Here is a 279,073-nt window from a genome sequence, read left to right as displayed (position 1 = left end):
AGCCATGAGAAAGTCCCTGCCGGAGGGATGAAGCTGACAGGGCTGTGGCAGCAATGAGGACCCCTGAACCAAAGAGAACGCAGAGGAAGGGCTAGACTCCACTGGGCATGGTGGGACGGGCTCTTAGCTGCCGATGGCAGAATCCCAGGATTCTTGTTTCAGCAAAAAGAATTTATCAAGGGGGCGCAGACAGCTCACAAAGGCAATGGAGGATCCGAACGGACAAGACCAGCTGAGCTTCCCCAGAACAGCTGCCCACACCACACCCCAGAATGAGGCTTCTGTTTCCTCCAGAAAGTGCTGGAGCAGGAAGCTACCCGCAAATGACCGATCCCACGATTGACTCTAGTGAAGTTTCCCCTTCCTCCCTCCCTTCAAAACCCAGTTCCAGGGGCGCCTGGGTGGCTCAGTCAGTTGAACGCCCCACTTCGACTCAGGTCAAGATCTCCTGGTTCGTGGGTTCAAGTCCTGCATCAGGCTGTGTGCAGACAGCTCGGGGCCTAGAGCCTGCTTCACATTCTGCGTCTCTCTCTCTCTCTCTCTCTCTCTCTCTCTGCCCCTCCCCTGCTTGTGCTCACTTGCTCTCTCAAAAATAAATAAATAAACATTAAGAAAAAAAAAAAAAAAGAAAACCACCGTAGTTCCAAATCAAAGTCTCATGGGAGTGCATCGGATGGCGGGATCCTGATCATATCTGGAACCCAAAGGCATCTGGGAAATGTAGCCTGTATCTTCCCAGCCGCCCATTGCAGACGGAAAGCACAGCACAGTGTAGGAATGGATGTTGAATGAGCCAACCCGCCGTGCCCACACATTCCTTCTACCGTCTCTTCCTCCCTCATCAGTCCTGGGGCCATGGGATCTCCAGCTCCCCATGTGCTTTGAGCAGCAGTTCTGTGTAAGGTGGTCGGGTGGTGAGAGCCACAGGGACTGAATGCATCAGCCCAGCTTCTTAGTTACCACCCACAGATATCTCTAAGTAGTTTAAGCGGAAAGCAACTTGTCATGGGGCGTGCGGTGAGTCAGAGTCACTGGGAGGGCCAGACAGCAAGTTTCGCAGCTGTCCACCAAGGAATAGCATAGCGTCCAAAATCCCACCGTAGAAGTGGATTCCAGGGACCCGGCTGCTGTCCCAGCAGACCAGGCGCACCCTCTTGCCCACTGTCACTGAAGATACGACACTAAAACTTCTGTTACCGTGGGCCCTGAGATCAGACACGCCTGCAGCCACCCTCTCCGCCACAGTTTGCTCTCCTGTCGTCTCTGCTGCTTGGTAGAATGTGAGTCACAGGCCTGTGCCCCTGCTGCAAGGGAGTCTGGGAAAGCAAGTGTTGGGATTCCTTAGTGGGAGACAGGGGCTTCTGGAATAGGACCGCTCCCAACTTCTTAGGGTCTGGGTGGCCACAAAGAAGGTCAAACATCACCTCCAAAGCCTAGGCCAGATGGGGGTTAAACCAAGAAACTTGGCCGCTGGGGTGTGGGGTGGGGTGGGGCCTGCTCTCTCACCTGGGCCTCTTAAATACTCCTCCACCTCTCCCAGCCAGGGCACACCCTCTTCCATCTTCCTAGCTCTCCCCTGCACCCTGGTGCCAGCCTACTGCCTGGCACATCACGGGTGTTGGCTAAACGTCTGTGAATTGAGCTGAGCCGTCTGCGTAGTTAATCCGCCTGGCTCCTGTCAACACAACACGGGCGTTTGCCTGGTGACGGGGCCCAGCCTGTTTTCCATCCAGCAACTCCGTGGGGAATGAGAAAATCTTGCCTTTGCAAGCTTCCCGTTAACTGTGACCATGACCTTAAAGACTGGAGATGGTTCTGGGACACGGATAAAGACAAGGAGCACCAGGGGAGCGGGGGAGGGAGGAGTGGCAACGTAATACAAACAGCAGCTGGCCTTCATCAGATCCGGTGGGGCGGCCACGTGCACCAGCTCGAGTCAGACCGCCTCCCCCACCGACGCAGGCCTGGGCAAGGTTGTTATCTACCCTGTGCCTCAATTTCCTCACCATATAATGGGGATGACAAATGCCGGGTGAGGCTCACATTACTGAGTGCAAGGAAAGCCTTTAGAACAGGGCCTGGCCCCAAGAGGAGGATAGCTTTTCAGTGGAGCCTTCGGTCACGGTCACGGTCACGGTCACCGGCAAGCCTCACACCTGTTTGTCAGGTGAGTTCCATCATTAGCACCTCCCTTGAGTTGCCTGAGGTCACACAGCTAGTGGCCGGCAGACCCAGATTTGTCTGACTCCAGATACTCCAGTCACCCATAGCCCAAGAGAAAGGGGGTGAGCTCAAGCGGTGTGCACTCCCCCCATCCCCCGCCCCCGGACATCCATACCAATGTGCCTATGACGTGCCTGGCACCACGCTAGGGGCTAGTGGCCCCCGGGGAATGGGCTGAAGACCACAGGAGATGACCACAGTCCGATATTTATAGTCCAGGGTGGTGAGTGATGAGGCAGAGGTGGTCCAGGGTCCTCCCAGAGCCGACCAGGAGGCACAGGCCCAGCCTGGGCACGTGGGAGGACTTCCTGGAGGTAATGGCACCGGGCTGAGCTTTTGTTTAAATTTACTTTATTGGGGTATAATTTGTACATGATAAAATACACCCATCCTAAGCGAACCGTTGGATGAATTTTGGCATCTGTACATACGTGTGTAACCACCGCCCCAGTCAGGATGTGGAACATTTTCATCAGCCCAGAAAGTTCCTTCATGCCCCTTTTCAGTCACTATTTCCCCACCCCCCACGCAGATGACCACTTTGGCTGAGCTTTAAAAGACGAGTAGAGGAAAAAATAAATTAAAAAGACAAGTCGGACCCAGCTAAAAAAGGGAGGTGGCAAAGTACAGAGAAGTCTAACATCACCATGACTGTAGGAAGCTATAAGCGGTTCCGAGGGAGCGAGCCAGGGGAAGCCAGTGATGTAAGAAGGGGCCTGTCAGAGAAGACATCGTACACTTGGAAGGAGCTGGGACTCCATTCTTGGACCAAGAAACACAAACCCAAATGCCAAAGAAGCTTTGCATTTCATAAACAGGGCTCTAGCAACTGCGAGACTAATTGATTTAAAGGGATATGCCTGGTGCCTGGGAGGATGCTAGAATGTTCTAGAGGGGAGATAATAAAGACATGAACAGGGACAGTGGAGGCAGAGACAGGGATAAGGAGGTGTATCTGAATTTGGGAAAGGTACAAGGAGTACAATCAGCCCCCACCTCCTTCCCTTGCCCACAGGGCCCTGCATTCTCCATGAGCCCTGGTACAGGGACCTCTCCTCTGGCACATGACCTGCCAGGCCATCCTCGGCTCACGTATGTGAGACACACTGGGCAGAGCGATGCTCCTTCGCAGGGGCCATGCTTTCTTTCCTACTTCTCAGGAGCCCCCCACACCGCTGGCAGCATCTGGCACACGGGGAGCCCACCCCGGACATTAACTCACTTTGGAGCAACCGCGGAAACATATTCGAAGCGTTCCATGCAGCCAGTCAGATGTGCGTGTGCCGCACACCCCCTCTGTACCGGGCTCTGACCCGGGCGCTGGGAATAGAGCAAGGAAGACAACAGCATCCCCGGCCAGCCCCTTCCGAGGCAGCCAGGAACATGTCACTTACAGGTGAGCAACTTGGTGGCCCTGCCCCCCGGGATGGGTGGAGGGGAGGTGCACACCGAGCAGATGATTTGTCAAACACAGAGATGAAAGGATAGCCGGCAGTGCTGGGGGGAGGGGGGGACAAAGTAGGGTGAAGCAGAGACAGAGATGGCATGATCAGGGATGCAGGGGCCACCCGCCTGAGAAGGTGACTTAAAGGGACCAAGCTATGGAGAAGTCTGGGAGGAGAATGTTCCAGATAGGAGCAGACTTTCAAAGGCCCAGGGGCAGAGTGTGGCTGGTGTGGTTGAGGAACAACGAGGGGTGAGGTGAAGCAGATCCTTAGGGCCCTGTGGTCCCTCAGGAGGACTTTGAATGAAGACAAGGGCTACCGCGGGGGTCAGAGCCGAGGGGTGGAATGGTCTGACCTAGGATTGAACCAGATCACTGTGGCTGCTGTGTGGAGGACGGGGCTAGGGCAGCAGCAGCGAGGCCAGGCTATTGCACTCCCCCAGGAGAGACCAGGAACAGCCGAACCAGAGGGGAGGCAGTGAGATGGTGAGAAGCGGACGGTCCCGGCTGACGTCTTGAGGTGGCGTCTGGGAGCTCGGTGATGGACTGGGAGTGGGGTGGATGAGAGAAGGCAAGTACAGCTCCAGGGATGGGGTCTGACTTGGGAGGATGGAGCTGCCATTTAATGAGATGGAGAAGCTTCAGGAAGAGCAAGGTAGGGTTTTTTTTGCGGGGGGTGGGGGGGTGGGAGGGGTGGGGAGGGGGTTAGGTCTGTGTGTGCAGGCACACCAGCAGCAGTTACCAAACCGGCCAGCAGAATGCAGTGCCCTGCACGGGAAGGTTGGTCCTGAGTACTCTGATGCTTGAGGTCATTTAATCCTCTCCGCAGCCCAGGGAAGGACGTGCTGGTTTTGTCCCCTGTGGCAGGACAATTGCTTGAGATACGGACTCTGCATCCTTTCTGCCAGTTCTTGCCTCCCTGCCTTTGGTCAGAGCCCAAGCTCAAAGGGGAGCTAGTTTCTGGGGGTTGGCTGGGGGGAGGCAGAGCCTCTGGTCAGGCTGTAGAGGGGCTTCGAGGTGTCCACAGCCTCCCCCAGAACCCAAAAGCAACAGGGCCCACCCCAACGAAACCAGTTACCTCCATGGTGCAATGAATGGAGACACCAGACAGCTACACAATCTTGATGGGAGCCAAAGCATAACTGAGGAGGAGTTCCCTTCTAGAATAGTGAGACTGGGTATGGAGGTCAGATTATCCTGTTCATAAGTGACATAAAACCTGGCCAGAGCGGCTCAAACCCAGTGGTGTGCAGGAGCTGGTCCGCCAGCCGAGGAGTATTTATACTTTGGGAACCAGCTAACACCACACGTCAGGACTCTCTCTACCCCCACCCCCACCAAGCCTGTTGTTAAACATTTACTGGCTGATGGTACTGGGACGTCCAAGGATAGGACTGACTGTGGGACACCCATCTGTCACCACCACAGCTCAGACTTTCTCTCCCCATCATGTTCTTCCCAGAGTGGCACGATGGCTGCCAGTAGCTTTAGACCCTAGAAGTCCCAGGGCTTCTCTTTCCCTCATGTCCCAGCAGAAGCCCCTTAACTGGGCTTCGCGGGTCCTCCTTGGTCACATGCTCACCCTGAACCAATCATAGCGACCAGGAAGAAGAAAGTGCTGCTGGGCCAGACCTGGATCAGGATAGATGGTGTGTGTGTGTTTGCCTGGAGTGAGGACTCCTATAGGAAGCCACACGCTGAGAGAGGCAAAGGGGCTGGTTCCTCAAAGAAAAGCCTGAGGGCTCTGAGTGGAGGAGTGGGTAATGGATGTTGGGGCAGGCAACACCCACAGGGTCTATCACACTTGCCTTTGTAGAACAAATTCATATTAAGTGGCCTAAAGTCACCCAGCCAACTCAGGATTCATGTCACCAAGGCCCAGGCTTCTTCCATCATCCTGCTCTGTCCTCCCCTACCCGGGGTCAGCCATGATTACTACAGCTCTGGGCTCTCACCCTACCACCCTTGCAGCCAAAGGCCGATTGAGGGGCACAGGTGCTCTGCCCTGGCAGCTTCCGGGTCAGGAGAACCCTTCCGCGGAGCCCCAGCAAGCCTCCCCTCTCATCTCATTGGCCATTACTGGGTCACATGGCCACCCCTCCACCAATCATTGGTGACCTGCGGGGCTGGCTCTTTAAAACTCCGCCAACTCTGGGGACCGGTCAGCAGCGAGGAAGGGGGACAGTGATCACCGGGGTCTGCCAGGGGGTTGGTTACATGGTAGAGGGCAGTGCCCGCCACAGCGAGGCCCGGATTAAAGAGCAGCCTCTACACACCTCCTCAGGCTCAAAGAAGAGTCAGCCACGTGCCTGCTTCCGAGCTGGGAAGGTGAGGAGGGTTGTGGGCCCCCATAGGGTCACACTCATCCTGGTTTGTGCAGACAGCTGGTTTATTCCTGTCGTCCCAGTGTAATTTCTTTCTCTTTTTTTAAATTAATTAATTTATTTATTTGTTTATTTTTGAGAGACAGAGACAGACAGACAGACAGAACGTGAACAGGGGAGGGGAGGAGAGAGAGGGGGGGAGACACAGAATCTGAAGCAGGCTCCAGGCTCTGAGCTGCCAGCCCAGAAGCCCGACCTGGGGCTCGAACTCACGAACTGAGAGCTCGTGACCTGAGCCGAAGTCAGACGCCCAACTGACTGAGCCACTCAGGTGCCCCGCAGTGTAATTTCTGATTGCACCCCCTTTCCCTGTTGGAGGGGTCCAGAAGGTGGATGCCGGGTTCCCTGCGAGACCAGAGCATAGGGAGGCTGAGGAGATCTCCAGGAAGTGCCTCTGCTGGAGTTTTCCGGAGGTCTCTTCAGGTGCCCAACCAGGCAGAAGCATGGGGCTTGGGGCTGGAGCTGAATTCCCCACCCTGCGCTGAGAGCCTCCCCTATCGAGGTTCGTTCGTGTGTCCTGCCCTGAGGCGTTCAGGCACAGCCTGGTGATATCTACCCCAGATAGCTGGGGACCAGGCCCTGCCTTCCTCAAGCCTCATTCCTGATCCTGAGGCACACGGTGCCAGCCCGCAGGCTGGGCTGGATGCCTCGGGCCAGCACGAGGTGGAGTACAGAAGATGGTCGGCGGCATAAATATGGGGGTGTTAGATGGCAGCATCCATGTCTTTGTTGGAGACACCAGAAAAGTCTTTGGGGGAGGCCGTGCAGGAGCAGTGAGCAGCAGAGAAGCTTGGGACCATCTTTGGCAGTATTTTCCAACTGTACCTTGCCATCCAGGAATGGGAGAACCAGCCTTTTGGCAGGGGTGGGGGTGGGGAAGTGGGGGGAAGGAAAGAGAACACAAAATAAAAGCATAACACTTGTAGTAAGAGAAACTTCAGGGGGCGCCTGGGCGGTTCCATCGGTTGGGCGTCTGTCTTTGGCTCAGGTCATGATCTCACAGCCTGTGAGTTCGAGCCCCGCATCTGTGCTGACAGCTCAGAGCCTGGAGCCTGCTTTGGATTCTGCGTCTCCCTCTCTCTCTCTGCCCCTCCCCGGCTCCCACTCTGTCTCTCTCTCCTTCAAAAATAAATAAACATTAAAAAAAAAAAACTTAAAAAAAAGAGAGAGAAACATCAGTTAACAAAATTTTGCCTCAGTTTTAGGTTTTATAAATATTCATATTGTGTGTGTTGCGTCCTGATGTTAAATGCATTTCAAAAACATTTGGAAAATGGTAGCTCAGTCCAACCCCAGAGAGGCAAAGTGATCTGTGCAAGGTCACACAGCAGACCAGTGTGAGGACCAGGCAGCGAGAGGACCACTCGTTGCAGCCCACCCGTTGGCCCAGCAGCTGATTTCGGCGCTCCTGATCTATGTCTGCAGGTGCTGGATGCTGAAAGAGGACTGCTTGCATGACTAAGGCACAGAAGCCATTCTAATGCAAGCAGTGTGTGCGGAACCCACGGGAGGGACATCTGGCCCAGTCCCCAGTGGGGGATGGGGACTGGGAGTGGGAAAAGGCAAGGGGGGGCATCAAGAAAGGATCCCTAGAGGAGGGGTCTGTGTGGTTAGATGTACGTGTGTTCACAGAGTGGGAAGAGCCATCCACAGGCTCTTTTTTAGAGGGCACACTTCGGACAAAAGCAGGGGAAAGGGGGTGCAATGTGCTCTTAGGGGGGCTGGAGAGGACACTAATCTGTCTGAGTCTGGATATCATTTTGAGGATTTACTCCCTATACTCTGAACTCCTTTTCAAGGCTCTGCCTTCCCCCTTCCCCATTCCCCATCTCTTTGGCTCCAGCTGGGGAGGGGGACCCCCCCCCCAAAGAGCCAACAACTCCAGGCCGGTGTGGACCCTCAGCCCAGGCCCTGACCTCTGGCTCCTGCAGGCCCCTGTGCTCTCTCCACTCACGCTCTGGGCCTCTCGCCACCCAGCCTACCCAGTCCCCATCTCCAGCGCTCCTGAGGACAGGGATGGTGCCCCTACAGAACGTGGGAGGTGAGTGGTAAACACTGAGTGAGTGGACACAGGTCTGGAGGGGCTTTATGCCTCTCTACACCCCAGGTCCTCACCTCCTAGGTTTTAGACCCCCTTCCCAGACACCCTGGGGTCTAAACCCTAGGACGGCCTGGGGCGGGGTGAACTAGGTCCCCCTAGCACCCATCCCTTCCTGGAGGGGTGGCTCTGCTGTCTCTCAGCACCCCACTGGAGACATCGCTGGGCTTGAGGCAAAGCAGGAGGTAGGAAGAAAGACTAATTAACACAAAGAGTACTGGACTGGAGCTTCCCTATCGACGGCCCACAAGCTACGAGATGTGCAGCCAGCGATTTCCCTACTCTGGGAAAATCTGTGCCCCCGGCTACAAAAAGAAAGTTATCTAAAGTCCCTACGGGCCCCAGAGGCTGAATCTCTTCCTTAAACGCAACCTCTTCCTCTTTCTAAGCTTCTAACCGCAACTCCCTAGCTCTCTGCAAAATCCTCGGGCAACAGTTTGCTCCAGACTGAGAACCCCCGAGCTGGAAGCAAGACTCCACTCGCCCTGGCTCCCTGGGCTCTTTCCCAGGAAGTCCCGCCCAGACGGCTTTGATGGAAGTACTAGGGACAGGGTGCTAATGGGCTGTTGATGAAGCTCCTCTGCCTGTATGAGAGTTAATTACTCCGGAGGCCAGGGAAGGATGAATACTTCATAAAGCTGGAGCCACCTGTGAGTGAGTCATTCGTCCTCCATGGTTATAAGAGAGAGTGATGGGACGGCTCAGAAGATAGGGGTCCCCAGATGCTCCAGGAGCTGCCTCTCCCTGCACACCCAGAAAGACCTCTTCCTCTCACCCCCACACCCGGATGCGACTTGGCCCGGCTCACTAAGGGACCCTGGCCCCTCCCCTCCCCTCTCAGACCGGGTGGCGTGCTCTGACCTGCTCTGACATGGGCATATTCACCTGCGCGGCATCTGCCAGGACCCAGCCCTGTGCCCTGTCACCCAGGGGCTTGGAGGGGGGGGCTGGCGGGGGGGCTCAGGAGCCAAGACCTCTGCTTGCCACAGGAGGCACTAGCCTGGGAAAGAGAATAACCACAGGCGTGAGAAACTCCCAGCCAGGCTACAAGCAGTCAACCCAGGAGCATCGGCCATTGTGGGCTGGAGACGTGGGCGTGGGCACTGTGGTGTGACATTTCCCTGACTGTCACACACACACACAGCCACAGGGTGTGGGTGGCAGATACCCTAGGGATCCTCCTCACCCAGCACTTAGGTCTATGGCAGTTCCAGGGTCCCATGAGGGCTTGGTCAGAGCACAGGAAAGAGGGGACTGGCCTTGTTCCAAAGACAAGACTGTCCTACAACTTCAGCTTCCTCGACTGCCCCCCTGAGCCCTCAGAGCCTCCTGAGGGGCTCCAGAGGTTCCCTATCTGGAGCGGCAACTCATCCACTGCAGCAACCACGGCCTTCTCCTAGCTTTCTGGTAGGAAGTGGGGCTGTAGGTAGGTAGGGGTGGGGTGGGGGAGGGCAGCCTCCTGCCTGCCTGCGAGCTGCTCCTGTGCATTTCTCACCTCAGAAAGCCAGAGGTGGGGGGGTGGGAGGCACTCCTGGGAATGCCCCCAACACCTCCCCCCACCAGCCTGGAGGCCCTGAAGCAGGCTGACCTCTCTGGGGATGGTCCCTCTGGCCCCCTCAGTCAGGCTCAGGCAGGATTTCAGGCCAGGCCTCAGTGGAGCTGAACCCCAGCCCCAGATGAATTTGTCCCCCCACAGGACACAGCGATGCCTCACCCCAGGGCTGCACTGGACTGGGGGGTGGGGGGGGGAGATGTGAGCGTGAGGTACAGCATGGGGGACCAGAGAAGGAGGGGGGTTGTCCCCGGGGTGGGGGGTCTCCCACTCCTGCTGCCCTCCCACCTGGACCACGGCCTCTTTGATTTTCACATCCTTCCAAGACTCTAACACAACCTTCGTTTCCAGGAAACAGTCCCAAGGGGAGCACACCTGTTGGGGTGCAGACGTCCACCCTCCGGCCTTCTCCCCGAGACTTCATCCCTGTCTCCACCACTGTCCTTCCCTTGAGTCCATCCCTTCCCCTCTCAGGACCTCAGTCTCCTCATCTGTAAAATGGGTGCTTTGGGCCTGTGATCTCGAGGTTCCGCCCCTGATGCCCCCGCTCCCTCTGGACGAACTCCATCCTCCTGGATTCCATTTGGCTCCGCGGCCAGCTGGGCCGCCTCAGGCAGGATTTCAGCCCCTCTGAGCCTGTTCACTCCTTTTGTACACCAGGGTAATATCCTTCGCCCTGCTGCCCGGGGAGCCTGTGTGAGGATTAAATCTTACCGCGGATGAGAATGAGCCTTGAAGCCATCAATGAGCTCCCTGCAGATGTGTGATAGAGGGATTGCATAATTCTGGGGTCTCAAAGTGACAGCCCAGCTCTGTTTTGTTTGGCTTGCCCAGTGGAATTTCATATCTGAATGCCATTAGGCAGGGAGTGCACTGTCCAATATGCCCGAGGCCTCCCCACCGCCTGCTCTTTTAGACCAGCCAGCCCTGTCATAAAGCTGCCTTCGTGTCCAGCCCCAGTTCAGTGGTATCAGAGTCCCCACTCCCAACCAAAGGCTTCTGGGGTCCTATGGGCGCCTCCCAACAGAGAGACCACACAGCTGGGGCACACAGCTGCTTCTGCCCCCTGCCGTCTGCTGGCATGCCCACACCTTCCGATGCCTGGGCGACCCTGGCCTCCTGGGCCCGTGGATACACAGGGGCCCACGGGTGCTGCCTCCAGCCACAGCTTATGACAGATTGGTCCCATGGTTCTGAAATGGCTGCAGAGTTTTCCCTTTTTCTGTTCAGAAATTTGCCCAGTCTCCCCCAGCCTCGGCCCCCAGTCTGTACCCTGCCTGTGCTCCTCAGACCTTAAAGAATATTTAACCACCTGTTAAATGATTTATCCTATTGAGGCTTCAGAGCTCAGGGCATCTCACGGGCCTCCTCGAGAATTAACTAGAGCCATAAATCAAAGCGACATTTGAGAAATTTCCAGCCGCCCCAGACAGCAGGCAGTGGCTCGGGCCCAGACAGGGGAAATGGCATTTAGATGGGGGGAAATGGCATTTAGGACGGAGAAGCAAGAGTGCCGGCTGGGAGTGGACTTCAGGCTGGCTCGGAAGGAGGTGGTGGGCCAAGGACGTCCTGCTTCTAGAAGGCTCTGCTGGGACTACTCTCGGTTCTTTGTGTCACATGCAAGCAGCACCTCAACCCTTCACGTGTACAGAACCTATGGTCGGCAAAGAGCTTTCCCACCTGTTGGCCCATCTGACTTCAAAACAGCTCAGGAGACTGGCCTTCCGGGGTAGAGGGAGCCTTGACTTGTGCCGGCCCAAGAGTAACAGGTGTGGTGGGACACGGGGACCAGACAGCGACTTGAGTCAAGGCACAGTGGTAAAAGGACCAGGTAAGGCTATGTTCGGATTCTGGGTGGGGATTTGGGGGCAGGAGGGAAGAAGGGTAGGAAAAGTTAACTGATAATGAGCCAGGCTGCAGAGACGGACCCCGCAGTTCCCACAAGAACCTAAGGAGGTTGGGAGGTAGTTATTTAAACCATTTTACAAATGAGCACACTGAGGTTAGCTGACGTGGCCAAAGTCACGCAGCCAGCAAGTGTCAGAACCAGGAGTTTAACCCAGACTTGCCCGACTTCAGATTCTGTTCTTTTCTTCCCCATTATCAGGCCTGCGATAAATAAAATCGAAAATGTACTGGGCACTTGGCTGTTTGTGGCACTCCACGAAGAGCCTTACCTGTGTTACTACCTGGAGTCCTTAGGAGGATCCTGGGAAGCTGGTTCTCTTAATCTAGCCATTTTGCAGGTGAGGAAACCGAGGCCCGTAAACCCTCAGCTCTAAGGAGCTGTGCGGGGGCTCACATGCAGGCGGTCTGAACCCAGAGCCTCTGGTCTGTACCCACCACACGGTACAGTCGTCTGTGTTTGGAGGCTCCGTGTAGGAAGCTGGGTAGCAGTACCTTCCAGGCAAGAGTCAGGCAGTTAGACCATCAGACACTGTCTTGGACGGAGGGGAAAATTCTATACATCGAGGGGCTCCAGCCAGATGCTCAAACGCCAGGGTAGGGCCGGCAGACAGAGCGCTTATAACAAGAAGGCTGCAAGGAGTCTCCGTGGGTCCCATGGGCAGCCCCCGCTATGCCAGAACTGTTGGCAGCTGGCCTCAGGGGGCCCCGGGCACCCAGCCATTACTGGCTCTAAGGGAGAAGAGCGGGCCCAGGGCTCCGTCTCTTCTCTATCCAGGAGGTATCTGCACCCTGAAGTTTGTCTGCAGTGCTGAGGGGCCATCCTGGGCCGCCCTCTCTTCCACCCCTTGAGAGTAAAGGCTGTGGGGGCACCTGGGTGGCTCAGTCAGTGGGGCGTCTGACTTCAGCTCAGGTTGTGATCTCGCAGTCTGTGGGTTCGAGCCCCACGTCAGGCCATGTGCTGACAGCTCAGAGCCTGGAGCCTGCTTCGGATTCTGTGTCCCCCTCTCTCTCTGCCCCTTCCCTGCTCACCTCTCTCTCTCTCTCTCTCTTCTCTCTCTTTCTCTCAAAAGTAAATAAACACTAAAAAAAAAAAAAAAATGAGTAAAGGCTGTGGTCCCAACAGCGAGGGCCTCCCCCTCGAGGCTGGGAGCCAGACTCCAGCTAGCAAGGTGCTGCCTCTTCAAGGAGACTCACGTCCTCAATGGCCCATCCCTTGTCCCCACAACCCTTGAAATGTCTTGGAAATGCCAACATCGGGCACCCGGATTTTGTCTCCCATACTGCTCCACCCCAAGAACAGAACAGAAATCCCTTTTTGATTTGTGAGTCCCAGTTGGTGATTTGCAAACTTCCAATTTGGGAGGAGAGTTGTAAAAGGGACCTGCCGGCATCAGCCTGGTCCCATGGAGGCCCCTGTCCAGCCCCTCAGTGGTACGAGGAGGATGGAAAAGTGGCCTGACAACATTAATGCCCCAGCAGCAAGGTGGGGCGAGACACCTGCTGGCCAGGGTGGCAGCCTCACCCCCCCACACCCCCCCATCTCCTCTCACCCTGTCTAAACCCTCTTGAGCCTCAGGATCCTTCACGCCACTGAGGATGGCCTGAGGCTGGTGTCTCCAGACAACTGGGATGAGGCAAGGCCCCTCTCATGAGGACCACAGTGAGGAGTCCCTGCAGGCATCAGGCCCTGGTACAAGGTAAGGTAAGGCTGCTGGCCTCCCACCCCCCAGCCTGGCTGGTCAGCCCAGGCCCACCCCACCCCCAAAGAGCAGGGCTTGGACATGCCCCTCCCCCATCTACCCCTTCCCAGAGTGTAAATTCAGCCAAGTTCACAAGGAGACCAGCGCCCCCTAGCGTCTGCTCAGGGCACATTCCAGGCTCCCTAGGCTTGAAGCCACTCTGGCTACTGGGAAAAAGGACGAGAGACACCCCAAGCGGCTTAAACACACTAGTGAGGCAAAGCAGGGTACGCTCCTGACCCCACCTGCCCACCCTGAGGACTCATGCTGCCCTCTTAACAACCCCGCCCCCTCTGAGCGCAACCACTCTCCCCCAGTCAGACCCTCTCACCCTGTGCCTGTTTCTTAGGCCAGACCCCAGCTTGTCTTGACTCAGAATGTCAGAGCCAGAAGGGCTCAGGGACCCAGTGTCTTCACAGACATGAAGACTGAGGCAACAGGGGGCAAATGATGCCAAGGTCTGCATCCCTGGCACACAGTGAAGGCTCCTTTGGGCGAGCAGCCAGCACCGATTTGCAGAGGCCCAGTGCGGCTGTCGTTGGAGTGACTTCTGTGGCCGGGCCTGCCCCCTGGCACTGGCCCCCCAGCCCCACCTCCCCCAGCCACCTGTCCCTTCACCAGGCTGCGGGCCCTGCTGGGGCTTGCCTGCTTCTGCCACTGGGTCCCCTGAGAGATGACCTAGGAACGGATATGTGGAGCGAAGCATCGCAAGCAGACCGACCAGGGAGTGCCGAGACCCTGAAACCGGAGGGGGAGGGCATGCTGCAGGGCCACAGCGAGGCCTCTGGGCTGGAGCAGGGGGAGCGTGCCGGGCCCCTGAGAGTGGGCTCTTAGAGCTGCCACTCTGAGTAACAGCATCAGAACACCCCTAGTACGTGGAAAGGACTCAGGGGCTCCCAGACAAGGGAAGAAGAAGGTCCTTCCTACATCAACCATTTCCTGTCCATGCCAAGAGGGGATAGTCTAGAACCTTGTGCGGGAGGGGATTAGGGGTGAGCATGACGCACCTCAGACCTTAGACTTGAGGCCAGAAAGAAAGGCCTGGCCTCTCCTCATGGCTCTGTCCATGGAGCCCCAGGGTCACCTGCCCCTAAGAGTGGCTTTAAGAGGCTGACAGGCTCTGACAGCTCAGCAGGTCTCCAAGCAACATGCACGTGGGTGCCCAGCCCAGCTCTCCTCCCTCACTGCAGGGGTGCGGGGTCCTGGGCTGGGAGCTGCTCCATGGAGGTGGCAAAGTGGCTGGACTCGCCCTGCCAGACGGTCTTTTGAGGCCCTGGGGGAGCCGGGGGAGCCAGGAGGTCATGGTGGGGGTTGGGGTCCTTCCCAGTGCCACTCCAGAGACTCAGAGGCCGCTCCAGCTTCCTCTCTCTGGCCCCAGGGCTCAGGAGGAACGAGGGAGAGGCACAGTCTGCAGCCAGAATCTGGGAGCACAAGCTGTCATTTGGGGGCACGGCCGGAGAAGGCTGATCTCCTGTAGAAAGCAAGAGACACCCAATGCCTGACACAAATGTTTCCTAGCTTATGGTGGCTTGTAGGCTGTCATGGCGATTTTCCATCACTGCTCTCCTTTGCTTGTCATTATCAAAGAAGATCCACAGAGAGCGTTAGCAGCAAGCATGGCACAGGAGCCGATCCTGGCACGGTGGCTAGTGTTGTTCTATGACAGCTGCAAGAACACAGGACGGAGTGACGGCCCCCCATCCCCAGACCAGGAGGCTGAGGCCTAACGGTGCAAAATGCCCAGCCCGGGGCCCAGCGGTGGGTCAGGGCAAAGGCCGGCCCAGAGTTCCTGGTCCCAACTCCCTCTTCCTGTCCCTCCCCAGGCTTCCGCAACTCCAGTCTTGGCCTTTAACGCAACAGACCTAGATGCAGACCCCAACCCTGACTGACCCCAGTCCTTAAACAAGCAACATTCAGAACACAGACCCCAAACAGGGTCTGAAGCTTTGAGCCTAACCCGAAATTGACAAGAGTCCGGATTCTACCCCAATTCCAAATCAGTTTCGGTCCCTAAAGCAACCCTGACCCCAGTCCTCCCCGTCCCTCTCCAGTCCCAGCTCTGGCCCCAGGTGTATGAACGTCCCATTCATGCCCCATGACAAAACCCTGCCTGGGACACAGGCTGGGTTGATCTCCGTTCCTGCATTGGGGTCAGAGAGATTAGACAACTTGTCTTAGGTCATGCAGAGTGAATAGCGGAAGTGAGCCCGGAGCCCAGGTCCCTAAAGCTCTGGGGTTTCTTGGCGTGAGTGGGTAGCAGGAGGCCTGGAAGGCGCTGGCGGGGCGGTGGCGGTGACATGGCATCTGGAGAGGTCAGCTGTTCCGTGATGGCTCATCTCCCATTTTAGAGAGGAGAAGACTGAGGCCCAAGGGGAAACCCCCAAATCATATATCAGGCCAGCGGCAGAGCAGGGCAAGAGCCCAGGTCCCCCGGCAGCCCACCCGAGGCTCTCTCGCTGCCCCACACTGCCCTCCTGCCGCTCTGTAGCGGCTGGGCTGTGAGTCGTTGTGGAGGAAGAAACGAAGCAGGAGACTGCACAAGATCACGGACAGTGGAACGCCAGTTTCTAGTCCTCACACCTGCAGAAGTGCTGGAAACGTCTGCCTGCCCTCGGATGGCCGATACAAACTCACAGGTGTCTTTAACTGGGAGGCTCTGTGGGCCTTGGAGGAGCCAGCCCTGGAGACCCCTGTACCCACAGCGGGGTGTTCATCAAGTGAGCCGCCTGCCTGTACCCCCATTTCCCTGTGTGCAATGAGACCTTATAGCTATGTCAGGATGTCGCCAGTGTTAGGATCGGTTGAGGGATCCCTGGCTCATTGTAGGAGCTCCCTGACCTCAGTTCCCTCCTCTGTCTCTCCCACCCTGTCTCTGGGGAGTTACCTCTGGGCATCCCTTCTCTCCCCCACCTGCCTCTGTAGCCAGCAAATCCCTTGGGACCATGCACTCTGCTCTCAAATCTGGCCTGAAGGAGTGGCTTGTTCACACCAACAGTGGTGAGGTGTGAAGACTGATAACCCTGAATCCTCTGGAATGACTGGAAGGCCAACCAAGAGTATTCAGCCCTGCCCACCTCTGGAACATTCTGGTGGGCCACTCAAGTGTGGCTGGCAAGTCCCCAGGGCCTGAGTGGAAACGCCAAAAATTTGGAGTGAGCCTGGAGGCCGAAGAATGAGGAGTGATTTAGGGCCTGCACCTGCCGTGGGGCCGAGGGGCCGAGGCAGGGGCCCCCGGGGTGGAGGTCCAGGCTGGGAGCACACAGTGCTTGGGGCCCAGACAGAGCAGCAGCCAGGGTTCCCGGACAGGCAGAGGGTAATCCCACCAGGAGAAGGCAAACGGCCAGATGGCAGAGGGAAGGCACCGGCTGCAGCCTCCACTGGGAAAATTCATTAAGCCTTCAATTAGCGCAGGCCTGCCCCTGTCGGCTCCAACGGGTGCCTGGGGCCCCGGCTGCCCTGCCCCAGCCAGGAGTTAATAATTCACCCTCTAATGAACTCAGCAGACACAGCCAGAACCACCCACCTACCCGCCTGCCCGCATGCCAGGGCTCCGGGCCGGAGGGAGAGGTGGGGGCGCCTCTCTGGTTCCCCTTCTCCTCCGGGAGTCAAGGCCTTACCACAGGCCAGCTGGAGGGGGGCTGGCACTGCAGGCCCCTCGCCCCTGGGGACCTGTGTGTCCTCGTCCTATTCCCGGAAAGGAAGCAAGCAACCAGAGCCCCAGTGTGTCAGAGCAGAGAGGCCCCAGAGGTTTCAAGTCTGCTGTGCCTGCCACTGTGTAGGGTGCTGGGGACAAAGATGAATTAGAGCCCAGCCCTGCCTTCCAGGAGCTCACTGTCAGCTGATGGGGCAGGAAGCGGGGAGGAAATAGACCTATAATGGTCTCAGCTGAGGACTGGAGGAGAGCTATTCCCAGGTGGCCAGGTGAACAGAGAGGTTGGGGTCCTATAGTCCTACCCTTTGTTTTATGGGTGAAAACCTAGGGCCCAGAGAAGGCAGGTGACTAGCCCAAGGCCACACAGTTATTACAGGCCAGGACCAGAATTGGAACTCAGGCTAGAACCCGCCTCTGAGGCTATAAAGAGTGTACCTCCCCATGCCTAACAAGACAAACTGAGGTCCAGAGAATCACTTAGTTGGGACATCGAACGGACCCTCCTGGTGTCCATGCCCCGACTTGAGAATGGCTGGCCCTCCGAGGGTCATCTCACACAGCTCACCCCCTGGCAACTATTGCCCGAGAGTCCACACTTCCTTTTCTACCGAGAGCGCTCTGGCGAGCACTGGCCCCTCGAGTTCACGGGCTCCTCCTGCCCCTTCCGCCGCCCCATCTCCTGCTCAGCACCCTGAACCATTACCCCAGCACCTCAGGGCCGACGGGGCAGCCACCAAGCGTGGCCCCGTTCCACCTGATGCTTTCTAGCACCGGCCAGGACCAGGTCAAAGCCCGCAGCCCAGACACGAGCTGCACCAGAATCGCCCAGGGAGCTGTTTCAAATGCAGACTCCCCGGTCCCACCCAGGACCCAGTGAACCAGAATCTCTGGGAGTGGGTCATAGGAATCTGCATTTCAAATAGGCTCTCCAAGGCTTTTCATGAATGTTATTAGTGGATACGTGAACACAGAAAAGGGTACCGGCCGGAAGTGGATTGCTTAATGCAGTTTCACAAAGCGTACCTGTGGACTCGGCACCAGATCAAAACAGGGAACATTAACAGGCCTTCTGAAATCCCCCTCATGCCCCCTTCCAGTCACTAGCTTCCCCGAAGGGTGTCACCGTCCTGACTTCTAACAGCTTAAATCAGCCTTGCTTGCTTTTGAGCGTCTTATGCATAGAGTTATACAGACATTTGCCTTTTCTGCTTTTTTTTATTTTATTTTTTTTTTAATTTTTTTTTCAACGTTTATTTATTTTTGGGACAGAGAGAGACAGAGCATGAACGGGGGAGGGGCAGAGAGAGAGGGAGACACAGAATCGGAAACAGGCTCCAGGCTCTGAGCCATCAGCCCAGAGCCCGACGCGGGGCTCGAACTCATGGACCGCGAGATCGTGACCTGGCTGAAGTCGGACGCTTAACCGACTGCGCGACCCAGGTGCCCCTCTGCTTTTTTTTAAAAGATATTTTGTTTTATTTATTTATTTTTTTTTTGAGAGACAATTAGTAGGGGAGAGGAGCAGAAGGAGAGGGAGAGATAGAATCTCAAGCAGGCTCCACACGCAGCAGAGAGCCCCACGTGGGGCTTGATCCCACGACGCTGGGATCATGACCTGAGCTCACCCGACTGAGCCACCCAGGCGCCCCCCCGTTTGACACTGTTTGGGAGGCCCCCTCACACTGTTAGGCACAGTTGTGGTTTATCTACGCTCACCGCCGAGACGTATTCCAGCCTGATTGTGCCACGTCTTGTCAGCGTTCTGCTGGCAGCGGGCATTGGGTCGTTGCCAGCTTTAGGATAGGGTGGCTATGAATATTCTGTTCCCTGTATCTCTGTGGACAGTTGCATGCGTTCCTGAAGGGCACACATCTACTACGAGCAGTGTGGGAGTGGAGATGTTGTATTGCAGAGTGCGTTTGCGTCCGGATTGCATAGATGTTGCCAACTGATTTTCCAAGGTGGCCGCACCAACGCAGACTTCCGCCAGCTCTAGGAGTTCCACTGGATCCGTATCTTCGCTGGCGCCTCGTACATTTCTCTCCCTGTCTGAGCCAGTCTGGTGGGTGTATCGTTTTATGTGGTATCGTTTTATGCTTCCACTTGCATTTCCCTGGTGACTAATGATGTGGAGCACTTTTTCTTATGTTTATTGGCCATTTGGGCATCCTCTTTTATAAAGTGCGTGGTCAGATCTTTTGCCAATTTTGTAATCCAATTGTCTGTCTTTTCCTTATCGATTTATAGGAGTTCTGTATACATTCTGGATTCTGATCCTTTGTTGGATATATGCATTGCAAATATCTTTTTCAACTTGGTGCCTTGCCTTTTTACTCTGGTGTCTTTTTTTTTTTTTTTTTTTTTTTTTTAGTTAATTTATTTATTTCGAGAGAGAGAGCATGCAGGGTACAGACAGAAAGAGAGGGAGACAGAGAGTCCCAAGCAGGCTCCGCACTGCCAGCACAGAGCCCGACGCGGGGTTCTAAGAACCGCGAGATCACAACCCGAGCTGAAATCGAGAGTCAGGCACTCAACCAACTAAGCCACCCTGGTGCCCCTCTGACTGAGGTCTTCTGATGGACAGAGTTTGGGGTGTTTTTTTTTATTTGAATATAGTCTAAATTATCCATTTTGTCCCTTTAGGGGTAATATTTCTCGTGTCCTGCGTCCAAGTGATTTTAAGCATATGAAAGTTTCTGGAATGGGAGTGGAGCCCCTCCAGATGGACAACAGCCCTTGATGTTGCTAAACACCACTGCCTTCTCGGAGACACAGAATTCGCTTCATCATACGAGTACTTTACCCGGCTTTCAGGCATTTTATGCGTTACAGCAGACCGCCTGTGGGCACCTGCTCGGCCTGTGTCCCTTGGAGCTCATGTGCTGAGAATCGCTCCTGACACAGGTGAGCTATGGTGTGGTGGCAGCGTGGGCACACACCCTCAGCACCCTGGCCACAGGCGGTTGGATGGGAGCAGACACCTACCGCACAGAGCCCTTCAGGCACTCTCTCCTGGGGGGTTGGGATTGGCCCTGGGGGCACTACTCCTAGTCCAGACAGAGACCGAGAGAGGAAGAGGTGACCGGAACTCAGGAGCTGAGGCTGCCGCGGGAGCTACGGTTGGCTCATCTGGCCCCACACCCCTGGCAGCCGAAAACACGGTCTGTGGAGGAAGACATAGGAAGCAGACGTGCAGAGAGAAGGAGAGATGGAGGACGGGGTGTGGACACGGCCAAGGTCCCCCTTCTCCTTCTGGTTTTTGGCCCTCATGCTGCACTTCTGGCCACGGGAGGTCCCTGAAGACCCCCAGCATCTTTCCAATACATTCCCCTTCTTGTTTAACACGAATCCTGTTTTTGCCATCCAGAGAGCCTTCCCTAAGATATGCTTAGTATCTTGAAACCTCAGAGCCATGGCTTCCTCCCTTTGCAGAGAAGATGAAGAAATGTAGACTGGAAAGACTGTAAATGCTTTCCCTCAAACCTGGCTGCCACGAAGAACCAAAGCCACGACTCCAGCCTTTTCTACGTGGCTCTGATCTGTCTACTGTACAGAGCTGTGCGTGCTGGGCCTGTGATCACGGTTTCCCAAAATGTGTTCTCCGGAACACTGGGCTCAAGAAATGAGTCCTTGGGGGAAAAAAAAAGTATTTTGGTTCCCTGATCCAGCTTTGGGGACACTGAGCCAAGCACATATTAAGCAGCATATTCTTTCCCGCGGAGCATTTCCGAGCCTTTGCTACAGGGAAACATACTGGGAATCTACAAAATGCACAATTTATCTGACCGTGGAAACCCCCTTTGTAAGGAGCATTTCATGAGATTCATGTTTTACAGAAAATGCTGCAAGGAACCAAATTTCTCCTCCCTGCCCCAAGATGGTCCCCCTGGAAGGGGGTGTCCTGGACAGATAACCGGAAATGTCCATCCCATTGAGTATGTGACCCTTGTAGATACACAGAAGGAAAAGATCTATTTTATCAACCTGCTTCCTGAGGGTTTGACTAACCTGGAGCAACTGCCTTGGGCCTGGGCACCCCTGGATGAATCCGCTGTAACTCAATTTCAGACCTTCCAAGTAGTTGATGGGCTTTACCACACCTGGGACTCCAGCCCCACCAGGCCACCATCACCCTAGGACCCTGGCCCTCAAGACCCCGGCTCTGCCCGGCCAGCCCCCTCCCAGCAGGAATGAGCCTTGGGAGGGACACAAGCAGGGAGGAAGGGCAGAGGGAGAGAGAGGGAGAATCCCTAGCAGGCTCCACACTGAGCACGTGTGTGGACACGGAGCCTGATCCCATGACCCTGGGATCATGACCTGGACGGAAATCGAGGGTCTGACACTCAACCGACTGAGCCACCCAAGCGCCCCAAGCATCCAACCCTTGATAATGGCTCAGATCGAGCCCTTGGGGCCATGAGATGGAGCCACAAGTTGGGCTCTGCCTCTCCCCTGCTCACACGCACGTGCTCTCTCTCTCTCTCTCTCAAAATAAATATTTTAAAAACTGGGGATGATCCACCAAAAAAATGCACACCGCACTCTGGAAAAACAGCTAGACTGCTGCATGCCAGGGGGCGAGCAGCATGGGGACTCATGACAACCCCTAGACCTGGGGCAAGGGAGAGAGTGGGCCCAGAGAGGGTGGGCAACCGAGGAGCTGCCACACAGGACCTGCCAGGGCTTTGGTACTGTCGCCCATAAACACCCATCTTATTATATCCTTCCGGGCTTTGATCTTCTTTCTGCTGGTGCCTCCCCTCTACCCAATCAGATGCCCCCAGGGCAGGGAACCGCCTGTGCAAAGGGCACTGGGCGGGTGGACAGAGTGACGAGCCTGGCTGAGGGGCAAATGGAGACTGTCCAGCACAGGGAGGATTGGGAGAAGCCTGTGGGAAGCGGAAGGAAGAGGAGAGAGGGGAGATGAAACGCCGGACGGAACAAAAGGGAGAGGAGAGGGAAGAGGAACGTCAGGGGTGGAAGCAGCTTTGTTCTGCCGCTTCTAGAAGCATGGGGTAGTTGCCAAGGTTAAACCCCCAGATCGCTAAATACCAGAACAGCACACCCTGGGGGGCAGACGTGTGAGCGGGCCGCAGAGGGCCGAGCAAAGCCTCCCCCCCAAAACTCCTGCAGGCGCCCGCGTATCTGGTGGGCGGATGGCTCTCCGCTGAGATCAGCTTGGCAGACCCGCGTCTGATGTGCGCAGGCCTCCCTTTATACAAGCCACGAGTGCCCGAAAGGTTGGGAGAATAAATCAATGCAGGCAAAAGAATCCTCGTTGAAATTCACCAGGAAAATGCATCGCTGAGGATCCTACCGTGAGTCTCTCTCCATGGAGGACAGTTGTCCTCCTCATTTGGTTTTTGTCTAAAAGCAGAGGTTCACACACTGGAGTGGCCGAAAGCGGGCTGGCTCTTTCTATGGGGACGTTCTGGTGGACAGGGATGGGTGACGGGGCAGCTCCTGCCTCCCAGACCCCAGGATTACAGGGAGCTTGCTCACCCCTCTCCAACTTCCTGTCAGTCTGAGGAGGGAGAGCGTGTATGCCTCTCCCCATTCTGCGGAGAGGTAAACTGATGGATCAGCACTGGGGCCTGCCAGTTGCCCAGCCCTGCTGTCACTCTCTCACTGCCAGCTGCTCCCAGATCCTGATCCAGCAGGGACCTGGGGAGAGTCACCTTCCCCGTTCATTCCAAGCACACCAGCACCAGCTCCTTCAGCAAGATGAATCTGGGAACACTGTGACCAGGCTGGGGAAAGTGATATCTGAGGTCGGGAAATCCATCAAGGAGGGAGGCAGCTGCTGTAGATCAAAGCCTGCTCTGTCTGCCTCTACATCATCATTAGCAGAGGGCAGAGGTGGGGAGAGGCCAGGGGGCAGGAGTGAAACTGGAGGGCTCTTTAGGTCTACAGAGTAAAGCTGGATGCCCCAGACGTGCCCAGTGGAGGTGGGGGGTGGGGCAGGTCCAATGCCCTCTGAGCCCAGGATGTGGTGGGGGCCAAAGGAGGAGCTCCAGGCCCAAGATACATGCCAGGGAGGGAGGAAGCATCTGAGCTGAGTTTTAAGGAGGTGCTGGTGGTATCCAGTACCATAAGGGTCTGCTTGGGGAGGCAGACCCCTATATTGAGGGAGTCTTTACTCTTAGGGGCTTAACAGGAAGAAAAGACCCCACCAGAAGTCTTGAATCCAGAGACCCATCATGAAGCACCCATTAATGGGGTATATGGATGGACAATCAGGAAAGGCTTCCTGGAGGAGGTGAGCCTAAGCAGCGCTTTCAGGGAGGAAAGTGGAGAGAGACTAGAGACCTGGCAGGCCCCCCCACCCCCATGCCGCAACATGCCTTCATTGGTCCCAGGATCTTTCCTCCTCAGCTGTTGGCTGTTTGGAGTTGTACAGTTCTCTAATCGTTCAACCAATGTCGGCCACCAAGACTGTGGGCTCAGTTTTGCTCACCATTGTGACAGGGCGAATGCTCAATCAATGTTTTCAGAATGAATGAATGAATGAACGAATGAACAGCCCTAACTCCCATGATGGCCTAGAGATGGAAAGGATCCGTCCCACGGAGGGAGTGGAAGGCAGCAGAAGGCCCTGGAGGTCTCTAAGCACGAGTGGAGCCCCGGCTGTTGAGCCGGGCAGAGGACAGTTTGGGTCAGTAGGACAATAAGCACAGGGTTTGTTGCACTTGTTTTGGGAAAACTGGGAGGCAGTGGATGAGGAGCCTGTCATCTGGAACTTCGGGGGTGGCTGGAGCTTGCAGGAGGCAGGTGTGGAAGACGAGAGGGCCCAGGATGGAGCCAAACCTCGTAGCATCAGCTTCTCTTCTCAGCCCGGGCTCCTCCAGGAACCACTGTGCCCCTGCCTCCTGTCTCCCCCACCGCCTCCTTGGTCTGATGGCGCAGAGTGATTTGTGGCCCTGACAAGTTGAATTGTGGGTAGAGCGGCTGTCCAAATGGGGAGCAAATTGGAACTGCGGCTCCAGCCAGCGGGCCATCCATCATGGGGAGAAGGGCTCCGTCAGCACCTTACTTCCCCCCGCCTGGCCCAGGGAGGAAGAAGGCTCCTCCTCTCTCCATCTTGGGTCTGAGGGGACCGTGCAGAGAGGCCTGGGCTGGGGGCTCAGTTAGAGGAGAAACAGAGAAGGGGAGGACTGAGGTCATCACTCCCCACAGGCTTTCTATTTACAGGGCCTGCTTTGGGCTGCTCCATAGCATTTCCATGCCGATGAATGTCCTAGAAGTTTCCCGAGACGTGTATATGTTTACAAATTAGGAAACTGAGGCACAGTGCACTCAGGTTTCAGGCCCAGACCGGCACGGCATTAAGAGGCAAGGGGGTGGGGGGGGTGGGCATGGCCTTTGCTTCTGGAATACCTGGAATTCTTAACAACGCACTTTGCTGCAACATGGAAAAAATCAAAAGCAAATGAACATTCTATCTGGCAAAACTCCTAGCTCCCAGAGGTGACACCTCCGTGACTCCATTATGGACCAGGGAGGTAAAGGAAGCCTCTGACCCCCAGAGCCTGCGTTGGAGGACTGGCCACCTGTGAGAGGAGCAGTACATTCCAGAACTAGGTGTGTCTGCTGTGTCCCCACCTGCAGCTGCTTCTAAGCCTCCTATGCCTGGCACCCGTGCCCCCATCGTGTGATCCGGTTCCTGGCCACAGAGGCTTAGAACAGGGGTGCTCAGCAGAGCCAAAGGCCGCCTCCTCATAGGCTAGTCCCTGACCTTGACTGGGGGGGCCTGGCTGAAGAAGATGAGCTAAGCCAATGAGATTGGAAGAATTTGGAACTGGAACTCAGCCGCCCAATCAGGTAGCCGAGAGAGCCGAGCTGAGAGGCCGCATGTGACCTCAGGAATCCTCTTTCTCAGCCGCCCCCCCCCCCCCCAGCAACACTCTCTGCCCTGCTTACTTTCCCTCCACCTCTCCCCACGGTCTGCCTCCAGAAAACCCTGTGTGTGCAGAGGGGAGAAGGGTGGGAATCTTGCTCTGTGTCATCCCACCTGCTGCAATCTCCTGAACTGTCATCCACGTGAGTCATTTCCGTTTCCCCTTGAGGGATGCAATTTTGAAACTCAAAAGCCAGGCCCCGACTGCTTGTTTCTTTCTTTATGCTGACTCATCCCTTCCCTGAGACAACAGCTGTCCTGCTGGCTGCTGAACAGGAACAGCCAAGGTCAGGGATGGGGGCATACCACAGAATATGGACCAGCGTTTCAGCCTGTCACCCTGCAGCACGAGGCTTTGTGTGGCCAAAGACCCCCAACACTGAAGCATCAGGAAGGGAGAAAGCACCCCTCTGTCTCCTCCCAGGGTTGTGGGGGGGGGGTGGCATGGGAGGGCCTTACTCTGCAGACATTGTACTCCCGATTTCACTTCTGCGGGGTCCTTCAAGGCCACCCTGGTCCCAGGGCCCCTCAGGACCTGTCGGCTTCATGCTAAAAGTCCAAACTGTTAGCACAAAGTACAGTTGTGTCCGTTTCAGGGTCCAGTGCAAGAAACCGAAGTAGTGAGGGGAGTTTAGGCAGAGAGGGAATTCATATAGGGAGTGAGGTATTTGCAAAGTCATGGGAAGTGCTGCAGGCCGGGCCTCGGGGAGTGCCTGAGAACAACAGTGCTAAAATCGCCCATCTGGGGAGGTGTTATCCCCATCAGGAAGGTGGGGGATCGAGAGCCACCAGTGAGACACAGGGCTACGTAAGAGCAACCATCACCGCCATACCTGCATCTAGGCTCCCACAAAGCTGGCGACTGGAGAGGGGGAGGGGGCTGCTGAAGGAAAACCCATGTACCATCAGCAAATAACCAAAGGGCAGGAAGCTACTCTGTTTTATTGCTGCCTTCCAGATCTGGGGCAGCCGCAACTATTTAGCAGAACCTAACCGTGAACCAAAACCCTAGGTGCAGGGGAGTCTGGGAAACATAGTCTTTAGCTTTGCAGCCTCTGCAGCACCAGAAGGAATAGAATCGACGCTGAGTCCAAGCACGTATCTCAGAGCCCAATACCGGATTGCCCAGAGACCCCGCAGGCTGACTTGGCCCATCTTCTACAGCCAGTGCAGGCTGACTGCTTTGGGTTGAAGCCTGGCCGTGGGGAAGATGTGTAGACACAGGAGGGTTTATTTGGCTGATGGTCAGGGCAGGAGACTGAAGAGCTAGGTACATATCTGCGAGTGTGTGTGTGTGTGTGTGTGTGTGTGGAATGGGGTGCACATGCACGTACCTGTCTGGGGAAGAGCAGAGGGCATCTTCGAGGGTTGAGCGATCCATCCCAGCTCTACCCACATTCCCACTGGGGCTCTGATAACAGGAGCAGCCAAGGCAGTTCAAATCAAGTGTTTAAAGTCAGAGGTAGAGGGTGGGACTGTATTTGTTGGGGGTCTCAGCATCTTGAATTCAAAAACCAGAGTACCCAAGTGTCCCTCTCTTCAAAAGGCAGTTGTGACCTGCAGACTCTGGCTGTGGGTCCCCCGAAGGAGCTTTTGCTGGAGTGAGGTGCACCGGCACTGGGCCCCAGACACCCCTGCCCCCCCCCACCTATGACAGTGGACTGCTCTCTGCCCGGCACTGGCCTGGGGCAGGACTGAGAGGACCGGAGATGCCAGACCCAGGAACCATGTGACCCCGAGGCTGGGGCCTCCTGTGCCGGAGCCCCCAGTGGAACTCCTCCTCCCCTGAACTTATTAAATAGTTCATCTGCCGCCATGCCCTGCTCCCTGGGAAGATGAAGGGGCTGTTGCTTCTGAGGAAGGAGGGTGCATGCAGGCTGAGCACAGGTCGTGACAAGCCACCCGGGAGCATAACCTGTTGCAAGGTAGACAGGACACCTTCTCTCCACCCTTCCCCCACCCTTGGAGAAGTGCCCCAGCCCCTGCGGGCAAGAGGGGCCTGTGAGCAGCTCCTGGCCTCCTTCTTTGTCTATCCCATAGTGATACCACTTAGTTCAACCAGGTTAGGTGGGGCTGGCCCCACTCTCCCACCTGCAAGGTTTGGAGTGTAACCCGGCCTAATCAATCAGAGGCCCTCTGTGCTCTGGCCCCGGTGATTGGCTTAGGGATGGGCATATGACTCGAGCTGGCCAATTAGAGCCCTCCCTTGGGATTTTTGCCTAAGCTCCTCCTCTGGGATTCTGAGCTGCAAGGATGGTTTGGTAGGCTAAAAAGGTGCCTTCGTCCCAAAGATATATTCACTTCTAACCCCCAGAACCTATGAATGTTACTTCATGTGCCAAACCATATGCTTAAGTTGCAGACCTTGAGAGGAGAAACTTCTCCTGGATTATCTAGGTGGGCCCTAGACAAGAGATTGGACACAAATAAAGGAGAAGGTGACGTGAAAGTCGAGCAGAGAGAGATGTGGCCATAAGCTAAAAAGTGCTGACAGACAGGGTGCCTGGGTGGCTCAGTCAGTTAAGCATCCAGCTCTTGATCTCAGCTCAGGTCATGATCTCAGGGTGGGGAGTTCAAGCCCTGCACTGGGCTCCACACTGAGCATGAAGCCTACTAAGAAAGAAAGGAATAAAGAAAAAAGAAAGAAAGAAAGAAAGAAAGAAAGAAAGAAAGAAAGAAGAAAGAAAAGAAAGAAAGAAGGGAAGGAAGGAAGGAAGGAAGGAAGGAAGGAAGGAAGGAAGGAAGGAAGGAAGGAAAAAGAAGACAAAAGAAAAGAAAAGGAAAAAGAAAATGCTGACAGGCACCAGAAGCTGAGGAGGCAAGGAACAGATTTTTCCCTAGAACCTTCAGAGGGAGGGAGCACCATGCTGGCACCTTGATTTCAGACTTCTGGCCTCCAAACCTGTGAAAAAATAACATTTCTATTGTTTGAAGCCACTGAGTTTGTTGTAATTTGTTACAGCCGCTCTAGGAAACTAACACAGTGAGCTCCTATAGTTGCAGAGTCGCCTTGTGCCCGGTGGGGGGGGGGGGGGGGGCGCTTCTGGCCTGCAAAGAAGCAGATTGTGAGAAAAGCAGAGGTGAGGGGCGCCTGGGTGGCTCAGTCGGTTGGGCGACCGACTTTGGCTCAGGTCATGATCTCCCAGTCCGTGAGTTCGAGCCCCACATCGGGCTCTGTGCTGACAGCTCAGAGCCTGGAGCCTGTTTCAGATTCTGTGTCTCCCTCTTTCTCTGACCCTCCCCTGTTCATGCTCTCTCTCTGTCTCAAAAATAAATAAACATTAAAAAAAAAAAAGAAAGAAAAGCAGAGGGGAGCCTGGAGAGAGGGGGACTAGCCGGTAGGCAGAGCCCTGAAGGCGCCTTCTTTCCCCGGCCTTGTCAGCAGCATAAGCCACCACAGGTCCCCCCTTACTTAAGCCAGTTTGAAGTGATGTTCTGTCACTTGCAACCTAAAAAGTTCTGACTGACCTTGTCACGCAGTAATTACCAAGAGCCTAAAAAAGAGCTCGAATCTTTCACCCAGTATTCCCAGCTTTCTGCCCTAAGAAAATCATTCATATAAGGACAGTCATTGTGGTATGGAAAAACAGAAAAAAAAAAAAAAAAACCCTCCATATGTAACCACAGGACATGGGTTCATAAATTATGGCACATCCCTTTAGGGGGATATTATGCAGACATTAAAAATCATATTTCCATGCTCATTATAAAATGTTAAGTGAACAGCAGGACATCAGAGATATGCATACACACACACACACAAACAGGATGATCCCCATTTTTTGTTTGTTTTGGATCATTTTTTAAAAAATAAAGCATTACAGGGGTGTCTGGGTGACTCAGTCAGTTAAGCGTCTGACTTCGGCTCAGGTCATGATCTCATGGTCTGTGGGTTTGAGCCCCACATCGGGCTCTGTGCTGACAGCTCAGAGCCTGGAGCCTGCTTCGGATTCTGTGTCTCCTTCTCTCTGCCCCTCCCCCACTCACGTGCAGGGGCACACTCTCTCAAAACAATAAACACTTTTTTTTTTTAATTTTAAAAATAAAATAAAAAATAAAGCATTACACATACAATGGAAATCCTTTGCATACTTCTCCCCTGTTCCTAATGTAGCCCCTTCCCTCTCCAAATGTAGCCACCCTAAATTGGTATGATTCCCATGCATGATTTTAAACATACATACTACCTATGTATGTACCCATAAGTAATATGTAACATTTGTACACTATTTGAAGTTTATTTATTTATTTTGAGAGAGGCAGAGAAAGAGCACAAGCAGGGGAGGGGCAGAGACAGAGGGGGACAGGATCCAAAGTGGGAGGTGTGCTGACAGCAGAGAGCCCGATGCGGGGCTCAAACTCACAAACCATGGGATCGTGACCTGAGCCAAAGTCCACCGCTTAACTGACTGAGCCACCCAGGCGCTCCAATATTTGTACATTTTTACAGTTTATTAAATAGACTTTCTGCAACTTGCTGTTTTCAACCAGCAATATGTTTGTGCACTTAATCCATCTCGGTAACATGTAACATTAATTTTAACTGCTGTCAAGAATACCATTTGTAAGTATCCCATACTTTATCCTTTCTCTGGTTAATAAACGCTGAGATTACGGACAATATCTTTTTTTCCCCATACAATGCTGCAGCTTTTAGGTTTCCTTGTGCACCTAAGTGAGATTGTCTCCCAGATTCACACCCCAAGAGGCAGGTGCTGGGTTGCAGGGCGTGGTCGCCCTCCCCTTCCCAGAGCCCTGCTCCTAAGCAGAGGCAGCAAGAGTGGAGAGTTCCGTTACCCACATTCGGGAAGGAGAGACGTTTCATTTTTGTCAGTCCAATGGGTAGGAAACTGTCTCTCATTGTGGTTTTCGTGTGCACCTCCCTGTTTACCGTGCCCAGCTTCTTTCCGTACGTGTGTCCCATCTGGTTTCCCCTTCTAGTCCATGCCTTTGCCTATTCTCCTGAGGTGTTTGCCATTTGCATAGAAAACGTATTAATAAGAACTTCATGCAAATATCACAATGGTTTAACAAGTCCGTTGTGTTTTCTTCACAGTCATACGACCCTTAATTTGTCTGCCTTCCCTACTTTGGGAAACAACACCCCACCCAGCCTCCTCTCCTAGCCTCCCCACCCACACGAGCCATGTGGGCAAAAAGGACCTGATCCCGCCTCGCCAGCCGCGTGATTGGCCCGGGGTTAGGCATATGACCCAAGCCAGACCAATCAGAGCTCTTCCTTGGGATTTCTAGAAGTGGAGCTGGCAGCGAGCCATTTCTCTGGTCCTCCCGTCCTGAGGTTGTGAGCCCGTGAGGCCGGTATTGTGGCCCCATGGAGACAGGCAGCCTGAGACCTAGAAGCCTCCATGCTGAGGGGGAAAGGAGTGACAGTGGAGACATATCTAGCACACCTTAGCCCTCCTGGCCACCAAGTGATGGCTTCCCTCCTGCCTGCGTAGGCTCCAACTGGTGTCCCCTCACGTGCCACCAGAAGGGCCCTAAGTAACCTGAGACTTGCCTGTGTTTCAAGTTTTCTACAATAGGCCCATATGTTCCTATTTATAATCAGAAATTAAATAACATATGTATTGTTAAGTCTTGCTCGTCTTTTGAGGTTAGATACAAACGCCTGTCTTCCATGCGGTCTTGTCTAATCACCCGGCCAAAGCCCTGAGCAGCTACTGTCAGAGCTGGGGTGTGGCCCGGGGCACTGTGGGAAATAAGGTCAGTAGTGAGCTTCTCCCCAGCAAAGGGTCCCGATGGACACGGGGAGTGGAGGGACAGAGGACATGAGGGCCTGGGAGGCCAAGTGGGGCTCTCTGCTGAATTGCACAGCCTTTGGGGGAACAAGGCCCAGCCAGAAACCAGCCCCCACAGGGCACCTGCCAGCCTCCAGCCTGCCCAGGGTCTGGGAAGACCGCACAGGCTCTGGCCCCTTAGACCGAGGGCTGCGGAGAAGCCTGCTCTAGATGCTAGAGCAGCAACGCCACCAAGTTGCCACCAGGCTTCTGCAAAGGACCCAGGCCTGCTGTCCCGAGGGGAGGTGCTTGCCCAGGGCGACCCTCTGCACCCACTCCTATCCCCGAGTGGGTCTTGCTCCTCCCCTTCTCCCCGAGTCTAGAGGCTTAAAATGAGAAGCATGTTCCAAAAGATGAGGCTGATGGGAAAACTTCAGCCAAATCAATTAATGATAAAACCCTTGAGCAAACACAGCTACTTTTATCATTTTAGAATGTTGTGATTTGAGCAGCAAAAGAAATTAAATTAAAAAACGTAGAGACTCTGGGTCAGAACCCCAGCTGCTCTCGTTGGTTTTTAATCTCCTATTAAATGATATATCTTCTGATGGCTTTTGTCAGCTTATTCAATGTAATAACACAGGACATGTGGCCCACTGACCCTCCTCCTTCTCTCTCATGGCTGAGGGGGCGGGTGCCACCGGCAGCCAGGTCAATTGACAAGCTCCAAATGAGGATGGAGAGGTGGGCCAGGGTCAGGGGGAGGGGCAAGGGGCTGCACGGAACTGTACATCACCAGAGCTGTGCTGGCAGAGGGCAGGGCCGTGAGGTGCCCTGGGGCCACCCGTCTAAGCCCTCACATTACAGATGAGGTAGCTGGAACCCAGAAAGCCAAAGTTTTCCGAAGTCACGTTGAGTCAAGAGTGTCCCATTGCCCCGCCTGTAGCCCATTCTGTGGAACCTACCCGCATAGATCATCCAGAAAGGAGACTGGGCTTGGGGTAAGGAGTGGGGTCTCCAGCCTTCCACCTTCTCTCAGGGCATTAGCAATGAGGCTTATTAAGCTCCGTCTGGGAGACAGAGTTAGGATTCCAGTCCCCCTCTCCAGGAAGACACTGACCACTGGGAAGAGCCTTTCCTCATGCTGGGGCACCTCCCAGTCTGATGGCGGGACGCAGACAAATACAGAGAGCCAAACCTACAAGTAAATTGTTCTGGTGAGAACACACCATAACGAGAGGGGACCACTTGGAATTTGGGTTGGCTTCACCAAGGAAGGCTTCCTGGAGGAAGCTGAGACTTAGGGAGGAAGAGCTGGTCTCAAGACAGCTTAGGCAGAGGATCTGAGGCAAGATAGAAAGGCTAGAGCTGGTGAGGGAGATGAAACACAGAATGAGTTGCCTCCATGAGTTGTCTGTACCCACACACAGGCACACTGATAAACATACGGGTCTGTTTGCACACACTCACGCCTACATGCACATACTCATCCATGCACGCTCGTAACCACAGGCTTACGTGCCAGGTAGAGGCACACACAAGCTTTCTTACACCTCCATGTGCACACACACATGTACGCACACATGCATTTGTGTCGATAGACCTGTACATGACAGACCTGTACTGGCCAAACCCAGCTTTGGATAAAGCTCACGTATGCTCTGCTCTGCACACAGGTAGTGGGCCTACCCTGCCCCCAGCCACACTTGGGACCCCCAGCACCTGCAGCGCCTTCCAAACGTCCCTGAGTCCCCCTGCTTGGGCTCTGTCTGCGTCCCCTGCCTCTGCCATGGTCCGGGAACCTGGTCCATGTATCTGCTGCCTCTCCTCTGGCCCTGTGGGTGGGTGAGTGAGGGCCAACCTGGAGGACACTCCCAGGGGAGCCCCTGAGAGCTCCTTCCTCCAGAGGACCCACAAGCTGGGGAGGAATCTCAAGGGGCTGTCTGGGCCACCTGCCAGCTTCAAAGGGGGACCCTGCAGCCACTCACTGCTCTATCCTGTTTACTCAGGGTCTCTGCAGCAGGCCAGGTTCCTGTGAGACAGACTCTGAGCTGGAGGTCCCCGTGCAGCTTTCCTGGGAACAGGCCCCGAGGGGGAGTGAAGGAGGCAGGACTGGGCGGAGTGAGGGGCTGGGCTGTGATGCAGGCACAGCAAAGGCCTCAGCTGCCCCCCCAGGAGCCTCGCATCAGGGGCGACCCTGCAGGCGGCCCCACGGGAAGCAAGGAGGACGGTGCTTTACACTGTGCATTTACCAGTCACTGGACCCATTTTCTGCCTCCAGAAAATGGGGTAACCGTGGGGGAGGAGGTTCCCCCTCAGCCGGGAACACTCCCCAGGGAAGAGGGGCTCACCTTGGAGCTATTAGCCGCCAACACTCCCCACTGAGGGGAGAGCAGGCACCTGAGTCTTAAGGGGCTTATGTGGGCAGCACAGCGGAGTCGACCGCAGTCTGCAAAGGACTCCCTTCCAACTGCCAGTCGCACTCGTGCCCCTCGTGCTGCAGTCAGATGCTCCTCTCTTGAGCTTTGCTGGGCCCTGCCCCCTTGTCTTATCCTTCCCGCATCATTCCAACTCCTTGGACTGGTGTTGACAATTCCACGTTGCAGGCTTCTGTTTCCCTTCCAGAAAGCCAACGCCGAGGCTCCCTCCAGCACCCCCTCTCCCTCTTTTCCTGGGGGCCAAGATCCTCTCTGGGGAGCTGAGTAATCGGGGGAGGGGTTAGGACAGTCTCTGCCTGCCTGCTAGTCCTCCATGACTCAGATCGGTGGGACAGGGGCTGAGGCCATCTGTTTTGCTCTGGGCTGACAAGACAGTGGCGTGGGCTTGTGACTTTATTATTCAACAGGCTCTGTGGGTGGTAGATTCCTTTCCACTTTCTACTGCCAGGATCCCCTTCTCCCGGTCCTCTGTTGATATCACCCCCATCTCTGGTTCTTCTCACAGACAGCCCTGGCAAGGGTAGGAGCCAAAGCCTTTGGATCAGAGGCAAGACTTTCATTCCTTCCTTTCCAGGGAAGGTGTGAGCCAGAGAGCGCCCAGCCTGGAGAGGAAGGGGCTGTTCCACCTCCACCACCACCGGATTATCACAAATGCGCATTTGTTCTCACATTTTAATATCCCTGAAACTACGATATGTCTAATAATCGATGACTTCTCCTGGCTTAACCAGCAGCATTTTTTTCCCCTTCAAGATACCTCTAACAATGGTCACTCTTTCAATGAATGGTGTCTTAGATTTGAGTCGACTGAGAGGTGCCGCCTCCCGCCACCAGCCACCAGCCACCACCCACCACTGCCACCCGCAGTGGGGGAGGGGAGGGGACAGGAGCCGGCGAGACCTCCCACCTCAGGTTTTCACCGCAGGGCTTTGGGACCGAGGCCCTCCCAAGGCCTCCTGCCGGCAGAGCAGAACCAGGTTCTGGAGCCAAATAGAAAATTATTTTTAGAGACTCGGGGCTGAGACTTGTTTCCAGTGTGCAGACATTCTGGGGGAGAGAGCTTGGGAGGGGCAAGTGAGGGCTTTTAAAGGGCTTTTAATGTGCCTGGCACACCGTCTCCAGTGAGAGGACTGGCCCTGCGGGGTGCCCGGTGTCCAGAGCCCAGACTTGCAGAAGAAAACGCCGCGCTGCAGGAGAGGCAAGGCTGGGGAAGCCTGGGATGCTGGGCTCGGAGTGGAGAGAAGCACATATCGGTCCTGTCTGGCCACAGGCCACACCCCGAGACCCCCGGGGCAGGCTCGCTGGGGGCCAGCCTTACTCTGAGCCAGGCACTCACTCTCTCTGTTCTCGAGAGGCCTTCGTGAACTCCCAAATGGCCTTCTGAGCAGACCCTTGGGGGAGGATAGGCGGCAGATGGCTGATACTGAGATCTGAGCCTCCACGGCCAGGTGAGACTTCAAAAAGCAGCAGATACTGAGGAAGCCATTTCAGGCACAGGCACGGGAGCAAGTGTGAGCGAGGCCCAAAAGGAGACACTCGGTGCAAGGAGGCCGGAGGACCTGCGGGGCAGTATGGCGGGGGAGCCCCCTGTGCTCCCTCTAGAAACCAGAAGCCCACAGCGAGGGGCCCTGGGAAGCGAAGTTTACAGGAGGAAGGCAGGAGGGCTCTGAAAGAGTACTGACAGCCCCCCAGGACTGCAGGGCCCCCTGCCAGCCCAGGCCAGCTCTCGTGCATTCCTGCACTCTACACGTACATCCTGAGCAGCCCTGGCCGGCCATGCACTGAACTGGGTGCTGGGGATTCAGCAGTGAAGCAAAAAGGCAAAAATCTCCCCTCTCTAAGAGTCTGTGTTCTAGTCAGGAGAGAGAAAGAGATAATAAAATAAGCATATAGAATGCCCGTGCTAAGCGCTAAACAGACAATAGGATGAGGGAGCTGGGGAGGGATAGGAATGCTGCTTTACATAGTGTGATCAGGTAAGTCCCTCTCAAAAATCTGGCTAGTGATCTAAGGGAGATGAAGGAGTGAACCAGCAAGGTGTCCACCAGCAGGGTGCTTCAGGCACAGAAAGCAGTAGGTGCAAGGGCCCTGGGGCAGGAGTGAACTTAGAATGGTCAAGAACTAACAAGTCCAGTGGCTGAAATGGAAGGAGCCAGGGAGAGAGGAGGAGGTTAGGCAGGGAGGTAAGCAGCATCCGATCCCGCGGGGCTGGCTGGACCATAGAAAGGAATTTGCCTCTTAGTCGGAGTGAATTGGGGAACCAATAGAGAGTTTGCACAGAAGGGCAAGATGTGACTTCTGTTTTAGCAGAACAGACTGTAGGGGGCGAGGGACCAGAGGCAGGAAAACCCATCGGGAGACTATTGTTATCCTCCAAGTAAGAGACAATGAAGGTTGGATTCTAGATATATTTAGAAGGCAGAGCGGACAGATTGAATTCAGGGTGTATTCCAGTTATCTATTTCCACATAACAAACCACCCCCAATACTTGGTGGCTTAAAACAACCACACTCATTTATTTTGCTCGTGAGTCTGCAATTTGGCGGGGCTCAACACGGAAGACTCATCTGTTCCCTGTGACGTCGGCTGGGGCCGCGTGACAGGAGCTACGGGAGGCACTTCCAACATGGCTCGGTCGCAGCAAGTGTATGCAGACGGCAGCTGGGAGCCTCTCCCGGCTGTTGGCCCAAAGTCGCTATTCCTCTTCCCACAGGCCTCTCCCAGGCGCCTCGGGCTTCTCGTAACACGGCAGCTGGGTGACAAGAACAACTGTTCCAGGAATCCAAGGTGGAAACCCCTTACGATCAAGTCTCGAGCCCTCGAAACGCATTCCGCCGCCTTCTGTTGGTCAGCCGACACCAATGCCCTGACTCAAGGGGAGGAGGATTAGTCACCACTCCATCTTCCAGTGGGAGGAGACACGGAGAATGTGTGGTCATTACTAACCTGTCGCAGGCTGTGTGAGAGACAGAGGGGAGTCAAGGGTGACTCCAGCATTTGGGGGCTGGGCCACTTACCTCCTGACTGAGGTTGCCATTTACGTCCAGAGGGGAAGCTGTGTGACCTTTGCCAAGTCCCTTTTCTTCCTGGGAAACGAGGGGCCAGGATTAGAAGACAGCTGTCCCTTCCAGCCCCAGGACATGAGCCACAGGGGCTGGGGGCAGCCTGTCCTGCGAGTTCCCAGAGACAAATGACCTCTCTTCCCAGGGCTGCTCTCAGAGCCTCGGCTGGGAGACCCGAGGCTAAGGCCGGGGCAGCCGGATTTGGGAGGCACCACAGAGCAAGGTCCCAGCTTCCAGCCGCCCCCCCCCCCCCCCCCGGTATCCTGCCTCTGCCAGGCTCGGGTGCGGCCCTCCCCGCCGCAGAGCTCCCGAGGTGGCCTACCCCCAGGAAAGAGGTAGAAGGGTCCAGCCCGCTAATGTCAGGTTATGGTTTCCAGACGTCTCCAAGCTCTTATTATCAGGGTCTAAGCATGAGGAGACCCAGCGGCAGTCGGCCAAGCCGCTGCCCACTGCTGCCCCACTCTGGGCTGGGCAGCCTGGTGAGGACTCTGACATGCTTTCTTTCCGCCATGCAGAGGAGGGGAGGAAGGGGGTGGCTGCAGTGGCGGCAAGCACACTCCTGGGACCCCTGAGGAGGACACAGCGCCCCCTCCTGGAGGCAAGACTGGCAGGATGTAGACTCTCCCCTGAAAACACTCCAGCACCAACTCTGATGTACCCAGGAATCTCCAGGGGAAGAGTGTGAAAATGCTGAATCTGATGCAAAAGGTCTGAGTGGGGGCCGAGACTCTGCATTTCTCACTAGCTCCCAGCTGACATCGATGCCGTTCATCCACAGAGCAAGGTGCTGGTCTAGCCAGACCTGTAGCTTCCCGGGTGTGCTTCCCGGGTGGGCAGCACAGACCACAGGGCTGGAGGGATGATCAGCCGGCCCCCCTGTGCTACACATGAGGCCAACAGCAGCCGTGGAGCACGGAGCCCCTGCAATGTCACTGACCACCCAGGGGAGTGAGCTGCGGGCCATTGGGCAAGTCCCTTCTCTCTGAGTCCCGGTTTGCTCATCTGCAAAAGGGGGAGACGTTTGGAAAGTGGCAGAGAGGAGGAAGTGTTGAGGGAGGAAGGGGATAGGGAATGGGGAAGAATTCCCACAGGAGACAAAGGGGAAGGATCGAAGAGGAAGGGGAGGGCAGGGCAGAGTGAAACAGGCAGCAGTCAGGGAGCCCTGGGCAGGAGTCAGCTGGGAGACCACTGAGAAAGCAAGCTGAGGAGGGGATGAGGCGCCCGGGCAGGGAGGGAACCAGGACGTAAGAGGGGGTGGGCGGGCCCGAGGGGCGGCAAAGCGGCAAGGCACTAAGGAGAAATCAGATTCCAGCTGCAACTCTTCTGGGAAACATCTTTTCCTTTATGAGGGGAAAAGCAGAAAAATGACCGGAGGAGGCGCCACTCTGTTTTTTTAAGAAATCGAAGCAAAAATGTCACCGCTGGGAGTGTAAAGCCCATCAGGATGGTTAAGTAATGGCCTGGCTGCCTTCATCAGGCTCAGCCACCCACAAGCCCCCCTTCCTTGGGCCATATGTCATCCTAGGGCCCTGCGGCCCAGACTTGTCTGCGATCCCATAATGAGCTGCAGGACAAATGTAAAATGCCCACCATTGGTCAGCTCCCTGGCAAGCCAGGCCCAAGATTCAGAACTTGCAAGGCCTTGACTGTCCCACCCCAGTTCCATAACACAACTGTAGGGAAACCGAGGCACAGATATTCCCGACCCCCTTCTGGACCACCAGACTTGTTCATTGTACTGGCTTTCTCCACCCAGTGGGGCCTGCCAGGGACCAGAGTTGCCCTTAGGCTCGTGGAATGACAGTTTGGGGAAGTCCTTGAAGAACAGACAAATGGATATCTGTGCCTTCCTGCAGCCCGAACCCCAGATGGAAACTTTCCGTTTGGATTTTTGTCAGAAACAATTCTCGGTTGGGCACTGCTGGCAGTAGGGAGGCCAAGGGGAGGCCTTGGGAGAAACGAAAGAATGTCGTCAATGCACTGCCCGGGGTGGAGGCTGGCATCACAGGCTCTCAAAGGCTCTCAAAGGTGCCAGGGCAACGAGGGCTCAGCATGTGTCCGGGATAGAGTTAGCGAGGACTCTGCTGACAGCACCTGCCAAGCTCAGGCTGGGGTTGGGCTTTAGTAGAAGGAGGAGGGTCTGGGACAGCCCATCCCTTCCTGCACAGGGGGCACTCAAGGAGGGGGTTGAGCAGCCCCTGCCACATCTGTACCTCGGTCTGGGGTGTCCTCTCCCTCCTGTGCGGCTGTGAGTTTACTCATCCTTCATGGCCCAGCCAGGGAAGCCCACCCTGAACCTTCCAACCTCCTGATCAGTCTTCCCTGACGGGCCAGGCCGGCCCATAAATGGAGTCCTGTCCAAGGAAGCATCACGGGCGGCCGGTCTTGACCCTTTCTGTAAACAACCAGAAGCTCCTTAAATGCAAAGCCTAGCACCAGCCCTGGCTCACGTGAAGAATGTTTGGAAATTCCCTTTCCCGGTTGTACAGAAGGGGCCTGATCGCACCCTGGCCCACCAGCTCTGTGCTCTGAGCCGCTCCCACTCAGCTGACCGCACCCTGCTTTACCCCTTTCCATGGGCCCTCTCCCCCCATGCTATCTCTTAGTTCTCGGTTTGTTGATTGCCTAGTTCTCCCGACTAGAGTGTAAAATTCAGCAGGGCAGGCTGGTTTTGCCCGTTCTCTTCACTGCTGTAGTATCCCTGGCATCTGGAATAATGCCCGGCACATGGTAGGTGCTGAATAAATGCTTGTTATATCCCGTTCTTTACAAAGACTGAATGTACGCACTGGAGTTTTTCTCCTAATTGATCCATAAACCCAAGCCACACAGGCAACCGATGGGCAGGGGTTCGTTCTGCACCGGGAAAGCAGAAAACACAGGAGAGAAATGACCCCTTTTGTACTAGCTTGGAGTCTTGCCCCTTCCCTTGGGAAGCCTGAAGACTGGTGGCATCTCTCCAGAAAATTCCCTTGCCTGGACTCCAAGCCCTCAGAGAGCCCAAAACACAGATTTATTTTTGCTCATATGCTGGAGAATATCTAGAGAACCAGTGCCTTTTTGAGATGAGCACAGTATAGCAACTTGCCGAACATCACCCAGTACGTTGTGTCCCGGCCAGAGTCCACCCTGCACCGCCACCCCGACCCCAGGGGCAGGGCACTGGCCATCAGCCCACACTGGCTCTCTTCTGCCACCCGCTGAGATCGAAGGAGGCCAGAGACCAGGAAATTAGCTGACATAGGGGTTTTGCTCCAAAATAAAGTGCCAGGGTCTGTGATAGAGCCTGCACCTGCCACACCTCTACTCTTGGCGGGGGTCCGGGGGCAACTCTGGGCCCAGGGGCTTCAGCGCTAATTGAACTGTTCTCAGGCTGGGACCCCAATGGCTCTCACCTGGAGACAGAGTGCTGGGCCTGGTCCCCAAGCTGCTGGGGCTCATAATCTGCATCTCTCACAGAGGTTAATGCTGCCAGGAGGGGCACCAGCTTTGAGGACCACTGGCCTAGAGAAAGCACTCCCCGCGGCTGACAGACTCACGCTGGGGAATTAGACTGGGAGAGAGAAAAGTATGAGGGACTTTTGCTTTTTGTTTATCCATTCCAAAATGGTTCTGAATGCTTAAAAGCCACGGGGATTCTTTTCGGAATAACTTTTAAAATTTTAAAAGAAAACAAGCAACCCGTGCATGGTGTGAGTGGCAATGATTTATCCAAAGTAACAAGCATTTATTATGCGCCTACTGTGTGCAGGATGAAATTTTAAATGAGTAAGACACAGTCCCCACTGTCTGGACACTGAAGAGTCAGATGGGGAGTGAGACAGAGAAAGTGGCAGTAAAGAAGGGGGGACTGCACTGCAGGTGTTTACAGGTACAATGGGAGCACAGGTGGCCATCAATTTCACCTGAGGAATCGGGGAAAGCTTCCAGAGAGAAGGGAGCATTTTCACTCAGCCTTGAAGGACCCCAGCAAGGGGAACAGCATGCCCAGACCTGAAGCAATGTGGTACCTGCATTTTTAGGGAACTGGACCAAGCCTGGGGTGCAGGGAGGATTCCGGGATGGGGGATGGGGGGATGGAAGGTCCTGGAGGCAGGCCAGAAAAAGCAGGTGGCAAGCAGGTGACCAAAGTCCCTATCTGTGAAGCTAAATGGCTGTGACTCCACAGAGAGCCCTCCACGTTGTAAAGCAGAAGATGTGTCCCAGCTTGGAGGGAGGGAGTTTGAGAAAGGAATTGGTCCGAAAATGCCCACGTGAGGCAGAGGCAGCGACCCCGGGAACAACGGTCATCTGGAGTGAGATGCTGGCGAATTACTTAGGAGGGGAACCTGGGCAAGACTGGACTGGACTTCCTGCACACAGGGGGGAGGTGCTCCAGCATGGTTGTGTGGGTGTTGAAGGAAGTCCAGTCTGTGGACGGAAGCAGGAGGCATCTGGTTAGTGGGAAGGAAACTGAGGCCCCCAGGAGAGGAGGGGAGGCAGCTTGCCCAAGGCTACCCCAAAGCCCCGTTCTTCTGCTGGAACCGGAATGCAGATCTAGGCTTCAGCCCCACGCCCACTCCACCCCGTTCCTCATGGGAGCCAGAGGTCCCCCTGTGGGCAGAGCGAGGGAGTGGCTCAGGTCCTTTAGGTCACCATCGCCTCTCAGTCGGAAGCTCCTCCACCTTGTGGAGGGATCCAGTGTTCTTAGCGGGAGGCAGCCCTCCCTGACTGGCGTGTCTGCCCTCTATCTTGGCTGATTGACTTTTTACTTTCCTGCTTGTCCAAGCAATAATTAGGATCCCCTTTCCATATTAAGCAGCAGCTGTCATCACCACTTCATGACTCTCCTAGTCACATTTCTCCTCCTTCTCTTTATCCTGGAGGCAGGTTTCTGACAAGTTGGCTGTTTCCTTGTCCCTGCGAAAAGGCAGAAAGATGTTGAGAAGGAGGCTGGAAGTAGCGGGTTGCAGGGGGTCGGGGGGAGCTTTCCTAGACCACGAGCAAGGCTGGTTCTGACTTCCCGGCGGGAAGGGCATCATCCTGGATGTAATCGGTCGCATTTGGTCTCCCTGCAGGGAAGCTAGGAGAGACTCTTAGGCCTCCCCGGTCTCCCAGCTCACCTGTCCCCAATGCCTGAATCCCCTCCTTAGAGATTTATTCGTTTGAAAAGGGCATGTTAAAAATACAGATATTTCTGGAAAAAGACTGGTTAAACTGTCACTGTGATTTTAGACATCGGTGCTGCCCCCTTGCTGCTTTGCCCGCCCTCCCCCTGCTCTGCTCTGCATCACAGGAGCGCCCCCAGAAAACTACATTTCCTAGGCTCCCTGCCAGCTGGCTTCATGTCAGACTGAGCCCATGGCTGGAGACTGGTAGGAGGGAGAAGAGGAGAAGCCAGGGTATTTCTTCCCTCTCTCTGACTTGTGGTGTCTCTGCCTGTGGCTGCTTATCTGGCTAGTGGCTACATCTCTGCTGTGGCCTCAGCTTCCCCAGTTTGTCCCCTCCACGGTTCCACTTCCAGCCTGGGAGGCCCCTTGGGCAGCCCCTTCGCCACATCCTAGCGCCCATCAGGCAGCCTCAAGCCCTGGGCTGGTACCATCACCTCTTTCTCTTATACCTCTATCCTGGTGGGGGGAGGGCGTTGTGGAGGGGCAACGGGGGAGAAGGGCAGATTCCTGCCATCAACAACCTCCAGGGTATTTCCCCACTTCCTGCTTAACTTCTCCAGCACCTCTGTAACATGATTCTGGGTAACATATTATATTCCCTCTGTCGAACTACCTGGCAAAGTTCTGTTTTCCTGCTCTGACCCTCGTTGGGATAGCTGCTCACACTTAAAATGTGCAACATGGAACTGTCAATTCCACCTGCCCCGTCAATTCTTCCTTCCTCAGTCCTCTTCAGGACTGTCCACACAGCATCCAAGTCGGAAACCTAAGCACCGTCCTTGATTTCCATCTATCCATCTACCTACCTATCCACCATCTATCCACCATCACCAAAGCCATTTCCAAGTACACATCTTGAATCCTTGGTTTCCTTGCCACTATCATCTCCCACCTGGCCTGTAGCCTCCCACCTGGTATCCCTGCTTCTTTTCCTGCCTCCCCACAATCCACTCTCCACACAGCAGCCAGAAGGATCTTTCAAAAGATCCCTGCCTAAGCGACCTCTTTGACCTTGGCCATAGTAACTTCGTACTAGACACATCACCCGAGGCGAGGGAAACAAAAGCAAAAATGAACTATTGGGACCCCATCAAGGTAAAAAACCTTCTGTACAGCGAAGGGAACAATCAACAAAACTAAAAGACAACCGACGGAATGGGAGAAGATATTTGCAAATGAGGTATCTAATAAAGGGTTGGTACCCCAAATCTATAAAGAACTTATCAAACTCAACACCCAAAAAACAAACAAGGCAATTATGAAATGGGCAGAAGACATGAATAGACATTTTTCCAAAGAAGACATCTAGATGGCTAACAGACACCTGAGAAGATACTCACCAGGGAAATACAAATCAAAACCACGATGAGATACCACCTCACATCTGCCAGAATGGCCAACATTAACAACACAAGAAATAAGATGCAGAGAAAAGGGAAACCTCTTGCACTGTTGGTGGGAATGCAGACTGGTACAGCCACTCTAGGAAACAGTATGGAAGTTCCTCAAAAAGTTAAAAATAGAGCTACCCTACGACCCAGCAATTGCACTACTAGGTATTTACTCAAAGGATACAAAAATACAGTTCAAAGAGGGACATGCACCCTGATGTTTATAACAGCATTATCAACAATAGTGAAACTATGGAAAGAAACCAAATGTCCATTGACTGAAGAATGGATAAAGAAGATGTGGTGTATATATATATATATATATATATATATATATATATATATATACTGGAATATTACTCAGCCATCAAAAAGAATGAAATCTTGCCATTTGCAATGACATGGATGGAGGAGCTAGGATGTATTATACTAAGCAAAATAAGTCAGAGAAAGACAAATACCATATGATTTTACTCAGGTGGAATTTAAGAAACAAAACAGATGAACATATGGGAAGTGGAAAAAAAGAGAGAGAAAGGGAAACAGACCATAAGAGACTCTTAACAACAGAGAACAAGCTGAGGGTTGATGGAGGGTTGTGGGTGGAGGATGGGCTAGATGGATGATGGGTATGAAGGAGGGCGCTTGTTATGATGAGCACTGGGTGTCATATGTGGTGATGAATCACTGAATTCAACTCCTGAAACCAAACTGTATGCTAACCAACTAGAATTTAAATAAAAGTTTGAAGAAAAAAATAAATAAAATATAAGATCCCTACTTAAAACCCCTCAGTGGCATCCCATTTGAATCCAGACTCCCGTCCAGGGTCAGTCAAGATATGTTCATTCATATGTAACACCAACTATTTCTGTCTAGTTTAAGGGGGAAAAAAGGCTCTGCTGGGGGATATCAGCCCTCAGGATTCATGACGGGAGACTCTAGGTTTGGAAAAGAGACAAGAAGCATTTTTTGGGCAGGAACAGCCAGGACAGAACATACCCAAGGCTCCTAGGCCCCACATTCCCCATCACCACCCAGAGACAGCCTGACTTTCTTCCCATCTTTGGCTACTTGAGACTCAAAGTCCAGGGCAGGAGGGAGCAGCTGGCCAAGGCAGGTCAAGGGCCATATCCCAGCCAAGAGAGAAAGAATCTGGCCCCTCGCTTTCCCTTCCTTGTCCCAGAAGGGAGGAAGGGTGGATGCTGGATAGCCAAAGCATGATAAATATCCACAGGTGATCTTCAGGCACTGCATGATCCAGCTCTTGCCTTCTCTTTATCCCCAGTTTACCCACCTCCCACCAGCTCCTGCCTTGGTTCACTCCACACCACACTGACCTGTCAGTTTCTAGAACATGGTCAAGTTCTTTCCTGCCTCTACAGTCTGTGTCAGGGCTCACCCTTACAGAGGAAAGATGCCTCATGATCCCTGCTTCCCACAGTCCTCTTACTCATTTCACTTTCCATGCTACAGGGATGGGAGGGGTAAGGGAGCTGCTGCTGTGTCCAATAGGTGTTCAGGCCATGCTCCAGTCAGCTGTGATGGGTGACCTCAAAGCCAACCTTCAGGGCCAACACATTCTCAGAGCCCAGGTGTTGTCAAGGTAGCTTATGTGGGGCTGCTTCCCCAAGGGGGCACCCTCCAAAGCCAGCCCCACCCCCCCGCCTCCTTCCCAGGCTCAGCATCTTCCAGGGGGTGCTTCTCCTAGAGGCAGGGCTCAACTTCAGGCACAGGAATCCAGTCCCTCTGTGTGCCTTCCCCCAAACGCACCTCCTTCTACCACCCCCTCTCCCTCTTCACCATCCACAGCTGCAAAATTTCAGCAAAAGCATAAAAGACAGGTGCTTGTCTTTGGCTTTATTCTTTAGAAGAAAAACAATGAAGAGACGAACCCTAAGAAATCAAGTGGGGGGAAAAAATCAATCCTTCGTCCTGGAGAAATGTTAAATCAGCGAATTAAAATACTGGAGATGAAAGTGGGACTGCCGGGTGGAGCCTGTCACACCCGCTCTGACAATGACAGTGTCATGATGGTGGGGGGATGCGGGCGATGTCAGGCTGGGAAGCTTGATGTCAGCGCCCGCCCCCATTCTGCTGGCTCCTGAGTCCTCTCCTGCCAAGACTTCCCTCCAGCCCCTGGGCCCTCCTCGTCTCCCCCTCCAGCTTGGACAGTCTGGGTTGGGGGGAGCTCTCTTGCCTCTGCCCCTCCACCCACCAAATTGTCCTGAAGTCCCCCAACCCCACCCATCATTTAGGAGAGTGCTCCCTAATGGTGGAGTGATATTGGGATTCATAATAAGCAATACATACTTGGTCTTCCTCCTTCCCCACAGAGAGCTCCTAAAACCCTTGGAATTTCCTAAGCCAGAAGAACAGTGGGAGCATCTTTTGTTACAATGTTTGTTTTCTGGCTCCTGAGGCAGCCCCAGAGCCTCAAAGATGAAAGGAGTGCCTTGTTATTCATCACAAACCCCTTCTACTGCACCAGGGTTTATGTTAATGAGGTAACTTTTGGAAAGCACCTAAGGATGGGGTTGGTTGCCAAGGGGAACCAACCACTTATTGGAGGATTGGAATTTTCAGCCCCTCTCCTCCACCTCCAGGGAGGGGAGAGGGGCTGGAGATCTTGTTCAGCCACCAGTGGCCAACGATTTAAACTCCATGCCAATGTAATGAAACTCCTATAAAAAAGACAAAAGGACAGGTTCGGAGAGCTAATGAGCTGGGAACACATCCACATGCCAAGAGGGTGATGTACCCTGTTCCACTGAAACAGAAGCCCCTGTGCTTGGGACCCTTCTGGACCCCATCCTGCATACCTCTTTATTTGGCTGTTCGTCTGTATCCTTTATAATACACTGGTAAACATAAGATTACCAGTCACGGAAGCTGACTTCTGCGAGCAAATCAAACCCAAAGAGAAGGTCGTGAGGAATCTCCGATTTATAGCCAGCCAGTCCGAAGCCCAGGTAACAAGCTGGACGTCTAATTGGTATCTGAAATGAGGGCAGTCTTGTGGGGGTGAGCCCTCGAGGGAGATAGTGTCAGAATTGAGTTTAAATTGGAGGGCACCAGCTGGTGTCACAGAATTGCTTGGTGCTGTTGAAGAAGACACACACTGGAGATGGCCTCAGCAAGTTTGAAAAAGAGATAGTGGCCTCCTTGGTTCTCTCGAATACACCCCTCCATGACCCAGCCCTCTGCCCGCCTCTGTCCCAGAGAGAGTTTAGCCCTCAAGGAAATAGACTGCATTCCTGTTTCTTACAGACACTCAGTCCCCTGGTCATTGACTGTGACCATGGATCTTTTTACAGGAGGTTTCCAGGTGGATTAAGTTCTCCGGGGGAAACCAAAACGGGAGAAAGAGGTGGCTGACATCTGTGGACAAGGGCCCATCTGATGAAGCTACTCAACGAAAGGGGTATGAGAGAGGAAGCAAAGAATGTTTAGAGAAGAGATAGAAACCCAGAGAGGCAGCCAGCAGGATAGAGCAGGGGTCAAGAGGGGTGGTGCATGGGCACCCCTCCCTGGAACCTGAGCTTATAACTGAATCAAGAGAGAATTTGCCCACCTACTGCACAGCAAGCCAATAAAAACTGACATCGAGTGTTTGCAGTGAAGAAACATAGGCTATTTACTGGTGTGGTACCACTCAGGAGAATAGGAAGCTAACACTCAAAAGTTCCAAACTCCCTGATGGTTTGTAAGTGAGATTTAAAAAAAAATTTTTAATGTTTATTTATTTGGGGGAGGGGGAAGGGGCAGAGAGAGAGGGAGACACAGAATCTGAAGCAGGCTCCAGGCTCAGAGCTGTCAGCGCAGAGCCAGACGCGGGGCTCGAACTCACAAACCAGAAGATTGTGACCTGAGCCGAAGTCGGCTGCTTAACTGACGGAGCCACCCAGGCACCCCAGAAGTGAGGATTTTTAAGGGCAAAACTGGGGTCCAGGGTCTCCTGAGAAAGTGGATGCCGTTGATTGGAGGCCCATGAGGTCACGCTAGCAGGTGCTCTGGTGGAGCTTTGTCTGGCTCCCCAGAGGTTTCTTCCATCTCAAGAAACTTGGAATCTGAAAAATATCTTCATGTTTTATGTTAGAGACTTCATTAGGTAGATCTGGTTCATCAGGCACATGAAGATGGTGTCTTTGGGGTGTGCTGATTCACTACTTGTAAGCCAGTGGGGTTGCGTTCCTACAGGTTCTTTGGCCGGTCCAGCTGTGCCTAGGGGTGATATGACCGCTAGTGTTTATTCTTTCGTCTAAACTGACAGGATGGACTACAGCTTGAAGCTGGATCCCAGACTGAGGGGGGGTAGGACCTCAGGGGGGTAGGACTGTAGGCAGGACCTCAGGGATGGCAGCTTGTGAGCTGGAGGGTGAAGGAAAGGCCTGCTGCCCACCAGCACAGTTAGCGACACACCCAGACGGTTTCATCCTCTAATGAGCCCTCTTGTCCCCACGCAGCATCTGCCTGCGTGGGTCTGTGTGGTGCCACTGTCTGTGACAGCCTGGCCTTGATAAGCAGCTGTGTTTTAGGACAAAGTAGGGCCTTCTTGGCACAGTGCTGGGCCTATCATCAATGATAAGGGGACAAATTGGACCTCCTGTCCCCATACGGGCTTGACAAAGCCAGAGGCAGAGGGAAGGAGGGTTGGGCATGGGCGCCAGGGCTGCGTCTTCTTCTCAGGGCTCCTCTGTCTTGCGTGCTAATAGAGGACACCACCCACAGCAGGAACACCACAGCGGAGCCTGCCCACACTCCTCTCTTGTTCTCCCAGCTCCCAGCAGGGTCACTGAGTACCCTTGAATGAGGGGTAATCATTCCAGAGATGCAGCAGGGGATGTTTTGTTGTCCATAGGGGAAAAGGAAATATACCCATTGGTGTAAATTATTCAGCCTTCCAAGTTCCGAAGCTGCAGGAAAGAGTGCCCTGGGGTGGCCATGGAGCCTGATTCAGCGGGGCAGCGTGGGATCCTCAGCACCACGGACAGCGCCCCGGGCCCGGGAAGCCACTTAGGCGCCTGCAAGCTGGAGGACGCTGAGGGCTAGGCCTAAGAAAAGTGCACCCTTGAGGCCCTGAGAGCATGTCCCTTTCACTGCAGCTTGAAGGGACATCGGATAAGGAATGTCACCGCCAGGCCCAGTTGCCTGGTAATCAACCATTCTCAGTGCCCTGCATGGAAAGGCAATTAAAGCAAGAATTAAAAAGCCATAGCATCATTTAAAATCCAATAACACGGCTGGCCTGAAATGTGTCTTCAGTCTCTGGGGAGGGTGGAGGTGGGGTGTGGGGAGGTGCGGAGGGCAGAGGGATGTAGCAACAAGGGAAGAGAAAGAAGGGAAAGGGAGAGATGGTGGCACGGTGGTGGAGAAGGTTTCTGAGGTTCATGTGCCTTCCCACCATACTGCTCGTGCACCCCACAGGCATCGGAAGCCCTCCTTGATGACTCTGACCTCAAGGAAGTTCTCTCCTCTGGAGTCCTCCAGAGCTTACTGCCATCTCATGGTGTCCAGCCTTGGTTCCTTGCTGTCATCTTTCCTTCTCAACCAGAGCAAATGGTCCTGCAGGGACGTGTTGTGCTTATGTTATCAGTGTCCACTGCCCCCACCCAACCCAGTGCCTAGCACAGAGCCGAACCCTGCATAGGTGATCATTAACTATCCATTGATTGGTTCAATGGCTGAAGATTTTGTCATAGTCCTACCCTTCCCCCCCATTACCCACAACGCAGCAAGACCATCCATAAAATGAGAATCATAAAACTCATGATCGGGGCACCTGGGTGGCTCAGTCAGTTAAGTGTCCGACCTCGGCTCAGGTCATGATCTCACGGTTCGTGAGTTCGAGCCCCACGTCAGGCTCTGTGCTGACAGCTCAGGGCCTGGAGCCTGCTTCGGATTCTGTGTCTCTTTCTCTCTCTGCCCCTCCCTTGCTCACACTCTGTCTCTCTCTCTCTCTCTCTCTCAAAAATAACTAAACATTTATTTAACTTTTTTTTTAATGTTTTTATTTTATTTTTGAGACGGAGAGAGACAGAGCATGAGCAGGGGAGGGGCAGAGAGAGAGTGAGACACAGAATCTGAAGCAAGCTCCAGGCTCTGAGCTGTCAGCGCAGAGCCCGATGTGGGGCTCAAACTCATGGACTGTGAGATCATGACCTGAGCTGAAGTTGGACGCTTAACCGATTGAGCCACCCAGGCGCCCCAAAATAAATATTTAAAAAAAAAAAAAAAAAAAAAAAAAAACCTCATGATCCTCATGACCCTGTGTATTGAACACAAAGCAAGTCTGGCCATTTCCTCCTTTTGTTTCCAGCGTTCTAAAGGGGGTTTATGCACACTCCTTCATGTAAAAGCTCTGAATTTTCTTTTCATTCCTAAGAGACCCAGAGAATTTCTAACCTGCTAAAATGACGGTAACCCTTTTCCCATCAAATAAAGCCCTCCTGCAGGTAATCTTCCTGTCACAAGCTGACTGCCTTGATGTGACTTGGAAGTGAGTAGGGATACTGGGTTCCCTTTCATATTCCATCCTCCTTAGGAAAATCCTAAACCGGGAGGATTCAAGTTTGATTGGAGCTGTTCTTGCAATTTATACCTCCTGCCCCTTGGGAGCTTACATGTGCCTATTTTAAATAAATTCCCCCTTTTTTCTCTCTCTTTTACAAAGAACAGCTGCAAATCTTCTCTAAGGATAGCTTTTCTTTGGGGTGGAATTCAGTTCTGACAGTCGAACATTCATGAGATGAGCCCTGGGTGAATAATGATGAAATGAATTACCTCTGTGATTGGGCCTTGCCTGGGACCTGGGGGCGTTCTCTCAAAGTCCCGCAGTGTTGTTTGGCTGCAGTTTCCCAGTAACTTCGTTGCTCTTCCAAAAGGAATATTACTCTAGGGAGTAAAAAAGGACAAAAAGAGGAATGGGCGCTGCCAGGGGAGGCGAGGTCGAGCTCTAAAGCCCCTGTCTTCAGAGTTGCTTTGGGCAGTTCTTGTTTAAGATCCCGGTAGGAGCAGCCAGCCTTGCCGCTATCTATCTACATCACTCTCTCCAAGTTCGTCTTGCCCCCGTCCTGGCTCCTGTGGTGCCTCTGGCTCACCCTACTATCCCCACTGAGATTTTAGGACCTGCCCATTTGACACGTACCTCACTTAGATGTGGCACACAAGAGATCACAAGGGTTTAGGACCTGAGCCGCATGCTCAGTGTGGTGGCAGAACAGGTCTCTGCTCAGCCAGACATCTATGAAGGGGCTGGAGCACCAGACCTGAGCAGCAAACAATTTCTGCTCAATTCCTGGGTGAACTCACCCTCCTCCACCGTGCACTGTCCACCACACTTGCCCAGACCCCACCTGGCCACCCAGCCCTAGCCATGGACCCCAGAAGAAACAGAATCCCCTCCTAGCCCTGCCACTCACCTCCAGAGTGGGCTGATGGGAAGGACGTCTGTGTGACTGCCACAGCTGTCAACCGCAGAAGCCGCATGTGACCCGCTGTTGCCATTAGCAGCCACTGGCAGCCCCCCAAATCCAAAACCCATCAGCCCAGCAGATGTGGGGGAGTCACTGGAAGAGGTCGGTTGATGCACTGGAAGAAAAAAGTTTGGACAGCCAGCTCCTTTTACCTGAATCTACCCTGGATTAGGCTGACATTTGAAATGATTTTGGCTCCCATCCACACGGCGTAAAACCTCTACCAAGACTTCTTTCCTTCTTAAACATGAAAGCACAAACTTTTCTCAACCACAGACTTCCTTAATCATTTATGAAAATTTGTCAGCTGTCCCTGCCTCCGTGTTCCAATGCCTCGTGCCCTCGGATCAGGGTGCTGGGAGCCACCTGCCCTGAAGGAGTTGAAGAGGAGACAGAGGCTTTGCCTTCCCTTATAATTAATTCGTCACTTCCAAAGCCATCTGCTTTCTCTTCACACACACCCATCACCTCCATAAAAATATAAATACATATATTTAAAATTCAATTACAAGACGACTTGATGTCGCCAGCTCAATTAACAGAAAGAACAGAAAAAAACAAATCCCACCAAAGTCAGCCCAGCTGACCCAGCTCTTAGCACCTGCATCCTGTCCCTGGAAAAAAAGTTATGTGACCTCTTTTTGAAGTTTTATAGCAGCAGCTTTGGCGATAAACCCCCATAAATAGAAAGGGAACCCAGAAGCAAGTTAGTGACTGGGACATTTCTAGGAGTATATTAACCACCCGGGGAAGTATCGACCGGGAAGTCGGCAGGAATGCTATTGTAAAACTCAACCAAGCCCCCAAGTTCTGTGCACACTGTCAATAGTCCACAAAGCTGAACTGAACAGGAAAGTATTTTATTGGATTGTTTTGGGACCAGGTTGTCGGTGCACATTGAATGGACTCAACAGGAAATCGGAGACGCAGGAATGTTAATTCGAGTATCAGATGTAACACACAAGAAGCTCAACAAATTGGACATTAATTCTGGACAGACCCTGTGCGAGTTTGTTTTCCTTTCCACGCACACTCTTTCTACATCAGGGGTTCTGGGGGTATGGTGTCCGCTGTGTATCATTTCTCGACAAATCATTTGTGACTTCTGAAAAAAGACCCTGAGCCATAGAAGGAAAAGAATAAAAATACCCCACAGGTCACCAAAGCCCGCGTCCCATGGGCCAGGGCACAGTTGTTGCCTAAAATACATCTCTCAGTGCTTTGCTTGACCTAGTTTCAAGTGCCATCACCATCAACTAGTATTTTTGCTCATGAGCCCAGTCACACACCTCTAGCTCCACGAGGGACCCCTCCCCCGCACCACTCCTGCACTTGACGCTGTGTTCTTTGCCTCTCCTTGGCCTGCGCTTAACGTCAATCGTGCACATTTCATTCTTACCAGCATTGAGGCAAGCCGGCCTTTTCGAAATCTTTCATTTTTCATTTTTATACCTTAAGCTTTGGCACTCCCAGCCATCCTGGGGCTGTTTTGGCTCATCTGAACTCTGTCTTCCCCCGGCCACTGTCCTCTGCCTCTTTGAGGGAACCATCTGGAAAACACAGCCATGTGTGCACCTCCATGCCTCCTTCCAAGGGCCCCCAGTTGCAGCTTTCCTTCTTTGCTGGTCTCCCCTCGCCATCCATATCTTCATCCTGTGTCCCCGGGGCCTTGATGACATATGTCCAGCAGCTCACCTGGCCTTTTCCAGCTTGTAGTTCTGAGCTCCCAACGTCTTCTCATATTAGGTCTCTGTCCTCCTGATGTTTGTTACATCTCCCAATTTAGTATCATCTGCAAATTTAATTAACATGCCGTTGCCTCCCTGTTCCAGGCCATTAATGAAGATGTTATGGCAGTACCCAGCAAACAATATTTTCAAGGTCAGGAGGAGAGGAGAGCTTAACGGCTAATACTTCTGCCCAACATGGGGGAAAGAGGCAATCAAGTGCCCACATGTGGGTGGGTTTTTCGCCTCCCCTCTGCTTCGGCCGCTGCACGTCCGTGGCAACTCCCATTTGGAGAATGAAGGACATTAGATTATACCTCCCTTTTGCTTTTGTCCAGTTTCTAGCTGGAGAAATAGCCACTAATTGAGCATTTGTAGGGAGAGACGGTGTACATGGTAAAGACAAAGTAGTCGTTATTAGGCTTGTTATCCACCCATCGCTCCGTTTCTGAAGCACGACCCGTGACCGTGGAAAATACACGTCGAGGGCCAAGGCACCCAGCAGAGAGGAGAGAGAAGACATTTCCCGGGGGAGACACTTTCCCTGAAGGGCTGACCCTCAAGATCCACAGCCAAGAGGGGCACGAAGGAGAGGCCCCTTCATCTTTGCAGGTTGTGACCCCAGAGCAGAGCCCCCCATTAGTCCATGTCCTCCCCTACGTTCCAAGGGGTGGCTCACTGTGAACCCTGATTTGCCTTTCTTCCAGGGCAAACTGCAGATCTCATACTGTAATATTGCAAATTGCTTGGATCAGAAGTACTGAATCACGGAAGAGTTCCAGGATAATGCAATTCACGCCCAGAGAATTGATCCCAGATTATTTACTGTTTCCTGCACCTCCTTTCTCCCCATCTCTCACTGCAGGCCTGTCTCGGGCTCCGAGGTTCCCATCATTTCTTAGACAGAGTGTGTCTGGACCAGAGCCCGGACTGGCCCAGCAGAGGCAGGGCCCGGGTCTCAGAGCCCTGGTGCAGAGGGGTGGTGAGCAGAGGCTTCGAATTTCCCCTTGTGCTTGGTGGACGGCCTGGCCCACCAGCTGCAGCCCTTCCTGGGTCCAGGTCTGGCCTCTTCAAAACTAAGAACACACCAGAACAACCTGTGCTTGTCCCGGGTGGTCAGCTCAGACTGCACTGTGCTCAGATACCTTGCGGGGGGAGGGGGGAAGGGGGGTGGGCCTGGCTTAGGAGAAAGTGGTGGGTTTGTAGAATTACAAGGCACTCACTGTTAAGGGCCTTCCCCAGCTGTAGACATCCTACCTGCTCACTCATCAAGCATCAAGCGGCAGAAAAACACAGTGGCCTCTGAAGCCAAACTTTGAATCCTGGCCCTGCCATTTTGATAGCTGTGACCTTGGGCCCATTGTTTCACCTCAGTTTTCCCACCTGTAAAATGGAATAATATCCATACCAGCTTCACAGTGTATGTTGTGACATTGCAAAAAGCTGATGTCTGGCTGTTATTTTTTACATATCAAGCACCTTCCACACTCCAGACACTGTCGAGGTCAGGGGTAAGCAAATTTTTTCTAGAAGGCCCCAATAATAAATCTCTTCAGCTTTGTGGGTCTAAATGTCTCTGCCCAACTCTTCAGCTCTGTTGTTGTAGCCCCAAAGCAGCCATAGACAATAAGCAAATGAATGGGAGTGGCTGTGTTCCAATGAAACCTTATTTATGGACTCAGAAATTTGAATTTCATATATATTCACATATCACCAAATATTATTCTTCCTTTGATTTTTATGAATTATTCAAAATGTAAAAACTACTTGTAGCTCGTAAGCTATGTAAAAATAAGTGGCAGGTTGGATTTGGCCCGTGGGCCATAGTGGGCCTGCCCCTGGTCTATGCATGAGAGACACAGAAACTGATGTGTTCCCCAGCCCCCCTCCCCGCCCTACAGGAGTCCATTGTGCAGACCAGCCTCCCAGAGCCTAGGTAGGTGGTGAGCTCCTTCATTACCCTCATGCTAACCTTGTGCCTACCAAGGTCTGTGACCTGGTCTTAAAAGCCACTCTTGCAACCTGGGGCAGGGCGAGGAGCGGCATCTCAGTTCCAAGCCCTGGCGTTTTAAGCTCTAATTTCTCTGCGATAAATCTCAAAGACTGCAGAGACCCAGTGCACCCGTCTGACAACAGGCGGCGATCCAGCGAGCTGGACGAGGTCTAACCTGGCGTCAGAGTAGAATGCAGAGACCCTGCTGGCCGGAAGCCTTGCTGAGACGGGGGTTTAGAGGTTACGTGGGCTGGGTTGGAAGCACCTGCACTTGTTTCTTTCTGAGAGGAAAAGCCACAGCAGACTGGAGGACTGAGGGGGGAGGGGTTCCTGGACAAGAAGCAATCCCCATCTGAACGTTTGGGGCAGCGTCTCTGGAGGGTGCTAATGGCCAGTGAGGTTCTCCTGGAGAAATGGCCTCTGCTAGCCCAGACCCTCTGGACTTCACCCTCAGTCTGCCCCAGCCACCTCCCAGATTCTCCTCGCCCTGCCCTGATGACCAGACCCAACCACTAAACCCATTCAAGGCACTATGAGGGCCCCCGTTTCTCCCCCATCAAATCCAAATCCTTCTGCTTGGTTTCTAAGAATGCCCACACTCAGACCCAAGAATGACCCTCTCCCAACCCACAGGGAGACCCTGCCATCCTATGCCATCCTTTATTCCTGCATATGCCCTGTGTCCCAGAAGCCCCCACTCCCATCCTCTGCCATGTCTGGCCATGACCAGCTTTGACCCTTGTATAGAGAGACCTTGGGGGTCCCTGGCTGACTCAGTCGGTAGAGCATGCAACTCTCAATCTCAGGGCAGGGTTGTGAGTTTGAGCCCCACATAGAGAGTAGAGCTGACTTAAAAAGAGAGAGAGAGACCTTACAGTGGGGTCACCGAGGAGCTATTTCATTGTGCCTCGGTTTCCTTATCTGCAAAATGGGACAATTAAGAGCACCAGCGTCATGGCATCGCTGAGGCTTCATTAGAACATGCGTGTCAAGCATTCCCGGACCGTGTTCCAGAAATGGCACTGGCCAGCAGCAGCAGTAAGCCCTGACTCCAGATTACATTCATCTCTTCCCTGTTTAAATCTTTCACTTCACCATTTGAGTTATACGATTACCATGAAACGTGCCTGGATAGGTGTCTCATCTCCCCCATTTAAGCTACAAACCCATAAACCTTCTGTATCACACACCTTACATGCTTTCTTGGCTCCCACAGAGTCTCTGTTGCTCCACAGCCCTGGGTCTAGACTGTCATTGTCTTTTCATTAGTCGCTTTAAACTGCCACACACTCCTGAGCCTTTTCTTTCTTTTGTGAGGGGCTTCGGGGGCGGGGGGGGGGGGAGGCTGAAGGCAAGTTATCTTTCTAATACAGCACTCTTTCTGACAGCCCAACAGAGAATCCGATCACTAAAGAGCTGGCCTGAAGACACTCAACAACATCATATATTTAAGTAACAAAAAAGAAAGGGCTTTTGTTAAAACGACCCTCTGAGCGGCAGCTAAGTTCTAAGTGGACGGGAAAGTGCCATCTGGGTGGAAGCTGGCCTCCACCAAATCCTGACTGTCGCCTTCCGGGAAAGCCCCAGAAGTCCCACGACGTGCCAGGCCCTGCCTGTTGTTTCCGTGAGCTTCGAGAATCCAGGCTCCCCACCCAAAGCCCCCAAGGTGTGGCCAAAGGTTAACGGGTTCCCAAGGGAGGGCTAGAGGGCCCATCAGACCAGCCAGATAGCAGATATAAGGGCGGGTCAGATGAGCCAGATACCAAAGGAGGAGCAGAGACAGACAAGGTCAGTGCCACCCAGACCGTGCTGCTGTGAGTAGCCACAGAGGAGAGGGGCGGGGGGAGGGGGAGTTCGGCATGAGCCCCAAGGCAGAAACCAACCCAGTCCAGAGATCTCCCCTATGTCCCTCTGCCACCTTCAAATACTTAACTAGGCTTCCGGCTGAAAGCCCCGAGCTGATTTCCAGAGAAGCAGGTTGAAGCCATACATAGTGGGAGCACAGGCAGGACAGCCCCGGAGGCACGGAAGCTGGAGGGAGGAGGGGTGGGTGCAAGTCCTGATAAAAAGGAGGCTGTCTGGGATGCGTGGTGCCATTGACTGCAGGCCAGGTACCCAAGCCAGAGCTCAGCATGGACACCGGACCCCACTTGGCACGAAGGCTTTGCTCTGGAAAGTTCAGGAGAAAGCTGGTCCCTAGAGAGATTACAGGACGGGGCAACTCTTACCAGGTCGGGTGGTACCATGGGTGGGGAGGAAGGAGACAGGTGCCCGCTTATCCAGAGCTGATCACTTGAAGGCTGGAGCCCCATCGCTGGAGATGGAAAAGGGACGTCACTGGCTCATCACACAGTGAAAAGCTCTCCCACTCCGAGCTCCCAGAAACACAAATGAATGTAGGTGACATGCCAACTGCCAGTTGGATCAAGAAAATGAGCAGCAATTGGATTTTGCCTTTTTTTATTTAAAGTTTTTATTGATTCTTATGGAGTGAATGAAATGCGAACACCGGAATGAAAAGGGCTCTATAGCATCTCTGTGAAGGAAATGGGACGCCATAAATGTGACATATCCGTCCCCACTGGGAGGGAAACAGGGCTCCACAGACGCGCCATCGGGGAAGCGTAGGAACGGGGAGGGGGAGAGTGCCTGGGAGCTCTCCACCCCCCACCCATCCTCTGTTCCCTTCCAGATCCTCCCGGGGCTGGGTCTCGGCTTCCCGAGGGTCCGCCTTCAGTGGGTGAGCGGTCTTCTGACCCCACTAGGAATTTGTATGTAGCTGGCATGGGAGGCTTTGGCTGCCTGAGCTCTCTCATCCTTTCTCATGGAGTGTTTGCCAGATGGAGGGAGAAAGTAGGACGGGGCTGAAGGAAGGATCGCAAGAAGGCAGAGGGAGCGTCCTGCTTCATAGCAGTGGCTTCAGATGACGGAGGAGACAGGTCCCAGAGAAGAGGCAGGATGCAAGCCCACAGCCTTCGAAGATCCTCTCCAGAGGGGGATTAGGGGTTGGACCCGCAGAGAAACTTAGAGGCCAGTCCAGGGCACGACCCTCTCCCACCAGCAGCCCCGGGCCGACTCCCCCAAAGCTCTTTATCTGCAACCCTGTGATCACCCCCACGCCGGCTGCAGCAGGGGCCGCCCTTGGTCTCGTTTCCTCGCTCTGGGGCCTGGCCCCTCCCTAGGTCTTCACCTCTCTAGGCCTCCTCGCCTCCCCAGATTTCATTTGCTCCCAGATGAGTGGGAGGATCATGTGAGAGAGGGCTTAGAAGGGGACACTGAGCACCGGGGTAATTACTTACGGAATCAACTAAGGCTGGCACCCAGCAGGAAGCGCCCTCAACAACCCCTGCCACTGGACCATCCCGACAGGGCCTGAAGCCTGCCCAACTGACCGCATTTCTTTCTTTCTTTCTTTCTTTCTTTTTTTTAATATTTATTTATTTTGAGAGAGAGAGAGAGAGAGCATGAGCAGGGTAGGGGCAGAGAGAGAATCCCAAGCAAGCTCCATGCTCAGCGCAGAGCCCAAGGCAGGGCTTGAGCCCATGACCCTGAGATCATGACTTGAGCTGAAATCAAGAGTTGGATGCTCAACCGACTGAGCCACCCAGGCACTCTCTGACCCCATTTCTTAAGCCGTTGCACTCTTGAGGTCACCACACCCACCTGGTCCCTGGCAACTGTCGGCGGCCCACCTTCCGGCCCACCATTCCAGACCTGCTCGCAGGCACGCAGACACCCCCAGCATTCGTGGCATTCTGAGGTGGGGTGGAGGGAGGTACGGGGCAGAGGTGAACTCTTGTCCTTTCTAGATGGTAACCAACAGGCAGCTAGCTGGGGCTCCAAAGAGTCCTGTTTCCGAGCCAGCGCTGGCCCCAGAGGGGTGGAGACCCCACTCCCAGCTCCGGGATGCTGCTCCCTGCTGAAAATTTCCATCTGGCTCTGCCTTCCCCCAGGGCAAAGGGTCCCAGCCTCTTTCTCTTCAGACCCAAGGTCTTTGCCTGGTGCTCCCGGGGACACCTAGGGTCATCAGGGCCTGGGCCCATCCCAGGGAGCAGTGAGGGCTCCCTGAGTCTTGGGGCACCATTCTGTTGCTAATCTAGAGTTTTTCTTCTGAGACATGGAGTCCTTCCCCCTTCACGAGCTTTGGAAGCTTTGGAAGACCTCACCGGTAACAACGAGGGTGGCTGGCGTGTGGGATGCTTCTCCTCCGGTTGCGCGACGGGGGCAGGACGGCCTCTCCCAGGCACTTGTTCACCTCTCTGGGGCAGAGAAGGGCCTCTGAGCTCCTCTGGTAAAGCCCCACACCCGGCCCACACGAGGAGAGGCCGAGCGGCTTGCTCAACGTCACAGCTATCGGCAGGGCGTGCGCCGTGAACCTGACAAGAGCTTCTTGTCGTTGTTCAGCCCCAGGATGGTGTCCCGCAAGGCCGTGGCTGTCCTGCTGATGGTGCACGTGGCCGTCATGCTGGCCTCCCAGACGGAAGCCTTCGTTCCCATCTTCACTCACAGCGAGCTCCAGAGGATTCGGGTAGGAAATCCCCCAGGCTGCCTGCCTCCCCAGCATGGTCCAAGTGACTCACAGCTGCTCAGCGCTGAAGTGGTGTTAGTCTCTCTAAGGCACAAGTGTCCCTTGGGGGAAACCCACGTTTAATCAGCTGCATAGCTGGCATCAGTGACATCGAGGGGAGCATGAAGGACCCAGACCCAAGCTGACCCCAAACTCCAGCTGCCTCCCTACCGCCTTCATTGCCCACTAGCACCAATCAAAGGTGACAGCGGCTCCCACAAGTGACATCTTTTCCCACCCTGCCCATCCTTCAGAGGAAATTTTCAATTAACAAGCCGATAAATATTTGCTGAGCATCTCCATAGTACAAAGGGCCACCCTGGGTGAGAGGCCAGGCATGCGAGGAAATCGAGGAACCTCCGTCTTCAAGGAGCAGGCTCAGGAGCCAAGATACAATCGTATGAAAAATTCGCTAACAATAGGAAACAAAGGGACACGGCACAAGGCAGGGCGGGATTAATTGCCCAGTAAGTGATGCTGATGGTTAAGTGCTAAGTTCAGAGGCGGGAGAAGCCTCCCTGGGGTGTCGGAAGGGAAAAGGTGAGAACTGAGCAGGGGTCTTCAGAGAGAAGGAGGGGGCGAGGGGTTGGTCCCCCACGGAGTGCTGGTCAGAGCCTCTTCTTTAGAAGCCAGAAAAGGGGCCTGGGTGGCTCAGTAGGTTGGGCATCCGACTTTGGCTCAGGTCATGATCTCACAAGTTCGCACCCCACATCGGGCTCTGTGCTGACAGCTTGGAGCCTGGAGCCTGCTTCGGATTCTGTGTCTCCCTCTCTCTCTGCTCCTCTCCTACTCACATGCAGTCTCTCTCTCTCTCTCTCTCTCTCTCTCTCTCTCAAAAATAAATAAACATTTTTAAAAATATTAAAAAAAAAAAAAAACCCGGAAGAAAACAAGGCAGGCTTAATGGAACTCAGGCAGCAGGGCCTCTGGAAAACTGGATTGCCAGACCTGGCTCCCCGTGCCTTTTACTTTAGATGCCAAGGGGTTCTGAGTATCTTGTGCAGATATTTGTTTCTCTTTGACCTGAGGAGCTGGATGGGACTGTCGTGTCCCACCTGTCTGAGACACGGCTCCAGTAGGGACAAACACACGAATCCGTTCTCTGGGAGGTCGCATGACCTCTGCACTTCCATACTCTGTCCGGGGCAAGCTTCCACATACCCAGTGGCCTATGTCCTTTGCAGAGGCAAGGCCGGCCCCAGCTCCCTTTCTTCAGGGGTAGACATAGAAATATGGAAGAGAGGCAGCAGGCTCTCTAAACATAATTTCTCTACCACCGGCTTCCTCTCCAGAAGGGACAACCAATTGTTCTAGAATCACCGTGTCCCAGGCAAGGCCCAGAGCTGAATCCCAAGGGGGTCATTAGAGAAGCCAAAGGATTGAGGTGTGTCTGATCTCGGTGCCCTGGGACCTGGCAAGCAGGATGCCACGTAAGGTTTAGGTCTGGGCAGAAACAATCAACATCGGTAGAACACAAACTAGCAAAATGGCAACCAAAGAACGCTTTGCGATGATCCGCTCTGTGGTTTTGCTCCTCAGAATTGCCAGGCACCGGGATTTCTATGAAGAAGCTGCAAACTCCTTCCTCCATAATTCATCTCCCTGTCTCGTCTCTTATAAATCACCTCCCAGGGACTCCAGTTTCTGGGCCACCCCATGGCGCCCTCCCAGGCGAGGCTGTCTTGCCACCTTTTTTATGGGCTCTCTGCGAAGAAAAACACATTTCCACACTTAATATGCATGAAGGGCAGCGCTTATTTTCAGCATTTTAACTTAATTAACAGTAACAATCTGGGTGCAATGCTTGAACTACAAAGGAATGGATTCTTCTTCAAGTTGACCTATTGGTGAACGACTCTGAGGGCCATTTGTAAGCCGTTGGGTTTCTGGAACTCCTCGTGTAGAGGCACCTGGGAGAACTCTTTTGGCCTGTGGGAAGCTCAGACCACTTAGCACCCTGGGCAGAGACAGGCGAGGGCCATCTGGGCGGTGGAGAGATGGCAGGTTTTGTGCAAATTTGTGCTCTGCCCTTAGGAAAAGGAGCGGAACAAAGGGCAAAAGAAATCCCTGATTGTACAGCAGAGGTCCGAGGAAGTGGGCCCTCTGGACCCTGTGGAGCCCACAGAGGAAGAAGAAAACGAAGTTATCAAGGTGAGCAGACAGGGGGACAATGCAGAGAAACCTAGTGTGGGGAAGGGTCCCCCCTGCCAGCCACAGATTGTTCTGGACCACAGCAGCAAACCAGACATTCAGGCAACAAGTTCCATCCTAGGAGAGATACAGACACCAACAATGACACAGCTGTCTCAAATAAGGCACCGGGTAAGGAGGCATGATAGAGGGTGAGGGGGTGGGGGCTGGGGGCACTGCTTTGGCTAGGAGGCCTCTCAGAGGAGGTGACATTTATTTGATTTGGAACCAGAATGATGAGAAGGAGCCTGTGATGCAAACAGCTAGAGCAAGAACGTCCCAGAGGGAAAAGTGCCAGCAAAGGCCCTGCTCAGGAAGCACGTGGTAGGTGTGAGGCCCCCAAGGCCAGGGCGCACTTGGGAGAGGACAAGAGAGTGGCAGGGCCTAGTGGTCCAGGCACCATGTCTGGAAGGTCACTGGGGAGTTCACAGCAGGGAAGTCATCTCATCTGACTTAGAAAGACCTGGGACCGCACAAGTGGAGCCAGGAGACGAGTCAGAGGGCAACTGCGGTCACCAGGAGACAGAGGACAAGGGTGCCCTGGGAGACGACTACAGTGTCAAGACCCAGGGCCTGGGGCCCGCAGTGCTGCGTTAGGATGCACAGATCGTGGCGGCCTGAGCAAGTCTTGAGTTTGTCCAGTGCGGCTCTTAAGTTCTCAGCCTCATTTATCCAGATGAGAAGACACTGAGCCCTAAGTGTGAAGCATGGCTCAGTTCTGGGCCCTGGCGATAGGGCGGTGAACAAAACAGATACATCCTCCGAGCTCGTGAAGCTCACACTGGAGTGGGGGACTGGAAATGAGATGCCAGAAGGACGGGCAGCAGACTACAGACAGGATACAGAAGCAAGCATCATAATGTGGCCGGTCCTAACAGGTGCCGTGGAGGAAAATAAGGCAGGGACTGGAGGCGGATGGGTTGCAACCTCAACAGGGTGGTCAGAGCGGGCTTCTCGAGGAGACGGTATTAGCGCTGAGACCTGGAGACAGTGAGGCAGGCAACCACAAAGATATCTGGGGGAAGAGCATTCCACGTGGCAGGAATAGTCAATGCAAAGGCCCCGAGGCAGGAGGAGGCCTGGTGGAAGAGTGTGGAAGAACAGTGAAGAGGCTGGACTGGCTGGAGCAGAGGGAGTCAGGGAGGAAGAGGGAGGTGGGACCAGATCGTGGACTTTGCAGGCTATTGTTTGGACTTTGCCTTCCCTCTGCTGAGGTGGGAGTTGCTGGGGGCTTTGGAGCGGAGGAGGGACATGATCAGATTCACATTTTACAAGAGTCTCCCCAGCTTCCGTGTTGAGAGCAGCCCGAAGGGGCAAGGGCAGGATTCGGGAGACCACCGAGGAGCTGCTAGCACATCCAAGAGCCCAGGGTGGTCAAGGTAGAGGCAGAGCACAGTGGTCAGGTTCTGGAAATAATTTCGAGTTAGAAGCTCTGAGGATTTGCTGAAAGAACGAATGCAGGGTATAAAGAAAGAGAAAGGTAAAAACGAACTTTGAAGTTTGGGGCCGGAATACCCGGAAGGATAGATTTGCCACTCAGGAGACAGTGAAGCCTATGGTTGGCTGCAGGATGGCAGGAGGAAGGTCAGGAGGTCAGACAGGACCTGTGAACTATAAGATGCCTGGTGGGCATCCAGGTGGAGGCGTCGCACAAGGCAGGTGTATATAGCCGTCTGGACTTCAGGAGCGCTCAGGGCTGCAGACATCAATGTGGGAGGCATCGGCAATTAGCTGGAGTTTCAAGCCAGGACAGTAGGATTCTTAAGGGGGTGGGTATGGATGGAGAAGGAAGGGCTCCAGGACTGAAGAGAGGGACACTTCCCTGTAAAGAGGCCTGGGAGAGGAAAAGACTGATATGCAGAGAGAACAAGGGCCTTGCCAAGGTCACAGTCAGGGCAAAACTGAGCTGGACACCAGCCAGGGGTCTTTAGACCCCATCAGCTGTCCATAAACAGGGAGGTCGGTCATGGCCTCCTCAGTGCTGTCACCACCCTGGGTGGTGGGGTTAGGGGAATGTGCCTTTCCTTCCCACATGCTCCTTGGGCTCCCCAGGAGGAACTGGGGGTGACTGGTTCAGCTGGCAAAGGGGAGCTCCCTCAGGACTGCCCTCTGCACCCAAGGCAGTTTAAAGCACATGTTACATCCTGTGGAATGCCTCTCAGAGGCTGAGGGTGAGGTGCCCGTCGTCCCCTTTCCATCCCCCTAGAACATGATATACAGGCCAGGAGGTCCTTTCCGGATCATTCCGTCCAGCCTCCTCATTGTAAGGTGAGGACACGGCAGGGCTGGAGGCCAGAGCCCACGGGGACCCTTTGCTTGCCTTCAGGCATCCCAAGCCCATTTCCCACCACCAGTGAGGGGTGGGGGTGGGGGGCCTGGGACTCCTCCATCGCGGCTCCCCAGACAGGCAGGCAATCTCCCAGTCTGCCAGCTGGTTTGCAAACCAAGACCACTGAACCAGGAAGCTCTGGGGGTGACAGCAAGCTCAGCACCCCCGGCTCTGCCACAACCACGTTTCTTGGTGATGAGCCTCCAGACAGCAACTCTGGGGTCTCGCCTGTGTCCCCGCGGTGCTAGAGAAGACCTGGTGGTCATGGGCACAGACCCTGGAGTCAGCTCTCCTGGGTATAGCACCTTCTCCCTCTGCTACTGAGTACCTGTGTGGCTTGGAGCGAGTTATCCTACCCCTTTGTCCTCCCTTTCCTCCTCTGCAGAATGGGGACACTAATGATCCCTGCATCACAGGGTTATTGAGAGGCATAATATACACGAAGCGTTTAGAATGGCGCCTGCGCCCTAAGGCTTCACGGTGCTGGTTATCATTACTCAGGAGAAGGGGGAGGGAGAGTTTCCTCCCACATGAAAAGACAGGGGAGGGGTGGGGGCAGTGGGTTCCTGCAGACCCTCCCCTCCTGTCCCAGCTTCCCCACCAGGGGAGGTTTGTTGATTGTCCCTGGCAGCAAGTCCAGGGGACTCCCAGGATCCGGGCCCCTGGATCGAGTTGGGGGGAGGTGCCAGAATTCCCTGCCGGGTCCTGGGAGGCCGAGGCTCCCAGAGGATGGGGCAGAATGGGGCCGCAGGGTGGTGTGGCTCCTGGCAGTGCCTCCTGCCGCCCGTGAGGCGCCCAGGGGTTAATGGCGCTCTCCGTGTCTCTTCCTTCTTGTTAACTCTGCCTTATTTCACAGCTGACTGCTCCTGTGGCAATTGGAACGAGGATGAACTCCAGGCAGCTGGAAAAGTACCGGGCCGCCCTGGAAGGGCTGCTGAGTGAGGTGCTTCTGCCTGCCCGGAACGGTACGGGAGGCAGGGCGCCTCTGCCTCTGGGGCTCAGCCTTGTCCACCCACGTTAATATTCCCAGAGTGCATCTGAGCAGGGTTTGGGGATGGCGATTTGTTTTTCTGCCTTGTGCTTGAGAACATGAAGTGGTCTTCTCCGGGAAAGGGTGCCCCTGTCTCGGATGGAAGCCTGATCACAGAGCAGGGGCTCAGATGGCTCCTGGGGACCGGGGAGGCCCAGTTCCCCAGCCAGGGGCATCTCGAGGCCCTGCCCTGATGGCTCAGGCCCCTTTCCCAAACACCCTCCTGGCAGAGCTGACCACGACAACCCACCCAACCCTTCCCCTGCTCCAGATCGCGTGTTCCCTCCCAAAACACCACCCAGGCCGGGCAGTTCCTCTGAAGGAAACCCTGCGGCAGTCTGGCCACAGAAGCCTGCATTTTCTTTATCTGTTCTACAAATCGAAGTCCTGAGCTCCACGTGGCCTTGCCCGGTTCAAGGTCTGCCCTTCAAGGTCTGCCGGAGCCACTTGTGCAAAGCCAGGACTTGTCTGACAAACAGCCACTAATTACTTCTCAGGGTCCCCAGGAGGAGAGGAGAGAGGTGGGGAGTTGGTGTTTGAAATGGAAGAATCAGGAGGTTAAATGACTTGCCCCAGGCTACAGAGAAAGCTAGAGGCAGAGCTTCCAGAAGCCTGGCCCAGCGTCCCCTGGGGGCGCCCCCTCCTCCCCGGGTTGGCCCTGGGTTGGCGGCCAGGTTTAGAAGTGGACCCACTGAATCTACCAAGCTGCAGACCTCCTGTGTTTTTCCCCCAACAGACAAATGACAGCCCGCTCCAGGGGAAGGTGGATGAAACTGGGAGCGCCCTCCCACCCGAGGGAGACCCCGGAATCTGCTGCCCCACAGCCGGGCTCCAAAGGAAAATACTCTCTCCCAAGCAAGCCCCCTCCTGCAAATAAAGTGGCAAATAAACAGAAATGACTCTTTAATTTAATATTTTAATTTTTAAAGGCCAAACCCCGGGTCATTGCGTAGAGGGGGGAAAATCAAGCTCAGAGGGAGTTAGCCGTAAATGGCACATATACAGTAGCAAAACGTGTGCCTTGGCTAAATTCTCCGTTCAAATTATCACGTGAGACCTACGGAATTGCAAGATTTGTGCTGGTGAGGAAACTGAGGTCCAGAGAGATGGCATTTTCGGCCCACACACCAGTCGGTGGCAGAGCGAGGAATTCAGGTCTCCACTTTCTGTTTATTGGCAAACTCAAGGTCTAAATGGGCTGGAGAGCCGTAAGACTTCTGTACTCAACCCCTTGCTGAGTAACTTCCAGCTAGCCCTTTCACCTCAATGAGGCTTTGCAAAAGCCAGGTGGTAATACGTGCCTTGAGATGAGGGTACAGGCACGAGCAAATTACTATCATTATTATCACCTTGTGACTGCATGCTCCAGCATCCGCAGCAAAATTCCACAGTCAACCCACTGATTTCTGCCTCCTAAACAAAACTGGATGGGAAATTTCATTCTAATTTAATGTTACATTAATGGATGCTCATTTATTTATAAACTGGGGCCTTAGAGGAAACACAGCTCCCTCTACCCATAGGTTATCAGCAATTAGACATGAGGCCCATTCCGTATTTCCACCCACCCCAACCATTGCGAGAAGTTAGCCACAGACAGTAGTTACCGGAACAAGACGACCCCAACCCTTAAAAAGGATGGTCCTTTGGGGGTGCTCTGAATGGTCCTGAGGAACACCCAAGCCTTACATGGGACCCACACCCTCCATGCTGCACATTCCCACAATTTCCTATGCACGTACTGATCATCCCAAGGGCAGCTGCAGGTTCCCAGGAAACGCTGCCAAAACACTCTGTAATAATTGGAGAGAGGGCTGCACAGGGCAGGGGAGAAAAGGGAGGGAGAAACGTAGGAATCTACAAAGCATGCTGTTGGGGAAAACTGGATCCAAGACTCCTCCTCGCCCTTCGGAGTACCACCACGCCATTCCCGCCATTATCTGGAACCCATTCCAAAAAAGCAGAAAAACCATTAAACGGTCACCGTCTCCTTCTATGGAGAAAAACACTGCTTTTGAGTCTTTCCCTGTGTCTCTGCTCAGGATCTGTCCCTACAGTGAGACTACCTTCCCCCATCACCAGCAGGGGGCGCTCACCTCTTCCCCCCCCACCCCACCCCCCAGCCTCCCCCTCCTCCCTCCTCCCCCTCCACGCCCACCACCCCGCTGGGGTTTTCCTTAAGATCCCGGGGCTGAATAGCAGTGTTGAAATAGGCGCCAAGGAGAGAAATGAGACCCCGAGGGGATCATGCCCCAGGCAGTCTGCATTTCTTAAAATGGGAATTGGCTCCGCAACCACAGCACCTAGAGCCCCGTTCAAAGCTCGGCGCTGTTGTCCCTGACCCTCACCCAGCGGCCTCTGATGTGCTTCTCAGTAATGAGCCGCAACAGGGACCCAGCCACCACCTGCATCTGTATGCACAGTGCCCCAGCCGCCTGGTTAGACGTGTCGGCTCCTTTCTTCTCTCCTTTTCCTCCTCCTGCCGCTGTTCAATTTCTCACAATTGGCTCAAATAATTCTTTTTCTCCGAGTTCCTCAGTTTCCAGCACAGCAGACTCGATTGCTTACAGGACATGCACAGCCCTGGAAGAAATTAAAACTGGGGGGAGGTTGGGGAGGAGACTGTGAGCTGAGCCAAGACAAAATGACCATATTTTCACAAAACAGAAGTAAAGACAGACACACTCCTGGTTAAAGCGATCCACTGCCAGGGCCAGGCCCCAGCCAGGAGCAGAGACTGGGAGAGTGCCCAGAGGAACCAGTCAGGTAAGGACGCCGTTCTTACTGAGGTTTATCTGGCAAAATCTGCAAGAATCTCTCCAGAAAACTGGCAGTTACGGAGAGTTACAGATTACCCCTCTTCGTCTGGAATGTACTTTACACTTAACAGGACCACTGGTAATTACAGGGCGACCTGAACCTAGCTTCACAAGATGGAGATGATGAGGTATTTTCTCGGCAACCACATCGGTATGATTTTATAATTACTGAGCTACGTGGATTTGCCATGAAATTGAATAGTTAAAAAGCAAAGAGTAATTGCCTGATATCTGTACTCTGTAATTTAGTGTAATCTAATCATGGACAAAGCCCAAAAGAAAATGTTCTGAAAGCATTACATTTTTCTTCATACACAATTCGCTATTGACATCAGGGAATGTATTCCGTGCCTCTAAAGGAACTCTTAACCCACAGATCTCAAAGTGTGGCCAGAAGAATGAGACTTTTGTTACATTTTCAGCCGATTATGAAAAGCGGGCGACATAAGTGCCCATTACACCTGTTCTGGCATTTCTCTGTTGAGTCCCGTTGCCCCTTCGTTGACCTGGAGAGATTAAGGTGCTCTCCTCTTCCCCAGGGCACCGAGATGAGGTGGCCAGAAGCTGGGCAGTGCTGGGACCACTCCAGTCAAAATCTGAGCCTAGACGGCACCCACTTTGTCGCCACTTTTCAACCACGCTCTCCCTGTGCCCCACCACTCCGCGGTGGGACCCCACCCGAGATGTGGTTCCAAGAAAACTTGGCGAGATGCACGAGGCTGGTGAGGAGGTGGATCAAGGGGGAGCTCGTGGTCCCTGAGCATCTTTAAGGACCTGATAAATGCGTGCAGAACTTTTGCAGGAGGAGAAGGAGAATGGAAGCCACTAAAAGATTTATGGCTGTTGTTATTATAAGGTTCTGCTGAGACAGAGAGAGAGGTCAGCAGGACGGCAGGCGGTGTGGCAGCCCTCTGGGAATCCAGAACGTCCTCCTAGAGGCCCCTCACCTCCGCTAAATGTGTGGATGTGGTTACTAAGTAGATCTGGACATTGGAGCTTGTTTTTCCTCTTCTGCCTTTAATAAATCAGGAAGACCGCCCGCAACCTGAGCTGCTCACCTTAAAACACACACACACACACACACACACACACACACACAAGAAAGTGATGAGAAAGGGGGGGCACGCAGAGCAGCCGTTGACTTTAAAATATGCGTTCCCATCCGCGACATGGAAGGCCCCAGAAGAGCCTCGCAGGCAGCTCCCCACGCGAGGCAGCGGGCCAAGCCTGCGCTGGGGCAGACACGAGGGTCTGTGAAGAAGGTGTGGGTGGTCATGTGGAGGAAAATGAGCAGCAACAAGCAGGTAATGGGGTCTTGGGGGCAGGGAACGTTGATGGAGGGCCTCAGAGGGGCTATCAGTCCACAGAAGGGGCAGGACTGGAATGAGGAGTTTAGGAGGAAAACGGAGAGGCCCCAGACCTGAGAGGGACGACTGACTTGTGAGGGTTTTTCCAATTGACTTTGCTCAATCAGATGGTGAGGTTTCTTCCTGGGGGCGGGGGGCAGGGGGGACACTGATTGGCAAGCACCCTACGAGTGGTAGCACCCTACCCCCAAAGGCCTGTTCGACTCAGTGAGATGAATCCAGCAACTGCTAGAAGCCCCGCGGAGGCAAAGAATAGACCACAGGGGGGCAGAAAACCGCAGCTGCCAACATGATGGGTTCCAGGCTAGAGGCAAGACAACAGGCTTGGCGGGTGGGGGTCACTTGGCCCCGGGTATGTGCGGCGGTAGCAGCGTCCCCAAACACAAGGCAGGCTGACAAAGCCCACGCTGGGGACCGCTGCTGGGGGCAGCTCTAGTTCAGTACATATTTTTAAATCGCCCTGGGATCCATTGTGATGAAACAGACCGTAACTCTGCGAAATGCCGGAACGTTCACTTGGTTTAAGCGTCAGCTTCAAGCCCTCTTAGACTACACGGGGCCAGTATTGATGCCGAAAGGCTCATTCCTTATATATGGAACTGCACAGCTGCAAGGAGTTGCACAAATGTTACCAACTCATTTGTCATGCAAACAGTGCTTCAGAAAGAAATAAAATACTATTATGTGGTATATGTGTTAGGCAATCACTATATCAAATTCATGGCATTCCGTGCAAACACAGGCAGAGAAAAGGAAAACAACACTTGGTGAGAAAAATTGCACCACATGGGAACAGCTAAGTTGGGGGATATGGGGAGGCTGACAATGGAAGCCTGACCGAGCTGAGCCTGTAATTTTCCCAGCAATTGCGGCCAGTGTAGGAATACCCCTGTGGGACAGCGAGTGGCAGGAATGCAAACCACTGGCAGAGGGGCCTTGCCCGTGACCCAGGGAAGGAATAGGAGGAGACCTGGGGAGGGGGGTGATGGGGAGTGGGCAATGGGCAGGGAAGAGGGGAACTGATTTAGAGGAGTAGCAGTGGAGAGGAACCTAAGAGGCCAAGGTCAGCCATAAACGTTTGGGACAGGGAGCTGAAGAAGGATGTAGAAGGATTACAAAGAGGGGAGAGGGCAGAAGGGCAACTAGGAGCCATGGCGCTCTTTTCCTTTGCCACCACTTCCCATGCTTCCCTTAGGGGCTTCTCAGCCAAGAGCCTTCCTGTAATCAAAGAGGGTGTCCTGTGGGAGATCACACATGTGCTGCCACGGCAGAGATAGGGGTTAAGTATAAGCACTTAGGAGGGTGTACCAGGCACTGTTTTAAGCACCTTAAACAACTTACCTGTTCTAATCCTCATAGCAACCCTATCAACTTTACTGGCCAGCAAGCTAGAGATGTTCATTGGATATGATCACACATCTAACAGTGGTGCAGTTGGGATTCAAATGTCCTCAACCTAAATCTGCAAGGGACACAGGACTGTATCTCAGGGGTCTTCCCCTATACATCTCTCAGAGAAATCCCACTATCCAGACATATGGCCTCCTCCCAGAAGCCTGAACTGCCCACTCAAACCCAAGGGTATTTGGCTCTTCTGCCTTCTCGGTGCATGCGGTGTCTGGCCTGAGGCAGGGCCGGTGCCCCCTCGGAGCCCCACCTCAGAGTTAACTCCCAGGAAAACACAGAAGCCTGTAGCTCTCGACTTCAGGTTGGACCGGGTCTCGTAGCATGCCTGGCGTCTAGTCCACGACCCAAAGCCCTTCCCTGACTGCAGAAGGGATCACACAAGGTCCCCAAGCACAGAGCGGCGAAGGGTCCCATCTCCCTGTTCTCCGTAGTGGCTTGTCTTTCACCATCAAGCAATTCATTCACTAAATCAACAATTCACTGAGTGCCTACCACGTGCCAGGGACCGCGCAAGGGGCGGAGGATTCAGAAAGAAAACACCGATTGGCCTTACAGACAAGGAGGAGGACTGAGTAAGGAGGGAGGGGGGGAAAAGGGAGGGGAAAAAAAAAAAAAATCCTTGGACCTCTCCAACATGGCGGCCTTAATGGCCGAGTCTGACCCCCTCATCATGGCCGGCAATCGGGGAGGCGCCGACCGTCTCAACATGGCGGCAAAGGCCGACCTTCCCATCATGGCGCGGGGCCCCGCCCGCTCCGCCGCGGCCGCCGGCGAGAGCAGTTCCGGGTGCGGTGCGCGCCAGGGGCGGGCGGGGGGCGGCGTCCTGGCCATGGCCGGCCTGTCGGACCTGGAGCTGCGGCGGGAGCTACAGGCCCTGGGCTTCCAGCCAGGACCCATCACCGACACCACCCGGGACGTCTACCGCAACAAGCTGCGCCGCCTGCGGGGCGAGGCCCGGCTACGCGGCGAGGAGCGGCTGCGGGAGGAGGCCCGGCTGCGGGGCGAGGAGCGGCTGCGCGAGGAGGCCCGGCTGCGCGAAGAGGCGCCGCTGCGAGCCCGGCCCGCTGCGGCCTCCCTGCGAGCGGAGCCCTGGCACTCCCCGCCGGCCTCGGGCTCGGCCTACGCGACCTCTGGGGCCTTCGGCGATCTCGGGGCCTCCGCGGCTTCCTGGTCCGGGAGCCGCGGCTTCGCCTACCCCGCCCGCCCTGCGCCGCTCAGGCGCCGCGCCTCGGTCCGGGGCAGCTCCGAGGAGGACGAGGACGCCCGGCCGCTCGACCGGGCCGCGCCGGGCCACGGAGTCCGTCGCTGGTGGGCCACGACCCCGGCCCCGGCACGGCTGTCCTCCACCCTCCTCGGCGCCGACCCGCGTCCGGGCCTGCGAGCGACGCGGACGGGCTCAGCCGGCGCGGCGCGGGCCCGGCCCGAAGCGGGGCGGCGGCTGGAGCGCTGCCTGTCCCAGCTCCTGTTCTGGGCCAGCCTGGGGCTGCTGCTCGTCTTCCTGGGCATCCTCTGGGTGAAGATGGGCAAGCCCTCGGCGCCGCAGGAGGCGGAGGACAACAGTACGTCCCGGGCCGGCGCAGGGGAGGGCCCCGGGCGCGCGAGTGTCCACCTGCACCACCACCGTTCCTCTCAGCGCCAGGCTGCACATTCCCGGGCCTTAGATGCCTCTGGCTGTCTTCTTACCTCCAGACCTTGACTCTCCTCCCTCCAGCGGTGGGAGAAGAGGGCCGGAGTTCCTGCATCTGCAATAATTTCTGTCTTCACTCTCTCCTGTTCTCATTTTCTGCCCTAGCCCTTCCTACCAATCTCCCTTTCAACCACGTGCTGGAAGCAATCTTCATTCGTAGTCACTCCTTCCCCAACCTCTGGTTTTCCCTCTCTAGAGAAAACCACACCCCTCTCTAACAGACAGGTCCACCCCCATTCCTTTTTAGTTCTTTCTTAACTTGGATCTCTTGCTCATTCACACATTAGTGCCCATTCCAAGGCACCCCAGGTTTCACTGCCCACAGATCGGATCTGGTTGGGTTCCCAGCTTTGCAGCACCAAAAGACTTTAAACTGATGTAAATGGAGGCGTTTATCCTTGCTTACATTATCCTCCTGGAGTGTGTTAAGAAAGGGTTCTGTGAGTCAAGGACATTGCCAGCTATGCTGCTTCTGTCCACACTTTAGTTAGTGATTAGACATGACAATTAGAGGTCTGCAGGATACAGTATGTTTCCTGAATAGTTGACGATTTGTATGTTTCTTAAAAGGAAAATTTGCCTCTTGGGTAATTCTGGGCTTTAGCCGAACAGAAAACAACATAGAAATCATTCCTTTATAAGTTTTAGGGTGTAAAGTATATAAATTTAAAGTGTAAGTATAAAGTCGCATTGTAGTTCACCAACTTTTGATATTCTTTGCAAAGGATGAATGTGATTAATACTGTTCCCAGCCTCAAGCCAAGGCCACATCTTTCCATGCCTAACAGGAACGGCCAAAATGCAGGGAGATGCCAAATCATGTCTTAGCTATTGCAGCAGATGGGTATTTGGGTGTATGAACAAGCCTGTGGGCATGGGGATCCCAGACTCATGCACACACCCAAATAATTTCTTGGCTATAAGAGCAATTTATCCACCTACTAAAGAAAGTAAGCAGACCCGGGAGTCTGTGGGACTGTACTGATACCACAACAGTCAGACAGTATACTGTCCTACCGCTGAGATGCTTTCAGACAACAGCTCTTGGATATATACTGAGATCTACCTGGACTTCCCCTCCCACGATGTTACTGATTCCTGTTCAACACATCATTGTTTGCAGTTTCCAAAACCATCATGTGTATTGACTTGTTTGAGGCCAATGCCCCGAGTTAAACAGGGAGGGCTTTATTGATCCCATTTTACAAATGAGGAAACAGGCTCAGCGTGGTTGAGTTGCTGGAAATGCCTAATCCTTTCCAGCTAGGATTTGGACCCAGCTGTCCTGGTCCTAATTCCTAATCTAGGATTGGGAAATCCTGACATGTCTGCATTTTAAAAGTGCCTCATTTAGATGACATCTTTCTGATCCCCACCCTTAGGCTGGTAATGTTTTACATCCCCTGAATTTTGAGAGTGGTCTTTTTTTTGTCATCTTTTCCTTAACCCACACTTTTAATTTCCTGTGTTTCTTTTCTTGGTCTCAGTGAAATTATTGCCAGTGGACTGTGACAGTAAAACAGATGAGGTGAGTTTGAATTTCTTTAGCTTTTGTTATTCCTTTCAAGGATGTGAGCCTCCGTCAGGAGGTAAACTTCCCCAGAAAAAAGATCATAATAGGATCATTTTCAGGAGTGCTTCCTGTAATGCACCAGAATCACATCGTGTTCTGTGATGTTTGTGTCAGACTCAATTGTGGCAGCAAAAGGAGTACTTGAAACAGAGAGAATTGAGCTCCCAGGATCCAACCCTGGGATTGTTATGGAAGCTCTCCCATCCATCACAGCACTGGGGACTTTGATCTTCTGCCTAAGTCAATCTGGGGGGATGCAGTAGGTTGTGGTTGAAGGACCTCTCAAGCTTCCTGGCTTCCAGAGGAAGGGCTGGCGGTTTTTAAGCGTCGGGAGGCTGGGTTCTCAGGTCCACCTTTCCCTCTGGTAGTACATTTGTGGCTCTGACGATGCTGTTCGGATTTGAAACATCATGGGGGGCTGGTTTTAAACATACCTAAAGTGGAATTAGCCCCGTTAGTCTATAGATTTGTTTTATGAAGCTTTAATGTTCCCTACAAATAATATTTGGGGAATGCAAGCAGCCCTATCTGTCTATGAGTCATGCAGGCAGCATCAGCAGGGAGCTGGGATGCTGGCACAGGTGACAGTCTGGGGAAGATAGGAGGCAGTAAATTTTCAGGTCATAAATCCTACAAGGAGGAGCCTTTTGCTGCCAGAGGGCATGACTTAGTAGTCTAATTATTAAGTGTGCAATGCCAGGCCTCCCCCGAGACCTCAGTCTCCATCTCTGGCAGCCCGGGGGCTGGGAAAGAAACAACCCATGGCCACACGTTCATTCTCTCACCCGTGTTAACGAAGGGGTGTCCCGATAATAGGTTTTATTGCTTCTTTTGGCTTCTGTGGTATCCTATTGGGGGCCGTCTCATCGCATTCATTTACTGCAGTCATCCACCAAGTATCTTTGCTTCTCAGTTGTTTTTGTGAAAACAGATTCATAAGAAGTTTAACCTGCCTTCTGTCTCGAAAACCACAGTGGGTGATTAGAGGCAGTGGCCCAGACAAAGAGGGAGTGGCCAGAACTTTGAACCCTGAAAGCAAAAACAGGAAACAAGGAACTTTTCTATAAGGCCTCTCTGGTTGCTATTGCTTGGTTCTTCTTCGTCCCACTCCAGTGAGCCCAGGCAGGCATAGTCCAGGTACCTGCGAAAGATGCGCTCAGCGAGCACACTGGATACTTGCTACATCAGAGCATCGAAAGACAGGGTCTGGGCATCGTCTCAGGCTCCAGTGAGCTGAGGTTGCATGGGGTGCTGCTGGCCTTTGTGAAGGGTGGACACAGGAACAGCAAGTTGGCAGATGCTTCTTGGCTTTGGTGAGGCTCATGCCGAAAGTCTTGTTCTTTGCGCGGCTCAGGCTCACCCAGAACCCAGATGGGCATTTGAGTTTTAGATATACGTGTTCTTTCCCTTCTCAGCCAACTACGACACTTAGCGTTTTTCTTTCTGCCTTTGTGCTGCGGAAAGCGTGTGGACAGGCTGGGAGTGGGTGTGCTGTCTCAATCAGGCCGTCTCGTTGTCTGGTGCCTTCTGTCCTCCTGTTCCCTTTAGGTGGTATCAGCCCCGCTTTGCCTAAATGTCGGTGAGTTTGGAACAGAGTTAATTGTTACTGCTTTTTTTTTCTGGTTGTGACAGTAAGGTTTAGTATAGAAAATGTGAAAAATGTGACAAAAATCACCCATGATTCTGCCACCAAGGCGTACTCTCCATTCACATCTTGGGGGGCATTTCCTTCCCATCTCGTCTGCCTACCTGTGTTTATAGAATTGGGATCTCCGTGTATATTCAGTTACATTTCTTGTCGTCAACATTTGCCATCTCATTAGTCTTTAAAAGGTAGTTTGAATACCTAATTCTGCTTACAGACCTGTGAGTTGTCTCTGAACATTTATGATCCTGTGGGTAAATCTTGGTTGTGTCATTTTGTACCTCGTAAAGGCTTTCGGGTCTTTAGGCAACACGAGGGGACGTTTCTTGGCCTCCGAGACTGTGAGAAACCAAGTCCATCCCGTTACAGGTGAGGGCAACGAGTGAGCCTGAGAAGGGAAGTGACTGTGGTCCCTTCTGCAGTTTGGAGCCAGAGCCCAGACCCTAGGCGTCGGTCCACACCCCGCCCGGTGACAACGCAGAGGAGGTCTGAAGGGGGGCTCCAACACCTGTTAGCTGTGGCATCTTGGTGGCCTACCTAAGGTCTCCGCCTCGGGCTCCTCGTCTGAGAAACTGGTGTGCGGTCAGGACTGTGGTGGCACTTTAGTGCGTGCCCACGTGTAAACGACTCAGCACAGCACATGGCTTGCCGTTCGCTCTCCGGGAAGAGCAGCCTTTCTTTCAAATCTCCTAAATCTAGCGAGTCTAGCAAACTGGTGTCAGTTCTGTTACAGGTGCAGGAGATCTAGGTAGGCCTGTATTCCTAGTCCTGTTTTCTCCTACACGTGACTTCTTTCCCCCTCTAGTTGCAAGGTTTCTAGAAATTTCCCATTTCCAGTCCAGAAGCCAGTCCGAGATGAAGCATTTGCTGCAGCTAATCCACAGAACAGACAATTTATAGGCAGCATGCAGACAGCGGACTTTCCAAAAACAGACGGGAGTGGCCCGAGGGGAGAAGCGACTGCAGTCGTGTGGCATTTGCTTGGCCCGCCAAGGAGGCCGGGCTCCCGCGTTTCCCCACAGCCCCATCGCCTCTGCTCCGCAGCCGCCCTTAATGGCCTTTATTCCAGCAAGAACCATGGGACAGAGGCCGGGAGCCTCCAAGATGCAGACCCTTAGTTACCGTGTCTGCTTTCAGCTCTGCCTCTGCTTTTACGGTGTTCCTCTTCGGTCAGTTAACCCGATATTTATCGACCCTGTCCTGGGCCCACCGCGTTGCAGAATTTGTTTTTTTGTTTTTTGTTTTTAAAGTATGAGGTGTTTCTTGCTGCTTAGTACTTGACAGTGTAACCGAGGAGGTAAAACCAGACAGACAGAGCCCCCTTTCCCCCCACCCCTCCTTGCTGACTGCTTGTCCTGTGCCCTTTCAGTTCTGTCAGGCCAAGCAGAAGGCGGCCTTGCTGGAGCTGCTGCATGAACTGTACAACTTCCTGGCCATCCAAGCCGGTGAGTGGGTATCTTGAGGCCTGAGATTCCTCATGAGGGTGTGGGCTATTACCCCGATCAGCCAGGCTGGGGCTGGCTGGCTGGCCGGCAGGTGGCTGAGATGCTCTGTGGAGATCTTCCAGAAGATATACTCAGAAACCAAGTCTTCCCTGCTTCCCCACTCAGACACATCTCTTTTAAGCCTACATTTCGTTCTTATATCCCCTTTAAGGGTCCCAGGGGTCCTGGCACATGCACAGGCCTTTCTGCCTTCCCTAGATGCCCACCACCTGATGTTTTGGGGGTTCATGTTGATTGGAAGGGGCCAGGCCCCAGGTCTTCTCAGAGTCTGGGTCTTCTGACCTAGAGGGCCTCCCTATATCAGATGGTCGGCCAGGCCAGGAGGAGAGGCATAGGCAGGTGGCAGGGGTGTGCATGGGGGGGCCAGTCACACTCGGGCCCATCCAGCTTGCCAGGGCCCTGGTGTCACAGCTGGTCCTGATCTCCCCATCTGGCCTCAGGACTTCAGAGAAGTCCCGTACCCTCTCAGGAACTCCCCATCTTACCAGGTAATCTTGGTTTTTTTTTTTTACAAAATGAAAATTAAGTGCTCTACTCTAGAGGAGGGTACTTCCGGCACCCCCAGGATGCCCCTAAAAAGTCATCCATCCAGAAGGTCTCCCTACTGCTTTATTTAGAAAATTATTCTTTGAGGCCAGAGATACCACCTCCCCACACCTCTCAGAATCACTTGCTAAAGGTATCGGTGAATGACCAGGGCTTGAGTACCAGGCTAAATATATTTGGCAACAAAATCAGACAGAGCTATTCAGTCTTATGAGATGTTCAGGAGGCACCTCTTCCCTGTGGGGCCAACCCTTGTGGAAGGTTGTTGCTAGGAAATCAAGGCCAGATGGGCCTGTAGTGGGCCCTCAGCCCTCGGGGCCAGTCTTGTGGCCTCCTGAACGGTGGGAGACTGGAGGTGGTCATGGAGGCATCTGTGAGCAGCTCAGAGGAGCAGAGCAGGAGGAATGGGAGCTCACAGCATCGCAGGCCTCAGGGGCCTTTCTCCATGGCTGAGGTGCTTAGACTATAAATTTTGGCCTATGAGGGTGTTCCAGACCTTAGTGACTCAGCTGTGGCCCAGGAACCAGCAGCATCAGGATCACCCAGGAGCTTGTTGGAAATGCAGACTCTGAGGTCCCATCCCGCACCTATGAATTAAAGTCTGCATTTTCAGAAGCCCCCCGGGGCGTAAAGTAGAGAAGCTCTCCTCTTAAACTGTGGATGCTGGTAGACATTTTTCCTCCATCCCACCCTTCGTATGTGGTCCTGGCTTATGCCATCCAGGGGTTTGCTGCCTCCTGTCCTCTGACAAGCCTGGCAGCGGCGACCCTGAGGGTCTCGCTGCAGGGGAATGAGGGCTCTACTAGGCCATACTCCCCTCCTGCCCCCACCCTGCCTTGGAGGTCACCTTTGGGCAGGGAATTGTGCTGGCCTTTGCAGCCCACGGGCTGCTTATGGTCTAGTAGAAGAGACAAACCACCTACCTCCCTGACCACTGGCTGATACACAGTGTGACTGGATGAGAACCGAGAGGCCGGAAGTTCCAGGAGGCACGTTGCCTTTTAGCTGGAGCAGTCGGAAAGTGTCACAGGGGAGGCGGTGTCTGCCGGGCGCTGAAGCCCAGCAAGGATTGGTTCTGCATATGTGCGGGGGAAGGCAAGGCCAAAGGGGAAATGACAGGGTCAGGGCTGGAAGCGGCTGGTTTCGTGAGGGAAGAAGAAATGGAAGGAATGGAGTTTGGAAAGGTCGGCCGGGCTCTACCATGGGTGGCCGTAGAGGCCAGGCCCTCGGGGCTTCATCCTGCAGGCACTGAGCACCGGGGAGGCTTCTGAGCAGGGGAGTGATGTGCTGAGAGCCAGCAGCCAGGAATGCAAATGTGACAGCAGCTTGAGTGTAGTAGTGTCACGTAAGCAGAATCGTTTTAAAGTTTGGTTGCTCAAACGTGGAAGAGAAAGGGGAGAGGAGGCAACCAATCAGGAGGCCGTGGCGGTGGTCCAGGCGGGGTGATCTGGGGTGACCTGGCAGCCACCTTGGTCTCAGGGGTCCCATAAGGTCAAGATCAACTTGGCATAGGAGGGATAAGCTTTAGTTCGTTCTGAAGCTTTTAATGTTCATTCCCAGCCACTCAGTCCCCAGCACACAGACGCACAGACTAGCCATCCGTAGCCCCTAAGCTGTGCCAGGTTAAGAGCAGTCAGGCTGTGCGTGGGTTCAGGTTCTTGTACATGCCGACCCTGTGCTGTCCCTGCTCTCAAGGAGTCTAGTGACCCATGGGAAACAGCACGTTGTGGGTGGATCGTAGCAGGCTATTGAGAACCAGTGGCTGTGGTGGGCCCCCAAGTCTAGAGCAATTTGGTCCAACAAGATTCTCCCACGGGCTGGGGTTTTTCAGAGGAGGTGGCCCCGGGCAGGCCTAAGGGGAGGCTCCCAGCTCCATCCTGGGTGGGAGCTGTTCACCCAGGGTGCGTGGAAGGGAGTGGCCCCTTGGAACACCATGTCGAGGCCCCACTACCCAGCACAGAGATGCCCTCTTTCTCTTTGGGGCATTTTGGACACCCCTCCCCAAAACCCCTTGAAACAGTGGGCCTGGAGTTCAGGCTACCTGCCTATGTCACGGTCAGAATCCCTGCAGTGCCTCCGGCCTCCCTGCCTTTCTTTTTTCCCAGGTTGTGTTTATTTATAGTGCCATTCTGGTACCTTCCAAAGCTATCTGTCTGATCCTTTTAGGGATCAATTGCAAACAGACCTTAGGATTGGGCAGCTTTTTAGTCATTTAATGCAAATCACCGCACTGCTTTGCAGGTCAGGTTTTAATGATCTGGAATCGATCCAAGCTAAGTGGCTTTTGATCTTGCTGCAGAGTGAAGATGCCCCACAGAAGCCAGAGCCACGGGGCCACATGCTCCCTATCAGAGCTGATGGCTTGATTCTTGCTGCATTTTTTTTAGTCCATTTCAGAGTCATTTTTTTCCCCCACCTCTTCTTTGTGTTTGAATGTGTTTTTTTCCTCCTAGGTAATTTTGAATGTGGAAATCCAGAGAAGCTAAAAAGCAAATGCATTCCTGTAATGGAGGCCCAGGAATACCTAGCAGTAAGTAAGGCTGCAGCGCTTATCCATTCCCGGGAGGTGCTGGCGCTTTTATAGTGATCTTTCAAGCCCTGCTTTTTTTTTTTTTCCCTTTTTGTTTTGTGTTCACTTTTTGGCTTTTTTGTTTTCCGTTTTTGTTTTTTTTTTTTTTAACTTAGTTGAGTGCTAGGCTGCTGCAAGTTTAGGCAGCAGTAGGAGTGACCGGTCCAAGGTGAGCTATGAGCCAGAGCCCAGCCTGCTGGCATGTGGGTGGGGGGCTGGCTCCTGAGCGGCCAGTGTGGCCACTGCAGGCTACCTCTTCTTTAAGTGGCCCTGTTACTCGCTCCCCCTTGCTCTCCTTCCCAGCAGCTTTGTGGAGCTACATTTCATCTGTCCGTTCTCTCCTTTTCGTTCGCTGTGCAGATTGCTCAGGGTCTGCTTGACTGTGTGCCTGGCCCCAGTCTGATAGAATGATGGAACTTTGGAGCTGACAGAAACCTTAGGGGTCGCCTAGGTCATTGCCACTTCCCAGACGAGGAAACTGAGGCTCAGAGAGGGACAGGGACTTGCCCAAGGCCACACAGCTGGGACTGGCCACTGGGCTCCCATCCGCACACTGTTTTTCATTTTCCCCAAGATGAGCTGCCAGCTCTCTGGCCTGACACTTTGGTCCTCGAGGAAATGATAATTCCTTTGGCTACCTCAGACCTGCGTCGTTTCCTTGTGTGTGCTTCCACATCAACTCCTCCAGGCAGAGCTCCTTCTTGACTCCCAGCAGCCCAGATTTCCTGCCTGCCACTTTGCTGTGCATGTAGTGTAACAGGGCTTTGGGGCCCACGGAGGGCACGGGAGAGGGCTTCCTTAATCCAGCAGGAGAATAATGTTCCCGCTGCTCGGCCCAGACGCAGAACTCATCTCCCGCCCCCTCCCACAGAACGTGACCAGCAGCTCCTCTGCCAAGTTTGAAGCTGCGCTGACCTGGATACTGAGCAGTAACAAGGACGTGGGCATCTGGTGAGTGCGGGCGAGACATCACAGGGTGGCGGCCCCGCCACAAGCACCCGTGGCCGTGGTCCTCACCCATCAGCTGACTGCCGTGTGCTCACAGAGGTGTCTCGGGTCTGAAGTTAGAGGCAGGTCTCCCAGCTGAGTCCTTGTGGGCTAAGCCTGAAGCCAGGCAACGGAAGGAAGAAGCGTTTGGGGTGCAGATAAGACACAAAATCCGGGTGGCGGGACATTAGCCTAGTGTTCCAGCTAAACCTGTTTCAGGTGACTCGCTTTGAATTCACTGGTCCCAGTGGGTTGCTGGAGAAGGCATTTTTCTGCACTTCCTCTCCCCGGGTGCTAGTTTTCATTCCTAGACAAATGTTTCTGTATGTCGGTTTCACTCTGTGTGGAAATGGCTAAAGGAAATACTGGATTTTATTCTGACTGGGCAGTTCCGCCTCAGTTCTGTCTCTGGGGAGCACTGTTCGCAGAGATGGTGAGCCCTCTCGCCCTCCTGAAAAGCCCCATCTGGCTGCTCAGCTGGCGGGGGCAGGGCACACCAGTGATGCTCCCCCTCCCCCACCAGAGTTCATCATCCTGGCACTGCCTCTCGTTTCTCAGGGTTTGTCGGGGTCTCTGCTCAGGCCATAGCTCCTGATATTCAGACACCCTCCAGGGTTTTGTTCCCTTCCTCTCTAATCCACCCAGACTACTAATTCCATCAGCAGTGCCTCTACCAGAAGCCCCTCGGGCAGCTCAACCCAAAGCTTGATAACTGGATGCGTGGCACGATTAAAATTCGTTGGCTTAAAAAAGAATAAAGCTTCCCTGAGTGGCTGAGCGATTTTCCTGTGTGTTAGGAAAGGCGAAGGAGAATATGGATTTTATCCTCCACGGCACTCACCGAAGCTGCTAGCACAGAAGAATGATGACGCTCGCCCTTCCACTCTGGGGAAGGTAGTCAGGAGGGGGGCCGGGCCCAGCTCACACGACCAGTGTTCAAAGTGGGTCGTTAGAAGTCGGGACGCTACAGATACTGGGCATTGCACTGTGCGGTCCAGAGCACGAGACTGTCACCCAGCTGGAAGAACGTGTAGGTGTGGGCATCCATCCCCGTGTGTCCTGACACCTCCTCTCAGTGGCCAGGGTGGAGGCGCTGGGGCTGGGGCCTGGCCTCGGGGAGCCCGGTGGTCATCATTCCCTGAGCCTCACGGCACCCCGATCTTTACCCTTAAACAGCTTATATATGCCTCTTTGTCACCATCACTGAGGAAAAGCACACCCTCCCAGACTCTTTCAGTTCCTGCCATGCAGTGCAAAGCCAGCAATTCAGTAAACATTTCCATTTCTCTATGCTGGGAGGTGGGAATCCAATTTACAGTTTAATCTTCCACACGCTGAGAGGGGCTGTCAAAAGACCCGACAGAGGGGGACGTCACTTTAGCGGTAGGGGTTCAAGCCTGCTGCCGTCTTTAAAGCTTTATTCTTCCTAAGTAGCCAACGTGGGAAATTTCGGGAAAGCATGCAACCAGGATACCGAGTCTATTTCATAAGCAAGTAGAGGCCTCAAAGCCCATCCTTGAGTGGGGCCGATCCCACGGCTCCTGGGAGCTTTTGAATGTGTCTGCAGCCCTGTGTCCTGTTTCAGGTTGAAAGGGGAAGACCCATCAGAATTGGTGACGACCGTGGACAAGGTGGTGTGCCTGGAATCCGCCCGCCCGCGCATGGGTGTCGGCTGCCGCCTGAGCCGCGCCCTGTTCACTGCTATCACCAACTTGCTCATCTTCTTCTGGTGTAAGTCCTTGGCTGCCCTTCTCCCCACCTGCCTGTGCCGCGGGGACTGCTCCCAGAGCACCTCCCAGGAGCCCAGCTCAGTGACACTCCTAGGCATGAGTGATGAGTTCTGGAAGCCCAGGCCCAGAGAGTTCATTTCTGTCTAGTGAACCTGAGGTCTGTCTAATAAAACAGAGGAGATGAACAAGTCAGCCTCTGCCCTGGTTCATCTTACCTTTAGAGACTGGTGGCGGGAGCGTGAGGATAACTAAAAACATCCTTGCTCAGGGTCGGGGACCGTCAGTGTCCCTGAGAGGGAGATGGGCGCTGGCTGGAGCCCAGCATCATCGCCCTGGGGGCCCCAGAGTGCAGGCCTCTCTGAGGAGGAGGCGCACCAGGAGCTTGGCCTAATTTTACTCCCTCTCCTTGGGAGCTCTAGGTACCTGATGAAAGCAGGAAGGACCCGGGGCGCTGAGCTGAAAAGCAGAGCGCAAGTCTTGTCTCCCGACATCAGGGGCCGCCTTTGAGCAGAGACCTTGGGGTGTCTCTGAAGGCAAAAGGCCGAGTCCTAGAAACTGCCGGCTCTGCAGACATGGCAGAGTTACAAATCACAGGCCATCTGGGCGTGCACACAGCTCCCTCACCCACGCCATCAGGCACAGACATCATTATCGGCAGCAGCATCCCGGAATACAAAGGGCCCCGCATGTATATATGTATGAAACGCCGTGTTCTGGTTCACAAGGGAGGAGATGAAAGTCCCGGAATGCGGTTGGGAGGAGCTGCAATCTGGACGGCTGGGGATGCCTCTGTGGTGACAGCCGGCAGGAGGAAGATGATCACTTAATGGCCTGCTTCCCTTTGCATTTCCACCTCCTTTGTCCCCTCCCGCATGCTAGCCGGGGCCTGACACATAGTAGGTGCTCAGAACACTTGTGCGGCTCACCCATAGCCTCCAGCGCAGCCGCCGACCCAGACTGACACGCAGTGTGCCTCTGAGTGGCCGCAGGTGACGTGAGGATTAACCGGGCCTTTGTTCCCTCACAGGCTTGGCCTTTCTGTGGGGCCTCCTGATCCTCCTGAAGTATCGGTGGCGGAAGTTGGAGGAAGAGGAGCAAGCCATGTATGAGATGGTGAAGAAGATTATAGGTGTGTGGCCCCTGGGGCGAGGACTGCGGGCACCCGCCGGAAGGTCCTTGTCCTAAACCGTGCCCCCTGCCCTACCCTGCAGACGTGGTCCAGGACCATTACGTGGACTGGGAGCAGGACATGGAGCGCTACCCGTACGTGGGCATCCTGCACGTGCGCGACACCCTGATCCCTCCGCAGAGCCGGTGAGTCCTGGTCCGGCCCTGCCGAGTGCCACGGAAGGAGCCCCGAGCATCAGTTATGGGGCAGGGGGAGGGGGAGCTCAGCCCCGAGGATCCCAGGGGAGGGAGCCACCACGCATGCCTCCTGCCACTCCTCCGGCACTCGGCTCTTCGTGGCAGAACGCAGACCAGAGGTTTAGAAATGTGGTCCCACTCCTCTGTTAGCGTTGGGTGGCTCAAGCCGGGAAGGATCTGATAGGTTTCCATTAGTGGAAGTCCAGAGTCATGTGCGCTCCAGACACAGAATAGTCGGGTCCCTGGTCCCTTTTTTCTGTGATCCTTGGGGTCCTGGCTTCCGTGGATGTCGTGGGCTGGCGGGAGTTCCTCACGGTCACAGGATGGTGGCCAGCAGCAGCTGGACCAGCATCTGCCTTGTCACAGCCAGCAGGGGAGAGAGGGGCCTCCCGTTGCTCTCACAAGCAGGAGAAAACATTCCCAGAAGCTGCCAGTGACACACTCACTGAGGCCCTGCTGGCCAGACTCGGTTACTTGTCTGTTCTTTAGAATTTTTGAGAGAGAGACGAAGTGTGATTGGAGGAGGGGCAGAGAGAGGGAGACACAGAATCCAAAGCAGGCTGCAGGTTCTGAGCTGTCAGCACAGAGCCCAACGCGGGGCTTAAACCCACAAACTGTGAGATGGTGACCTGAGCCGAAGCTGGACACTTAACCGACTGAGCCACCCACGTGCCCCATACTCTTGAATCAGTCACTAGCAAGGAGGAGATTGTTTTTCAAACATTTTTAACCACGGCCCATGACATGTTATCTAAAATACGGTTCACTTCCCACACACGCATGCGCACACACACACGCACACAAGTGTACCTGCAGTTGAAAGCAGAACTTCACAGCCGTGGATGGGGTCCGTTCCCAGGGGGCACGGCTGCATGGGAAGGGGTAACAGGCCGTTGTCCCGCATGACACCAGGGGACCTTTCACATGGGCTGCAGATGCCAGATGTGGGCATCTGCAAAACCGCATGTGGGGTAGCTTTGGAGGACGGGGTCCCAGGGGGCAGCCATCAGGGCCCGCCGAGGTGTCGGCCCAGATTGTGGGGCCCCCTCAGTAGCTCGCTGCGGTCTCCAGCCGGATGCCATCTCTCTGGAGGGGGACGAACACTCACTGCAAGCCGGCGCTGCTCTGTGCCCTCCACGGGCAAAGCCCACACTCACTGGCTCCTCACTGTGGCCCTGCGAGATGAGAACAGTGAGTACCCCATCTAACAGATGAGGAAACTGAGGCACAGGGAGGTTAAGGAGCTTGCTCGAGGCCCAGCGCTGGTGGCACTTCTGTGCAACCCAAGAGGAACTGGAAGAGCAAAACATTTAAGGTTTTACTTGTAAATGCTTAGTAACTTTCATCCTTCTTAGGGACGTGCAGGCAGGAAGCTTAGGGAGAGCAGACTGACCACGGCAGCGTTGGTTCATGCTTGTTGTTTGGTCCTCAGCAGGAGGCAGCTACGTCGCCCTCCGGCTCCCAAGAGGAGGCCACTTGGTGTTTTCAGACTCCCACCAAATTCCTGGCCCCACCAGGAGTCGCCACGTGACCATGAGTCACGGCCACTCTGAGCCAGTTTCCTCATCCAAAACAAAGACACCACTGCCGGGCAGAGGGCTGCGCTGAAGCCCTTGTTTACTCAACAAATGGTTATTGAGCACCAACCGCAGGCCACATGCTACTGGGTCCCGGGGAGACGGTGGGGAGAAGAAACCCAAATCCGCGCCCCAGCGGAACATTGGTTCCAGGGAGGAAGAGAGGTGACAAGATGCATAAGGAAAACGTGTGCTATTAGGCAGTAGTGACAAGTCCTCAGGAAAGGGGGACGGGGTGTCAGGAAGTGGCCTCACAGCTCATTAAGTCTGTGCCTAGCACGTGAGCACTCACCCAAGAGTGGCCCTTGTTGCTTGGGCTTCAGTTCCAGGCAACCCACATGCTCACTGAAGTAAGAGCAAGAGTGCCGTCGCGGCTTGTCTCCGGCCGGGCCACCCGGCCTCAGCTCCCGTGCCACAGCAGGGACCACAGGCGGGACTGAGCCCGGTCGGTAAACCCCGGGAGACTCAAGCCATGTTGGCTCCCAGCCTCTCGATTTATCTCCCAGGCCCCCGGTCGGTGCACCTGAGCCCTCATGTCGTGAGGACCTGTCCGCTGCTGTCGGCCCTGCGTGGGCACCGTCGGGCATGCCCCGCAGAGGAGGGTCTGCCCGTGAGACTGAGGGAGAGCCGTGGAGCCTGGCTGGCGCAGGCCTGCTCGCTGCCTGGGAGGGGGGGCTGGGGCTAGAGCAGCCCAGTGGGCCTGCCCCACGGGACCTGACCTCTGGAGGAGAAAGCCCTGGCACCCCAACTCTGACTCCTGACCCACGGGCCACCTTGGGTGCTTCCCTCCTTTGTCCTCCCCCAGGTGGAACCTTCCCGCTCCCACATGTACACACCCATGTTCACTCTCCACGCGAGGGGTCACAGGGAGGTGGTCTGTGGTGCTGACGAAAGACGGGAACTCATCGAAGAGAAGAAGTCAGAGCAATCCTCCCTGACTGCCTTGGAATCTTCCTGTCTAGTCTGGAGGGGGAAGAGACCACAGGGGGCTGTCCAAGGGGATGCAAGGCCCCAGGGACCCAGCAGAGCAGAAGGGGCCCTGGCCGGTAGCTCTGGTTCCAAGAGCAGCTCCAGCTTCTTCACCTCCCCGGTTGGATGCTTAGCTCATTCGCGTGCTCCAAAGTACTGTGGAGTTTGGACTCGACAGCCCAGTGGCCACTCTTTAATTAGCCCACATGGGGCATTAGAATGCAGCTGGCACCAGTGGTGGGGCCACCTGGCCCGGGCTGCTGCGGTAACAGGTCCCAGCAAGCGCTGGCCGAGGCCAGCACAACCCCTTCCCTCTTGGACACCTGGGGGTGCCCTGGCCCCCTCTGGCCCCCTTCAGCTCCCTTTAATTGAATGCTTTTGGAGCAGAGAAGGTTGAGGAATTATTTCTCTGTGGCTCAAGAAATTCCTCTCCTCTGCAGGAGCTCTGTTAGTACCTGATGCCTTTTCCTCCCGCAGATAAATTCTGCGCGAGATCCTGGAGTCAGGGCCCCAGTTTGTACAGAGGGTGCGTCCGGACCAGCTCGCTTCTCTGGGCAGTACCCAGTGAAGCTGCCGGGGCGCAGCTTGCCTGCTGAGCCTGGTCCTTGTCGTTGCAGGAGGCGCATGAAGCGGGTCTGGGACCGGGCTGTGGAGTTCCTGGCGTCCAACGAATCCCGGATCCAGACAGAGTCCCACCGTGTGGCTGGAGAGGATATGCTGGTGTGGAGATGGACTAAGCCCTCTTCCTTCTCCGACTCAGAGCGATAAATCCCGGGCGGGGGCCTGTTCCCAGTCGGCCTGTCCCAGGCCAGTCCCCTCCGGGGCGCGAGAAGGCCACCAGACCTGCCAGTGCTGAATTCACACTTGCCTTGACTTTCACCTTCCTCCAGACTCTGGTTCCAAAGGTCTCTCTGTAAGACTCTTCAGAGATTAGCTTGTAGGGAAGCGTGGGCTTCCTTGAAGGGCACAGGGGAAAAGCCAGAGGCCTTGTCCTCTGCGTTGGTCCAATCCTGTGCCCCGATTGCCGGCAGGAGAGGGGAGAAGGGTTTGTTTTTGATGAACAAAAAAGATGAAAGAGCAGCAGCTGTGAGACCCTGCAGAGCTAGTGTGCAGTTAGGTGGGCTGGAGCTCGTCCACCGCTGGCGAGCACTCAGCAGGGTGGGCATCGTGCCCGTGGGCGGTGGGTCGGGATGGCAGGCTGGGGCGGCAGGGGTCGGGGAGCAGATTGGTCCATGTGCCTTCAGAGGGTGTTACCTGGGAGCTCAAGGGTGAGGGGAGAAAGCCTGTCCTCTAGCTGGGTTGGGCCTCTTTTATCCTAAAGGGGGAAGGTGCTAGCAATTAGAACGAGTACTGTAGAAGGACTATCTAGAAATGCCAGGCCCTGGCACGCAGGACCCTTGGGTCGGGAGTGAGCTGCTGGCGTGGCCGCCTGAGAGCAACCGGGAGCAGACAGCGGCCGAGAGCGGCGAGGCGGATAGGGCTGCCCAGAGGCGGCCTCTTTAGTGGTGCTGCTCACAGAGTCGCAGTTCTAGACCAGACCTGCAGCCAGGGCACTGCATCGGGCCGACAACGCAGATTGCAGGACCCGGGGAGGGTCTCGCCTCCGGTGTGCGACGGTCACCTTGTCCCGTGGCGGCCACAGCGTCCCCACGCCGGTGCTGCTTAAGCAGAACTTCCGGCACCGACTAGGTTCGCAAGGGCGATTCGGCTGCCCCCTGCTGGCCTCCCCGGGAGCGTGCCGGCGCCGCCGCAGACCTTCGCGGCCCCCCGCCAGCCCATCAGCCCGCGTCGCGGGAGCCTGTCTCCGCAAACACCCTGGCGGGGGGCCTTATTAGTTAAGTGCGAGGAGCCTCTCCAGCAGAGCCTCGTCCCCATATGTTCTCATCTGCGGCCGCGGGAGAGGGGCAAGCAGAGGAGCCGAAACAGCTGCCTCCAGAAGGCACCGACCACCCCCTTTCGGTCTTCCTGGTATTTTTTGTTTCCTTAATAAAGCTCCGGTCTCCCTCATTTGAGCAATACTCTCTCATTTCCTCTGATGTCTGGATGATCGGCGGGGCTGGACTCTGAGCGCCAGCCCCGTGGCAAAGAAATGGTCTCTTAATCAAGGCTGCAGCCAGAAGAATAACGCTGCAACAGGCTTCAATATCAGGGTTGAAACTGTTGGATAAATAAACTATTTATTAAAAATGGATGTGTTTCTCGTCCATGGTTCTTTCCCTCCTCCCCCCCCCCCAGCCCAAGCAAGTTATAAGGAATGGTAAGTGGTGGGGTTACGAAGCACTGGCTCCCAAGAGGTCAGCTGGAAGAGGAGGCTGGGGTGGGCGGCGCAGGGGCCCTGAGCCTTCTCGGGACAGCTGGCCTTCCTCCCTCCGGGCCCCAGCCTTTTTGTGACCGGGTTCTCCAGCAAACTACACAACCTCTCAGAGCCTTAGCTTCCTCATTTACAACAGGGCATGACTACCACACCCTGCAGGATGAAGTCAAAAGGCACCCACCTGGTCCCAGTGAGTGGGTGGCAAGGGCTGGAGATGGGTAGACCCTCTTTCCTGGCCCCCATTTCTGCCTCCCCACAGGGCCCCAGAGGCCCCCAGGGGGAGAAAGGAAGAGCAGAGTGAGGTCGGATGGGGCTCCTTGGCAGCCGACGGTGTCCTTAAAGGAGGCGGGAGATTGATGTTGGCAACACTCTAGTCTGGAGACTGCGGAGGCCCAAGTGCTGTCTGGGAAGGAGCAGGGCCCGCAGGACTCTGCAGGGCAGGGGCTCACTGAGCTGCCGGCCCTATGGCTCTCCACCAGGGCAGCCCCTACCCCGAGGGCACACCAGAGCTGCGGGCATTGGAGCTGGCACCAAGATCCAGCCCTTCCTCCTCAGCCGGCCCCGCTGTGCCCCCCGCGCGGTCCCACCTGCAGGTGGTGGCCGGCCGGTGAGCACCGTCCCGCTCTCCTCCCATCTGCTGGGAATTTGCTGGATAAATTGATAGTCAAAGGACCCAGACAGAAATGAGCCCACCTTTCCCTTTTCTGTTTTTCAGTGAAACATTCTCCCTCTGCTGTGTTTTGTCTTAAGCTGTGAAGGGAGCTAATGCAGGGCTCTATTTCTGTGAGACTGTTTGGAGAGCGGGAGCAAGATCAAAATAAGCCAAATAACAAAAGGCCCCCGCCAGCCGGCCCCTGCCTTTATGGAGCACGGAGCGCCCGAGCGGCACAAAGGCCCGGAGATGCGTCCTCTGCCGCACAGCCTCAGATCCGGCCCTGCAGCCCTCCTCCGCTTTGAAGGGCCACGTCTTTCTTTCAAGCAGCTCTCACTGCACAAGGGACAGGGCAGGGTGGTGGGATTTGCCTGAGGAGGGGGTCTGAGGGCATCTTTTTTGGGTGGGAGCCATTACAGAGAAGTTTCCATTGCTCTGCCCACTCCCTTCAAGGCTCCCTGAGCCGCGGACCTGTCTTTCTTCAGTGACAAATAGCCCTCTTGGGCTTGGGTGGCGCCAATAAAGAAGCTTGGGGAGTACAAGAGGGAGAGGCTGTACCCCACAAATCTCGGCCGTGGACGTCCACCCAGGAGCTCCAGGCCATCTTCCGGAGCCTCTGCTCAGGAGAAAGGTAAACACGGCCATTTGTCACTGACTTATCATAAGAACTGCAGTAGCAGCTGTTCCCCTTAATTAATACACCATTGACTTTGAGCCTCACACACACAAAAAAATCCCTTTGTTGAGGCAGGTGTGCAGACTTCAAATCCATTATCCTGTCGGCCTCCACCAAAGGGAAGGGGCCGGGGAGTGGTTAGGCAGCAACTGGACCCAACTCTTCCAGCAGCCCTCCTCAGGCAGCCAGGCCAGCTTCTCCACCCCTGTCCCCAGAGAAAGCTCTAGACACAAGGAGAGAATCTGGACAGAGGGGCCCATGGTACACCAGGGAAAAGAGAGGCAGAGGGGATGAGTGGGGGCAGGGGGGTGGGGGAATGTGCCACCAATGAGCAGTGGGGTGGAGGCAGGCGCTCAGCATCTTCAGGACCGGCTCTGTCCTTTATTGGCTGGACCTTGCACTCATCAGTCACTTTGTCCCTGTAGCGGGGGAAGTTATTAAGAAAAGGTAAAATCAGCCAATACATGACAGCATTATGACACGCTCATAGGGAGCTTTAGCCCGCTGAATGGCCACAACACCCCCACGCTGTGGTTATCCCCTTTATATGGGGTGGGGGAAACTGAGGCACAGATTGGTCAGGCAAGTAGTGGGGCTGCGGTCCGAACACCCAGACAGACCAGCTCCAGAGCCTGTGTTGTCAGCCCTGCTCTCTTCCCTTCTCCGAAGAAAGTAAGGGGGGGGCCACTCAAGATTTGTTGGGCTGCCCTGGGTTCACCAGAACAGTAAAGCCGCCTCGTCCCAGAGAAGAGCCAGGACCTCACACAGGCTCTAGGAGGCTCCTGTGACCTGCCATCGTGCTTGCCCCGCCTCTGCTCAGGCCACACGCCTTGCTGCCCCCACCCTGACCAGACCCGCCGCTGCCTCCGAGCCTCTGAGTCCCCACGTGCTCCCCACCCCCTCCTCCAGACCACTGTCCTGTTGGGAGTCATAGCTGCACCCCTCACCCGCACATCTAGGGCCCGCCCACCTTTTTGTCTCTCCTAATGGAGGTGCTTACTCATACACCCGCCCCTGCAACTTACCAGCCTGCTACCTGCTTCCCTGAAGTGTCCATATCCCCCTTCCCAGGGGGACCCTGGCCACAGAGCCAATCAGGCTGAACTGTCCCAGCCGGGGCAGGGCTGTCACACAGAGAGGGCTACAGCTCCCTATGAGTGTGTCATAAGCTAACATGCCACAGATCCCCCAGGACCTGCCAGCCCACCGCACCATGTGACAGAAGGCCCCAGGGTGAAGGTGGTCTAGGGGCCAGGCGCCAAAGCAGACCAGCCCAGGATTTATGTAAGACGCGGCTGGGCCAGGCCCTGCGTCCTAATTGTGACCTCTCCGCGGCCCTGGCGAGTGAGGAGGGCTTGGAGCAGATTCGGTGAGATTTCTCAAAGGAAGACAGATGTTTCCTCCTGCCAAGAGCCGGGGCCGATGCAGGGCTAAGGCCCCCGTGACCTTGAGGACAAACCCCTCAACGTGGTGGCGTGTGGTGAGACTGCAGGCCACCGCGGAGGGGCCACCTCCCTCAGGCTGTGAGCAGGGACAGTCCGGAGCAGGGTCTCGGGAGCAGAGGAACAGAACAAGCTCTGAGAAGAAAGGAGAGAAGAGGTATCACTGGTGATTACAGCCCAATTTCTGAGCCGTTTCTGTTTAGTAAGGAGACAGGGGAAAGTACAGTAATTTTCTTCAATGAAAACAGGCAACAGAATTCCCTTTGCCTCCTTCCCCTTGCAATTAAGCCCTTCTCTGCAAATGAAACGATTTGGTTTTCATGGGGACTAATTTAAGCACACTTGGAAGGGCCGCTGAACTTTTTGATTGCAAACACCAGCACGTGCAAAACAGAACCCCCGGCATCAATGCCAGGCTGGCAAGGGGGGCCCTGCCACGGAGCCCGGGGCTTCGAAGGGGCGAGGCAGGCTGAGCCCCGGGGTGGGAGTCCAGCTCTGCCCCTAAATCTGTGACGCTCTCCCTTCTCCAGCCTCCATCCCTACATCACAGGTGAGGGAGCAGAACTGGAGCCCGGGGGGCAAATGGTCTGACACACCTGGGGACGACAATGAGCTGAGGATGTCACACGCTCTCCGCCACCCCTCCCATCAAGCCCTTTGAATCTGGGCTGGCTCTGTGACTGCTTTGACCAGAGAAAGATGGTCAGAGGGACACTGGCCAGCTCCAGCCCGAGGCCACCCGTGCGGCCCAGAGCCACCACGTAAAGTGGCCCAGCTGCCCTGCCGGAGAGACCTTGTGGGGAACAGATGCCCACCTGCCCCCAGCTGGCGCACCAGATGCCTCAGTGAAGCTGCTTTTACCAGTTCCCACCCAGCCTGCCCAAATGGCAGGGTCATGAGTAAGTGCATGGTTGTTGTCCGTATTATTGTTATTACCACCTTTTAATATGAAACAGTTTGAGATCCACAAGAAGATGCAAAAGTAGTACAGAGATTTCTCATGTACCCTTCACCCAGCTCCCCCCAGTGATAACATCCCACAAAACTGTGGCACGTTGTCAAAACCAGGAAATTGACCTCGATACAATACTCAGGCACGACTTTATTTAGATTTTACCAGCTCTTTTTTTCAACTTTATTTATTTTGAGAGAGAGAACATGAGCAGGGGAGGGGCATGAAGTGGTGGTGCAGAGAATCCCAAGCAGGCTCTACACTGCCAGGGTGGAGTCCAATGCGTGGCTCGAACTCATGAACTGAACTGTGAGATCGTGACCTGAGCTGAAACCAAGGGTTGGATGCCACCCAGGCGCCCCAAGATTTTACCAGCTTTACATGCACTTCTGTGTGTGTGTGTGTGTGTGTGTGTGTGTGTAGTTCTATGGAATTTTGTCACATGAAACCACTAAGTTTTGGGACGGTCTATGACTCATAATGAATAGCTGATCCAGGTATGGACAAAATCCCCCAGGAGTGTGTATCATCACACAGACCCTTGCGTGGAAGTAGAAGAACATTCTACACTAGACTCAGAGAATGAGCATCCGAGTGGTCTGGCGGGAACCCAGGATGGCCCTGAGGGACAGAAGCAGCTAGTCTGCAGAGTAGTCACTAAGGCCACTTGCCAGAATTCCTGGCACTAGGAAAGATGAGGCTGCCTTACTCCCCTTGAAATTAGGCATAGCCACATGACTGGCCTCAACCAATGAAATGCTGAATGGAAGTGACAAGGGGCAAGCGGAGGCAGAAACGTTAAGACCAGCACGCGATCTGTGATCTCTTTTCTTCTGCCCTGGTGTGATGCTGCAGCTGGGGCTGCCGCCTCAGCCTGGGTCCCGGAGCGAGGACGGCTGGAACCAGAATCCCCAGCTGACCCCCAGTGCAGTAGCGCGAGCAAGACCTCAGTGTAGGTGGGTAGAAGCCGCTGCCAAGAATCGGGGGTGGTTTGTTACTCACATCAGCTACCTGATGCAAGTAACTAGCTTCTGCCACCTTCCCTGAGGGAAGAACAAACAGTTGCATGAGGGGAGCTATAGGAATATCCTCTGTGTTCCAACATCCAGTGCCTGGAGGCACTGGAGGGGAATGGACTAGAAGATTCTGGAAGGTCTGTCTAGGCCCTGGGATCTTGTTCATTCCACTGAGGCAATGTTTGGCAGGCTCTGTAGTGAAGATCTGGATCTTTCCGAGCTGTAGCCCTGCTATGCAATTACCGCAAAGAGAAGGCCTGGGGTCCCGTGAAGAGAAGGATCAGAGGAACATCACTCAGTGGGCGCACAGGCAAGAAGGAGATCTCACCCCATGCAGTGGTGCTGACTCCACCATCGGCAGCCACAGCCAAGAGGAGAAAGAGCTGCGCCTTCAGGCACCGCGACTTGTGTTTAGCAGCAGAGGGAGGGCCACATAGCTGTCCAGGAGAGCCCCGGCCCATGCTGGCTGGACCAGCCGGGCCCCAAGCTCGGTGGAAGAGGCCAGTGGGCATGCTCGGGTCAGGGGCTCTTTAAACAGAGGCCAACGGGGGTGAGGACACGTGGGTGTAGCCAGAGCGTCCCATCCCCCACAGGGACAGGTGCACAGCAAGCGGCTGCTGAGTGCTAAACCCCCTGTGGGACACAGGTGCCCAGGATCCCCACCAGGATCCAAGTGACTGAAAAGGGCTGACAAATCTCAGCCGGAGGAAAGTGTGTGTGTGTGCATGTGTGTGTGTGTGTGTGCGCGTGTGTGTGTGCGTACACACACATGCCTGTGCATGCTTGTGCTCCAGCCACCCAACGAGGGGAGGGGGCTTCCTCTGAGATAAACACGCTCCATGTACTTTATCAAATTTGCAGATGCCACACAGCTGGGGGGGATGATGGCAAATACACCAGATGACAGAGCTGGGATCTAAAGAGAAGTTGACAGGCCGGAGCGATGGGGTGGATCTAACGAGATGAAACTTAACAGGGACGATCGTGTTTATTTCGTTTTATTTATCTATTTGTGCCCTGCCTCCATGCGCAGAGGAACGGGGAAGGAACAGTGGCTCACAGGCAGAGGTGAAATTACACTGCACGCAGGACCACAGACCTGACTGCACAGACCCGGGGTTGGGGAGGGGGTCGGGGGCTGAGCTCCAGGGTGGGCTTGGGGGTCTAGGGATGATGGTCGGTTCTACAGGCAGCAATGTGGGGTTGGTCTGAGGCTGCATCAGTAAAGGTATAGCATCTAGGTTGAGGAGGGTAGCGGGGACTGGGGAGCCAGGGCACCTGAATCTGAAGTCCGGGGTGGTCAGGCTGTCCTGTTGGGCAGCAAAGGCCGGCCTCCCTCCATGCCACCCACCTGTAATCCATCTCTCCTTTCCTCCTTGGGCCAGGGAACCGTTAAGACAGCCTCACCTTTCAAACACGTGCCACCAAGAGTCAAGCCTGGGCCTCTGAGACATTTGCAGGGGACACATGTGGGTTCTGCCCAGAACCCTCTTCACTCTCCACTCAAAGCTGGCAGGACTGGGCTGGGAATGTCAGCAGCTTGGCTGAGGCTTGGGAATGAGATGCCTCTCCCCTTGATAGGTACCTCCCAGTTTCTCAGAGGGGTCTCTTACTGGCCTATTCTCTTGACTTTGGCTGGGGACAAGATTCAGCAATAAGATGGTCACTTGCTGCAAACACCATAAGGGTGTGGGGGGTTCTGAGGCCTTGTGAGTATAAGCCTCAGGGAGACAAACCGTAGCTCTGTAGGAGAAAGAAGGTCCTCACTATTTTGAGTCTTGGGCTGCCTCGAAAGGTAATGAGTCTCATGTCACTGGAGGTATGTAAGCAGAAAAACTGAATAGGCACTCAGCAGAGATGCTGGCGCGGAATGGATGGATGGGACTAGATGAGTTTGAAAGTCTTGCCCTACACTGAGATGCTTTTCGTTAAAGCTTGACCGAGTGTTTCATCCATGGGAATCCTTCTAAATGCTGCTCCCTGGGGTTTCAATAGTAAGACTGAAAAACAGACGGAGCTTAAGGTGGCAGCCAGGGATGAGGGTGTCTGAGTACGAATGAGGGCACTGTGGCCACAGAAGGTGGCCAGAGGTCATCAAAGGAAGGGAAAGACTCCAGACCCCAGGTAATCAGAGTGTCCTGTGTCCCCGCCATGCAACTTCTCACCATGCAGGGCTGGCCAGAACCCAGGAAGCCTCTCCGTGCCCCCTCTCTGCTCCTTGTCCTTTGAGGGGTAATGAAGTCTGCACCCCCACCCCTGCCCTCAAGCACTGCTGACACCCCACCAGAACCTGGTGGGCCAGGCAGGGCGGGGCCACGGGCCTGCAGAAGGATGCCACCCCCACTGCCACAGGCCCTGCCATCCTGCCAAGGGTCAGTAAGAGACCAGGCCTGGACTGGCCTCCCAAGTGCTGACTACTGGGGTCCTGCCAGCCACCAAGGAGGGGCATCAGGTCCTTGAGCAAAATCTGGTCTGGAGGGAAGAGGAGCAGTAGGAATAGACCCCCCCCCCCACTGTGTCACCACAGACTCACCCATATTGCAGACACGGGCCCCCTATCTCCTCCCCTCCTCTCCTGTCTTTGTGAAGATACCTGGGGGAGAAGGCTCTTTCCTTACCCCTTAGCTGTCCAGGAGGACTTCCTGGAGGAGGAGTGAATCCACTGCAGGTTCTGGGGAGAAGGTGTAAGCTTATGTGGGGCAGCAGGGCTTCGGGGAAAGGGAAGAACAAGCTGGAGGGGGGAGCCAAGCAGAACGCAGGGATGAGATGGGGATATGCCTAGCTGGCAAGGGCATGGACTCTGGCTTTGAAACCCGGGTTCTGTGAGTACTTAGGCGACACACTTCCTTGGAGCCCGGGCTTCCCATCTATATAACGGGGATGACCCAGGTACCAACCTCACAGGCGTTGAAAGGATTAAATGACATGTTATACGGCACCTAGTACATAGACAGTACATGGCGATGATAATGATGAAAATGTGTGACTCTAGGGGCCCCTGGTGGCTCCGTCGGTTAAGCATGCAACTCTTGATTTGGGCTCAGGTCATGATCTCCGAGTTCATGGACTTGAGCCCCACGTTGTGCTCCTCGCTGACAGTGCAGAGCCTGCTTGGGATTCTCTCTCTCTCTCTCTCTCTCTCTCTCTCTCCCTCTCTCTCTGCCCCTCCCCTGCTTGTATATGTGCTCGCTCTCTCCCTCAAAAATAAATAAATGGACATTTTTTTTTAAATGTGTGACTCTAGGGGCGCCTGGGTGGTTCAGTTGGTTAGGCGACCGACCTTGGCTCAGGTCATGATCTCACAGTTCGTGAGTTCAAGCGCCACGTTGGGCTCTGTGTTGACAGCTCAGAGTCTGGAGCCTGCTTCGGATTCTGTGTCTCCCCCTCTCTCTACCCCTCCCCTGCTCATGCTCTGTGTCTGTCTCTCAATAATAAATAAACGTTAAAAAAAAATTTTTTTTAAATAAAATGTGTGACTCTAGAGGGTGTGACTATAAACAGTCACCAGTATTCAGACTTCAGCTACTACAAAGAACTTTCTTAAGAAGCAGAGCATCTCTGCCTAGAACAGGCTACTGCATGAGGTGGTGAGCCCCCGCCCCTGGAAGTATTCAAGCACTGGTGTTCTGGGGAGGGATGCCTGTGCAGGGATGGGTGTGTGTGAAGATGGCCGGCAGGGGTCAGCAATACAGCAGGATGGAAGGGAGGGGTGGTCAGAGCCAACCCCTGCCCCCCCCCTCCCCCCCCCCCCGCCTCCCTGGGCCCAGCTCTGGGGACAGCAGTGAAAACTGGATCAGGCTGCCTTGCTTCCAGGCAGACAGGATCCACAGGATCTCGCCCAGGCTGTGGCGTGTCCTGCAAAGTCAGGTCAGAGTCCTGACACCCAGCAGGCTGGGCAGGGGTGATGGGAAAGGAGAACTCTGAGGCTTCCAATGAGGATCCCTGAGGCCGAAGGCACAATGCACCTGAGGGGACTCTGGGCGGACTGGAGAGGCCAGAACAGGGTGCTGGCAGCCCGGGATCTGAAGCTCGAGGTACAGGCCTTCAGAAGGGTCATTCGGGTGACCAGAGCTGGGGCCTGCTCGCCAAGCCATCTGTACCCAAGCCTCCTTAGTACTCTGTCTGAGGGCTGAGGCCTTCCCTTCTCTCTTCCACAGCGGGGCTGACAGTGCCTATCACACCCCACCCCCAGTGCTGAGCCCTCCCTCAGCTCCACCGGGGGCCTCCCAGGGCTAGGAGACTGAGGATGAGTAGACGGGCTGGGGAGGGCCAGGGACTCAGCCATGTCCCCAGACCCTGTCCCAGCTGGTACAACCAGAGATCCCTAAAGATGGCGCTTCTCCCTCTTCCCCCTCCAGGACCAAAGAGTGGGGCCTGTGATTGGGCTGCTCTGGGAGAAAGGCAGTGGAGTGGGGCAAGGAGTGGGCAGGCAGGGGAGAGCCTAATATGTCCCCTGCAGCCTGTCCTGGTGTGTAAAGCCCCCAGTTGGCTGTTGGGGGCACCCACCTGGGGCTGAGGGAGGGTGAGGGGTTCATTCCTTCACCTGCCCACTGAGGCCTCCCACTCAGGGAAAGCGGCTGCAGCCTCCACTGAGGCAAGGGGAGCTAGGTCCAGGTAAGAGCTGACATTGCATAACAGTGGTCAACGACACTCGGATGTGGCTGGTGTCCTCTGCCCAGCCCCAGATCCACGGAGGAGGTGCAGGTCCCTCCTGGCTCCCAGAGTGCCCCCCACCTCCCTCTGGGGAGGGTGTACCAGGACAGAGCAGGACAGGAGGGAGCCTGGGGCTTCAGGGTGGCTCCAGGGACACAGGGAAGCTTCCCTGACAAAACCAAACCAAAGCCAAAATAAATAAAACCTCTCCTAAGAGAAAAAGGTCTGAAATTCCACCATTAAAGATTCATTCCTTTAGCTTAACACTTTGTCCTTTTTAAAAATGCAAACCTATCAGAGCCTCACCTACAAGTAGGTTTGTCAAAGGAAAGAGAGAATGCCTAGCATCCGTGAGGAGGCCAACGGAGAGCAGCAGTGGGGGTGGGTTTCCCAGGATTTACTTTACTACAAAGCTACAGAGCTTTGGCCCAGGGCCAGCTCTAAAGACACCTACAGGGAAAGGAAGCTGAGTGTCCGGGTGCTGTTCCCGTGTCCAGGGAGTGAGACTGGACAGAAAAGACTCATACCCCTCCAACCAAAGACATCTTTCACATAGGCACACGCCCCCACGAGCGTGTAAACATGTGTACCTGTGCACATGGGCAATCATGCCCCCCACCCCCCATCACCACACCTACCCTCCAGGTCCAGGAAAACTCTGGGCCCAGAACACCTGTTGGGGAGGGGAGGGTGGGATCTCTGCTGTCCCTCCCAACACCTCTCCGGGGCGGTTGCCTTGAGCTACATCCCGCCAAGCAGTTGCTTTCTGGTTTAGGGTCAAAGCTTGCAGCCAGTGAGTATTTATGGAGGTTTTGCAAGAAGGTGCTGACATCTGAGAGGCAGAGAGATTAACCCATTAGATCAACCCATTATCAAGGGTGAATTTTTCACATTAACAGGTGCCTCAGAGCTCCTAAGGCATCCCTCCCGCCCTCCCTGAGTGTTCAGCCCGTTCCACCTGGACGAACCCTCCTGCACCAGTTAATTTCTTTGTAGGCTTCAGCAGGGCAAGGGGAGGGGGGCCACTTTGGCACATTGGGCCAATATACCTGGTGCCTCTTCCTTCCCTTCTTTTTTCTTTTTTAATTGTGGGAAAATACCCTCTCCTTTGAAAGTAAGTTTAATTCTTTTTTAAAATTTATTTATTTTGAGAGAGAGCTAGTGCACACGTGCGTGTGTAAGTGGGGGAGGGGCAGAAAGAGAGAGAGAGAGAGAGATCATGACCTGAGCCGAAATGAAGTCGGACCCTTAACCGACTGAGGCACCCAGGTGCCCTTAAGTAAGTTTAATTTTTATAAAAATAACACACGGGCATCATTTTTAAAATCAAATGGTGTTTCATGGTTGGTACATAGCAGGTGTCCCATGAATAAATGAATGAATGAATGAACGAACGAACGAACAAAAGAGGAACCCCTCTTGATGTTTCTCCAGTTCTTCACAACAGGGGCACCTAGTGAGAGAGGCAAGGAGCATTCACATCTTGCCTAACAGGTAAGGAAACTGAGGCCCAGAGCCGTGGTTAGGGGTGTTAGACAAAATGCAGGCAGCCCAGGCCAGGGACTTGACTGAGGTCACCTGCAGTTTGGGTCTAGACCCAAGCCCACCCCTGCTCTGGACCCTCCAGTCAGCTTGGGGCTGCCCTTCCCGGCAGAGCCCTAGGGCCACCGTGTTACCCCAGCCTGGGAAGGTGAACTGGCTTCTCACATAGCAGGCCTAATTTTATCTGCTTCTTCAGAAGGGCTGGAAAGGGTGCCAGAGGAGGCAAGGTCAGAGGGCCAGAGCTTTGGGGGCAAAGCTGGTCCAGGGCTGCAAGGGACTCCTCCAGCCCCAGAACCTGGGGTCCGGGCCTCCAACCTGGTATTTCCTAGAAGGGCAGGCACCAGGTGGCCAGCTGGGCCAAAGTAAGACCAGAGGTGAGAGGGGAAGTTTGCAGGGCCTTGTGGGATCCATATGGCCAGGTCCTCACTGCACCTCACCTGGATCACTGCTGTACCCCCAGAATCTCAGTGCCTCCCAGGGGCTTCTCAAGGAGAAGTACATTGAGTTGGGAGCCAGTGCCTCAGTCCTCCCATCCATGAAATGGAAATAATAATGGCACTTCTGTTACTCCATTACTCTGGGTGACTGGAGGGTTAACTAAATTGAGAGAATTAGGGTCTGTCTACAACAGTGCCTGGCACATAACAAGGGCTTCATTTGTATCTGCTGATGTTGCTATTCCAAACGTCATGATTTGAGCCCCTACTCTCACCCCCAGGCCACACAAGCCTCCCCCCTCCCCGTACCCCCTGGGGCTCCCAGGTCCTCCCAGCACCTCCCCTCGCTGTCTGTAGCCTTCTCCTGGGGCAGGGGAGGGGGAAGGGGGAAGCAGCCTGCAGAGAACAAACTCCCTGACCACCAACACCCCCGGGCCCTGCCTGCGTAGGGATGGCTGCCAGGGGACAGGGTGGGGGCAGACCAAGGACGGATGGCCACTCCAGCCCTGCTTACCCAACTCAGCAGAAACCAGGGCCGGCAGTAATGGGCTGGCGGCCCCCAGCTGCAACCAACTTCATTTTCTGTCACAATTAAATGATCGCTCGAGTTTGCTCACGCTCGCTTATTCAATTACCTTCTTGGCCCTGAAGGACTCCCAGAGAAACAGCCATAAATAACCCACATCAGCCAACCCCCCAGGCTGTCATCCCTGCACATCACTCACTGGCCCAGGCCGGACTTGTCTGCAAGCCCAGGACCATCGCCACGGGCGTCCCTGTCCCCCAAGTCAATCCTCCCCAGCTCCCATGGCCCACATCCGAAAGTCAATCCCTAGCCCGAGAGCTGGCAGATCTGGGCCCCTCCTGGCAATACATGCCCACCCGTGTATCTCTGGGGGGCCGCTTCCTCCTGCAGGCCTCTCGTTCTAGGCCTCCATCATCTGTGAAATGACAGAAAATTCTATGTGAGTTGTGAAGTATTACCCTCGTAGGAAGCTGTGGTCCTGGCTTCACAGTCAAAATGTGGGCACGATCAAAGGTGAGACAAGGTGTCCTCTCTACCTGCCTGCACCCCCACCTCCTCTCCAGGCCCCTCCACTCCAGGCTTCCACACGTGCCCTGCTCTTCTAGCCTTTGTGGGTGCTTTTCCCCTTGCTGTTCCCTGCATTCACTTCTCTTCCCTGTGTTCGCTTCTCCACCCTTTACGGTCCAGCTTGGATTCCATCGCCCCTGGGAGGCCTGAAGTCTGCCCCCACGGCAAGCATATTGACCTCTCCCTCCTTATGCTCCCACAACATCCTTTTTGGTTTTTTTTTAATGTTTTCTTATTTTTGAAAGAGAGAGCGTGAACAGGGAAGGGACAGAGAAAGAGGGAGACACAGAATCTGAAACAGGCTCCAGGCTCTGAGCTGTCAGCACAGAGTCCGATGTGGGGCTCGAACCCACGAACTGTGTGATCGTGACCCGAGCCGAAGTCGGACACTTAACACTGAGCCACCCAGGCACCCCACTCCCACAGTATCCTAGGCGCTTGTGTGGTACCTACAGGTTCTGCACATGGGAGACTATCCCGGGATCAAATCTCCTGGGCCGCTGTGCCCATAACCATGTCAGGGTACGAATCTCACTTCAGGGTTGGCAAGTGTAGTCACTGTGGTTCCCCTCCCTGAGTCCCATCTGCACAAGGTCTAACCATTTATAATCGTAACAGTAGCCAATATCTTGGAGGCTAATCGGTTTTTACTTGCATTATCTCATTTAAACACTACAATAACCCTAAGAAAATTATCCCGGCTTTGCAGATGGGGAAACGGAGGTTCAGTAAGGTTGAGATGCTTGTCCAAGGTCCCATCACCAGGAAAAGGCTGGGCTGGGACTCAAACCCAGGTGTGTCCACACCCACAGTCCACGGTCTTTGCCTGCCCTCTGCCCGTTCGGCAAGAAGAACTAGCCGTCTCCGGACTTGGGTTCGAGTGTGGCATGCGACTCTGGGCACCTCTCTGCTGTAGCCTCTCTTTGTCTCTCACCTTCTGTAAAATGAGAAGATTGTGTAACAGGTGGCCTCTGGGGGACCCTCCAGCACAGATGCTCTGGGATTCCACTTCTTTCTGTGAAGCACGGCTCTGACCAGCCCAGTGGAACCAACAAAGCCGAAATGGGCTGGGGGTGGGGGTGGGGGTGCAGCGAGCTCATCCTCCAGGAACGTTCTGGGGAGGGGCCCGGGCACGTTCCTGGAAGCAGGTGGCAGGCCGCCTGTTGTCTGGAGGAGGGCAGTTCTTGAGCCTAGCAATGGTGGCAAAGTTCTGTGGGCACTCACACGCCGGTCAGGGTCCTTCCTCTTACGGCCTTTGATGCCCGCCCCCAGGGAGGCCTGCTCAGCTCGCCTGCGACTACAGTCGTTTTGGAGCAGAGGAGACACGCACCGCAGTACTGACAGCACTGGGTTCTCCGTGCCACACATCAGCTCCTTCTCCCAAGAGCTGTCTTGGGAAGGCGTCCTCTCTGAGCCTTGGCCAGATGTGAGCTGGGGAACGCGGCCAGTAACGCCGCGCTGTGGGGAGAGCCAGCCCCAAGCCGGGTTCCCAGCAACACCTCCTCCTTGTCACCTCCCCAGCCCATACCTGGCCCGTGGGCTTGATGGGGAAAGTGGAGGGATCACCCTGTGCTTTCCCCCCTTGGCATGGGGATGTGGCCTTGCATCGGTGTGTGTCTGTGGGGCTGTCTGGTGAGTCAAAGAGTCGTTAGGAATGGGGGCCCTGAGTTCAGATCCCAGCTCTGCCACTTAATAGCTGTGTGACATGAGGCCTTTCTGAGCCTCTGTTTCTCAGCTGTGAAACAAGAGTAATAGAGGCCCCTCTCTCACAGGGCTGCTGTGAGAATCAAATGAGGTAGAGAGAGAGAGAGAGAGAGAGAGAGAGAGAGAGAGTGTGTGTGTGTGTGTGTGTGTAGAACAGGGAGCCACCATATACCTGAATGTTTGCTGTCCCTGCGGGTGGTTCTGGTGGCTCCCTCAGCAACCCCCACTGCCCTGAGCCAGCGCCCTGACCCCCCGCCCCAGCACCTGGCTGGCATCTTGGGTGTTCCTGATGCCACTCCCAGTCCTGGTTGATGACACCCCGCAGCTTCCTAGTCCAGGAGTCCATCTGACTTACAGAGGGTGTCATGCCTGCCCCACCGTGTCCATCTCCTCAGATTCCAGGCTTCCAGGAGGCAGGTGGAGGTCAGTAAGGGGGAAGTGCTGCCATGGCCTGGTCCCTCCTCTCTGAGGGGTCTTAGGTCATCAGCCATTTGGGAGCCCAACACGAGCCCAGGCAGGCTCTGGGACGGGATCCCAATGCCCAGGCTAGAAGTTGCCAGGTGGGGCCAGGAGCTGAGCGCCGGGTCGGGCCGGGTCTCACTCGATCCTCTGCGAGCGGCCAGCCACCAACCGTGAGCCCTCCTCCAACTGCAAGGGGCTGGACAGGGGCCTTACTGTGTGTGCTCTATCCTGGGCTTTCCAGGGAACGGGGCGGCAGCTGATGCAGGAGGCAGCTGACCCCCAGAGGGCCCAGGTCGCTGCCATCCAGGGAGGCTCTGGACGACTGGGGGGCAGGGGAGAGCAATGTGTCCATCGCGAAGGAAGCCAAGGCCCTCCATCCCTGAGACCTTGTTCCGGGATTCCCTTCGAGGCACCTGTGACAGGTCCCTCAGTGCCCAAGTCTCTGGGCAGAATCCCGTGCCCCTGTCCGCCCCAGAGCACCCATTGCCAAAGGCCCACTAATGAGGACATACTAGTTCAACCCAATGCGCTCTGCCATATCAAGGCGCTCACACACCCACACATGGCCTGAACACAGCACAGTGAGAACAAGAAGTACCAGTAGAAACAGAAAAGGTGATGAGAGAATGTGAGAGAAAAAAAGAAAAACCAGAGACAGAAAAAGCCAGGGCAGCGTAGGAAATAACCAACAGGCAGGAAAAGGAGGAGGAAGAAAAGAGTTTGTTGAGAGAATCACAAAACTGAGATGCCTTCCCTCTCTGAGCCTCAACATCCGGTCCTGGAAAATGGGTCTCCTCACAGAGCGGAAGTGGGGGAGGGCTGGGGAGGGGCCAGGGAGCAGAAGAGGAGAAGGAAGGAGAGGGCGGTATGCCAACCTGGGGTGTGGCAAGATGGGCCCGGCACAGGGGAGGAGGGGCTCTTGCTGGAACCCGGGCGGGTCAGCAACAACCGCAGCAGCCACGATGTTGATGCCATGAGAAGGGGGTGATGATATGTCCTGGAACACGTTGGCTCTAGAGCGGGAAAACTGGGTCATGGGGGCAGTAGAGGGAGAGGGGGAGGGTGACTGGGCCATGGAGAGCAGGCAGGGCCTCCATGCCCAAGGCCAGGAAGAGGAAAGGCACCCCTGATACCAGCTGTGGTGGCTCATGAGCCCACACACCCCCAGTTGTGAAAGCCAGGGCATTGGGAGGCTTGAGAGGGAAGTCGTAGACCCAGAACGAGTTCATTCATTCATTCATTCATTCACCAAACGGGTACTAGGAAGCTGGCACTGTGCTACATGCTGGGGACACAGTGTGAAGCAACACGATCCCCGTCGCTGCCCTCGTGGAAGGGAAACATGCGGGGAGCAAATAATCACATAAGTAAGAGTGCAACCGTATCTGGGACGAGTGCTTCGAAAGGAAGGTCTTGGGTAGCAGACCATGTCAGAGGGGTCAGGGAGGGCTGCTTGGAGGAGGTGACACTTGAGCTGGCGTTTGAAGGGGGAAGAGGAGTTAGCCAGGCAGAGAGGTGAAGAAAGGGCATCCTAGGCAGAAGGGACAGCAGGTACAAAGGCCCCGCACAAGGTGTGGCTAGACCACAGAAGGCGAGGGTGCACCCCGCGAGATGGGGCTGGGGAGGTGGACAGGGCTGTGTCCCCCAGGGGTAGGGGCAGGGCTTTGGACTTTATTCTAAGGACAGGGAGTCACTGAAGTGACAGGACCTGAACTGTCTCAAAGCATCACTCCGGGGAGAATAGATTGTAGGAGCAGGGGTGCAATGAGAAAGGAGGGTACCGTGAGGAACCACCAAAGTCACCATGGGAGATGGCAGGGCAGCGGGCCAGGGTGGTGGCTGTGGAGACACAGAAAAGGAGTCCAGTTTGGGACTTGAAATTTTACAGGATGTGATGATGGATAAACTGCCAGGGAATGCAGCAATGAAGGAGGAGGTCCTAAAAGGTCTCCCTAAAAGGGAGAGCACCCTGTGGCCTAGAGCCAGCAGGGTGGCTGTGTGCTTATGAGCCCCGGGCATTTTCTGCCTCCAAATGGTGGCAACCAAGAGCTGACCTGGAGTGCTGTGTCCACAGCGGGGCCCCGTGGGTCAGGGCTGATTTCCTAAAGGAGAGGCAGGATCAGGCCCAGAGGGTGGGTGGGGAGTTGTCGTGGGGGCAGAGGTGGTCCCAGACATGGCTGTAGAAGGAGGCTTAGCTGCAAGCATCTTGCAGGCGAAGCTGAGCTTCAGAAAAATGAGCATGAAGAGAATTTGGCCGTAGTCATAAACGGAAATAGAGTGGCTCATTTGATTGCATAACAGAAAGCCCCAGATCACCGGCTCTGTGACCATAGGGCCCTGTGCGTTTTGTTTACTGCCATGTGTCTCAGATCACATAGTAGGGGCTCAAGAATGATGTGAAAGAAATGCATGGAAAGGAAGTTGGTATGGAACTTTGCTCTTCACAACAACAACAACAGAACAAAACAAGAAAGCAAGTACTGGGACGCAGTCAGACCCTCCCAAGGCCCTGGGTTTGGCTACTCACTGGCCCAATGGCTCAGGTGGGAGGTCCCTTCTCCTCTACCCCCAAGGGCCTACGGGCTCAGCCTTGTGTTGATTCTAGGGTTCCCAGAACAGGGATTTGAGTCCAGTAGATGGGAATGGGGAGGTGCGGGAGAGCTGGGGGGAAAGGAGGTCATACCCTCTTTCCCAGGGCCAGGTAACCGGAGCCCAGCACATAACTGGGCAGCATGAGGGACTGAGCGCACAGGAGGCTCGCAGGGCAGCCTGACCATCTGCCTTCCCTGGTGAAATGTGATCTGCTGCCCTGGGGAGCAAGGAGGGGCATGGGATCCACACCCCATTAAACCCAGCCTCATGGTGCCCAGGAATCCCTGTCATGCCTCCAGGGCGCTGCCCTGTCTGGGTATGGGGGAGGACTCAGGACGGGGATAGGAAAGGAGGTTGGCCGCAGGAAGGGCAGCAGAGGGCAGCCCCCAAGCTTGCTATGGCCTTCCCCTGACACTCTGTCCTGTGCTGCTAACCCATCTGTCCAGCAGCTCCTGCATGCCAGGCCCCAGGATGGGCGCACGGCACACCGCAGGAATTGTGACAGAGGGTCCTCTGGGACAGGGGCCAGGAGACCAGCATTCTAGTCCCGCCTCCTCTCCCATTTTGGCACCTTATCAAAGCCTGTGGCTCACCCGCTCCGTGCGTGAGCAGTGATTGAGGAGATTGAAAAGTCATCGTGGCTCAGCGCTGCAGCAACAAATCTGGGAGAACCCTGTTAGAACCAGGAGATAGGTGAGGGTGCCCGGAGGGAAGCAAGGACCTGGGGGATGTTGCCTGGAGTCAGAGAGAGGCTGGACCAGACCAAGGGGCAAGCTGGGCCTGAGGGGTCTGGGCAGAGCCCCCGGCTGGAGGAGGCCGAGCCCATGGCTGTGGCTGAGCCTCGGGGGCTGAGTGCCCACACTTGGAGAAGCCCGGGCAGGGCCAGCCTAAGGTCCTGGACCAGTGGGGCACCCAATGCCCCAGACCACGGCAGCCAGAAGTCCGGGGTATGAGTCGCCTGAAGGGCAGACTTCAGATCTTCCTAATACTTGGTCCAGAGTCACTCAGACATGAGGCCTGACGCTTAACGAGCCCCTGTCCTTTACCCACACCCCATCTCTCCCCATCCACGTCACCAGACCTTGTCAAACCTGCCTCAACATCTCACGAACTTACCATTCCCTTCCACTCCACTGCCTCTTCTCCCCACCACGCTGGACTCACCCGGAAGGCAGTATGTGGCAGCCTCATAACCTGTCTGTCCATCTTTGATCCACTCCTCCTCAAATAGGAATGGATGTGCTCAAAACACAAACCTGAGCCTGGCCCTTTCTGATACAAAGCCCTTCTGTTTCTCCTGAGAAGCTCAGATTAGAGGCCTGTGAGACCCACCTCCCTCACTGCAGACTCACCTGTCATCACTCCCCACCTCTCTCATGCTCCAGTGCTCTGAGTGCCTCCACCTCCCTGACTACCCTCTTCCCTGATGCCTCTGGGCCTTTGCACATGCTCTCCCTTAGCTAGAGTGCTCTTCCCACCACCCTCTCCCCACCCCAACCTGGATGACCCCATTTGTCCTTCGGGTCTCTGATGGCTACTTCCTCCAGGATGCCTTCCTTGCTCCCCCCAAGGCTGGGTGAGGGGCCCCCCTAAGCTCCATGTTCTCCCACCAAATGCATTGGGATTGCCCTTCAACCTGCTGAACACCCCTTCCTCCACCCCCACTGTAATCCCCTGTCAAGAGTCATGGTCTGGCAGGTTCCTGGGTCAGCCTAGCGGAGCATCCGGAACAGAAGGGCCTCCAAAACTACTCGACTGACTGTCTTCAAGTTGATTGAGTGTTGATGAGCTGACTGTCTTCCTACATGACTTTCCCTCTCACTGGAGGCCACAGCATGGGACAAACTGGCAGTGGGGAACAGGGTGGGGGAACGGAGAAGAAGGGAAGGGAGAACACGATCCCCTAGCCTAGCCTTACCTCCAGGAGTAAAAAAACAGCCAGGGTCCTTACGCAATCGGCCCTTGATGCACAGGGCCTGCCATCCAGGCAGCGGAGCAAAACACTTCTCTCTCAGACCTCTCCTCTTCTTCCTCCTCTTCATCCCCCCTCCCTCCTAGGCCCTCAGGCCCTGCTCAGAGCAGCCATACACCAGCTGACAGCTGGGCATGCCAGCCCCCGCCAGCCCTTCCCGAGGGTCAGGTGACCTCCCTTCCCCAGGGCCACTGGGCAGACCCGAGTCTAGGCAGACCTCTCCACCAGCGCTAGAGTGGACAGTGAGTTCTCTGTGCTGGACACTGGGAAGGGCCTTTTCTTTGCCCAGGGCCTGCAGTCAGGCAGGCACTGAAAAAAGAGACTATTTTCCACTGGATCTTCCCTTCCAGACACTCCCTGCTGCCCTTCCAGGAAGGAGGCCCTGGTGAGTGCTGCCTCAGGGGATAGGGCAGGGAGGGCCTGGTTGATGGTGCCTGAGGGTCCGTGCAGGACAGGGCAGCCCCCTACATCCCGACAAGGCTCCACCCAGTGGAGGTGCCAGTCTGTCTGTGTGTGTCTGTATATCTGTGCATACCTGTGTATATGGAGGTGGTGCTGGGTTGGTTCAGGGACATGGAAATTCTGTCGTTTGCTCTTCTCCCATCTCTGTGCCCTTCCCCTAGAGTAATTCCAACCCTTCCTAGGGTGTCCAGAAGTCTCTAACCTTGGCTCCTGCATGAAGGCTGGGAGGGTTCTGGTGCGCTGGGACTGTAGAGGAAGCTGTGTGGCAGGTACAGGGGTTGGAGCCAATGATTCCCACCATTTAACCCTTAACAGCGGCAGCTGTCCCAGAAGTTGGCAATGCCCCCTGGGCTCCCAGAACGGTGTGTCCTGTCCCAGCAGCCCCATCCTTCCGCAGGGTGGGGGCGGTGCGCGAGGCTGGGATGATGTCAGGGCCTGTGGGCAGTAGCCCGTGACCTGGGTATGGGGTGCCCCCGTCGAGTATCGGTAGACCACCGGCACCACCAGGGGCCCCCCTGCCCTGGGTCCTCGTGGCCCTCCAGTAAACCTGAGACCTGAACCTGTCTGGGCCTGTCACAGTCCTCAGGATCTCTGGGGACCTAAAAACATCCACGCTAGGTTCCTTCTCCAAAGATTCTGATCCCATGGGGCAGGACCCAGGCTTCTCCAGTTTTTAAAAGCTACCAATTTATGTCTAAACCTTTTTTTACTATGAAAAACTTTAAGCCTACAGGAAAAAGTTGAGGACATGATATCATGAATGCTTGCATATCCTACACCAGGATTTACACGGTTGTTTGACCTTGGCCGTAATTGCTTCATTGACTACTCTAAGGCCAAGGTATTTGAAGTCGTTTATGGACATCACCACAATCCCCTCAAAGTACTTCAGTAAGTTCTTACACAACCCCAATGCCATTATCCCATTAACAAAATTAACAACTCCCAAAGAATGTCCACATCTAGTTCATATTCAAATTTCCCCAATGCCCCCCTAGATGTTTCATATTGCTTTGTTTACACTAGGATCTAATCAAGGTATACGGGGGTCACTATGTCTTCTAAGTCCTTTTTAATCTGAAAGCGGCTCCGCCAACCACCTCCCGCCACTCCCCACCCCACCCCCACCCCCAACCCACCTTGCTGACTTGAAGGGCCAGTTGTCCCACAGGAGGGTGAGAATATGGCTGGGTCAGAGAGCTCTCAGTGCAGAAAGGGAAACTGAGGTCCAGAGAGAAAGGGACAGGGAATCTGAGGCAGAACCAGGTCTCCTGGTCCCCTCCTGTGCTGTGCTCCCCTAGAACTCCCTCAGATCTCCTTATCAGAGATCTGAAAAATTCCTCCTCTGCAAAGGGCCTGTGGCCCCTGGGAGCCTCCCAGTGCTCTGTCCCAGGGCATCCTGGGGACGGCAGGCCAGGCTGAGCTATCCCGTGGCTCCCCACCCCACCCCCCCACCCCACCACCCCCGCTTTCTCCTGCTGGGAGCAGGGCACCTGAATAAATCCCTGCCGTATGGTTGCTATCTTGTTCACCAGCAGCCACAGGGAACAGCAATCAACTTTACGAGCATTGGGTTGTTCAGGGGAGTGAGATGAGAGGCCGGGAGGAGCTCCAGGAATGGCGGACGCAGGGGCTCACTGAGTGCTGGTTACTCTTCCTCATCGAGCAGGACTGGAGCACCTGTAGCTGCAGGGGGAGTGGGGTCCAGCCGCCCCAGGGAGGGACTGGTTGAGTGGAGAGGCCGAGGACCAAGTTCCCCTCAACTCAAAGGTGCCCTCCAGCTCCTGTGCCCTGTCCCTCTTTGGCAAGCCCTGTGCCTGGCCTCACCCTGTGAATGGAGCCGGGCACGCCACTCCTCAGAACATGCCTCACCAAGGGCGGGAAGCTCCCCCCACTCCTCCGGCCAGATACCCCTTAGAAAAAGTGGGGTGCAGTGAGAGGAGGAGGGAATGTGGAGGGGCATTGACCTTGGTGCCAACTTCTGAGTTCTTGAGAAACTGGCCCTGGGTAAGGCAGGCCCTTCAGCCACCGTTCTGGGCTCTGTGAGGACAGGCCTAGCAAACCCAGGTCCGGGATGTGTCCCCCCTCGGGGGCCTGGGCTGGCTGGCTGTGGAGTGTGGGCCACAGTGACTCCCTCTCTGGGCGATTCTGGCATGCCTGCTGCTGCCCTCTGCTGGGGAGACGCCGGCTTGCGTTCTCCCTGAACAGGCTCGCTCTCCAGAGTTGGCCAGTCCCACTCTGTGGGGACCGCACACTCACACACGCGCACTCACACATTCGGCCGCACGCTCACACGCTTGCTCCACCCATTATCGCATTTTGACCTTAAAAGGCCGTTTCTTCTTGCAGCCACAAAGTTGCCATGCTAACCACTGACAAAACCTTCTATCTCTGGCTCAAAGGCCTCTTATGTAAGGCAGGTGGCTGCTGATCGTAGTACTTAAGAGAAAGGTGGGGAGAGGCGGCAAAGGGGGCCAGAGGTTGGGAAACGTGCAGGTCTGGGTGGTGAGCAGTATCCAAGATCCTGGACGCAGCTTCAAGGGGGTGAGGTCCTGAGGGGGTGCAGGGAGTTGGAAGATGCTGTGCAGCCATTACTAGCCAGGCGCAAGGTGGCCGAGGCCCCGTGGTGCTGTCACGAGGTCAAGATGTGTCAGGAGTTGGGGAGGGAGAAGCCTCCCAGCCTCTGCCTCTCCCAGGGCAGGCCTTCCAGGGGCACTTGGATTCTTGAGTCATCTTTGGCCCATGCGTCTCCCGCCCTGACAGCAAGCTCGGAACATTGCTGCTGCTGCTAAGGACATTTGTCAGTGGCTGAAGGGCTTCTAAACTAATAATCGCTGTATTAAAATCGCATTTGGTCCTCAAACTGGAGGAACATTGGGAGATTTTAAATGTTAAGAGAAAAGGAAAGAGAGGAAAAAAAAATCTTCTCTCAAAGGATGAAATCAGCCCTGAAATAAGTCTGTGTGACTGGGGAATATGAAGCATTGCTCTGTGGTTCTGGGTGTCAAGCCTTCCCTGGGGAACAGAGGCTCCGCAAAGCCACATACTTCAGCCACGGCTGGGAAGGTGATGTGTGAAGTCCCCCAGTGTTCGGTATTGATCCCATCGGGTGGGGGACCACGCAGACGGGGGGCACACACCATCCTACAGCCCTTGAGTCATTTTTAGAATGGATTTTAAAACACGACTTTTTTTCCCCAGAAAATAATCTTGTGCTTTCCCGGCTTGGATGGCCCCGGATGATACACAACCCTCTGCCACATGAGAAACTCCAAAATCCTCCTGCCCATTACGACCTAAGCAGTTTTAAACGGTTTTCGGGTCCTCTCATCTCTAATAGATTAAAAAAATGCTCCCTTGGGCATCGCAAAGACATTGAATGGTACTTGTACCAAACCTCTGGCTCCGAGAGACCCGTGAAATGTACGGCAGAGCTTCAGAGGCGAGAGGGCACCCATAAACCATGCTGGTTTTGAGTCCGCAGCCTGACACATCTCATACTGCGGTCTGCTTTTGACACAAGCTGTTTCGTAATTATCTCCTACCCTGAATGCTCCCCCATCAGACTTATGGGGATGCGGTCTGGAAGGCTTCCACACCTCACGGTCTCAAGCAGCCCCCTCCTCCCTGGCCTGAGCAGGAGCCAGATGGGCACCTCCGGTGTGTGTGGCCAGGCCCTCTCTGTGCCCCCTCTAGGCCAGTGACTAGAGCAGTTCGGAGGGCATTGAGCAGGCCGGGCTTACCACCACTCAGAGCCCTTCCTCTGGTCTCCTGGCTGGTCCTGGCTCTTCCCTATTGCTCCCTGCACATCCCCTCCCTGAGACTTACCACCACTCAGAGCCCCTCCTCAACCTCCCCCCGGCCCAGCCGGCATCTCTCCCCGTCTCAGACCCCATCCTGGACCTGTGACGCCACCCCTCCTCAGCCGACAGCAGTATCCCTCCCAACCTTTTCAACCAGGGCTCCATCTCAACATAATTTGTTCCCTACGAGTCCCCCTGCGATACTCATTATACTTTTAGTATCCGTTGATTGAGAAAATGGATGCTGATAAAAACTACTAGGAACTCAGTAATGCCTTTAAATGAATTTGTCTTTTGGTAATCACCAAAGTGTTTATATACATTTGAGAAGTTATCGTGCTCCAAGGGTGTTACTGTTCCGGCCGGAAGACGATGCTGGATGGTGGTGTGGCTTGGGGAAGGTCTAGACTGGCCCACAGGAGGCCCACAGGAGGGGGCCTTCACCCTCGGCACTGCGAATCCACACCGCTGAGCGCCCCGTCGGACCCCGTCCACCAGCAGCACACTGCCCAGCCGGGTGCAAGCTCCTGGAAGGCCCCCATTTCTGGCCACTAGGGCACACAGCGTGGAGAGGGCCTCGGACAGGACCCTGACCCTCAGGCCTTTAGAACTGACAGGCCCCCTATGGCTGAATCCCACCTAGAGTACTCACTAGCTCTGGGCTGTGAGGAAGCTCTTTAACGTCTCAGACCCTCAGTTTCTCCACCTGAAAATGACTCTCTTCAGAAACAGAGATGGGGATGATAAAGCCAGTGATTCGCAGGAGTAGCTACCATCATATAGGATATATTTGTGCAGTGAAGTATCTGAGGGCCCAATTCAAGTGAGGTCGCTTTCCATCTCCAGGCTCCATGCTGGGGATTGGGCCGTGAGTGGGTCCATTAGTCAGGATGCACCAGGCTGTGTTGTATAACAAACTACCCCCAAATCTCAGGGGCCTACTAGAGCACAGATGTACTTCTCTATTAGGCTGCGTATCCAACATGCAGAGTCACTCAGAGAGTGACCGTGCTTCCGAGATGACCAGGGCCAGCGTGGAACTGCTTACTGCTCCCACCAGAAGTGACGTATGTCACTCCCGTTCCCGTTGTGTTGGTGGAGGCAAATCCCGTGGCTGTACTTACCTCCAAAGGGCAAGGGAAGTGCAACCATCCCACATTCCCACAGGAAAGACCGGACTCTTTGTGAACAGCGCTGACAATGACCGCAGTCAGCCAGCTTGTTTCCAGGTATAAGGAACTCACAGGCTTTCATGAGATATAGTTCAGGACTAATTTAGTCCAAGTTTGCACTGGTACAAGTTTGATTTGTGGTTTCACCTGCCATCTTCCTCTAAAATGGCAGTGGCAAGCTTGAAAAGAGGCCTATCTTCTGTAATTTTTAACGAACTTGGGTTTCGTATGTAGGGAGAGATTACACACACACAGACTCTCAGGAAATAAAACGTGCCAACTGGTAGTGATGAGCCATGAGGCACTCATCCACCTCAGCTTGATGGTGGCCTCTGTCACTGTCCCTGGCATCACTTGTATTGTCATCTGTCTCCATTCTGGAAGCCAAATACAACTGCAGGCCCTGCTGTCCATGACCCCCCCCCCCCCACCCTCAGCCCAGGGAGTGTCCTGCAACCCTACAGCAGGCTGACTCAGGACCCCTGGGGCTACACTGACACAGGCATTTAACAACAACTGATGGGGGGCCCATCAGAGAATTTAGCCCTTGAGTCTCCTGGAGTGAGCCCAGAGTTATTTTATTCAGGACATAACCCAGCGACAGGGGAGGAGGACACAGGGACCTGGGGCCATTTGTCCACCACTCCGGGGGGAGGGGGCTTTAAGCTGAGCTCTTCTGGCTGGGGGCATCTGACCCTCTTCCCTCCCTCGGTCTCTCCTCCTCCCTCCCCAAGGAACACAAGGGCAGGATGCTGGGTGAGGGAGGCAGCTGTGGGCCTCTGGGGGCAGGCGTGGGCTGGAGAGAGTGACACCTGTCTCCCTTTGACGCACTAGAGAGAGCCCAGCGTCCTCAGCCAGTGTGTCAGAGGGGTGTAAGGTCCTGTCTCAGGCGGCGCCTCACCTGCCTTCCCAGCACCCAAGCTGAGTCAGTCCCGAGAACAACCCACGCAGTGACAAGCCTCAAGTGGTGGAGACGCTTGGGGAGAGGACTCCACAAAGGAATGCTGTGCATTTTGTCATCTGAGCATCGTGACAAGGCTATGGCAGTGGGCGGGAAACCAAGACTCAGAAGAACGTTACCGGTTCGTCCTAGGGGCCTCAGCAAGCTAGTGGGAATGCCTGGTACAGATGTGGGCTCTGGACTCCTTGCCCAGTGCTCTGAGGAAACAGAACAGGGCTCAGAGGCACTGATCGAAGGCCAAGGCCCACGCCAATGACAGACGTACCTGCATGTGGCAAAAGGAAGGTCTGAGTTGGGAAAGATCTGTCAGCTTGAATTACTTATTCGGGACTTTTGAGGGAGGATGGGGAAGAACGGAGGTCTTCCCTCGCTCATTCCCACAGAGCAGGAGGCTGCACGCAAAGACAGTGACATCCTGAGTTTCCTTGGGAATGGAAGGTCGGCATCAGTGTCAAGGGGAAGCCACAGCGTGCCTCCCTGAGCAGCACAAAGCCCACCTGCCCAGCTCAGGCAGGTGCTCTGGTGTGGATGCCACTGCCCTCCAGCCTCCCTCTGCCCCTTCGCACCAACCTGTGTCAGAACCCCAGATCATACTGTACTATGCTATCACCTCCTCTATACCCTGAGGAGATCCTCGAGAGGAAGGATCTCCATTGCCCTATCTGTTGAGTCTAGATTTTTTTTAACTTTTTTTTTTTAAGTAATCTCTATGCCTTACATGGGGCTCAAACTCATGACCCCAAGATCAAGAGTCACATGCTCTACCAACTGAGCCAGCCGGGAGCCCCAAGTCTAGATTTTTTTTTAAAGTACAGGCTGATTACCCATCAGACTCCCCATCACTACGACCCACTCTAAGTTTGCACTGCTGTGCCATGGGTTGCCTCGGAGACCCAGCGTCTTCCTGGCTCCCTCTGCGCTCTCTGAGAAAGTTCAGCCAGGGCTCCTGAGAACATCTGGGGATGCCAGTGCTTCTCGGGTCTTGTTGACATCCTTAGCCAGAAAGTACCTCAAGCCCCAGCTCTATAGGTAGACCTCCCTGGACCCCTCATGATGGTTTTTGCAGAGGTACGGAGCCCACCCACCACTAGGACAAGCACTTACTTCACCAGGTTGGAGGAGGAAGGCTAGGGGTGGCCAGGAAAGGAGAGACCAGGCCTGGGGGACAAGAAAACCTGGGTTCCGTCCTAGCACAGCCAGTGACTTGCGGGCGACTTTGGCCAAGTCCCAGCCTCCTTGGGGCTCAGTTTCCTGACTGTCAAAGTGGATCCGGGGCGCCTGGGTGGCGCAGTCGGTTAAGCGTCCGACTTCAGCCAGGTCACGATCTCGCGGTCTGTGAGTTCGAGCCCCGCGTCGGGCTCTGGGCTGATGGCTCAGAGCCTGGAGCCTGTTTCCGATTCTGTGTCTCCCTCTCTCTCTGCCCCTCCCCCGTTCATGCTCTGTCTCTCTCTGTCCCAAAAATAAATAAACGTTGAAAAAAAAAAAAAAGTGGATCCACAGCAGCCCTCAGCATCCCCGCAGCATGGCGGGTAAATGCGCTATGGGGCTAAGGTGTCTGGGTTCAAATCCCTGCCCCGTCCTTAACGGCGTCGTGCACATAGGCAAGTTACTTAACCTCTCTGTGCCCCATTTTCCCCATCCGTGAAACAGACTGCTAACACTACCTCATAGGGTAGTTGTGAAGCTTAACTGGGTTGATCTATATAACAGAGACCTGGCACACAGAAAGCACTCTGGGTTTATCACCATTTATTGTTATTTCCTCCCCACACCACCACGGCAGGGTGACACTGATGTCCTTAGAGCTCCTTAGGGAGACAGGAGCGTGGGGAAGAAGGGCGGTGGGCCGCCCAGCGCGGCTGCCTGGGATACCAGCTGGACCTGTCAGTGCTTGCTCAGCAAGCCCAGGCCTGGTTGGTGGTCCTGGGCCACTTTGGTTTTTCTCTTCTTTCTTCCTTCTTGCCTTCACCAAATTTGCAAGCAGAATTGGGTTTGCCAAACAATTGTGCTATCTTGTCATATACCAACTGATCCCCGAGCCAATTTCTGATCTGCCTCTGCATCTAGATGCCTCCTACCACCTTCCCAGCTTGCGGACCAGGCTCCAAATGGGGCTCTGTCTGTGCCATCTTAGAGCAGACGGGATTAAGGCCTAGGCTGTTGTGTCAGCTCGGCCCCTTGCCATCGGGCCTCAGCCCCCACCCCCACAACACACACACCTGTCGCCTGGCCCCGCAGCCCTAACCTCCCCAGTCACGCTCCAGCCACGCAGGCAGCTCTCAGAAGCTTCACCCTGCATCCAGCAAAGCAAAGGCACATACCAGACAAAACGCCTCACCCTTCCTAAAGGGGCACTCTGTGGCCTGAAAGACAGTAGCCAACGTGAAAGAGGCCCTTGTAGGGCTGTGGGGCGTATAAATGGGCTGGGCTGAGGCGTTCACTGCCACCTGGTGCCAGAGGTCTAGGTGGGTGGCGGGGGTGTCTCTGGGCTGGGGTCCTGAACAAATTGATAGGTACTCTGTGCATGCAGCCAGCTGGCTGTGCCCATGGTCTGGACTGAAGGTCATTTGGAATGTTAATCATGTCCAGTCCTGCCTAGCTCGGTGGCATTCGTGGCCAGGAGTCCAGCGGAGAAGAGAATTAATAACTCGGCGGTGATGGGCACCCCTGTGAGAATGTCCTCTCACACAGGACAGGACGTATGTGGCCAGAAGAGCCTCCCCTCACAGTGTCTCCTTGGCACTCTCCTGAGACAAAGTCACAAAGTCTTTGGGGGCTGCATTTCCAGCCCAGAGTTCCAGCAAGCCCACCCTTCAGGAGGGAAAGGGAACAGCAGGTAACAGAGGAGGAGGCCCAGAGACAGGCGGCCCCCACTTTGCTCCTGCCTCGCTCCTGGTCCGCACCAGAGCCCAGGTAGGGCATTTCACGCCTCGCTTCCCTCACGTGCAAAGCGGCAGTGAGAAAGGCTCCCTTTCTTACAACCCAGAGCTGTTGGGAAAATACGACCGCCACAGCAATAATGCTAGAAATAATAATGATAAATCACATTTATTGAGTAGTTAACTCTGGGCCTTCAGCTAACCTTTTCATGGGCTTTATCTCAATTTTGTCCTAAGTCCATGAGGTAGGTATCCTTACTATTTCTTTCTATAGATGGGGAAAGTGGGGCCCAGAGAGGTTTGGTAACTTCTCAAGATCACACAGCAATTATGTTGTGGAGCCATGATGCAGACGGATGTGCACAGCTGTGCCATACAAAACTGAAGCTTTCCTGTACCCCCTAAGCCCATCCATGCAAGAGGCCGAGTGCCCCAACAGCGGGGACTCTGCTCTATTCTTGGGCCTGGAACGGACATTCCCAAAGGCAGGCAGGAACCATGACAGGAGTTAAGACAATCTCTGCATTCTGGAAGCCTGCAGTTGTGTGTATTATTTGATTTTTTTTTTAATTGTTTCAGTATTTAAATTCAAAAGGCACAGAACAGTATTTACAGAAGTCTACCTCTCATCCTGGCTCCCTGGAGGCAATCACTGTTACCAGTTTCTGGCAACAGATTATTCTGGAAGTGATTGATGTCTCTTTACAGTCTTGTTCAACTACCAGTGGGTCGTGGCTGGGAACCGTGGGTCCTTCTGCTTCCCCCAGCACACCGTCTCCCTCACGTCATTTCTACCTGTCTCCTCTGCTCTCAGGGGTCCCCTCCCAGGCTCACAGAGAGACAGCTGTGCCCTGACGGTGGTGAAGGCCAAGAAGGAGAAAGCTGGGGAACGCTGACAGCCCGCCTCCTGTCCAGGAGCCGCTACCCCTACCCCAGGCCTTCCTCCCGTGGATACATGGTTGTGCAGGACAGCACGGATGCCGGGGATGCCAGAGTGGGTGTGCAGCTAGAGCCCTTCCTTCACCAGGTCGGGGGGCACCTGAGCGTGATGAAGTATGATGAGCACACGGTGTGCAAGCCCCTCGTCTCCCGGGAGCAGAGGTTCTACGAATCCCTGCCTCTGGCCATGAAGCGGTTCACTCCTCAGTACAAAGGTGAGTGTCCAGATACAGCTCTGTGCCTGCCACACTGGGTGAGGCCTAGCCGCGTGCGCCCGCCGTTTCCTCGTGCCGGGTGGTGTGTGTAAGAGTTGCCACGGAGACACGCCCCCCTCCCACAGCCCGGTTGGCCTTCACTGTCCTAGTTTCTCTGAACCCTTCAAGCCTCTGGGGCTGGAGTCTAATGCCGTTTGGCAACCCTACAAATTAGCGCAAGCCACCAGACTTCGAGGAATTGAGAACGGAATAAAATGATACCCCAGCCCCACCCTGCTCTGCTAGGGTATCCGGTCTGTGCTTCAGGAGTGCCATGGCTGGGTCCCGTGACCAGGGCTGGGAAAGACAGGACGGGCTGAGGCCTCCTTCACCTCTGGAGGCCCAGGCAGGTGAGAGGAGCCTCAGGCCTGGGTCAGGGCATGAAGGGGCTGGGATCTGACAGGTTTAGAAAACCAGAATTCCTGCCCTCAACTTGTGGCAAAGCCAGGGCCATGGGTTGCCTTTGAGGTTTAGCTGCGGAAACTGGGTACAGAGCAGTGTATGTTCTAGATCCGAGCACAAGGTGGGTTCTGGGGAGTGAAGGCGGGGTGGGGAGGGCTGCCGTCTGTGGGACTCCAGGCAGGGGCACTCTTGGCAGCCGGCCAGCATCCATGGGGCAGGCTTTTTGTGCATACCCAGCCTTCACAGGGTATGCAGTTCACAGGGCTCTGCCAGCCTCCAGCCCCTCAATGGGATGAGTGCCCAAAAATCTCTTTTAAAGGTGTTTAGATGTTGTGACTACAAGCTTCTGCCCTCATTATCTAAGCATCTGTAGTAAAAGTGATGATAACCTCCAAGTAAGTCAGTCAAAAATTCACTTGCATTTCAATGATGAAGATACTTGGGAAGGATGGAGCCTATCTATACGGGTGTTTCTCAGAGTGTGACCTGGGATTGACCAACTTTACCAGAATTGCTGGTGTGTGGGTTACAATGCAGATTCCCAGGCTCCATTCCAGACCTGTGAACCAGAACCCCTGGGGTCAGGGTCCAGAAATGTGTATTTAGCGTGTTCCAGACTGAGACTGACTGATAGGGGGTCAATGAGCCCTAGGCATTGCTTCAGCCCCAGCCTGCCAAGACCTTCTGAGAGTCTGAGACAAGACCCACGAGCATCATACGCTAAGAGACAGGGGCGGATGGGTGGTGTGCAGCCTGTGTGGGCCTCCCCTGAGGCCTCTGGGGCCGTAGGCCGGTGTTGCCCATCAGTTGTGGGTCACTGCCCATCTTGTCAGAGCACCCACTGGAATGAATGTCTGTCCTTTTGCAACTAAACTCAACCTAGCAAAGCGGTGGCAGGATCTTGCGTGGGGTGGCCTCCTGCCCACAGCATTTCACGCTTGTTGGACACAGCTCTGAAGCTGAGACAGACTGCCAGGACGGCCACAGGCAAGGCAGGAAAGTGAAGGAGGCTGGTTGGTCTGCAGGACCCCATCCTGATGCTCCCCCTGTGTCCCGTCTACACGTGCCCATTCCTCTGGGCAGGAGAACAATGGCACCACTCTCAGGCACCCTCAGGCACTGGTCTACTGTCCAGACCCCTACTCCACCCTGCCTCCCAGTTCTAGTCGGGCCCATCCCCAGTACTGCCTGCCTTAGGGCCCTGCTGACTTGATAGATTAATTTCAGCCAAGGCATCACAGCTACGTGTATCAATGGCCATAGAGCATGCTTCAGTCTCTGCCTTCCCCTAGGAGATGCTGTTTCCACACAAGTCGGGAGGGGACTGGGTCAGGGAAACACATGACACCCTCCGGCGAGACCACACAGCCCTGCTGAAGGTGAGGCAGAGCTTCCACACTGGGGCGACACCCAAACACGAGGTTTCAATGATGCAGAAACACGGATTCACTCAACAGCCAGAACACAATCCATGAGGTGCCACGGGCCAGGCACCACCTAAGGAAACACACATCTAGGGAGACACAAGAGAAAGGCGCCGAACCAGGACCCTCACACTCTCAGATGCCTGGAACAGGTGGCTGAGGTCAGGTTTTAGATGGGAAACAGTCCCTACAAGGGCCCTCGGGCTGCGCGGGCTTCTTGTTTCACCGGAGAAGAAAAGTGGTGTCAGCTTGGTGTTCACTCAGTAGTTTCCACGTGTTAACTCAATCCTCACGACAACCTTCTGACGGAGCTACTATTATTATCCCCGTTTCACAGGTGAGGAAACTGAGGTACAGAGAGGTGACATGACTTGCCTCAGGCCACACAGCCAGTGAGAGGCAGAGCCAGGATTCAAAGCTCCGAGGTCTGGCTCCCAAGCGTGGGCTCTCGGACACCCAGGCCCGCTCCACCAGCACAGTCACCCAAGAGATGGGCTCCTCACATGCCAGTGCTCAGGGGGTCATCTAGCCCAACAAAGGAGGGGATGTGACTTGCCCTGATCCGCTCAGCTAGTGACCTTAGATCAGGGAGGCTCGAAGGCCCACAAGGCTGCCACAGGGGAGTCTCCCTTTTTCTCCCCCATGGGAATGGCCCCAGAGAGAGGGGTTGTTTCTCTAGTGGCCACTGCAATGCCATGGAGCACACCCTCTCCCTTCTCACTGCCCCGTGCTGTGGTGGCATCAGGGAGTGTTAGGCAGGGATATCACTCCCAAAGGTAGCCTCCCCATGCCAGGAGCTTGCCTCGACCTCCTGCTGGGCTCCTTGGCCATGACATCTTAGGGGCTGCATCCCTCTGCCTCCCAGTGTACCTGTCAGCTTTGAGTGAGCAAGGACGTACTTCTAGGTCCAGCTGGTTGACAGATGAGCCAGATTCATATTACAGACACCGGCAAATAAATGCTCTCACGAGCTTAAAAATAAATGCATGACCGTATATTCATGGAGGCTGGGGAAGCTGCTTGGCCAAACCAAAATTGCTGAGATGCTCCGGGCATGGCGGTTGGGCCGTAAGCACTCTTGTCTGCCCAGCTGGCAGGGCTGCAGGTTGAGGTGCTTGGGGAGGGCTGGTGAGCAGGCAGGCAGGGCTCCCCTGGCCAGGCAGAGGCGGCAGAGTGCCGGGAGCCCGTGGCCCTCTGAGGCCTAGTTCCCACGGACACACAAGGCAAGCTGGAAAGCCAGGCCGGGCCCAACATGATTCTTGACTATAAACCAATCCAGGCCCCGAGGAGTCTGGATTCCATTGACACGCTGCTTCAGTAAAGAGCTGGCATGTTGAGACGGCCAGGCAGCTATCTGCTATGGGTCTCAGGCTTCAGAAGGAAGGTCTGGGCTGAGCTGCAGAGTGATGTGGGAGACGGAGGGAAGGCAGATAGATGGAGACACAGAGCCAGAGGCGTGCAGGAAGCCGGAGCAAGAAGGCACAGACCTGGAGTCTGGCTGTGTAGCTCTGACAACATGAGAAATAGAAATGCCTTTTGGATTTTATTGGGTTCTCTGCACCTCTGCTCGCCTCCATTTATTTAGACACTCAGATCTGATGAGACCAGACAAGAGCTGGAGCCTACGGAAGCGGATGAAGGTCACATTTCTTGTCCTTCCAGGGAAGCCTCCCGGGGTTGAGGCTCCCCGAGACAGCGGTTTCTTGCAGGCTTGGCACCATAGTCCCACAGATGGGAGAGGCCAGACGGTGAGCTGAACTTTACAAGTCCCCAAAGGGCCCTGCCCTTGGCTGGCGCACCATCCAGGGCTCCCCCAGGCAGCCAGGAGACTCCAAGCTCCTCAAGGACAAGCACCAAGGCCGGTGCTCTCCTTTCTCCACTGTGGAGTGGTGGCTCTGGGGCCTGGTGCTGGTTTCTAGGTCAGTCCTCCTCCCCAGATCATGCACAGAGACCCTCCTGCCTGAGAAAACAGGAATGGAAATGTAAACACCATGTCCTCAGGCTTCTCGGCACTCCCAACCCTCTGTACTGATGACCCTCTCACACATTGGTGGCCTCATGGCTTCTCTGTCTGTTCCCACGGAACAGAATGGCCAAAACAAATGTGATAGGGACACAGCAGGAGTGTCCCTCGTCTACACACAAGTAAACACAGCATGATGACACCGGAGTCTCCCGATGAAGTCCTTGGCTCCGTGGTACAGCTTGTTCCTTCTTCCGTATCCGCACCTGGTGTGGCCTTCTCAGAGCTCCACTGCTCACACACTGTATGACCTCGGGCAAGTTATTCCAGCTCTCTGGGTCTCGGTGACCACAGGCAAGCACCTTACAGGCTGTCACTCAGTGGAAACAAAGCAAAAGCACGCAATGCTGGCACCTGGCAGAGATTATCACTACGGTAGCTCTTGCCCTGACCTGCATCAGCCCTTGTTCTCACGAGCGGCACAGCTCAGGCGGGCTCCACTGAGAGATGCGTGCCAGTGTGCAGGTAAACTACAAAATGCCAGGTTCAGGTACAGTATTACTAGTAGTATCATCACTAGTTCACAGGACTCAGGGGCCTGAGAGATGCTGAGGCAGAGCAGAATTTTTTTAAAGGAACTGGAAAAAAACTGCATGTCACTGTCAGGCTGCAAAATTAGGGCACTGGGAATCTGAGATGACAGGACTGGCCCAGAGAGACCGCTGAGCCAGACGCAGATGGCCCTGAAGAGCGACTTGCTGAATTATAGAGCAGCCCTGAAAATGAGCGTCCGCCCTGACCAGCCCGGGCAGGGACGCGAGCAGGGAAATCAGCTGCCTTGAGTGCTGGTTCAGCAGAAATTACCACTTGTGCTGAGAAAGTGACCAAGTGGTCGGGGGAGGAAATGAATACCTGAGAGGACATGATCACATGCAACCCACCTTCTCTCAGTCAGAGTCCCAGCAGAAAATGAGCGGTGTGTTTAAAGGGGTTTAAATGAAGAGAATTTTTAGAGGGACTGCTTGTAGAAGGGCAAGCAGGATTAAGGGAACAACTGGGGGTGACGAGGCACCCAGGGACCAGCACCACTGCAAGGCTGTAACCATCCCTAGACCTGAAGGGCCGAAGTCGGGGAGTGGTGACACTGACCCAGCAAGAGGAAGGCCACAGAGGGACAGGATGACACTGCAGCAGGGAGGGCGCCGCTGGGATAAGTACCTCGACCTCTCTCCCGCCCCGCCCCATCTCCTGCCAGTGCCAATGTCCTCCACTGGTCAAACCCATGGGAAACGGGGCGGGGGGGGGGGGCAAGGAAGCCACTGGTGCACCCCACAGGGTCAGCCTCTGAGGCACAGGGCAGGTTGGAGACAGGTGGAGAGAAGCTTGGCGGGAGGAGGAGCAAACTGAATACTCATGGCATCAGCTACAGAGGAACAGGGAACTAAGAACTCCAGAGATCCAGTCCTCACAAAACCATTCACATGGCTGTCTCCTGCCACCACCGAGAATAGGGTTCCACCTCCACCAGAACTCTGGCGAGGCTGAGCACCCACTGATACTGAGCCCCACGGAGAAAGACCTGGGCTGTGCCCTCTGAGCAAGAAATCCAAAAGGGGGTGCCCACAGAGGCATTGACATACACGCCAGAGCTAACTACCTGACCTGGCCGACGTCGTGGAGGGGAAGCCCAATTAGCACATTTGTTCACTGGGTCTCCTCACCCTCTTCACTCTCATAAGCAGCGACTGGAGCAGGCTGTCGTGCCTTGATTACAAACACCGATGGTCAGGAGGTACCATAGCTGGAGAAATCCCACCAGTCCTCTGTTTTATATCAAAGAACCATGTTCTGTCAATAATATTCATGTGCTATGTGTCTAACTGAAGGAAATGGTGAGCATCAGTGTTAAAGCCAGAGACGGGGCGGGGACAGGGTATAAATGAAGGCAACAGAGAAGCAGAGCCCCCAGAAGGCTGAGGCGAGCTTCCTGGCAGGAGCTGGTCAGACATAGATTAAAGGAAGGGAGAGCAAGGATGATGAAGGAGGCAAAGGGGAGGCATGGGATGGGCCCCAACTTCCCGCAAAGCCACCCTGGGAGAGGGGGCCCTCTTTGCAGAGGACCGGCTCTGATGACCCAAAGTTGGGCCCCTCTGGAAGAGCGGTATTGTCACTGGGAAGGTGCCACTGTGCACAGAGGAACCAGAAGGCGAGAACAAAATGTACAGGACCGGCTTTGCGAGCATGAAAGGACAGAGAGATGCAATAAAGCAGAGGCTGTGCCCAGATCAGCCCAAGGCTATTTTTTTGCAGGCTCCATGGCCCTGGGCTCATTCTGGAACAGTCCCCATAGCTCTTCCTTGAGAGGAGAGTTAGGGAAGCGGAGAGGTCGATCAGTGCCATTAGAACTACAATTCAAAAGGATGTCACCCCTTGTCACGCGTCCACCAGGTAAATTCCATCTGGTTTTCCCCTCCTCTCCCTCCCCCCGTGTGCTCTGCAGGCACCATCACGGTGCATCTCCGAAAAGACAGCCGAGGCCATCTCAGCCTGGTAGCGAACCCACTGAAGGAGAACCGGGGGCCCTTCAAGGTCTCCACGGAGTCGGCGGCAGTGGCAATATGGCAGACTCTCCAGCAGACCACCAGCGGCAGTGGTGGCGCCCACACCCTCGCCCAGTGGCAGCACACTCAGCTGGCACACTCACTCAAGGAGAGGTGAGGGCCACTTGGCAGGATGACAGAAACCCACTGGGGATCAGCACCGCTCCCACCTGGGCCAAGCCTAGCAGCTCCCCAATGGGGCCAAGAAAGTGAGAAATTCAGATGAAGGCTCCATCTAGAAACACCAATGTGACCAAAGAAACGAAAGGACTTCCGTTCATGCCATTTTAGAGGGAGGACTCCGATGCCTTTCTCTCAGCAGCTGCCGCACATGCAGAGTCCTGCACAGAGCAGGCATTTAGTACACGCTTGTTTAATTACATACCTGTTTCACCGAGACCATGAAGTGTCTCTCGTGGGGGGAGGGGGTGGAATGCAAAGACCCAGAACAGTTGACATGAAGGAAAAGTGGCTAATGGCAGTCAGAAATCACCTTTCCTTAAGGGCCAGGAAGGGACGAGGAGAGAGATCAACACAGCCACCCTGCGGGACCTAGGAGACGCAGGCAGCTCAGGGCACCCGAGGTCCTGGAGAGGTCTCCAAAACCTCTGATACTGTTAGCTGACCTTTCTCAGATGGAAAGCACCCCTGGGGACTTATAAACCATTTACGGGGAAACAAAAGGGAGCTAATACAATGAAAATACCTCCCTTCCCCAAGGAGCACAGCGGATGTAATTAAGCCTCTTGGCTCAGCATCAGGAAGCAGGTACACATTATCTCCGTTTCACAGATGGGGAAGCCAAGGTGCACAGGACAGGAGAGAGGGTGGACCAAGGATCCCTGATTCCCACCCCTGTTGGCATTTTGAGGTCTCGAGGAAATAACAACACGGCACACAAACAGCCTAAACCCCGAGACTTCTGATTCCAGGCAGGGTCGCCGCCCCCGTGCTATGTTGCCTCAATAGTGCGAGAGTAATCCAGATCACTTACAAGTGAACTGAAACCACCACAGCCCTCTGATGAGGTGACACGCTCTAATGAATTATTCTGGGGTTTAGAGAGACCCCCTGCCAGGGCGGCAAGGTGGCCTGATCTGGTGCCCAGGGCCTGAATGCGGCAGGAGGGACTCTCCGAGGCCCCGCAGGCTTCCTGGAGAGTAGCCAGAGACAGTGCACTTCAGCGTCCAGCCCAGGAGAGCCCAGTCACAGGGACAGGCACCGGTGCCCTGACTGTCGTGCGCTTCCCTCGCCCACAGCTCAGCCACGTCACTCCTGAGGTCAGAGTTCCACCTCAACGCCCACGTGTCCTCGCTGGTGGAAGACGCTAACGGAAACCAGGCCGAGAGGAGGAGCTTTAACCCGTGGGGTCTGCAGTGCCACCTGGCCCACCTGACCCGCCTGTGCACTGAGTACCCGGAGAACCAGCTACATCGTATCCTTGCCCGCACTCCCTGCCCCCTAGTGGGGTGGGGGTGGAGATTAAGAACAGCCATGCCACGGAGGTGGGAGGGGAACAGGGCCAGGGGAGGGGTGGGTGGCGAGACAGAGACTGACACGTGAGGGAGACTTTGAGGCACAAGCCCTCAAGCCTAGGACCTAGAAGAAATCTCATCTCTCCAAAAAAAAAATCAGAGCGGATGGGGAAGTCAGACTGGGATCTGGTCAGGCCGCTGCCTCTGCCACCCAGGGAAGCAAGGACAGGCCGGGCCGGGGGTCTCTGGGGGCACACAGGAATGATGACTGCCACGCCGGGTGGGGGCGGCACACCCCATCCCCTCTTCTATCCCTCCAAATCCTCCCTGCAGATGTCTTCCTGTGGAGCTGATGGCGTGAGGGGGTGTGGCTCCCCCCTTAGGGAAGTGCCCCTAAGTGGACTCTTAGAGGAGTCACTCCCCCCTCATCCTTAGGCTGCCATGTTCTCAGCGAGCACATTTAGGCTTGCAATGCCCCTTTGTCAGCGCCGGGCTCCTTTCTGCAAACGAGTGACTGGTTTCACAGTGTTTACTAAGACACATCTGCAACCCTAATCCCTAAGAAGCTTTTGCAGGATAATTACTCCGCTGAAATTAATATTCCTGCAACTCATCTCCAAAGCTAACATCAACCCACTTCTCCCAAAAGGTATTGGCCCATTCAGTGACTTGAGGTTTTAGCCTTATGATTTTCTGCCATAAAATGTAAATTGGGCATGGCCTGCCAGGGATTTCACGCCCGCATTTAAATTTCAACCTCAGAGCAAAAAGGAAAAGGAAAAGCAGCTCACAGGCTCATAAACTCCCCCTAAGTAAATGGACTTATTAAAGCAGCCTGCAAAGCTAATACCTTGAATTCTTAAGAGGGACGCCGGACTTGTCTGTAAGGAGAGAAGGGAGAGAAGGACTGGCACTCAGGGTGGGGGCCTTCACGTCCTCGGAGCCTTCCTGAACTTGGTGTGACCAGGGTTTCTGTTGCTGGAAAACGTCGTGTCACGGTACAAGTACCCCTGTATCCTTGACCTGAAGATGGGGACCCGGCAGCACGGGGACGATGTGTCCGAGGAGAAGAAGGCCCGTCACATGAGGAAGTGTGCTCAGAGCACGTCAGCCTGCCTGGGCGTCCGCATCTGCGGCATGCAGGTAGGTGGCAGAGGGCCCGCTGGAGGGCGGGGCGTCCTGGCACGTCCACTGTGGGGCAAGGGTGTCTCCCAACTGCCACCACAGCCCACAGAGCCCTTCGCTTGGGAAGCAACACAGGAGGCAGTCGGGCACAGCCCTTCCGCCCCGGAAATGCATATCCCTGTCTGTGACACGCTGGGATTTTTTTTTTAAGAGACCCTTTCAGGATAGTGGTGTCAAAAATCCACCATTTTTTAAACTCGGTCTCAGGGTCTCTGGCAGCTGAACTTCCCGGCGGCCACGTGGGTCCTGCTCACAGTGAGAGCAGACCTTTGAGCGCAGCGTGTGAGCAGGGGCTGAGGAAAGAGCTGAAAAGGAGCCTCTCCGCCTCACTCACCCACTCAGCGCACTCCGCTTCCTCAATTACTTGAATGATAAAGTCGAACCTCTCCTTCTCAGGGGCTGTCGAGGCACTCTGCTCTTTGAATTCTTATTAGCCATTCCTTCTTCCTCCTCCACCTTTTCTGCTTTTCGCTGCCTGTTCTGGTTAGTGAAGTGGGAAGGTGGTAACCTGTTCAGCGGAGGCAAAGGAACGGTTAATTTTTTTATTGCCCAGACTCTACCCTGTTTTTTGCAGCTCTGATGTGGCTTGTGGCAGAGGGGCTGCAGAACGGGAAGAAATAAACTTTCCCCACGCGTTCACTCTTACAGTCTATCTCCTCAAAGCAAAACCAGACACCGATTTGACGGTACACGTTCAAGCTTTCCTTAATTGAAACTGCCACCCCTTGAAGCTGGAAGTTGAGTCTATAAATTTGTTGCACAGATGTCCCTTGGGAGGCTTGGAACGCAGTCCTCAGGAGAATGCAGTGTGATGATTTGGGGTGTAAATGGAATCTCTCTCTGGACCTCAAATCTTCTGAAATTGATCTGATTTATTTAGACAGTGACACCCGTCGTGTATTTATGACGGCTAATTTAGCAGCCGATCTCCAGCCCTGCAAAGCAAGTCTATCATATCTTTCTGATTTTTTTCCACACTGGTAGAAACATATCACATAATCTGAAGGCAGGAAAGACCTGAGAAACTGTCTTGGCCAGGTATGGGCTGACCTTCCCAGGTGAGCCAGGGAAAGGTGTGCCAAGTCATGGCCATGCCAGCCAGTGGCCTTGGTACAGCCTCTGCCATCTGAATGAAATGGGAGCGGTTGCCACTGTCCCCCCATCAGCATCTCCTCCATCTGCTCCCTTCCTGTGGCCAAGACATGACAGGGGAGGGGAGAGGAGCTGGTGCCAAGGAGGACCCACCAGCCCCACAGAGCTGCTGTGAACCGCCCCCCACCCACCCAGTCCAGGCTCCCCTCAGCTGCACTGGCTGATCCATACCTGATCGAGCCCATCTTTTTATCTTTTTCTCTTCAGTCACCCTGCTCTACCCCAAGAGCTCTGACTGTTTCCTTAGAATCTGCAGAGAAAGGACTTTATAAACTTCATTGGGGAAAATTGAATCTAGTTGGCTTTCCAAGGCCATTGGCTGTGATTTCAGATTCCTGCTAAAGCTTACTAGCTTGGGTTTGCTAATATTTGAATTGAAGAGGGCCAGAAGCCAGGGTTTAAATCATGATTTGGAGGATGACATTGGAAATTCACAAGAAAGGCAATCCAAAGCTTTTCCTCATGGGTGGAGGGTCACCTCTGTGGGGTGAAGGATCTTTACACCTTGGATTCCTATTAAAGGCTTGCACAGAAAGCATTTTAAAATGTGAAAGTTCCACTGGTGCTTGATGAAAGATCATCCTTCCATTCATTTCAGCCACTCTTGCCCTGCATCTCCCGGAAATCTGTTTATATATCACGTTAGCTTGTAACACTGCAACCATAGCAGGGACAATATTTTTTTTAAGTTGGCAATTCTTCACATTTTCTTTCTCTTTTTATTGGAAGGTTTATCAAATTGATAAGAAGCACTTTCTCTGCAAAGACAAGTATTATGGAAGAAAACTCTCTGTTGAGGGGTTCAGACAAGCCCTCCATCAGTTCCTGCATGATGGAACCCGCCTCCGGACAGAGCTCCTGGAACCCATCCAGCGCCAGCTTCGGGCCCTCCTCTCGGTCATTCGGAACCAGAGCTCGTACCGGTTCTACTCCAGCTCTCTCCTCATCATCTATGATGGGCAGGAGCTGCCAGAAAGGACCTCAGAGGGCCTGCATCCTCCGGAGGCTCCGCAGCCGGACCACGGCAGCTCTTCTGGAAGCCTCTCCAAAGTTGACATCCGGATGATCGACTTTGCTCACACAACATACAAAGGCTCCTGGAATGAGCATACCACTTATGATGGACCAGATCCAGGCTATATTTTTGGCCTGGAAAACCTCATCCAGATCCTGCAGGATATTCAAGAGGGAGAATGAGGCTTGTTGGGCCTATCCAGATTTTTCTGGAGCGCAGATATCAAAAGGGACCTATTGGCAGCCGGGGTACTCTAGACACTGTTAGAGGTCTTTGTAATCATTATATCCATGTTCGAAAGCCATATGTGGCATATTAATGGCTGCTAAAGAAACCAGCTCTGGAGATAATTCCATGTACTCTGGCATCTTATGCTAATGCTGGTCGTCAGAGGCTGGACACGCAGTGTGAAATGGCACCATTTTAGAGTATACTGGAAGGCTGCAGCTTGAGTGAGAAGCCAGCATTACAGTGAGATTCTGGAGAATTCGCATTTAAAAATGCTTTTTGTTGTCATGCTGAAGTCTTGGCAAGCTGTGAGGCAAAAAACTCTACTTGAAGAAGACTCGAAGAGGGAGTTCATGAGTGTATGGCTTGTCTGCTCGCATGGGCTGCCCACTCCAAGGGCAGATACAACATTATAATGAATGACTGTCTCTTACCTTCTTAAGAGGTATTCTCTGTGGGGCAGGAAGAAGTGGGACAGATCTGCCCATCTCACCACCTTCCTGCCCAGGGTCTCAATGGGCAAGGTCAATCCAGATACAGCCCAGGCAAATCAAGACCCCAGGTTCTCCATTGTTTCCCGTGGAGATAAGGGTCTCTTTCTAGACTTCCGGGTACCTATTGGAAGTGATGACTCTGCCAGAATCTGGCCACAAAATGGCTCTAACCATGAAATGCAGCTTCCAGGTGGGGGTGGATTGCACAAAAGAATGAGCCACTGATGTTACATTACACTCCCCGCTTTCTATTTATTTATTTTGGGGGTGGGGTGGGGGAGTCAGAAGAGAGAAGCCTGGAGGGCCAAAGAAACCAGGCGCAATGTTTACAAGACTGGTGGACAAGTGTAAATACGGAACAAAGAGCAAACAGTTCTAATTAATTCCTTCTTCTGCAGTGTGGAAACCTATTACAATGCCCTTGAGTCGAGCACTAAGATACGTTACCCAATTAGGGAAATAAATTTGTTAATAAAATTGCTGAGGTCACCAGTGATTATTTGGTGCGCCTTATTACCCTTTCTGTTTGTTTATTCTGATCATCACAGTGCACGAAAGTTCCAATTTATGGCTGACTAGAGTATACAACAAGAACAGTTCACCGATTTCCTGCAATCCTTTGGGGATCCGTGGGTGGGAAATGGTGGCTAATACAATATTTCCATGCATCTACAAGGCAGGTAGCAGGCCTGGGAAGTAGGTGGTCCTTTTATCTGAACTTTAGACAATGCAGAGTTAAATAATTTCTGTATTCTCGTGGCTAATTACCATCAACTTTCCAAAATCCACATTTAGAGAAGGAAAGAGTGGCCTGGATAAAAAAACAAAAACATTGTTTAATTTTAGGATACATTATATAGATTTCAAAGCAAGTTAACTTCCCTAATTAGGTTTGGCTGAGGTAACGATGTGTTAACTTGAATGCTTTGCACCCATGGTGGGAGAACTGAGTCCCAGTATGTTGGGTGGCAAAAGGAAGTCAGCTGAAAACTAAATATTTGCTAATGACAAAATGGAGCCCCAAATGCTGCTTTTTCTAGGCCACTTCCTTGCTTGAAAATCTGGTTCACCAAGTCCAAAGCTCCCTGCCTTCGCTTCTGATTCCTGCCCCCGTTCTCAGCCCTGGGTGCTGTGGGACCTGCCTGAGGATGAGGGGAATGATCAGCTAGAATACAAGTCTTTTAGGGCTGGCCACCCATGTCACTAACTGTGCTGCCATTGCTGTGCTCGCTCCTGCCCACGTGACCCTTCTTCCCTTTAGTCACTCCTTTATCTGACAGTACCCTTCATATGAGGACTTCTTCCTCCTCCACCAATCACTCAAGCCCCAGCCCAAATCCCCAACTGCCCCTGAAGATGTCACCAACAAAAGCGCAGTTTGTCGCAAGGGGCAAAGTTGGCTAGTGGTTTTAGACTGTGTGTCCCAGACCACTGGGCTCACAGGGGTCGCTGCTGTCTGAAATGTATATGAGGCTTTGCTGACCCAGCTGAATGAGTCAACCCAAGCACTGTAAACCCGGACAGAAGGAGAAGAACAGAGAGGCACGGAAAGTAGAGAAGATGGCGGCCATGTATGTATTGGATCTCCAGTGGGAGTTTACTTTAAAATGGCAAGAGGGGTGAGGGAGCCCTGAATATCTAGTAACCAGCAAGGGTACACCGACCTGAGAAGCTCTCCCCTGTCCATCTTTTTTGCTAAGCACTGGGGAAGATCCAGCTCTTGGGAGCATAGATTCTAGTTGAGGGGGCAAGAATAAGACACATGAACTGACGACAAACCACATAAGACAGTACCCAATGATACAGAGGATTCAGCTGTGTGGTGCAGATGATCAATCCTAAGAGTTGAAGAGGTCGGCTGACAGACAACACACATCATAGAAACTGTCGGAGGAGGTGAGACTTCATCTGGGCGCTGAAGGGTGACAAGAACAGGGAAGGGGTTGGCTGAGTGGAGGCAAGGAAAAGTCCAGCATGCTCACGAGTCTGCCAAACCATCCAGAATGGGGATTTTGTGGTTGGGAGTAGTACAATGAAGAGTAGAGAAGTGGAGTGAGCCCAGATGGTAGAGACACTTGAAAATCTGGCTGAGTAGCTCATTCGTTTGTGATTTCATTAATCTGTCCTTCCTTCCTTCCATTCATCCATCCAACAAATACTTTCTGAGTGCCTGGTACATACAGCACAGTGCCAGAGCCGATGCAGAAAACAAGGAAGTGTGAGGATCATGTCGTTATCCTTAAGAACCTTATGACTTCATAAGAAAGTGAAGCCTCTCATATGAAAATACCATGGCGGCTTCGACAAGGCATGGGAGCCGTTTGCTCAGCCATACAGAGTGCTACCCAGGAGAGGAGAGGCAGTTAGGGCTCACTGCCATGTGGGGTGATCATGGAGGTGTTTGAGGCGTGCCTTGAAAGGGAGGCAAGTCTGAGAGGTGATTAAGAAGGCAGGTATTATCGATGAGCTTGGGAATAGGAATCAAGGGTTTTGCTCAGGGAACAGCAGCGGAGGGTGTGGGCCACAGGCGCTGATGTGAAGAGGTACCAAGAGAGATAAAGACAGACCTGGAGAAAGCCCAGCACTTGAGGACTGAGAAGGACCTCCCAACCTTCCACCTCTATTGCTCCCTCTTGGCAGGAAGCCCAGAAGGGCCTCCTGGCTGGCTTCCCTTTCCCGGCGCTGGGGAGCGCTCTTCTCCCTTGAACTGAGAAACATACAGGGATTAGTCAGGGTGGGTTAGCCGTTATAACAAACGCTCCCCAATAACAGGAGCTTCATGTTACAATCAGGTTTGGTCAGCAGAGAGCCTCCGCTCCACACAGTCATCCAGGGACCTTTCATCTTATGACACCACCACCTTCAATCAGCCTCAAGGACTAAGAGTGAGACAGCACAGAGAAGGCACGCACACATTCCGTAGGCAAGAACCAGCCATGCATGGGCCCTACCCAGATGCCAGCAGGCTGAGATGTAGTTTGTGTGCCTGAAAACGGGTTTGACGAGACCCCGGTCAGTCTCTATTATAACCTCCAGGATCCTCGTGTCAAATTGATACCTGATTTAAAAAGGGAGAAAGAAAGACACAAAGAGCACATAAGGGGGCACAGGGGGCAACAGGGGCCTGGCAGTGCCAGAGCTGTGGGCCCTGAGCAGATCCTTCCCCTGGCCATGTCCTCATACAGTGAGGGTGAGCCCAGAGCGCTGGTGGACCTGGTTCACGTCTCCCTACCTCAGCTGCCTCATCTGCCCCCAGGAGCTCTCACTGGGTCCTCGAGACAGGTGATGCAGAGGAATAACCTTCTCCTGACCTCCCCACCAAGGGGGGACAAGGGCAGCCTGGGAGCCAGTCACCCAGCCCTGCCTCCTCCCTCTGTCGTCGCGGTGTGATTGAAGAGGAAGCGACAGAGTGTTATTACAGCTTTTCCATGACGCAATGTCATCAGGAAGCCCTGGGCCTCTGGACAGCACCCTGGCAGTCCCATCGCTCTTCCCAGCTGCCTGGAGCCTTGTAGCCCATGCTGGAAAGCGCAGGAAGCGGTCTAATAAAACAAATGGCCAGGCAGGGCCACTCATTAGCAGCTCTTCAAAATGATCTAAACTTCTGACTTTTGATTTAAATCTGCATCCACTGTGGCCAAAAACAGAAAACAGAAGATGAGGGAAGGAACTGAAATGAAGGCGTGGGTGCCAAGAACTGGAGGGGAGGGAGGGAGGGAGGGGGAAGCAGCTCTGGGACAATACCAAGTTGAGCACCAGCCAGGCCGGGCTGACTTGTGGCCAGGTTGGGTCCTTTTCATTAGGCATCGCTCAGAACTTCCCTCTTCTGTTCCTAGGCTGCCCTGGAAAGGGACAGGAAGTTTGAGGGCTAATCTGAATCCAGAAATCGATCTGCTCCTGATTTGCCCTTCACCCTTCTCCCTCAGACCTCTCAAGAGAAGAATCTTACAGGGGTGTCAGGTGGGGCCTGGCAGGCCAGGGGACCCGGGTCTGTACTCAAATGCCGTCTGTTCTCTTCAGATCATTTACTGAGAGATGACTGTACCGCCAGGGCCTGCTGTCGAATACTGACTAGTGTTTTGCGGGGGCCAAGAGCGGCAGGGCCACTCCTTGAACTGGGGGCCAGGGAGGACCTCTCTGAGGTGACATCCACTAGAGCAGAGTGAAGGGAGGGAGGCAGGGCCCAGGGCAGAGGACAGACGTCTCCACAGAGCGGAGGGGCTCTAGGTATGCTGGGCTGTGATTTAGGACCCCACCGAGGCCTACCCCAGCACACCTCAAACACCCGCCGATCTTGGTAAACAGCTCACCTCCGGAAAAGGGCCGCAATCTACTGCCAGCCCGACCCTCCCCGGGCTCACCTCTATGCAGGGGCATTAAGTGACTAACTTCTCCCAGGCAAATCCAGACCCACTTTTGGTGGTAACGTATCTGCATATTGCAGCCAATCATTTTCTCTGGCTGAATAAGTTGAAGGAAGAAAAATCAGGCGATCGTGCCCCACAATACAGCTAAGTATTTAATTCGTTTTTAATGTTTACATTATTAACACCGGCATTACAAAACGATATTTTTACTTTCAAGCAATTTAAATCTGCAATTCGGTGTCTCAATTACTGGGATCATTATAACCTGAAAAACTGAAGCAACGCTCGTTCCCTCCTCTCCTCCCCCTGTGGTGCCGGTTTCTATAAGGAGCAACTGGGACTCCATGGAGCCCAAATACCCATTCCAAATGGATCAGGAGGCACAGCCCTGGTAGAGGTTTTCAAGAAGCCAGGGGAGGTCGCATTCGGTGTGGAGTGAGTGACAGCCGGCAGGTGGGTGTTAAAATGGTCATCAACTCTCCGAGGACTGGCACTAACCAAGTCACATTCCAGGCGGTTGCCTATTAATGTGTCCAGAATGGCGCTGGGTGGCTGACAAGCCGTTGAGCTCAGACTCTGGCTCCAGCCACCCACAGGCATGAGAAGGTGGAGGGCACAGGTAAAACAAGACTGGAGAGGACCCGAGCCCCTCGGGAAACTACAGTGTGTCCTGAACCACACCACACATGCAGTTCACGGTAACACTGCAGAGAGGCCGCAAGGGGCATCCTGATGGAGGGGGTGAGAGCGGGGGCTCTGGAAGCCACTCAGCTGGGGTGCAAGTCCAGGTTTTGCCACTTACCAGCTAGTGACCTTGGCAAGTCCTCATCCTCTCTGTACCTCAGTCTCCACTTCTGTAAAATGGGGGAAATGGTGGTACTTCTGAGCGCCATTACGAGGACGAAATAGCCAATATTGTGTAAGGCGTTTGCCGTGTGCCTGACACACAGCAAATACTCAGTGAGTGTTACTTTATCACTTTAATTCCCATTTTTTAAAGAACTGAAGCTCAGAGAGATTAAATAACCCACCCAAGGTTGGCTGCTCCAAAGACCTCTGCTGCTCATGTGCCTGGAAGCCACTCGTGCCCCTCGTGTGACTCCAGTCTTTCTCAAATACAGGCTCCTCCAGACCACCCAGACCCCACCCCTGCCCCAATCACTGTGGACCCAGCACCCTGCCTCGAATCTCTCCCTAGCACTTACTGTATATGAAATTATCTTGTTCCTTTATTAAATGACTTAACACATTTAAAAGCACTATTTTCATCATTATAGGACATGTGTTCGGTTTGTTGCCCATCTCGTCTGACTTAAATGTAAAAGCCACAGATCCGGAGGGGAGAATGGAGGGAGGCGGAAGCAGATTTGGGACAATACCAAGCTGAGCGTCAGCCAGGCCGCGCCCTCGCCCGTCTTGTGCACCATGGGGAAGGAACTCAGGACTGGCTTCATGGCTGTGTGAGCTGTGCAGTCACACAGGGCCCTGCGCTCCAAAGAGCCCCACACTTGGTTTAATGCTCTGCTGTTATGGTCTTACAATTCTTAATAATATTTTAACAAGGAACTTTACATTTTCATTTGGCAACGGTCCCCCACAAATCGTGTAGACAGTCCTGAATGAATGAATGAATGAATGAATGAATGAACAAGCCCACATTCCAACCCAGGTCTATAAGACTCCGAGGCCTCACTACTGAACCACCAAGCCCAACAAGATTCCAGTGCGGGTAAGAGAGGTGGGCAGAGCAGTCTGAACCAGGGGCAACCACAGCCTGCCTAGAAGACATTGTGATGGGGAAGGGAGAGCCTTAGAAGCAGACATTGGTTTGAGTTTCCTAGATGTCTAGTTGTTCTCAATCTCTCATTCCACTTGCGCCTCGAGTGGGGTGAAAACCATTTAATGCCACCTAATGCTACTCTTCCTCTCACTGAACGAAACAGGGACCTCAGACCCTGCCTCCTAGGACACTGTCAGCCAGCCATGCGCTCTTCGAAGCCACAGCTGTGGTCAGGCCTCAGGCAGAATGACAAGGCCTCTGGGCACCCAGCACAGCCCTAGGCTGGGACTCATTCATAGCCTGGAACTTGACAGTAAACAGATACAATCCTTGACCTTTTAGGCCTGGGGTCGGCCATCAAAACTATGTGGCTATAAATACAGCTGATGATGAGAGCAGGGAGGTACTGTTGGACCGGGAACGAGGAGAGGGTGCCCCTGAAAGCCTCATTTTTCCACTCCTCCTGAGCTCTTCTAACCTCAGGTAGGCACCCCCTGAACTCACTTACCTCCAGTGAGCATTGCACACCCCAGGTCCCCAGTGGTCCTCGTTCAATAGGTCTTTACTCTTAAGGCCTTCAGAACAGTTCAAAGCTGATCCTTGCTAAAATCATTCATTGATCTTTCCTCAAATTAAACCCCTCCCTCCTCTTCTCTCTCCCATTTCTGCCCCAGGCCTGGCTCTTACTGCTCACGTCCCTCCATTCCCACTTATCCAAATTCTAACCAGCCTTCAAGGTCCAGCCCAAATGCCATCTCCTTCAGAAGCCATCTCCAATCTTTCTCCCCTCACTCCCCCGAACAGCTAGAAGTAGTATTTCTTTCTCCAAACTCCCCAGCATCTTCTAACATTTCAAGTAAGGCCCTCGTGACTTTGAACTTTGGGTTGCGTATTCACTATTCCACATTCTACTCCTTGAAGGCAAGAGTCTCCTGGGTTCACCTTTACAAAGTGGGCAGGTAAGAAGAAAGAGGTTCGGAGAAGCTGAGTGTTGTAAGCAGAGGATGGTCTTGGCTAAATGCCAGGACAGTGAAGCTACAGAGCAGGGCTGAGGATTTCTTAAGGAAACTGGTGGGGTTATCTTGGGAAGAAAAATGATGGGCACACCTGGGTTGCTCAGTCGGTTGAGTGACCGACTGACTCTTGATTTCAGCTCAGGTCATGATCCCAGGGTCCATGGACAGAGCCCCTTGTCGGGCTCGGCACTGAGCATAAAGCCTGCTTGGGATTCACTTTCTCTCTCCCTCTCTCCCTCTCCCCGCTCACGCTCTCTCTTAAAAAAAAAAGAAAAAAGAAAAGAAAAGGAAAAAATGATGACATTCCACATGATGTTGCAGCTGGAGATGTAAAAGAGAAGACTTGGTAAAGCAAGTTTCCGAGGCTGAATCAACCCAGCTGACTTCACTCAAGCTGGGAAATCTGTGCCTCCCATGGAAAAGTGCCTGGTGTGGGCAGGGGGGCGCTATGAAGGGATACTAATGTGGCTGGGAGAGAGGAACAAAAGCTAAGGAGCAGTACCAAGTGGTAGTGACAGGTACAGGGGCTGTGAGAAGAGAGAAGGGGAGGCGAACAACTTGTGCCTGCTACATGATTAAATTCAAACACATCTTCATCGAATAACCCGTATTTACATGCAAATGTATTCGTTTATGCAAATTAGCAGAGGTCTCAGAGGAAGTTTTTTAGTCTGGCTCTTGTGCAGTCATTGAAAAAGAGAAGCAAACCTGTCCCTGGGGTACTCCGCGTCTGACTTGCCCCTGGGAGCTGGGCCGGCTCCAGGAGGAGGAAGGCTGAATTAGCTCCGCGAGCAGAAACAGGAGAGCAGCGCCCCCATCCGGAGAGCGCCAGGGCGCCCGCGAAGTCGCGCATGCTCGTTCCTCCCACCCACCCCATCTCCTCGGGAAGCCGGAGAGCCTAAGTGCGCAAGCGCCACCGGCCGCTCCGACTCCTCCCATGAGGGCGGGGACAAGCGGGGCCCAAAATGGCGGCCAGCCGCTACCGGCGCTTCCTTAAGCTCTGTGAGGAATGGCCAGTGGACGAGACCAAACGGGGCCGGGACTTGGGCGCTTACCTGCGGCAGCGGGTGGCACAGGCCTTTCGGGAGGGAGAGAACACCCAGGTGACCGGACTGTGGGGTCCTCCTGCAGCGGGGAGGCGGTTGGGGCGATGGGAGGAAAGGACGAGGCAGGGACGGGGCCAACGAGCGGCTTGCCGAGGTGTTCACGCATGCGCGCGCCTTCCCACCCCGGTCGCACGTGCGCGCGGACCCTCCTGTACCCCCGGGAACTGCAGAGAGCGACGACCCAGCCTTTTATTCAGTGCTCTCATCTGGCTGCACTTTGGAGTGACTGAAGAAAGCTTTTTAAAAACCTAGATGCCCGGGACCATCCTGAATCAGAACCACTGGGGGTGGGGCCTTGGCCTGAGTATTTTTTAAAGTTCTCCAGATGATTCAAGGTGCAGCCAAGGTTGAGACACACAGCAGCAGTCGTAGACAGTGACAGTCGCAGGCTTATAGCTCCCCCGACACGGTGCTGGTACCTCGCAGTGTTGTGCACTGACGTTGAGCTGAACCTCCGGGACCTCTGTAGGGCCTGAGCTAAGCCTTTGTGTGCTACCTGGGCCCCTGTTAGCCCGTGCAGCACGTTTGGGACCTCAACCCATGCCCCTGTGTGTAAGTAGTAGACCTGATTCTTGCTATCCTCCAGGTTGGTGTGACGGCAGCTCTGGGACTCATTCATAAAGCACATCTTCGTTGAGCATCCACCATGTGCTAGGTGCTAGGGAGACGGATGAGGTCCTCTCTGCATCTCAGCGTGAAATTTAAGCTTAAATTCTAGTTCGGGACACAATAAGGATGTAGACCTATGTAAAGTAGTCCAGATCAGTACTATGCTGGGTGTAAAACAGTAGCATGATAAAGGGGTACTATTAGTTACGGTAGAGGAGGACTTGCTCAGGAGGTGACACATAGATGAGACATAAGGGAAGATGAGCTGAACTGATACTAGGTGGGAAGGGGCATGCCAGGCAAAGGTCCTAGGCGGGAAACAGATTGATGTGTTAGGGAGCCGAAAGAAAGCCAGAGTGGCCGAAGAGGAGTGAGTGGGAAGGAGTTTGCTAAGAGTTGAGGTCAGAGGAGGACAGGAGCCAGGCACAGTAGGGTCTTAAAGGCACTGGCTAGGAGTTGGATTTTCTCCTAAGGCCAGTGAGAAGCCATTGGCAAAGTTTGTGGAGACTGAGTGTCCTGATTTAGTTGTTTTAAAAGATCATTCTGGTTGTGTGTGGTGAATGAATTATAGGGGGCAAGGATAGAAACAAGGAGGCCAGGGGTGCCTGGGTGGCTCAGCCGGTTAAGCGTCCAACTTCGGCTCAGGTCATGATCTCACGGTTGGTGAGTTCGGGCCCCGCATCAGGCTCTGTGCTGACAGCTCAGAGCCTGGAACCTGTTTCAGATTCTGTGTCCCTCTCTTGATCTGCCCCTCCCCCATTCGCATTCTATGTCTTTCTCTCTCTCAAAAATAAATAAACATTTAAAAAAAAAAAAAAAACAAGGAGGCTAGAGAAAAGGCAAGAAACAGTGGTGGTTTGGATGAAGTTAGCAGCACAGGAGATGGAGTGGCCAGATTCGGCTTGCAGAGTGAAGGTTGCTTCAACAGGACTTGCTAATATAGTGGATGTGACGTAAAGGAAAAAAGAGAAACCAATGATAACACCTAGATTTTTTTGGCGTGAGCAACTGGGTGGGAGGAGGTGCCGTTTATCAAGATGGGAAAGACTAGATGAGGAACAGGTGGGGTGTGGGAAGAACATCTTGAGTTCGGTGTTAGACATGTTAAATTTGAGATGCCAAGTGGACTTACCTCCAAGTGGAAATGTCAAGTAGTCAGTGAGATATTTGAGCCTGGGGCTCAGGCAAGAGGTCAGAGGGAGGAAATGGGATACATAAACACACAACCTGAACTTTTGCCAAACTTGGCCAAGACCTATCAAAGCAAGGACGTGTTTTTTTTTTTTTTTTTTGCAACTTAGCCCAACACAGAGCCAAGCCAGCCCACCTAACGGAGCAGGAACATGGCCAGTGGCATCGTTGAAATCAGATTCCAGATTGGGTAGAGAGCATGGATGGAGCGTCTGGTTCAGGGCTTGTGAGGAGTGGGGCACTACACTGACACGCCTTTTACAGCGGTCTTCACTGGTCTGACGTATAAAGATCTTGAAAGCAAGAACTGTATCTCGCCCCAACTCTGCAAACTCCATAGACTTTCTAGGATTCTGCTCCCTACGTCATTTTAGTGTGAGCTTCCTGAGAAAAGAGATGGTGCCATTTTTATCTTTCTCCCCTGTCTAGCATAGTTCTTGACACATAAAAGACAATCAGTAAGTGTCTGGATAAACAAATAAATGACTGATTGGCTATGGCTCATGAGGTAAAAATCATTTGAATATGGTTCCAGATGTGGCAGAACTAGATGGACAGAAGTAGTGAAGAGAGAGAAGGAATAATTCTGTGTCCTGAGTGGTGAGAATTAATTTGAGAGCTTGCTGTGCGAGGGGGGGGCGGGGGGTACTGTGGGAACTCCAGAAGAGGGACACAGCCTGGTCCTTACCGCCAAGACAGAGCCGGGCAGATATGCAATTTACGCTACTGAAATCCCAGTGGTAAAACCAGCTAGCAGTGAGGCTGACAGAGGCTGGAGCCTTGGGGAGGAAGTGTGATGTTCGCCTACTTGACTTAGTGTAAGAGGAGCCAGAGAAGGAGGGTAGAGCTTTCTCTTTTGGAGTTGTCATCCTTTGTCATCACCTGGAGAGATAGTTCTAATCAGTTGAAGGCGCACACAAATTTGAGTCACGGTTTTAGATGCAAGTCATGGCTCTGTTGATGGTTCTGGAGCAGCTGATGAATGCATCCCTAGTAGAGCAACCCAGTATATCATGATGGCAGCGAGCACATTACTCAGGAGCACTGTCATGGTACCTCATCCTGATGTCACCTGAGAATGCTCCTGGGCTTCGTAAATCTTGGTGATAATTTTTAGAGGGAGCAGCCCCTTGCCAGAATTGAGAACAGCACTGTGAGTCGCTCCCACTGACGCCCCCGGGTCATCTATAAACCTTGAGAAAGAGAGGTGGTTCTCGTAGACTTTTCATTAAGTTGGCAGCCGGCAGCAGGCATTAGACCCGGTTGGCTGATTGGTGTGGAGTTTCTCCTTGGTTATGCCAGTTGCCAGAAACACAGGACTGGAGGGGGAGGCAGCTCTAGTCCACAGCCTCTTTGTTCCTGTAGAGGAGAGAGGCAGGCAGTCCTCTCGGCCTCTTGGCTTCCTGCGTCTTAACAATAACACTGAATACATGCCTGGCACATTGTGCATGCATCATCTCATTTAATTTAATCCTTAGTGCAGCTGACTGAGGCAGCCATCGCTTATTCCCATTTTACGGATGAGAAAACAAAACCAGAAAAATAAAACAACCTCCTCAGGGTCCTGTGGGAGTTAGGTGGCAAGACAAGTAAGCAGCAGACCCAGCTGTTCTGGCCCTGATCTTTCCTCAGCTGCCGTTTCTCCCAAGTTCTTTCTTGTTAGAAAGTCCCCTTGGTCCACAAACATCAAGCCACTCCTTTTCCCTCGTGCCCTGCTCAAGCCTTTTTGGACCATGGACAGTTTCGCCAAAGAATTAAATACCTCCCTGTGTTTACCCACCTGCTTTTCTTTGCCCCGGCCATGACCTCCCTAGTGTGGTTGGGAGGAAAGATGACCCTCGGGTGGGACAGCAGTGCAGGAGAGCCAGACTCGCTGGAAGGCAAACGAGCCCTTCAGACTTGAAAGCAGAGTACAGAAAGCACCGCCTCCATTTATTCCACCTCAGGATGCCCTTTGGGGAGTCTCACAGTCCACCCAAAACCCACCAAGAGGGAGGTGTGGTGGGAAGAAGCAGGAACACACTCAACGCCTCTTACACCCTCTGTCCTTTTGTACAGTTTTTTCAAAGTTAATGGTTATGGGCTTTGCGCACTTTGAATACAGTTTCTTCAAGAAACGCGTACCCTGCCGCACCAAGAGCTTAACAAAAGAACCTCAATGTGGGGGAAGGTGGCAAAACAACCGTAATTGTTGACTTAAGTACAGGGAAAGGAGCAAATCCTTCTACTGAGTTCATTAGGTACCCAAGCAGCTTCCTTTAAGCAGCACACCAGCACCCACTAATCCAGCGTGGGGCACAGCTGTGAGGAACAGCCTGGAAATGCAGCCACCCGGGAAGGGGCTCACCCACCAGTGAGTTCTTGTATTATGTCCAGGTTGATACCATACCCACCTCGTTTGGAAAAAAGTTGAACTGTGTTCTCAGGCTTGCGGTAATGGAAATGCTAGTTCCAGTTCTCAGAGGAGAATGTGAAAGTGTGTATAGAATTCTGTTTTCTCGGTCATCCAGCAGAGCCCCGGTCTTCGGCATTCCTGTGTGGCCGGGACTGGCTCCCAGCTTCCTGGTATGTGCTGGCAGGGGTGACGCCGCCTCAGCGCTGCCCGCCCCATATGTGGGCCCCCCGAAGGCAGGTTTTTGAGGAATGGGCTGAGGGCAGGTCATGCTGTTTTTAGTTGCAATATTGAACCCATTGCAAAACAGGAGTTACGAGGAGAATCATCTCTGAGGCGGAATGCAGACGTCTCCATCTTTCCTCCTCTCCCAGGTCCAGGTGGAGCTAGAGTGGGGTGAGGTAGTGTTTAGACCTGGGGATGGCAGTCTTCTGTGCTTGGTTAAGGATGCAGGTGCTTCTCGGTGGGGGACGAACTACTGACCACTTTCAGTGGGTCTCCGCTTTACTCAGAGCTCTTTGGGTGTGCCTGTTGCCCTCTGGACAAGTGGCAGGCAGGTTTGTGAGTCCTTCACTGTCCTCTGATCCTTGGCGCCAGCCTGAGTTTTGCCTCGCACCACACCCCAGCACCGTACCCTGGCGTAGGGTGTCTTCTCTTGCCTCCCAAATTGGCTACGACGTTAAGTGGTTCTTAACCCTTGAGGATCTCGTGCACTGTAGACACTGCCCCCCAAACACACAAGGCTTGCCAAGGTTTGCTGCCTTCCCAGGCCCTCCTGTGGTGGCTCAGCTTAAGACCCTGCTTGTCTTTGACCCATGCATCCTTGTCCCCTGCCTTTTCACACGTCCTGCCAGCCACTCCTCTGATCCGTATACCACCCCAGGCTCAGTCCCAGCCTTGCCAGGACGCTCCTCAGTGCGGGACTCTGGCTGCCCCTCGCTCTGTGAACTGTCACCCGCGGTGAAACTTGAGACCCCTGCCACACCTGCCCTGTTAGCCAAGCCTGGTGACCCGCTCCCACCTCTGATTTCCCGTTAACTCTGGCTCTCAGTTACACGCTACCCCGGAGCCATGTTTGATTTTTAATGCGCGCGTTTCTTGTCTCCTCAGCATGATTGCCAACTTCTCCAAGGCCGAGGCTGGGTCTTTATGTCCCTCACAGCCCCTAGCAGAGCATTCTGCATAGTAGGTGCTCAAGAAATAGATTTGCAACTGAAGGGAATAGGCTCCCATAACGGAATGAACTCATTTCAGAAGTTCATTACCAAGCCATGAAAACCTTTTTTCATAGATCCTCCTGGACTGAATCCAGCTCTACCTTAATTAGCAAAGCAATTTGCGACACCCTTTCCCAAAAGTGCTTATGTGTCCCTTTGTGTGACTAGAATCAGGGCCGCCGTGTGTACCAATTGCAGTCACCACCCAAAATTCAATTTTGAAAATGGAAATCAGTGCCTGCGGCACTGATGTAGATTTGTATGTATAAAAGTTTAATATGGTAAAGAGAAATACACTGACGGCTGAGCAGGGGAAATGCAAAAGGAGCAAAAATAGAGCCATAAAGGACACTGTGTCAGTTGCACATCTATTTTATTCACATTTAGGGAGCAGAGCTGAATTTTTCATAATGTCCCACTGCTGCCTTTCTCAAACCCAGAGCTGCTATTAGTCCTAAAATGTCCGTAATCTCATTAGGTGTGAATGCAAAATCAGGTAATTTAAAGCTTGTCTATAAGAATATTTCTAAAAGTGCACAGTACATTTCATCAGGAAAACTGTATATTTCAAAATTCAGAAATGTTTGTGCTGGCATCTGTGAATAAAAGTGTACGATGTACAAGTGTGGCCAGGCTTCTGGAATTAGAAAGATATTTCTCGATAATCTTTTAAGCAGTAACTGAGACTTTTTTAATTGCTGAGCTTGGGTTGGCTGTGCCTGGGACCCAGAGTTGGCCATGGCCACTTCTCTCCTTAAGCAGTAACATCTGGCCAGAAGTTGGCATACCTAGTTCTCATCGCCTCTGTCAAGCCGCTTTTACAGCCTGATAGAGACATCTTCTGACTTCAAATCAGAAGTTGGGTGACAAGTTCATTTTTTGGTGGTTATTGTCAGGTGTTTGGTTCCTTCTTGGATCGTTAATGGAGCACAAGGCATTATGTAAAATATCTAGGAGACTGTGTCTTTACTACTGAAGGAATTTTAAGAGATGGAAAAATCTCAGAGGATCCCTTTGTTGTTTGCACTCAGACCCTGTGCTCTTTGCCCTCCCAGGAGCAGTGCTCTGCAAGGGTGACCTCAGCCTCCTCCTGTGCCCTTCCTCTGCCCTTTCAAAGAAGGGAAAGGACAGGAAGGGAGAGGACACCTGTCACCCACTTGAGGGTGTATGTGGTACGAGGTAGCCGAGTAGCCCTGTAGCAAATTCTCACGGTTAGAGAAGTTGGAGGAGCAGCAGGAGGGGAGCTTGCATGGGCAAGATTTTGGAGGGTGAGGATCTGGTCAGAATGGGGGTTTGATCAGGAAGTGCTGTGTTGGTGGCCGAGGAGGGCAAGTCCAAGGTGGGAACCCCTTTCCTCCACTTGGGTGGGAAGGTGGTCAGATGGTGGTAAGAGGGGAAGGTCCAGATGGGCGGCCACCAGGTAAAGAAGAAGTGTGACAGATGACTGCTCACTTGGCAGAGACCGAGGGTCGGTGTTTCATCCCCGGCGAGCTGACCGCGGAATGCTTGGTGACCGCCGAGAGCCACAGGTCAGAGCCGGTGGTTCGGTCAGGTGCGGCAATTTTCCCTGCCTACATTACTCCGGCTCTAGCCACGCCCCAGCCATCACACTGGCATCACTGATCCACCGAGAATGCCATCACTGCCTTTTCCCTGGACATGTGCTTAAGCCTGCCCTGGGCCTGGAAAGCCCCCACTCCCTTCTGTAGCCATGACCCTTCGGCCAGTCTTCCCCGGCAGTGTCCACGGCACCCTTCATGCCACTGTCACCAGGATTATCTATCTCCAGACTTGTCCCGAACTGTTCTGCTCTTTCCTCTTGTAGTTTGCAAGCTAGAGGCCTGTGCTTCCTTCTACAACTATTCACTACCAGTAATATTAACAAAAGCTGATCGCTCACATTTATCAGTGTTCCAGGCCCCAAATTCAGAGCAGCCCAGGCATTACCTCATTTTTCCTCACACCGCCCTCAGAAATAGGGGCTATTATTATCTTTTCTTTTAAAAGAAAGGTTAAGTTGGCGGGTATGCTTCAAAAATGTCAGTGCTTGAAAGACAAAAGAAAGGCCGAGGCACGAGGAACCATCCCAGCTGAAAGGAGAAAGATACACGACAGATAAATGCAGTAGGAGATCCTGGACCAAAAAGATTTTTTTTTCCTGTAAAGAGTATTACTGAGACAATTGACAGAATTGGAATATGGATGATGAACTAGATAAAAGTGTCATATCAATGTCAGATGTCCCGTATTTGATCACTGAACTGTGGGTATGTAAAAGAACGTCCTTGTTCTTAGGAAACATACTGAAATATTATGGAGTAAAGGAGCATCGTGCTCCAACTTACTACCAAATGGATCAGAAGGAAAATGCATAGAGATGGAGAGACTGATAAAGCAAATGTGGCAAACGTTTTCTTTATAATTTTTTAAATTTATTTTTGAAAGAGAAAATCTCTCTCAAAGCATGCGTGCACACGTGTGTGAGCAGGGGAGGGGCAGAGAGGGAGACACAGAATCCGAAGCAGGCTCCAGGCTCTGAGCTGTCAGCACAGAGCCCAATGTGGGGCTTGAACCCATTTATTTATTTATTTATTCGTTTGTTTATTTATTCATTCATTCATTCATTCATACATATTTATTTACTTATGGACTTAGTGGCAAATGTTTTCTAAAGTGTGGGAGGCAGGGGGAATTGCACGATTCGCCCAACCTCCTGTAGCTAGCTGATAAGTGAAGGAGCCAAGATTCGAAGCTAGGCAGTGTGACCCTACTGCTCTCCACAGCCACGGAGACCTGCTCATACACAGGGCTGAGCACGCCGCGGGTTCTCGGTGCGCGATCTTTACATGTGTAAGTGAACTCATCCTCCCAAGAACGAAGACAGCAAGCAAAAGATGAAATGCGTGATTTTCTTTTGATAATTGACAGAATATTCTTCAAAACTTTGTGCTGGCATTGTTCTCATTCCTTTTGTGTCATGTACCTTCTGTTCCCCTACCTTCCGTGTTAGCTCTTGGTCGCGCGTGCTCTGCTGAAGCCAGGATGTTTCCATGTGCTTTCCTCCAAAGCGCGTCCTGCAGAATTCTGCTCCAGCTGGACTTTTCCCTGGAAGCGCTGCCCCGCAGGGGTCACAACGTGATCTCTGGTAGCACATTTCCCCATCCATTCTTTCTGTCCTTCCCTCAGCGCCAATCCACTCAAAGAAAGACTTTGATCATTATTCAGCGAACACTGGCTACCTCCCCAGCCCAGAATCCTCTCTCTTCTGATGTGGCTACCTGGGCATTCTCGTGATGAGTGGCCTGAACCCGGGATGGATCAAGTTAAACTAAGTGATGGATCGTCTTTTTTGTTGGCAATAAAGTGGAGACCTCATTTGACACGCGCACAGAGGCAGAAGCAGAGCTGCCTTATTAAAACGCTTAACTACTGATTTATTTATGCTTTGCCTTCTTGGAGAAAGGATTTAAGTTGGAAAAATCCATCATTTGAATTCTGGGGAAAAAACATAAAAGTTTTGTTTTTGTTTTGTTTTTCTGGGGAGGTTTCAGAATTCTTGGCAGAGTAATATAAGGAACTGTAGATAAATAATAGCAAGAGCAGAAGGAAGGGAAAACTAAAAAGAGGTATGAAAGGGGAAAAACCACTTCGCATCTGCACATGCCCGTCTTTCCTGGAATTTCCAGCAGGGGCACCAAGGGTATTTCTTGTTTTTTTCCCCTCTCTATTCACAAGGCCTCAGTGTTCGGGCCCTATCCTTTCCAGCGGCACTTAATTGGACTCTCCCTCTTGGTTCTCCTCAATTCAACTGTCTCATCTTAAAATACTGCCTTCTTCATGTTTCTTTCCTTATAAAATTGCAGCGGCTCACCACAGATGAGCGCTCAGACGATTTTCTTTTTTCTTTTTTGCCTTTCCTAAAAGAATATTTAATACATTTCATTTTGAAGGTTTAACTCAAAAAGCTCCTTCTCCCACCCAGGTTCTTACTGCATATTCGGGCCCTCAGCCAGATTGGTCTGGTCTGAAGCACAGATAGCATTCCTGCCTCCTCTTGCTCATACCATCCCCCCACCCGGAAGGCCTCTCAACTCTCCCTTCTGCTCCCCAACTCCTTTGCATCCTCCAGAACCCAGCTTAGTGTCACTTCCACCGTACACTGAGCACGGGAACTCCCCCTCCTCTGGTTCCTTGGAGCCCACACTCTCCAACACCACTCCCTGTCATGAGATCCACCCTTCTGATAATCTATTTTGATTGTGGTGCATCCCACTGCAGCCGGTGTGGGGGTACACAGGTCCCAGATGCCAGTTGATGGATGCAGTTTTTCTGCAAGTTGGGGAGTTGGTGAGGTGAAGCCATTACAAAAAGGTGATTTCTAATAGCTTTCTAATAGCTGGAGCTGTAGGCCAGGTTTGCCTCCCATGGAGTGAAGAAGCCAGTGCGAAAGCCTTCTGTAAGCGGGGTCCTACCCAGAGGTGCAGACACGGCCTGAGAGGCAGAGCTTATTTGCCTACTTCCTTGGGGGGTTCTTTGTTTTTCAGATCGCTGAGCCTGAGGCCTGTGATCAGATGTATGAGAGCTTAGCACGACTCCATTCAAACTATTACAAACACAAGGTGAGTGGGCCAGTCTTTTATATCCCCAGCCCTCCGACTGGAAATGACCAATGAGAGTGAGTGAAAATCTGATTATACAATCCTTTGTAAAGGATTGTGGTTTTGCTACTTTCAGATGTAACCAGTAATTTCAAGCAGGCCAACAAAGGCGCCTGGTAGAGGCTTTTAGGTCACCTAAATAAAAGCTATTTATAATTTCGAATAAAGGCCATGTGGTTTATATGCCAGTGCGTGCCCAGGGTGTATCTGACAACCGTTGGGTCTTACACATATTTTCGCATCTACTCTGATGGAACTGGTACTTCCCCACACTCCGGTGATAAAGTTGGGTGCTTTGGGAAAGTCCTGTCAGACAAAGCTGGGCTTTTCCTCAGCCCTGACATGATTACTGTCAAATTCCACTTAGTGTGGTTTTTCCCAAGCCTGAAAAATGTGTTCAAGTGACTCCAGAAATATACACAGCCAAATGCCTAGCCTACAGGGAAAAGGGATTTCTTCTAAATCCTCATAACTGAGAGTGTGGTCCGTGAGCAGCAGCACCGGCACCACCTGGGAGCAGGTTAAAAATGCAGAATTTTATATGCCAACTAATTTGGATGTAAATTTAAAAAAAAATAAAATTAAAAAAAGAAGAAGAAGAAGAAATGCAGAATCATGGGCCACACCCAGACCTCCTGAATCACAGGCTACATTTCAAGAGGATTCTTGCCTACGCTCAAGCGAGGCCAAGTCTTTGACCTCTAGGTGGCGCTGCTCTTCTCCCAGCCCGGTCTCTGGCTTCCCGAGGCCCAGGCTGGTGAACTTTGCGGGGAGAGCAAGGCTTCCCCCCAGGATCATCAGGTCTCAGGTTGTGCTGCAAAACTAATCTCTCCCCCACTGTCTCTCTCCTCTCTGGCCCGTGTGACCAGTACCCTCGCCCCAGAGACACGAGCTTCAGTGGCCTGTCCGTGGAAGAGTACAAGCTGATCCTGTCCACAGGTATTGACAGCACAGCTGCCCTTTCTGGTTGGTTTGCAAAAGACTCTTTGAGTTTGAGCAGCCAAGGGGAATTGTCTACTAAGACCGCTCTGCTTGATGGAAATTCTTGTGGAATAGCCCGGAGGAAATTCTGAAGCTTCAGGGCTCATGCTTTTTGGCCATAAAATATGGAGAAGGTCAAAGGCATTATTTAAAAAAGAAAATCCATCTTCAGAGCTTTTAAATTCAAAGCGTGTGGCAGGGAACCGGGGAATACGTATTTGCCAAATGGAAGTAGTTGAAATCAAGATGGAAGGAAAATAATTTTATTTTTATGGTCCTAAGGGGGCTTTATAAACAATGAGGGTTTTAATTAAAACAAAAAGCCATTCAATACACTTGTATGGGGATATCCGTCTGAGAGTTATCTGACCCAGGGGACATGGTTTGTGGGTTAGATATGGGTTTAACTAGGTGTGTTTGGGAGTTGTTGACAGACCTCGATTAACAGAAAGGAAATACCCTACCTAGCCCATCCCCTCCTTACTTCCCCACCTCCATTGTCACTGGACAGGGAGATGGGGGGAGTGGCAGGGGGAGCCTGGGTTGATGTAGGCAGGTTCTGGAAAATTACTATTTTTATTGCCAAGGATACCGTATACAAAAATAGGCTAACCTTTTCTGCAAGGGCATGGCCCTGAAACATTTGCCTTTGGGTACTCTAGAAATTTCTCTCTCCTAATCCTCTGGCAGCCTTTCAGCAACCAAGTTTTGGGGATTTGGCCTTCCAGACAACTCTTACCTTCTGAACAGATAAAACCTGGTGGTATCACCTGCTATTGTGTGTCACCTCTGGTCCTATTTTTTGTTACAGTACTGTGGAAAACCGGGGTAAGGATAGTTTGGCCAGGCGGAATTCCTTTATCGACAGTTTTTTCAAATGTACACATAAAATTATTCCCATGTTTCTGGGCCTATGCAGTCACCAGTATTGGTGCACAGGGTCACTCTGAGGGCTCTAAAGGGTTTGAGCAAACTTTGGACTTGAAACTAGAATGGAAATAAGTTCCAGAGGCCCAGCCTCCACCTTCTTTGTTGGGCCCTGGACACCTGTGTGAGTTGGGGGAGAGCAGGCTGCAGCCGACGAGGGGGGCACAGAAGACTCCCCACCACTGGCCTGTGCTGCAGCTTGTTCTGGCCAGAAGTTCAGCTCCAGCAAACCTGCTGATGGTTCGTTTTCACAGTAAGCCTCCTATTTTTGTTGCGACCATGTGGCACGGGCTTACTGATTGTTTCTTCTGACAGGGCAAGAATACACCTTGCAGTGTTTGAGGGCCCAGCGAGTCTGAAATGTGACCAAGGTCTGGGTCCCAAGCATGTTCACCTGGGCTTGGGGCCATGGGAGACTCTAAAAGAGGCCTCGTGGCTTGTGAGTGGACAGGGACCACCCAGCATCCCACTTCACGCCCACGAGAAAACCTGGAAAGGTTTCAGGGTGGGATGTGGGCTCATGGCTGAGGTATAGCATATGTCCTGACTGAGTCAAGAGCCCACTGACAATAAACGTAAGCTGCCTTTTTGTTCAGAAGAGCTGTTCTTTTTTCTCTAGAAGTTTTGCTAACTGATGAAAATCTAGGCTATGAAATTTAAACAAGATTATGTGAAAATCTAAAATACAGGTAAAATTAGGTGTCATAGAACTTTAGCCCTAGAGAGACTTTAGACCAGTTGTTGGTTCTCCACTGGGGGCAAAACTGCCACAGTCCCTCGTGGACGATGTCTGGAGACATTTTCAGACGTCACAGCTAGGGGCCGGGTATGGGGGCTGCTACTGACATCTAGTGGGTAGAGGCCAGGTTGCTGCTAAACATCCTACAACGTGCAGGTCAGCCCCACAGCAAAGGACTGTCTGGCCCAAAATGTCAATAGTGCTGGGACTGAGAAAGCTGGTTTTGATTCCTTTGGGGCGTGAGCGTGTGCGTGTGTTCTTACACAAGGGCCCCACCGGCTCTCACCGGCTCCCTGCTGCCTTCATAGCTATGAAGATTGCCGCCTCTTCTTGAGTGGGCCAGCTGCCAGGGAGATTCCTCTATTATTTCCTTTAGTCTGGAACTTTTGAGGCAGGTGTTTTTATTTCCACCTTACAGATGAGGAGCCCGAGGCTAAGAGGGTTAAATCACTTGTTTCCCAGAGAGGAAGTGATCGGTGGGGACCCCAGTCCATCTCCTTCCCCAGTGCCTCTTCAGCTCCGCTGGATGTGGTGCAGAGCTTCAAATCCCACCTCCACCACTTCCTGGCTGTGCGACCTGAGCAACTTACCTAACCTCCTTCCGCCTTCACTTCTACATCTGAGAAGTGGAGACAGTATGGTCTGTGTGTTACAGGCCAAGTTTTGAGAGAAAGTCTCAGGGTCCGTGGGTCACGTCACTGACAAGGGCAATACCATTTCTTTGCTGTTCTCTGGCACCGAGTGGAGACCACTGGAAGGGGCAGGATGTTCATGTGGTGCCTGCTGCACAAGTGCTGCATCCACACGAGTTATTTTTCTGTCACCCTGTCTTGATTTGCTTATCAGAAGTTGGGGGCCACGCTTCCCTCTTTCAGGAACATACTGTGTAAAAATCAGGGTGTGCTCGGATGGGGCCAATTTACATATTCATATTGTAGACTTCAGTCTCTTTATTTATTTTTTGTCTTCCCCTTTTGCAGACACCCTAGAAGAATTTAAGGAAATGAATAAAGGCATGTGGAAGAAGCTGCAGGAGAAGTTTGCCCCCAGGAATCCCGAGGAGAAGCAGAAGGCCTGGGCCCGGTCCTTATCTCGCCCGCGCACCTAAGCGTGGAGTCTTGTACATCGCCATCATAAATAAAACTGCCCTGATTTCCCCATCCTCACGGTTCAGGAATCTCACCCAGCCTTCACAGAAAGGAAGCCATTGCTGCTCTAAAGAAAGCTTCTGCCTGAGAAGGGATGCCATGGAGCGTCCACCCCCACCCGCCGATCAGGGTAGGGAAGTCTCCAGAGGAGAGGAAATGCGGGTCTCCGTCTGGGCCTGAGAAGGGAAGGTGACGGGGCCTCTGGGCAAGGTGCTTCCTGTGCAGCCCCAGGAGCCCCACCTGCCAGGGGGGATCTGCTGGCTCCTGGCAGGATTCTCAGGCTCCCTTTTGTTGGAGTTCCTGGGGGATAGCCAAAAATAGCGGTAAACATTGAAGAAGGCATCCTGTTGCAAACAGAAAGCAGGAGGTGGTGTGGCCGAGAGATGAGAAGAGGCTGCTTGGCCGTCATTCCCACTGACTCAGAAGGACGGATCCGGTCCTCTGCCCCTGACCTTGCAGAAAACCCACGTTCCAAGTTGGTTTGAGGGACAGAGTAGAGACACAGACGGTCTTCGGCCAAGTGGGGCTGCAGACTGCAGGCGGCTTTAGCGCCCTAGGCAGGTTCTGTGGGAGGCCACAGGACACCAGCCCCCTGGCCAGGGACACACACACACACACACACACACGGTCACCTCATCCCATGGAACCTTAGTTGTAAATGCTCTTGGTCCCCACTTGAGCATTTCTTCTGTCAACAACAGAGCTGAGAGAAGGTAGGGCAGGGGCTGACAGGCACCCCTCACCAGGAAGTGAAAGTGAGCTCTTAACCTCCTGTGTCCTTGGACTCCTCAGTATGTTTTGAAATACATACAATAAAATACAGACCAGTTCTACTGCGATACAGTTCTGTCCAGGAATCACTGCGAGACAGGATGTCGCTCAGGGCATCTACCGAGAGCCCGAGGTGAAGCCGGGCCAGTGGGCACAGGAGCCCCCACCGCCCCTGGGGAGTGTAGGAAACAGCATCCCTTTCTCATGGACTAGCGTTCTATTAATTTATTTAAGGCAGTTAACATATTAGTTCTCAGGCCAGAGGGTTTGTAAAACGTTACACCAAAAGGAGATAAAACTAACAGTCGAAACCCAGCCGCTCCAACATGCCCCAGCCCTGCCCTCTGGGCCAGCGACTCTTCTCAGGAGGCCTAGGAGAGGCAGGTCCCAGGAGCAAGGCTCTTTTCCTCGGGTCACCAGTCCACCTGGGGCTGAGCTGGAGGGGTGGCCTGGATGATGAGGTCTACACGCGGTCTACAGCAGATCTGCGGCCTGGAGGGAGCCATGGAGCCGTGGCCTGGGCTGAACACGGCACCCGTGAATAAGTTAAATAAAAAGCCCTAAAATCACTAGCAACAAAAGCATTACTGCACCTCCCTCAGGAGCAGGCAGAGACAAAATGTAGTGCTTAGAATAAAGACGCGACCCCACTCCTAATCCCACGGAGGAACACACGAGAATGTCAGTTACTGCTTTAAGGAACAAAGCAATTGTCCTTCCGGAGGACTTCTCTCCTCTAAGGCATTAAGGTAAGCTGAGTCCCCGTAAGTTTCTGAGTCGTTTCTAAGGGCTCTAGGCAGGACTGTCAGCTCTGTGGCTCCCCACTCCATGCTGGCCAGAGCCTGGCACGGCTTGGGGGGTGTCTGGCAGAATGGGAGCTGGAAGCCGAGTGGGCACCTGGCCTTGAGAGGCTGGCGGGCTGGCCGGGCCCCCTGACCCGCAGGAAGGGGCAGTGTTCCCGGTCACCACTCTCTGCGACGACCATCCACTGCTGGGGCCTCCGGTGGCTCTCAGCGGCTCATGCAGTTCTGGACGTCCACAAAGCCCAGGCGTTGCCTGCGTTTCCGCTGCTCTGTCATCTGGGATTAAACGGGTGCCCACAGGTCGGGTCAGGCAGCCCAGAGCCCTCTCTCCATGGGCACTGGGGAGGGGCTGGTGCCCACCCACCCACCCATCCACCCCCGCCCTGCGCCTCAGACCCAGCTGCTGCTCAGCCCTGGCAGCAGGCCACAGCCCCCCCGCCAGGGTGCCTTGAGGATGTCAGCCCCAAACGCTTGTCCTCAATTAGTGCATCACAAACCCCTGATTTGGTGCAGCTGGGAAACACCCCACCTAAAAGAAGGGCGCCTGAGCTCATTTAGTCCGGATGGAGAGGAGGGTGCTCTGGGCAAGAGGGGATCTTGAGAAGTGGAAGGGTGCCCTGACATCCCCTATCAGCAGTGAGCCCCTCAGAGAGCCCCCGAGCAGCTGCTGGGAGTAGGGGTGAACGAGGGGGAGGACCCCTCACACCTGTAGCAAAGGTCCACTTGGCCATGTCTTTCGGTGGATTCAGGGGCTGCCAACCTCAGTCTAACTTCCCATGGGGGAGAGAGCGTATTTGGAACCTGTCTTCCACCCCAGACCCACAAAGGAAAGGAAGGAGCGTGAAGGCCCCAGTCCCCTCCCCCTCTCCCCCATGGCAGGCTGGGCTGTGACCTCCCACGGATGGTCTGGTCTGGAGCTGCCCGGCGTGGGACCCCAAGGGTGGGGCCAGGATAGGCCTGGGTGCACACCTGCTCCTTGAGCTCGTTGAGCTGGGCAGTGAGGTGGGACACCAGCTTCATGGTGGAGTTGAGCTTATCCTGAAGAATCCGGATCTCATTCTGCTCCCCTTCCCCCTCGTTGCTCACTAGGGACATGGCCCTCATCCGGGGGAACCAGTCCAGGTTCTTGTTCTGAAAAAAATCGCCGGTGGGATGAGCAAGCTCCGGCCCAGGCTAGGAAGGCCTCATTTAGAAGAGCAGTCATGGAGGGGGAACCCGCCGTCACACCCTGGACACATTCCTCCCCAGGGCTGTGTCATGGGAAAATCTGAACTGACTGGGGTCCTCCCCGGAGCCAGAATGAGCTGGCAGTGAACCCTCGGCGGGCACTGAGGCCACCACGCTGTGACAGGCTAACTTCCTTTAGCCGGCCTCAAGTCTCGCCAGTATCAGCACCATCTGTTTACACTCGGAACACCCTGCGAGGTGGAGGAGGGCTCTGCAGCAGACCCTGAAGCGCCTTCCTTCCTTCCGCCCCACCCCGCCACGCACGCCGCACGCCCCACGCCCCAGGAAGATGCGAGTCGGACAGATGGCACACTGAGGGAGGGGAGGCACCGCCGGGGATGGCTGGCATCCGACACGTGTCTCAGAGGCAAGGCCACGTTTCCCACGACCGAGGAGGAGCGGGAGGGGGCCACCAGTTTTCTGGCTCCTCGTCACAAGCTGGGAGTTCTCAGACCAACAGATAAACCTGCACTCCAAGATCAGTTCCAATTATACACTCAAGAAACAAATAGAACTCCCCCTCCCCCCCACCATAGGTCTTTCCTTTTAGCCTGCAATTTATCTGATGTGCAATAATCTGAAGATGCACTACATTGAATGGAACTGATGGGGCTTCCTTTACCCGAAAAGCTTTTTGGTTTTTTGGTTCACTGCCTTCACTCCCTTTTAGTCACTACAGAAATTGGACGGAGTAACTTTGATTCCTCCGAAGTCTGATAGTTGAAAGTTTTTCCAGGCTCCCTCTCGGCCTGGACCATCCAAGCTCCGGGAAGCTGCCCTTCCCCTTGCCGAGCTGGAAAAGGCTCCCTCAGAATGGTCCCCCAAGCAGCAGTCCCGGGACAGGGTCTGCCTGCTCCCCCACCTCCTCGGTATCGGGCAGCCACGGGCCCGGGGACACCACGCACGTCCTTTGGGGCTGACTGGTTTGTTGTGGGCTTTTCCCTGACAACAGAGGCCATGCGGAAGAGCTCGAGGACCCTCGGTAGGTAGCACGGGCAGCCGGCAGGTCCCCGGTGAGGGCTGCCCCCAGCTGCTCCTCAGCTGGCCCTCCCACAAGGGTTCGCGACTGTCCCCTCCCCCCCCCCCCCCCCCCCCCCCCCCCCCGCCGGCGGCCGCTGCTCCCGGGCGGGGTCCACACCTTGATCATCTGGGCCACGTAGCTCTCAGGCCCCGTGTAGTCCGTCTTGTTTTTGACGCGGACCAGCACGATGAAGTACAGGTAGTTCCACATGTTGTGCTCGAACTTGATGTGTTCCTCAAAGGACACCGTCTTGTTATCAAACTTGTCTCTCTCCAGACCTGACCATGCAGAGGGTGAGGACGAAACCATCAGGCTCCAAGAGCCACCGTGGGGCCACCTGGCAGAGTAAACACCCGCCTCTTGGGGCAGTGGGGGCATTTGTTCCCTGGGCTAAAAGGACTGGTGAATGCATGTGACAGCCCACCCTGGGCTATTTAGGTCACTTCTATTTAAAGCACCAGCCACTTAGCCGTGGCGACCCCGCCCTGCTACAGCTGTAGCCTCCCACCGGGGCAGCTCAGCACCACGGTGGCCAGAATCCCAAGAGCCCGGCAAGCAGGAGCAGTTGATAAGGGATTTGCAGGTGCCACCCGCTCCTTAGCCTGCAGTGGGTGGGGAGGGGACTTCACACCGGGAGTGGGAAAAGCCCTGGACAGAGACCGGGGGGGCTTCGGTTTCCTCTAGAAACTGATAAGGTGTAAGGGGGCCTCACCGCAGATGAAGCACGTGGTCTTAAGAATCTCCTCCTTCTTCTGCTTCTCGCTGCGCAGGTCAGCAAAGGTGTCAATGATCACCCCAAAGATGAGGTTCAGCACGATGATGATGACAATGAAGAAGAACAGGAGGTCGTAGACCACACGGGCTGGGAAGAGGGACTCCTGCAGAGGGGGAAGCAGGGAGGCTGGGCCCCGTTGCCCAGGCAAGCCAGACTCAGGCAGGGGTCAGGGCTGTGACAGAGGAGGCTCGGCCCTCAGCAGAGGGGGACGAAGGCCCCCGGCTCCCAGGGCCCTGAGGGAGGCAGAGCAGACCCAGCCTCACTGTGGGCAGTGAGAAGTACAATCACAAGCCCTGAGTGTGGCTTAGGAGACAGCGGACTCAGAAAGGATACCAGCGAGGCCGGCACCCTGTGATAAGAGTTTGGCATGGGGCACTGAGGCTGCAGGTCGAGGCCTGTCTCTGCCCCTAACCTTGGGCTGGGGACAGAGCCAGCTCTGAACGCCTCTGCCCCACCCTCAGGACGCCTGGCCTCACACATTCTAGAAACACTGTCTGACCTTGGAAGCGGCTTTCCCATGTGGCCGAGGACAGACTGAGTACTGGTAATGCCTGGCTGCCTGAGTCAAATCCTGAGGCGTCCTCACGGAGCAGACTCAGCTTCCCCACCCTGCCCTCCCCTGCTGTGGGCCGGGGCTCTGCCTCGCAGATGAAGCCAGCGCAGCCGGGGATCCGCCCGGTGTCTGACTCACGCCTTCCCCAGCCTGGGCAAAGCTCAGCTGCCAAGGTCTTTCCTGAGAGCAACTACAGGGAGCCGGTGGGGAGGCGTGAGCAGACGGGGGTGGGGAAGCTCAACAACCATGTAACCGCACACTGGACCCGGTGGCCAAGCAGGGAGAGGGGATGCGAAGTGGGGGCTTGCAACATCGGAGAGGGAGGGGGGCCGAGCTGCTCCCCCAGGCCGTGACCGTGACCCGAGAGCAGGACCTCGCAGTGGCTGACGTGGCCAGGGCTCAGGCCACGTGGATTTGGGAGCGGGGCAGGGGATGCTCACGTCTTTGGAGGGCTTGCGGAGAATGTCGCCCACGCCACCACCATTGCGCAGCCCGTGGTTCATGACAGTGACAATGCACATGAGCAGCGTGTCGCAGGCCCGCTCCGTGCTCTCCAGCTCTTCGTTCCCTACAAGCGGAGTATGTGCTCACACCCAGGCCAAGCCACCCGCCTCTGCGCCCCTGCCCCAGGCGCCCAAGACACACTGCCCTCACCTTCCAGGACCTCAGGCACTGAGACCCCTGAGACACAGTCCAGCTTGTCCCCACTGCACGTGCCCACAAATGTGGCAGCTCCATGTGGCATCCCCAGGGGGCTGGCTAGAGAGGACGTGGGTGAGGTCACCAGGAAGTCCAATGGCCATCATTCCCCTCACTGTGCCCCCCGCCCCACATCCTCCACGAAGCCTTCCCTGATCCTGCGAGCTCCCCCCTCTGTCAGGCTACATGTGAAGGGTCCTCATGCCCCTGCTATGCACAAAGGACAGGAAGGGGGGGGGGCCCACACCCCTGAGCCTGGCACACAGGCAGCCCCTGCAAACACTGAGTTTCAGATGGATGCCAGGTCTGCAAGCAGGTGGTTCCTCAGGGAGCAGAAGACCAAGGCTCTCCCACCCCCTCAGTGTGTCCCGGGGCAAAGGGAGGCAGATTGCTGTGAACTAGACACCCCCACCCCAGGACCCAAGAGGAGGAACTGAGGCAGGGCGCCTGGTCCTGACACGGGTCATCTGTGCAGCCCCTCTCAGCCCCCACACCCTCCCAGGAGAGGAGCCGCCAGACCTCCAGAGTGATTGCCGGGCAGCCGGTCAACCTCAAGGATGAAGTCATCCTTGAGGAAGAGGAAGCCAACGATGGAGAAGAGGTAGACCAGGATGAGGGCCAGCAGGGCGGTCAGCAGGATGGAACGGCCATTTCGAGTCACACTCTTGATGACGTTGAACAGCGTCTCCTCCCGGTAGATGAGGTCAAAGAGCTGCAGGGCAGGGACAGGGCCTTGAGGGGCTGCAGACGCCGCTGGATCCAAGGGCTGCCCGGCTCCCAGTGGTTTCCCACAGGCTCCTCCAGGAGGGTCTGTGCTTGGGCAGGTGGAACCAGCCTAGTGGGCCTGGCGGGGAAGGCTGCTCAGAGGCACCTGGAGTTCTAAGGCCAAGGCAAGGGAGTGGCCCGGGAGAAGGTGTGAGGGCTGAATGGGCAGGCAAACACCACACCCGGGGGAAGAATTTTTTGTGTGATTTGTGTGCGTTGGCTCACTTCAGCCTCACAACCACTCTAGGAGGTGGGTGCTGTTAATCATCCTCATTTTATAGATACAGGAGTGAAGGCACGGGGCAGTTAAGAAACTTGCCCCAAATCACAGAGCTTGTAGGGGCCACGCTGGGATGCAAACCCAGGTAGTCTGGTTTGAGTCCAAGCTTAAAACCACTACCAGACAGGGGAGATGAGCCAGATGGGGGCCGGGAGTGGCCGTCAGGGCCCTGAAGGCTGGGCTGGGGCCAGGTAGAGGAGGACTCTGCAAATCCAGCCCTCCCAGCCCAGCAGCAAGAGGACCGGACAGAGAGACTGGCACTGGGGAACCACTAGCAACTTGAGGGAAGCCCCGACCGCCCCCACCCCTGCCAGCCCCAGCCCCCAGAGGGCTCACCAGGATGCTGTAGAAGAGCTCGTGGACAAAGAGGCCCAGGACACTCGTCAGGATGTAGCCCACATGGTAGAGGAACTCCATGTCCATGACCATGGCCTTATAGCCCCGGATGAAAGTTCCGCGGTTGCCCACAAAGCTCACCACAAATACAATCTTGTTGGTCAGCTGGGGGCAGGTAGAAGGCATGGGGATCAGTGCCCCACAGCCCACCCTGAATCTCCACTCCCTGCCGCCCTGCCCCCCCAGTGACCAGCTCGGAGGCCAGCCCTTGCCCGGAGTGGATCTGAGCTGGTCCTGCTCAATCTGGCAGGCTCAGCATTAATGAAAATGCCTCCAGAAATGTACCTGGACTCTTGGATAGAACAGGGGAGGAGCCCCGTGGGCCCCTGGCTCCAGGAAGAAAGTGAGATACAGATAGAGTCAGACCAAGCAGACCAACCTTGGCCTCTTACGGTGACTTGGTAAGTTCGGAAAAGGGGTCTCCCCCCACCTTGCTCTGGGTACTTTATTTCCAGCTGTCAGGAATTGTCATAATATACAAATCTTTAATGTCTACAGTACACACAGTGCCTCTGGGCAGTGCCCGACTAACACCGTCTACACAGCAGCCCTGAAGCCGGTGCCCCAAAGTGACTCCTGGCTGGCTATCTCTGAGTGCCGGTTGCCCCAGGCTGTCCCGGGAGACAGTGGAGGCACAGAACGGCCCTAACCGTGGAGCTTTAACAAGCTTGATCCCGACACAGGCACAAGGGGGTTAGGGCAGAGCAGTGGCTGCCGGGAGGCAGCAGGCCAGCCTGAGGTCCAATGGTGCCATGAGCCCCAAGGGTGGTCTGGGGTGAGGGCTCCCTCTGGCACTCACGTTGAGGGCGCCCAGGATGTTGAGTGTGGGCCCAATGCCCAGGTAGTAGATGGAGCGCAGGATGAGCGCCACAATGAGGGGGCGGATGCTGTAGCGCTTGGTGAACAGGGCCGCGATGGAGAAACAGATGAGGATCCAGAACAGCAGTGAGATGAGTGGGGAGCCCAGCACGCCTGGGGGCCAGGGTGCAGGGTGAGCACTGGTCTCTGAAGCCCACCACAGCCCCAACAGACCCCGAGAAACCACCTCCTCCCGGAAACCTTCCCTATTAAGTTCTTGGTCACCTGGTATTAGGGCCTCTCCTGCACCACCACACCTGCATGTCTAGGCTTAAGGCAGCAGAGGCCCTATCCAGCTGCTGCTATCATAGCTGAGCTCTGGCTCATGCGCGTGGGCCCGTGTGTGTGAGAGAGACGTGTACTGTCTCGAGGTCAAGGACCCTGTCATCGCACTGGACCCCATCTGTCTCTCCCCCCATGATGGGGTGCAAAGCCCAGAAAGTAGTGCAGGGGTGCCTTTCCCCCACTCTGCATCTGGTCCCCTCAGAGCCTGGCTGGCCACAAGGCTCTGCCCAAACCCAGGGAGGAAGCACGGTGGTCTCCAGGGCCACAGTCTGCCAGCCTTGTGTCCCCACCTGTGGACGCGCCCTCCATGTAGGGGTAGAAGAAGGCAATGATGATGTTGATAAAAACTGCCAGGTTGAAGGAAATACTGCCCCACAGGGTCATTCGGCGGGAGAACCAGTAGATCAGTGGCATGCCTGGGGGAGATGTGGGTGGGTCTCTGGTTAACATTGTCCCCTCATCCCACATGGCCTCCCCCTCCGGGGCCCCCAGCACCTGCTCAAGCTCCAGGCCCCGCTTCAGGGGGAAAACGTGACTGGAGCCCTCCTGGGGTGGGGTGGGGTGAGGCAGCCCCCCCTGGCAGGTAAGGGGGTCACCAGGGGGCCTTGCCCTCCCGCCCCGCGGGGGTCCTCACTGCGGAGCTTGCGCTGCCACTCCATTTCGTTGTGCAGGAAGGAGGACTGGTCGAAGAAGTCGCTCACTTTGCTGCCCTGCTCATCCTGCTCCGTGGTGGTGAAGAGCCGGTGCTTGGTCTCCTCCGTCAGGAACTGGCAGATGCCAGGCACCGGGAACACGATCTGCTCCATGCTGCGGTCCTGTCGTACGATCTGGGTGCACACAGGCACGTGGTCACACCTAGGCCACAGCCCTCAAGGGCCAAGTTCACAGGCCCTCACTCACAGCGCCCCTACTGCCCTCGGGCCCCACCTCTATCTGGGATGTGTGGTTCTCGTAGTAGGCCAGGGGGTCCTCCTCCTCCTCTTGTGCGGGCGCAGAGGACTTGAGCATCTGGGACAGCTGCTTGTTGTTTAGGCTGAGCTGGGGGTAGAGGGGCCGCGGAGGTCAGGCCCCGCAACTTTCCACCGCTAGACCTCACACCAGAGCCCTACCTGCTCCACGTGCCCCCCGGGGCCAGACGAGACCCAGCCTACTCCAACTAGGATGCAGCCCAGAAGAAAGAGGGGATAAGGGGGGAGAGCCTGTCGAAACAATTCTATAGGCCCCTCAACACCCATGGCTCCAGCTCCAGGCTTCCAGACCTGTCCCACAACCCGGCTCCCACCTCTACCCCTAGGTTTCACCCCGGACCGCCCACCCTCCCGGCTCCTCCCACCCTGAGCCCCGCCTCCCCATTCCAGCCCTTTACTCAGGTTCAGGCCACACCCCCGAGTCGTGCTCCGCCCAGAGTTCCTGGACCTGCCCCCGGGCTCATCCCGTATTCCAACCGGCCCTCCGATCTCGCAGTGCCCTCATCCCCTCCCTCAGTTCCTAGCCTCGCCCCCAGATACCAGCCCATCCAATCTCTCGCCCAGCCACGCCCCTAGACCTAAGCCCCGCCCCACAACCAGCCGTGTCCCCGCGCCCCCACCATAGAAGAGATGCCCTCGGCCTCCTCCTCTTGGATGCGCTTCACTGGCTTGAGCAGGTGCTGCAGCTGCTTGTTGTGCCTGGAGAGCTGAGTGAGAGGGCGGCGCAGAGTCACGGGGCGTGGTCGCTAGGGTGGGGGGGGCGGGGCAGGACCGCCGGGGGCGGAGCCAGGGGTGGGGCTGGTACCTGCAGCGCCAGGATGTAGATGTTGTGGCCCACTTCCCGTGGGCTCACCTCCGAGTTTTCCCGCTCCTCCTCCTGCAGGTAGGCTTTCTTGATGACGTCCACCTGGCAGGGCAGGGCCTGTTTGCCGCCTTCCTGGCGCGTAGGGAATGTCCTGATCCCCGTTCCCCTACACCCCAGCCAGGCACGTCTTCCCACCTGACCCCTGGCCCCAGCCTCACCAGCTCCTGGGGCCGCAGGCTGATGAGGATTCGCTCAGCGTTTTCACTGTCGTGCCGGCTCTCCATCAGAGCCAGGAGCAGCTTGGAGGCATTGTCCTGTGGAGAGGTGGGGAGAGGGGGACAGGTCACAGTCTGAGAGCCCCTACGATGCCCCCCAACAACCTCTTCCACCGTCTACTCCATAATAGCCTCTCCTGGCCTGCAAGATGCGCCGTAACCTTCCCATCCCTGCTGGCCCCCAGGACTTGCTGAGAAGTGTCTTGCAAATCCAGCCCACCCACTAGCTGTCTTCACCGCCACCCCATGGCAAGCAGACGCAATCCTCAGAAAGCAGACACGTACGTGGGAGACCCTCAGATAAACCCAGAACACGTCTGCTCCTAGAGTGTACGTCCAACACGCTTGCTCACACATTCATTTACGTATACATATTGACACGTACATATTAAACATGCCAACACACCCCAGTATGCACACTCAACACAGGTCGCGTCACGTGCATTTGTGCACACACATCCCATGCACACTCACGTGGAGTGCCACGGGCCCCACCTTAAGCTGCAGCACCAGATCCATACGGTATTTGCACAGGGGACTGATGTCATTAAGAATCAGGGCTGTGATGATGTCTATGCCGTTGGACTCATGCGTCACGATGCAGGTCTGGCAGGAGGCAGTGGGAGACACGGGGCCCAGGCCCCTCAGAACTGTGGCGCTCCGGAGGCTCAGTGTCTCCCCTGCCCAGCCTGCTCCACCCACCCACACCTCTGTACTCCCCCTCGGCTGCTCCTGGTTCTCATGGCGACTTACCTGGTTCTCGTGGCAGGGGCCCTGACAGTACTCAGTGAGGGTCTCCAGGGTCTGGATGACAAGGCCCACGTTGTCCTCATTGATGTAAAGCCCCAGCAGCCCCAAGCCACCGGTGGTGCTGCCGCACATGATGTCCAGGAACTGCAGTGTCTCACACACCAGGTTGTAGTTGGTCTTGTTGTTCTGGGAGCGCAGGAAGTTCTGCAGAGCACAGAAGGGTGGACATGGCACCGCTCCCGCAGGGAGGCAGAGGCCTGCACGGGACCACGACAGTGAGCGCCGCAGGGCGTGACCACCAACCACAGAGCAGCCAGGCACCAGCAGACGTGGAGGGCAGGGGCCCACGTGCTGGCTGGGGGAGGGGCGGGGCAGGCGCTCACCTGCAGGTCTCGGTTGTGGTTCTCACACAGCAGCTGCAGAAAGCGCAAGATGGGCTGCATGATGAGCACGGACGTGCCCATCTCGTTGCTCTGCACGCGCTCGCCCACCTCGTGCCCCCGGCGCAGGCTGGGGCCCAGCGAATAGCGGGATGGGGAGCCTGGCATCGAGAAGGAGGCCACGCGGCCTGCAGGGCGAAGCCCGGTCAGGCTGGGGCTGCTGGAAGTAACCGGACCCTGCGTTCCCACCCCCAGGCCCCTGCCTGCAGATCTCGCCCCGTGACCCCCCTCACCCTGAAGCCTCTGACCCTGGCCCAGCACCCAGTACAGCATCCTGTACTGCTGTGACCTCTGACCTTTGGTGGTGGGGTCTGCCGACTCCCGGTCCTCGCGCGGCTGGCTGCCCAGGTCATTCATGTTGACGGCCACCGTGGACTTGGTCTCCTGCTGGGCCCGCTTCATGCGGTCATGCAGCACCTTGAAGAAGCGCTCTGACTTCTTGTCACTTGTCATAAGGTTGTAGAAGGATTTCTGGGGGCAGATGGTGAGATGAGGGACAGCCTCAGCACTGGGCCTGGCTCTGAGCAGCCCTTGCTGGGTCCCTGGAGGGCTCTATCCTGTGCTGCAGGGAAAAGCACCTGCAGGACCACAGACAAGCCCCTAGACGTGCCCCGGGACTAAGGCTGGGGCAGGGTCGGTCAGGACTGTGGAGGCGGAGGGGAAGGGTCCGTATCTGCTGTCCATGTGATGCTGGAGGCCCACCCCAGGCTCCTCACCCCCATCTGCATCTGCCCTTGGCCCTCTGTCTGCTCCCCACACAGCAGCAGGGACGCCCCTCAGAAGTCTAAGTCTCGTATTTCCTCTGCCTCAAACCCTGGAGCGGCCCCATCTCACTCACAGGAAAAGCCACGCCTCACAGCTCACATGAGGCCACACGATGGCCTGCCACCTCTCTGACCCCAGGGCCCACCACTCTCCACTCCTCTGCCCTCTCCAGCCACATCAGCCACTTCCTCCTCATGGCCTTTGCACCTGCTGCCTGCTCTCCCAGGACAGCGCCCGCCTGTTCACATGCTCACCTCTGGGTCCAACGTTCCCCTTTCCAGGACACGACCCTGATCCCTGCCCCAGCACTCCCTAGGCCCCTCACCTCCATCTTCACTGTCCATCATGCCTTCCATGTTATGTGGGGATTACGGTTATTGGCTGTTGTCCTCATTAGGATACAGGACCAAGAGAACACAGATTTTGTTTTTTTTGTTCACTACTGAATCCTCAGTGACTAGAACACTGACAGGCCGTGGAAGGCACTCAGTGCGGACTTACTGAAACAATGCACGAATGAATGAAGGGGGATAAAGCAATCAGAGGGGGCTTTTCAGAGGAGGCAAAGGTGTCCTTTAGTTGGGCACCAAAGGCTGAGGAGGATGTGGAAGAGGAGGGAAGCAAGCCTGAGCAGAGGCCAAGAGGCAGGAATGATGGATGTGATGTGGGCAGCATGGTGGGGAGACAGGCTCAGGCCTGGCTTGAACAGGGTGGTCTGCGTGGATAGAAAAGAGGCCACATGACAGGGGGGCAGTTATGGGAGGTGGGACTGCCCACGGGTAGCCAGACTCGTGCCGGCCACCAGCACCTAGCCCTGCGGCCCCAGCTACGGGGCACACTGTACCTCCTCGTAGAAGGCACCACCCAGGACCCCCACCCAGTCCACACCTGTATCTCTGTGTTGCCACCATCCAGCAGGCGGATGGCCAGGCCAATGCTCTCCTGGAAAATCTTCTCATTCTTGGTGCTGGTGATCAGGTCGCATACCAGCTTGGTGGCCCCCTCCTTGTCCAGCCGGCACTGGGTGGCCGCAATTGCTGACCAGTCTTGGTCCAGGCCTGAAGTTGGGGAACCCGCTTGAGGGGAGCTGGTGGAGCAGGGGAACGGAAGGGGCGCCCAGGGCCTAGGCAAAGGGTCACCCAGAGGCACAGCCAGGGGGCAGGTGGTACTGACCAGGGCACATGGGGTCCGGAAGGTCCCCCCTCGAGCTGGACTTCCGGTTCTGGAGGTAGTTTTGTAGCAGCATCTTGCGCAGCTGATTGCCCTGGAGGACAGGGAGCGAGAGCCCACAGTGGCACTTTTCACCATTTAACCTCTGGCCGGACAGTCCTGGCCCCGAGCCCCTGGCACTTGCAGCCGGGCCTGCACAATGTCCAGCCCGCCTGGCCACTCACCCGGTCCCCGTACTTGGCCTTCTTGAGCAGCATTTGCTGCAGGGTCCGCAGCACCTTGACACACAGCTTCTCCTCCGACTCCATGAGGTCCTTGGTGTGCTGGATCAGCCTGGCCAGTGAGGAAGGAGGGCACACATGGGGCAGCCTCTGATGCCTCCCTCCAGCCACCTCCCCTGCCCTGTGCCGGGCGGGAACACACCCGGCCCTCTGATCCCGCAGGCTGTCCAGTCCCCGCAGGGCCCTTCCCTGTCCCAGGCTGCCTCGCACCTGCTACCCGCCCCCCACCGGCCGGGCTGGCATCGCACTCACTTGGACAGGAAGCCCCCACTCTCACAGCGCTGGTAGGCCTCACTGCCCTCCAGGAAGAGCAGCTCGGGCCAGTGTAGGACGTCCACCAGCACAGACAGTTCGGCCTGTACCAGGGGCCTCAGCCGCTCCTCCAGGGCCGTGATGATGTCCTGGAGCGGGCACGGCACAGTCACTACCGGGCAGGTGCAGGCCATCCAGGCCCAAGAGATGAGTGAGGCTTGACCGCCATTCCCCACACCCCAACACCAAAGGGCCCCACAGATTTCTCTGAGCCTGTCTGAGGGGCCCTGGACCCACGGAACCACCCTGAACAATGCAGGATGTCTGTCTGCCCAGAGCTCCTGGCTGGGAGCCACAAGCCCTGCCCTTTCACCCAGCCCCTCGTCTAGCTGTGTGACCCGGGCAAACCCCTCACCCTCACCCTCTCTGAGCCTCAGTCTCCCGCCACGTGGGGATAGCAAGCCACCACACCCCCCAGAAGTGTGTGTGTCAATAATGTGTTGCACAAACAGGAAGGGGCTATAAGGACTGAGAGTTGTCCTGATCCCTCCATGAGCACCAACCCCACTAGCAGGTGCCTGGGTTCTCCTGGCTTCCCCTGGAAGGATGCCCCTCAGTCCCCGGCCCCTGGCCTGCCCTTAGCAGAGGACTCCTTCCTGGGGAGCGGGGACAACACAGGAAGGGATGCTTCCCCGGAACATGCCCTTCCAAAGCAGCTCTCGTGGCAGATGCCAGGCAGCCCCACACCCACCTGCAGCTTCTCGATGATGTTCTTGTAGTCCCACTGGTTGGCGGTGGGCGTGACACGGGGGAAGGCCCGCGTGGTCGCCTTGTAGTTGGAGGCGTTGCGCTGGGCTGCAGCTGCACAGCTGGTGCCGCTGCTGAGCAGCGAGCTGATGTGTGCATCCAGGTCCATGGGCAGTGAGATGGCCCGGCCTTTGGCTGGGGGGAGAGAGGAGGGGTGCTGGAGGGCGGGGGGCAGGGGGGCAGGTGGAGGCCTCAGCCAGCCAGAGGGGCCAGGCTCAGGGCTGCTCGGCCAGGGCACAGGGTGAACTAACCAAGGTTCTGGGGTACACGCCGGCCCCCTCTTGGGCTGAGGTGCCCTCTTCCCCCTTTTTGGGTAAAAAGAGGGAGTTTCTGCCTCTTTGACTCTACCCTGGCTCCACTCTGACCCCTCCCCTTCCCCAATGCTCCCTAACAATCTTACAGGCTGCCCTTCTGCCTGAAACCATTTGCAAGCACAGGCAACTTCGGTTGGGGAATGTCCCCCAGCATTCTCCTCTGGGGAACCGGCTCAAAGCAGAGAACAGCTTCTCTCAATTGCTAAGATGCTAGTCAGACACCAAGAAGGACCTACTGAGAACTACCTGGAAGCAGATGACGAGCGAGCTTAGGAATAACATGTTTATTTTGAGGGCAGGCGTCCCTGTGGCGAAGGGCGGGGAGGGGTGGTTGGAGCTAGCCAGTGCCCCTGGCGCACTCACCCACCATGGCGAGGGTCCGGATACAGGCCTCCACGGAGCCCTTGTGCTGCTGCTGCAGCCACGGACACTCGAGCAGCCGTGTGGTGGACTGCAGCAGCTGCACCACGATTGTCTGGTGTGTCTGCAAGAGGCAACACGCCTACTGCTACAGCCCGACCCACCCTCCAACCTGGAAAGCCCCAGGCCCAGTGACCAGGGCCCACTGAGAATGGGCACGATAGAGGAAGAAGGCCTCCAACAGATACCATGTGTCTTTGTGCCAATCGGAAAAAGGTACTCCCTTTCCTCTCGGCAGTGCACAACCTGCCCGACTGTACATGGCAGCCCTGTGAGAACTCCCCAAAGTCCAGACCTGGGGCTTCTAGTCCTATTGCTGGCCTTTTCCTTCCTCTAAAAAAAGTTTTTAACAAATTAATATTGTGGAAAGTTGATATATTTACATGGTTCAAAACCCAAAGCAAGCTATGAAAAGGCACACTTCGAGAAGTGTCAGCCAACCTTGACCCCATCAGCTCCATTCTCCCACACTCTGCCCTGGGGCTCAGGAGAGGTGGGGAAAATTGATACAATTACCCATAGTCCCAAAGAAGCCCCAGGACGCAAACATATGTGTGTCAAAACAAACCCACCCATGCTGAGACCAGGACCTGCTCCTCCCTCAGTCCATCTATAGGTAGCCCCTTTCTTGGTCACTTGTGTGTCCATCCAGTGTTTCTTTAGGATTTAGGTATTGTCATAGGCTCCCTCCTAAAGGGAACCTGCCTCTCTTTCCTTCAAGAGGCTCTGGGCTATGACATCTGAGAATCTGGGAATCGATTAAGGGGCCATGACTCTTCCAGTGATTTAAGACAAACTCCTGTTCGCTAGCCTAGAACTTTTTTGCTGATACAGGTAAGTAAGACTTCAAAAGGCTGTCTATTTCAGTCCTAGGGGCACCTGATCAATTAAGCCAAACACCAAAGATCTCTGTACATCGGACCCTCTGGATTACTGCTCTGACTCTGCTGTCCACTGAGGTAGGCATGACCATCTTGTCTTTGGGGAGTAAGTGCTGCCAGCTGCCCCCCGCCACCCTGGGATCCGTCATACCCAGTGAATTTACGAATTCCTGTTCTAGGGTACTGCCCCCACTGCAATTCCTGACCCGCAGAAATTACAGAAGAATAAATGTTTGTTGTTTTAAACTGCTAAGGTCTAGGGTGATTTGTTACACAGCATATGCAATTAACACACTTGTATATGTCCTTCTGCTACGTCTTTATGTGCCACGAGCAAACGGGAATATATATCCTCTTTTCCCTCTTCGCTACACAAAAGCTGTGCGGGCAAGAGCGGCTCACCTGCAGGGAGGTGCTGTTCTCCGAGAATGGAGAGCTGAAGAAGGCGTTGATGGTGTCCAGCACAACAGTCAGCACATACTTCTCCAGGGTGGGGTCAGCCAGGCGCTTCTCACGCTTACTGCAGACCTGGGGTGGGAGAGAGAGATGCCTGGGGGGCCCCACCGCTCCTGCCCCCCGCCCCGAAGGCTGCCGGGGCTCCCACCCACGCCCCTGCCCAGCACAGCGCACCCACAGGCCCACGCCCCACCCCCCGGGGACAGACCCGAGCCATGTCCAGGGTGAAGTTCTCAAAGAGTGTCCAGATGTGGTTGCTGGTGTAGATCTCCTTCATCTCCACCTCTGTGTCCACGTAGCAGTGATTCACGAAGTTCACGTAGGCCATTTTCACCTGCACAGCCCGGAGCAAGGTCAGGGGCGCTAGCAAGGCTACCGGCCCAGGCTCTCCCTCTCTGCACTCAGATTCTCCCCTGACCTCTCCTTTGCTCCTCTCCCCACACCCCTCCTACCAGCCCCCATGTCTGCCACTCCCCCACTTCCCTCACCAACCTCTTCCTGCCCTGCCATGGCAAGACTGAAAGGCTGCCTCGGCCTGGCTCTACCCTTCCCCCACCCCGGCCGTCCCCACCCACCCCAGCCACCTCTCCCAGTCCCCAGAGGACCTCGGTGATGCAGTCCTCGTGTGTCACCACAGACACCACGTCTTCCAGGGGCAGCAGGGAGGTGCACTTGATCTCAGTGTAGACGTTCTTGCCCTCGGCACAGGCAGCCAGCAGGTCCACCAGGGAGATGTGATACATGAGGGGGCTGTGGTCCTCCACACCATCCCGGGCAGCCTTCATCATGTCCAGCAGGTGGGCCAGTGAGGCCTTGTCATTGTAGAACACGACCACGTCGTCACCTGCATTGGTCAGCTGAAGGCAGGAGGGGTGCCCCATCAGACCCCCTGAGTCCAGCAGGCCCTAGGTTTACCCGAGAGAGATGGGGACTCTGACCTCAGTCCTCACCTGACATTCAGGCAAACCCCATCCCCCTGCCTGGCCCTTGAGGCCATAGGCTAATGTTTCGGGCCCTCTGCCATCAGGGCCGAACCCTGGACCCAGAAAGTGCCCCCCATCTCCCCTAAGGAAAGAAGTCCCACTCAGGCATGTTTCAGAGGTGCTTCCTCCAGGAAGCCCTTGCGAATCCCACCCCTGCCTGGCTCACCCCCCCTACCCCCACCAGTGCTCCCACAGTGTGTAATTTAAAGGCTCACAGAGCACGTGCTGCATCCTCTCGTGTCAGCAATTATGTTATTCACAGTAATATAATAACAGCAACTCATAATTCGCATTGCACAGCACTTCCAGCACAGGGCGTCTCGTTTATCAGGTCCCTCATCTCACTTCACCGGGCTCCTTTCTCCCCTGCCCCCACACCATGCGGTAAGAGGCTCCAGGGCAGAGTCCACGTCTGTTCCAGATGTAGACTCAGCCCTCGACCCTTCATACCCTCAGGTAACGGGCCTACTGTGTACCCACGATGTGCCCGATGCTGGGGCCCGTGTACGAAGGATGTGGTCCCCCGCCCTGAGCTCACACCCCAGTGCCTTCCCCCACGTGCACAGAACAGGTGCTTCATGATTTTTAAGTACATGATAATAGAAGGATAAACAAAGGAATGCGTGTTTGAGCTCTTTCAGGCCTGTTGTCTGAGTTCTACTAGACCGGCCTCTTTGACCTTAGTTTTCCCTCCTCCTTCCAGCACCCTCAGCGTTCCTCTCGTGACCCCACTGCCTGACTCCTCCAACTCCGGGTCCTGCCTCCTGAGCGCTCCCTCTCTGTGGCCACCACCCATGAGTTCCCATGCGCCCTGCGGCCTCGTCCTCACCTCCGTCATGATCATGTCCTGGCACTTCTTGACGTACTTGCCCTCGGCCTTGATGACGGTGTGCAGGAAGTCCAGATACTGAACGTGCCGCCCGTGCGTGGCCAGCAGGTGCACGAAGTGCTGCAACACGGGCTCGCTGATTTCAGAGCACAGCTGGTAGTTGTTCAGGAAGATGTGCTGCATGGTCTCTGCCTCCAGGAGCTAGCAGGGCGGGCACCCGTCAGAAAGGGGGATCTGGGCCCCGCTCCACCCAGCCGCCTCCACCTGGCGTCCTTACCCCTGGTGTGAGGAAGAGGTGCAGGTGCTTATGCAGCAGGGCCTGGTTGCCGGGGTTCCCCGCGCAGAACTTCTGCAGGAACTGGTGCGTGTACCGCAGGATCTCCATCATCTTGGCATCACCCTGGGCACGGAGAGGGGAGGAACGAGGTGAGGCCGGGCCTGGTGTCTGAGCTCAACGGGTGTGGGGGCAGATCGGGGCTCGGGATTGGGACCACAAGGAGGCCAGGTTCAAGGTGAAAGCTGGGCCTCCAGGTCAGGACAAGGAAATGTGTGAGGGGCTGAGGGTCAGCGGCTGAGGCGAGGCTGGAGCGGGGAAGCAAGGCTGAGGGGTCAGGGTCAGGTGAACGCTGGGATGGTGTCAGGATCAAGAGTCAGTGTGAGGCTTGAGACATATCAAGATCAAGGTCGGTCAAGGGGAGGTGTGGGTGTCAAAGGTTGAAATGAGGCTCAATTTGCAGTCAGGGACCAGGTCGGGGTAGGAGGGCAGAGCGAGGCCAGGGTGTGGAATCCAAGTCAGGGGTCAGTATGAGGGGTCATGGGTCAGGGGTCAGCCTGTGCTGACATCATGGGTCAAGGGGAGACCGGGGTCACGTGGACCAAGGGGAGGCTGGCCAAAGGTTACAGTGAAGCTGAGATTATCAGGATGAAGCCAGAGAGGGAAACAGAAGCTGGGGTCGGGGTCAAGAGTCAGGGTTAGGTTAGCATCAGGGGTTAGGGTGCGGTTTGGGTTAGACTGGGGTTCAGGGTGAAGCTGCCCAGGGGATGAGAGGTCACCTTGTCATAGGGGATCTGCAGCAGGTCCAGCATGACCTTGTGGGCGTCCATGTTCTTGAGCAGCCTCTGCTGCTTCTTCCTCATCTGCTCCCCAACACCGCACATCTTGTTCAGCCGCTCCAGGATCTGGGAAGGGTGGGGGGTGAGCCCAGAGCCCCTCCCCTCCTCCTCAAGCTCCCCCTCCGCCCAGGGCCCCGCTCAGGCTGGTCGGAGTCCCCGGCCAACCCCAGCCAAGTCCCAGCTCACGCTGGGGACAGGAAGGGGGAAGGAGGCCGCACACACAGAGTCAGATCACAGAGTCAGATCACTGCAACGAGGCAGGAAAGCACTAAAAACCCAATCCCGCCCATAAAAGTAAATAGAACAGTATGACTGTGAAATGGAATTTCATTAAATTCCTTCAGCTTTAAAATAATGCCATCTGGACTTAGGCAGGGCTGTTTTTAACGCACAGGAAAAGCCAGAGGATGTCAATTTTGAGGACCGGTGGCCGGCAGAGTGGGGAGGCGGGAGAGGCCAGGCCCCAGAGCCTCCAGGGGGTCCTCGGGGCCCCCAGCCACTCACGCCCTTGACGATCTGGTAGTTCTCACTGCTCTTCTCCCCAGGTGGGTGCAGAAAGCCCTCCTCGTCTGTGGGCCGCTGCGGACACAGGGAATGGGGGTCAGCTAGGCCCCGCCCTCGCTGGAAGCCCTGTCTCCCCAGCTCCCCACGACCTCGCTCACCTCCTTCTTGTCTTTGGTAGCACCTGCCTCCACCTCCTCGCCCTTGCTGCTGCCCTTCTTGTCGACCCACAGCTCCGACTTCTCGACCATGGTCCGCAGCCGGTCCAGCTCTGACTTGATCACCTTGTAGTTCTCCACATCCTGAGCTGAGATCAGCAGCTGCACCTGCAGGTTGAAGGCAGGCTTGCCTGGTGAGACGGGTGCCCCCAGGTCCACCGCCTTGCAAAGAACCCTGGTGCCTGATGCCCCGGCCTCTGGTCCTGGTTCTGCCTCTGCTCCCACTCAATGTGTATGGCCCTGCCATAGTCCACCACCTCCAGGAAGCCTTCCCTGATGGCCGAAGGCCTCCCTGCACTCCTTGGCATGAGCTGCCCCATCATCTGGCTTCAGCGACTCATTGACTTGTGCTGCGAAGGCCTGTCACTTGGTCACTTGGACCCCAAATGCAGGACAAAGCATCCTGGCATCACTGAATGCTGGCTGAAAGAGGGATCTGAACCTCGGCTCCCACTTCGCTCGCTCTGGTCAGTGGGTAAGGAGGGAAAGCTTCCTGGGCCTCAATGTCCCTCTAAAAAAACAGGAGAGTAGTAACCACGTTGCCAGGGCTGCCCCGAGAATTCCATTAACATGAGGCCAAGGCTCAGTGTCTGGCACACCCTCGCTAAATGCCAGTCCCGTTTCCCAGGGAGCTGTCAAGACCACACGACATGGCAAGGACACAACCAGTCACCTTAGTGAGGGCTGACTGCACGCCAGGCGTGATTTGAAGCACTTAGCAAACGTGCACGTGGTGTAGTTTGTTAAACTATGAAGTGCCATCCACATCATAAAAAGTGACAGGCCTTGAGTCAGGCTGAGAGGGAATAAAGATGGCCCAAGACTTGGCCTTCACCTTTAAGGAGCTCAGCAAGGCCAAGAACCCCAGAGAAGTATCTTGAACTTCCCCTGAGCTGTGAGCATCTACGTCACGGTCAACCCCCCGGTGCCCAGCACAGGCCAGCGCCCGGCCAGCGCACCTGCCTGCTCGGTGCCGGGGCCAGGTGGTCCTCTGGCCACCCCCACCCCGGGGAAGCCCCCTTGGGCCTCCTTCCCCCTCCCCAAGGGCAAGGGGGCTCAGACAGGAGCAGCACCTGCTTGAAGGTGTGCATGGCCTCCTGGCGCTGGCTGAAATGCTTGAAGAGCAACTGAAGGGCCCCCGAGACCAGCGGCGCGTAGTCGTGCATGCTGAGGTGGATAAGCACCCGTAGGAACATGCGGCCGCCCTCATCGTCTACCTCCAGCATGCTGCTTGTCTTCCTGCAGCACAGGCGAGGGGAACAGGTGGCCCGTGAGCTCCCTGCCGGCCGAAGGGAAAAGCGTGCTCCCCGCCCCCCCTCGGCAGAGGCAGCGCCCAGTGCAATACTTGCTGAAAGCAGTGATAGTTTCTCACCAGTTTGTAAACAGCCACCGCCCTGAGCTCCCTGAGTGATCCCCGGGTTCCCTTTGATTAATCAGCCGAAGCGGCGACTCTTCACACGGTACCCACAGACACCCCCCCAGGGACTCGCAGAGATCGGCCGGGCCGTGGACAGAGGGCGGGCAAAATCCACGGCTTTGGTTTTACCAACCTCTAACTAAAAATGCAGCATTTCCTTCAGTGAGAAAAAAATCAGCACTACCTGTGATTCGGTCACCACTACAAATCACAGATGTTTTCACATCACCTTATGGGTGTTACAGAAATCGCGAAATGCCAGGTACGTTCATTGCCACTTGGAAATCGTGGTACTAATTATAGCCCTGGCCCAGTTTGTTATCTAATGTGTTAATAAAAAGGCCCATATCTAACTGGCGTGTCTTAATTTGTTTTCTTCAATATTTTGATAGCTGTATCTCAAAGCACTTGCTTTCCTTTGCAATTCACGTGCTTTATTTTATGAATTTAAAAATGCCATGCTGAGCAGGCGTCCAAAGGCTTCGCTAGATCCCAAGAGTGTGGTGTGGAAATGGTTAGGAGCCCCCAACCTCCAGGAGGAGCCCTCCCCCTCCAGCCCTCTGTACAGCGGGCTATCCCTCCACCTCCCCCTGCTCCCCTCCAGCTACCTGGTCCAAATCCCAATGCACAAACAGGAGCACAACAGCCCTGGGTGAGGGCAGGGGAATGACCAAGATGACACTAAGGTCCAAGCAGCCCCTGTATCACTGGGGCCGGGGAGGCCTGATAGGGCAAACGCACAAAGCCAAGGAGACCCCCACCGCAGAGCCCGGCAAGGGGCTGCGGGGAGTATGACCCAGGAGGAGGGGCCAGCCCCAGCCCTGGGAAACCCAGCCTTGGAGACCCCAAGAGGGGGGTTCTCACACCGGTGTCAGCATCACCCACCCAACCCCACACACAACCCCCCACCTCAACTCTGGCCTCACCCTACTCCAAACATGGCCTCCGCCTGCTCCCCGATGCGATCCAGGTTCATGTTGGCAGCTGTGGGGAGCAAGAGTGGGCAGATGGGGGCAGGTGGCCAGTCCGTGCCCAGGAAAGATGAGGATCACAGGGGGAGGGAGCAGGCAGGTCCCCAAACCACCTCATTCCCTGCACTTGTTGGGTAGCAGCCCCACCTGCATGCTCCTTCTCAGAGCAGTCCCACCGCCCTGCAGGGGTGAGCAGGGTTCTGAGCTGGGCATCTGGAGACCTGGGTCCTGGTCTGGTTCAGCCTCTGACTGGCTGTGACCTGAGGCAAGTCCCCACCCCTCTATATGGGCCTCAGTTTCTCCATTTGGGAAATAGGATGATCTCTGCCTTTGCCTCTTACCGTGGCAAATAAATGAGATACTAGGGAGGAAAGGCCTTTGCAGGTTGGGAAACAGAGGCAGGGCTGGGGATCCAGCCCCAAGGTCTCCCTCAGCCTCCACCCCACTGATGTGTACCCCTGGGTGAGTCACATAGCCTCAGCCTGAAGGCGGGGGAAGGCAGTGGTGGGGAAGGCAGTGGTGGGGGCTCACTGGTGGAGTCGAAGGCCGGGGCTGTGCCGTCGGCCCCGCTGTCCTGCATGGGAAACACCTCCACAAACTCCTTCTTGAAGACGGACAGCAGGTAGGAGATTCGGTAATCCAGGCGGACATTGAGGATGAACTGGAGAAGTGGGGAGGGACGGGGTGGCGATTGGACTGAGGTCGGAGGGCCAATTGTGCCCCGGGGGTGGGGGGAAGGTGGTACCCTGAATGAGCTCTAGCACTTGGGTATCTCAGCATAGACGTTCCAGATGCTCCAGCATTATCACAACCTAAAAAATCAAGACTCCTCTCCCCAGGGAGGTCCAGGGTGCCCTCTCCTCCACTCTTGACCCAGTGATGAGGGATGACACCTCCTTTCCAAATTAGGCAGAGACACCCCCTGCCCCGTCCCAGCCCACTCAGCCCCTCCTTCCCAGGCAAGATACTGACAGGAAAGAGAAGGAATCTCCCCAGGCCCAGAGGCCGACTCTCATCCTCCAATCTTGCTCTTCCTGGGGCTGGGGGGGCAGGCGGGTGGAGAATTGAAGACTGAGGGGGAGCAGGAGAGGCCACTGTGGGGCAAGGGGTGAGGACACAAGGTTTGAGGACACCCTTGGCTGGCCTCTATCCTTATGGGGCACAGAGAGCTTCTGGCCATACCCCAGAACACAGATCTGGAAGCCCTTAGCCCCTAGATGAATCAGAATCCCCCTCCTCTGACTCCCCTCCTCTGACTCCCCTGACCAGGCCTTGCCCAGACTGGGTCCCCATGGAGGTCACTGTATTACCCTTCCCATCCTCTGCTGACAGTAAGGCAAAAGCAAGCAACCACTCCTTGGGATCCTACCAGCCCCTTCTCCAAGTGTTACTAGGGGGTCTCAGACAAGACTCAGAGCAGGAAAGACTATATCTGCCTCACCAGGAAACGGCTCTTAAGACTCTAGCTCTGCTTCAGAATCTCTGTGTGATGGCGGGAAAGTTCCCTCCCCCCGTTTCCTTTCCTCATCTGTACAATGGAGGGACGGAGCTAGGTCTTGGTGCACCCCAGAATCACCCGGGGGGCTTGTCACAGCACAGGCTGTGGGCCTGCCTCAGAGGCTTCTGATCCGTAGGTCTGGGGCGGGGCCCGAGAACATGCATTTCTGAGTTCCCTGGTGAGGCTGAGGTTGCTGGTCCAAGGACCACACTTTGAGAACCACTGGGCTACACAGCCGATCACTATGGAGCCCTCCAGTACTGGATCTTATAATCTGAGTGGGAGTTCACCCCACCAACCTTCCTGTCCCAGGCTCCCCTCTCCTGCCCTATTCCCAACACCTCCCACCACTGTTCTGGCCCAGCCACCTGCAAGATTTCCAGGATCTTCAGCTTGGTCTCCATCACCACAATGTCTTCATTGTCCTCAAACTTGCTTCGATCCAGTGGCTCAGTGGCACCAGAGCCAGCAGGCAGGCTGGGGGCGCCAAAGACAGACTGCTTTCGGCTTAGCACCATGGTGGACATCATGTGGCCCACACCCTGGATGGACCGCCGCACGTTCTTGCCTGCGGAGTGGGAAGCACATGGGGATCACAGGGGGCGCACAGCAGGACCCCTCGGTCTGACTCTGTCTCTGTCAGCTGCAGGGCTAACCCAGAAAGCCTTCCTGGGGGAGGTGAGCTTTAAGCCAAATCTGGGCAAAGAAGGGATGGCCAGGGCAAAGGCGGCCATCCGATAATAGATGACAGGGCTGTTCTCCCCCACCTTCCCCATCTGACAGGGGGCCCCTCAGGCAGGGCCTGTGTGTCTCCCCTCCTCCCTCATCATCTCCCCTCAAGACCAAGATGCCTTGGAAGGCAACACCCCCAAGCCCCGGGGTCTCCACAGAGCCTGGACAGGAGCCCCTCTGGTCCAGCAGAGGCCAGGAGGCAGGCTGCACAGGGTGTTGATCAGAGGACTTCTGGCACTAGGAGATGGAGAATGCCAGGGGTGGGGGTCTGGCCACAAAGCCTCACCGCCTGAGTCATCGTAGGCCTGTAGCATGGCCGGGGGCCCCTGCACGCAGTCGATGATGCCCAACAGAGTGCGAGTGAGCCGCAGCAGCTCACTGAAGCTGTAGAAGCCGAAGTAGATGAGATTGTGCGCCAGGCTGACCACCTGCGGGAGCAGGAGGCGGGGCCGAGGTGAGTGGGGCGGGGCCGAGGTGGGTGGGGCGGGGCCTCGTGAAGGGCGGGGCCAGGGCGGGAAGGTAGGGCCGAGCAGGTGTAATGAGGGTGTGACTAAGTTCTTGGGTAAAGGCAGGATCTCGGGGAGCCTGGACACAGCCACCCTTGTGCCCTAGTGGGCTGATAAGGAAGTGAGGCCTACAAGGAAGAACACTGTGCCAGGGGGGTGGGGGGCGGTGGGGATAGAGCGGAAATGCAGGAAGGTGGGGGGGTAGCTCCCCACAGGCACCTATGAGCCAGGTGGGGCTGAAGGGGTGCTTGGACGAGGGGGAGCCAGCCCTCTCCCAGGTAGCAGGGGGAGAAGCCTCCCACTTGGGGAATCCCACTGGTCCACGCAGTCTCCCTGAACTGGCTGGGGCACTGAGGAAAGGTGGGGGTCATGGAGCCCCCAACGCACCCCAGGGGGCAACTGAGGCCTAGTGAGGAACCCCCCGCCAGAGCCCCCGCCAAGCACCAGCCCCCCCACCCCCCTGCCCAGCCAACCTCAAAAGTGAGCTTGTTCTTCTCCTCATTGGCAAAGGGCACGGCCTCGCTGACCACATTGTTGAGGTAGTCCTCCACGAAGTCCATAGTGCTGGCAAACTTGTTCTTCTTGTCATCTCGAGAGGCGTTTAGGTTGGAATCATAGCTGGGGGGTGGAGGCAGTGAGGCATGAGGGTCCGTGAGATCCTCCCACCCCAGCCTCGCTCGCCTGGCCCACCCTCCCCTACCCATCTCACTCCTTGATGGTGATGGCTGTGGGGATCTCAGTCCAGAGGCGGGCGAACTTGACAGGCGTGACCAGCTCCTGGGGGTCCCTGTCCACGTGCACGTGCAGCATCAGGTGGCAGAAGGAGGCGCGTAGGTCAAAGGGCAGCATTTCGTCTGCCATACACAGGAAGATCAGGTCAACACCCAGCTGCTGGGAGATCTCGTCGATGGCCAGGTACTGGCGGTCCAGGCACATGCGGGCAAAGAGCTTCAGCTGGTACCTGCAGGGAGGGCAGGGCAGAGGGTGAGGACACGGCAGGTGGGGGCCAGCAAGGGCTACTAGCAGTTGGACCTGAGCAGGTTGAGAACTTGGGAAAGTGGCAACGGGACATAGGTCAAACCAGGCATCTACCCACATACTAGGAAGGACACAATTCTGAGTGAGCACGGTGAAAGGGAAAACAGCTCGGAGTTTTACGTATTTGCAGCTCTCCCCGCTCCTTGCTGAGGAGGAAAGGAGGAAAGCACTTCCTGGCTCAGCCAGCCCAGGTCTTCACAGGGAAGAGGGCTGGCTGAGTGACAGGCTGGGAGAGGAAGGGGAGGGAAGTGCGGTAGGGGGACCAGCCTGGGCAGAGCGGGGGGTGCAGGGTGTGAGCCCGGGATGTGAGAGCTACAGAAATGGTGGCTGCAGGCGACACTGCTCTGCCCCAGGGTGGCGGCACGCCCTCGGCTTCCCGCTCAGAGCCCTGCGTTACCTGCCGTGGGCCCTGGCGACAGATGGCCCACCACTAAGGATGTGTGAGCTTGGGCAAGTTCTTTAACTCTCTGTGCTGTCGCTCCAACTTCGAGGGTGACAATAGTCACAGGGTTACGGTGGGGCATCAGTGAGTGGCCAGGTCACTTTGAACAGTGCCTGGTACATGGCCCGCATTTGATACGTGTTACCCAGTATCTCATTTTCCAAATCAATAAGTTTGGAGACAGGTTTGGGTTTCTTTCAGGCCCAGTCACTGTGCTGAGCTCTTTAGCTACACAGTTGCCCTCACTCGGCCTCCCTGAGGAAGGCTGCAAGGCTGCTGGGGCTCATCCCCAAGCAGGGACTGGCTGAAGGCCTTCCGAGAAGGCCCAAGGGCACGGGTGGCATGGCACGAAGCAGGGGAAGGAGCTGGCCCCGGACGCACCTGTAGTAGCTGAGCACGTTCTCGTCGTGGGCATTGCCGGCCCGCGCCTCCTGGGCCAGCTGCCTCACGCTCTTCTCGTGGTGCTCGTTATTCTTGTCGGTCCAAGTGAGCCACACCTCCTCCTCTGAGTACTCGATGCTCAGGTACTCGTGGGACTGGGCCATCTCCTTCACCGGCCGCAGCCTGCAAACCAGGGCCACCCATCACAGGGAGCAGGGGGCTGGGGCCGGACTGCGTGCCCACAGCCCTCCCCGAGCATGCCCAGCCACACGGACCCCTCCTGGAGCTTGGCTGAGTGCCAGCTCAGACAACTTCCTCAGGCCATGCCCTTCTCAAGGACAAAGGATCCGGCTCATTCCCCTAGGCCTCCCTCCTCACGTAGCGCCAGCACAGGGCTGGGCACCCAGCAGGCAAGAGCACATGTCTGCAGACCGCGAAGGTGTCAGTTCTAGTGGACGGGGCCCAGGCTCCAAGGCGGCTGAGGAACAGGGCGAGGCGGAGCCCTGGATGTGGGCAGGAGGCAGCGCAATGGCTCACTCAGTCTGGATGAGAATGTCACTGTTCTTGGGGTCCAGCACACATTTGCAGATGAGCTCTTGGGTCACAGGGATGGCGATGTGGTTGGACACACACAGGTCAGAGAGGTAGTCCAGGAACCTGGGGTGGTGACAGCAAGGAGGGCCAGGGGGCTCAGAGGCTGGTCCCTGGTGGGGATAAAGCCCAACGTCCTCCTTCCCCAGTGGATGGCACCGGCTCCCTAAAACCGGTTTACTGCTTCTGCTCCTACCCCAAAGCTTGGGGTATGGGCACGATGGACTCCCAGCTGCCCAAGGAGAGACAGTCATGGGCATCACCCTGATCACCCTGGGCAGGGGGGGAGGGTAACTGGGGGTCCAAGGGGTCAGGGTAAAGGAGGCACAAGGACAGGAGTGATATTCAAAATATTTAACAACTGGTTCAATACGGGCACCGACTTTGTCACCAGAGAAGGGTCTTGGGCCTTCTGCTATACCAGGCATTGACCCTCTTCTTGTTAGATTGGGCCAAATTTGGGAGGGGTCCCAGAGAGGGGCTGCAGAGGCCAGGGCCTCAGAGAGGTGGCAATTTACCAATGGAGGCAATAGTTTTTCACTATTTGTAATGAGCAGCTGCAGCGGACTCTGTGCCCCCGGAGGACTGGGAAGGAGAAGAGCATAGGTGCAGTGAGAGGGTGGGGGGTGGGGGGGTGGGCGGGCTCACCTGGGCTCCCTGTTCTTCCGTACAAGGCTGACGAAGGTCTCCACCTCGGTCTTGGTGATGTGCTTCTCCAGGAGCTTGCGGTTGTTGTGCAGGAGGGCAGTGATGGTGTCTTCTGCCAGGATGTCATAGCCGATCTGGGACTGCATCATCCCGAACTGCTTGGCAATGTGCTCCTGGGGAACAGACGGGCTGAGTCGTGGGGAGCCCGGCTCTGCTCCAGCACCCCGCCCTAGCCCTGGAGACAGGGGTCCCTCTCACAGGCGGGGGACCCCGACCCTAGCAAGGTGGCAGTCTGGGAGAGGAAAATGGCACCGGGCAGAAGAGTAGGTTTACGTAATCTAGTTCTTCAGCTCCCAGCCTGTCTCCCTACCAGAGTGAAGCCTCCACAGGGGAGGAAATTATCGGGCAGGACCGGCTACATAATTTGTGGGGCCCTGTGCAAAAACGAAATAGCAGGACCCTTCTTCAAAATTTGAGAATTTCAAGATGGCAACCGCAGAGCATTAAAGCCAGCTCGAGGTCCTTCTCTGCACACCCATGAAGCTGGCCGGGTCGCCTGGTTCCCTACGGTATCCCCGGGGCCTAAAACGGTGCCTGTCATGCAGCGTGTGCGTGCCTCAGAAAATATTTGCTGAATGAACAAAAGCAGGAGTGAACAAGAGAGCAAGTCAGTGAGCAGGTGCGTGGGGAGACCCCCGGGGTCAGGAAGGCTCAGGCCAGGGTGAGCAGCGCACCTGGTTCTTACGGTAATCCTCCTGGGAATGCCGCAGCACCCGGTAGCAGAGGCGGAACATGTGCTGGTAGGGGGCATTCTTCTGGTCTGACAGCTCCTCCAGCCGCACCAGGGGGCCCTCACCCCCTTTGTCACGGAAAGGGGCCTTCAGAATGCCAAAGATCTGGAAGGGCAGAGAGAATGAGGAGGGATCCCCCTATACCTGTCTGCAACCCTCATTATCCCAGAAACCCTCAGCCCCAAACTCACTCTGCCCCAAAGCCACACCGCCATGAACCCCAAAGCTGATTTTAAGCTGGACTGAGACCTCCAAGCCCCCATCAAGGGCCCCTCTTCCAGCTCTCACCCCCTTCTCCTGGCCAGGATTCCAAGGCTGGCCTAAGCCCACCCATCCCCACACGACTAGTCCCAGCTCAGATCCTGGACCAGGCTCAGCGTCTGGGGGAAGAGCTCAGAGCTGCCACAGCTCAGGGGTCTGAGGTTAAGAGAAAAAGCAGGTCAGGCCGGTGTGGCCAGAGGTCTCCACCTCTGGTCTTAGTAATGTGCTTCTCCAGGAGCTTGTGGTTATTGTGGAGGGCGGACACAGACTGCCTCATCAAAACAATGTTAATGTAATTTAAAAATTTTTAAAGGCAGGGATTGGGTGAGGGTTCTGTTCTAGAACAGAAACCAAAGAAATGCAACCATATGGAATGAGAAAACCTTCATTGGATCCTGCTTCAAAAGAAACAACAACAACAACAAAAAAACCTTTAAAAGAACATTTTGGGTGAAAAGTAGGGAAACTTGATATGGTTTGGGCACTATTACCAATTTTCTTAGGTGTGATGACAGTATTGTGTTTATCCCAGGAAATGCACACTGGAAAACTTAGGGGTGAGGTGCGCCCTGTTTGGAAACGCATGGGTGGAGGGACAGATGTATAGATGCATGGTTACGTAAAGCCAAACCGGCAAAATGGTAACAAGTGCATTCAGGCAGTGGTTGTAGTGTTCACTGCGCTATTCTTTCAGTACTTTCTCATATTTGAACGTTTTCACAATAAAAATTTAGAAAGAATATTTAAAGTAATCTCCGCACCCAATACAGGGCTCGAACCCACAACCCCGAGATCAAGAGTCGTGTGCTCCACTGGGTAAGTCGGGTGCCCCAGAGAAAAAAATATTTTTAAAGCACAAGTTCTGAGGGCACCTGGCTGGCTCAATCAGTAGAGCATGGGACTCTTGATCTCGGGGTCGTGAGTTCAAGCCCCATGTTGGGCATGGAGCCTACTTAAAAAAAAAAAAAAAAAAAAAGCACAAGTTCTAGACCCAACATCCTGAGTTCAAATACTGGCCCTGCTGCTTCCTAGCTGCAAACACTCGGTCAAGTTACTCCACCCTCTATGCCTCAGTCTCCTCACGGGTAACATGGGGATAATAATACTACCTCCCCCAGGTGGAGAAGATCAACTGAGCCAACGGCACTGGTACGCGGTCAGTGCTCAACAAATACTCATTTTTTAAAAGGGGTGACAAGAAGCTGCAGACACAGAAGGTCCACTGCAGGTGGGAATGGCTCCTGTCCTGGACACCCGGCCCGGTCCCCAAGGCCACTGCAGGTCCCAGACGGGGTCCGCCCCATTCCCCACGCCTGTGCACAGGCACCTGTTTGAGGATGTTCTGCTCGCGCATCAGCTTCTGCCGTTCCCGGTTGGGCTTGGTGACCATGATGTCCAGCACATTCTGCCCATTGTTGGGCACATCGCTGACGAAGAACACCAGGTCCTCCAGCAGCTGGATGACAAACCTTCACAAAGGGACGCCAGGGATGACAAGCGTGAGGCACTGACCCTGGGAAACACCCCTGGGACACACCCGTCACATGTCCTTCATGGGCAACCAGCCCTGCCTGAAATACGCTCTCATCGAGTCACCCGCCCACCCTGCTGGCCAAAGCACAGAGCCCATCATCAGCCTTCAACTTCTCTCCCCAGCTTCACGGCTCTCAAAATGGCTCTCAAAACACACTCCTCGCCCCACCCGCCCTGGATTCCAAAGTGCCCCCAAGACAAAGAATCTCATTACACTTCAGTCTGGAAAGGAGCAACTGGGCACAAGGCAGGGTGTTTGATGTGAAGGGCTCCGCATTTCTGTCCTGGCCCCACCACTGATTAGCTGTGTGACCATGGACAAGTCTCTTAACCTCTCTGAGCCTCAACCCATCATCAGGGTTAGTTCTGGCAGTACACGAGCAGTGAGGCAAGGGCCCGGGTCCACCAGGGCCTGCAGAAATCAGTCCCCACCTCTGTCTCCCCCACCCCAGCCACGCCTGCCCGGCTTCTGCTTTGTGACTCCTTCGTCCATGAAAAGCAGACCCTTGGAGGACAAGGCCTCTCAGGAGACCTCGATGACCCCGCCCTGCAGCCCACCTGCGGTCATTCTGGCTGATGAAACCCTCGCTGAGTTTCTCCACGGCACTGGCCAGCATGGAGCTGGCATCGTTGGCAAAGTCCAGGTCCCGGATCTCAGACACGGGAACTGACACGATGGCAAAGGCTTCCTTGTCCTCCTTGGTGGGGCAGGTGCCCAGCTGCAGGGACAGGGGTCAGCAGGGCACCCAGGGACGAGCTAAGGCCCCAGCCCCAGCCCCCAGCCCCGGGCGCCTCGCACCATGAGCCGAATGGGCCGCTCTTCCTCAATGTCGATGGGTACGTTGGTGCTCTGGATCCACGTGTTGGTGCAGAGGTGCCGCAGCCGGACATAGGAGTTCCTACAGGCGGGGCCAGGGTCAGGGCTCGGGGATGGGGCCTCGGATCGCGTCCCGGCTGTCTGCTCTACCCCCGATGCTCCACATCTCCACCTGACTCCACACCCACAGGACAGGGAAACTGCTCCCTCCAGGCGAGGAGCCCAAGCCAGAGAAGAGTGACCAGCAAACAGCCCCCAGGCCCCCTGCTGCTTTTACCGAGGCCCACGTGCCTCACCCGCACTCCCCAAAACCAGCTTGTTTGTAAACTTGGAACCAAGACTCATTTGGACAAATGGAACCACTTAGACTATTTATCCCACTTAGTGTCAAGACGCATGTGTTTCATAGCGGAAACATTCTTGTCTCTGATTATGAAATATCATTACCTTTCTGAAATGAAAAACAATCTGAATCTCAAAATGCACCTGGCCCCAAGAGTTTCAGCTAAGGGATCGTGGGGGCCTGTAGCCACTCAATTACTTCTCCCATGAGTCCTGTTGATGGGTAGACTTGATATTCCCACTTCACAGATCAAGAAATCAGGGCAAAGTGATGGAGTAAGCTGCCTGAGGTCAGACAGCTAATAAACACTAAAGCCTGATGGACACCTGGGAAGTTGCTTGATGTTATGGCCCAGAATCTCAGGGTTGGGGGAAGAACTTAAAGATTGGGGAGCCCCGGCCCCACCCAGTGCACCCTGGACAAACTCGTGCAGCCTGAGCTTGAGTAGGCAGACCAACGGGGGCAGGTGGCTGATAAAGATCCCTGGAGAGAAGGCATTTTGATAAAGCAACTTGCATGAGGCAGCACCCACATGCACAGAGCCCAGGGCCAGGCACACAGCAAGCATTCAGTGGTGGTTAGCTGTCTACAGCTCTCAGAGCTCCATCCCCAGAGGGACGGGACATGCAGGTCCTGAGGCCAAAGGACCTCAGGAAGACAGAGGAGTGTGGGATTCAGGGAGCTCAGAGACAGGATGGCCCAGCCTGGAGACTCCCATCAGCCCCCAGGCACATGGCACCTACTCACCTGGGCACAAAGGAGTCAGTTTTCTGCAAGGTGGTGGGGTCCAGCTCAAAGAGGGAGGCAATGTCATTGCCATGGGGCACAGCCACCAAGCGGTACTTGATCTTCTCCCCAGCGTTCCGGCGACCTGCACGACCCTGAGCACGCTGGGGTAAGGACCCCCACTCAGGCAGAGGCCCCTCCCTCCTCTCAGGCACCCTGAAACCACCTGGGGTTCCACCTGACAGGCCTTCTCCCTCCAGCTCACCTCCCAGGGTTTCACAGCCACCCTCCTGTGGTCCCTCTTCCCCCGGCCCCAGAGCCCTACTTTGGTCCTCACCATTCCTGCCGCCTTGGACTCACAGGTATCGCCTTTGTAACTGGGGTTCTCCTGGACAGAGACACGAGATGGGGAAGGCTATTGGACACTGAGCTATGCTCACATGACCCCAAAACAAGGTCTACCCCAAAATAGCCCTCACCCTCCCAGGGGCACCCACCCCAGCACTTAAACCCAAGTCACTCGTGAAGAAGCCACAATGAGAGCCCCCAGGCCTTGCCCTTCATTCCCCTCTCCGTGGACACCCACAGATGAACACACACACACACACACACACACACACACACGAATGCCCCAATATAACCGGCCTGCATATTCTGGACAGACATGAATGTGGAATGTAAGTTATACAAGGGCTGGGGATTTGGCTCACCGTTGTATCCCCAGGGCCTAGACTAGCTCCTGGCACATAGCAGAGGCACAGTAATACTCATTAGTATACTTGTATATACTCATATAATACTCAATTATATACATTCATGCACTTACTTGATAGTATTTGTTAAATGCAAGAGTGCAGATAAGCCAAGGTCCACAGTCACATATATCTGTGTGTGCAGACGTGCAACAGGCACACACGCTCACACATGCCCACACGCACACACACCCTGAGCCCCCAGGATGCCCCTCTCTCCCTCCCCACTCACCTCGGCAGCCAGGTAGTTGCCCGTGGCCAGGTGCTTGAAGCGATACAGGCCATTCCAGTGACCGGCTCCTCCACGGCAGGGGTCATGGTGGACCACCTGAGGGGTGCAGGGGTGAGGCAGGAAGGAGGACTGGCCAGGGAGGGGTGACCCTGGGGAGGCCTGGAGGAGTTTACTTTGGACGCCTGGAGAGCTCTGGGTGAGTGGTACCTGGACACCCCACCCTACCCCGGCTCTACCCTCCAGGGGGATGGGGGAAGAAGGGGGGAGCCCAGGGCTGGGTCCTGGGTAAGACACAAGCTCTGACCTCCACTTCCCAGAGGGCATTGGAGCTGGTGGCTGAGGTGGCGGACTGGCGCAGCGTGGTGCGCAGGAACACCTGCAGCTTGCCCTTGTACTCGTCACACGTCAGGAACTTCTCCTGCTCCGCATGGAACAGCCGCACCACGTCTCCCTGTAGGTGTGGGTCACGGGCTCAGGACGGCCAGCCCCACCTGCGTCAGATGCAGGAGCGGCTGGCCGGGCCCCCGTGGCTCCTCCCAGAGCCAGCAAGCAGAGGGTGAGATGTGTACTGGGCCCCACCAGCAGGTGGCCGGGGCCAGGGGCTGGCCCCTCAGCCGGGCGCTCTGCCCAGATCCCAAATCCTGGATGTCCAGATGACTGGGGCGAGCCAGGCTCTTATCCAGATCCTTCCCCAGCTTCCTATGTCAAACCCACCCTTGACTGTCTCCTTCCCGGATTTATATCTCTAGAAACCCCACCTGACCTCTAAAGGCCAATCTCGAGTCACCCCCTCAATGAAGGCAGGAGGGATGTCACCTTCTGGGGCCCTTCTAGGCCCATGGCTGCACCTCCCTAGGGCCCTTTCTGCCCGAACATGGGTAGTTCTTGCCCATTTCTTCTGCTCCCACAGGACTAGAACAGCTGGCTTATTCATCTCCGAAGCTTTGGACACAGACACCAAGTTTGGGTCCTGGCTCTGCTTCACAAGCTGTGTGACCTTGGATAAGTTCCCTAACATCTCCGAGCCTCAGTTTCCTCTCGTGTACAACGGGGCTACTATGACCTCCCTGCAGAGATTGCGAGGATTATAATTTGTATAATGGAGTCACGCTGCGCGCTTAGCACGTGCCAGCCTCTGCGTGCCCACCTCACGTGGACTTTCTCACCTCCTCCTCACACTGACTCCCTGGGTACGTACATCGCTATCCCCACCCTACAGGTGGAGAGGCTCAGGCACGGAGAAGGTAAGTGTCCTGCCGAGGGTCACAGAGCTAGTGACAAATGGGACATGAATCCGTACTGCAGCTCCAGAGCCCTTATCTTTCCACCACACTTCCTCCGGCAGCGAACCTACAACCAGCGGGTCGTCTATTACCGTCTAGTAATATTATATCTATTACTCCAACCACCAGTTGCGACCACTAACAGCATTATCTGGCTTCCCTACCACTGCACTGGACACAAAGTTCTCAGTTAACACCTGTGGAGTGAACACACGAGTGAATAACTAGACACAGATTATGTGAGTTGCTTTGGCGGAACCTTGTGACCCTTGTATCCACGAGGCGCAGGGTTGAGAACAAAAAAAAGGGGTGGACTTTGCACACTCAGATCTCACTTCCAGGTTGCCTGGCACTAACATCAAAGCCATGACAGATTCACCGAAACCAGTCCAGGCAGCACCACGGGGTTTGACCTGATGATGGTGCTTCATTTTCTCAGGGCCACACAGATTGGGGGCTGGAATGTGTAATCGGAGAAGGCTTCTGGGAGGAGGTGGCACACAGGCTGAGGCTTGACTGATATGTGGATGACGCGCAGGCTTCAGGGAGAGACAGAAAGGCATTTGAACAGAGCGTGGGTGAACAGGAAAGAGCCTGGGAGACGGGAGAGGGAGAGTGATAGGCTGAGGCAGCCTGAGGGGGGCAGGAAAGTCTGATGGAGCAGCCTGGCTGGGAACGGAGGGTCAAGGGAGCCACTGCAGGCTTCTATGCAGGGGAAGATGCAGGGAACACAGGGCAGCCTCCCTAGGGGGCTGCTCTCGGGCCTGTCCCCTGTCCCTTTAACAGATATCATGGTCAGATGCCTGCCAACTCCCCTAGCTGAGGAGCCCCACCCTCTTTGCTACCCCCATATCTGCCCCTCCCAACTGCCCCTCCACATAGAACCCACACCCCAGTAGGCTGGTTCCATCCCCTGAAGCCCCACTTGAACCTCTGGATGCCTGGTTTTCAGGGCTTGTCTAATGGTGTCTCCAGCCCCCTTTCCCCCTTGCTCTGGTCCCTCCCTAAGTCGTTGCCGCAGTGTTTCCCAGCAGTACCGTGTGCCCTCCAAGCCTGTCTGGAATCGGGGCACAGGCCCTGACTCAGCAGCCTCGGGCCCTTGCCCAAGAGGGCATAGGGCAAAGGGCAGTGCACCTGGCTTGGATCCATGGAGCAGGCGTGGGGGAGGAAACAGAGTGCTCAAAGGATCTGGCTCTCCAAGATGAGGGAATGGGGACCCCTATCCACTGACACACTCTTAGCAAGAGGAAAAATCGAGGCTCGCCAGGATCCAGAAAAGATGGAGACTGAGGCTGGGAGGCTAGAAACAAAAGATGGGGTGGTCCGGTTGGTGGCGGCGGCGGTGGGGGGGGCGGGGGGTGGGGACGGAGGGGAGGGCCTGACAGAGAGCAGGGCTGGGTAAGGGTAGGTGAGGGAAAGTAGAAACGGGGACCTTCAGGGCCGGTCTGGGCAGCTGGCAGGCAGGTGGCAGTGGGCAGTGGGCTCCCAGTCCTTACCCCTTTCAACACCTCCTCCAGGTGGTCTCGGAACTGCATGAACAGGTTGATCTTCCAGCTGGTGTTGCAGTTCACAGAGTTGACCTGGGGAAGGGCAGAGAGAACCCTGATGCCAGGCGGACCGCCAGCGGTTGGAGAGTGGGGCATGAAAGGCCCGGTGAGGGGGTGGGGGGAGGACCAGCCCAGCTCCCATCAGAGCACAGAGAGGAGGTGTCTTCTCGAAGCCAGGGCCCCCAGGCCCCAGCCAGCTGCCCTGGGGCTGCCAGCCTGTGGGGCAAAGAATGGGGCAGACGTAGAGACCCAGCTCGCCCAGCTGGACAGGTGGGAGTGGAGGAAAAGACCGTGGTGGGGAGGGGCCCTTCTGTGCCCTCAAGGATGTTCAGACGCCCTTCCACTGCGGGCTGGCCCCACCACCTCACTCACCTCCTTGCAGCCAGCGTTGTCACTAAGCTCATAATTGCTGGCATGCAGAGGCTGCCCGGCGTTGACAGGATTCAGGATCACCTTGTCCCCCACCACCACCTATGGGGACAGGCGGAACAGGGTGAAGGTGGGAAGGGCCAGGCCTCCAGGCCTCTCCCTGGTCTCAGTCTGCCCCTCTGAGAAACGGGCACGACCTCATCCAGTCCCCACATCAAAGACCCTGTCAAAGCCCCTCTGGTGCTGCGGCCCGCACCTCCCACCAGGCCCCTCCAGCCGGGCCCTGTCCTTACATTGTCCCCGTTGCTCCGCAGCTTCCAGAAGGGCTGGATGAAGAGCCAGGAGCCCTCGTTGCCTGTTGCATCCAGTGTCACCCGCATGGCATTCTTCTCCAGCAGGGCCGGCAGCCGCTTGTTCACTGTCAAGTACTTGTTGCTCTTCATGTGCAGGAGCTGGGGGGCAGGCAGGGTGCAAGTGAGGTCACCGGGCCCCAGGGGGCCAGCCCATCGAGGACGGGGACTCTGGGCGGCCCACTGGACCTTGGTCACAGCTGGACACACATACAGTGTCAGATACACAGACATAAACACACGAATTGAGACACGTGCAGTCACTCACGCGTGCGCGCGTGCTCACACACACACACACACACACACACACACACACTGTCAGGAGCCTAGGTGAACACAAAAACAGCTAGCATTTCTGAATCCTTCCCATGTATCCATTCCCGTAACCTTACAGTTACCAAAAGGGAAGTAATATCATTGGCCTGAATTTGCAGATGGGGAAACAAAGGCACTGGGAAGTTAAGTAACTTGCCCAAGGTCACAGAGCCAAGATTTGAACTCAGACCATAAGGCTCCAGCGGCCGGTGACCACTGTGCTGGAAACACACCCACGGACACAGCTACTCAGGCCACACAGAAACAGGCACACCCAGAAGCAGATATGCAGTCACAGGGACACGCCCCAGAGGGCATGTCAGCTGGCACCCCTCTCCCCAACGCCAGCCCAGCCTCTTCAGGGGGGGATGCAGGTGGGTCTCACCTGGATGACACTGCCATACTTCACGACGTCCCCGTGCACCTTCTTGTTCTCCGTGTCATTCTGCTTCTGCTCCATCTGGGCTGCGTGCTGCACAGACACACGCAGAGGTGGAACGCAGGCTCGGAAGCCGGCTCCTGGAGGGTCACATCCCCCCCCACGCACAGGTGTGCACACACACACACAGCTTCTGGCACTGTACCCAGTGACGCCCCCCCCCCCCCAGAGGCCATCTAGCCCATTCCCTCCACAGGTGATGAGGGACTGAGACTCAGAATGCAGAGGGGCAGCCTGAGGTCAGACAGCCTGCAGCCCAGGGACCCGAACCCCGATCCCCTGCCCCCTCCCCCCATCTGGAGGAGGCATGCCAGCAGGCCCTTGAACTCCCTGTGCCGTCTGACACTGCCAGCAGACAACCTAAGCTGTGCCTCACTACCCCCAACTCAGCCGACTCCTGATGCCCCCATCATGGGACCCCTCCCCCAGCCCAAAAACCTGACAGACACGCCTGGCGCTACTTCCTCCGCCTCCTTCCCATCCCCCTCCACCCCACTCCTCTATGATCCTCCCTCCCAAAACTGTGTGTGCTCCTAGCCACTGTCTTCACTGGTGGCCCAGATCCAACTCTGACAGATCTAACGCCAAGGTCCTTGAGGGTTTGGCTGGCTTCCCATTAAGGACACGTTTTTAGGCACTTCTGTCACATTAGACTGGAGACTGCTTAAGGATAGGCACTGTCTCCTCCATCAGATTGGGGGGTCCTAGAGACAGGGCTCTGTCTCCTCCATCAGATTGGCACTCCCTGAAAGCACTGGCCCTTCTACCCGGTCCTTCTCCTCAGTCCCTTCAGCCAGGCCTCACAACGGAGGCTGGGGCAAGGGTGGCTGTTAGGGAAACTGGCCGTGTACCACATGATTTCCCATAAACCCACAGTGTGACTACACATGTAGTGTGTGTCTGTGTACATGTAAATGCCCGACACACAGGCCAGATCCCTGGTTCAGCCTCGGCATGTGTCGCAGCAGCAAGGAAGCCTGTGACAGCCCCCAGCCCAGGAAGAAAGATGGGTTATCTGTAACAGACCTCAGGCAGCCCACCCTCAGCCCCCTCTTTCCAGCCCAGTTCATAGCTATGGGGTGAAGCCCACTCTTCCCCCATTTTACACCCACCTCCTCAAGGAAGGGGACACAGGGAAGCAAGGTCTACGGGACAGGGGCTGGGACACCAGACCTGAGGGAGGGTCTCAGAAACAGAGTGCCAAGCTGCTGACCACAGCCAAAGCCTCGTACTCTCTTTTTCATGGGGACTGGGCCCTGAGGTCTGTCCGGAGGGGACTGCTAGGATGTCAACTGAGCCACTGCCCCCAAGAGGTCCATGAGCAACCACCAGGCCTCTGCACTGTGCACTGTCCCTGTGTCCAACAAACCCAAGGTGAGTCAGAGATCTGAGGGCCGTTCAGGCCCTACTACAAACTCACAGGATGAAAGCACGGACTGCCCAGCCCCCTCTAATGGTCCCAGGACCCAGCTCTATATAATGAGGAAGGAGGTTAAGACTGGTTTTCAAATCAGGTTCCCTGGAGCCACTGTCGCCAGGGGCTACTGGTAACTCCAGGTACAGTTGTACAGGTTGTTCACTGCACTATGGCGTCCAGCTGAAGGGCTGGGTGGAAGCTGAAATCCAGTCCACCTTTCACTCACTGAGCCATGTGCCCAGGGCATCAGGGCTATGCCAGCCTGGAGGAAGGAGCACCTTCTTCTAACTGGCACAAAGGGTCATATAGACAAGTGGATCACTGGGAAGGCACTCTACTTCCTCTCTCTTACCTCATTCACACCCACACATACCAATCTCTTGCATCCTGGGGTTTCCCACTCAGCCACAGGGCCCCTCTTGGCTCTGATGGGCAGCGGCCTCCGTGTGTGCACCCGGATTCCTGAGGCACATACACAGGTGCATGCCTGTGCGCATACACACCTGTAACTTTTGGAGCAGCACCACATCAGCGATCTTCTCCTTGTCCTGCTTCGTCTGTTTGGCCTTCCAGTATTGCTTCTGGGCCGAGTAGCGGTTCATGGGACACACCTTGAAGAGGCAGTCTGTGGTGGGGCAGGCCAAGGGAGGGAGATCAGTTCATGGAGGGCTCAGCCTACAGCCCCACCCCCCAAATTCCACCCCACTCTCCCCACCCTCCTGCCCCACTGGGATGGAGAGGTAGTGGTAAGAAGGACCCAGAAGAAGTTGGGGCAGGTGTGAAAGCAGGATCCCAGCTGGGAGGCAGACACAGGCCCTCTTCCCCATGGGAGATTTATCAGAGGCTCTCAGGCCCGCACCCCATGCCCCATCTGTGCCAGCTTTTGTGGACATCGATGGCTGACAGTTCATACCTGCATCCTCCTCTGGCCCACTGCCATCTTGCCCACAGATGCCTGGGAAGTTGCATCCCTCTCCCTCCCCACCCCCAGGAGCAGCTGGCACAGGCACAGGATAGTCTGGCCTCTGGAGATAACTGTCCGCAGTGCTGGTCACTCCCCAGCTCCCTGTACGATCCGGCTGACGCTTCTATTTGGCCTGAAACCACATCCTTGCTTGGCTCTTCCCTTGCCCTGAGTCAGTGAGGTCTCCCCTGAGACCCCTCTTCAATAATTCTTCCTGTCATAGGCTCTGCTTCCAGGGAACTTGACCTAAAACCTGCCCCAATCAAAATTCCAGAAACAGGTTCATTTTTACTCTTTTTCTTTTGGAAAGCAGATGAAACACTTATGATTTTCATAAGCCCCCACTCCAGAGAGGGCGTCAGATTTTTCTATTTATCAAAAGGAAGCATGAGTTGAAAAATCCTATTCTAAAGTGTGGTGGGAGGGGATCGGGGATTCTGGGTCATGGTGACGTGCTGGCCCAGGCGGATGGACCCACCTGACAACAGCACAGGCTGTCCTGTGAGGTAGTGGGTGCCCCGTCACAGGAGGGAACCACACCCTGGACAAGGCGCTGGGCTTATGGTCTCTAAGACCCCTCTCACGCTGCAGTACTGGGCCTCTCCAGCCGCTTGGAGCCCAGGACAGGGATGGCTGTGCTGGAGAGCGCCTCAAGCCCTCTCAACTACCCTCCAAAGGAAGGCTAGGTGCCTGCTCTGGTCAAAGCTGGTCATCCAGCCCCCGGCAACTAAAAGCAAAACTGGATTTTCTATCTAGCCCACGAGCAGGCAGAGGCCCCCTGGTGTCATCAGGAAGAGAGACCGAGTGAGTCAAAGACAGAGGGAAGGAAAAAATGGCAATTCTATTCGTAGATGGAGCCGCCAAGGCCTGCCCTGCCTAGCCCACCTTGGCACCACCAGCATGAGGGGGCATCACTTCTAGAAATAAGCGCTCAGTTTGTCGGAGAGAGTATGTCTTTTCAAAGATCTGCTTAGCCCTCCAGAAGAAGCTCATGTGTCACCGCCTCCCAGAAGTCCTCCTGCTTCATCAGGCTGGGTTGGAGCTCCCAGGGCTCCCCAGGTCCCCCGGTTACCACATCGATCGCACTGCCTTGTTAGAGGCCACTGGTGCCCAAGAGAAGTCAGAGAAGTGGAGCATACCAGGAATTGTTTTGGAAAATGGGAGGGTGGTTGTCCTGATAGAGGTAACAGGTGGCATTTAGTGGGCAGGACAGGGACGCTGGACACCTGCACCATAAAGACTGTCCGGCATGACTCCTGCCGAGAGTGTCCTGCCACACGCGTGCAGGTGGACAGCGGAGGGCAGCACTCTGGGCCCAGAGTGGCCCACAGAAACACAAAGTACTTGTTACACAGTTTTTAGCAAACACTGAATTTTTCAGGAATGCGACTCGTTCGAAACTGAGGGAATTTGTGTTGTTCTTTGTGTTGCTCAAACTTGACCAGGAGTTTTTTGCTGTTTCAGAGAATGCATCACGCTCATGGCCGTGCCAGATGCCTGCGTTTGTGGCTGCCGTCTTCATGATTCACAGGCAAGCTCTGACTGCTTCCTTGGGTCTTCTAGTTGTGCCCAACATCGACTTTTAAAACATGTATTACTATCTTATAAATTGTTTTCCTTTTATGTCTCTTTTTTATCACACTTAGGGCATTAGATCTGGCCTCGCTCCCTCTTCCCAGCTCCAGGCTCAGTCAGATCCGGGCCCTGGACCCCCCATTTTATGTTACATAAATATAGACGTGCATAGATTGTATTATTTTTGAATTCCACGTAATAATATTAAAGGGGGTTCTGGATCTGACAGGCTCATCTGCAGGCTGGCAGGGCCACGTGTCCTTCCCCGTGTCTCCAGCACCAGGTCAGGTCTCAGAGAATATCTGCCAGATGAACACAGGAATCTAGAAATGAGTCCCTCACGTGGATGAGGTGGGGCCTGAATCCATAGCCTAGAAGGGAGGAAAGGGATGGGGCGCTCAAGTGGAGGGAAGGACAAGAGAGTGCCGGAGGAGGCGGTGAAGTGACAGCAGCCAGTCACACTTGGGGTCGGGCAAACTGAGACAGGAGGGGGCCGGCCAGGGCCCGGAGTCTGAGTGAGCCTGGAGCCCACGGGTCTTGGAGGTCATGAGCTCCCTGGTCTCCCCACCACCCCCTCCCACTCCCAATCCAGAACAGAGAACAGAAGGAAAGACAGATGCTGCCCCGGGTCACCCTACAGCAGAGGGGCTCAAGCCTTTCTGAACTGACTCGCCTACGAAATACATTCTCGGATCACCACTTTGTGAAACCACATGGGGACTTCTGTCCCTGGTAATAGGGGCAGGCTGTGACAGGGCAGGGCTGAGAACCGTCGTTATCATGTCTTTTGGACCAACTCAACCAGAAAACAACTAAAGCAGCCAGGTTTTTCAAATGGAGATTATTTTAAGACTTCTTAAAGAACTGACTAAACAGTGAAGAATTATTGGGCCCCAACAGAAGATCAAAGGGAAGTTCGAGAGATACAGAAACACCCAAGCTACTTTCGCCCTGAGGATATTTGCTGATTCCAGAAAACACGGGCTTTTATTTGGATGGCTCCATCAGGTGACAGGGACAGAAATCCAAGCCCAGGCCCATGGAAGGTGGGAGTCTAACAGGCGACCCTCCACTCAGGAAGCTAAGACCCCAAAGGGCTACACCCCAGGTGAAAAGAGCTCCTTCCAGCAATGAGAGCCCTGTTGGAATACCCTGGATGGTGCAAGAAACCCGAAATTTGTGCTTGGCTTTAGGCAGTCTTGGATGGGTGGAGCCCCAGGAGTCCGGTAACAGGATATGCACACCCTCTCTGGAGGAAGGTAACTTCCTCCTGGCCCACAACGACTCATACCAAATCTTTCAATTTTTTTAAGCGTTTATTTATTTTCGAGAGAGAGAGAAACAGAGTGCACATGGGGGAGGGGCAGAGAGAGAGAGGGACACACAGAATCCAAAGCAGGCTCCAGGCTCTGAGCTGCCAGCACAGAGCCCGACATGGGGCTCAAACCTGAGCCGAAGTTGGATGCTCAACCGACTGAGCTACCGAGGCACTCCGTACCAAATTTTTCAAATGCAATATCCAGTGTACAGTGAAAAACAACCAGGAACTCTTGGGAAATAGATGTGTTGAGAGAGAACCAACCCACAAAACAGACAGTAGAAACAGACGTTGAAGAGACTTCAAACAGGCATCCGTAGAACAGTTACACCTACCCTGCCTAAATCCACAAAAGCCTAAGGGATCCTTCGAAGGGGAAACTATACAAAGTAACATCACAGGCTGAGAAAGAACCAGATAGAATCTCTAGAAATAAAAAAGCTTCAACAACCACACTTAAAACTCACTTAAGTATTTAACAGGGGAACAGGAGGTTAGGCAGGGCCGAAGGAAGAATTAATGAGACATTAACAACTCTTACTACCACGCATTCTAAGACACATTCGAATTTAATTCTATCCAATTCTTTAAAGGATGGTTGAGTCCCATTGAAGGGACTTCACAGCCCACTAATGGATCAGAGCCCATGGCTGAATGAAGCACACTGCCCTGGAGCATCCCAGGAGTGGGAGGAAGCCAGCACTGATCCCTCCCTGCTCCCAAATCTTTCATCTCTGTCTTGGAAACTGACTACCTAGAACTTGTCAAATGTGCCTTTTTCTCTCACACAGATGGTCCCTTAGAGCCTTGCCTGTAATACACGTCAGAAGATGCTGTTGAATGAATAAATGACTTGAGTCCTCTAAAATATTTGTGGCCCACCTCTCTGCGCACCTCCATGCTTTTACAATGCTGTGCTTTCTTGCCCAGAGGCAGCCCTGTCAGAACCCCAGAAGAGGCCAGAACCCTTCTTCTCACCAAACCACAGGGCAGAAGGGCAGTGAGGAGGAAGAGTGGGATGGGAGCGGGGAGACCGGGCTCACACGGGAGCTGCAGCCTCAAAGGCCAAGAGATAAGTCTGGGTCCGGGCAGGTTTCCAACAGTAAGGGCTGCGTGTGCTGGGGGACACATGCTTGCGGCGGAGGGGGCACCACTGCCTGTGAGGCTGCAGACAAGAGGATGTTCACCTAGTAAACAAAGTCAAGTGACCTTCCCTGAAACTAAGGTATGTAACACTCCAAAAGCCACTGCCACTGGGGAAGCTTTAAAAAATACAAACTCCTTTGGGGCGCCTGGGTGGCTCAGTCAGTTAGGCATCTGACTCCGGGTTTGGGCTCAGGTCATGATCTCGCAGTCTGTGAGTTCGAGCCCTGCGTCAGACTCTGCGCTGACAGGGTGGAGCCTGCTTGGGATTCTCTCTCTCCCTCTCTCTGCCCCTCCCCTGCCCATTCTCTCTCTCTCTCTCTCTCTCTCTCTCTCTCTCTCTCTCTCTCAAAATAGTAAACATTAAAGCAAAATTTTTTAAATACAAACTCCCAGGTCCCCTGTAGATTCAGCAGGTTGGGGCGAGGCCTGGGGATATGCATTTGTAAAGGCACCCCAACCCCAAATAGTCCTCCTGTTCCCACCAGGTTGAAAAGCACCAGTGCAGACAACTCGAGATGCGAACACAGCACAGGGAATAAAGTTCTACAGTCACAATAACATCTAAGCCCTGTGTAAATCACGTAAACATCTGCTTTTAATTATTGTCAACGTTTAGACTCAACCTGTCGAACAAAACACGGAAGACTCCATGGGTGTGTACAGAAGAGAAGGCAAGGTCATTCAGCCTTGATGTAAAACTGAAAGTGAGCCTGGCGGCTGGGGGGAGAGGGCGGGGGGCAGCGCTGGGGTTGCTGGTGGCTGAGAAATGAAGGCGGAACCATAATCATCAGGTTTATGAAGATGACAGTGGAGAATCGCGACAGGCTGCCCTCAGGAGGATGGGGCAGAGGAAGTGGACAGGTGGCCCAGGGGAGCTAAATTCTCCTAGAATAAGCAAAACATTGAAAGACCTGGGAGCAACAGGGGAAACATCGAAGAGTTCAAAGGGACTGCCTTCGGAAGTGGCTGAGAAGGCATAACGTGGTACAACCCAGTGGGGGGCAGCTGGCAGACTCAGATGCCCAGACATCAGCAGCCCAGATGCCCCTGCCCCCGACTCAGCAGCCTCGCCACTGGTCCAGCCTTCCAAGAGCACACATGCGTTTGCACAAAATGACAAGGGACAGGGGTCTTCGCTGCAGCACTGGCGGGAAAGCTGGAGATTAGGGATAGCCCAAGTGTCCATCGGAGGGGACTGGTTAAATACTTCCCAACAGAGCCGCATAATGGAATGCTCTGCAGGTGTAAGAGACAGAGGTCAGAACTTCGGACACACGCTACATACCACACGTGCGTAAACCGTGAGGCCATTATGCTAAGTGAAAGAAGCCAGTCACAAAAGGGCAAATACTGGGTAATTCTGCTCATGTGGGTACTTCAAACAGTCAAATTTACAGAGTTGGAAAGCAGCACGGTTGCGGGGGGGGGGGGGGGGATGGCAGTGGAGAACGGCCGGTGGTGGTGATTATTTAACACGTTAGACTTTCAGTTTTCTGGGAAGAAAAGAGTTCTGAGGCCGGAAGGTGGTGATGGCTGTATAACAGTGAGAATGTGCTTAATGACACTTAACTGTACACTTAAAAATGGCTAAAGATGGGGAACTTTATGCTATGGATCTTTACCACGATGTAAAAATAAATACTTTTTTTAACGTTTAAAACTATGTAAGTAGGGGCGCCTGGGTGGCTCAGTCGGTTCAGCGGCCGACTTCGGCTCAGGTCATGATCTCACGGTCCGTGAGTTCGAGCCCCGCGTCGGGCTCTGTGCTGACAGCTCAGAACCTGGAGCCGGTTTCAGATTCTGTGTCTCCCTCTCTCTCTGAGCCTCCCCCGTTCATGCTCTGTCTCTGTCTCAAAAAAATAAACGTTAAAAAAAAAATTTAAAAAAATATATGTAAGTAATAGAAACACTGTTTTCACACAGTTGTCGAGGATACAGAACAAAAATGAGTTGGTTTTTGTTTTGTTTGTTTGTTTGTTTCTTTTGAGAGTGTGTGGCATGCTCTTTTGAGAGCGTGTGCACACACACACAAGCACAAGTGGGGGAGGGGCAGAGAGAGCATGAGAAAGAATCTTCAGCAGGCTCTACACCTAGCTCGGAGCCCGACACAGGGCTCGATCTCACAGCCCTGGGATCATGAACGATCTGAGCCGATATCAAAATTCAGACACTCAACCAAGTCACCCAGGCACCCAAAAATGAGTTTCTAAGCGAAACAAAAAAACAGAGACATTTCAAGGTTTCTATATACTAATATGAAAAGGTCCCCAGTAGGATCCATAGTAAGATTTATAAAGTAAAAACAAAAAAACAGAATAGTGTATACAGAATGCTACTTTTATGTAAGAAAAGGGGGGAAATCCGAAGACTGCATATGTTTGTATTTGACAAAGGAACCCTGGAGGATGCATAAGGAGCTCAGGAAAGTGGTCCCCTGAAGGGACCACAGTAGAGGAGCGAAGCAGGGGGAGAAGGCGGGTGGGAGTAGACTCTCTATGCCTATTTGTACAATGTTTTGATGTTTTCATATATGAATAAATTTCCTAGTCTGTTTTTCTATACCATTGCCCCCAGAAAAGGGGGCAGAAGGTGAGTGAGGGTGAGGTGGGGGGGCAATGTTGCTTTCATCTTGAACCTGGAGCCTGTATTCGCATTACTTTTATAAAATGGGGGGGGGGGGGAGGGAATAAGAACAAAATTTTAAGTGGCCAATAAACATATGAAAAGATGCTCCACCTCATTGGTAGTCAGAGGAACGCAAATTAAAACCGCAGTGAGATGCCATTTCACACCCAGCAGGCTGGAAGAAATTTAGTGGGACAGAACCAAGTGCAGCGAGAAGGGGGGGTGGAAGCAGGGGGGGACGCACCCATAGTCTGGGGGGGGGGGGTTGTGAGCATGCACAGCCCTGCAGGAAGGCTCAGAAGAGCTCCCTTGCACCAGGTGTCCCCCACCTCGGGACACACCCAAGACACTGCTGCATATGAGCCCCAGGAGACGGGTATGGCAGTGCCCGCCGCAGCATGGCCGGCAGCTGCCAAAAGCCGGAAATGAGCTAAATGTCCATCAACAGGAGAACCGATAAGTGGATTGCAGTTTATTCACCCGATGGAATATTACATAGCAATTAACCAGATGAACTAAAGCCAAATGTGTCAACATGGAGAAACCTCAAAAACCATGCTGAATTAAAAATGTGCAGAAAGATTTTAATACGCGGGGTTATAAAAATGGGAAATCGTATCCTGTATCGTTCATGAATACAGCCCTACGTATTAATAGCAAAAGTATAAAAACAGGCTCCTGAATGGTACACACCAATTTCTGATGAGTGTTTGCCTCTGGAGAGAGAGGGAGGGGAAAGAGATCAGGGGAAAAACCCAAAGGGCTTCAGCTACAGGCATAAGATGCTTTAAAAATGACAAGGTCTGAAATAAACGTGGCAAGAAGGATCTGATAGAGCTCTCTTGACTTTTGTGTAGAGTTGAAATATGTCTTAATAATAACAAAAATAACAATAAACGGCTTAGAAGGTGGGACAGGGAGAGCAGAGGCATAGCCTTGGGGGAGGTGGGGGGCCCCCAGCCATATAAGCACGGGGAGGTCACTTCATCAGCCTCTCCCCTGCATGGGCTCCCCCCAGTCTGGGTGGTTAAGTGGGTAAGTGGCCACTACATACATTCCTGGGGTTGCCATAGCTAGGTATGTGGGCTCTGAGCTTCCCTAAGGTAGACTGGGAGACAAGAGCTCCCCAAGCCCTATACCGGGTCTCCCCGAGCCCCCAAGTGGAAATGGAGATAGAAAAAGGGCTCACAGGAGAGAATTGCTCAGACTCAAGGCCCAGTCAGCAGTGTGAGACTCAGAGCAGCCATAACCCCAAGACCCCTACGGCAAAGCAAAGGTCAGGGAGGGTGGGCTGGCATGGGGTGCCCTACACATTGGGGCACCAGCAACCTGGGCCTTCCAGGGCCCTGCAGAGTCTGGAAAGAATTCCCAGAACGTGTTAGGGCTTGGAATGGCCTCAGAAGATGGCTAGAGCTGAAACCACAAACAAGAAGCCTATCAGGGACTGGTGGAGGCTGGTCGGGAGCTTCACTGGGCTTTGCCAGCCCAGCCTGGGGGCCTCCAGGGTCAGCATGTGAGGATAACCAAGCTTTTGGGGGAGAGAGGGAGAAACCAGAGTTCCCAGCAACGGTTGGGCCCACCCAGGATGCTGTGACTGCACTTGTGGGGCTTCAGGAAACGGCCATCTCTGATGACATCTAGCCAACTTCTAACATGCCTGCCATGGCCCCCACACCCTTGCTGGGGACCTCCTTCCAGTGCCTTACAGGGTGTTTACAGGAGGGATGTGGAACAATGAGAACTAGGACTCCCAGGTTTGAGGCCAAGCTATGCTTTCCTCTTCTCTGGGCGTTAGTCTCAAAACTGAAGTAGTGGGAGGCCATGTCTCTTTTCCAAGTTCTCACACTCCCAACTACCTGCCAGCTATGGGGTGCACAGAGACCTGGTTCTGTCCCAAAGGTCGGCTCTTCTCAGGTTCAAATGGGGCCACAGGGAGTTCAGAGGGGCCTCTGCCTGCCTCATCAAGACACCCCAGGCCAGGACCTGGGGCAGAGAGGGCATGGAAGAAGCTGGAGGCTGAGTCCCCCCTTCCCCCTCTCTGAGCTGGCTGGGCGCAGTGAGGCCACAGGGACCACAGGGCAACCCCCAGATCTTGGGGAGGGCCCCACTCACAGGCTTTGGGAAAACGGAGAGGAAAAGAAAGGAGGGAGTAGTGGTTTTTTTTGTTGCCAAAAATTGGCCCCAGACTCTGTCCACTGGAACTCTAGAGCAAATCTTCCTTGGCCACACCCACCTGCCTGCCACCACCTGTCACACCACAAAGCTGACTGCGCACACCTTCCCTCTTTGTTCCAGTGCCCTCCCTGCCCTGGCACAGCCCACCCTGGGGACCCTCACCCTTACTAACTTCCTCCCAAGAATTTACCTAAATCCCCCAGCTAGAGTAGAAATCTGCCCCTCCATGAGCCGCTCCAAAGCTCTCCTACTTCTGGCTCCAGGAAAGGCCCAGGCTCCATCACTACCCACTCTCAACCTTCAGGACCGAGGGGCAGGCATGGTCAGAGCTGGGCCTCCAAGCAGGGGGCCCGCACCAGCACCCTGAAACCCCCAAAGCCCAGGTTCCATGCTTTCGAGGTTGGGTTCAACCTAGGGACTTTGGACGGGTCACAGCAACGGGAGCAGCCAGGCCTGAAAGAGGCAGCAGGGGCGGGAGGAAGCCTGAGGAGGGGCTGATGCCTGCATTTATTCCTCAGATGTGTACCAGGCACGCACTATGTGGCAGACGCTGCAGCCAGAACAGAGAACAAAACAACCAGAGATCCCTGCCCTGGCGGAGCTGACATTCTAGCTCCACAGACGATAAACACATAACTAGAATGCATGGGGCATGTCAGATTCACGCTGTAGAGAAAAGGAAAGCAGGGAAGGGAGATGAGGGGTGCAATTTGATACTGGGTGGTCAACGAATGCCCCACCAAGGATATGAGACCTGAAGCACAAGCCAGGTGAATATGCGGAGTAAGAACCTTCTAGGCAGAGGAACAGCAAGTACAAAGGTACGGGGGTGGGGGGGGGGGAGCTTGGCCGATAAATATGAGGAACAGCAGGGAGGCGGTGTGGCTGGAGGGAATGAGAGGGGGGCAAGGGGTGGGGGATGAGGTGAGAGAGGCAGTGGGGCCAGTCTCCACAGAGCAGAGTCTACGGTGGTGAGGAATGTCCAGTGCCAGAGGCAGTTCCCACATACCAGGGCACGTCCTGGCCTAAGACCCCCAGACTCAGCCCCCACTCAGAGGCCCCCGGTACAAGCAGAAGCACAACAACAGGTGTGGGGCCCTTCTTCCAGCTGGGAGGGCCCCCCTCTATCTCCTCCACCCTTCAATGGATGGGCAAGGCCTGGGCAGACAGACGGTCAAGGATGCCGCAGGATTATCTTAAACCCCGCTCGCCTCCCAGCATCCCCCTCGAGCACAATCCCAGCTAATCTCTCCCCAGAGGAGCATCCACATGGGCAGACCAGGCGGCAGCAGCCCGGCGTGTTCCTACCTGCTCCCACCCTGCCCACCACACCCAGGATCTGTCTGATTGTTGGTCTCAGCCTCACAGGTAATCACAACAATAACACTTTACCCTGGCTGGGCACGGTGACAGCAGGGTGTCATTTCATTCTCTCAGCACCCTTGGGCCTGTGGGGCGGGGCTGAGGAGCCCACTGACCACGGAGGACACAGGGGCCCCGAGAGCAAAGGCCCTTGCCAAGGTCACTCAGCAGAGCGAGGTCTGGGTTCCACAAGCTCCCCTCGGGCGGGAGTCCTCCACAAGGCCTGGGCCTGGGGACACCGCCAGGGTCAGGAGCAGGGACCCAGAGATCACTGGCTCCAATCCCCTCACCACGTGGATAAGGAGACTGTGGCACCCAGAAGGGCTCTCACCCTGGGCCTCCTAAAGCCCGGGGAAATTCTCTTCCCCTCCCCTGCTCCCTCAGAAAATGCCCAGTCATGCAAACAAAGAAGGCCTTGTGGCCGGTGGGGAGTTCGGGGGAGAACGGCTCCCAGCCAGATGCGGGTGTGCCCCTGAGAAGCGGGGTGTGGCCCCCCGGAAATGAAGGCAGAAGCTGTCTGAGCCGAGGTAGCAGCAGCACAGCCTGATGGGGGTTCCGCAGAGAGTAGTAGCAGGGCTGCAGGGCAGCTCCTGGTCTAACCCGGCCCGTTGGGGCTGGATGGAGTTGAGTGAGTTCTGTCCCAGGGCCAAGACTCAGCAGCCTGGGAGAGAGGCTGGCGGTGAGAGTGGAGGTCTTACCTCGGAACTTCTTAGGGGGGTTGTCCAGGTCCCCTGCCGCGGGCTCCACCACACAGCGGTCATCCACCAACCTGAGGGACAAGGCAGCTCCATCAGTGGGACAGAAGAGACCATCTCCCCAGGCGTGCCTCCCTCAGGGCAGGGGATTCCAGGGCACTGGGGAGACCTCCAAAAAAACCTCTCCATCGCTGTCAACCGCCCCCCCCCCACCATCAAGTCTTTCCCTTTCCTGGCACCGCTGTTAAAAGGCAAGGTCTTTTGGGGTGGGGATGGGGAGACCCCAGAAGAAGCACAGAGACACATCCAGCTCCCCGACCCTCCCACCCTCCACCCCTCACTTCACGGGGCTGGAGCTGTCTTGTAGGGGGTCTGCCTCCAGTCTGGGCTGTTGCACACTGCAGATATAAATCCTATGAAAGCCCTGAGTGAGACACTGCTGCCCAGACCTAAGGGACAGTGGGCAGTGTAGGAAGGCAAGGGAAAAGGACCAACAGAGACACAAAGTCAGAGAAACTCAGAGAGGGAGGAAGGGAGAGACCGAGAGAGCAGAGCAGAAAAGATAGAGTCAGAAAAAATAAGCAGGATACAAACAGAGACAGAGATGGGGCGCCTGGGTGGCGCAGTCGGTTAAGCGTCCGACTTCAGCCAGGTCACGATCTCGCAGTCCGTGAGTTCGAGCCCCGCGTCGGGCTCTGGGCTGATGGCTCAGAGCCTGGAGCCTGTTTCCGATTCTGTGTCTCCCTCTCTCTCTGCTCCTCCCCCGTTCATGCTCTGTCTCTCTCTGTCCCAAAAATAAATAAACGTTGAAAAAAAAAATTTTTAAAAAAAACAAACAGAGACAGAGAGAGACTAGAGACAGATGGACAAATGGGAAAAGCTTATGAGACACCAAACTAGGAGGACCATCCTTTGGTCTCAAAGACAGGACAATGAACCTTGCACCTTCTCAACCTCAGTCAGGCCCCATTCCATACCCTCCCTTTTGGCCTATCCTGGGGCCTAAAATCTCTTAAGCCACAGCTGTGATTAATCCTGAATCTCTGGAGGACATCCATCCACCCACTTACTCATCCATCCATCTACCCACCCACTCATCTATCCATCTACCCATCCATCCAACTACCCACTTATCCATCCATCCATGCATCCATCCATCCATCCATCCATCCATCCATCCACCCACCCACTCATCTATCCATCTACCCATCCATCCAAATACCCACTTATCCATCCATCCATCCATCCACCCATCCATCCAACTACCCAATTATCCATCCATCCATCCATCCAACCATCCATCTACCCACCCACTCATCTATCCATCTACCCATCCATCCAACTACCCACTTATTCATCCATCCATCCATCCATCCACCCACCCACTCATCTATCCATCTACCCATCCATCCAACTACCCACTTATACATCCATCCATCCATCCATCCATCCACCCAATTATCCATCCATCCATCCATCCATCCATCCATCCATCTACCCACCCACTCATCTATCCATCTACCCATCCATCCAACTACCCACTCATCTATCCATCCATCCATCCATCTACCCACTCACTCATCTATCCATCTACCCATCCATCCAACTACCCACTCATCCATCCATCCATCCATCCATCCATCCATCTATCCATCCATCCATCTACCCACCCACTCATCCATCCAACTACTCACTCATCCATCCATCCATCCATCCATCCATCCATCCACCCACCCACTCATCTATCCATCTACCCATCCATCCAACTACCCACTTATACATACATCCATCCATCCACCCACCCGTTCCTACATTTAAAATTATTCAATGCCATCCTAGCCTCTAGGATAAAGTGATGATGATGATCCATCATTTCAGAAGGCAGATCTTATCTCAGCGTTTCACAACTGTTACCTCTGAATTCTCACCAACTTCCCCACAAGGGGCTATTCATTAACTCCATTTTACAGAGGAGGAAACTGAGTTTGAATGCGAAATAATTTGCCTGAAGTCACAGAGTTGATTCCAAAACCTCCTTCTCCTCCCCTCCTTAGGTTGGCTAACAAGGCCTTTTGTGGACTGACTCCACCCACTCCCTAATTGGCCTCACAACTTCTGCTCCAACCATGCTAAACCTCCAGTTGATCCCAAGGTCCCTGGAGCTCTCATCTCTACATAGGTGGTCCTGGAAGCCTGCAATGCCCTTCATGCCCAGCCCTCCCTGGCTCCTCACCAAGAACCAGGCCTAGCAGACCTCATTTATTCTTCCACCCTCAGCCCCTCTCTCTACTCTGTGAAACCTTCCTTGGCCAGCACCCTCCCTCCCCCTGGGCCTCCTCCCCCCCCCCCACCCCGCCCCGTGTTCCCACAGCACCTGGTCCCGGTCTCTCCTGCTGCCATGCCTCTTCCTACTGCAACTGGTTGCCATGTCTACACTATGGGTTCCTTGAGGACAGGACCCCAGTTTTTCCTTTGGCATCACCAGCACTTTGCACAGTGTGATCCATAAGAATAATAAAAGCAAGCAGGATTTTGTTTCTAATGTTTTCATATGTTGTTATTTAATTTTCTAAATCTGCTTTATTATTATTTCCATTTGGTGGGCCGAGAAGCCAGAGCACAGAGAGGTAAACAATCTGGCCAGGAACATAACAGCCAGCAAGCAGAAGGGCTGAGCTTTGAAGCCAGGCCGCTCAGTGTCAGAGTGGATGCTGTGCAGGACCTCGCCATGATGGGGAGGGGAGAAGGCAGCTTGCTCTGTGAGGACCCCTTGGTCTTCTTCCCTCTCCCTAGCTCCCAGACTGGCTCAGGGCTTGGCCCTCTTTCCTCTTCCATCTGCACGCACACCCTTGGGCATCTCAGCCACATTCGTGGGCTCCAAAGACCACTTAGACACTCACCAATGACTCCCATATCCACCTCGCCCCCAAACTCCAGATCGCGGATCTAACTGCCCACCCAACACCTCCACTTGGATGCCCATAGCACCTCACACTCAGCATGTTCAAAACTGAGCTTCTGGTCTGCCACCTGAACGTGCTCCTCTTAAAGTCCTCCCCATCTCAGTTGATGGCAACTCCGTCCTTCTGATTGGTTGGGCCAAAAACCTTGGACCAATCTCTGGCTCCTCTTCCACCCACGCTCACACCCAATCTGTGAGAAAACCTTGTGGGCTCTATCTTTAAGACACGTGCAGACTATGACCTCTTCTCATCACTGCCACCACCACCTGGCCCAAGCCACCACCCGCAGTCATCTGGATGTGTAACTGCGTCCTCACTGATCTCCTGATGTCCCCCCTTAACCCCCTAATTCCTGTTCCCCACACAGCACACACACCTTTACTTGAGAAGGTGAGTCAAAAATCAGGGCAGTCCTCTGCTCAGAATCCTCCGGAACTACCCATCTCGGAGTAAAAGCCTAGAATTCACACGGGCCTAAACCCACATGACCCAGCCCTCACCTCTCTGACCTCATCTCCTCCCCCTGCCCCTTGCCCACTCTGCTCCAGCCCAAGGCCCTCCTCCAGGCTCCTCAAACTTTCCAGGAGATTTGGCACTGGCTCTTTTGTCTGCCCCCAGATGACACCCTCCTGGCTCCCTCCCTCACCTCCTTCAGATGGCGGCTCAAATGACCCATTCCCCTGAACACCCTTCCTCCCTCCCTCCCTATTCTTTTTAAAACTCGAAACTGCTGTTTCTCACACCCGTTATGCACCTCCCTGCCTCACTGTTCCCATAGTCCTTCTCACCACCTGGCCTGCTCTATATTTTACTTATTTATTTTGGTCACAACCCCCCTCACTTGGAATGGAAGATCCATGAAGACAGGGATGTGTCTGTTTTGCTTCCTGCTGTATCCCCAGAATCTAGACCACTGCCGGGCACAGGGCAGGCACACATGGACTATATAGTGAGCGAATTAATTCGTTTCACTAGCTGCTAGGGAAAGTATACAAGAAGCAAAAGATAAGGTCCCTGCCTCAGGGAGTTTAAACTCTCATTGGGAAGACAAAGCACATACTCAGAGGAGTTAATGATATAAAGAATATGTATGAGTGCCAACTGGTGGTACCAACTGTGGATTTTGTCCAAATTCAGGGAAGGAACAGGTCAGAGCTTGGCCAATCAGAGGTGTGAAAGAAGAGGCAGGAGCTGTACAGGGCCTTGAATAATTCATAGAATTTCCTGTAAGACATTAGTGAATCAGATTAGCTGGTTGCCTCTTAGCAAAGCCCTGAAGGAAGGGGACACAGGATGGATATGTTTTGATGGGGGAGGGGAGGAAGCACTGGCCAGGACTGGGGGCCAGGGGGTGCCAGACAGCCATAGGGCGTCATGGAAGTCAGTGTGGCTGAGGAGAGGCTGGGGTAGCCCCCAACAGCCCGATCTTGTCCAGTGCTCAAGGCCTTGGGGTGGTCCCCTCCTCAGAGATTCTGTCTGAGGAAAGTCCACCCTCGCCCTGACCCCACCATGACTCCCCTGGGGACTCCTTGTCTGGGCCACACGTGCAGGAAAAACACATGTAAATTCGGATGCCTGGCGTGCTTTTCCTAATCCCCCTGGCACAAATCTGCCCTGTCATTACGCGGATGTCCTTCTGTCCCCACCCACTCTGGCACAGCTTCTGAAGCCCTGATATCTCCAACTCAGCCCCTCCCCAGTGCCCCATGGAGTGCGTGAGTGCAGGCTAAAAACACATAGGGAAAGGGAGGGATTGATCAGGAGGGGAGCATGGCCTCCAGGAGGAGAACTTCAACAAGGTTGGGAAGGAAAACATCCTCCACCTGCAGCTGAGAGAGGGCAGGAGCGGTCTGTAGGAGGGACCAGAGCAGAGAGGCAAGCCATGTGGGAAGATAAAAGAGGCAGGAGTGTTCCCGGGAGGTATCAAGAAAACAAGGTCAGTAGATGGGACTTTCAGAGGTTCACCCCCTCCGTCCTGAAAGTGTGGGTCCGGAGTAGCAGAATCAACATCGCCTGGGAACGCTGGGCTACATTCCGTACCCCTCCCCAGGAACAACTAAGGGATGGCACCTTGCCCTACTCAGCATTTTATTTCCCAACTGATGCACAGGGGAGCTCCCCGCCTAGCCTGTAAGCAAAGCAGCTGTCAGCAGAATGTTTAGCGTCTCCAATGTCCCCAAGCGCCCCCGCGAAAGCCTCCTTCCATTCCTCTGTGTGTACTCATTAAGACTGAGGCAACCCCTGAACAGGTTATCAGTCGAGAGGGGCGGGAGGGGTGCCTCGAGAAACCATTAACAGATTAAGCAGGAAAGTCCTTATCAGATGGGCTGCAGGTAGACCTGAGGCCAGAAGGAGGCCCGAAGACCGGGACCCACGACAGGTAAGTTCTGATGGAGGGGGCGCCTCAGGGGGCAGTCCGGGCGGGGGCGCCGGCCAGACGGTGGTCGCGAGCGCCCCTCCAGCCCCTCCCCCGGAACCCGCCTACCCGGCGTCTGCAGTGCGCTCCCGGCGCCCCGCCCCCGCCGCCAGGCCCCGCCCCTTCCCCGCCGCCCGGCGAAACTCGCCGCCCCACGTGCGGCCGTCACCCGGCCGCGCCGCCTCGCCCGGGCCTGCCTCCGACTGCAGGCGCGCGCGGGGGCGGGAGGGTGACGTGCGCTGCGTCCGCGCTTTCCTCCCTTGCGCTGCCCGGCTGCCCCCGCGGCGGCCCCGGACCCCTCCCCAGCCGGTGGCACCCACGTCCGGGGGCCGTACCCCCTCACTCTCCTCATGGGGGGAATCTGCGTTGATTAAAGGAGCCGGACACCTATCACAGGTGCGCGGCTTCGCGTGCGCACCTGGCGCTGTAAGGAGAGCCGAGCTCTCCAGAGGGAGGTGGCGGCGGCGTCGCTTCACCCCACCCCTGACCTCTCCCGAGCGCGTCTCCGTCTCCGTCTCCGCCTGAGGTCCCGGGAAGGGTTGACTCCCACCCTCCGCCAGTCCGCTGATCTCATCGTCCCACCTCCAGGCGTTTGCACACCAGAATCCCTGTCCCTGTCCGAGTCCTGCCAAGCCCTGCCATTTTCAAGGCTGTGCTTAGACTCCTGCAGAGTTCCCTGCCCATTCCCACCACATCGCTCCTCATCTAAAAGCAGGTGACACCCCAGCCACGACCACGTTAGAAAAACTAGTTTTCCAGTGTGCGAAACACGTTGTAAATTGTTGTATATTTTATATCCAATACCTAATTCTGTTCTTACCACAGTCCAGTGTGTGGTTCAAGGACTGAAATTAAACACCACCATCACCCTACCCCCTCTGGTCACACACACACACAGCTGGTCAGTTGGTGTCACATGTACAACCGAGGTCTCCATGGGTTCAACAAAACCTTACAGAGAAGCCATTAGGTGCTGGGTGTCATCTCTACCATCAGGAAGCTCATACCCAACATGCTGACAGAGAGCTGGAGAGACAAGGGTCATGTCCTAGACCCCTGCATCTCCCCACCTCAGGGCCAGCCCAGAGGACACTCAGCAGCCCTGAGGACAGTCCCTACTGTGAGCCTTCCATCCGCTGGGAGGCACAAAGCCAGTTTGAGCCTGCACCATGCAGGGCCCAACAGGGCATCCACGAAGTGGGCAGAGAGAGATGAGCGCAAGTGGGGAGGGGTCTGGCCGGAGGCCTGTATTCAGGGCTGCCCTGGACCCTCTGAAGAAGAGATGGTTGAAAACTCTGCTCTACACAGTTGTGGCGGAGGTTGCTGTCCCTGAAATGTCCATGGGGTCTGCACCCCCAGACCTCAGTCTAAGGGAAGAGAGGAAGGCAAATGCATCCAGGGACCAGAGTGGCCCCATTCTGCCCTGGCTGGACTTTGAGATCCAGGTGGGAGTCATAGAAAAGGCAGTGGGGCGGGTCAATGCTGTCTGGAAAGATTAGATAAGGAGGAGGAAGAAAGGACCTAGAAGTGGGTCAGGTGACTATCAGAAGAGCCTGAATCAAAACCTGCACCTACCAACATGGCCACTATCACAGAAGCCACAGGAGGGGGAATCATAAACTGGGAAATGCCTGAGGGACTCTAGTCAGCCCCTCCAATCTGGCCTGGAAACTGAGGCATGGAGGGGAAACTGAGCAGCAGGTCACACAACAAGTTAAAGGAACAGCCAGTTCCAGACCCCAGATCTCCCAGACCAAGACACTGGCCACTACCCCAAAAATCTAGGCCAGATCCATGGAAGGCCTCTCCCAATGCAGGCCCTGTTGGAATACTGGGATTGGCTGGTGGTGGATGAGGGCCTTAGAATCCCTTTCTCCAAATACCCAAAGTCCCACCCACTAGGTGGGGGTGGGGAGGAATGTTGGAAGAGGAAACCAGGTACTGGCTGGGATGGATCTCTGGCTCGGATCTCTGGCTCATCGCAGAAAAGAAATTCATTTCTGCATCCCTACAAAAACATCCATTTACTTCACCTCTACATATCTTTCTTTATGAAGGATCCACCATGTATCACCAGAGAGCCCAGTATATGGAACTTAAAACAAGCATGAATCAGTAAATGTTTGTTGAATGACTTAATGCAGTCAGATGAAGGCTAAGAGATAGACTCCCTGGACCTAAGGGCAGGCAAGGTAGGCTTCCTCTTCAGAGAGCGTAAGTCTAAAAAGGACAGTAAGCCACACACTCAGTGAACTCCAAGAATATTTCCAGAGATAATGGAAGTGGTAAAAACGACTAAATTTGGTCCAATAGAAATAAAGAGCAGGGCACTTGGGTGGCTCATTCAGTTGTGTCCGACTTTGGCTCAGGTCATGATCTTACAGTCTGTGAGTTCCAGCCCCGCATCGGGCTCTCCGCATCGGGCTCTCTGCTATCATCGCGGAGTCTGCTTTGGGGCCTCTTTCCCCCTCTCTCTCTGCACCTCCCCTGCTCGCTCGCTCTCTCTCTCTCTCTCAAAAATAAATAAACACTTAAGGGGCGCCTGGGTGGCGCAGTCGGTTAAGCGTCCGACTTCAGCCAGGTCACGATCTCGCGGTCCGTGAGTTCGAGCCCCGCGTCAGGCTCTGGGCTGATGGCTCAGAGCCTGGAGCCTGCTTCCGATTCTGTGTCTCCCTCTCTCTGCCCCTCCCCCGTTCATACTCTGTCTCTCTCTGTCCCAAAAATAAATAAACGTTGAAAAAAAAATTTAAAAAATAAATAAACACTTTAAAAACAAAAGAAAGAAAGAAAGAACGATCCTGGGCTAATGTGCAAGCCTTCAGGGAGCTGCCTCTGCCCACAGGCCTGGGTTTTTGGCTTTCAGGATTGGTGGACTCTGGTAAGTCCCAGGGTCTCAACAATGCTGCTCGGTACACAGGGAGATGTATCTGTTAGGCTAAGAAGAGGGACGGAGAGCTGGAGAGACAAGAGGGAAAGCTGAGAAGAGACAGAAAAGTTTAAACAGGGGCTGCCCCGCTGGTCACCCTTCACCTCACCCACTGGCCTTGCCGGCCCAAGCCTTTCTCCTGCTCTGCATAACCGGGAACTTGACTTGTCCTGTCCTGCTTGACATAGTAACTGAGGCCTTAGGATTCAGCAGGGCAGGCCCTGAGGCCTGGCCTGCCTGGCTCCAGACTGCCGCAGAGCTGTCTGGGAAACAGAGCCACAAAATCCAGAAAGTGAGACGGTCTATAGCATAACCCACCCTGTCTTGTCAGGAACTCGGTGTCATCGTGGGAAAGGAAGAGGTGGGGGCATAAGAATCAGATGTAACATGTGGACCTTGATTGGATCCTGAATTAAAGAAACCAGTGGTCAAAGACAGACTGAGGACAATGGGGCACATCTGACTACACACTGGGCATTGGATGCTATTAGGAAATTATTGAAGGGTGTGGTAACAGTACTATGGTTACACAGGACATACCCTTATTTCTTAGAGATGTGTAATGAAGTATTTAGAGGCGAAAACATGCAATTATGTAATTTACCATAAAATACTTCAGCAAAAAATAGATGCAGCATATATGGCAAAATGTGGGCAATTATCGTCTAAGTAGCGGGCATATGGGTATTCTAAATGGTTCTTTTTACTTTTTTTGAATTATATGTATGCCTCTGGCTGGAGGTGAGGGACCAAAGTGACAGCCTAAGTGAAGGCCAGGGCCACCCACTGTAAAAGCTCTGTAAAGTCTCCCCGTTGCCAGCAGCAGCAGCATCTCTGAGACACAGACTGAATTCTGCCTTCCATGACCTAGATCATTCCCGTCACCGGTTTCTAGACTCCCAGCCTGGAGAGGACAGCTCTCCTGCAGGCTGGGGGAAGCTGGTGACGGCTGGCTAGCTGAGTAATGGGAGGGATTTGCGAACCAAATATACTGCCCCAGCACCTGCAGCTGCCCCCAGGGCTGAGGTTCATGTTCACTGCCTCTTCTGGCTCTGCCCACCTGATAGCCAAAAAAATACCTACGTTTACACACCACTGTGATCACTGTGCTCCTCTGCTCTGTCCCCTGAGGAGTCCCTCCTGCCTGTCTCCCCAGGTGGAAAGCCCTCTGCAGTGTGTCCCCACCCAGCCCCAGCCCCAGCCCCCACCCACACCCTGGGCTCACTGTGTAGTCAAGGCCTAGCCTCGTCTCTGTGCCCACAGTCTCCAGTGTGAAAGGCCCCTGCTACGTGAACCAGGGCAAGTCCTTTAGCCTTGCTAAACCAGGGGCCTTCAGGCAGGGAACTGTGACTGCCGGGGCTCTGTGCTGGGTACCACTGCCAGCATGACACATTCAGGGGGACTCGGAACTCACACTCAGAGGCCTGAGATGAACTTCCTGGAGATCTGGGTTCTGCCCACCTCCCCTCTCCCAGACCTCCTTCCCTCCTCTCTCACAGCCCCCACTTCCAGGGAGGAGCCCCCCAGCTCCACATGGGGTGTTAGCGTGGACAACAGGCCCCGGGTGGACTGCAGGGGCTCCATATGCGGGCCCAGGGGCAGTCGAAACCCAGAAACTTCCCCCTGAGCTGAGAGCAGAGCACTGGTGTGGCCTCACCCTAAAATCCAGCACATCACCCCACCCCCAACCCAAGCCACTGCCCCACCCACCCCATAGCCCCACTGGGCCAAGTCGGGAGGGGATGCAGGGTCAGGAATGTAGGGCAGGGCAGAGTGTGAGCAAGTGTCTACAGCAGGATTCTTTAAGGCTGAGAGTTGGATGCAGCCTGGGTCCCTGTCGTCCCTGCCCCCACCTCCCCGTCCCTGCCCCCACCTCCCCGTGGAACCCTGGGGCAGATTCTGCCCTCAGGCAACCCCCACACAGCCCCTCTCTCCAGTTCACCCCTCCTCTCTCCATCACGGTGACCACGCCCAACTCTGAGGGTGGAAGCTGGTCTTTCTCCCCACACCCCCTAGTACAGCACCCCTAAACTTAGGACATGAAGGGGGGATAGAGCCCCTGAGGCACAGAATCACCTTCTCAGTACCTCTACCACCAGAGAAACAGGCAGAGTTTTGAGAGAGCCTGTGATGTAAAGATGTGCTTTTTCTTTGATCTCAGAATTCCACTTCTGGGAATTTAGCCTGAGAGGAAAACCGGACAAGTGTTAGGGCATGTATGGACTAGGATGTTCGGTACGGATTGTTTATAAGGGCAAAACTTTAGAAACAACCTGAATGCCCGATACTAGAGTTGCTTGAATAAGTGAGGATACATCTTACCGAGGGACACTATGCAGCTATAACAATGGCGTGTGGGCATAAGAAAATACAGCTTAACATACCCACCCCCCTGTATGACAGGATACAAAGCCATATGTGCGGTTTGACATCATTTTGTAACTGTTTATTTGTGTAAATAAAAGGCTTGAAGATTCACATGCAGAATGTTAATATAAGTCACAGTGGTATCACAGATCATTTTTTTGAGTTTTTCCAGTTTTCTCTGTGGAACATATATATTTTTTTTTTAACTTTTTTTTTTAATTTAAATTTATTTATTTATTTTTGAGAGACAGAGGGAGACAGAGCACAAGCAGGGGAGGGGCAGAGAGAGGAGACACAGAATCCGAAGCAGACTCCAGGCTCTGGGTTATCAGCACAGAGCCTGACGTGGGGCTCGAATTCACAAACTGTGAGATCATGACCTGAGCTGAAGTCAGACGCTTAACCGACTGAGCCACCCAGGTGCCCCATATGTTATTTTTTTAACAAAAAAATATGTATTTTCAAAAAATGAGTTGCATGAATTGGCCTAGCTGAGGCCCAGACCCTGCCCTGTGCCCCAGGGCATCTCCAGGTGAAAGGAGTCCGGCATCTCCAGTGAAATCACAATTAAATGAAAGCCAATGGCAGGTCTGAAATCTGCTCCAGGAATGTAGTCTGCACGGGAGGGGCAGTGCCCTCCCCCCTGGAATTACATGTGTCTCAGAGACTTAAGGCTCAAAGGGCCCTTATAGACCATCTCACCCAGCTCCCCATTGTATAGACTGGAACAGGCTGGAACTCTATCGTGGTTACTACTGACTCCCCAGTGACTAGAACAGTGCCTGGCACATAGTAGGTGCTCAATAAAGGTTTGTTAAATGGCTTAAAGAAGTCTGATGAAGGCGAAGAGATGGGTCCTCTGGACCAGGTAGGCTTCCCTACAGCCTGTCAGTCTAGGAGGGCCCTTAGATCAGGGATCCCCACCCCAGGTAAAATCACTAGGGAGTTTTTTAAAAATCCAACCCTTAGACCCCAGTTGGTCTGACATGGGATTTGGAAGCTGGAAAAAAAATGTTTTCTTAAAGATCCCAGGGGAGAGGCACCTGAGTGGCTCAGTCAGTTAAGCGACTGACTTCAGCTCAGGTCATGATCTCACGGTTCATGGGTTTGAGCCCCACATCGGGCTCTGTGCTGACAGCTCGGAGTCTGGAGCCTGCTTCAGATTCTGTGTCTCCCTCTCTCTCTCTGCCCGTCCCCCATTTGTGCTCTCTCGCTCTCTCTCTCTGTCTCAAAAATAAATAAGATGTAAAGAAAAAAAAAATTAAAGATACCAGGGGATTCTCAGGTGCAGAGCACCTTAGAGAACATCAGGCTGAAGGAAACACACTCTGAGAAGGCAGAGTCTTGCCAAAATCAACCAGAGAGTTAGTGACAAAGCAGGAGAACCCTGCCCCTGGGACTACTGATGTAAGGGTCCTGACCCTGGGGACCTGGGGCTTCCTCCATATTTACCTCCATGTTTTCTGGGTGCTGACCTCCAGTGCCCACCCTTCTGGGGAAGTGAATCAGGCTGGAAGGTGGACAGAGAACCCCAAGGGGGGCGTCTTTTGACCCTATTCCCTGTGATCACCCAGCCCTGGGCAATACAGGTTCGGAGGCTCTGAAAGCCCCCAAATGGAACTCCAAGCAAGGAAGGCACTTTGACAAACGTTGGGAGCTCAGTTTCAAGACCCAGTTCACCTGCACTCCCCAACTTACTCCTTGTGGGCCAAGGCCCACCCCTCTGGCCACTCAGAGAGACCTGCAAGGAACTGGATGTCAGACTCTGAGGGGCCCACCCTGCACACTCAGGGCCAGTTCCCCACAGCCACTGGCCAGGAGTCGCATTAAATCCTCCACCTTTCACTGGCCCTGATCAGTCGCTCCAGTCCTGGCCTCTGCTGCCTTCCACCCAGGGTGAGGTGCAAGGCAGTGGTCCTGGCCACACTCTCTTGCCAAGAACAGGCATGGGCCTGCTTTCCCTTCCCTGCCAAGGTCCCGACCTGCTCCAGGATCTGCTGCCCAGACCCCTCCCATCCTCTCAACCTGGAGTTAATGTACAATCTTCACCAGGAGCTCTAATTATTCAGGCAGCTCTAATTAGCTTCCTCCACTTTGCCCTGTAGTGCCTGGCCAGAAACTGAAGGCTGCCCCGGACTCCCTCCTCCACCCATGCCCCCCCCCCAATCTCCCAGCTGACCAGCTCCTCTGCCCACCAAGGGGGCCCCTATCTTCAACAAATTCATTTCATCCAGCCCTTACTGGGCACCTCCTTGATATCAAACATTGGACTAGCCTGGGAACTCACTCAAATCACAGACATGGGCACCCACAGCCAGGGTGAAAGCCAAGGGGCCCCTTTCTGGGGCCACCAGAAAGATTCTGGCGAGGATGGGGCAGAGAGAGAATGACTTAAAGCAGTGCAGCTCACACGTTAAGGCACCAAATCCCATGGGGATCAGCAGGCAGATTCTGAGGGACAGGCAGAGGTCAGAGATGCTGTACTTGTAGCAAGCTTCTAGGCGACGCTCCTGCTGCTGTACCAAGGACTATACTTTGAGTAGGGAGGACTTAGCAGTGCTTAGAAATCATTCTGTCATTGACTGAGTTCCAAGAAGGTGAGACACAAGGCTCCCTCTTTCGCCACAGAGGCCCCCCGTGCCCAGTACGGTGCCTGCGGACAGCCTGAGCGGATGAATGGTGTAATGAATTAGTTAATCCTGGCAAATTGCCCAGCATTAGATGGCCCTACAGAAAAATCCCCAACTAATCGTGAAGCAACACAATCCCAGAGAGGAGTTTGTGCTAAGCAGTGCAAAGCACAGAGAAAGAAGGGTTAATTCTGCCAGGCTGGGGGAGGAGGAGCTGGATCTCTCAAAAAAGGTCACTTCGCATGAGGTCTTAAGGGTGGGTCAGATTTACCCAGGTGGAGACTGGCTGAAGGGCGGGGGCAACCCAGGAGCAAAGGTAAAGAGACCTAGAGCGTGGGGTAGGTTCCAGGAATCAGGGTAGTATCACGCACCTAGAACTTCAGAGGGTGTGAATGGGGGAAAAAGACAGGAAATTAAGTGAGGGTGCCAGAATGCCAAGCTGGGAGGGGGCATCCATCGGTGGAAAGTCAGGAGCTGTTGGAGGTGTTCGCATAGGGAACAGGCACCCTGGAGTAGAAGTGCTATTGGAGGTCACCAGGTCCTGCCCCAGGGTCAAAATGGACTGGAGGAAGCGCTCCTGGGGGCAGGAAGGGCCAAGGCAGGAGGGAGCTGTGTTGGGAGGTGACAGATCTGTTTTGAGGGGATGAGGGCTGTGTGGAGGGCAGAAGATCCTTCCCCTGATTCTGACAGATCTCATAGATAAAAACCACTCACTTCGGGGGTGCCTGGGCGGCCCAGTCAGTTAAGCATCCGACTCCTGATTTCAGCTCAGGTCAGGATCTCACAGTTTGTGGGATCAAAGCCCTGGGTCAGGCTCTGTGCTGACAGCTTGGAGCCTGCTTGGGATCCTCTCCCTCTCTCCCCCTCTCTCTGCCTTTGCACTCTCTCTCTCAAAATAAATAAATAAACATTTATTAAAAAAAAAAAAAAAAGGGAGGGGTGCCTTGGTGGCACAGTTGGTTAGGTGGCTGACTTCAGCTCAGGTCATGATATCGCAGTCTGTGAGTTCGAGCCCCGCATCCGGCTCTGTGCTGACAGCTCAGAGCCTGGAGCCTGCTTTGGATTCTGTGTCTCTCTCTCTCTGTCTGCTCCTCCCTGCTTGTGCTCTATCTCTCTCTGTCTCTCAAAAATAAATAAATGTTAAAAAAAAATTTTTTAAACCCCACCCACTTTGTGCTCAGCCCTGAACCAGGCACTAAGCAACAGTGGAGATGATCATTTGCCAAAAGCTCCCAGTGCTGTTCAGACACAAGATGGGGGGCTTCCGTCTGCCCCCGATTCCCCCACATTCTCTCCTCCTTCCCTCAGCATTATGGGAGGTGTGTACTGTGTGCACACTATGTGCAGGCTAGTAGTTTCAAACAGCAGCCCTGGCCAGAGCAGCAGCAAGGGGTCCCCCCGGCCCGTGCTCTCTGGGGGAGGCCTGCACAGATGCTGGCCCAGATGTGGTTCCACCCCCATCCTCTGGGGAAAGGAGCAAGAGAAGTCAAATCTAGTGAGGGCGAGGACATGTGGCTGGGGATTCCACATCTGAACGGGGTGGGGAACGAGAGAGGCACCAAGAAGGATAAGGAGAGCAGGTATGCTGGAGTTCCCAGTCAGAATCCTCCGCTGGCAGAGCCAGCCCTCCAAGCCCCAGTCCTGTTGGATTCCCCTTCCTACAGTACTAAAGCCAACCTCCCAAATACCCTGGGAGACATCAAGAGAACCAGGTGACTCCCACTTCCCAGCCTCAGGGGTGAGCCAGGCCAGATCCAGAGCCAGACCTGGGTTGAGGGCTCCAGGGCTGTCCTCCAAAACCCCCAGAGAGGAGGCACCTTGTGGCTGGCGGGTGTCCTGATGAGTAGGGAGAGCAGAGGAGGGTGCGTTTATCCTAAAGGCAGCCCGGGCGGGGTGGGGGGGGAGGGGGGGTGGTTAGATGAGCCAACTTAACACAAGTCCCCAGACTGAACATGGGACAAAGGCAGCAGGACCTGCCCTGGAGCCTGGCTGGAGAGGTGGAGAAACCACTCTACCTCCTCACTCCCCCCCTGACCCCGCCCCCCCCCTCGCCGCCCCTGCGACTCACCCAACTACTCCTTTGAAGATAAACCTATTGGCTCTGCCTAATTCCTTTCCTGCCCTGTGCCTGCTTCAGGCCTAGGCCTCTCCAGGGACTTGAATAGATTCCCTGCTTATCCAGACCCTGGGGGGTGATGGCCAGCATTAATTAATGTTTGTAAAGAGCTCGGGAGATCCTGGGACCGGGGACCAAGGGGCGCCAGATGAGCCGCGCAGGAAATTGACCGGGAGAGGCGGAGAGAAGGGGCCAGGACCTAGGATTCTTGGTAGGGGAGGGCTGAGAAGGCACTCCTACTTAAGGGGGGCAGGGGAGGACAGAGCTAGAAGTAAAAGATGCGACCCTTCAAAGGTGCGACTGGACCCTAACAAGAGGATTTCGGGCTCCAAGCTGCCCCTGCCTTCCCCCACAGCTCCGCCCCCCCCCCGCCCCCGCCCCCGGCCAGTCACGTCCAGGCCCGGATGCCTTCCCCAACTCAGGCCCCAGCCACCCACCTGCCCCGCCCCGGGACCACCTGCAGAGGAAGTCTCAACCTCTCCTCCGGCTCCGAAAAAAGTCGAGCGCGCGAGGGTGGAGGCTTCGCCTAAGGGGCGCCTCCTACCAACTCCCGCAGCGTGCCCGACTTTTACCTGGGCAAACATTTCACTTCCTTTCTCTAAAAGAAGGAGGCGAGCCGTTACCCCGCTCCTTGAAGCTGGGGACTTCCAGGTCCTCTGTCGGGGGGCGGCGGCAGGACGCACGCAACTGGTACCAGGGCCTACGGCGCCCCCTCCCTGCCCGCACCCCCCTCGAACTCGGCTCACTCACCCCAAAGTGCTGATGAAGCCATTGACGGAGCCCTCGGCGTACAGGGAGACGATGTCCCCGATGTGGAGAAAGCTGGACATCTCGCTCATGGCTGCGGCCCTCCGGGGACCCGGGGCAGTGGGAGCGCCAAGGGGCGCGAAGCCAGGCTCGGTGCAGAGGACGGAGGTGACCGTGGAGGCCGGAGGGGCGCGCCCCCACCCGCGAGCAGGGCGCTCGGCGCGGCCAGGGCGGGCTAGCGGCCACCGGAGCGGAAGGCGGCGCGGCGCGGCCCGGGAGCCGCTGGTGGCGTCCGGGTGAGGAGGTGCCCGCGTCTCGGCGCGCCCGCCGCCCGCCCGCCCGGCCCGGCCCGCGCGTACCTGCAGTGTAGAAGGAGCAGGAAGTCTGGGGCCGCCACACACACATGCAAATCCCGCCCGGGAGGCGGGGAAGCCACACCCCGGCCCCCCCCGCACCCCACCGCCGCCGGCCCGCCTGCACCCATGTGCGCCTGCCCGCTTCCCCGCGCCCTGCGCCCCTCGCGCGTCCGGGGCCAGGCCTCCCGGGCGCCGAAACAGCCGCCTGCCCTGCGCTACTCCGAGGAGTCCTGGAGCTCCCGCTGGCTCCCGGGTTCGGAGTTCCAGCTCCAGCGACTCCCTAGACAGACTCGCGGAACCGCCATCCCTGGGAGGCCCAGCCGTATGGGGGCTCTCTCCCCTTGGGGTTCCCCGGGCTCTCTACTCCTCTGCCCTCGGGTCGGTGAGAGCCAGTGCGGGCGCCGGCGGAAGGGGGTCCAGCGCCCCTGCGGGCGCTACCTTGAACCGCGCGCAGCGGACCCGGGAGCGTCCCAGCTGAGAGCCGTCTCGCACCGAGAGGCGCGCTCATTCCTTTGCAGCGCAAATCGGGATTCATTTTTCTCAACGTGAAAAGCCTTTTCATTGCACAATAGAAAGTGCTTGGGCTTGGAGGGGAAATGAAGCAATGGGGTGGGTTTTGTTTTTTTCTCTCCACATTCCTGTGTACAAAGAGATCCAACTTCCGAATCAGTTCGGCCGCTCCCTCTCCAGGAGTTGGCTCCCAAACTCTTGGCTCCTTCTGTCTTTCTTTTTAAAGGGGGGTGGGGAAGTGGCGAAAGAGAAAGCTACCTTCTCTCGCTAGTAGCGCACCGAGTGCCAACAATGACAAGGCCGGTGCTGGCCCTCTGGGAGTGACCCGCTGCGGTGTCGCCGCCGAGCTCTTGCTCACGAAGTCCTGCCCTCAAACCCACGTCCCCAGCTCGCCTACTTTCTGTTCTGTTCCTGGGTGCTTGGGTGTTTGCTTCTTAGTCCTTTTATCTTAACTCCTGGCACAGAGTGCCCACAGCCACCCCCATTGGATCACATTTATTCTTCTGAAATCCCCACCCGGACTTCCTGGGAAGGGGGGTGAAGGGGGGCTTGTCCCTGGGAGAAAGGGAGGAGGGGACTGGATTGAAGCAGGAAGAAGAGAGACCCAGGGAGGGGTGGAGGCAGCTAAGAGCAAAGAGACAGCTGCTGACCCAGGGGAATGAAGAGAAGAGTCCTGGGTGTGTGGCTTTTTCACAAAGACCCCTAGAATTGGGGGGTGGGGGGGGAATACCTCCAGGACTGCTGAGTTCAGTGTTTTAGTTTCTTATCAGGACCCATAGTAATAAATACATTTTACATCAGAGCAGTCCACCCCCTTACCCCCTATATGTAAGTGAAACAATAGTTTCACAAAACAATACCCTTGTGACCTGTGATGCACTCTGATATTTTCTGTTCTATTTCTGTATTTTGTTTTGTTTTTCAATACTGATTGTGACCCATTTAATTGCTTTTTTTGATGTAACCAAACATTTAACTGCAGTTTGGAAAAACCTCATCCAGACTTCTCTGCCAAAAAGAGATGACAAAAGCCCAGAGAAGGAGCACCAAACCTCAAGGTCACACACGTATATTCATGGCAGCTGGAGCCAGAAGCCCAGCCCCTGACTGGCAGCCCAGTAGTCTCTCCAGTACCCCCACACAGCACTGGAGCTGGAGATGTCCATCCCTGGAGCGAGCCCTGCTGGAACAGCTCTTCTTGCTTCCAGAAGTCAGGCCTCCACTGATAGAGCCCACAGTTGCTGGGAGCCCAATGCGGGCCTTGATCCTGAGACCCTGGGATCATGATCTGAGCAGAAATCAAGAGTCCCACCCTTAACCGACTGAGCTGCCCAGGCATCCCCCCAAAAGGTTTTTTTTTTAAGAACAGATGCTACAGCTGCAGTGAGTTCACTCTGCTGCTCCCCTGCTTGAAATCCTCCTGAATCTCCTCATCCCTGACGGAATAATGCCTACACATCTTAGCTCAGCACACCAGACCCTGTCTGTCTCCACCCCTCCCCACCCCTGCCCCCTGGGCAGACACAAAAATGGCTCCTCAAGGAGGAACCATGGTGCAGACTGCTCAAGAGCGCAGGCTCTGATTCACAGGCCTGAGTTCGAATCCCAGCTTCTGTTTCCATCTGTTCAATAGGAAGGCCTCTGTTTCCTCATCTGTTAAATGGGAAGAGTGTGGTGCCGACACGTGAGGGAAGTGGGATAAAGCCATCCATCAGCACAGGATCCCCTGTTAGGAAGGACTAGGTGTTCATTCTCATTACCCAGGACCTCATCCACTCCTATCCCTGCGCCTGGGCTCATGCGCTTCCCTCTACACTCCCTCTCTCTATTCCCACAGTCAGAATAAAACTCCTTTCCTGATGTCCTATAAGTATTATCACGGAATATTTTAAGAAATAATAATATTAAATAAAATATTAAAAACAGAGTGAGGGCCAGTACCTTTCCTTCAGCTTTATCAAATGTTAATATTTGGCAAATTTTGGTTCCAATATATTTTTTAAAGAACTGAACCTGAAAAAATGAAGTTCCTTATGCTCCCCCCCCCGCACCCCAACTCCATTTCCCCTCCCTCTCCCACCAGAGATAACCACTATCCTGATGTGGGTACCATTTTGTGCAGTTCTTATGCTACATAGGGATGTATTCGTAAATAATGTGGGTATATCATAATCATAAAATAATATGGCATCACTCTGTAGGGTTTTATATTTTATATAGATGGTTTCACCCTGTGTCTATCTTTTGATACATGTAGCTGTGGTGTGACAGTGTGATACTTTCTGACCATGTCACAATTTGTTTATCCATTCGCTCGTGGATCATGAAAGCCCCACTTGAGTTTTTGTTATGACAACAATGTTGCACTAAGCCTTCTTCTGTGCATACACGTGAGAGCATTGTTCAGACTATGGCTTGAGACCTACTAACGGGTCAAATCAATTTCGTGGCTGAAGGTCAGCATTTTTAAAACTCAAAATCGGGGTTGGCTGGCTGGCTCAGTCGGTAGAGCACACAACCCTTAATCTCAAGGTCGTGAGTTCAAGCCCCACGTTGGACGTGGAGCCTACCTAAAATAATTAGTAATAAAATAAACAAGTAAATAAAACTCAAAATGATTAGAAAACAACGTGCATTAAACTGCAACTATATATTCATAGCAGGAAAAAGAAAATAGTGTGCGTCACACATCAGGTAACTAACAGAGAGTTGAGCATGTGGTCTCTGTGTTCTGGCTCAGTGTATGCTTACTGAGAATACTGTCAAAATTTTCAAAAACTCTACTTTAGAGTGAGAACTTGAAAAGTGGAATTGCTGGGTCACAGGGTACGTCCTTCCTAGAATTGCCAAATTCTTTTTTTTTTTTTTAATATTTTTTAATGTTTATTTTTGAGAGAGAGAGACTGAGTGTGAGCGGGGGAGGGGCAGAGATTGAGGGAGACACAGAATCCAAAGCAGGCTCCAGGCTCCGAGCTGTCAGCACAGAGCCGGACGCGGGGCTCGAACTCACAAACTGTGAGATCATGACCTGAGCCGAAGTCGGACACTCAACCGTCTGAGCCACCCAGGCGCCCCACCAATGTGGCTGTTCTAACTCACCCTCTCACCAGCCACTGGGACTGTGCCCGCTGAACCACACCCTCACCAGCGCTATGTATTGTCAGACTCTTTAATGTGGAATTTTTAACTTCCCCCACCACTACCATGGAACATATCATGGGCTACCTTGAATTGTAATGATCTCTGTCCTTTCTGGCCTCCCACAGCCGACTGTGAGCTCTTCACTTTGTGTCTCCAGGCCAGGGAAGGCACACAGTAGGTGCCTGACAAGTCTGTGTGGATTTTTTTTTAAGTAGGCTTTACGCCCAAGGTGGGACTCGAACTCACAACCCCCAGATCAAGAGTCACATGCTCTGCCAACTGAGCCAGCCAGGCATCCCAAGTCTGTGTAGATTTGAACTGTCAAGGAGGAGGAAGGTGAGGAAAGTATCTAAGTTACACCAGGAGATAAAAGGAGACTGTGGGAGCCCCAGCTCAGGGTGTCAGGTGCCTGGGTCCCGTGGGTGGAGGGTACAGAGCTTCTGGGGATGCTTTAAGCGGTTGAAAAGGAGAAGCAACAGGCCCCACCCTTCCTGAGTGGCTTGAGCAGGATTCTATTAAGCTGGGGCCAAATTCATGCCCAGGAGGGAGACCACCACGTCCCCAAGGCAAATGGTCTGCCTAGTCCAGGCCCCAACCTCAGTGGAGGTGGGGACCTGCACCCACCTCCTATGGGAGCCTCTCCTAGAGGGAAAACAGGGTGGATGAGAAACTCTAGTCAGAAATCCCAAACTCAGGCTGCACAGGGAGCCAGTGATTGCAGGGACCTCCCAGGGGGACCTGGGGGCGGGGCTACGTTGGGGGAAATTACCTTTTGCCATCTCTTTTCTTAACTTTTGAATTTCGGACAACATGGATATATAGCCTATAAGCCAACATAAATAATAATAAAGATGTTTGGGACGCCTGGGTGGCTCAGTCGGTTAAGCATCTGACACTTGATTTTGGCTCAGGTCATGATCTCACGGTTCGTGAGTTCAAGCCCAGAGTCTGAGCTGACAGTGCAGAGCCTGCTTGGGATTCTCTCTCTCTCTCCTTCTCTTTCTGCTCCTCCCCTGCTCATGCATACATGGGTGTTCTCTCTCTCTCTCTCTGTCTCAAAACAAATAAAACATTTTCTAATATAAGAATAAAGATGCTATTTATTAAAATAAAGCATATTATAATCATAAAATGTAAAGTTATAAAATAAGGCATCACCCCCAAGAGCCAGCAGGAAGACTTCCAGGAGCCCTATCTCCACTGTCTGTCCAACCTGGGCTTGAAGAGGTGAGGGAAGAAAGGATGGTGATGCTCAGACCCTTTCCCTGGACTCAGATGGAACACTGGAGAGGTGGGCAGGAAGACAATTGGTTACCAGCTGTGAACCCTAGTCCTCCTTCACCTGTATGCCCCCACCTCAACTGCCTCCTGGAGACTCCTTCCCAGCTCTGCTGTGTGACCTTGCATAGGGTACAGACCTCTCTGGGCCTCAGGTTACTTCTTGTAAACAGAGTTTGCATCGCCTTCCCAGATTTCACCCTTGGCTCTGATTGTTCTTTAACTTTGTTCTGGCCCTCCAGGACCACAGTTGGTGCGGGGGCGGGGTAGGAATGCCACCCCCCATGTTAGTTGTGCCATCTTGTGGTTTGGAGCGAATAACAGGTAGTTCTTAAGGGGTTCCTCTGCCTCTCACTCCTGTTATGGAGGCAGGGCCAGGAGAGGAGGGGCCAGAAGGACTGACTCAGTGCAGCAACCACCCAGCCCGGTCACCCGCCATGGGTGGGGTGCCAGCCCAAGCCCTCTGGGGTTCCCAGAGAATTCCTTCCCCATGCCATAAGCTGCCCTGGGCGGGCACCCCGGCCCACAGTAACTGCTCAGCCACCACCGGGGGCCTTCACAGGAGCCTTCACTCACACACTCTCCCTCCTTCGCCTCACATAGTCACACACTCTTCCTCACACACTCACACTTTCCCTCATATACTCACATACTCTCCCTCACACATGCTTACACACTCACACGCTCACACCCTGACTCCTACACCCTCATCCACACGCTCACACACACTCACGCACTCACCCTCTCAGGAAGCCTGAAAGGAAACAATACTTGCTCTGTCTGCCTTCACCCCACCCCCACGCCCCAGTCATCGAGGCCATATCTATTTGTCTCAGACCACCTACGACATGCAAGGGACCAGAGAGGAAACCGGCTGTAAGAATGCGGCCAGTTAACCCTAACACGTGGTCCTGGGCTGCTGAAGAGAGAGATAAAAGAATCTGCTCTGGGATTCCTGCGGGTCACAGAAGGAAGCGTGATTCCTTCTAATTTTGACCTCTTGCAAGAGAAGCACCCTGGTTCTGCAGCCCTGAAACTGAGGGGCCCCTACGCCAGGTCTTCCCTCCTCCTCTGCCCCGAGGTGTGCTGGCAGGTAAGGTGTGAGGCGTCCCCGGGCACCTTCACAAACAGCGAAGAGCACAAGTCCCGGAGCAAGGCCGCTGGAACCACTTGCCAGCTGTACAGAGAAGCCGTCGGCCTCTCTGGCCCTCCGTGTTCTTGTGTGTAAAGTAAGAATACAGCACCGTATCAGTAAGATCCTGGCAGGAAACCGCCACCGCATCCCCAACATCCCTGACGAGGGGCTAAAGAGAAGTTAATGAATGGATGTGAGACTAGGGTTAAGGGCCCCAAGAAGGGACGCTAACAACGGCAGACAGCTGTTACCACTCCACGCCCGAACAGTAGCCGACGGAACAAACGCCCAGACCTCTCTCTCCCCTCCTGTCCTCCAGTTTGGCTAGTGCCCCTCGTTGCTCCGAGGGAAAGGGAGCCTAAGTAATTCAGGCCACAGAGGTCAGCCTCCCAGGGCACAGAGCAAGCACCGAAGAGTGGTCAGTGGCCCTGGGGGGAGGGCGTGAATGGAGAATATCTAGCATAAAGAACTACTTTGTAAAGCCCTTAGTGCGGTCAGCAAATATTCTATGTAACTGTCTTTATTTGCATCGTCCTGAGGGTCTTAATAAAGAGAAGTGCTTGTGGATCCAGAGAAATGACCGTCTAATGGTGGATTTTGTTTTACAGGATTGCCAAGGAGGGAACATTGATAAGGCAGAAGATTTCACCAAGCTCTCCACAAATCATGCCTGAGTCCCCTCCCCAACTGAATAATCAGTTAATGAGTACCCATTACACCCACTGGCCCGGAGGAGGAAGTACAGGAGGCTGGACTGAGCTCAAAACCTCCTGAAGTCAGAGTCGGGAGTGGTGGACGTTACAGTGGAGGCTGACTGCAATCCCCAGTCATTCTGCCAGGTCACCCCATCCGTATGACCAAGTCAGCATGCTGGAGCCCCCAAGAAGAGGGCAGGCCTCTGGCAATTCTGCCTCTTTCCAGATTTGGGAAAAGGGCCCCACACCGTTGTGGGGAAGCTGCACAGGCCTCTGTGAGTATGCCCGGGCCTCCGCACTTCACCTGCCAACAAGGGAGGCCGGTTGGAAGGAGAGGGGGGGACATCATCCCAATGATCCTATTGGGAAAGGGGGCCAGCATGGAAAATCTCCCGGGGGCCAGGACCAGGCAGGAGCGGCCTTTGTCTGGCAGGAGATGAACAAGATGACGTCAAGTCCACCTGGGCTGGGTCTTGGCCTCCAGCCACGCCCCACACCCACCTTGGCAGGACCCAGGCCCTGCGAGCTGGCCCTTGCCTGGGCTGTCTGGCCAAAACTGGGAATGACTGAAATATAGGGGTTCACTTCCCAAACAGGACCTGCTCCTATGCCAGCTTTGCCGGCCTCTGTTTCTGGATCATTCAGAAGGAAGAGGTCCTGCAGCAAGGGGTGTGCCATGCCCTCCCAAGGGGGCAGGGAAGGGTCAAGGCTGAGGCGCTCTGAAGAGGGGAGGGACAGAAAGGCCTGCTGTTTGCCCAGGAGCCGAGCAGACACTAGGGCCCTTGTCCTGGGGCAGCGGGGGAGGCTTCTGGCCAGATGGAGAGCAGCCGGGGGAGAGGAGGGACTCCTGGGCTGAGCAATCAGCCTCTTCCTCCCACACCCCCACTGAACTCCCGGGACTCTCTTCCTCTCCAGCCCAAAAGGAAGAGAGGAGCCTTACTGAGGCCTGTTGAAGCCCAGCCCCCACTCCCACCCAGACATCAGAACATCTGGAGGCAGTCCCAGGGTGCTCAGAAGCACCCCAAGTTGTTGAGCAAGGTGCTGCCTTCCTGAGACACCGATGCTGTAAAACCCTCTGGGTCTGGGTGGTCAAAGCTGGACAGGCTTTTCTCTGGAAGGGGCCCTCCTGGTCTGCAGGGAGCAAACCCAGTCTCAGACCTTCAGGGCAGGCTGGTGAGGAGGGCTGCATTCAGCCATTTGACAGATACTTGTTGAGTCTGTGCTCTGTGCTGGCCATTCTACAGGGGCAGCAGGTTGACAGCTCCCTGAGGGCCTAAGCACCCTGGTCGCCATGGCACCCAGCTCCTGCCCAGCCCCTGACCCAGAGCAGACCTTGGACAAACATGGGCTGGGCAAGCTGAACCTCAGCAGCTCCTTCTCTGGTAGGCATTGCTGAGATTCTATACCTTCTTTCTAAACGTAGCCACACCCAGGAGCGGCCCCCAGCACATCAGTCAGCCCTCAGTATTTGTCCAGGGTTGGCTGGGGTAGCTAAGAGGAAGGCTTTCCCAACACTTGGAGCAGGAGCCAGGAAGGGGAAACTATTGACAGACCGCTGCCAACACCTGTTGCCCACCCCTAGGTGGTGCTATGGCTGCATGAGTGCACTTACTCCGGCCTCCTCCCTGCCCCATTTTACAGATGAGAAAACTGAGGCTCGCACAGCCAAGGGGACTTCAAGGCAATCAAACAGCTAATGGATCATTCCCATTCAACAGATAGAGGGGAAACTCGACTATCTAAGTGGCTGGTGAAGGTTGTACAGCTGGTAAGGTGTCCCCATGTTGCAGATAAGGAAAGCTCAGGGCGGTGGAGGGATTTTCTCAGCGCCACACAGCTAGTAAGTGACAGAGTTGGGACCCAAGCTCAGGCCTGCCTGACCCCCAGAGCATCCCGCCTTAATTTTCCTTTTGCAGAAGGAATCTGGGAGGGGAATCTGCTCACTCATGAGTGTTGCTCAGCAGAGGGTGGTTCCTACGCCCTCACAGACCCTGCCTGGAACTCCTTTTCAGTGGTGGCTGGGAGGAGCCTCTCGCCATTGAGACAGGGACCCTACCAAGGCCTGTCCCTCCATTTAGATCTTTCCTCTGACTTCACCGTCCAGCGGGCCTGGTCCGGCTCCCTCCAACCTGAGCCAGGTGGGCCTCCATGCCCCAGGATGGGCCCTCTCTGAGCACCACCATCTGTGGGCCACATGCAGGCAGCACCTGCCCTGATTCCTGCAGACTCCGGCACCAACCACCATGATGCATTAGCTCTCCCGTTGTCCCAACAGACAAAATGCACAGCAGGAGGGAAAGAAGTTAGACATCAGGGAGGACTTCCAGGTTGTCACAGATGGAAGATGCAGGGACCCCGGATGACAGAGGTTGTGGAGTTCTTTAAAAGAGTAGGGGCGCCTGGGTGGCTCAGTCGGTTAGGCGGCCGACTTCGGCTCAGGTCATGATCTCACAATCTGTGAGTTCGAGCCCCGCGTCGGGCTCTGTGCTGACAGCTCTGAGCCTGGAGCCTGTTTTGGATTCTGTGTCTCCCTCTCTCTGCCCCTCCCCCGTTCATGCTCTGTCTCAAAAATAAATAAACGTTAAAAAAAAAAAATTTAAAAAAAAAAAAAAGAGGAATATGCCAGGCTGCCCGAGTAAAAACCCAAATTCAGGGGTTCCAAATTAATTAGCTTCCTTTGGCTTCTCCAGCTCCCTCCCCTTAGGGCCTGAATGATGGGATGGGAACTGGAAGGCTGCCTCCAGAACCTGTTCAGACCTCTGACCAGGGCACACCCAGCAGCTCACACTGTTCACATCCAGAGCCAATAAGAATGAGCATTTCCTGAACCTTACTACGGTCTCTATGCCTCTATCAATGCATTTGATCTTCAAGTGGCCCTAGGGAAGGGGCACTGCTATTATATCCACCTAAAAGGCGAGGAAACCAAGGCCCAAGGCCTTTTCCAGAACTCTCCATCTTCCCAACGTCTGTTCATCCTTCAGGGCTCAGCTTAAGTGTCCCCCTCCCCAACAGGTCACACCAAGGACCTCTGCTCTCTGCGGGGCAGTCAATGCACAAGGACCACCACCAGGCTCTCCAGGGCAACCTGCCACCTCCTAGATGTCCACCTTGAATAGACAACTTCCCTAAACCGCAGTTCCCTTATCTGTCAAGTGGGGATAATGAAGTACCAACCATAGGGGATGGTGGTGAGCATTCACCAAGATGACAGACCTCTGATGTACCCTTGACTCATGTCCAAGGCCGCAGCTTCCTGCAGCTCTGAGCTCTGGTAACGGGCTCTCTTGTCTTCATCCAGCTCCAGACTTGCTCAGCCAACAGACGGGGGATCAGGAGGCTGGGTCTTGGAGACATGGAGTGCCGAGGGCTGAGGGCAGGGCCCAGCTGAGGCAGGCACCAAGGATACCCTGGCCCTGGCCATATAGGGACCAGGGTGGAGGTGACACCCAGCAGCTCATCTGCCAGGTGCTTGGTTGGTCATGGCCATGAGGTTAAGCCAAGTAGTTCCTATTTACCTCTTGGTGCCAGAGGGAGGGGGTGTCATCCTGTCTCAGCTTCCCCAGTGCATTCTGAGAGCCCAGGGAGTCACCTCCTGGCTTTGGGTCTAGTGGAGGAGGAGCTCAGTCTGGGTGACAAGGTGGGAAGGGGACTAAGAGAAGGATCAGGAACAAGTTAAGGGTAACGTTTGGATTACTATTGCTGCGTAACAAATTATCCAAAACTTCGGAGCGTGAAAAAAACCACCGTTTTATTTTGCTCAGAGTTTTAGGAGTCGGGAATTTGGGAAAGGCCTGCTAGGCAGCTCTCACTTAGGGTCTCATATGATTGCTATCAGATGTTGGCTGGGGCTGGAGGCATCTGAAAGGCTCAGCTGGGCTGGCTGAGCAGGACAGTTCCCTCCCATGGCTGGGAGCTCAGCTGGGGCTGTGGATGAGGCTACTGCCATGTGGCCTCTGCAGCTTGGCAGTCTTAGGGTGGTCTGACTTCTCACACGGGCTCTGGCTTATCCCAGAGCAACTGTCCTAAGAGAAGCAGGAGGAACCTAGGTGGCCTTTTATAACGTAGCTTCCACAGTCACAGAGCAGCACTTCCACTGTGTTTTATTGGTGGAAGCAGCCACAGCCCTCCCAGATTCAAGGGGAGAAGGACATAGGTCCCACCACTCCCTGGGAAGAGTGCCAAAGGACGTTGGGACCATGCTTTTTTTTTTTTTTTTTTTTTTTTTTTTGAGAGAGAGAGAGCGTGCGTGCAAGTGTGAGCAATGAAGGGGCAGAGAGGGAGACAGTGGATCCAGAGTGGGTTCCAAGCTGATAGCAAAGAGTCCGATGCAGGGTTCAAACCCACGAACTGTGAAATCACGACCTGAGCCGAAGCCAGCTGCTTAACCAGCTGAGCTACCCAGGTGCCCCTATTTATTTTTTAATTTAAATTTTAGTTAACATACAGTGCAATATTGGTTTCAGGAGTAGACTCCAGTGATTCATCACTTACATGCAACACCCAGTGCTCATCACAAGTGTCCTCCTTAGTACCCATCACCCATCTCGTCCTTCTCCCACCTACCTACCTCCCTCCCTCTGTCAACCCTCCCTTTGTTGTCTGTCTTTAAGAGCCTCATGTGGTTTCCTTCTCCACTTCTCTCCGCCTTCCCATGTATTCATCTGTTTTGTTTCTTAAAGGGACCATGCTTTTAAACTACTAGAGGTAACATCTCAGAATGGGTCTCTCCCTGTGCTAACTGGGACCTCACAGGTTATAGGCCCTGAGGGATAGCAAGAGACCTTAGGCCAGCACCCATCCTACAGACTTGAAGACTGGGGTCCTGGGAGTGCAGAGCTTGGCTCTCAGCACGTGCCTTGGTCCCATCCTGCCTGTCTCTGACAGTGAAGGTCAAGGAGTGCTCAGGCCCTGAGGCCCAGGCCCGGTCAGGGACTTGGAGAGGCTTGTGGGGGAATGCATATGCCCAAGGGGTATGTAAGAGTGTGCATGCGTGTGTACAAGCACTGGCATGTGTGGATGAACAGGGGAGGACCACTCCACTTACTTACTATTGTGCCTTGTTAGCAAACTCCCCTCTTCTAGGGACCCAGATTTTGCAGTGCAGTAGAAAAGGTGAGGCAGGACTATAGGGAGGAAAGGGCTTCAGGAGGAAGGGGCCAAGTCAAGAGTGTGTGCTGGGCAAGAAAGAGGCCTGTGGGGGTCAGAGGGGCTAGGACTCTGGTCCTGGGGTCTCGGGGTTCAGGGCTCCCAAGAAGCTGACAACAGCTAATCATCAGAAACCCTTGACAGTTTCCTGGCAGCACAGGGGAGCACCTGCTGGGAGAGGGTGGAGACTTGAGGGGTCATGGAGGCCTGGAGAAGCCCATGGTCCTCAGCCCCCACCCTGAGGCCAAGAGGTGAGACACCTCTTCAGTACCCTGCCTGTCCCCAAAGCTGCTCTAGGCCTCCAGTAGCCCATACCACAGTAGCCCAAGGCGAAGCAGCCAAGGCAGACCAGTGTCCCAGTGTGTGGCAGCCTGTCACCCAGTCTCTTTCATCGCCTCCAGGGCAGGGACTTGTCCACAGCCAGACTCCCAACAGGCTCTCAACAGACATTTGTTGATTGAATGGGGAGTGGGTGCATGCTGGAGTTGGTGTGGGGCTGGGGTCTGCCCTGGCCCCTGGCCCTTGCTCCTTCGCTCAGCCTCCAGGCAGGGTGGCTGCTGCAGCCACTCCCTAGCCCACTCCAGAGACCCACCCAGGTCCTCAGCCACTTCCCAGGCAGCAGACATGTTCGGCCCTACAGGCCTCTGGAAGGAGGCAGCTTATCAGAGGGGAAAGGACACTTTGTTCAGGCCTGGCCATCTGCCTGGGCTGGGGGCGCCTTGTTCAGGCCTGGCAGGCAAAGCAAGGCACTCCCTGTAGTCAGATCCCAGCAAACAGACGGGGATGGAAGGCCTGGAGAGGGCAGATTCACAAGGCTCTGTGCCCCAGGCCATGCCAGGACCTCGGGCCCCTCTCAGAGGTCCACTCAGGCCCTCCCTTCCCCTCTGCAATTCTACCTTCTCTCCATTTGTCTCCTACCTCTCTGACTCCTGATTAGATTTTTCACTTACTCGCTCCATTCGTTCATTTAAGCAACATTTAAGGACGACTTGGAAGGTGCTAGTAAGGTTCTAGACCCTGGGGACATGGCAGCCAGCAAAACAGGCAACCATGCCTCATGAAGCTTACATCCCAGTTGAGAGACAATAAGCACAAAGATAAATGAAATATGCGATATGTTAGATGATGAAGGTGCTCTGAAGAAAATAAAGCAGGGCAGGAGCACAGGGTGCAGGGGATGAAGGGGAACAGATGATTTTTTTTTCAACCTATGGTGGTTAAGAAATATCCCTCCCTCCCCCTGGGGCACCTTGGGTGGCTTAGTCGATTGGGTGACCAACTTTGGCCCAGGTCATGATCTCACAGTTCACGAACTCGAGCCCCGTGTCAGGCTCTGTGCTGACAGCTCAGAGCCTGGAGCCTGCTTCAGATTCTGCGTCTCCACCTTTCTCTGCCCCTCCCATGCTCATGCTCCGTCTCTCTCTGTCTCTCAATAATAAATAACACGTTTAAAAAAAAAAATTTTTTTTAAAGAAATATCCCCTGAGAAGGTGACAGCTAAGCAAAGGCCTCAAGGATGTAAGGAAGTTCCTCACCTAAATTCCTCGAGGCAGATCCTCCAAGGCAGCGGGAATAGCAAATGCAAAGGCCCTGAAGCCAGAGCGAGATGATTTTGCGCAAGGCACAGCAAAGAGACCAGTGCCGCCTGAGCACATAGGGCAAGGAGGGCAGCAGGAGATGGGGTCAGAGACTGACAGACAGCCGGATGAGGAGGGGCCTCATGGGCCTGGGGAAAGGACTCTGGCTCACACTCAGGTGATGGGGAGCCAGTGCAGGGCTCCGAACAGAGGATTTACCTTTCAAAATAACAATAGCTCATGCTACATAGTGTCTAATATGTATCAGCCACTTTTCTAAACACCAAACATGTATTAGCCCATTTAATCCTAATAACCTTTATTAAAGATGAGGAAACTGACCAGAGAGAGTTCTCTACACACTAGATGTTAGTAGCACCCTCCTCCAACTGGTGACAAACCAAAAACGTCTCCGGACATTGCCAAATGGTTCCTGGCAGACAGCATTGCCCCCAACCCAGAACGACTACCCAAGTGTCCTCCTGTCCACCCCATCTGCCACTGTCCCAGCTCAGGCCCACACCCCTCTCACTATGATGATTGTGACAGCTTCCTAATTGGCCAGGCGGCCCCCTGTCCTCTCCACTCCATCCCCCACGGTGTATGAATCCCAGTGCCCTGAGGATAAACGCCAAGCCATTTAGGATGGTATTCATGGTCCTATATAATCTGGCTCCTGCCTATCTCTCTGGCAATATCCTTGAACCCTCTCTTCCCACCGGCCCCCACCATTCAGTCTAGCAGCGTGTGTTGAGCCTACTGTGTGCCAGCCACCATGGTGGGCACTGCTGACAGGGAGACCAGACCCCTGCCTTCACTGTATATGTGTCCAGGGTTGGGGAGAGCAGGTGAACTCGCGGGTCCTGTTTGTCCCTGGCCAGGGAGATGTGAGCGCTCCAGGAGAAGAGGTGTGGGGGCTGAGTTGTACAGGATGGGCAGGAGTTGTCAAGAGGAAGCAGAGAAGACCCAGCAGTGGTGGGGCAGAAGCTTTGAGAGGTTGGGGAAGATGAGTCTGTGATGTGTGGCCCCAGGAAAGGCCCTGAGAGAGCCAGTGTGAAGAGGGATGGATGGCGAGGAACAAAGGACTAAGCATGAACAGGTGGACTGAACAAGGAGGCCCAGGAGAGCAGTCCAGGGTGGTTCCAGGAGGTGGAAAGCAGGGTCGTGGTGCAGGCTGAACACCTTCCCCTCACCACAGGGTTCTCCTGGCAGGCATGCCCTTCCCCCTTACTTTATCTAATTTCGCCTCCTCTTAGAAGCCCAAATCACAAATGGTTGCCGCCTCCTTGAAGCCTTCTGTATTCCTCCCTGCTGGAATTACGATCTCCCTCTGTGCTCTCCAAACCTGGTATTACAGGAATATTATCATCTGATTTTATGGCAGGGGTCCGATGTTACCCCACACTTCCGACTGTGAATTTCATGTAGGCAGGGAGGTGTCTTTTTTCTTCTTAAGTTTCTCCAAGATATAGTCCTTTACCTATTAATTATGCATCTTCTTTACAGTGATTTGTTTTTATTTTTGAACAGAGAAGGAGAGAGAGAGAGAGCGCGAGCGAGCGAGAGCACACGAGTGGGGGAGGGGCAGAGAGAAAGGGGAGACAAGAGGATCCCAAGCGGTTCTGCGCTGACAGCAGAGAGCCCCCTTGCGGGGCTCGAACTCCCAAGCCGTGAGATCAAGCCCTGAGCCAAAGAGGGACGCTCAACCGACTGAGGCTCCGAGGCGCCCCAGGGAGGTGTCTTTTATCCTTGGTCTCCTGATGAATTAAATCAAACTGCCTTCAGCAGAGGCAGCCCGGACAGGCCTCGAGGCCTCAGGGAGCGGAAACACCCTGCGGTTCAGTGGCTCCCGCGCTGGCCCAGGTGCGCACAGTCGGCGCGCCGCGGGGCCTCCGGATGGCAGGGGTGTCGTGGCCAGGCTGCATTTGCTGCGCCTCGGTGCGCGAACGCTCGGCCCGCGCCAACGCACTCCTCCCGCCCTAGCGCTGCAATCGCCCACACGTGACTGGCGCCGCCTCCTTGCCTTCCTCAGGCCCTTCCCGGATCCATGCCCGGGCCGCCCCTCTCCGCCCTCTGGGGCGGGGCTGGGAGGTGCCACCGCGGGAGCCACTGGCTGAACACTGCACGGAGGTGCGGGCCAGGGGGCGCTCCCTGGTGAGAAAGACCCCCACACATACCCCCGCCCCCAGCGACGCCCAGGACCCTTGTAATAATTACAGCAGCCGGTGAGGCCACCTGCCTCACGACCTAAGTGGCCTCCCAGCTTCAGTCCCTGCCCCCTATAGTCTCTTCCCCCCTCAACAGCCAAGGAAGACTTTTAAAAACTGTAAACCACATTGGGGCACCTGGATGGCTCAAGTTGGTTAAGCGGAGGACTTCAGCCCAGGTCATGATCTCATGGTTTGTGGGTTCAAGCCCCGAGTCAGGCTCTGTGCTGACAGTTCAGAGCCTGGAGCCTGCTTCGGATTCTGTATCTCCTTCTCTCTCTGCCCCTCCCCATCCATCGCTCACGCTCTGTCTCTCTGTGTCTCTCAAAACTGAATAAATGTTAAAAAATAAATTATAGGGGCGCCTGGGTGGCTCAGTCGGTTGAGCGTCGGACTTCAGCTCAGGTCATGATCTCACAGCTCGTGGGTTCGAGCCCCGCATCCGGCTCTGTGCTGACAGCTCGGAGCCTGGAGCCTGCTTTGGATTCTGTGTCTTCCTCTCTCTCTGCCCCTAAGCCACTTGCATTCTGTCTCTGTCTCTCTCAAAAATAAATAACCATTAAAAAATTTAAAAAAAAAATAAAAATAAATAAATTATAAACTGTAAAGCATATCATGTCACTCCTTGCTCTGACCAAATAAGCCCTAAAAACCCAGATGGGCAAAATACTTCCTTAACTCCTGACCTCACCTCTTACTCCCCCTCCCACTCACTCCTCTCCGGCTCAGCCACAAGGGTCTACTTCCAGTTCCTCAAACACCTGTGCCTGCTCCTGCCTCAGGGTACTTGCGCTTGCTGTTCCCCCTGCTGTAATGCCCTTTCCCCACCCCCATCCCCCCAAGGCTCCCTCTTTCTCACTTCCTCCTGGCCCCTGCTTCTACGTGATCCCCTCAGAGCTGCCTTTCCCACCCCAACACTCTTATCTAAAACAGCATCCCATTCCCCAGCTCCCAGCGTCATCTTTCTTCATAGTACTTGTCGCTCCCTAATGTGTTATCTGTTTATTGTCTCTCCTACTAGCAATATAATAAATGCTCAAAAAAAAAAAAAAAAAAAAAGGTTTTGTACATCTTGTTCTGTGCTCTATTCCCCAGTGCCTACAATAGGAATGGGATGTAGTAGAAGCTTAATAAATATTGGTTCTGTGCCAAATAGCACTTCATTCGGCCCACAAGAGAAGCCCTGTGATTTGCCCATTGCGCAAATTGGAAACTGAGATTCAGAGAGGTATGGGACCCTCCACCAGCGCTGGAGCTGGGGCTCCAGGCTCCAACCCAGTGAGTCTCTCCTCTCTGCCTCTCTGTTCTCCATTTCATGTCCTACCTGGAAAAGAATACAGGTGGTTTCACCCTTCTCTTGTCCCAGGATAGGCAAGACTGACAACCAGTGACTCAGAGCCCAAGGCAGCATTCTCCTCAAAGGACCTGCCCAGGAGCCCACAGGGAGAGAGTCCCCCCCACCCATCTCCCCAGGAAGGCAGGCCCAGCTTCGACCTGACCACTTTTCCCTGGGACCATCTGTTCACCCCCTCCCCCAGTTACCTCCTCTCCCCTTCTTTTCAGCCACCTGTGGGCCCCCAAAATACCCTCAGAATAATCTGGGGGCTGCTTTTCTTACCTTTATCCCCCCAGAGATACAGCGAGATAGAGACAGTGACACAGAAAGAAAGCGTGGTGGGGGAGTGGGGGAGCCCAAGCCAGAGATACACATGCAGAGACAGGAGAGAGACAGGAGAAGATGGGAAAGATGAGAAACCCAAAAGAGCAGAGACCTGACAAGTTCCAAAATAATGGCTCCACTCAAACCCGCAGGCCAACCCGGGGCCACTGCCAACCCAATAGGGCCTTTTGAGTGAATTAGAGAGATGCACCCTGGTCGAGTTCCAGAGCCCTCTGGCCTTTGAGCCAAGCACACTGGTACAGGGCCCAACCCACAGAGCAGTGCAGAGCAGCCCTCCCTTGCCGTCTGCCCAAGGAGGGAAGGCAAATTTCAAGGACACCAGGTCCTCAGGTTTGACCCACAGATGCGTCCATACAGTGGTCCCTGGAAGCCTCTCAGACACTTCAGGATCTCTCCCCATGGGCCATGAGCCTGAACCCAGCCCGCTGCACTTCCCCACTGGCCCTTCCCTAACAGCAGGTCCTTGGGCCATTGTCACCCCTGCCTAAACCAGTCCCACCCACAGAAACCAGCCCAGGACTCCCAGGGGCCAGGACAAGGCCCTCATGCCTGTGCCAGTGCGCATAGGCCACCTCCTAGCTTCATAGACCTTCTTCTCTGTAGTTCATAGGAATTTCGCCCCCACCCCCGGCGGGTGGGGGCATGACCCTCCCTCAGCAGAAAGGGCAAGAGAGAAGCAGAGAGGGGAGCCATCAACCTAAGAGTCTCCCATACTAAATCAAGATTCCTGCCGCCTCAATCCCCAGCAGCCATACCCTTGTGGGGGCTGAGAAGGAAATGCTCCCTCCCCAGGAGCACAGGTAACCTATGAGTGGACACTTGGCTCACACAGGCAGCCAAGGAGCCTGAGCTGCCAGTGGGGACCCAGCCTACCCCAACCGAATGTGGGGCTGCCTGTGTACTCCACTGGCTGGCCCTACCCACAGGGCAACGGGGGAGGGCAGGAGCTCTGTCCTGCAGCGCTCTGGGCCCTGGGATTCCCCACTCAAGCCTGGGCATGGGCTGGAACAAGGTCATGGCCTGTTAGGATGGGGGAGGGAGAGGAAATATCCTCTCCGTGGGGTCCGTGAGGAGTGCTACATCTGTGCCGGGGGAGATCGGGGGTCCAGGTGGAACCAGGGGACCCCCACAGGCCACTGTCTAAGGCCCCCACCCTTCCCCATAGCCAAGACTCTGGAGGAAATAATTAGGGCATAGGTGAGTCATAGGGTCACAAGGCTGCTTCCTGGCTGACTCAGGCAGGGGCAGTCAGATGGGCTTTTCCATCAGGATCTTCCCCAGCCCAGAGCCTGAGTCAAGGATTCCAGGTGAGCAACACCTCCTGGTATCCAAACTGGGCTTCGCCCTCCCTGATGCTGGATCCCTGAAAAGCCAGGTTTGAGGGTGTGCCCTTCCATGGCCGGTAAGGGCACAGGATCGTGCACCCCCAACTCAAGCCTATCCTTGCTTCTGGGATTTGGAGTTGGGTCTTCTAGATGTCGGGACTTCCCTCTGACCAGGATCCCCAGAGGTACCTGGCAGTGAGCATGGCACAGAGGGGCCATGACCAGGGGCAGCAGGTTGAGGCCCTGCCCCCCACCCCTGTAGCAGGGGCCCTCCGGCATCATCCCAGGGCCTCCTACCTGTCCCCCAGCCAGCCCTCCAAGCAGGTCCCCGTGGCCCCAGGGCCGCTTTCCTGGCTTTGTCCCTGTACTGGTTGGGCAGGAAGTTCCTGCTGGAGAATTCCCGGATCCTCCCCATGAGGCCACAAGCCTGGCCTGGGAACTTAGGAGGGAGGGAAGTCAGGGATGCTCCTACCAACAGGGTCTGGTCTTGTGGGAGCAGGGGCTCTCCTGGCATTCTGGGCCACCAGTCCTTCCCCACCCCCAGGGCAGGTGCACCAAACCTCTTGCCCTCCGGCTCAGATGCCCCACTGGGGCCCCTCCACTGGAACCCAGGACTCTGCAGTTGGGGCTGCCACACTGGGGACTAGACTGAGACCCTGGATAGCCTTGAGCTTGTGAGCTTGCTCCTAGCTTGAGGATGAGGCGGGGGGGGGGGGGGGGGGGGGGGGCAGGGTTCCACACATAGCCAAGGAAGCCAAAAAGTCAAAGTGGGTTTTATTACTATCACAGGCCTGAGTCTGATGGGTAGGAACATTCTGCTGGGCAGGCCCACCCTGCAGACACATGGATTCCATTTATATCAAGACCCCTTGGCCCCAGGGGCTCCTTGGATGTGCCCTCAGAAGAGGGAGGCTAAAGCTGTATTCGGGTTGAAGGGATCTGGGAGCAGGGCAGACTCAGGGCCAGCACCAGCTTCACTCTGGAGGCCAGTTTCCCATCTCGTCCATCTCCTCCAGGAGCAGGTGCTAGGGGGCAGAGTGGGTGAAAAAAGGTGCCTCAGCATCTTTGGGCTCTCCCTTCCTGCTCTGTATCCCCAGAGAGAAGCACCCTGAGGCCATGCCAGGCCCTCCCTCATATTCGCCCAGCTGGCCCCCAGTCCACCAGCCCTGAGCCACCTCCCTCCCACTGAATGAAGGACCCTTCTCCCTCCAACTTGGGGGGGATCCTTGGAAGCCCAGAAGTCAGGCACCCCAGCGAACCTCTCCCTTCCCTCACCTCTGTCCTGGACACCACACCAAATGGGGGCTGCACCCTTCCCTCCAGCCTAGGGTGGTGCTTCAGCTGCCTCAGTGCCCCTCCCCTAGGTCCCCAGCATTCCCCAAAGGCTGGGGGGCGGCTTCTTTCCCCCTCAGCTTGGTGTCCCTGAGGACAGATAAGGAGAGAGTGGGGGATGGTGATGAGGATAGGACCCTTGAAACACCCACAGGAGGAAGATATTCCTGGGGCAGCTCTGTCCCCAAAGTGAGGACTGAGCTGGGACCCAACTTGCCACCACCCAGAAACTCCCTAGGGCCCCCCAATTCTGCTCAGGCTACCCCCTGGACTGTGACCCCTGGCTCAGGGGTGGTTCTGGAAGGGAGAGGGAGGAGAAGGGGGCCGGAAGGGTGATGAAATCCCTTTAGTGTGAAAAGGCGATAGCAAGAGCCCCTGCCAGAGCTGACCAGCTGTGTACTTTAGGGTGAGATGCACGGCCTTGTTCCCCACAGCACACAGGGGCTCCTGTAACTCAGGCATGCGGGCTTAGGACAGTGAGAGGGCTGCCCCTCAGTGCCTGGTGGGCATGCGCTTCTGGTATTCATTCCCCCAAGGGGGTAAGTCATATCCCTAACACTGGAGTGCCCTTGGCGGCTGGCAGGCAGCCCCTTTCCATCTTGTCTGATCCTTCCACCAGTGTCCCCTTCCTTACAGGAAGCCAAAGCCTGCATTCAAAGTCACAGAGCAAGTCAGTGCCGGAGCAGGGCTTCAGCTAAAGGCTTTGGCCTCTGAACCTGACTCTCTTTCCTTTACTTTCCCACAAAAGTAAACGACACAGACCATCAGGGGCCTATGTCCACCGAATGAAAGAACGGGTTGATGAACGAATGAAAATTAACTCAAAAAGGACATGGACACATTTTTTTCACAACAGATTCATCCATGTACGCTCAAGAGAGTCTGGGACAGGCCTGACCTCGAAGGCCAGTGTCAAGGAAGGTGGGCAGTGGGTGGTCCTTGGTGTGACACAGACAGGTAACCTATATGTGTGTTTGTGGGAGTAAGTGTGGGTGTGAATGGGAGAGAAAGCAATATAATAAAAGCAACATTATGTGAATTACAGATGTACAAGGAAGACTTAAAGCCACCTAGACAAAACGCCTCATCATACAGATGAGTAAACTGAGGCCCAGAGAGGGGAAGAGACTTGCCCAAGGCCACACAGCAAGTGAACGGCAAAGTTAAGACTTAAAAAAAAAATGGACTTTTAGGGGTGCCTGGGTGGCTCGGTCAGTTAAGTGTCCAACTTCATCTCAAGCATAATCTCATGGTTTGTGGATTTAAGCCCTGTGTCGGGCTCTGTGCTGATAGCCCGGAGCCTGGAGCCTGCTTTGGATTCGGTGCCTCCCTCTCTCTCTCTACCCCTCTCCCGCTTATACCCTTTCTCTTTTCTCTCTCAAAAATAAATAAACATTAAAAAAATTTTTTTTAGTGGGGGCACCTAGGTGGCTCAGTCGGGTTAAGCGTCCAACTTTGGCTCAGGTCACGGTCTCATGGTTTGTGAGTTCAAGCCCCTTATCAGACTCTGTGCTGACAGCTCAGACCCCAGAGCCTGCTTTGGATTCTGTGTCTTCCTCCCTCTCTCCGCCCCTCCCTCGCTGGCACTCTGTCTCTCTGTCTGTCTGTCTCTCTCTCAAAAAATGAATAAACATTAAAATTTATTTTTTAAATTTTAATGGATTTTGGGATGCTGGGTCAAGTGAGAGACAGAGAGATGGATGGAGAAGTGTGTATATGCACAGGGCTTCAAGGTCCTACTCAGAAATACCGCCACCAAGAAGGGATTGTGCCTTCCCTACCCAGACACTGGGAGGCTAGAGCCAGGGCCAGGAGCCGATGGAGTGGGAGGCCCCGCTCTCTCTCGCGCCTTCACGCAGAGGGTGGTGGTCGGGACAGGCCAGGCCTACCTGGCCGTCCACAATGCCTGCCTCCTCCAGGGTGATCTCTGGCTGGGTCAGCAGCTCCCGGCCCTCATGACTGCCCATCTTCCAGAGGCGGGACTCCCGTTGTACTACCAAAAGCTTCTTTAACTCCGACTCCACGAAACCTGAGAGTCAGAGAGATGGGCATGGGACAGGCAGGCGGCTCCGGCTCTCCAGACCTCATCCCAGCCGTGTGCAGTCCCTGGTCACCCCCAGCCCCAGCCCTTATGTTTTCCATTACCTGGAACCAGCCAGATACTACCCGCCCACCTCCCTGACTTTGCCAGCAAACTCACTTACCAAGCGCTCCCTCCCACCTGCATGAGTGTGAGTTTCTTTCCCTCCTGGGGAGAGCGTGCAAGGGGCAGACATCTGCCTCCACTCTCCACCAGTCACAGACTCAAGAGCAAGGATCTGGAACTACCCAAACTGCCTAGGTTCAAATCCCAGCTCTGCCACCTACTACTGTGTGACCCTGGACAAGTTACTTAACCTCTCTGTGTCTCAGTTTCCTCACGACGAAGTAGAGATTATAATAGGACCTACCTCAGAGTTGCGAAGTGGTATTTCATGAAAAGTGCTCAGAAGGGGGTCTGGCCCATAGTAATGGCTATGTGAATGTCAACAATGATCATGTGATGTTATCATGTCATATCGCTACCACTGAGTCATCTGCTCACAATGTCTGGGTAGCGCTGGGGCACCGTCAACAGCAGGGTGTGATGGGAAAATCGGGGATGGAGATGCCCACTGAACAAGTTAGAATTCTGGGTTGGGAGTGGGTGATGCTTCTGGAGCGCAAGCCGTAGTCACAATCCCCAAACCTTGAGAAAGGAGGACTCTAGCTAGACCTAGTCTGCCCCCCCAAACCTTGTCACTGCCCCCCCAAACCTTGAGAAAGGAGGACTCTAGCTAGACCTAGCCTGCAGCTCCTGCTGAGCCACCCACTGGTCCCCCTGCAACCCCTTCTCCAGTGGTCATCTTAGGTCCTCTGGTACCACCTGGTGGTAAGAACTGGTATCACACCTATGAGTCAGGGCCAGAGTGGAGCCCCCTTGGCCTGAGGAGGGCAGGTTGGGCCCCACACTTACCCACTGTATCTGTTGACCTAAAAGTCTTATGCAGCGGTGACTGCAGGGTGACAATGCCTGGGACACAGACCTTGAATGAGCTGTCCTCTTCCTCCATTTCCTCTTCCTTGCCTTTCTCCTCATCAGGCAAGCCTTCCTTGAGAGGAAACTGAGGGCATGCCGGGCCACTGAGCAGGTGAGGATGACAGGGACCCAAGCGTGCAGCCCCACCCCCAGATAAAACAAAAAGCAGGAGGGAACCCACCAGGTTAAGAGGGGTCTGCCCAAGCCCCAAATCCTGGGGCCCAGCCAAATGCGAGGAGGAGCCCCAGCCAGGCTTCACCCCCCGCCCACTGCCCCAGCCTGGTTCTACAGACCTTGGCCACGGCTGATTTCTGAAGGTGCTTGTACAAGGTGAGGAGGCGGCGGTTCCAAGGAGTTGTCCCCACCTTCGAAGAGGCCAGCCTGAGGTCTCCTGTGAAGGTGCAGTGTCACTGACAGGCTGACAGGAACAAGGGGCAGCCCAGGCCCAGGCCCAGGCCCAGGCCGAGGAGGGCAAGGGCACTGAGCAGGCTGAAGTGAGTGGGAGGTTCCCTCATTTTCTCTAGCAAACACCTGCTATGTGCTCAGCACAGTACCAGGCACTTTGCAAAGGACATTTCATCGACTCCTTGCAGCTGCCCTCTGAGATAGATACTGTTATGGTCTCATTCCTCTTAGATGAGGAAACTGAGACACAGAAGCAGGGAGCAACTTGGCCACTATCACACGACTTGGCATAGGGGAATGGAATGGACTCTGATCCATGCAGCCTGCCCTCAGCATTCCCTCAGACTATCCTGTGTCCTTCCAGGCCCCACACCCCTGAGGAGTCTGAGGAACAGGATCTATTTCTGGCACTGGCCTGACACCTGTGGCCACCACACTCACCATCCAGCAGACACTCCTTCTCCTCCTCCCTGGTGAAGGTCTCTGGGCTGACCTCCAGTGGCCCCATGGCCCTCTGCAGGCATCCTTGCTCCAACTCCAAAGCTTGGGCAAAGTGGCCCCTGATCCCAAAGCATAGTCAGATGGCGGTAGCAGGTGGAGCCCAGACATGTGGCAAAGGCTCCTTAAGCCCCCCAAAGTTCCCAAGGGCCCTCCTATAGGCCCTGCTCAGCCCCCTCCACCCTCCTGCCTCCAACAGTTCCCTGCTGGGCCTTTTGGGGTCCTCATCGTACAGGGGGCTATCTTCCCTTGAAGGTAGAGTGAGGAGGAAGGTGGGGAGCAGAGGGGGAGGTGGGCCCTTTCCTCCTGGAGTGGAGGTGGGCCCCCATTCCTTCCTGGAGTGAGGACCAGGAAGGAGCTGGGAAGCCATGGTGGCCTGGCTCACCTTGGCACTCTCTCGTCCCAGTCCCCAGCCTGTCTTTCTTCTATCTTTGGCACCTCCACCCACATCCCCTGACTTGTGGGAAGACCCACCCCATCTCTGCCCCCCGCCCAATACTCTCACCCCCCAGGCTCCTTCCCATCCTTGATACATCTGTGCCTCCATCAACCCCCGTGCCTTATTCCAGTCCTCTACCCATCTGAAGACCCACATTCCCGGGCCTTCCTCAATTGGGGTCCTCCCATATCCTTGCCCCAGTACCCCCATCCCAGGCTCCCGCCCGCCATCCACAGCCCATTCCCTCACCTGTCTGAGGTCTCTGTACCCCCGGAGGCCTCCCCTACCGCCTTCTCCTTCTCTTCTTCCGTTTCCTCTTTCCCAGACGGGTTGCCCAGCACCTCCTGGCTTCTCCTGGGCAGGACAGGCTTCACCTCTACACCCTGGGCCCCCACCCTCAGGACTTCCGTGGGGGTAGGGGTCTGGGCCCCTGTGTCCCCCATCCCTAGCCCCAAGGGGTCCTGCCGTGGCAAGGCCACAGACAGCATGTAGGGTAGTGTGGTGGATGGCTTTGGCTCCTTCCTCCCCACCCCTCCATGGCGGTTCATCACCAATGGGGTGGCGGCTTGCTCTCGCAAGGGGCATGTCCGACTCCCTATCGGGGTCTTGTCAGAGCTCTTTGGGCTGCCCTTGTTCCCCACCAGGCTACGGAAAAAGCGGAACATGGAGGAGCGGCCCAAAATTCGGGATTGACGGTTTGGAGCTGGGGCCTCCATCCCGAGAGAGACCCTGACTCGAAGGGTGGGGCCGCCACAGCCACCCCACCAACTGCTTAAGAACAGGAGGAGTTTTCAAATTAAAACTTCCAGTTGGAAACTTCCAAGAGTTCTAGAAGGCAAAGGCCGGGGGTGGCGGGGGGAGGGCAGGGGAGTGATGGGGAGCCAGGGAGGAAGACATGGTAGAGGGGATTCGTTGGGGGCAGAGAGGGCAGGAGGTCGATGAGGCAGGGGGAAAAGGTACGGGAAGGCAGACTGGAGGCTAATGAGGTGGCTAAGGAGTCTCCAGAAGGCATGGGGGTGGGGAGCAGGCAGAGGAAGCTGGGGGTCCTTGGACTGGGAATGGGGCAGGGGCTTTTGGGGCCTCTGCACACAACTCTCTCCACCTGGCTTGTCTTTCAAATCCACTCCTCACAGCCAGATAGTGTCTATCCTCCCTCTTTTCTTGCCTCTCAGCATCCACTTGCACATCCTCAGGTGGTACCCAGACACCCCTGTTTTCATCTCTGTTTATCTGCCTGTCACCTTTAGGATTTCAAATCTCTAGAGACCACCAGGGTGCCTGTGTGCCCGTCTTAATTGCACGTTGAATCTCAAGTTAGTATTATTATTTCCCACGACACCTATAGACTCGATTATACACCCAGCTTAGTGACCCTGCGAGTTCCTTAAGCCCACTCACTGAGCCTCAGTTTGTTCGTCTGTAAAACGGGTGCAGTGGACAGCGTCTATTTCCAAGAGTTATTGAAAAGATTCAGTAAGAGCACCTGAGTGGCCTGATGGGTTAGGCATCCAACTCTTGATTTCGGTTCAGGTCATGATCTCACAGTAGTGACATGCAGCCCCACATTGAGCTCCACGCTGAGTGTGCAGCCTGCTTAAGATTCTTTCTCTCCTTCACCCTCTGCCTCTCCCCTGCTTGCGTGTGAGTGTGTGTGTGTGTGTGTGTGTGTGTGCACGTGAGCGCGTGCACGCCCCCCCCCCCAAATAAATTAATAAAGCTAGTACCATACTGTTTAAAAAAAAAAAAAGATTCAATGAGAGAATGGTAACTAAAGTGCAAGGCACACTGTGGTGCTTAAGCCATCCTGCCTTTTTTATTGGTATTGATTCATGAAAGAGGGTAAAGATCAAAGACCGGGGCTGGAAATCAGAAGTGGGAGAAGGGGAGCCTTGCCACCTGGCCGGGGCTAAGTGTAAAGGGTGGAGCGCCTCCTCTGCGGACGAGCCCAGACCGACCCCCAGGCTACAGGCCCTTCATCAGCATCCGGCGGCCACACAGCGACTTCCTCTAGAGGGAGCTAATTGGAGCCGGGAAGAGCCGGCACGTCTAGGATCCGGGCAGCCTCGCGGGTCCCTAGGGCCAAGCTGGGGCAAGCAGAAGCCGCGTCCAGACATCGGGACTGTACTGACGCCTGTTCCAGGAAGCTGGGCCTGGGCACCCGACCCCCAGGAGCAGCCGCTGGCCCCTCAGGATCTCTGGCCTTGGCCCTGTGAGCCATCCCGGGCCTGGGCGAGGGTCCTGGCAGGTAAGGTGGGAGGGTCTTGCCCATCCTCCCGGTTTTCGGCAGCCCCAGGCCCAGGGGGTACAAGGAGCCTGCAGGCAGCCAGGTGGGGACAGGGAGGCCTGGAGACTTGCCTGGGCAGCTCCGCCAACGTCTGCTGGGGGCCTGATCCAGCCGGGGCTCCCTCTGGCTTCCCCTCAGACAGCTCCCCCATTGCCCTTCCTGTCAAAGAAATCGGGTGCCAAAGAACCAGGTCCTTTAGCAGTCTGGGGCGGGGTGGGGTGGGGGGTGGGAGTGGAGATCGGAGCCAAGGTCAAGGTCAGGGAGAGAACTTTCCTGGTGCTTCCTGCTGCCCTAGGAGCCCTAGACTGGGTCTGCAGCCCAACCAGGCATCTCCCCCTGGGGAATATTCTAAGCCCAGCAAGTAGAGAGCAATGGACTCCCCTTACCAGGAAGTCAGGCCACTTGGATGAGGGCAAGGGTAGGCCCAGGTCGGCATAGGCCTCTGGCCCTGGGGGCCATTCTGATGTTTCACGTACTCCCCAGCAGTGAGCCCCTGGGGTAGTGGCAGAGAGAGTTGGTGGTGCAATCAGCAATCTCCTGTCCTGCTGTCCTGGGGGTTCCAGGTTTCGTTCAGGGACCAGGGGAGAGGGAACGGCATCTTCCGGAAGAAGCAGGGATGGGGGTGTGCCAGGCAAAGATCTGTTTCAAGCTGGCGCCCAGGGACAGAGGAAGGGAGGGTCGGGCTTCTCCCTATCCCTGCCCCCAGTAAGTGGAGGGGTGGAGAGCCTTCCTCCACACCTTCCGGAGAGCTCTTGCCTTGGGGCACTTTCGAAAATGGCCCCAGGCCTGAGAGGCAGGAGGACTGGGCGGGGAGGAGGGTAGTCAGGTCCTCCCTGGGAGGAGGCGGTGGCTGTGCTCAGCCCAGGGTGGGACCGGGCCTTCCCCCGAGGTAGGAGGAAGGCCACTTCCCCCAAAGAGTGATGGAGGCAGCTTTGGGGTGGGTATGAAGGGGTGAGAATTGAAAGTGAAACAGCTCACGTCCAGGAAATACTCCCTCTGTTGAGGGTTCACAGAGCAGATCAGGGCTGTGGCCAGGATTGAGCAAAGAGGAAAACTGGGGCCAGGGACAGGACAGCAGGTATGTGGTGGGGATACATATGTCAGGTGGGGGACGGGGTGGGAGAGCTGTGGAGAAGACTTCCTCAGCTCACGGCAAGGCAGGAATGGGAAGAGCCAAGGTAGGATGTAAACAGGTGATCTTGTCTTGAAAGGGTACCCTCTGAGGTCCACAAACTGGAAAGTAAATCTGATGTGAGTATTGAGCATATGAACTCATGGAAATTCAGATTACCACCCTGACTCCCTGAGTGGCTATGTGGCCTCGGGCCCCAACTTCTTGGTGCCTCACTTTTCCCACCTGTAAAAGGGGCATGACGATGCTTACCTTGCTGGGTTAATGTGCATTTTCAGTGTCTGACACCCCTGGGGGAGCAGTAGAAGTATACCATAGGTGCTCAGGAAGTGTTCGTAGCTAACAGGCCTGAGTTGGAAAACAGGGGTGCTCTGACCAGCCAAGGGGAAGTGGGACCTCCGAGCACAAGTTTCACGGGTCATTGGCTAGAAGGTGGTAATCCTGTGGTAAGGGTGTGCTAGGGAGGGTGCAGGAGGCCCCAGGAGCAGCAGAAGGAACCCCAGCCTCTGCAACCAGCCTCATTTACCCAGGAGCGAGGTGAAAGAGGACTTGAGACCCACGAGGGCACTACTCCAACCACCCCTCCCCAGGGCCCTGGCTGCGGGGTCCAGGTCCCTAGGTACAAATCCTGACTGCCTTGCCTTTCTCGCCCTCTCTTGCTAGTGAAATGCTCAGTAAATTCTGATTCTGCCGACAGACTCCACAGGGACCCAGGGTGGTGAAATGAGACTTGGCTGGAGCTAGGATGGAGGGGTCTTTTGGGGGAGTGGGGGACCCTCCCCCTCATCAACAGCCCCTGCCCATCCCCATCTCTGCTGTCTCTCACCTGTCCCCACAGGATAGCGCTGCCCTCCACTGGGACCTGAGAAATGGCATCCGGGCAAGGCCCAGGTCCTCCCAGGCAGGAGTGTGAAGAGACTGCCCCGTCTGCTACTTCTGGTAAGGGTCTTTCTGCCCTCCTTCCCCATCCCACAGCCACCAGGGCTGTCTGAGAGGATGGAGAGAGCAGGAGTGGACAGGGCCAGGCCAGACTTACAGGCAGGCTCTCCTGCCCGCCCCCCCCCCCCCCCCCCCCCCCCCCCCCCCCCGTTCACTCACCTTGGGTAAAGCAGAAAGCATCTCCCCACCCAGTGCCGGTGTGTGCAGGTGACCTCAGAAGCTGCAGTGCGGTCCAGGTTAAGCCCTGGAGGTGGGGAGGAGTCTGGGCCTGGGGGTGGGGGGCAGAGGCTAGGAGAGGCCTGGGAGTGAGCGTGAGGTGGGCACCACGCCATCTCCAGGAAGAGAGGCAGGAGGGGGGTGAGGAGAAGAATGAAGAGTGGGGCGTGGCTATTCTATTCCTACAGTAGGAGAAAGAAGGAAGTTCCTAGGCTTATCACCCCGGCAGCCCTGCTGACTGGTGAAAGCGATTGTTATGACTTTGGGGAGGAAGTAAGATGGCTGCCTTTCTTCCCTTTTCCAAGGGGACCATCAAAGGGCTGCGATTCCCAGCCCACTACAGACTGCTCCCTGGGCTTTGGGTTCAGTCCCCTGTATGTCACTGTGTCCCTATGTAACTCTTCTGGACCCAAAGCTGCAATTCTAAATTTTGTTTCCCACATTCCCCGAGCCATAAGGGCTACCCAGCCTGTACACACTAAAACTCAGGGGTCCACATGCCTGGGATTATGTCCTGGCTCCACTGCTCATTCTTGACTGTGTGACCTTGTACAAGTTATGTAAACACCCCGTGCCTCAGCTCCCCACCTGTAAACTGGGGTGTTCGTCTGCTTCACAAGGCTAGTATGAGGCTTCAGTGAAACGTGCTAGAAAAATATCCTATACGCAATAAGCACTAGTTGTTAACTAAGGGCTGGAGTAGGGACACTTCTGTTCACGGGTGAGGACAGCCGAGGCCTTGAGGAAGAAAGACCCATCCACAAAGCATGGGGCCATCCAGCCCTTCCTCCCTGACTCCTGGCTTTGATCCTCAGAGGAGCAGGTAGCCCGGGACACCGAGGAGGTTTTCCGCAGCTATGTTTTTCACCGTTATCAGCAGGAGCAGGAGGCTGAGGGGGCAGCTGCGCCTACTGACCCAGAAATAGTCACCTTGCCCCTAGAACCTAGCAGGTGAGCAATGGCCCTCTGGGCCCACGGGGGTATCTTCAGGGAGGCGGAGGCTCACATGGGGCCGCTGTGCAGGTCCTGGGAACTGGGGAGGCCCTTTTTATTTGGGGCTTGCCCCTGCCCCCCCCCCCCCCCCCACCGATCGGGGATCTTGGACCCTTTATAGAATATGCCTGTCCTGTGATCCTGCGCTCTGCCCTCATGTCTGAGAACACGGTCAGGAACTTCCAAGGAGGGGTCCACAAGGCCAGGGGCATCTTGGGCAGAACCCCTTCTCCCCAAGTCCAGGCCCCAGCCCTGCCCACCCTCTGCCTGCTCACCTACCTGCCTCCTGTTCTCCAGCACCATGGGGCAGGTGGGTCGGCAGCTCGCCATCATTGGAGACAACATCAACCAGCGCTACGATTCAGAGTTCCAGGCCATGCTGCAGCGCCTGCAACCCACAGCAGAGAACGCCTATGAACTTTTCACCAAGATTGCCTCAAGGTAGCCCTGGCCCTGGCCTCTGTGCTGCGCTGTCACCCCCGCACTGTGCCCTGCCCGTGGGATGGGAGATACACGCTTCTCTGTCAGTGTCAAGAGACATGTGCACCACCCCTTGTCTGCTGTTGACTCACACATGGCCTCGGGCCCTGTCTTTCTCTCTCTGGGCCCCAGACTGCTCCTCTTTGGTATATAAGCTCACAGCTCTTGTGAGCTTGGGCACTCGGGACTGGACCAGATAGATCAGGACTATAGAGATGCCGGAGTAGGGATGTCCCCAGAGCTCCCCAGCCCAGCTGAGACACAGCTGGCCTTCTGATCTGGAACCATATTTCATACCAAAAATGGTCAGATTGCTAATGTCCTGGAAATGGCTTCCCTTTGCTACAGTGTGGTGTCCGAAAGGCCATCTGGTGTGGCTAGAGAGCCCACATGCCTGGGTCAAATCTCAGCTTTGCCACTTACTGGCTTTGTGAATCTATGGCCCTCAGTCCCCACGTCTGTAAAATAGAGGAAAGAAGCTTAGAACAGTGTCCGGACTTAAGGGTGTCATCGTCTGGGTTAGGAGTCAGCGTTGAGGTGACTGAAGCTGGGGTGAAGGTAGGAGGAGGCGACTGATCGAGGATTAGCGCCCAGAGCTGAAACATCCTGCCCCTGTCCTTCGAGGCCTCCCCCACTCCACTCTGATTCCAGGTCCTGTCCTAACCTCCTCTTTATCCTTTTCTCTCTGCTGTCTCTCGGGCTGCCAGGCCAGCAGCAACACCCACAGGTAATCTCCCTGCTGCTTCCGTCCGCTTGCTCTGCCTTCCCTGCTCTCTGCCCCTCTGCACTTGAGGCGCTGGGGCCACAACCTGGCAGCAGCACCCTGCTCAGACGCCCTCTGAGTTTCCTCCTTTCACAGAGATGCAGGTTCTTCCCAAACTGAGGCCAGGCTGGGGCAACCTCTGCCACCTTGAGTCACAGCTAAGCCATTTTGCTTTCCAGCTGGGAGCGGGGTGGGTTGCCACCGGACGGTGGGAGAGGAGAAGCAGGCTGAAGGGCCCTCTGGGGGTCTCCACTGACAATATCAACACTCTACCTGCAGTCTATTTGAGAGCGGCATCAACTGGGGCCGAGTGGTGGCTCTCCTGGGCTTTGGCTACCGCCTGGCTCTACACATCTACCAGCACGGCCTGACCGGCTTCCTGGGCCAGGTGACCAAACTGGTGGTCGACGTCATGCTGCGTCACTGCATTGCCCGGTGGATTGCACAGAGGGGCGGCTGGGTAAGTGCCCAAGCTTCGGCAGCCTCCTCCCTGCTGCTGGGGCTGCCTCTCTCCCAGCCCCACCCCAGCCCTGGAGTGCCTGTATGTGCCGTCAGCCCCTCTATCTCTGTCTCTTGGCAGGTGGCAGCCCTGAACTTGGGAAATGGCCCCATCGTGAGCGTGCTGATAGTTCTGTCTGTGGTTCTGTTGGGCCAGTTTGTGGTACGAAGATTCTTCAAATCATGACTCCCAGAGGGGCCCTTTGGGGTCCTAGCTGAGACCCCTGCCTGGGCTTCAGCCAAGCCGTCTCCCATCCCCCCCTTCTCTACAGGGGTCCCCCCTCAAGAATACAGAAGCTTTAGCAAGTGGACACTCCAGCTTTGGGAGGGCCCCTGCATGGGGGTCAGTTAGGCTGCCAGGGGTGCCCCAACATTGCATGGTGCTAATGGGCCCCCTCTCTGGGCCCCATCCTGTCAGAGAGGGGCTATAGCCTTCTTCCTCAGCTCTCTGGGACACCCTCAGCCCTATCTATTGGGCACTGGGGAGATTCACAACTTGGGGAAGCAAGAGGCTAAGAGTCACTCTCCCCTCAAAATTTTTAGTGGTTATATCTTTATGTAATACCCTTGGAAGGATCCTCCCCCCACCCATTCCCACCACTCTCCCCATGCCAGGAAGTCTGGGTGTGGGAGTTAGTAGACTACCCTGTGTTCCCCCAGGATTCAGCTAGGTGTTCTAGAAGGTCAGAGCTTGATTGCTGGGCCTGGAGCCCAGCCCTGGCCCTTCCTAAGCTCTCCCACTGCTCCACTCCCCCCCACCCCATATCACCGTTGCAGTGGACTCTCAGGGATTCTGGGCCTCAGTGTGGGGTAGAGATGGAGTTGGGGGTACAGACCAGAGCTGTCAGAACTTCATCAGCAGCCCCCAAGCCCCCCTCCCAAGATCCTCAGTTCTCTCCCTTACCACTTAAACCTAACCTATTCACTACAAGTGAAGCCCACCCTGCCCCCATCACTCCAAATAAGGAAGGAGGGGTCTTGGGTAAGTGGAGTGCTGAGGTTCCCTCCTTGCCCAGACTACAGAATTTAGGACTGGTTTGTTATTGTCAGGGAAAGGGGGTAAGGAACTCGTCTTGAGGTTTGTGAGAAAAGAGCTGTTAATGCCACTAGGAATCCTGGGGTTGGGATCTTCCCTCACGGCCTGGGCACAGTGTAATCCGGGGGTGTGGATGGGGAAACTGTGAATACTTGAACTCTACACCCCCCTGACCCCCCACTCTCCACACTCCTCACCTGCCTAAGCCCCTCCTGTGGGTGGGGTGGGAATGCCTTGTCTATCTTGCACAGTCTAGGGGTTTGGGGGTAGATTAAGCCAAATGCAGGGAGGGGATGCAGACGGAACCCACTGGCCAGCCCCCACCTTCTGAGTGTGTCTGAAATAAACTGCAATGTCTGATTCCCATTTGGTAATTTTTATATCCTCTGCTACCCGTCCCTCCGCCAGGCTGGATTGGGGGAGCCTGGGCGAGCCTCGCATTTACCTGGTTTATTACTGGATAAAAGCTCATATTAGGCCTCCAGAATCCGGTATAGGGCTGGGTGTGGTTTTCCCAGGCCCCAGCCCCCTACAAGGCCTAGGCCCCTCCCCACCTTTCCTAGCCCCTTCTCCAGGCACTTCTCATCTCTGTGTCCCAGGCAAGTTTCCCACCCTTTAGGAAGTTGGGAGACTCCAAGTTGCTGGGCTCTGGCTGGTAGAGCCTCTGCATATGCCTGGGGACTCCTAGAGGCCACCTTAGGCTTGCTTTGAATGCCTCTCTCCCTGGGGCCTCCATCCATGCTGGCCCAAAAAGCCCTTCACCCCCACACCTGGCTCTGCCTGGGACACAGTGTCCCAGTCCTCTCTTCCCCATGTCCCCCACAACCAGCACACACAGGGCTTTTGATTCCAGGAATTTTGTGCTACATAGGAGTCCCTATGGGAAAAGGCAGCTAGGAGTGATAAAAATAACAAGCACGGGGGCGTTCAAATGTTCCAAAGTCTTTCCAGTCCTGGGCACCCTGGTCTGTGTTTCTGACACCTTTCCAAAATGGTGACGTGCAAGTCCTAAAGGATTTAGGGGCTTCACTTGCACTCCCTGAGGGGGTCTTGCCAATCCCCTCTCCCTTTGGACTTGGTCTTCAAACAGTCCAAGTACAGACTGCACCCTTGGATATCCCGCCCCCCTGCAGCTGGAAGGGTGGTCGCTACAAAGCAGCCTGCAATCTGCAGGGAAAGTTCACAGACAACCTACACCGAACACATACTACGAGCCAAGTCTTATGCGGAGAATTTATCATCCGCGCCCAATCAGTAGGTTTTATAGCTGGTGACCTGGGGGATTGGGAGGTGGGGCTGGGGCTTTAAACTCCCAACTTTACAGTTATATAAAGGAAACTGAGGTACCTGCCCAGAGTCACCAGGTAGAATGGGCGGGAGCTGGCACTTGCCACCAGGGTACTGGCTCGAAGTTTTACGTAGAAGCCGACCAGGTGGGGAACGGGGCCGTTGGTCTGCAGCACAGGCCCGCCAAGGGGTCAGCGGGGAGGGGGTATATCCTTCCCCTCTAACCCCCGCGCGCAGCCGCCGCACCACCGCCCCAGGGCTCAGAAGACCGTGGAGGCGGGCGGGCTGCCCGAATTCAAGATGGCCGTCACCGCACCGAGCACGCCAGCGTGCCCTCTGGTGGGCGGGGCCCCCGGGCGCACCTCCCCACTGGGTTTTGAGAACCGCTGGAAGACTTTCATTGGAAGAAGGCGGGCTGGCAGTGGCGCGAGCTGTGGCGGTCTCTGCCCCTGTAAGGAAGGAGTTGGAACTCTACCCTGTAAGGCATGAGGAGCCCCAAAACGTTTGGCGGGAGTCTACCCTGGTCCCCTCCACTCCACCCTTTATTCCTCCAGAATGAAGTTTCCAAAACCGAAATCTAAGTGCATTGCGGGGTTGCCGAAAGGAAGGCGTGAGAAGTTGGGAGGCATAGGATAAGGCAGGGGTTTATGGGGGTGCAGGGGAGCAGATGGATTCCGCAGGTATTAAGGAAGTTAAATTCTCAAAATGGTGGTTCTTCTGAAATCGTAGCTTCGTTTCCATCAAAGAGGTCCAGATTCCTGAGTCTTTGGGGCCAGTGATTTGGGGCAGTCCAGCCCCGGGAGAGAAGCGTGTTTGGGTGTCGTCTGCTCAGTTGTGCGGTGTGGGTATGAAATCCACCTTGCCTTGTACCCAGCATCTCCCTGCCTCCCCACCCCACCCCACAGTTTACCTTCATGTGTCTGCTAGTTTACCTCGTCTGAAAAAAGTTTATTTCAGGTCACTAGGTGTCCACCCAGACAAAATCCTTCCTTTGCCCAAACCACTCAGTGAACTGAATAAGTTTTTATGACCTAACCATCTGAATAGCTTTGAAATAAATTAAAATTAATTCATTAATTAAAATAAAACCACCACCATATCCTGCTCCAGTTGTACCCACCTCAGATGTAAAGGCCCCGATCAAAGACACTTGTAAAATATGGATTTAATTCAATCTCTAATCCTGTGTGTGTGTGTGTGTGTGTGTGTGTGTGCGCGTGCGCGCGAGCGCACGCGCGTGCCTGACAGAGAGGGGGAGATGGAATGGAGTTACTAAAGATTGCTGGAAGTGTCCAAAGGTCAGGAACCAGAAAACCAGCAAACCCAGCTTCTGGGGCATGTTCACCAATTGCTGGACATGTTAAAAAGGTAAACACCAGACTATGGCATATCAAAGATGTGGGGGAGGGGAAATTCAGCCCACCGGATAATAAGGGAACAAAAAGCGGTGATCTGGCCTATTGAGCATAGGACAGGTAGCAGATCCCCAGCAAACTGTATGAATGATCCAGTAGAGGGGCAGCCTCTGAAGACCAAGGTCAGGTGATGAACTAATATGAGCAGAAAACAGACTTTTCTGAGAAAGTCACTTAATAGCTGAAGGGGCTAAAGCCACAGAATCTCCCTCCACCTGGAGTATGGGATTTGGCAACCAAATGGAGGGGAGAGCATGAAGGTGTGCAAGTGACATCTGGAGAGTAACATTTGAGTAGGCGTCCATTGTTGAAATCAACATGCAAATCAGAAAAACTCTCTGCTCCACTTATCTCAACTCTTGCTTTGCAATCTTGGAACCATTCCTGGTGCCTAATGCTTCAACTTTTCCCAGCTTTGTCTAAGAACACAGCAGGAAGACAGTTCTTCAAAGTTGCCTGCTTCACCACATCACACAGTGAAACTACTTCGCAACATTCAGACTTCTGTGATGATTGGCCCCACACAGGCTGCACTTACCAACCTTCTCATGTTTGGATCTGACCCCTTTCTCACCTGACCTCTGACTTTACTGAGAGCAACTTCTCCAATTCATTTCTGGCAGGCAGTGAGGCTTCCTCTAGAATGGGATCATTTTCTTGGTAAAATTCTCAGGTGGACCACACCAGGGAAAGATGGGGTGAATTTGGCACCGTCCAGCATCTCTGAATTGGGGGTGTTGTGAATCAGAGTGCAAGGGAAGCTCTGGGTTGGGCTTAGAGATATGGGGTCCAGTGTTTACTGAAAAAGAACGAAGTTTCTAGGAGCCTGAGTAACAATGCTGCTGGGCTGTGTGAGAGAAGAGTTCTGTGTAGGTTCAGAGCAAAGTGCTACCCTAGTGAGGGTGTGGGGAAATCCCTCCTCCCCGCCCCCCCCCATTATATAGTGATATGTAATATAGTGTATAGTATAACATGTAGTGTAATAGAAGAGACTGTTCATATGGACTTAGAATCCTTAACACATCCTTTAAACAAAGATATAAATACCGTATCCATGTTATTTCCATTTTTTAAAAGATATCTCTATGCCCGACGTGGGGCTCAAACCCACAACCCCAAGATCAAGAGTCACTGCTCCACCAACTGAGCCAGCCAGGCACCCCTATTTCTATTTTTTAAAACATTAAATCATCTCAAAACCCCATTGTGGACAGTGGAAGGATCAGATTGAGGAGAGGGATTCCTCTCCAGAGAAAGTTGTTTTTCTTCCGTCTCACAAAACGCCTCCTAGATATGCCCCCTACCCATTACACTTAGAAGAAAGAGAGACCCTGGGATTTCTCCACATTAATCTGAGTTTTCGGGAAATGCTGTAGTGGCAAAAAAGGAGAAAGGAGGAAATGAACATGTGTTGAGTTATTATACTTATGACAGATGTCTCGTTTGTATGTATAGCTCTCTAAGACAGAAATTACTATTCCCATTTTACAGATGAAGAAAAAAAAGTATACTAAAGGAAGAACAGGATGGTATAAAGTAATGGTTAGTTGCATCATTCACTCTAACATAAGTGTTATTTTTGTTACTTTGCATAGATAAATAATATAAATTAAAGGGTGCCTGGGTGGCGCAGTCGGTTAAGCGTCCGACTTCAGCCAGGTCGCGATCTCGCGGTCCGTGAGTTCGAGCCCCGCGTCGGGCTCTGGGCTGATGGCTCAGAGCCTGGAGCCTGTTTCCGATTCTGTGTCTCCCTCTCTCTCTGCCCCTCCCCCGTTCATGCTCTGTCTCTCTCTGTCCCAAAAATAAATAAACGCTGAAAAAAAAATAATATAAATTAATACATTTATTAGTTTTGTTTAAACCAAGTTTTACATTTAGAAGGACAATTATCAGACTTTTCTTTAGTTATAGGGAAAAATCAATAAGATGATTGTAGAATTATGGCAAGAAAAATATGAACAGAAAACATTTTATTCTACCACCACCTCCAGGAGGAAAATAGAAATGACTAAAAGTAAGTCCAGGGGCACCTGGGTGGCTCAGTCGGTTGAGCGGCTGCTTCAGCTCAGGTCATGATCTCGCAGTCTGTGAGTTTGAACCCTGCGTCGGGCTCTGTGCTGACAGCTTAGAGCCTGGAGCCTGCTTCGGATTCTGTGTCCCCCTCCCTCGCTGACCCCCCCCCCCCACACACACACTCATGCTCTGTCTCTCTCTGTCTCAGAAATAAACATTAACAAAAATTTTTTTAAATAAAAAAAAAAAGTAAAGTAAATCCATAATGTTACTTCATTTGTGTAAGGTCAGGAAAAAGATTTTTGAAGACCAAGATAGTCTGTGTGTGTTTTTAATATGTGTATAATATTTAAAAGAAGTTGGCATGTTAGAGAATCTGATAGATTAGTCTTGTGATTTCAAATTGAATTATGTAATTTATCTTAGACTTGTAATTTGAAGCTGAAAGGTATCAGTAATTTGATTATGTTTGTAAACAGTATTGAAATCTTTAAGATAACTTGATTTGCTACATTTAGAAGCTTGCATTATTAGGCTTATGAGAGTCATTTACATGCTTAAGGTTTTTTCTTGTTTGACTTGTAAATTTGCCCTATGAGGAATTTGAGTTGCTTGAAAAAATCCAGTATATTAAATTTATAAATGTAATTTAAATATGTAAGAGAATTTAATTAGCTAGCTTTGTAAGTGGCAAGAGTAATGTTCAAGCAAATTTAATATGTCAAGCCCATGGGCTAATTGAACATTAATCAAGGAACAAGTTATTGCTTTTATTTTTATACAAAAATTACAAGATTTCTAAATAGAACATCCAAGTTATGCAAGTTAAACTTAAAAACTTAAAGAAAATCTGTTTGTAAATTTACAACTTTAATTAATTGAAAATTGATTTAAACATAAGCAACTGCAAATAGTGTAGCTGAACCCAAGTTCATCTGCCTGAAGCTTAGCAAAGCCAAGCACTGAGATGTCCAGTACACAGCAAGGAAATGGCTTGAGAGGCAGCAAAAGGAGGAGACAGAAGAGACTGGCTCAAATCTGCCTCCTTCAAGTCAGAGTAGAATAAATTTTTATAATCTTAGGGGTTGGGATTACATACATATCGATGCAAACAGCAGGTAAACTCATGAGTATTCATGAGGAAAGATGGAGCATGTGCACTGAGCACACGTACATGTAACATACATCCCATGTTCACTTTGGGGTGGAGATGTAACATTACAATGAAGCAAAACATTACAATGAGCCTCCTGTCCTGATGTCAGGAGGTCATCTGTAGGACAAGAGGGGTTATGCACATGCTCTGAAAGCCTGTATACACTGGATGGGATCTTGGGCTTATTATCTCAGGGACAGAATGCAGGGCATTGCTTGTTCTCGGGCTGGAACCGTATCAGTGACCTTCATTTATGTGAGTCCAGCCCTCTATGGACACAGCTAGTGGGTTTGTTAGTGGGATCTGTAAAGAAATAATAGCTGATTAGGGAGAGACAGGTCTCTGAAAAACAAGCTTTAAATTTCCTGTTAGTCTTAACCTCATTAATCCTATGGGGCACATTTTTATGTGATTCCACATTTTATGATCATTCCTCATTCTTGAAGGAATTGGGACAACGATCGCTTTGGCTACTTCCTGCTGGAAAAGTGTGCAGTTTCAGGGTCTGAGGGATGAAACAACTTTGTACTTTGTTGGAAATATTCCCTGGTACTTGGCTTAATATGTACATTCTGCATGACCAAAATATTAGTTCCTTCTTTGGCCATTTTGGAGCAACATTGGAAGCCACACTTGATTAGTACATATCCAATTAATAAATGAAAAGTGATGAGGGCAAGCTGAGGACAAAGCATATGCTAGCAACCCCCCCTCCCCACCCCATATGTGTGACATTCCTCAGGCACTCCTAGCTGCCCAAGAACAAAGGAAAGGACAGAAAACAAACGGTTAAAGAGTCTCCATCAGTTTACAAATATCTTAGTAATATTACAAGAAAAGGGCAATCTTATCAACAGCCAAATCTCCAGGAACTTCCTACTGTTTGAAGGATAATGCTTTGCTAGAGGGAAAAACAACCTTAGCTTGACAATAGCTAGACCTCCAGTAATCTGTGAGTCTTCTTTAGCATATGGAAATCGCTTTAAGAAACTTCCTCTTAACTTTACTTCCCCCACCTCCACAGTGTATAGCCAATCTTCACAACCTTAGTGCAGTTCTTTCTGCCTATGGGTCCTGTCCCCGTGCTTTAATAAAATCACCTTTTCTGGGGCACCTGGGTGGCTCAGTCAATTGAGCATCGACTTTGGCTCAGGTCGTGATCTCACGAGTCGTGAGTTCGAGCCCTGCATCAGGCTCTGTGCTGACAGCTGGGAGCCTGGAGCCTGCTTTGGATTCTGTGTGTCCCTCTCTCTCTGCCCCTCCCCCACTCACACACAGTTTCTTCTCTCTCTCTCAAAAATAAATAAAACTTCAGAAGCATTGATATAAACACAGCAAGTTGTGTTAGCAGTGGCATTCTACCCTGTTCTGGAAGAATATGGTCCAAAGCAATGTGTTTAGCAAGCACTACCTTGGCTAACAGATTTACTTTCTTCTTATTGGGCAAGAACAGTTTTGTTGGCCAACGAAAAATGTTCTCCCAAATGAATACCAAGATCCATCCTTTTGATAACCAGGCAAGTAATCCCTATCTGGTGTTGATTTCCTTTTTGCTTCATACAAAGTTTAAAAGTTCACTGGAATTGTAAACAGAGTGAGGGGGAACCAAATTCCCTAGCAAGTAGACCTCTCCTACTCTCCAACTGCCAAGACATAGACAAGCCCAGAGCTGGTTAGAAGTAATGGCAAGATCCCCTGTTTGACCAAGATTTTCTTCTTAGAAAAACATCACAGACCAACATTATTCCCTCATAGCCAGAGTTTAACTGCTCTGTTCTGGACCTTAGGTACAAAGTCTGATCCGTATCTCATGAACCAGTCTTAGTCTTGAGAATAGGTTAGTTCGGTTAAACAGCTGTCTTACTTCAGGAGGTGGTCCTGTAGGTGGGGGCTCTCAGGCCTATATTAGGGAGGCAATCAGGTAATGAATAAGCAGCATTTCTGCGGAGGGCGTCTGGGTGGCTCTGTCAGTTAAGCTCTGACTTCGGCTCTGGTCATGATCTCACAGTTTGTGAGTTTGAGCCCCAATGTGCTGACAGCACAGAGCCTGCTTCATACCCTCTGTCTCCCTCTCTCTCTTCACCTCCCCTGCTGGTTCTCTCTTTTGCTCTCTCAAAATAAATAAATAAACTTAAAGAAAAAAAAAAAAAAAAAAGAAGCATTTCTATGGAAACAAAAGAAAAACACAGGTTAATGGTTGGGGCAAATTATAAATCCAGTGTCTCAGTCCTGACAGTGAGAAGCCAGTGAGATTTCTAGATGTCAGGCTTCAAGCATCTTCAGATGGAATGAGGGTAGGCGGTGGCTGTCTGATAGACTTTCCTGGTTTGCAATTTGGATGTCTCTGGTCATCTTCTTTTAAAAAAAATTTTTTTTTAACATTTACTCACTTTTGAAAGTGAGAGACAGAGCACAAGTGGGGGAGGGGCAGAGAGTAGGAGACACAGAATCAGAAGCAGGCTCCAAGCTGTCAGCACAGAGCCCGACGTGGGGTTCGAACTGATGGACCACGAGATCATGATCTGAGCTGAAGTCAGATGCTTAACCGACTGAGCCACCCAGGTGTCCCTCTGGTCATCTTCTTGAGTGGCCCATACAGCAACAGGCACTAAGGTCATCTACACATCACCGTTGTGGCAATTTCTCTAAAATTTACATCACGCTGTTTGCCTTCAGTTTGCAAGACTTTAGGAAAAAGGGCAGTTTTAGTTCTCAATGATTCCAACTCAAGAGAATGGGAGAAAATAGGAAATCTTGGTTTGGAGAATCATAGTCAGATATTTGAGGAAACCAGAAGAATTCAGTATCCAGCCCAGTCGTTAACAAACACTCAAAGACAATTAGAACTGGAATGTAACATCCACAAAGGCGTGTTACTGAAACAATTTTTCTCTCTAAAATTACCCTCATTTCCACTAAAGATGGCCAAATTAAGACTAATTTATTTGTAAAATTAGTCCAGTTTTAACAAACTTGGCCTAGTTATTTATGTAAATACGGCAACAATAGTGATTGGCCAGCCACATAGGTTCTTTTAAATCTGTTTTGCTGGAACTTTTTATAAGAAATTTCAGATTGAACTTTTAATAGCCTCTTGAGGCTAAGAAGCCAAGCCCAATATTTGCCATCAGACTTTGCCTGTAATACCTATAGATTTGGGTGAATTCCTCTCTTCTTGAGGTCCCCAAAATATCCCGAGGTTCCTGAGCTTGCCAAGAAGTGATCTTCCCTACTTCCCATAGAGCTACTGGGAACCCTGTAAGCAAGGTACAAGCCCTATTTTTTCCAAGGGGACATCAATGGCTCCATAAAGTTTATCTTAGTTCCTTAAGGCTGTTTGGACATATCTGAGACTATGCATGTCTCCCTCAAATGTGACATTCCAGTCAAACCTTTAGTAATATGACCAATATTTCCACTGGTGTCCTGTTACAAGGAGAACAATTTCTTATTGAACTGTAATTGCCATGAAAGGAAAAATACTCATTGAGAGTTCCCAAATTCTGGAGGGATCAGAAAGGGAGAAAAATGTTTCATATTTGCTTACAAAGGAATATTTTACCAAATATCTCTAAGTCATAGATAAGAGAAAGAGTTTCCTTATATGTGGAAGAGCAAACGTTAGAGAAACAGCAATGTTTCAAATAAGAGTCATAAAAATATAACATCTTTCTCAATTCATTCAGTCCCATGTTAGTAATTCTTGTTCTGTTTGAGTGCAGTTCTCCCATTAGTTCTGGAAATTCTTACTCAGTTTCATTTACGATTGTAAAGGTATCACAAACCTTTATTTGTCAAAAGTCTTCTCCATGAATCTCCTCACAGCTGGAATACATTTGCAAGAGCATCAGAGTAAAATAATAACTATAAATGATAAAAGACTCAAAAATGGTTAAAGTGGTTAAAGATCTAAAGAGAGTTCAGGTTCAGGTGACAAGGAAATCTGTCTATTTCTGTGACACATAACACTTCAATAATTAGAATTACAAGTAATGACTTTATACCAGGACATATCAAAACCTTGGCAATGTTACATAATTTCTGGAACTGTTATAGCATTCATTCATATAACCCAAGAAGGTTTGTTATCATGTATTTGACAATGCTTCCCATGTAATTTGATATACCAAATTAAAAAAAAAAAAAGCCTAATTAGTCAAGGAGACTTCATTTAAAATTTGAATTTTGGGAAATATCTCAAAAGTATTAGCTTTAGGCACATGCCTAAATAGGATTACAGATCATTACAAAACTTAATACTTAATCATCTATTTAACCAAGGTGGCAATAAGAGATTCTAAAGGCAAATACAGAAGGTTACATAGTTGTTATCAACATTTAGCCCGTTTAATATTGAGAAGATTCAACTTTCTTAAGTGATCAAACACGGAACATAGAAGACAAAACATACTTTGTTTTTCTTTTTTTTTTTTAATTTTCTTTTTAACGTTTATTTATTTTTGAGACAGAGAGAGACAGAGCATGAACAGGGGAGGGGCAGAGAGAGAGGGAGACACAGAATCTGAAACAGGCTCCAGGCTCTGAGCTGTCAGCACAGAGCCCAACGCGGGGCTCGAACTCACGGACCATGAGATCATGACCTGAGCTGAAGTTGGACACTTAACCAACTGAGCCACCCAGGCGCCCCCCATACTTTGTTTTTCTAGACCAATTGCATTAAAGGTAAAGAAAAAATCGTGGCCCCTGGGTGGCTCAGTTGGTTAAGCATCCAATTTTGGCTCAGGTCATGATCTCATGGTTTGTGGGTTCAAGCCACTGGAGCCTGCTTTGGATTCTGTGTCTCCCTCTCTCCCTGCCCCTCCCCCCCAAGAATAAACATTAAAAAAAATTTTTTTTAAGAAAAAAATCTTTGTTTACTTTTTTTTTTTTTTTAAGTAATCTCTATACCCAATGTGGAGCTCAAACTCACAACCCAAGATCAAGAGTTGCATGATCCAATGACTTAGCCAGCCAGGTGCCCTTATGATTCCTTATTAAGAACAGACAACTAACCCAAGAAAAGTTTGTCATTTTAACAGAGAGGAAAAACAAATTCTAATCTTATATCAGTGTACTTCCAATATTAAAATTCATTCACTCCAGTCTCAGTCAATCCTGACCATACCTAAAATTGTTTTCCAAAGATTCTCTTCTCCCAAACTTTCTACAACTTTCTTTTTTTTCAGATTTTGTCCTTAGTTTTCCCTCTTTAAATAACCAGTCTCGGGGCTCCTGGGTGGCTCAGTCAGGTAAGCGTCCAACTTCGGCTCAGGTCGTGATCTCAGGGTTCATGAATTCAAGCCCGGAGTCAGGCTCTGTGCTGACGCTCAGAGCCTGGAGCCTTCTTTGGACTCTGTGTCTCCCTCTCCCTCTGCCCCTCCCCCACTCGCACTCTGTCTCTCTGTCTCTCTCTCTCTCAAAAGTAAATAAATATTTAAAAAAATTTTTTAATAACCAGTCTTACTTTAAGACAAAATTATTTTCTTTTCCCTCAACAAAAATGTATTCCTATTCCTAGGCACCTGGCTGGCTTAGTCGGTAGAGCATACGACTCTTGATCTCGGGGTTGTAAATTTGAGCCTCACATTGGGTGTAGAGATTACTTAAAAATAAAATATTAAAAATAAATGTATTCCCATTCCTCATATTCCCCTTTTCTTTTTTTTTTTCTTTTTCATTACCAGTTCTTTAGACTGGCTAATCTATGGATACATTTCATAATTTTTAGAAACATGCACCTTCTTCGGGTGCCTGGGTGGCTCAGTCAGCATGTCACTTTGGCTCAGGTCATGATCTCATGGTTGGTGAGTTCAAACCCCCTCTCCCCTCTCAGCACAGAGCTGACTTCTGATCCTGTCTCCCTTTCTCTCTGCCCCTGCCCTGCTTGTGCGCTCTTTCTCTCTCTCTGTCAAAAATAAATAAACATTAAAAAAAATGCACCTTCTCATAGTAAATTTTTCAGCATGACATAAAACATGTTTAGTAATAGACCCAAATATCTTTCGTTTTTGTGTAATAGGAAGCCAAAAGCAGATAAACCAATGTTTTAATAAACTTATGTTTTATTAATTTATCTTATTTAGAAATGATCTGGGTATTTAATGAATCTAACTTTACTTATCATTTAACTGAGCAACACCTTAAAGTTTCAAGTTAGCAAAGATTTTGGAAGCTATTTAAAAGTTTACCTATAGGGGCACCTGGATGGCTCAGTGTTTGAGCACCTGACTGATTTCAGCTCAGGTCATGATCTTGTAGTTCATGGGATCAAGCCTTGTACTGGGCTCTGGGCTGGCAGCTAGGAGCCTGCTTGGGATTCTCTCTCCCTCTCTCTTTGTTTCTCCCCCTCTCAAAATAAATAAATAAACTTAAAAAAAAGAAAAGAAATACATTTCTTTTTTTTTTAATTTTTTTTTTTAACGTTTATTTATTTTTGAGACAGAGAGAGACAGAGCATGAACAGGTGAGGGTCAGAGAGAGGGAGACACAGAATCTGAAACAGGCTCCAGGCTCTGAACTGTCAGCACAGAGCCCGACGCGGGGCTCGAACTCACGGACCACGAGATCGTGACCTGAGCCAAAGTCGGCCGCTTAACCGCCTGAGCCACCCAGGCGCCCCGAAAAGAAATACATTTCTAAAAGTTTACCTATAAACCTTTTTATCTCATTTATATCTGTTCATCTGTTCTCAACATTTATGTTTAGATTACCTGTTAAACTTTGTGACGCATTAGACAAAGTCAATCATGATTCTAAGTGTTTTTTTCTTTTCTGACAAATGTTGCAATGGAGATAACATGAACTTTATTTGACTTTCAGTAAATACAGCAGCATAAAAGTTTTATATTTAATGTGGATAACTCTAAAGATATGTCTAATTAAACTAACAACCTCAAGTTAGCTTTTTTTTTTTTTTTTTTTTTCAACGTTTATTTATTTTTGGGACAGAGAGAGACAGAGCATGAACGGGGGAGGGGCAGAGACAGAGGGAGACACAGAATCGGAAACAGGCTCCAGGCTCTGAGCCATCAGCCCAGAGCCCGACGCGGGGCTCGAACTCACAGACCGCGAGATCGTGACCTGGCTGAAGTCGGACGCTTAACCGACTGCGCCACCCAGGCGCCCCTCAAGTTAGCTTTAATAACAGATATTTTCCCAGATCACATGAACTTGAAAAACATTTGGGCTAGTTGTTTGGTTGGTTGGTTTTGTTTTGTTTTTGAGAGAGAGAGAGAGAGAGAGAGAGAGAGGGCACAAGTGAGCGAGGGGCAGAGTGAGAGAGGGAGAGAGACAGAGAAGCAGGGCTCATCCAAAGTGGGGCATGAGCTCACCTGAAGTGGGGCTCAAACTCATGAACTGTGAGATCATGACCTGAGTGAAAGTCAGATGCTTAGGGGTGCCTGGGTGGCTCAGTTGGTTAAGCATCCCACTTCAGCTCAGGTCATGATCTCACTGCTCTGAGTTTGAGCCCCACATTGGGCTCTGTGCTGACAGCTCAGAGCCTGGAGCCTGCTTTGGATTCTGTGCTTCTGTCTCTCTCTCTGCCCCTCCCCCACTCACGCGCTGTCTCTCAAAAACAAATAAACATTAAAAACAAAATCTTAAAAAAAAAAATGCTTGGGGCGCCTGGGTGGCGCAGTCGGTTAAGCGTCCGACTTCAGCCAGGTCACGATCTCGCGGTCCGTGAGTTCGAGCCCCGCATCAGGCTCGGGGCTGATGGCTCAGAGCCTGGAGCCTGTTTCCGATTCTGTGTCTCCCTCTCTCTCTGCCCCTCCCCCGTTCATGCTCTGTCTCTCTCTGTCCCAAAAATAAATAAACGTTGAAAAAAAAAAAAATTAAAAAAAAAAAAAATGCTTAACCAACTGATCCACCCAGGTGCCCTGGGTTACTTTCTATCTTTCTGAGTTTTAGAATGCCTAATTCTTACAAGCACTTGTCTTTAAACCAACCAAATAGAGCTCTTTTACAAATTAATTTTAGCAATACCATTCAGAGGTAGAGAAAATATCTCACATTTACAACATATAGGAACACACAGAGATACATAACCAAGACGCAAACAGAATCTTATAGTCTTTGCTTTACTAATTTTTATGGAAAGGGCATTAAAAACCCAATTTCCAAACATCTCCCTTTTACAAAACAAATCTAATTGCAAGATGGTATTATAATTCAAGGATCAATTTTCAGGCCATTTTTCTCCAGAGTCTAAAGAGTCTTATGGCCAAGAAGTATTGCAAAAAAAGATAATCTTTTCCCTTTTCATAGGTTCATAACTAAACATTGCCCAGTTTTAGAGAATACAGCCCAAAGGGCTACATGTGGGAATCGAATTCTCATTTCCCATCTTCCAATGAGAACATGGCTGGTTTTGGGGTGCCTGCGTAGCTCAGTCAGTTGAGCATCCAGCTCTCGATTCTGGCTCAGGTCATGATCCCAGGGTGGTGGGAAGGAGCTTCGCACTGGACTCCTTGCCAAGCGTGAAGCCTGCTTAAGATTCGCTCTCTCTCTCTCTCTCTCTCTCTGCCCCTCTTCCCTGCTCATGCACTGTCTCTAAAACAAAAAATAATATAAAAATATTTTTAAAAAAGAAAAAGGGGCACCTGCATAGCTCAGTCAGTTGAGTGTCAGACTCTTGATTTCGGCTCAGGTCATGATCCCAGGGCCATGGGATCCAGCCCCAAATCAGGCTCTGCATTGAGCATGGAGCCTGCTTAAGATTTGCTCTCTCTCTCTCTCTCTCTCTCTCTCTCTCCACCTCTCTCTCTCTCTCTCTAAAAAAACAAAACAAAAAACCAAAACAAAAGAAAAAAGAAAAGAACATGGCCAGTTTTATTTAAAGATACCAAAAGCTGCAGCAACAAACAAACCAAATGAAGCCCAGAGAACCTTTGAGAGTGCTAGCTCCTCCCTAAAAGTCAGAACTCCACAGGCTGAACCAAATGGCTTCCTAGTCAAACTTTTATTAATCAGGCAAGAAAAAAAAGGCTAAGAGAGCCAAACCAAAACCCTCTATTTGGAGGCCACCAAATAGGAAGAAGAAATAAGAATCTAAGAGAGTCTAACAGTTGCACTTACGAGTCCCATTATCCCTTTGGTTACTGGTTTCAATACTATCTTTTGACCATTCCTCACTCTCAAGGGAATTGGGATGAGAACCGCTCTAGCTACTTCTTGCTAAAATGGGGCAGAGATCAGGGTTAGAAGAAGGAAACCTTTTGCATTTATTTGAAATATCCCTTAGTTTCAGGTTGAAATCCAACATTCTGCATTACCAAAATGTTTGTACTTTGGTTAATAGTTCCTGTACAACATGTTATACCATAGTTTATGATTAAGTAGCAAAGAAGAATTAGAAATATGGATAATCTGGAGTGCCCAGGTGACTCGGTCAGTTAAGCGTCTGACTCTTTTTTTTTCCTTTTTTTTTTTTTTTTAACATTTATTTATTTTTGAGAGACAGAGATAGAGCATGAGCAGGGGAGGAGCAGAGAAGTAGGCTCCAGGCTCTGAGCCGTGAGCACAGAACCCTATGCGGAGCTCAAACCCACGAACCGCAAGATCATGACCTGAGCCAAAGTCAGATGCTTAACTGACTGAGCCACCCAGGCGCCCCTGTTTTTTGTTTTTTTTTTTAATATTTACTTATTTTTATTTTTATTTTTTATTGTCAAATTGGCTAACATACAGTGGGTAAAGTATGATCTTGGTTTTGGGGATAGAGTCCTATGGAATATTTATTTATTTTGAGAGAGAAAGAGAGATAGGGAGTGAGAAGGGGACGGGCAGAGAGAAAATCCCAAGCAAGCTCTGCACTGTCAGCACAGAGCCCAAAGGGGAGTTCAAACCCACAAATCATGAGATCATGATCTGAGCTGAAACCAAGAGTCAGACACTTAACCGACAGAGCCACCCAGGTGCCCCTAGTGTCCAACTCTTTTTTTTTTTTTAATGTTTATTTATTTTTGAGACAGAGACAGAGCATGAATGGGGGAGGGGCAGAGAGAGAGGGAGACACAGAATCGGAAGCAGGCTCCAGGCTCTGAGCCATCAGCCCAGAGCCTGATGCGGGGCTCAAACTCACGAACCGTGAGATCGTGACCTAAGCTGAAGTCGGACGCTCAACCGACTGAGCCACCCCGGCGCCCCCCTAGTGTCCAACTCTTAATCTCAGGGTCATGAGTTCAAGTTCTGAGTTGAGTTCCATGCTTGGTGTGGAGCCTACTTAAAAATAAAAAAAATAAAAACAATAAAAATAAATATGGATAATCCACATCTGAGTAATCCTTGTAAAACTGATCCAATTCCTTGGGAGTTCTGCAAAAATAATCCTGAAAAACAGTCAAAATCTGAGTCTAGGGCTTTAGGGGAGATTTGTTGTAGCCAAGTAACTTGTCCTATTTTGTCAAGATGAACTTCAATTTCCATGGAGGTATTAATACATGTGCAGCATGATGAATTAGCCACCATATAAACACCTTCTGTTTTGCTAAAATATAATCTAAAGCAATTCTGTTATCTAAGATTACTGTTGCCAAAGGGTCTAAGGCTTCTTATTGGGCTGGTGTGGCTTGGACAGTTTCATTTGATAGGATTCCTAAAGTTATTGAAACGTTTCCAATCATATGTTCATGCAAGGCCACTCCCCGCCATAGCAATAAGGTTCTCTCAAACAAGTACCGAATTACATCTTCCTGATTTGGGGAAGGATAATCAGAATATCTTGTGGCTTCTCTTTTTCACCTATAGAACAATTTGAGAGAACTGGTCCAATGACTGACTTCATTGGAATTATATATGGAATAAGAGGTGACCGAAAGTCCTAAAAGACATACCTCCCATGCTCCAGCCATTCAACCATTATCCCCAGGGGAAACCGTGATACACACACACACACACACACACACACACACACACACACACAAATAACCTGGGGATACACATAGCACTCCTGTTAATTTATGGGAGTCAGGACTTTCATTTTTGCAGGGTCACTGAAGGTATTGTTTGAAATAAGAAGTATGGTTAAGGTTAGTGTAACTGGTAAGAGGGCATTCAGGGAGAAATGGCGGGGGGGGGGGGGCGCATATTGCCAAGTTCTTTCTGTTCTCAGTATTGTATAGAGAAGAGTAGAAAAAGATGAGTAACTATTGTGAAAACAGCGTATTTCCCAAAAGTCTCTGGAAGGTGGTGAAAGGAAAAACTTTCAATTAATTTTACAAGAGGTGAATAATTGTTCTGGTTATATTTTAAGCATAAGTGGAACTGCAAGCTTCTTGTGGTGAGTTCCAGTCATTGAATGTGAGATACTCATGCTTTGGGATAGGTAAGAAGAAACAAGGGAGGGAGCAGTGAGGGAGCCAGGCCTGATTAACCTGACTCTATAAGCTAATGGAGTGTGTTGATTTAGATGTATTAAAAAATTAATGACCAGAGCAAGACTGGTTATAGACATTACTACTGGGTTGCTGTGGTCATGTACTGAGTGGGACTTAGGGCAACATATCGAGCAGTGAAAAAGATTGCCAACCTTGGCCAACGTTTGAAAAATCCTAATCATGGAACTGTTGTTTCAAGTTTAAGAGGCTGTGAACAATAGAAAGATGGAAGGGAAAAAGGAATAACATTCATAGCATATAAGCTATTAGCAGGTCACAGGCTATTTGTTCCTTATTGATTGGTTTCTCAGACCAGTTCTTCTAAGCAGCAATTTCAGGTCTGTCAGAAGCTTGCTGGTAGTAGGGTTCTCCTCTATGTTCTCCTTGCTGACAGAGTGTGGGGGACCTGTGGATTCCTGTGGAACCAGTTCAATGGGAGTGTGGGAATCTGCAGCTGAATTTCCCTTCAGTTTCACTGAAGAATGGGTGGTCAACGCCACCCCCTAAGGTCCCGTCCATTGAGGATGGAGCTGGTCCTTCAGGTGCTTGCTCTCCCAGGTTTTAACAACCCCACGTCTCCAGGCTTCGGGTGGTATAAGGGCACATCTGTGGGATACATCGAACTGCTGGAAGTAAATCTGTACAGCAGTTAGAGTATTTCCTAAAGCTGGGACATACCTGATAGTATCCAATTGCTTAATGTGAGCAACATCAGGAACTCCTAAGCTATGAAAAGAGTGTAGAAAGGGTCTTCCATGTAACATTCCATAGTGGCTTAAATCATGCCTACTTTTAGGGGCCACTCTTACCCAAAGTAGGGCAACTGACAAGACTTTTTCCCAAGTTAAGATGGTTTCTTGGCAGACCTCTGATAAAGTCTTTTAAAATGTGTGGTTTATTTTTTCCATTTTCCCAGTCTATTAGGGTCTCTAGGAAACACGTAATTTCCATCGAAAGCCTAAGGCATTGGACACTGCTTGTGTGACTTTTGCCACAAATGCCGCTCCATTGTCACTCTGAATTGTCAGTGGCAATCCAGACCTAGGTATGATTTTGTTTAAAAGTGTATTGACAAGGGGCACCTGGCTGGCTCACTCACAGCCATACATGCTAGCATGTGACTCTTGATCTAGGGGCATGAGTTCAAACCTCACGTTGGGTGTAGAGATTAAATAAATAAATACATACTTTAAAAAAATGTGTTTTGACAACTTCTGAGGCCTTCTCTGAATGTCATGGAAAGGCCTCAACTTCTAAAGTTCAACAAATATTAGCAAATATTGAAAATTATCTGTTACTCTCTGCATAATGGTGAAGAATATCTGCTGGTCCTCTCCAGGTTCATTGCCTCTAAGTTGTATGTTTGTATGTATGTATGTAATTTATTTATTTATTTTTAATGTTAATTTGTTTTTGAAAGAGAGAGACAGAGTATGAGCTGGGGAAGGGGCAATGAGAGGGAGACACAGAATCTGAAGCAGGCTCCAGGCTCTGAGCCGTCAGCAAAGAGCCTGACATGGGGCTCGAACTCACGGACTGCGAGATTATGACCTGAGCTGAAGTCAGACACTCTACTGACTGAGCCACCTAGGTGCCCCAATGTATATATGTATTTAAAGTAATGTCCACCCAACAAACTCACAATCCCAAGATCAAGACTGGGATGCTCTACTGACTGAGCCAGCCAGCACCCCCAAGTTTTATATCTTTTAGAACTGGTGGGGCCCAGTCCTAGGAGTGTCCTTAGCACAAAACTTCACATTTCTAGTCTATCTTTTGGATAATTATCTGGAGTTTGGGGCCCACAATTTACCTTTGGATCCACTGAAGAGTAGCATCTCATCCATGATGGGTGCTTTGGTGAATATAACTATTTCTTCCATAATATGTTCTAGAATAAGGAATCTTCCTTTTTCATTATATTTCCAGCTGACTTTCATGCCAGCATTCTGCCCAAACCCCCATTCCCTAGCTTTTCTTAGGTCTTACAAGGAATATTTTGGTTGGTATTTAGTTAAGTCTATGTCTGCCACTAAAGGCATCATAGAGGGTTTGGAGTCCTCATATGGGCTACCAGGTTGGTGGCCTGATCAGCCTGATTATTTCCTTGAGCTATATAATTACTTGGCTTCTGATGCCCTGGACAATGAACTACTGCTCGTTCTTTCAGTTTCATTACTGCAATTATTAAGTTTAGAACTTTTTGGATGTGTCTAATTTCTTCATTTCTTATAGTTAACAATCCTTTTTCTTTCAATAAGGTACCATGTGCATGAATCACTGAGAAAGTGTATTTAGAATCAGTATGTATAGTTATCCTTTTTCCTTTACCTAAATGAAGGGCCCTTGTTAGGGCAATGAGTTCTGCCTTTTTTTTTTTTAAGAAACTTTTTTTAAGTTTATTTATTTATTTTAGAGGGAAGAGAGTGGGAGGGGCAGAGAGAGAGGGGGAGAGAGAGAGAGGTTCTTAAGAGAGTATATAGATTGGGTAGCACCGAGTGGATATATTCCACAGTCTGGTTCATGGCCCTTTAATCTTGCACCAAGTGAACAGTCTTGGATGCCTGATTTTTGTAGAAGCAAAATAGGTGAATTGTATGGGGATTAGCAAGGGCTGATGAGGCCAAATTCCAAGAAGGCACAGAGAATGGGCTGAACGCCCCCTTTTGGCTTGTTCCTTTGATAGGTACTGAAGTTCAGAATCTTTACCCCATCACAAAATTTAACGTTTATTTATTTTTGGGACAGAGAGAGACAGAGCATGAACGGGGGAGGGGCAGAGAGAGAGGGAGACACAGAATTGGAAACAGGCTCCAGGCTCTGAGCCATCAGCCCAGAGCCCGACGCGGGGCTCGAACTCACGGACCGCGAGATTGTGACCTGGCTGAAGTCGGACGCTTAACCGACTGTGCCACCCAGGCGCCCCCCATCACAAAATTTAACATACACAAGTGTCACTGATTTTGCTCGCCCCAGCTTCCCATCCATCCGAACATCTGATTCTTATCTTTTGGATAACTTCTTCATGCAGCTCTTATAGGACTTCTCCACCTTGATGTGGTACCTCTGCTTGAAAGGCACAAACTTGCTCTGGTGGTACTTTTACATCAATGTGCAGGTGCTAAAGTAGATTCAGCATTCAATTTAGTTAATAGGTTGCATCCCAGTAAAAGGATGGGACATTCAGGCATATACAAAAAGCTACGTTTAAGGTGAGTTTGCCCCATTTGACAGGCTAGTGGTTGTAAGAAGGTTTAGTAAGAGACTCGCGTTATAGCCATGGCTTGATTTGGTAGCAGAGAGAGCCAGGAGTTCAGTACTGAATATGTGGCCCCAGTATCAATCAACAAGTCTGTAAATTTGTTTTTCTACCTCCATTGTTACCCAGGGTTCCTCATGGGAAATGATGACAGGTTTCCAAGTTTTAAAGGAACCCCCGGGCCCCTTCATTCTTGGTCACCAGCCAATTCAGGCATCTGACAGGCGGTTTGTTGCTCTGTCTCTTCAAGATACCTTGTGAGCTTGGGGCATTCCTCTTTCCAATGGCCCTCTTCTTTGCAATAGGCACACTGTTGAAGCCCCAAATTGGGGCATCCTGTACGGTCCAAGGAACTCAAATTTCTTCTCTGGGGTAGACCTCGACCTGTTCCGTGGTCCTCAGTCTGGTCTTGGCTTCCCTTGAATTAGGGCAACAGCCAGCAAGGTAGCCTGCTATTTCATTTTCTAATACTCTTTTCTTTCTTGCACTTGGTCTCTGCTGTTAAAAACTTTAAAGCAACCTCAACCAATTGTGACACAGATATTCCTAATGCATCTCCAGCCTTTGGAGTTTCTTTTGAATGGCTGGGGCATTTTGCCCAAAAAACATCATGTTGAATGTTTTCAAAAATTCTTTTTTTTTTTTTTTTATAGATTTATTTTCAAAGGGCAAAACAGGCAATTTAAATACAAGTCTAAACAGAATTACTCTGTCAAAGGCAGCAATAATGCCAAAACGCGTTCTCACTTCCAGACACTTGCCAGCATCTTCTGAGTCTTCTCTCAGTGAAAAAACGGGGTCTGATATTTTATTCATAAACATCCTTCTTATCTGCAATGTAATCTACGATTTCTTGTGGACACATTAACTTCTCAGCATCTGTATCAGGGATTTCAAATCCAAATTCGTTCTCCATGGCCATGATAATCTCCACTTGGTCCAAACTGTCTAAGCCCAGGTCTTTCATAAAGTGGGAATTTACTGAGAGCTTTTCAGGGTCGATCTTGTCATAGAGTTTCAGATGTAAAGAACCCGGTCCTCGATTTCCCTCTAATGTCAAAGTGGGCGCATCACTATACTGGAGGCACAACTGTGTTATTGGAACCTGTGTGAGCACTGAGGCAGGGCATCAAGGCAGGACGCGGAAACCTAGGCCTCCCCTGGGCCCCCGCGGGTACAGGGTGTTGAGCAGCCGGACTGCGGCCAGCATGGGGACCCGGGGCAGCGGCACAAAGGCCACAGGCAGTCGGCGGACACAAGTGGAAAGGACACAGCTGCCATGGCTACGCTGACCCAGGATCTCAAAAACTATTTCAAGAAAGTCTGAAGGGTCTTCATTCCATTTATGCTTTATTCCTTTTTTTTTTTTAAGTTTATTTATTTATTTTGAGAGAGAGAGAGAGAGAGAGAGAATGAACTGGGGAGGGGCAGAGAGAGAGAGAGAGAGAGAGAGAGAGAAAGGGAGGGAGAGAGAATTCTAAGTAGGCTGTGGGTTGTCAGCACAGAGCCCGACACAGGGCTTGATCCTACGACTGTGAGATCATAACCTGAGCCAAAATTAAGAGTTGGATGCTTAACTGACTGAGCCACCCAGGCACCCCTTTTTTTTTTTTCAGATTTTATTTTTAAGTAATCTCTATACCCAATGTGGGGCTTGAACTCCCCACGAGATCAACAGTCACATGCTCCACCGACTGAGCCAGCCAGGTGCCCCCACCTTCTTATATTGTACAAAAACAACTCAAAATGGATTGAAGACCTAAATGTGACACCTGAAACCATAAGACATGAAGAAAACAGAGGCAGTAATTTCTTTGACGTCAGACATAGAAACATTTTTCTAGATATGTTTTCCTCGGGCAAGGGAAACAAAAGTAAAATTAAACTATTGGGACTACATCAAAATTAAAAAAAACTTTTGCACAGAGTAGGGACCCCTTTTCTTAATCCAGCTAAAATATCACCGTGATAGTGTTCAAGCTTACCTCAGTCTCCACCTTGATGTTCCAGTTGGGATCCACAGTAGGAGTGGGCAGTATGGCATTAGCTCTTAGGAAGTTATTAGAGTTTTAGCATGTAGCTAGTTAACTTCTTCCCTAGCCTTTCCTAGCATCATGTGGCATTCCTTAGAAATGAGAAGAATATTTAACAAATTTTGTACACCTGTCCAAGTGGGGTTGTGGGTGACAAAAATAGATGGGAACAGATTTTCCATCCTCTTGGGGTCATCTCTGTAAGTAGGCATGCTGTTTTTCCAATTAAACAAATTCAGGGGTGCCTGGGTAGCTCAGTCAGTAAAGTGTCCGACACTTGATTTCAGCTCAGGTCATCATCTCACGGCTTGTGAGTTTGAGCCCTGTGTCGGGCTCTGTGCTGACAGCTCGGAGCCTGCTTGGGATTCTCTGTTTCCCTTTCTCTCTCTCCCTCTCTTTGTGCTCTCCCTTTCTCTCTCTCTCTCTCAAAACAAATAAAGAAACATTAAAAAAAATTTCAAGTGAAGAGTGGACCCAAATCATTCCTATAAGTTATCCCCACCGCATCTAAGCCTCCAATTGGGACTTGCCTTAGCAGATTTTGTCCTCCCTGGGAACGAGTGGCTCCCTGAACAAATTGAGTCAGGGTATGAGAAGGGGAGACCATTCCTACCTGTTGACCCCCTAAGGCTGAGGGTCCTGGTTTAGAGCCCTGTAGGCTCAGGCTATTGGGACTGGGGCTGCTGAGAAGGGACAGTAGCTCCGGTGCCCCCATAGTGTGGAAGAGCTGTACAGGAGTTTAATTCAAGTAATCAATAAATCATCCTCCTCTCCCTGGTGAGGATCAGGCAACACAGCCTTTTTATTGTCACTGGTTTGTTGGAGTAGAATTTTACATCTTCTCTGAGCTGGCTTATTTTGATACAAAAGCAAAAAAAAGACTTACCTTTCCTTTTACAAAGCAAATCTAATTGCAAGATGGTATTACACTTTGGGGATCCATTAATTGGCTATTTTTTTCCAGAGTCTAATGAATATTGTGGCCAAGCATTGTTGCAAAAGATCATCTTTTTCCTTTTCATAGATTCATAACTAAACATTGTCCAATTTTGGAGAATATAGCCCAAAGGGCTGCATGCAGGGATCAAATTGTCATTTCTTATTTTCCAATTAGAACACAGCCAGTTTAATGCAAAGATACCAAAAGCTGCAGCAACAAATGAGCCAAATGAAGCCAAGAGTACCTCTGTGAACAAAGGTTCTCTAGTTCCACTCTAAAAGTCAGGGCTTCACCAACTGAATCAAATGGCTTCCTAGCCAATCTTTTCTTTTCCACTTGTTTTTGTTTTTGTTTTTGTTTTTGAGGTGGGGGGTGGGGGGAGGAGCAGAGGGAGAGAGAGAGAGAGAGAGAGAGGATCTTAAGCAGGCTCCACATCAAGTATAGAGCCCAACACAGGGCTCAATCTCATGACCATCTGCGAGATCGTGACCTGAGCCAAAATCAACACTTGGACACTTAACCACATTGAGCCACCCAGGCACCGACCCCGCCCCCCCACCCCAGTCAACTTTTTCTTAATCAAGCAACAAAAAAAAGGCTATGAGAGCCAAACTAAAACCCCTTATTTGGAGGCCACCAAATGGGAGGAAGAAATAAGAATTTAGTCACTTGTACTGAGGTTACTCACCAAAGAGATATCTGTCCATACTGAAACCAAAAGCTGTTTCCTTTGCCACAAGAGTTAAATTAAGCACCTGAAGGTCAGTGGAGCTGAAGTGGGGTGGGGCCCCCAGAGTAAGGTCTCTAGGACAAAGAGCCTAGGCAGCTGCTTAGACTCACCACCAGACTCCCATTAATAGCTGGGGCCACTGAACCAAGGTCAAAGAGTTCCTGGCTGGCTCACCAAATTTGTGACCAAACCCAGGTCGTAGGACCAATGTGCAGCAGAGCCAATCAACTGAGACATCAAGTATGCAGCAAGGAAAGGGTTTGTTCAGGATGAGCTGGAGCTTGCAACTCTTTTTTTTTTCTTTTTTTTTTTTTTTTAAATTATAGCCATTTTTTTTTTTTAATTTTTTTTTTCAACGTTTATTTATTTTTGGGACAGAGAGAGACAGAGCATGAACGGGGGAGGGGCAGAGAGAGAGGGAGACACAGAATCGGAAACAGGCTCCAGGCTCTGAGCCATCAGCCCAGAGCCCGACGCGGGGCTCGAACTCACGGACCGCGAGATCGTGACCTGGCTGAAGTCGGACGCTCAACCGACTGCGCCACCCAGGCGCCCCTGGAGCTTGCAACTCTTGATCTTAGGATCGTGTGTTCCAGCCCCTGGTTAGGCATCCAGCTTACTTGAAAAAAAAAGAAGGAGGAGTTGGAGGAGGAGGGGGAGGGAAGAAGGAAGAGAAGGAGAAGGAGAAGGAGGAGAAGGAGGAGGAGGAGGAGGAGGAGGAGAGGAAGAAGAAGAAGAAAAGAAAAGAAAAGAAAAAAGAAAAGAAAAAGAAAAGAAAAGAGGAAACCAAAGGAGAAGGGAGGGCAATCCTCAAATTCCTCTTCTCAAAGAGGGAGAGTCAGGGATATTTAAAGATAAATGAAAAAGGATCTGGGTATAGGGAAAAGGAGCTACATGATTTCAAAATCAGTTAAAGGTAATTATTAAGTAAGGGAAGGATTGAAGTGATTTCATTGGCTGTACCTTCACATATCTTCTGTATGCCTCTTCTATGATCAGAGAATGGCCTCCTTGGTATGATTCCAGGGTGGGGTTTTAGACCCTTCTGTATCAAATATTCATCCATCAGACACAGGTGCATGCTCAAAGAGAAGGCTGGCTGTCTTAACCGGTTCTGGCTGGTTTCTACTGAAACCTTGATTCTGCAAAATAAGGAAACCAACATTTTCTTATTGTTAGGCTAGGCAAGAATGTTATCTCTAGAAACATGGAAGCAGGCTGCATTCTGAGAATAAACAGATTTGAGTAGAAAGTCACCTTTGCATTTATTGGTCCCCTTAATCCTTTGGTAAGATTTGCTGTTAGCTTTCTAACAACCAGCTCAACTCAAATTCAAAACTCCCTGGGTCCATAGGCCAAAACTAACCCGTTGCTCTATTCTTGATACCAAGACCATAAAAATGTCCTCATTTGAGTGATTATAGAGAGGGACTGTGTAACAAGAGCACCGTCCCTGGGGTGAAAACGGTAACAAGCTTCACAGCACTTCCCTAAGGACAGGCTGAGACCCACTTCGGTGGTGCTATTCAGTGGAAGGCTGGTATTCCTGGGCTCAGTGTGAGTGATTTGATACAGAATGAATAAATAAGCGATGATAATCCAGTCAACGTAGTATTACAACGGGTATCACAGTGTGGGAAGGAGGGGCGAGCGCTTAACGTGACAAAATCAAGTAGGAAAATTGGAGATGACAAAAACACAAAAATATTAAACTATATGTAGAAAATTATAGGAGTAAAAGTCTCTAAAATGGTAACAGTGGTCATTTCCTTATATTAGGGGTGACACTGCCTTTTTTTTTTTTTTTTTTTTTTTTTTCCTCTTTAGTGGTCCACTAGGAAATACAATGGGGAAAAGCAGTTTTAAAGATG

The 279,073-nt window shown here is 53.8% G+C and overlaps 7 protein-coding genes and 2 long non-coding RNA genes across 14 annotated transcripts; 6 read left to right on the top strand and 3 right to left on the bottom strand.

The window, feature by feature from the left end:
• The first annotated feature begins 54,217 nt into the window (after positions 1-54,217).
• On the top strand, positions 54,218-64,877 carry MLN (motilin). The gene is made up of 6 exons (XM_045497936.1): positions 54,218-54,910; positions 55,261-55,660; positions 58,277-58,400; positions 60,474-60,590; positions 63,815-63,923; positions 64,725-64,877. The coding sequence occupies exons 2-6, from the start codon at positions 55,623-55,625 to the stop codon at positions 64,730-64,732; spliced, it is 396 nt and encodes a 131-aa protein (XP_045353892.1). The 5' UTR covers positions 54,218-54,910; positions 55,261-55,622; the 3' UTR covers positions 64,733-64,877.
• Positions 64,878-70,319: 5,442 nt separating this feature from the next.
• LEMD2 (LEM domain nuclear envelope protein 2) lies at positions 70,320-87,923 on the top strand. Of its 2 annotated transcripts, none has more exons than XM_045497932.1 (9): positions 70,320-71,140; positions 72,756-72,796; positions 75,856-75,931; positions 78,991-79,067; positions 79,978-80,057; positions 81,679-81,824; positions 82,851-82,952; positions 83,035-83,137; positions 86,352-87,923. In XM_045497932.1, exons 1-9 carry the CDS (start codon positions 70,411-70,413, stop codon positions 86,500-86,502), a joined length of 1,506 nt encoding a protein of 501 aa, XP_045353888.1. In that variant the 5' UTR covers positions 70,320-70,410; the 3' UTR covers positions 86,503-87,923. The 2 variants fall into 2 exon arrangements, with proteins under 2 accessions (XP_045353888.1, XP_045353889.1); XM_045497933.1 differs by lacking the exon at positions 86,352-87,923 and adding an exon at positions 84,544-86,345 and having other exon boundaries at positions 70,360-71,140.
• A 19,512-nt stretch (positions 87,924-107,435) lies between these two features.
• IP6K3 (inositol hexakisphosphate kinase 3) lies at positions 107,436-130,165 on the top strand. Its single transcript, XM_045497934.1, has 6 exons — positions 107,436-107,626; positions 117,333-117,672; positions 124,001-124,214; positions 125,360-125,535; positions 126,543-126,718; positions 128,642-130,165. The coding sequence occupies exons 2-6, from the start codon at positions 117,474-117,476 to the stop codon at positions 129,107-129,109; spliced, it is 1,233 nt and encodes a 410-aa protein (XP_045353890.1). The 5' UTR covers positions 107,436-107,626; positions 117,333-117,473; the 3' UTR covers positions 129,110-130,165.
• LOC123608257 lies at positions 129,877-138,037 on the bottom strand. Its single transcript, XR_006717148.1, has 3 exons — positions 137,868-138,037; positions 134,819-134,870; positions 129,877-130,460 (listed from the first exon to the last, which is right to left on the bottom strand). It is a non-coding gene; the product is annotated as an uncharacterized LOC123608257 (long non-coding RNA).
• LOC123608256 (ubiquinol-cytochrome-c reductase complex assembly factor 2) lies at positions 137,743-151,794 on the top strand. Its single transcript, XM_045497935.1, has 4 exons — positions 137,743-137,915; positions 147,872-147,946; positions 148,855-148,924; positions 151,613-151,794. The coding sequence occupies exons 1-4, from the start codon at positions 137,778-137,780 to the stop codon at positions 151,738-151,740; spliced, it is 411 nt and encodes a 136-aa protein (XP_045353891.1). The 5' UTR covers positions 137,743-137,777; the 3' UTR covers positions 151,741-151,794.
• Positions 151,795-152,761: 967 nt separating this feature from the next.
• On the bottom strand, positions 152,762-220,260 carry ITPR3 (inositol 1,4,5-trisphosphate receptor type 3). Of its 3 annotated transcripts, none has more exons than XM_045497930.1 (58): positions 219,869-220,257; positions 203,704-203,774; positions 192,344-192,465; positions 190,370-190,456; positions 189,613-189,771; positions 189,323-189,421; positions 188,900-188,983; positions 186,425-186,571; positions 186,121-186,216; positions 185,474-185,524; positions 185,158-185,291; positions 184,050-184,149; positions 183,809-183,969; positions 183,045-183,186; positions 181,400-181,561; positions 180,666-180,838; positions 179,964-180,083; positions 179,427-179,609; positions 178,275-178,526; positions 178,039-178,183; positions 177,346-177,487; positions 176,696-176,895; positions 175,361-175,490; positions 174,785-174,842; positions 173,515-173,680; positions 172,385-172,549; positions 172,227-172,301; positions 171,663-171,788; positions 170,887-171,009; positions 170,610-170,810; positions 169,403-169,654; positions 169,006-169,131; positions 168,744-168,869; positions 167,404-167,524; positions 166,671-166,861; positions 165,920-166,068; positions 165,611-165,719; positions 165,390-165,480; positions 165,105-165,274; positions 163,748-163,922; positions 163,395-163,579; positions 163,015-163,215; positions 162,757-162,867; positions 162,205-162,300; positions 161,987-162,088; positions 161,802-161,888; positions 161,141-161,251; positions 160,848-161,040; positions 160,504-160,629; positions 159,870-160,042; positions 159,011-159,175; positions 158,149-158,341; positions 157,585-157,689; positions 157,371-157,498; positions 156,315-156,480; positions 155,720-155,880; positions 154,324-154,485; positions 152,762-153,630 (listed from the first exon to the last, which is right to left on the bottom strand). In XM_045497930.1, the coding sequence occupies exons 1-58, from the start codon at positions 219,955-219,957 to the stop codon at positions 153,562-153,564; spliced, it is 8,007 nt and encodes a 2,668-aa protein (XP_045353886.1). In that variant the 5' UTR covers positions 219,958-220,257; the 3' UTR covers positions 152,762-153,561. The 3 variants fall into 3 exon arrangements, with proteins under 3 accessions (XP_045353886.1, XP_045353885.1, XP_045353887.1); XM_045497929.1 differs by having other exon boundaries at positions 185,158-185,300; positions 219,869-220,255; XM_045497931.1 differs by lacking the exons at positions 152,762-153,630; positions 154,324-154,485; positions 155,720-155,880; ... (2 more) ...; positions 157,585-157,689; positions 158,149-158,341 and adding an exon at positions 158,355-158,508 and having other exon boundaries at positions 185,158-185,300; positions 219,869-220,260.
• On the top strand, positions 202,541-206,237 carry LOC123608258. The gene is made up of 2 exons (XR_006717149.1): positions 202,541-203,011; positions 205,755-206,237. It is a non-coding gene; the product is annotated as an uncharacterized LOC123608258 (long non-coding RNA).
• A 19,415-nt stretch (positions 220,261-239,675) lies between the features above and the next one.
• Positions 239,676-245,446, bottom strand: LOC123608250 (gametogenetin-binding protein 1-like). 2 transcript variants are annotated; one of them, XM_045497925.1, is made up of 6 exons: positions 244,900-245,439; positions 244,155-244,273; positions 243,602-243,699; positions 243,246-243,393; positions 242,140-242,279; positions 239,676-239,943 (listed from the first exon to the last, which is right to left on the bottom strand). In XM_045497925.1, the coding sequence occupies exons 1-6, from the start codon at positions 245,364-245,366 to the stop codon at positions 239,893-239,895; spliced, it is 1,023 nt and encodes a 340-aa protein (XP_045353881.1). In that variant the 5' UTR covers positions 245,367-245,439; the 3' UTR covers positions 239,676-239,892. The 2 variants fall into 2 exon arrangements, with proteins under 2 accessions (XP_045353881.1, XP_045353882.1); XM_045497926.1 differs by lacking the exon at positions 242,140-242,279 and having other exon boundaries at positions 244,900-245,446.
• A 1,336-nt stretch (positions 245,447-246,782) lies between these two features.
• BAK1 (BCL2 antagonist/killer 1) lies at positions 246,783-253,351 on the top strand. Of its 2 annotated transcripts, none has more exons than XM_045497927.1 (6): positions 246,783-246,895; positions 248,905-249,005; positions 250,037-250,172; positions 250,512-250,655; positions 251,737-251,917; positions 252,038-253,351. In XM_045497927.1, the coding sequence occupies exons 2-6, from the start codon at positions 248,936-248,938 to the stop codon at positions 252,140-252,142; spliced, it is 636 nt and encodes a 211-aa protein (XP_045353883.1). In that variant the 5' UTR covers positions 246,783-246,895; positions 248,905-248,935; the 3' UTR covers positions 252,143-253,351. The 2 variants fall into 2 exon arrangements, with proteins under 2 accessions (XP_045353883.1, XP_045353884.1); XM_045497928.1 differs by lacking the exon at positions 246,783-246,895 and adding an exon at positions 247,181-248,012.
• The last annotated feature ends 25,722 nt before the right edge of the window (positions 253,352-279,073 follow it).

Source organism: Leopardus geoffroyi, chromosome B2, assembly GCF_018350155.1.
Source record: "Leopardus geoffroyi isolate Oge1 chromosome B2, O.geoffroyi_Oge1_pat1.0, whole genome shotgun sequence".
Lineage (NCBI taxonomy): Eukaryota > Metazoa > Chordata > Mammalia > Carnivora > Felidae > Leopardus > Leopardus geoffroyi.
This window is presented reverse-complemented; position numbering and strand designations above follow the sequence as displayed.

Excerpts from the sequence above, each read along its gene's own strand:
- MLN (XM_045497936.1), top strand. The coding sequence starts at position 55,623 with ATGAGCCAGATACCAAAGGAGGAGCAGAGACAGACAAG. Across the intron at positions 58,401-60,473 it reads GCGAGCTCCAGAGGATTCGG|GAAAAGGAGCGGAACAAAGG; the intron begins GTAGGAAATCCC and ends CTCTGCCCTTAG. Across the intron at positions 60,591-63,814 it reads AAGAAAACGAAGTTATCAAG|CTGACTGCTCCTGTGGCAAT; the intron begins GTGAGCAGACAG and ends CTTATTTCACAG.
- LEMD2 (XM_045497932.1), top strand. The coding sequence starts at position 70,411 with ATGGCCGGCCTGTCGGACCTGGAGCTGCGGCGGGAGCTACAGGCCCTG. Across the intron at positions 72,797-75,855 it reads GTGACAGTAAAACAGATGAG|TTCTGTCAGGCCAAGCAGAA; the intron begins GTGAGTTTGAAT and ends GTGCCCTTTCAG. Across the intron at positions 81,825-82,850 it reads CTTGCTCATCTTCTTCTGGT|GCTTGGCCTTTCTGTGGGGC; the intron begins GTAAGTCCTTGG and ends GTTCCCTCACAG.
- IP6K3 (XM_045497934.1), top strand. The coding sequence starts at position 117,474 with ATGGTTGTGCAGGACAGCACGGATGCCGGGGATGCCAGAGTGGGTGTG. Across the intron at positions 117,673-124,000 it reads GTTCACTCCTCAGTACAAAG|GCACCATCACGGTGCATCTC; the intron begins GTGAGTGTCCAG and ends TGTGCTCTGCAG. Across the intron at positions 124,215-125,359 it reads GCACACTCACTCAAGGAGAG|CTCAGCCACGTCACTCCTGA; the intron begins GTGAGGGCCACT and ends CCTCGCCCACAG.
- LOC123608256 (XM_045497935.1), top strand. The coding sequence starts at position 137,778 with ATGGCGGCCAGCCGCTACCGGCGCTTCCTTAAGCTCTGTGAGGAATGG. Across the intron at positions 147,947-148,854 it reads CAAACTATTACAAACACAAG|TACCCTCGCCCCAGAGACAC; the intron begins GTGAGTGGGCCA and ends CCGTGTGACCAG. Across the intron at positions 148,925-151,612 it reads CAAGCTGATCCTGTCCACAG|ACACCCTAGAAGAATTTAAG; the intron begins GTATTGACAGCA and ends CCCCTTTTGCAG.
- ITPR3 (XM_045497929.1), bottom strand. The coding sequence starts at position 219,957 with ATGAGCGAGATGTCCAGCTTTCTCCACATCGGGGACATCGTCTCCCTG. Across the intron at positions 177,488-178,038 it reads AGAACAAGCTCACTTTTGAG|GTGGTCAGCCTGGCGCACAA; the intron begins GTTGGCTGGGCA and ends CTGCTCCCGCAG. Across the intron at positions 157,499-157,584 it reads AGTGCCTGAGGTCCTGGAAG|GGAACGAAGAGCTGGAGAGC; the intron begins GTGAGGGCAGTG and ends CTCCGCTTGTAG.
- LOC123608250 (XM_045497925.1), bottom strand. The coding sequence starts at position 245,366 with ATGGAGGCCCCAGCTCCAAACCGTCAATCCCGAATTTTGGGCCGCTCC. Across the intron at positions 243,394-243,601 it reads AGAAATCAGCCGTGGCCAAG|TTTCCTCTCAAGGAAGGCTT; the intron begins GTCTGTAGAACC and ends GCATGCCCTCAG. Across the intron at positions 242,280-243,245 it reads TAGGTCAACAGATACAGTGG|GTTTCGTGGAGTCGGAGTTA; the intron begins GTAAGTGTGGGG and ends TCTGACTCTCAG.
- BAK1 (XM_045497927.1), top strand. The coding sequence starts at position 248,936 with ATGGCATCCGGGCAAGGCCCAGGTCCTCCCAGGCAGGAGTGTGAAGAG. Across the intron at positions 250,173-250,511 it reads TTGCCCCTAGAACCTAGCAG|CACCATGGGGCAGGTGGGTC; the intron begins GTGAGCAATGGC and ends CCTGTTCTCCAG. Across the intron at positions 250,656-251,736 it reads TTCACCAAGATTGCCTCAAG|TCTATTTGAGAGCGGCATCA; the intron begins GTAGCCCTGGCC and ends CTCTACCTGCAG.